Source organism: Polypterus senegalus, chromosome 2, assembly GCF_016835505.1.
Source record: "Polypterus senegalus isolate Bchr_013 chromosome 2, ASM1683550v1, whole genome shotgun sequence".
Classification (NCBI taxonomy): domain Eukaryota; kingdom Metazoa; phylum Chordata; class Cladistia; order Polypteriformes; family Polypteridae; genus Polypterus; species Polypterus senegalus.
Genome location: NC_053155.1, coordinates 296,804,870 through 297,093,227, shown reverse-complemented (window position 1 = coordinate 297,093,227; position 288,358 = coordinate 296,804,870). Strand labels below are relative to the sequence as shown.

The 288,358-nt window shown below is 37.8% G+C and overlaps 1 protein-coding gene across 2 annotated transcripts; it reads left to right on the top strand.

The window, feature by feature from the left end:
- The first annotated feature begins 111,724 nt into the window (after positions 1 to 111,724).
- On the top strand, positions 111,725 to 266,402 carry trpc4b (transient receptor potential cation channel, subfamily C, member 4b). 2 transcript variants are annotated; one of them, XM_039745819.1, is made up of 12 exons: positions 111,725 to 112,227; positions 115,009 to 115,414; positions 162,779 to 163,297; positions 203,359 to 203,695; positions 205,743 to 205,882; positions 227,712 to 228,034; positions 232,366 to 232,561; positions 232,830 to 233,024; positions 240,308 to 240,349; positions 241,248 to 241,337; positions 262,259 to 262,322; positions 266,352 to 266,402. In XM_039745819.1, exons 2-12 carry the CDS (start codon positions 115,037 to 115,039, stop codon positions 266,390 to 266,392), a joined length of 2,325 nt encoding a protein of 774 aa, XP_039601753.1. In that variant the 5' UTR covers positions 111,725 to 112,227; positions 115,009 to 115,036; the 3' UTR covers positions 266,393 to 266,402. The 2 variants fall into 2 exon arrangements, with proteins under 2 accessions (XP_039601753.1, XP_039601752.1); XM_039745818.1 differs by lacking the exon at positions 266,352 to 266,402 and having other exon boundaries at positions 262,259 to 266,210.
- Positions 266,403 to 288,358: the final 21,956 nt, after the last annotated feature.

Here is a 288,358-nt window from a genome sequence, read left to right as displayed (position 1 = left end):
CGTCAGAGATCAAACTCACCCTAACTAATAGCTCGCCCAATTGTTGATGCCTGTCAATAAATTCTGTTAGGGAAGTTTTTAGGATGAGTGTTTCCAAAGTGTTCTCAAAAAGTACTGCTGACATAGAAAAGAACCTACATTCACGTTATGGGCTGGATTTTTTATCCAGAATCTCTGTATGCTACCATGCTATCTTGACACCTCTGTCAGAATTCAAAGGAATAACCCATCTGCTAGATTTGCCAACCAAGTCTTGCGTAGAAGATGAAAACTGTTGCATCAACATAAACTTTTAAATCCTTTCCAGAAATTGTTTCCTTTAGAACAGTGTCTCCCATCTTGCATTTATAATTAACATCCCTTATGCCCACGTTTAGAACTTTGCATTTTCTCCATTCTTTTTGAATTGCTTTTGCTGCCACCTCAGTGTGTGCCATCCCTGCAATTTTAGTGTCATCTGTGAATTTCTGTAACTATAACAGAATCAATGCTATTAATGTAAATTAGAATAAGTAATGGTCCAAGAAAAGACACCAGAGGGACTCCAGTTATGACCTTGCCCAACATGGAGCATTCTCCTCTTAACTGTACTCTTTGTCTCCTGCCAGTTAATCAGCTAGAGATCAAGGTTACTTCTGATGCCTATGCTGTCTTCTTTTAGAATTAATATTTGGAGTAGAAGAAAAGTCAAAGGCTTTTTGAAAGTCTGAATAAATTATGTTATATTGTTTGGTCTTATCAGCTATTGCAGTTGACAAAATAGACAGCTGAAGGATTATGCTCCCTTTATTCTTAACATCTGAAACACTTGACATGTTATTCATATATATATATATATATATATATATATATATATATATATATATATATATATATATATATATATGTTTGTGTGAGTTGCATGGGTGTGTATGTGTTTGTGTGTATAGCTAATAATCTCAGATGCTGTCCATTCCTCTCTTTCCAGCTCCCTTTATCTGCTCATCGACTGTTTGCTGTTCTTTCAGGTGCCAATTTAAGTCCACATTACTCTTAATCCTTGTCATTACTTACTCGCTTTTCTGTGGTACCCTCAGTACAACTAGGGAGGTCCAAAAATGATTCAAGCCCAAGGGTTCCCTACCCTTGAGGCCCCCATTGCTTTTGTCATCATATCTGTCAGAACACTGTAGAATGTAGTTTCTGATTATTCATAACATTTCTCTATAAATGTTTTTCTGACTTTAGAGATCAAATATAGGTGGACAAAGATGATAGAGCCATGTATGAATTGTTTTAGAATACAATATTGAAAGTGACAGTAGTAGGCAGATTGCCTCGGAGCAAGATAAGTAGTGTGCTGTAAACATTAGGGATAAAAAACCCACAAACCTTAAAAGTACCCTATAGAATCATCACACATTGGCCCACAAGCTATTTTTGGGCAAATAAAAACAGTGTTGAAAAGCACCAACAAGCAGAGGGCACTTACAAGTTTTGAGTCCATGTAATGCAAGACAACAGTCGGTAACCTGATGTTCACAAAAGGCAGCAGTTTGTGGAACTGCCAAACACAGAAAATGCAAGTTAACTTGTTCATTGAAGGTGGCACATTCACAAGGAAATTTGACAAGTAATTGTTCAGAAAATGTGCTGCTACTTCCAACCTCCAGTTTAACATGTTATGTGCTGCGTAAGTAAATGTTTTGGTGAGAATGAAGAAAAGTAAATTGTGCAATGGAGAAAAATGTATTCCTCTCCTGTATATCTTTGTAATATTAGGCTACTTCAGCTATTTGTTGTTTGCTCTAGTCCAGTTAGATTTGGATTAATAGTTTGCATGTAAAAGTGAAGTTTGTTCAGCATAAATAATCAAAACAATCTAAGCATTTTATATAAATGTTCATATCCAATAAGTGGTGTGGTTTTTTGCTTGTTTTTATTGAAACATACCTACTGTATCGGCTTCTACTAACATTAAACAAATATTATTTCCAAATGCATCATGTCTAAAGTTCTCGATGTTTGTGACACAAAACTAAGCTCCATAATATTTTTTTAACCATACCATAAGAACATACATCAGTATTGGGAGTGTCTCTCGGATATTAATGTGGAGAAACATGGAGAAAAGAGTAAGAATATAACACCACCTCTAACCTACTTTCCACTTTTTTTAGAATGGAGAAGAATGTCCTGATCACTTTCAGTTCTGACATCACCAGCTCTGCCTTTTTGCTGCTGCTGCCCATACTTAAACCAACCGCTGGCAAACGACACTGAAAACTCTATTTTGTTGATTTCATTATACTTTGCCCTTTCTCTGTGCAGTTTTTCCCCCGTTGTTGTATCTTAATAGACAATCTAAAACGAGCAGAGCAGACACACTGGCAAACAATACTGAATAATCAACGTCTGCAAGTACTTTAGCTAAATAATACATTAATTAAACAATTAGAAGACCTAGAAAAGTAGAATGAAAATCAAGATGAAAATACTGTTAAAAAGAAAGAAAAAACATTATTCCTTTATTACTGCTTGGTACATTTTATTTTATTTTTTTTTGCAAACTTAGTGTTCTAATTTCAATATTGTTCCCTAAACACAGAACTTGGGAAATATTAGTTCACTTAATTAGCCCAAGAGTTCAATTAAAAACAGAAGCTGGTTGGAACAAAAACCTGTAGCCACAGAGGTTCACCAGGACCGAGTTTGGGAAACACTGGTTTACATTGTTCAGGTACCCATTTTCTTTATTGTTCCAACCGTAACCCCATTAACATGTCTATTGAGGTGATCACCATCGATCAAAGAACTGTCACTTACCGAGTGGTTTCCATGCCCGGAGATGGCACCTGCCTTTTCCATTCTCTGTGTTACATATTGCACAGCCATTGCACATTATACTACAGAAGATGATATCGGGGGAGCCGAACCGGCGCAAAGATTAAAGATAAGATTAAATCGAGACAACTTGAGAGAAAATGGCGTTATAAACCGTCGGTGCCTTCTGTGATCCTGAGAAATGTGAACTCACTACCAAATAAGATCGACGGACTGGCTGTGCTGGTGAAAAATGTCAGTACCTACAGAGAATGCAGCTTGCTGTGTTTTAGTGAAACGTGGCTAACAACTACCATCCCAGATGCTAATGTGGAGCTACCCGGGTTTAGCACAGTTAGAGCAGACAGAGACGCAAGTACCTGCGGAAAGAAGAAAGGAGGAGGACTCGCTCTCTATGTCAATACAAAGTGGTGCAACTCAGGACATGTAAACGTTAAAATCTCCAATTGCTGCAGGGACATCGAACTGTTGGCCGTAAGTCTGCGTCCCTATTAGTTGCCCAGAGAGTTTGGACACGTGATTGTTGTTATTGTTTACATCCCCTCAAGCGAGCGAGATGGCGAGTGACATCATGCATTCCGCAGTTGTTAAGTTACAAATGCAGCACCCTGAGGCACTTGTGCTAATCTCTGGAGACTTTAACCATGTAACGCTGGACAAAACATTACCTGCCTTCTCCCAGTATGTGGATTGTAACACTCGGGGAAACAGGACTATCGACCTAATGTATGCAAACGTTAAAGACGCATACAGCGCCACCCGCTGCCTGCGCTTGGGAAAAGCAGATCATAACCTGGTTCTGCTTCAGCCTCAATACAAACCAAGAGTGAGGGCGCTACCTACAACTACACGCTCATTCAGGAAGTGGTCCCTGAGGCAGAGCAGGCTCTGAGAGACTGCTTTGGAACTACAGACTGGGATATATTGCTTGGGTCACATAGTGAGAACATTGAAGAGGCTGTTGAATGCACAACTGATTACATCAACTTCTGTATGGACATTGTAGTTCCAGTAAGAACAGTATGCTGCTATGCTAACAACAAGCCATGGATTACAAGTGACATCAAGGGCCTTTTGAACCAGAAGAAAAGGGCTTTTAAAGGTGGTGATAAGCATGAGCTCAAGTGCGTGCAGAAGGAACTCCGAGTCCAGCTCAGGGCGAAAGAGCAGTACAGGAGAAAGCTGGAGCAGAAGTTGCAGAACAACAGCATGAAGGAAGTGTGGGATGGGATGAAGATTATCACTGGCTGCAGCTCGAGCGGGTGCCGCCATCGAGACAGACGTGGAGAGAGCAAACCAAATGAACAACTTCTTTAATAGGTTTGATCACTAACCCACTCTCACCTCGAGTACTGCATCCTCCAACCATCCTTCTGCTGATACCAGCATAGGTGAGACATCCCCACCCACAATTACAGCAGCCCATGTGAGCAGAGAGCTGAAAAGACTTTGTGCCAGCAAAGCAGCGGGTCCAGATGGTGTATCGCCACGACTGCTGAAGGCCTGTGTGTTGGAACTGGGGAGTCCTCTACAGCATCTTCAACCTGAGCCTGGAACAGGAGAGAGTCCCAAGGCTTTGGAAAACATCTTGTATCACCCCTGTCCCAAAGGTATCACGTCCTAGTGAGCTGAATGACTTCCGGCCTGTTGCTCTGACGTCACATCTGATGAAGACCATGGAGGCTGCTGCTTCACCATCTGAGGCCACAGGTCCGCCACGCCCTCGACCCTCTGCAGTTCGCATACCAGGAGAAGGTGGGAGCGGAGGATGCCATCATCTATATGCTACACGATCCCTCTCCCACCTGGACAGAGGCAGTGGTGCTGTAAGAATTATGTTTTTGGACTTCTCTAGCGCCTTCAACACAATCCAACCTCTGCACCTTAGGGACAAGCTGACTGAGATGGGAGTAGACTCACATCTGGTGGCATGGATTGTGGACTATCTTACAGACAGACCTCAATATGGGAACTGTAGGTCTGACATTGTGTTCAGCAATACAGGGGCGCCGCAGGGGACTGTACTTTCTCCGGTCCTGTTCAGTCTATATACATCAGACTTCCAATATGACTCGAGTCCTGCCACGTGCAAAAGTTGCTGATGACACTGCTATTGTGGGCTGCATCAGGAGTGGGCAGGAGGAGGAGTACAGAAGTTAATCAAAGACTTTGTTAAATGGTGCGACTCAAACCACTTACACCTTAACACCAGCAAGACCAAGGAGCTGGTGGTGGATTTTAGGAGGCCCAGGCCCCTCATGGACCCTGTGATCATCAGAGGTGACTGTGTGCAGAGGGTGCAGACCTATAAATATCTGGGAGTGCAGCTGGATGACAAATTGGACTGGACTGCCAATACTGATGCTCTATGTAAGAAAGGTCAGAGCAGACTATACTTTCTGAGAAGGTTGGCATCCTTCAACATCTGCAGTAAGATGCTGCAGATGTTCTACCAGACGGTTGTGGTGAGTGCCCTCTTCTACGCGGTGGTGTGCTGGGGTGGCAGCATAAAGATGAAAGATGCCTCACGCCTGGACAAACTTGTTAAGAAGGCAGGCTCTATTGTAGGAGTAAAGTTGGACAGTTTAACATCTGTGGCAGAGCGACGGGCATTAAGCAAACTCCTGTCAATCATGAAGAATCCGCTGCCTCCACTGAACAGTGTCATCTCCAGACAGAGGAGTAGCTTCAGTGACAGACTTTTGTCACTGTCCTGCTCCACTGACAGACTGAGGAGATCGTTCCTCCCCACACTATGCACTCTTCAATTCCACCCGGGAGTAAATGCTAACATTATTAAAGTTATTTTTTTTTTTTTTTCATTTTTATTACTATTTAATTTAATATTGTTTCTTTGTATCAGTATACTGCTGCTGGATTATGTGAATTTCCCCTTGGGATTAATAAAGTATTTATCTATCTATCTATCTATCTACACAGGAGCACTATAAGAATGAAATGCTTAAGCCCTTCACCTATGGTTCTGCATGTGAGTTGATGGCTGCCACTGAATTGTTCGGTTGTTGCTTTCAAGTGTACCAAAATGGCCAAATATTTTACACCTTTGGAGAACCGCCAATGCCTCTTAAACATCTTAGATTCACAGGTGACGATTTGAGTAGTGGACACTGATGTTTATGAATGGTTCAACTCTCAAAAGCTGGATGTGAAGTTATCGATGAAACCGGTTGTATGCTTGCAACGCTTGACAGATGCCGAATGTCACTTCAATACAACAAGTCCTGCAAAAACTAACGTAATTGAAACAAACTATGAAACTGAAACTGATTATGACAGCAGCAATCCAAGCTGTAAGAAAACAGTAAAAAGGAGGTGTGTCAGACGTCATGGTACATTTTCTGATGCAGCTAGACGGAAACAACTTTGTGACGCTGCCGCCAAATACTCACAGAAAAATCCACAAGTTAATAGACACGCTGTCGCTAGAGTTTCTCCACACTCTGAATCCTCCAGGCACTCCTGAGCATAATCTAATTTTGAAGTTTGGGGCACCAATAATATTACTGAGAAACTTACAGCCACCGAAACTTTATAACGGCATGAGACTTCAGATCACGTGTCTGCAAAAGAACCTAATTGAGGCAACTATTTTTAATGGCAGTGGCTCAGGGGAGAGAGCTTTTATTCCTTGCATCCCCGTTATACCCTCTGATCTCCAATTTCAATTCAAATGCCTCCAATTTCCAGTAAGACAATTAATAAGTCTCAGGGACAGACCCTACAAAAGGTTGGCATTGATTTGAGGCAAGATTGCTTTTCACATGGCCAACTATATGTTGCATGCTCAAGAGTAAGCTCGCACAGCTTGGTCATATTACAACCGGAGGGCCGAAATGACAACGTGGTATACAAAGAGATCCTTAACAAATATTTATTGGTATATTTTCCCTCAGTTTAAAAAGGTTTACTTTTCTTCTTAATAAAATTTTGAAAGCAGTACAGTATTTTGCTGCTGCGAAGCGCGGGTGTTTTGGTAGTCTTACAATATATAAAAGTAAAATAGAAATTAAAAGTAAAAATACAACATAAAGACTAAAACAAAACTGAATTTCCAAGTCAAATGAGAAATAATAAAGAAATCTGAAATAGTATAAAAAGGGCAAACCTGTAAAAACCCCTACCTCACGCTCAATACACTGCAATATGTGACTCGGGTGTACAGACATGCATTGGAACAACCAAACTTGAACTTTAGAGTTTCTGACAAGTACTGTTAACTTAAACAAGTTTTCTTTGTTATCCTAGCATTTGTTGCATGTGATATTTTAATGTAAAGTTTACCAAAGTGTTCTTGGTTTGGCTAAATGTCATTAAGGGGTTCTTCTTCACCAAAGACAGAATTCTGCAATCATCCAGCACAGTTGTCTTCCATGATTGTCCAGACCTTCTGGAGTTGCTGAGCTCACTTGTGTGTTTCTTCTTTTTAAGAATGTACCACATGGTTTATATGACCACCTCTGGTGTTTCTGCTATCTCTCTAAAGGGGTTGTTTTGCTTTCGCAGCCTAATGATGGACTGTTTTTACTTTCATGGACAGTTCTTTGGACCTCATATTGAGAGTTCATAGTGATAGCTTCTAAATGTAAATTTCACACTTGGAATCAGTTCCAGACTTTTGACCTGCTTAATAGTTAATGAAATAATGAGGGAACTGCTCTCACCTGGCTGTGGAACAGCTTGTCAGTCTTTCATTCATATACCTTTGAGTCCCTGAAAATAGGGGGGCCATGTATAAAAATGTCTGTCATTCCTAAACGGCTCATACAATATTTTTGGTAAACCCCTTAAATTAAAGTTGAAAATCTACACTAAAAATACATAATGAGTGCTTTATTTCAAATCCATTGTTGTGGAGCCAAAATTATTAAAAGTGGGTCATTGTCCAAATACTTATGGATCTGACTCTATACGTAAATATATCAATTGTGTTAAACACAGAGTAAAACAGAATAATTCTGAAGGACCATAAAAAGTCTCACATTATAAAATCTGGCTAAAATTCTAATAGAGAATCTGACAAGTTGATGACAGGGGAGTGAAAAACAAGTACTAAGGTCACAACAATCCTGGAGAAAATCCTCTTGGAGGTCCACAGCCAGTAATATTCTAGGCTAACCTATTGTCCGCTCCTTCTTGGGCATTCTAAAATATCACACATACATGTGAAGAAAAAAAAAACGCACAATATGAAGCAGATTAAATTCTGTGATGTCAGATCCCAGGGGCAGTAATAGTAGCTTGGCAAAATAAAAGTGGTACCAGGTGTCACAGCAGGATATCAAGAAGTGTAGCAGAATAAAGGAGGGTCATTAACAGTTCATACTGATTGCCAGGATTTTATTTTTATGCAAATGACTAAGAAATCAAGTTTCAACATGAACAGCCTAATCAGTATCTCTAATTAGGGCATGCCAGACTGCTGCCCTCCACCAGGATTTAGATGCTAACACCGATGGGATATCTCTTACACAAGCAGAAATACCATTTTGCAGCTTTACTGCCCTGAAGGCTTGACTTCTAACAGTACTTTTGTTTACCTTTGGAAGCTTTAAAAGACCATCGTTATGAAAATGTAATGTCCTCCATGGTATTTATTGCATTCATAAGTGCTGTCAATTAGTTATGGCCCAAACCATTTAAACCTTTGTTGGTCAGAAGGAGGATTTTGAAATCAGACCAAAGATTAATTGATAAGAAGTAGAAAAATTTGAGGACAAATGTTATGTGTGGTTGCACTTCTTGGTTCCTGAGATGTTTGTCTTTAAAACTTGGAGTTGCAGGACAGGGATGTATTAAATTGTATATTAGAAAGCCGTAGAAAATAAACTTAGTTAATAGTGACTCTATTATAGAAGAACTAGGCAAGTTCCAGGTTTGAATCTGACAACGAAGCTGCCAATGATTGTTATATAAAAATATAGTTGATAATTGAATGTGGACGAATGGGGGGAGATTAAAGTAGAAATAATTAACTGAAGAATTGAGTAGACAAACGAGCCACACAAATTCAAAACTGATAGAATTTTGCATACTGATCTAGCTGAATGAGAGACAATCTATTATATGAGGGGTGGAAGTTTATTGAGTAGCAGATTTATAGTATATTATCAAGCTTGGGTCACAAAGTTGCACAGGAGAGTACATGAGGATTTCCAAGGAGTAGGAACTTTATTGCTGTCCAGGCAGATACAAATACAAGTTTCTTTCAGAAGTGATCTGGCCTCGGAAGGAACAGCTATCAAATTTGACACCTTGGCTCCAATAACAGTCAAAAGAACACAAAGTCTTCCTCTTCAAGCAAGTACAGTGGCTCGGAAGCAGCGACCAGAACAGAGGGAGTCTGGGGGAAGAGAGACAGGAAAGTGAGACCTCAGGATGGCCGTGGCTCGGTCTCTTAAATGTTTGAAGCACATCATGCAGCAAGCCTGCAGCTGATCCCGCATAGAGGGGGTGTAAGAGTGTGTACGTTTCCCATCAAAAAACTGTTTCAGAGGGAACAACGGCCACATCCCCCTGCGGCAGCAGTCACAATATATACATTCATATCAAAGCTCACGAGAAGTTTGTAATCTATTAAAGGGAAAATGTAATTAATATAAGGCAACAAGTGGTTTCCACCTATTAAGGCAAGTAAACACAGCAGAACCACCAAAGCATATTAGAAATTACTCCCAAAATCTAACCATGCAAGATACTGTGAAAAAGAATTGCCATGTCTTCTTTCCTAAATCCAGCCAAGGCTGATGAAGCAACTGAGTAGCACTTAGTGTTCATGTATTACCTCCCTGGAGTTTGGTCTCCTTTAGTAAAGCCACGTCACTCCACTTTTGCCTCAGAGAGATAGACTAAAAAGTCAGGATAAATAGGTCAGTAAATAAGAGAAGCTGCAGAGAAGCAACTTATCACAAATGCATTGACTTGATGAAGCAAGAACGTTTCGGAGTACTTCAAACAAAATGCAGCATCTCTCTTACTGCTTCATTCCATTCAAACTAGTGTGGTTGTGGAAACGCGCTTTAGCAGTGAATAATCTCAATCCTCCTCCTCCTCCTCCTCCTCCTCTGTTGTTAAAAAAGTATGTCCACCTCACTAGCACTTTATTGCTATCTGAAACAATGCAAAATGCAGGACAAGACAAGGCCCCTCTGCCCCTTGGGATAAAAAGAAGGCTCCGTTACTAATTGTGGCTTGGAACTAGTCAGTAGACTGCTAATTTTGTACCATCAGTGGTTACATTCCCTGATCTGTAGGGAAATGGATAATCTACAAAAATATTGCTGCAAAACAATTTGCTTTATTGTCAATATAAACATGAAAGAAAGAGGACCATAGACATACTACCTGCATTTCAGAATAGGTAATACATAGGTCGACTTTTACTAATTTGTCCTCAGGGGGAAATTTGCCTTTTTAAAGAAGATATTTAGATAGATAGATAGATAGATAGATAGATAGATAGATAGATAGATAGATAGATAGATAGATAGATAGATAGATAGATAGATAGATAGATAGATAGATAGATAGATACCAGAATGACTTAAAACGCCAGAAAATTAAAAAGACAGTCCAAGTTTCATTGAGGCATCATACGGGTGTATTGCTGTTGGTGTAGTTGGTGTAGCATTTCTTGATACACTTCTGCTGAAAGATTAGTGGGTGGAAAGCGCCAGAGAGAGGATGTGAAGCATTGTTCATAATGGCACTCAGTTTTTGTTTTAATTCTCTCCTCTTTTATTACCTCTTGGGTTCAGGAGTATGTTCTATAACTAATCTTGCCATTTAAATTAGCTTGTTGATTCGGTGGGCACTCTCCTGAACTGATATTACCAGGCCAGTACACCAAAGCATAGAAAATTGCACTGGCCATCACAGAGTTGTAGAAGATGTGAAGGATGTCCCTTCCAAAATTAAAGGAACTCAGTCTCCTAAGGAAAAACAGCCTACTTTGCCCCTTCTTCTCTAGTCCCTCTGTTCAGTCCAACATGTCAATAATGTGGACCCCAAGTACATGTAGGAATGGACCACCTCTACATCCACTTCGTGAACAGTGACCCAACATAGAGGTTCTTTGGTGAGGCAAATGTCAACAACTGGGTCCTTGGTTTGGCTAATGTTAAGTTGCAGACAATTCTCTTTGCCCCAAGAAACAAAGTTCTCCATCTGACTCATATACTCAGTCTTATCCCCTTATCAATACACCTCATAAGTGCAGAATCATCTGAAAATTTCTTCAAATGATTTGACCTGGTGTTATATTTATGGTCTGAGGTGTATGGAGTAAAGAGTAATGCACTTGAAGCCAGGCATGTTTGGGCCGTGCCTGTACTTGAATTGGAAATAATTTATAAACAGCTTGAGTTGCCGCTGGAAGAGATGTAAGAGTTCCAACACGTTTGTGTATGGCTCTTAATGTCCCAGTGCAGTGATGGGAACACTGTGCTGTAAATACAGCATTGTCTTTTCAATGAGATGTAAAACCAAGTCTTTCACTCTGTGTGGTCATTAAAGACCACTGGGCACCCTTCATGAAGACAAGGGTGTCTTCCGATATCCAGGCTAAATTTCCCATCATGGCCGTCATTCTGGCCTCCTAATTATCCCCTGTCTTTAACTGGCTATCCCTCTCACCCCTTCACCACCTAACAGCTAATGTGTGGTGAGCATACTAGTATAAAAATGGCTGCTGCCATAACATCAAGGTGAATGCTGCACATTGGTGGTGGTTGAAGTGGCAACCTATTCTCTATGTAATTGCTTTGAGTAGTGAGAAAAGCGCTATATAATTTTAAATATATTTTATTATAGAAACATGGAAATATAAGTTTCCAAGTAGTGTAGTAGATAGGCTTTAGGGACCTTCAAAACTTGACTTCATGTCATGTTGCATAATTTAGGTGAAGAGGATTGACAAACTGTTGGATTGAAAAGCTTGTTCTCATCGACATCTTTCTAATGGTCTAATTTTGTCTGCGTTGCATTTTGTGTATTGTTCTGGTGGTGTGTCATAACTGGTTCGTTTTAAGGATTGTGAATGACAAATAATTCATTTTATATGTTGAGCAAGATCAATATTTGAATTCTTCACATTTAGGCCTTAATGTCATACGAGCTAGCAACAACCTAAATATAGAGCTTGATTTTCATACAGTATCGTTCACCTTATCATCACCATGGCTGTTCAAGGCCTATGGTAAGACTTGTGACTTCTTCCTTAGCATCAATTTTCACTTTTGATAAACTGTTTCATGTTGTCCTTTTTGGATTCAGCAGATTATCTGGAGGTTGATGCTTATGATAGGTATTGTTCTCTGTACAATAGGAATATAGCAGGAGAGTTAAAATGCAGGAAATCTTGAGTAAATTAGGGGGAATTAAAGTAAGTGTGAAGTCGAGAATCTAGAAGTTCAGTTTGCTTATTTGGTAAGTTGCTGCACATTTATAAGCCTGAAAATGGAGTTTTATATATAAAGGATAAATATCACAACTAATGTTTTTAATGTTAAAAATATTGCAACACAGGACCGAAGGTTGACAAATGAAAATAAGTCCAGAGTATTTGAGATGGGCTATACAAGTAGCTTTGTGAAACAGAGAATTGCAGTGCTTATTTGTAGAATCTTGAGTACTGTTCCTTGCTAACTGCTACTTTATTACTTTTCTTTAATGCTATATGACTTTTATAGATAAACTTCAAGACAAAACTATCCCCTGCTACAGAATATGCATCTACTGTTCTTGACTCATTGTTGTTTCACTAATTAAGTAAATGAGTTCAATTCTGCATAACACGACACAAATGCAAACTCAATAATGTAACTGAACTTTGATTAAGTGTTTGATTAATTTTAACTTGCTCTGTTATTCCTGCTTCCAATGGTAGTTTGAGTTTAATTTAATTTAAAGTCTGGCAGGGAATATTCTCTCTTCAAGCAAACAACAAATCACATATTGATTATTTATGACTCAGCCATTAGTTTCATGCATAGGTAAGAAAAATATTCACTCAGTGTAGAACTCTCTACAAAATGAAAATATTGACACAAATTACTCAAGTACATTGTTTTTTTTTGGATTTTTCTCCATTGAATAATGACCTAATTTGTGATTAACAATAATATAATTTATGATCAACTATATAAGATGCTGAGGAGATACAAAACACTTTATCAATGTTCATATATTAATTCTATTAGAAAAAACATAAAGAAGTGAATTAATTACATTGAAAACATTAAATTAGCCCATTTAGTGTCACGTAATCTTCTCATTTATTCTATTAACCGAAGAAATGATAGGCATTGTAAGGAGAGCCAGCACAATTTAAAAATATTCCACACTTTGCATTCTGTCTGAAAATGTTCATGTTAATTTTGAACACAAGTTATGCTTTTTGTTGTGTTGTGTTTGATGTGATTGACATAGGGATCTTGGTGTTCCTTCTTTTCTAGTTAACCTTGCACAAATATATCAGCTCTGTAAGGAGAATTGAAGTCGGTAGATGGTTTAAGATAACATCACTGCAGAATCCAGAATAGTCAACTGTGTAAACATCTCTATTCATATGAAATACAGTAGAATTACCCAAAAGAAGTGCCATAGGCCATTATTGTACTGTTGATGAAGTGTTCTCTGTAGGCTCAGAGTATGCATCACATTGGTTTGCTACAGTATATATTTACAGCGTACAGTGGAACCTCAGTTTGCGAGCATAATTCGTTCTGGAAACGTGCTCGCAGTCCAAAGCACTCTGATATCAAAGTGAATTTCCCCATAAGAAATAATGGAAACTCAGATGATTCGTTCCACAACCCAAAACTATTCATATAAAAATGATTAATACAAAATATAAAGTAAAAATACATAAAACAAAATAACTTGCACTTTACCTTTGAAAAGAATCATGGCTGGTGTGAGTGAGTTTCTAAATTTTTCTGGGATTCCACCCAATGGGACGACATGCGGAAGAACCTCCCAAAGCAATCGCAGCCTCCCAGCGCTGTAGCAGTTCGCTGTAAAAAGCGAATCCAGAAAGATCACGGACATGCTATAAGCGTCTGCCATCAGTGGGTGATACAAGTAACAAGGAACATTATAAATGTGTATGGCACAGTACTACTTGGCCACGACCCTGGCTGAATGCTGTGTCTGTGTATAGGAGAGTGGCAGATCCTGCTACAATAAATAACCGCGCTGTTGCTGTTTCAAGCTGAATAAAGCTGGTGGTGCAAAACGGGGACTCGCACGTCATAGCGCACACACACACACACAGTCACAACGCTGTAGTAAACAGTATACGCTCGTACGGATGTTGACTATATGAGTGAGGCATGCTGACTCAGACGGAGAATAGGAGACGATTGCCCACAATCCTGCAGTGAGAGAGAGAGAAGAACCATCAGCTCAGTTGTGATTACATGACACTCATCAGACAAAGCGTATGCACACTACTCGTATTCCAAGACGTCGCTTGTTTATCAAGTCAAAATTTATTAAAAATTTTATCTCGTCTTGCAAAACATTCATAAACTAAGTTACTCGCAAACCGAGGTTCCACTGTATAAGGAAATCAGTGGTGTGGTGGCTAAGGTGTTTAACTTTGTGGTCATGAACAAGTAACTTAACCTGCCTGTATTTCAACTGTAATAAAATAAAGTATAATAAACATTTTTAAAGTATTGTATACTTGGAAGTTACCTTGGAAGAAGCTGTTTGCTAAATAAACAATTATAATAATGAAAGTATATTTTCTAAACTAGAAATAATGCATTTGATCAACTCAGCATTATGGCACTTGGCAGAATGATTAACTAGACACATAATACCTAGCAATATATATGAGAACGTCACCCAACTGTAGCACCCGTCATGCTATTGACAGATTTCCATGAATTTTTGCCCTATATGCTTGATGATCCCTTGTCTTGCATAGATATAAAGTTAATAGATTTGAACTGACTTAAAGTGTGTGTGTGTGTGTGTGTGTGTGATTGGATGAGCACCCAGGATTAAATGAGGGAGTGTATTTGTTAATATGTATGGGCCTCTGACCCAAAGAGTGTGTACTCTGTGAGAATCTGGACTTAAGTTAGATCTATTAGTTAACCCCTGCTTTATATACTGTTTATTTTCATTTGCAGGAAACAATAAGGCACTGTTTGAAAGTGTAACCACTTTAATTAATGAAAATAATACTGATTTATATTCTGAAAATTATTTTAATGCCATTTACAACAGGAACTCAGTTTTCACATTTGATCCCAACAGGAGAAGCCAAAGGAATCACTCATGGTCACAGAGTAGCAGAGCCAAAATCTCAAGTCAGACCATCTGGTTTAAATTCCTTTTTCAGCCTTTATACACATTACAGTATTTATTCATTACACATGACATTTAAAAAAAATAAAATTAAAAGTGCAAAAAATAATTAATTTCTGTTTATATTTCTTATTCATGACACTTAAGCAAAGAACACTTTGCACAAAATGTCTCCTTTCCTCTATACTGCACTGTAGATATTTTTATTTCATTCATACTGCATGCACTGCCTAAAAATAATGCACATGTTAAATACAGATTGAAAAACCTTGAATTTTTAACCTTGTAAAATGTGGTACAGTCAAGGAAAACCATTAAGGTAGTGACAGTGTGTACCATAGCAGATTTCAGATGTTTTTTTGTTTTTTTTTAATATGAAAGATCTGAATATTTTATACTCTTACTAGTTTACAACTTTTATATTTTTTGTTACTGGTATTCTTTGAAAATGTATGCATTTTCATATTTATTTTTGGAGAAATATGATATCTTGATAATATTTCACTTATTTCAAAGCACAAAATAAAATGAAAAAGGAGGTTATTAATTGCTGGAGTAATGCTCAGTTTCTTCAGATTGCTATTAGTACTGGAGTTATTGGAGTGTGTTTTATATCTTGAGACATTTCATTGGCAAAGGTGACAGCGACTTAACCTCAAGTCTTTTGCCAGTGAGATAAATGCTCTATCAAACCATTCACCGCTGTCAATTCCCTGCAGAGCTGACAGTGACTCATCATCTCCTCTGTAGTATATCATCTCACCTTTTAAAGAAAAACAGCATATACTGTACAGTATGTGCACAAAACAGACCTCACAATTTTTTAATCCCAGTATTACTTTTTCTGAGTGAGTCACTTAATTTGAAACATTTTTGGCTTAATGATTACTAAAGTGGTTTACCTTCCTTTTAGCAAATCTAATGACCCACGTTTTTGTTACAACAGGTATCCTATGTTGATTATTATAGGTAACAACTTCATATTCATATAATCACATATAATATTCATATTATTTATATATATATATATATATATATATATATATATATATATATATATATATATATATATATATATATATATATATATAGTGAAGCCACCCTAACCCGGAGACACACAGGCAGGACACAGATTCAACACAACACCCTGTTTATTTATAGCTTAACGTGCACGAAACATCAACACTGCATCGCATCTAAACCCAGTTACTTCTTGCCGCTAGTCCATCCGCCTCCACTCCTCCTCAGGCTTTGTCTTCTTCCTCCCGACTCTGGCCATTCAATGGAATTGAGGTGGCTCCTCTTATTCAGGTCCCAGGGGTTTTCCAGGTGGTTCATCAAGTATTACCTAATATCACTCCCAAGTGCGCTGGAGTTCCTCTATAGGGTTCTGCAGCTCTCCCGGCGGCCCCCACAGAACCCAACAGGGCTTCACAAAACTCCACCTCCCAATATGCCCTGCGGGAATCCGTGGTCCCACAGCCACCCAGGAGGGCTGCCGTCTCATGTCCCAGGGGAGGTAGTGCCTCACCAATGCCCTCTACCTTGGTCCTTCCACTCTGCTGGCATACTGGCCATCACTATATATATATATATATATATATATATATATATATATATATATATATATATATACACTCACCTAAAGGATTATTAGGAACACCATACTAATACGGTGTTTGACCCCCTTTCGCCAGAACTGCCTTAATTCTATGTGGCATTGATTCAACAAGGTGCTGAAAGCATTCTTTAGAAATGTTGGCCCATATTGATAGGATAGCATCTTGCAGTTGATGGAGATTTGTGAGATGCACATCCAGGGCATGAAGCTCCCGTTCCACCACATCCCAAAGATGCTCTATTGGGTTGAGATCTGGTGACTGTGGAGGCCATTTTAGTACAGTGAACTCATTGTCATGTTCAAGAAACCAATTTGAAATGATTCGAGCTTTGTGACATGGTGCATTATCCTGCTGGAAGTAGCCATCAGAGGATGGGTACATGGTGGTCATGAAGGGATGGACATGGTCAGAAACAATGCTCAGGTAGCCCGTGTCATTTAAACAATCCCAATTGGCACTAAGGGGCCTAAAGTGTGCCAAGAAAACATCCCCCACACCATTACACCACCACCACCAGCCTGCACAGTGGTAACAAGGCACGATGGATCCATGTTCTCATTCTGTTTACACCAAATTCTGACTCTACCATTTGAATGTCTCAACAGAAATCGAGACTCATCAGACCAGGCAACATTTTTCCAGTCTTCAACTGACCAATTTGGTGAGCTCATGCAAATTGTAGCCTCTTTTTCCTATTTGTAGTGGAGATGAGTGGTACCCGGTGGGGTCTTCTGCTGTTGTAGCCCATCCGCCTCAAGGTTGTGCGTGTTGTGGCTTCACAAATGCTTTGCTGCATACCTCGGTTGTAACGAGTGGTTATTTCAGTCAAAGTTGCTCTTCTATCAGCTTGAATCAGTCGGCCCATTCTCCTCTGACCTCTAGCATCAACAAGGCATTTTCGCCCACAGGACTGCCGCATACTGGATGTTTTTCCCTTTTCACACCATTCTTTGTAAACCCTAGAAATGGTTGTGCGTGAAAATCCCAGTAACTGAGCAGACTGTGAAATACTCAGACCGGCCCGTCTGGCACCAACAACCATGCCACACTCAAAATTGCTTAAATCACCTTTCTTTCCCATTCTGACATTCAGTTTGGAGTTCAGGAGATTGTCTTGACCAGGACCACACCCCTAAATGCAAGGAAGCAACTGCCATGTGATTGGTTGATTAGATAATTGCATTAATGAGAAATTGAACAGGTGTTCCTAATAATCCTTTAGGTGAGTGTATATATACTGCATATATATAGTTATATACTGTATATATATATATATATATATATATATATATATATATATATATATATATATATATATATATATGAAGGAACTGCAAAAACAGAATCATTTTATAAAACTGTATTTATGTAATTGGAAGTCAATTCGTTGATGTTGTATTTGATGTGTAAGGTAGAGACATTGATTCATTATATCATTAAGATATGATTTAAATCACCATTCCTATTGGTTATTTTTAAACGAAAAACTAATACATATAACACTGGTGGGGAATTTATATACCTGACAAAAGTAATTGGGTATATGCAAAGATCTGATGATATTTGTTTTTCATCAGGATTCCTTCTACTGTTCTGTTGGCTACCTCTCGTTCTCTTTGGAAAAAGACAGTAATAGACACCTTTGTATGAAATCTTCAGTTTCTTAACAATCTATCGCTTGGATTAAACTTCATTCTGCAAAAAAAAGATTAAAAAAAACCAATACATCGACATGGTTCTTGAGAAAGATGTTTCATTTGGGTCATTTTGTACCCAGAACTGAACTTTAAGAATACAAACCCACTGAACACAATAGCGGGTTTCAGTGGTGCTAATGCAATTACAAATGTTTCTCTAATAACCAATTACCATTTATGCGGTACATGACTAATTAAGGATATGCTAAGGGAGTTGACCATTAGGACACTGAAAAATAGCTGCTGAAAATGGGGCCTTGCAGTCATGTGTGAATAATAAATTAAAAATCAGTTGTTTTATGCAGTAATAGCCATTAGAAGCGATAGTAATATATTGGCTATGTTTTAAAATCAATGTAATGGTATCTTGATAAAAACGTATCAATTTCTATCAGAATCATGAAAATATCTGGGTGTGTCAAAACTTTTGACTAGTAGTGCATGTAAAATCAACTTCTTGGATAGAACAACACAGTGGCACAGAACTAATGCTGCTGCCACACAGTAAGGAGACCAGGGTTCACATCCCGCATTGTTCCTGTGTGGAGTATGCATGTTCTCCCCATGTCTGCATGGGTTTTCTCTGGGTGCTCCAGTTTCCTCCCACAGTCCAAAGACAGTCAGGTTAGGTGGATTGGTGACACTAAATTGGCCCTATTGTGCTGTTGGGGTGTGTTTGGTGTGTGTGTGTGTGTTCACCCTATGAAGGACTGGTACCCTGTCCAGGGTTTCTACCTGCCTTGTGCCCTGGGCTAGCTAGGATAGGCTCTAACACCCCCTATAACCCTGGTCTGGATTAAGCGGGTTAGAAAATGACTGACTGACTTGCATGAATTATTGTTTTTTTGTCAGAATACTGAAACTTTGTTCTGTACCCATTTGGGGAATTTACATTTGAAAATAAATTATCATACAACCTACTTCAATGAATTATGTGATATTTTTGTTCTCATGATCATCTGACTTAGTAATTGTTGAATGTAATGCACAAATTTCTTAATAATACGTGAAACCTTTCATCCTCAAAAGAACTACACTGATAATTTTCTCTTCTCTACTCAACAAGACATATAGTATATCAGGCAGCAAAACTTACCAGAATTTTAAAAGTTTAGTAATAATCTTTCTATCTACAGTATCTATCTATCTATTCTTATCTTATCCTGCTTTATCAGTTTTAATCCCTCTATAATACTTTAGACCTCCTTTATAGATCACGATTTTAGACAAAAGGTCAATATGATTTTTTATACCACTTTCTATAGTGACCACTATAGGTGTTCTAAGGTCACTGTACACTAGCAACATCTCAATAAAACACCACCACGACAGAAAGATATGTTTTAACTGAATCTGATGCATTGTATTCAGTTAATTCTTGTATTGTGTAGTAAATTACTTAAACTTACATAAATAAGAAAGATACAAAGGTAAACAAAGAGTAAAACTAAAACTAAACATATTAGTCAAGTATGAACAAAGTTTAAAAGATAAGTCTGGTATTTTTTAAGTCGAAGTTATATCTTCACAAACATGGTGTATATGCATTTGTCAAACAAAACTGTATTGTAGAGTTAAGCATTTTCTATAATTTTTTAAAAATATCTTGCCCACCCTAGCATTTTATAGTGGAGGATATGAGGCACAGAGCTCCCTTCCTACCAATGTAGACCAATCTAGACATCAACCCAAGGTCTCTGAAGCTGTGGAACAGAATTGTGGCTCCGTGCTGCCTATTACTCAGTTTTTATTTTATAGCACATTTAACTGAACACTTCCTCAAAACTATTTTACAAAGGATACAAGTGCAGACATTAAAATAATCAGTTGTCAAAATGCAATAACAGTCAATTCAAATAATAAGTGATTGGCCGTTGAATGAGATTAGGGCAAAATTTAGAGCTAATATATATTTCTGCTAATTAATTTCTCATTCCAGAATTTACCTGCATCATTTAAATCACTAAACTAATTAAAAAAATAGACTGTAACTTCTATTCATTCCATAAGATTCATAAAGGCTCAGCAGTTCCCTTGCTCACACTGATAATTGCATAACCTCATCCTAAATAGCATATCTGTAGGAAAAAGGGCATGTTGTTAGAATTTTGTGGATTAGAGGGGACAATGGGGAAACATTTGAATAATAAACCTGCAGACCAAACCACTATTGGCTTATACTGTACTACAACTGCAGCCATTAGTTTTCAGCATTTTCCTATGGTATGGCATACTGTGTTTATGCTTATGAAGATTTCCCGTCTTTGTAAGGTCAACTGATAATAAAAAAAACAGGAAAATGCTGTTAGGAACAAGAGTTTCTCAAAATATCTTTCAGCAAAAAGGTCAATTATAGTAATTAAATGAGAAAATGAATATTTTTGCAGTTGTATTTTTTGCTTTTATGCCATAATTTAGTATTTTCGGTTAAAGCAAAAAGGTTTGAAAATGCAAATGCTGACAGTAGAAGAAAAGCTTTTGGCTAAAAAGAAAGAAATGGGAACAAATCATGTCTCCTTTTTGGAGATAAGCAAGGCATGATTCAAAGCCCTTCAAGTTAAGACTGCCTAATTTGCTTTAGTAAAGAGAACCTAAGAAACTAATGGCTATGTGATGCTGCTGAATATTCATATACTTGGTTATAGGGGCTTTATTCTTTGTGAATGTAGCTGTACAGATAACACAATAATTAAACCTAGCAAGCAGTATTTTCATCCTACATGTAGCAAATATGGGTGGCACAGTGGCTAACACTGCTGTCACATGAATGCATGATCCTGGGTTCAAATCTGGTCATTGTTCATGTATAGCATGCATGTTCTCCCTGTTTACACGTGGTTTTTCATCCTGATACTCACATATCCCTAAAGGTGTGCATGTTAGGTAAATTTCTAACTCCAAGTTTGTTCTCTATGGACATGTGTGTGAATGGACCTGTGGATGACTGGTGTCCTCTCCAGGGCCGTTTATTGCTGTGTACACCTAGTATTATAAGTCAAGTCAAGTTGGGGGGCATGCACTGGTACAGTGCGTTGCTGCACCCACTACACGATGAAACAACTTGGGATCCCGGATGGCAACCCCCCAGGCAGACACGTGGTCCAGTCCCACCCTTCGGAAATGACCCTCTTTCTGCCATTGCCAGGTGTAACGTGGGCGACTCCTTGGCCTAGTCCAACCACTCGGGTCACCAACAATGAGGATCTCATGAGCTGGATCACCCTCTGGGAAACGCGCCACATGACCGTAGTGCCGTAACTGACGCTCCCTCACAATGCAAGTGATGTGCCTCATTTGGGACTCCATGAGCAACCGCTCATTCGACACAAAGTCAAACCAGCGGTACCCAAGGATTTTTCCGGAGACACAGTACCAAAGCAGTCCAGTCTTCGTCTCAGGTCACTGGAGAGTGCCCATGTCTCGCAACCGTATAGCAAGACAGGAAACACCAGGACTCTAAAGTTTTGGACCTTCGTCCTTTTGCATAGATATCGGGAGCGACACATACCCCTTTTTAAGTGACCTCATAACCCTCCCATGCTCTCCCAATCCATCTACTGACTTCATAGGAAGAGTCACCAGAGACATGAATGTCACTGCCAAGGTAAGTAAGTAAGACTCTCGTATTATATGAATAGGCTATAAATTCACACAACTCTGAACTGAACTGAAATTAGTAGGCCTACGATAATTATGTAATAAACTAAATAATTATTCTGAACATGCTTTGCACATTCTTAATGTAGTTGCTGATTTGGTTTTCTTGCTTTAAAAAAAAATTATTTTATGGCTGAACCAAAATTGTGACCATAGTTACCAGTGTGGTGTTCTACACTGCAGTCTCCTGGGGAAGTAACTTGTACTCAAAAGAACCACAATTTCAGAACAAACTGATCAAGAAAGTCTGCTCTATTACAGAGAAAACCCTGGACACACTGGAAGCTGCTGTGGAAAAGAGGATGATGGCAAAATTGGATGCCATCATGGAAAATTCCTTCCATCCCCTTTAGAGTACTTTTACCCACAAGATGATTCCATCATGATGTGCTAAGAAGGGGGTCTTTTTTGCCCACTGCTATCAGGCAATTCATTGCTTCCACCCAAATAAGTTTATTATTTATTTATTTATTTTCTTATTGATTGATTGGCTGTATTATTTGTCCTGTAAGTCTGTATCCTTGTTTTTTATGTTACTGTTGCTGCATACATCTGAATTTCCCCATTGGATTAACACATTTTATCTAATCTAATCTAATCTAACATGCTTTACATCTCTTTCCATTCACATGTCCTGCTGATGGTCATGATGATAACATGCTGAATTAGACAAACCAGCTCACCCTGTACTTAGCAACAGTCTGCAAGAACCTCCAGGGAATTCCCTGGTCATGCCTCCTGCATGATATGCAACCTCACTACATGTCTAAACTATCTCAAATGCATCTTTTCAGTCCTGAGAATCAGTGCTTCTACTCCAAGGTCCATATATTTTTTGGAGTTCCTCAATATAATGTGGAGTAAACCAAGCAACTCTGTGTCAAAAATGTCTTTAAATCTGCTTGAACTTATGATCTTATTTCTGGGCCTGCCCAGATAATGTAACATTGATAAGGATTGTAAAGTAGGCTGGTCAATACACTGAAACATTTGTCTGAGGACTATTTCCCACTTTTACCACCACTGGTTTAACGGTATATAAAATTATTGCAGCTGCACTAATTTGTTAATGAATGTCACAATCACCTATAGATAGATAGATAGATAGATAGATAGATAGATAGATAGATAGATAGATAGATAGATAGATAGATAGATAGATATGAAAGGCACTATAAGATAGATAGATAGATAGATAGATAGATAGATAGATAGATAGATAGATAGATAGATGTGAAAGGCACTATAAGATAGATAGATAGATAGATAGATAGATAGATAGATAGATAGATAGATAGATAGATAGATAGATAGATAGAACTTTATCTGTCCTCATATATGTACACATATTGTGGTCTGAATACATGGAAGAAAATTACAAGAAAATTTTAAAAGAAATAAAAGAAAACTTCTGACTTGCTTGTCACAGTACCTGTGAGGCATTATGTGGTGGTATTGCTGTGGTTTAAAGGAGCCCCCATAGCGTTTCTTGAGAAACGTCTGCTGAATGATTCATTAGTTTATCACAATTCAATACTGTACACTGATCCACATCAGGAAGGCCCTTCCGCCCTTCTCATCCCTTTAATCATATCTGTCACTCCACGTGTGAGCATTGAAATCTCACTCCAAGAATAAATACCTAATAGGTTCTTACATTTAAATCCAACTCAGTTTTTCAGGTTAAGCACTTTTCAAGCCAACATTCTACAGTATATACTGTAATAAATGCAAAAACAATGTAAAAAACTAACTACATTTTTTTACATAAAGATGGGACAGTTTCCAGTTTTACAATATACCACAGTAAAACAGACAAAGAATTGCACCATTTCTGATAACTGTAATTACTATATTTTTAAATAGCCATGTTTTTTTGAGGAAAACATCCCCAACAAAATAATAGATTTTTTCTGTGTAAAATGAAGAGAACATCCATCCATCCATTTTCTAACCCGCTGAATCCGAATACAGGGTCACGGGGGTCTGCTGGAGCCAATCCCAGCCAACACAGGGCACAAGGCAGGAACCAATCCTGGACAGGGTGCCAACCCACCGCAGGACACACACAAACACACCCACACACCAAGCACACACTAGGGCCAATTTAGAGTCGCCAATCCACCTAACCTGCATGTCTTTGGACTGTGGGAGGAAACCCACGCAGACACGGGGAGAACATGCAAACTCCACGCAGGGAGGAACCGAGAAGCGAACCTGGGTCTCCTAACTGCGAGGCAGTAGCACTACCACTGCGCCACCGTGCCGCCCTTGAAGAGAACATTCAACAGCTTATCTCTTAATTTCTACATTTAAGTCAAAACATTTTATTTTTCACAAAGTTTTAATGGAGTTTCTTTCCTTTGATGAAACATTGCTATATGGTTCCACTTTTTTTAGGTGTCAATTTCAACTACCACACAATGTTTTATAGAATGTTATGAAATGTGCAAAGATATAATATTTTAAGTACAAACCCACAAAAAGCAATGAATCACTGCGCTCAGATGTCGATATCTGGTGCAAATCTGCCTGTGCAATGAGGAGAGGAGTGAGAGGAAAGCAAGCTGCCCTCATCACTTAAGTGATGATGTGCTGACCAGAAGGGCATCTAGGCACAAGATGCTTGAGGATTTACTCGGGCAACAGCAAGTAGTCTGTGACATACTGGATTGAGAAAGAGGCACATCTGATGCCACAATTCAAGCTGGTCAAAATTAATATTATTATTATATTTTTACTTTTCACCTTCAAGTAAACAAAGATGCACACATGCATAATGATGGGTCAGCACTACCTTATTTCTTTATGATGGAGAGAACAGATTTAAAAATCAATATTCCTCACTTAATTTGTATTCTTTTAATGTTAACATACGTACATTTCATTGGTTTACATATGATTGTGTTGTTCTGTTACTGATCACATCAGACATTCATATATTGAATATGGTTATGGATAAAGAACTGAAAGTGCAAACTATACATAAAACATCTTTGGTTTATTCATTGTTTAATTGAATGAATAAGGCAGTGAGATTTTACTTTATATTTGAGTGATTTGCATATTCTGAAATTCAATTTTAAAAAGTCTGTTTCAATGTAAGACATGTCAGTCAGTCATTGTCTAACCTGCTTAGTCTTGAACAGGGTCATGGGGAGTGTTGGAGCCTATCCCAGCCAGCAAAAGGCGTAAGGCAGGATCAAACTCTGAACAGGATTCCAGTCCCTTACTGGGCAAACACACACTTACACAGACACACATCCCAACCACACACTAGGGCCAATTTAGTACCACCAATCCACCAAACCTGCATGTCTTTGGACTATGGGAGGAAACTAGAGCAACAGGACGAAATACTGTATTTCCCCAAAAATAAGACCGGGTTTTATATTAATTTTTACTCCAAAAGATGCACTAGGGCTTATTTTCAGGGGATGTGTCTTATACAGTATTTATTCATGTACAACAATCTATATTTATTCAAATACAGTCATGTTATCTTCTTCTGGAATATCGTCATAACTCATCATATTCAAACCCTGAATTCCAGCCTGAATTTCTTGCGACTCCAGCCAATGTGCGCGCTTCTCTGCTTGATGAATGGTTCGATGTGGTCAAGCAAAATGCCGCCATACAAATGCATTTGTGCTGCTTTTATATTCAAGTGTTGCATATTCCCCAATGTAATGACGCTATACATTTTAAAAGTCTCACATACCATATTCTGTGCCGTGGTTTGTTTTTTTTTTGCACCTTCACAACAGCATCAGAATGTATGTCAGCGTATTTGAGTCACAGAGAAAAAAATTAGGGACATGGTGAAAAGGTCTATTTGGTGATTAAAGTGGAGTTTTTTTAAAGTAACCTCGTAGTTTACTTTATCATTAGACGGTTGTGAACGTCGTCTTAAAATTGACCCAGTTGTTAATCGTTATGTGCTTCTGGGGCTTCCTCCTGACCTGACAGTAGTGGCAAATAGCAATAGATCACCACACAGAACACATTAAATTTATAATATTCCAACTCTCTGCACCTTTAGAATACTTATATTTATAATTGATATCACTTTCATGATGAAATGCATTAAAGTATGTATGTTATATTTTACACATAAATTGTTAACTTTGTTTAAATAATGAATACTGTTAATAATTACACATATGGGGCCGGCACGGTGGCAGAGCGGTAGCACTGCTGTCTTGCAGGGAGTCACGTCGCTGGTGTACCCTGCCTGGAGTTTCCATGTTTTCCTGGTGGTTTTCCACAGTGGGCTCAGTTTTCCTTCCAAAGACATGAAGGTCTAGGGATTTGGCAACGCTAAAATGACGCTAGTGTATGTGTCTGCTTGTGTTCAGCTTGTGATAAGCTGATTCCCCATCCCCGTTTTGTTTCTGTCTTGCACCCGATGCTTGTTGGAATGGGTGCATCCCTGGATTGATGGATGTAATCATTAAACATCCTTTTCTGAGATATTGTCCTCGGAATTTAATGTATGTTTCAGGCAATACACATGCAGCGAGACCGAACATCTCATCGTGATGACATCTCGCACAGCCACCTGGTGAAATCTTCCAGATTTACGTAAAGTACCCACGCAAGTACAAATAGTACAACACTTGCGTAGCAGTAGTGCCCACAGATGCACGCGTCACATCGCGTGACGTATAAACCCAGCCTTAGGCGCCTTACTTTTCAGCTGTTTTTCGGGAAATAATGGTACATGCAGACATGAGGAGAACGTTGACTCCCTACAGGGAGGACCCGGGACACATACTCTGGTCTCCTATGTAAAACATATGGTAAAATAATTTTCATGTGTTTTAGTAGTTTTTAAACTTTTTCAGTGCATTTTAACAATGCCAACATAATGCAAAAAATGACATCATTTTGTCACTTTCATACCATGTCATTTTCTAACCCGCTTAATTCAGACCAGGCTCACGGGGGTTGTTGGAGGCTATCCCAGCTAGTACAGGGCACAAGACAGGAACAAACCCTGGGCAGGGCACCAGCCCTTCACAGGGCAGACACACACACACCAAACACAATAGGACAAAATTAGTGTTGCCAATTCACCTAACCTGCATGTTTTAGACAGTGGGAGGAAACTGTAACACCCAGAAGAAAGCCAAAGAGACATGGAGAGAACATGCAGGCTTCACGTAGGGAGGAACTGGGACGTGGACCCTGGTGTCCTTACTGCGAGGCAGCAGCATTAACACTGTGCCCCCATGCCGTGCAAACCTTCATATGACCCTGCCCCAATATACTTGGAATTGCCAATCAAGAGTCTATTACACTTTATCTTTAAGATACTAATAAGTATTTATAAGAATGTAAGAATTTTAAACAATGTGTAACCTGTAAGTTCTTCTTTCTTAGTTTTTTTTATTTGGACTTTTGAATGTTGTATGGGAAAATCCTAAATCCCTAATTCAGCACCTCTCTAATTCACAATGGCTTGTCAGCAATGTGCACAAGTTTTCACTTAGCTGTAATGCATCTCAGGGACACAACACACAGAAATATATATTCAATGATTCAAATGACTAAGGCTATTATACATTAATATGATTACACATTACTTCTTACATTAACACCTGACAAGCACATGGAAATTACATAGAAGCATACCATAAATAGAATATAGGCAATAATAAGAGAGTTTAAGGCACCATTTTTATATGATAATCTTTTAATATTCATTCAATGATAAGGGCATCATGCAGCTGCATGCTAAAACAATTTTAGCTTATTTTATACTTGTGAGCCTAACAGTCCAACATGCTAATGTGCTACTAAAATGATCTTAACAATGTCTGCAGTATCAGCGTGTGTTAATCACACAAAACAGGAAGTGTTAGTTGAGCAAAGGCTGAGAATGAAAGTTTGCAAAGAAGAAACCTTCCACTGCAAAGGATCAGTCCAGCAAAATCATAAATCAAAAATGAATACGGTAACATAGCAAAAATAAAAGAAACATTATTTATTTTCAAAAAAGTGTCAGCATGGTGGTTAAAGATTAGCCCTCTTTCCTTATAACTACAGGGTTGACTCCCTTGCCTCAAGTACTGCTGGCATAACTCATGATCATATACAGGACTAAGTGAATTTTGAAAGTGGAAAAATAGGTCAGTAAGTAGTGCATTACAATAATTAATTCTAATTGTTTTACCTAATGTGCTAGTTTTGTTTTATGTAACACATAACCATTTACTAAAAATACAACAGAATTTGTACCTCCTGCAATTACTCTTTGGGTTCATTTTTCTATACTGATTTTAAATTTTTACCATTCCTCTTTGAAAGGTAAATTTACTGAAGAATACATAGTATTCATTATCAAATACAAAGGCATGTGAACTGTATATTACATTATGTGACTTCTAGCCATGGGATATGTCTGATTTGTCAACTGCTGTTGCTGCACTTGCTGGTTTCATCGCCAGGCCATGTTAATTTAAAGACTGAGAGCTGACCTTTTAGCACAGTTATTCTCACCCCCTTGTTCTGACTGCCAATAGCCTGCTACAGTGCAAGGTCAGCAGTAATCTCAGCCCTTTTTTATTTTTTCCATTCTGTTATGCTATGTAAAACATGAGACATCAGACAGATGAGCTTTTGTTCTGTTTATGAAGTCCAAATCACCCTTGTTCATTTCTCATCGTCACTACAATCGTTGCATTATATTTCTGGACTAGCAAAATACCCGCGCTTCGCAGCGGCGAAGTACTGCTTTTAAATTTTTATTAAGAAGACAAGTAAACCTTTTAAAACTGAGGGAAAATATAACAATAATTATTTGCTAAGGATCTCTTTGTATACCACATTGTCAGTTCGGCACACCGGTTGTAATATGACCAAGCTGTGCGAGCTTACTCTTGAGCATGCAACGTATAGTTGTCCAGGAGAAAAGCAATCTTGCCTCAAATCAATGGCAACCTTTTGTAGAGTCTGTCCCTGAGACTTATTAATTGTCATTGAGAAGCAGACCCTTACTGGAAATTGGAGGCATTTGAATTGAAATGGGAGATCAGAGGGTATAATGGGGATGCAAGGAATAAAAATGCTCTCCCTTGAACAACTGCCAATAAAAATAGTTGCCTCAATTAGGTTCTTTTGCAGACACGTGACCTGAAGTCTCTTGCCGTTACAAAGTTTTGGTGGCTGTAAGTTTTTCAGTAACATTATTGGTGCCCCAACCTTCAAAATTAGATTATGCTCAGGAGTGCTTGGAGGATTCAAAGTGTGGAGAAACTCTAGCGACAGCGTGTCTATTAACTTGTGGATTTTTCTGTGAGTATTTGGCGGCAGTGTCATGAAGTTGTTCCTGCAAGACCATGTCAGCTGCGGAGCTCAGCGGCGCGAAATGAAGTGAATGAAATGAGGTGAATGGGAGGGGAGATGATGATATGACTCCCCCATCCGCCTTAACTCTCAATCCCTCCACAAACACACAAACACAGTCTCTCAGATCTCAACTATCCTTTATATAAATCAGTAAAGGAGAGAGGACTTAACACTAAGAAGAAAGAGCGGCAAGGCCACATCAGCTGCGTAGCCCAGCGGAGCTCAGCTCAGAGCGAAATGAAGTGAATGAAATAAAGTGAATGGGAAGGGAGATAATGACTCCTCCACCTGCCTTAACTCTCCAACCCTCCACAAACATAGTCCCTCGGATCCCAACTCTATTTATATAAATCAGTAAAAGAGAGAGGACTAAACACTAAGGAAAAAGAACGGCAAGACAGCGTAAGCTACGGAGCTCAGCTCAGAGCGAAATTAAGTGAATGAAATGATGTGAATGGGAGGGGAGATGATCACGTGCCCTTACTCTCCATTCTTTCACAAACACACAAACAGTCTCTCGGATCCCAACTCTCCTTTATATATTTAGATAAACAAACATCATTAGCTTTAATGAACAGAGAACGCACCCCTTCAACGAGTCACAGACTTTTTTACCGAGTTACTGGGAACGTCACATTAGGTGATTGATTTCTCAAGAGCCAGTCGCTGACTCCTTACAACTCACTTATATTATGTAAGTGAAGACTGCGACTGAAAATCAGTGGAAAAGTAATGTATTGTGATATGGCCTTTTGGAAGATATTGTGATTGCTACATACAAATACAATACGTATTTGCTTAATTTTGATTGAAAACCTTGACTTTAAAACTCTTAAAATTCTTATTTGTATACTGCTTTGATAAAGAAATATGTACAAGTTTAGAGAAATACCATTATCTGTGCTAAAGTCAAACTGTAACTTCCAGAACACAAGGTAATCATTTAAGCCAACAAGCTATTTATCTGCTGCAGTGCTAAATCTCTCACTGAAAAGCAGCATCTAACCCACAGTAATAAAAAAATCTAAAAAGAGATCTCAATATCTTTTTGGTTTCTCCTAGACAACAATGAGATCACAAAGAAATAAATATGAGATGTTCTTTTTGTCTCAAGCTTCTCAGATTTTTCTCCTGAGAAAAAAAAATACCCTGGTAGTTTCACAAGTGTTTCCTCTTGAGTGTCAGCAGAGATCTCAGCAAGTCACACAAGGAACTCAGATTTAGATATTGACAGTGTGGTCAGGCGATGGAAGGACAAACTGGATACAGTCAAAATGTTGGGTGGTCAACTGGGTCATCCCTTTTAATTGTCACAAGACAAAACAAACAAAATAAAGAATTAATGAAAAACAGTGGCAATGTGCTATCCGTGATCAGGGATTTCCTCCTTCTAAAGGATTGTCAAGAGTCCACCAATACTCATGCGTGACAACAGTTTGAAAGTATTTTCCTTGTATGCTCAGTAATATATGGTGAAATTATGGACAGTGGTTTGTGGTAATAAAAAACTTTACTATGATTACAAGACTGTAGTCCTTGTTTCTGAATAATATTATTAGTTGTTCTAATTTGTATTGCTGTGCTCCAATTAGACCATTCTGAAAGAAAAGACAGGCATTGTAGCATTGCGGATGAGATTTTGGACTTCAGTCCCAGAGGTGATGGGTTCAAGTCCTGATTCTGACACTGTGCGACCACAAGCAAGTCACGTCATCTGCCTGTGTTCCAATTGGAAAAACAAAAAAAATGTTTTTTCAATTGTTGTTGAATAAAGACATCAGGCCAATAGTAAGTAAGCAATATGAAGTCTTGAAAGAGATGAAAACAAGACCAGAAAGAGAACTCACAAAACATAACATGGTTTTCAAACCGAATTCTCAGTTTTGACTCCTTTAATCTCAGTTGTATTGCATGTCTCCTTTTTGCCTAAAGCTATTTCTCCTAAGGAATTTTAATTGAAACATAAATAAGTCTAATGAGCCATCAAAGAGCACCCTTTGAGCAGTAAAAGTTTCCCATGGGAAATGAGTGAACTTTATGGAAATGTTTGCAAAGAAAGTAGTTTATGATAATACTTTTAGTAGCAACATTGTATACACATCTCTATATATATATAATATCCTATTTCTGTCCGTCTGTATGTTTGTCCGCTTTTCAAAAGAGAACTACTTAACGGATGTAGATCGGGTTTGTTTCTATAATTTGCTTGAATATTCCAGTTGATTTTGTGACTTCTCTCATCGTGCTAAGTATCATAGTTCGCTTGCAGGTGAGATATATTCGTGCTAATCCAAGACAGAGGCTGCGGGCTGAGGGGGAAGAGTGACGTCAGGAGTGGGGAGCCGGGCATGGCCCTCATCACAGTCCTGTTTCACTATTATCCGGGTGGAGCCGCGGGGGGTGGCTAGTTTACAATATTTAGACCCTTATAGACATTTATGTCTTTAAATTGACAATCCCATATTATATTTCCTATTAAGGGGATTGTAAAAAGTAAGTTTTTTTTCCACTGTGATAACAAATGCAAGTGTTCACAATAAATGCAAAACATATTTTTTTATAAAGTATATAAACTCAATATATTCAGAACATCTACATTTTTCAAAATAATCATAGCAAATGACACAGTAGCTGTAAATTTCCCTGTTAAACTGATTGTGCACACTGAGAGATAAGCAATCTTATCGCTAACAACTGATGCACCTCAAATCCCATCTTTTGCTTATTTTTGCCAGTGAAGCTTGTAATGCAGTAGCTCACTTGTGAAATACTGAGAGCAGAGGTCATTCTGTGTGTATTTCATGGAGGCATCTATAATTAAGGAGATGACTGGTAGCCTAGTATAGCTCTACTCCAAGCTAACATGCAAATTGTTTTTTTTTTATTTGTAAGTGGTAAGGTACAAGGACATACAGTTGATTGATCATTCATGTAACAGAATGTAAGCAACATTAAGAAACATAACACAGAAGTCTAAAACTGTATTGGCACAGCAAGTTTTTTTTTGGTGCCCTGAATACCATGAGGACTGATTGTGAGGTCATTTATGTTATGTTAGGGGCCTGGATGGTCTCGTGGCCTCTGGAACCCCTGCAGATTTTATTTTTTTGTCCAGCCATCTGGAGTTTTTTTTTTTTCTGTCCTCCCTGGCCATTGAACCTTACTTTTATTCTATGTTAGTGTTCCCTAATTTTAATTCTTATTTATTTTGTCTTTTTTTTTCTCTTTCTTCATCATGTAAAGCACTTTGAGCTACATTATTTGTATGAAAATGTGCTAGTATATAAATAAATGTTGCTGTTACTTCATTTTTTTTTGTGAACTGTTTTTCTTTGATTTTTATTTACTAGAAATTTTAAATTGAAATGTTCTTGGACTGTGGAATTCCATGCCATATTCAGTACTCAAACATTTGCTAGCTCTATAGCAGCACAATTATGGAAACATTAAAGAAAGACAACTGCATGAGAAGTAAAATAAAGTATAGAAAACAATATAAAATAATATAAGCTACAACAGAAGCAGAGATAATAACAAATAATAACACTAGTCCACTAATAATCCTACATTAATAGTGTTATCATTTTAAAAACCTTTTGCTAATTTAACTCATTACAGTAGACTCATGTACTATTTCACATAAGCTGTTTCAGTTGGACTAATTATCTATATTCATCTTGAATGATTTGCCTTTTGCTTTAGAACTTTGCCCACTATGAAAGATACGAAATAAAATAAACACTACTGAATAAAACTTTTAAAATGCAGTTCAATTAGTGGCAGATAATAATAAGTCAAATTAAATGTCACTTTAGTTAAATTGCAGCCAGCCAAATGATTTATCTTCACTTGTCTAACACAAGGAATGTGTGTGTTTGTTTATTATTTATACAAAGCGTATTAACTTTAGTAATTAAATGGAACAATTTCAGATTGCAGGTTGAAATACTCACCATTCCATGTAACATAGTAATGATTTAAAAAAAGCAGCCTCACCATAGCAACAGGTAGGCAGAGAAAGGGGGAAAAAAAACACCTGCCAACCTTGTTAGAATGAAAGCAGGATGTTCAGCTTAATGAACATTCTGTGAGTTAATCACAGAGTCCTCTCTATAATGTTATTGCAAGGATCCTGCCAACAGAAAGAAATGCAAGCATAAGCGATGTTATCGTTTTCAAATAGCCAACCGTGTTCGCTTGTACTTCATGGTGTAATTAGCCTGTGACACACAAAAAGGATGCTTGATGAGGTTTTAAATGAAAGAGTATGAAAAATATGTATTAAAAGACACTCATTTACCTAAGTAATGCATAAGAGACCATCTACAAAGTAAAGTTTAGCTACGAGGAAAAACAAATATCTAAATCAGTGACTCTTCATTTGCACACTTATATTCTGAGCCTAATTTTCTTGTAGTACTGAGTGTGTAGTGACCCGTGACTTCTCCCAGTAGCAAGAGACAAGAGGAGTAAAAGACCTTGGAGAAGGACACCAGTCTATTTTGATTAATTTATTTTGGAGATGGGATGGTGATGTACTGCATGTATGAGAAAACCAGCCATCTCAAAGCCTGCCTTGCTATAATTTTAAGATGGAGCTGCAAATGTATCAGGAGGATAGCAGAAGAAACAAGGGAGCAAGCCCAGAGTTTAAGGGTTAGGTATCAAACACAGGTTTTTGTAGTTGTGACAGCTTATAGAAAAATAGGAAACGGTTCACAAGTTAATGGGTGACTCATTGTGGGATTCTCTTTAATTGCTTTGCATTTTGCACCTTGCCAGATCTTTACTTTCCCTATTGTATTTTCACTACATATTTACACGTAATTTCAAGTTAACTACACAGACAGCCTTTCTGCAGTATAGTATGTAGAGGATCAACAGAAAAGGAGCAATTTGCCTGAGACTGTTGCAGAGATGACTGATTTTATGAAAAATAAAAAACAAAATCATTTTTTTATTAACTAGGGACAGACTTGCTACTCTCAAAATATTGTTCTCATCATAGGAAAAGCATTTATTGCGTTAGCAGAGATTATTAACCAATGTTAAGAAAATTGTATGGAATCATCTATACAGTGCTTCCATGTAAAGTTCACTTTATTTTTAAAACTACTCTTGCAGAAACTGGGCAAATCAATAGGCCTGGTCCTTTGACTAAGTGGAGCAGACTACAAATATTCCAGATAAATTAAACAATTTCTACAGCAGTTATTGTTGGACATGGGTCAAATTGTTTTTGAAAGATATAGAGATAAATACTCAACCAAAAACAATAGACCTGGAGCCTGTAACAAGACAAACACTGTTTGAAGAAGATGGATTTGTTTTTTCAGAAATTTATCATTGTAAATAGGTTTGAGCGTTTAGGACAGATATCTCTGAAACTTATTAGATAGATAGATAGATAGATAGATAGATAGATAGATAGATAGATAGATAGATAGATAGATAGATAGATAGATAGATAGAACTTTACTTGTCCCCAGTTGTAAATCAAGCTTTTTTCTAGAAGCTCTGTAAATAAATAAGAGATCAGATACAATTTAAAATGAGTGAAAAGGAAGAAAATTTAAAAAGGCATTATGCAGAGGTATTGTTATTGGTATGAAGGAGCCCACATAGCATTTCTTGACACACTTCTGCTGAATGAATTGTTGGCTGGAAGTCCTCAGTGTTAGTGTGTCAGAGAGAAGATGTGCAGCATTGCTCATAATGGCATTCAGTTTTGCTTTCATTCTCTCCTTCGTTATGACCCCCACAGGGCCCAGAGTGCATCCCATAACTGAGCTTGCTCTTTTAATTGCCTTGCTGATTCGGTGAGCTTCTCTTGAAGTGATGTTACCAACCCAGCACACCACAACGTAAAAAATTGCACTGGCCATCATAGAGCTGTAGAAGATCTAAAGGACATCACTTCCCACATTAAAGGAACAGAACCTCCTAAGGAGAAAGAACCTGCTCTGCATTTTCTTATATGTGTTCTGAGACCAGTTGAATCTCTCAGTAATGTGGACCCCCAAGTACTGGTAGGTGTAGACCACCTCTACATCCACTTGCTGAATTACCACTGGACATAGAAGCTCTTTGGTGCAATGAATGTGATTTGCTGATGTTAATATAGAGACAATTCTCTTTGCACCAAGAAACAAAGATCTCCACCTGACTCTTCATCTCTGTCTCACCCCCATTTATCAGTATGCCCCATAAGTCCAGAAACATCTGAGAATTTCTGCACATGACATGACCTGCTGTTAAATTCATAGTCGGAGGTATGCAGAGTGAAGAGGAAATGAGGCAGGTCTGTTCTTAGTGGTGCTACATCCATATCAGAAACACAATCACTGAGTCTCACAAACTACAGTCTACCTGACACATAGTTCACTATCCAGGACACCATAGACTCACCCACCTGTATGTCTCTGAGCTTACCCCTTTACTGGGAAGGCTGAATGGTACTGAAGGCACAGGATAAATCAAAATGTTTACACTCTTGTATTTTTGCAAGGATGTAGTCATCTAAGCAATCCCACAAAAGCATATCATTTTGTAATAAAAATTGTAATTTTAAGATGTGAAAATCAAGTTCGATTTTTTACGGATACATACAGACAGACACACATGCAGACTCCTTGCTAAGTTCAACTTTAATCAATGAACATAGAATATAGAATCACAATCTGAACTGGAATGCAATAGAAAATTTTTGACCACATCACCAAACTTCCATTAACATGTAAATAAAAAGACATGACAATAAATAAATAAATAAATAAATACATGTGTTCCAGCATGTGGTATGAACTGTGCCACACTAACACTGTTTCTTGGTGTTACAAGTACTCACAATATGTTGTTTTCTCTCATGTGTCAATGACTACAGCATGAGCTTATGTACGTTGTAGTATTTGTTCTTAAGTTCATCTAACTATGCATATAAACCTATGGGGCTGCAGGTCTGTAGCACTTCATACGTTTACTAACTGATAAAAGTTAAACTTTAAATGTACATTTATTAGTAGAAAAGAGAACTGAGATGTTCCTGTCTTGAGGTAATTGTGCTTCCTGTAACTTTCTATTTTTTTCATTTGATTGACTGTAAAGTATAAACAAAGATTAGTAAATCAAATTCAATGATGTAATAATCATTTCGGCCAACAAAACCCCTTTCTCCAAAAAAGAATAAGGTAGTTGGTCATGCGTGCTCAAGTGGATTAAGGTCATCCAGCAACAAAGCATGTTGATTACTGGATTTCATACATAAGGAGATGCCACATACTTGAATTTTTAAATGATTTTAACAATTTAAATAGAATTTTCTTAAATTTTGTGTAATACAGGGCTTAGATTTTCCACAGTACTCTTGTGGAAGAATTAGGATTCTTACAGATGAACACAATGATGCATGCAAATTATACAGTGTATGTTAACATATTATTAAAAAGAGGTAGTTCACCCCAGGGTTAACTCATAAAAGGATGCCAGTTTATGGCATTCATAAAGACTTCCAATCGGAAGGTGAAAATTGTTGTCCAGTAGAGGACACAGCAAAATCAAGTCCTCAAGATATATTTTTGATCATCTATGTTGAGGGAAATGAGTGAAAAATAAACATTTGCTACTGAATTAATTTGTCACTGATCTACTGTATATTTGCCTGAGTTGTCTTTTTGCACCCAAAATCTTTCTCATGTTTTTAATAGAGTTAAGCAAATGAAAACTGATGGATTAGTTTGGTCTCAACTTTTTTCATTTTTCTTATCAAAGGTTTATCTTTTTATTTGTCTAATGCAGATTGAGGAGGAATATATTCTGTCTGTATCAGATGTACTACAGATCTCTTATTATTGAAATGCTTCTGTTAGTTTTAGTGACATCTAAGTATTTAAAAATTAAGGGAGATTAAGGGAGTTAGAAAAGTTTAAAATGATCCATGAGTATTTATTGCGGTGAACAAATAGAGGCAGTCTCAACTACACAGACTGGATCTCAATCAATACCAGTAAAAAATATAAATTACTTTATACTTACCTTTTGTAACTGTATTTATAGTCTAAAACATACATTTAAGACCAAATTCAGTGGTCAACAAAGTAGTTTGATTGTACACACTGGAATCAGAATCCTGGGTTTGAATCCTGCACCCCATCATTGTCCACATTTAGTTTGCACATTCTCCTTATGCCTGTGTGTCTTTTGATATGGACAGTCTGTTATTTTTCCCATACTGCAAACTCATCAGACAAAGTTAAGTCTACAATGACCTAGTGTGAATAAATTTGTGAATGACTGGCACAACTTTTAGTATTAGTCCTTGCCTAGTGTACAGGGCTGTGTGTTCTGGCCTAGTGTTCTGGCATCCATGACCTGAAAATGGATTAAGCAAGTTTAGAAAATTGATGAAGCTGATTGATATTCACTTCATCTCTACTTGATGTAATAATTTAACCACTCAAACTGACAAGTGCATGTGTTTCTTACATGGCTATATATATATATATATATATATATATATATATATATATATATATATATATATATATATATATATATATATATATATATTGTGAACGATACGGGGCGTCCTTGCTCCCTTGAACCCCTGTCCACGACTCCAGACACCAGGTAAAAGTCCTCAAATCGACTTTATTTTTCTTCCACAGTGTACAAAAGCACACTCTCCTCCACAATACTCATATAAATCACTAATAAACCACAATAATACAAATAACCAATCCTCCAGCTCCTAGACGCGTTGCCACCGTTCCACCCAGCTCAGCTCATTGTCTGTGAGTTTCAATAGTCCTTTTATAATCCCTGACCCGGAAGTGTTTCTGCCCAATAGTCCACAAGTCCTTTTCCCTTCCGGGTCAGGGTAAATAGTCCCTTTCTACAACCCGGAAGTCCGTCGCTCTTCCTGTGACGAACCTCCGAGTCACAGGGCACGAAGAAGCCCTCGATCCTCCGTGCAGCTCCCTCCTGTGGCCCCCACGGCATCCAGCAGGGCTTTGTATAAAAACTCCAATGTCCATGATGCCCTGCTGGTCTTCTGGGGACCTCCACGCTGCAAGGAGGGCTCCACCTGGCGGCTTGGGGTTATTGGCCGGGATAAATGGCCGGCCATCCATTACAGTATATATATACATATATATATATATATATATATATATATATATATATATATATATATATATATATATATATATATATATATATATATATATATATATAGTGGTGAGTCGCCAAGACACCTGGAAGGACCGGGAGGTGGCATGTACGTCCTCTGGGCCATGAGGGGGCAACCGGCCTGGATCAGAGGAGGACCATGGGAGAAGCGCAAGGAGGCTCAAGTCTATTGGGGCCTTGTGGCCACCACCAGGGGGCGCCCCGAGTCTCAGAGGGCCCGGGAATGATTTACTTCCACCACACCCAGGAAGATGGAGGTGGATCCCTCCAGACACTTCCGCAACACCAGGAAGTGTCCTGAGAGGGAGCACCTGAAGCACATCTGGGTGAGAATAAAAGGGCCCGCCTTCCTACAATCTGGGAGCTAGAGTTGGGAGTGGGAGCAAGACGAGGCTCCCGTGGAGAGAGGAAAGGCGGTCCAAGGACAGAGAGAGAGAGAGAGAAGCCCGGAGGAGTAGTGATTGGTGTTTGGAGCACAGTGTGTTGTGCGGGACTGTGTTATATGGAAGACAATAAAAACGTGTTTTTTATAAAGATGCGGTGACTGTCTGGTGGTGTTCGGGCATGTCTCCCGAACCGGCCGGCAGGTTATGTGATACACCCAGGGATGGGATCCAGGAGGTAAGTCCCAAGCCCGCCGGCAGTTGGCCCGAGGGGCTAAGGCGTGCCGAGCCCGGCATCTGTGTTGCAGGTGGGAGCTGCCTGGGTCCGCGTCGCCGGCCAGGCTGTGTCGGTCCGTACAACGAGGCCGGGGCAGCGACGCTAGAAGGAAGTGAGGATCCGCTGCGTCTCAAGAGGCAGCGGCAGAGGTGCTGCTGCAGGTCTCCTCAACCCCTAGGGAGAAGGGAGAAGATGGAGGCGGTCCGGAAGACCCTCCCTGTGACAGGCAAGGGACTGGACGGTGTGTCTTGTGTGCCTGCCAATGATTGGAGAGAGGCAGGACCAAGGAATGTCCATCTCGAGCAGGGGGAGGGCGGAGGACAATCCGGAAGAGAGAGGCGGCGAGAGTGACCGATCCACCGGTAAGTCATGCGTTGGCTAACGCCCTGTTTATGTCTGTGGCTCAGTGTGAACTGGAGGATTCCCTTCGGCGGGCCGAGTCACTGTTACAGGTGATACACGATCTCCGAGACTGCTTAGTCGAGCTGAAGAGGACGACGATCACGCCACATCAGGGAGCGGAGCAACACAACGCTGGAATCTTTGGCCGGAGGCTCGTGGCGGCGCAGGTGAGTAGGACTTGTGTCGCAAATTAAAAGGGACAAACGAGCGAAGAAAGGGAAGAACCCGAGGAATGAAGCCGGGTCTTCCCACAAGGGAACAGGAGGATTCCCTTCGGCGTGCCAAGTCACTGTTACAGGTGATACCTGATCTCCGAGACTCCTTAGTCGATCTGAAGAGGACAGCAATCATGCCACATCAGGGAGCAGAGCAACACAACTCTGGAATCTTTAGCCGGAGGCTCGTGGCAGCGCAGGTGAGTAGGACTTGCGTCGTAAATGAAAAGGGAGAAGCGAGCGAATGTGTCCCGGTATAATGCGGTTCCGGTGACTGAGTAGCCTCGACTCCGACAGTGGAGGTGATGCGAAGGGTTGATCGCCTGGTAGGGGTGGTGCCTGGACGCTGGCTGATGAGTGCCCTGGGTCCTAGTGCACTACCGCTGGAGTCAGTGTCAGCTTCATGTCACTCCACAGGGGTGCGGACGGCAAGGGGTCTCTTCCTTTCCCATAGGGAGACTTAAGCCATCAGGGCACCCCAGAAGAAAGGGAAGAACCTGAGGAATGAAGCCGGGTCTTCCCACAAGGTGAGACGTGAGCCCATGAGCTCACGTATGGAGACAGGCCAGCCTCTGCGCATGCAGAGGGAAGCCCCAGAGTCAGTGGAGGAGACGAAAGTGCGAGCGGACCCGTTGGTTTCGATCAGACGGGCACAGAACCCATGGAGGGGGTGCCGAACAGGCAAGTCGTGGGGTGCCGGTCGGAGTGTGGAGCGCTGCTGACCCTGGACGCACAGTAGGGCTTGCTTCGTTGGGAAACTGCCCTCGCTGGACGGGCCGCTTCACCAGAGTACTCTTCACTGGCAATGGGGCGTTGCCACAGCTGGCGGAGGCTACTGAGGGGTGAGTGGCTCAACCCAAAGGAGCACAAAAATCCTTGGAGGGGGTGCCAAAAAGGCAAGTCCCGGGGTGCCGGTAGGAGGGGGGAGCTCTGCCTGTGCGAGGCACGAGAGGACACCAGGTGGCGTCTCTGCCCCTGTTTCTGTGTGTATTGCAGGACCGGACCCTGGACGAGTAGTAGGACCCGCTTCGAGGATGAGCTGCCCTCGCGGGACGAGTTGCTCCGACCGACGTGTCTTCACTGGCGGTGGGGCACTGTGGCAAGTCGCTGGGTCTGTGACCCGGCCGGGACACCTAGAAGGACCGCATCGCGCCTTCTCCTGCCAGACGGAGGGATGGGGCTGGATGGAGCTCAGGCGCGGAGGGTGGAACGGGAGGAGAGGAGAAGAACATCTATTCCGCTCCCTCCGTCATGCTAGTCTGCTTAATCTCTCGTTCAGTATGCACTGCCTGCTCATGTGCCCACCTCCAACTCGTCACTGGAGTCGTTGTCATCTTTGCACAGTCCAGATGCACCTGTGACTCACGTAGACTTTTCATTGCTCTGTGCGGTTTTGGCTGCTTTTCTATATATAATCCACCAAGACACCCGACCACGGTAGTAGCGAGGTTGGAGGGGGGTGTGTACAAAGGGTAGGGACGTAATCAGTGAGAGCGTATGAGTCGCACCAAGTGGGAATTCCACGGATTGCAGCCCGAATGGGGTTCGCCGAGTAGACACACGCTCAATCTCATGCATAATTATGTATTGAATGTTAAACACTTCTGGAAAGACACGGTTGTCTAAAACGGGTTGGTGTGAGAATACAACAGTAAGTGAATGAAAAGATGGAACTCTGGAGAGAGCAAAATACAACACAATAGTGAACCCGCGGCATAACAAACGCTGCATAATTATTTATTGATGGTTGAACACTTCTGGAAAGACACAGCGACACCCCTCGCAAACTGTTCTACACGCTGCATACAGCGAGTCACATCCGCGACATGATTTTTCCTAGATGGTCCTGTCGCGTCCACCCTCGCACTCGAAGCATACACACTGCCTGGTCATGTGCCCGGTTGCAAGCCTCGTCCACCCTCGTTCTCGAAGCATACACACCGCCAGGTCATGTGCCCGCTCGCAAGAGAAAATCAAGGAGAGCTGCCCACCAGCTGCCTGTGTGTGTGCCTCTGTCTGTCTCTGGCGCTGCCTGTGTGTGAACTGGTCAGGCACAGAGAAGGCCAGGTGCTGAGAGAGCGTCTCCACTGTTGCAGGGCCTGCATTGGTGAAGCAGGTGAGACGGTATTGAAACAGAGGCACAGGGCTTATTGGTTTTTAAAGACTGCTTCCTTCATTGTGTTTTAACCTCAGTTTTAAAGGATTGTTTTAAGGATCCCATGGGATACCCCTCTCAAACACGCTGCATATAGCGATTCACTTCCGCGAGAAACATGCCTTTATGAACAGTCACCGTGGCTCAGAGTTGCATGTGGACTCTACGACAGACTAACATAAATGATGCCGGTTTTCCTGTGTCATCGCGTCCGAGTTGGTGGGCATAGTTCTGCGAGTTGTCGTCGTATACAATGGTCTTAGAGTTGGTGGGCGTGGCTCCTTCCTGTGTGCGCCATGGGCGTCTTACTTGTCGGCGGCTTAGTGAATACACGCGCCTTCCGGCGTGCTTTCCATGGGTGTCTTGCCTTAGTGAATTATATATATATATATATATATATATATATATATATATATATATATATATATATACTGTACTATATATATTCATACTGTATGTTTTTACCTTTAATATATTATGTTTTATTCATTGTCTGTATTATGGTCACTAACCCTTGGCAAGCATGCAAGGATGAATTTCAATATGCAGTGTTATGTGAATCTATATAAATAAAATTGTAAACCATTTATTTATTTGTAATGTAAATCATGTAAAAACACTTGAACTGATTTTCAATAAAGTTTGCATATGTGTTGCCATTGGTCCAGCTTAAAAACTAGGCTCTATGGCAGGGGTGTCGAACTCCAGGCCAGGAGGGCCACAGTGGCTGCAGGTTTTCATTCTAACCCTTTTCCTAATCAGTGACCAGTTTTCACTGCTAATTAACTCCTGTTCCCTTCATTTTAATAGCCCTGTTCTTAAGGATTCTTTCCTCTGAATTGATTCCATCCATCCATCCATCCATCCTCTTCCGCTTATCCGAGGTCGGGTCGCGGGGGATGCAGCTTAAGCAGAGAGGCCCAGACTTCCCTCTCCCCGGCCACTTCTTCCAGCTCTTCCGGAAGAATCCCAAGGCGTTCCCAGGCCAGCCGGGAGATATAGTCCTTCCAGCGTGTCCTGGGTCTTCCCCGGGGCCTCCTCCCGGTTGGACGTGCCCGGAACACCTCACCAGGGAGGCGTCCAGGAGGCATCCTGATCAGATGCCCGAGCCACCTCATCTGACTCCTCTCGATGCGGAGGAGCAGCGGCTCTACTCTGAGCCCCTCCTGGATGACTGAGCTTCTCACCCTATCTTTAAGGGAAAGCCCAGACACCCTGCGGAGGAAACTCATTTCAGCCGCTTGTATTCGCGATCTCGTTCTTTCGGTCACTACCCATAGCTCATGACCATAAGTGAGGGTAGGAGCGTAGATCGACTGGTAAATTGAGAGCTTTGCCTTACGGCTCAGCTCCTTTTTCACCACGACAGACCGATGCAGAGCCCGCATCACTGCGGATGCCGCACCGATCCGCCTGTCGATCTCACGCTCCATTCTTCCCTCACTCGTGAACAAGACCCCGAGATACTTGAACTCCTCCACTTGGGGCAGGATCTCTCCCCCAACCCTGAGAGGGCACTCCACCCTTTTCCTGCTGAGAACCATGCTCTCGGATTTGGAGGTGCTGATTCTCATCCCAGCCGCTTCACACTCAGCTGCGAACCGATCCAGAGAGCTAAAGATCACGGCCTGATGAAGCAAACAGGACAACATCATCTGCAAAAAGCAGTGACCCAATCCTGAGTCCACCAAACCGGACCCCTTCAACACCCTGGCTGCGCCTAGAAATTCTGTCCATAAAAGTTATGAACAGAATCAGTGACAAAGGGCAGCCCTGGCGGAGTCCAACTCTCACTGGAAACGGGCTCGACTTACTGCCGGCAATGCGGACCAAGCTCTGACACCGGTTGTACAGAGACCGAACAGCTCTTATCAGGGGGTCCGGTACCCCATACTCCCGGAGCACCCCCCACAGATTCCCCCGAGGGACACGGTCGAATGCCTTTTCCAAGTCCACAAAACACATGTAGACCGGTCGGGCAAACTCCCATGCACCCTCCAGGACTCTGCTAACGGTGAAGAGCTGGTCCACTGTTCCGCAACCAGGACAGAAACCACACTGTTCCTCCTGAATCCGAGGTTCGACTATCCGACGGACAAAGAGCGGTTCAACAAACCTCCGATGAAGAGCAAAAACTTTGGACGACGTTTTCCCTTGCCCGGACGCGGGTCACCGGGGCCCCCCTCTGGAGCCAGGCCTGGAGGTGGGGCTCGATGGCGAGCACCTGGTGGCCGGGCCTGCACCCATGGGGCTCGGCCGGGCACAGCCCGAAGAGGTAACGTGGGTCCTCCTCCCCATGGGCTCACCACCTATGGGAGGGGCCAAGGAGGTTGGGTGCAGTGTGAGTTGGGTGGTGGCCGAAGGCGGGACCTTGGCGGTCTGATCCTCGGCTACAGAAACTTGCTCTTGGGACGTGGAATTGATTCCTTTCTTCATTAAATGGCAGCCAAACAGAAATGAGGCATGAAACGAGCCAACAGATGACCAGCTAAATTAGGGTTTCAGACTCCAACCAGTTTCACAATGAGAAGCAGATTCTTGCTGTTAATTAAACTCATTATTTAATTCCATGGCTTGCTGGTGCTCTCATTCTGTCACAGCAGACATTTCTAGAACTGTTGATTTTTCTGTTTTTTCTAAGGCCACCGTCACAATGTTTTGGTGAGCTGAGAGATCAGCCTTACTAAGACCTCCACCTTTCTTTTTTTTTCACATATTTTGTGATGGGCACAGGTATGCTGGGGGGTATTTTTCGTACGTGGATTACTTGTTCAGCCGGATCTAATATTTGACGATTTGGCATGATCCTGGATCTGTCAGTGTTTTGAAACTCTTGCTGGATGTGTTGTCATAGCAGCACATCCAAATCCGCAAACCTGCTCGGAGCAGGTTTGTTCTATGTAAACAAGGATTAGCTCACACACTTAATCAGTGTCCGTGCATGGACATAATTAATTTAGTCATGGCTTCGCCATTCATGAATGAGCGACCAATTGCTATCGGTACGCAAATTATAAGAAGAGAATTTCATATAGATAGGGTTTTGCGTGATCGGCAAGACCCTTTATTGTTCCCAGATGAAATTATTTTCGAAAGGTACCGCTTTAGCCGGGTGGGAATATTGTACCTTAAAGATTTATTAGCACCTTATATTCGAAGTCAAACTCTGCGAAGTCGGGCTCTCACAACCACTCACACAGTATTCATTGCTTTGAGGTTTTTTGCTAGCAGCACTTTTTGTACTGTAGGCTATGTGGAAAATCTGTATGAAAGTGCAGTTTGCCACGCAATTCATAAAGTCTGTTTGTCTCTGAAATATTTCCTTCGGGTTTTCATAGTGTTTCCTGGACACCTGCCTGTGCAGACAATAGACGTTTCATGCCATTGCAGGTACACAGGCAAAAACACCCACAGTTCCGTAAAGAACCTCACAATCTGCCTAACATTCTCATTACCCAGGATTTCCAAATGTGATTGGGGCACATGGGACTGATCAGAGTGGAGTTTGATCAAACATTATTTGGAAAATGTACCTCTACTCCTGATGAATAATCAGACACAGTGTCTTCATCAAATATTTGATCTCTGTCAATATCTCGTTGGTCAGACACAAGTTCTAGGGATATGACATTCACTGCAACTGACCCAACAAAAAAGAGGGCTATATGGAACCTACCTATAGCACACATTGAGGACAAAATATATGCAATGACCATCCTTTACTGAAATGAAGTGACCACTGCATCCTGCCACTGGTTCTGAGGAGGAGCTTCCCACTGGAATGCCCTCAGAAACAGAGCAATGGGCATTTTGCTGGAGAGCCAACTCTTCCGCAGGGGTTAGGTCTGGACCGCGTGGACCTCCACCTGTTTTTGCTTGTCTGCCTTCTTATTAGCTTTAAAATTAATGTATTTTATATTATATATGATTCTTTATGTCAACAATTCTTTAAATAGTTATATATCAATATTTACTAGTTTGAAGTATATTCTTGTACTTCACTTTAACCTGTCCCCATGTTCCCCTTGTGCTCACATTTGATCTGGAATTATGACATATTAAATAATAATTAATCTGACACATAGGGAATGAAACTCTGCTTTTAGTAAGTTCAATGCACACGCATTTAATCTGTCGGCCACTTTTTGCCAGCCGTCTTTTCTGGTTTGGGCTGCTTTTGCAGTGTTACCCCTTGTGCATATTAAATATTGAAATCCTTTGAGTAACACACACGCACGCACAGCTTATGTGAAAATAATGCGCCCGTTCTTTCGTCATTTTGTTGCAGCCTATCAAAGACTTGATGTTCATGTTTTCTAGACTCAATATATATGGGCTTTTCAATCAGCGCGGGCGCGCACATTCATCTCGGATGATTAGATCCAGCTAGACTAATCTTCTACACGGCTGTGTTTGAAAAACCAACTTATCCCGGATGAGCTTTACCGGCATTAACTCATCCAAGATGAGGCATCTGATCTTGGATGATTTAAGCGACGTACGTAAAATAACCCCCTGGTCATATGGATTCTTGTTTTTGTGTCTCATTATTGTTTGGCTGCTAATTAAGAAAAAGTAAACAACTAGAGGCCTGAGTCAAGGTAATTAAAATTAAGGCTAAAGGTAATTAGCAGCAAAACTGGTCACAAATTAAGAAGATGGTTAGAATGAAGACCTGCGGAGTTTGACACCCATGCTCTATGGCATTTCAGGCAAAGGTGTTGCAAAAGAGGGGCAATCCAAAATCCAGTGCTGATGTGGGGACTACATTTCCCATGAGGTAGCAGGTAAGCACTGCGGTTGATGGATTTTGTACCAGCCAAAGCGGAATCTCACCTAAGACTGTAGGTAAAATGTTTTCTGCACGGCTAATTTGAATAAAAATGTTATTTTCTCACTGGACTACTGCTTTGGTCTAAAATTATGTCATTTTGTTTTATCCTAGCTGAATTTCCAAAAGACAATTTTTTTTCCCCATGTTTTTTATCTAGTCCCCTTTCTGAAAAAATATGGGTCCAATAGGGGTATATAAAGATGCTAAACTTTTGAGGAGCAATGTTCCATTTTTCAACGCCCCAAAATACTTTTAAGACTCCAAAACTCCCATTTTGTTATGGAGTCTTGTGATTATGATGTTACATGTGAAAGAAAGATTAGCATCAGTTTTGGCTGGCTGTTTCACTTACTACTTCAAATTATTTTGTGAAGCTGCATTATACATCACAAACGGAAAGAGATTTGGTCCACCAGATGAAAAGCAGGTGCATTCTGGTCCTTGTTGGTTAAACATGCAAAAAGAATCTTCATTTCATCGTTGACACATGATAAACTCAGAAATTAACTGGACACTACATTTTGTATTAAAAAAACTTACATTTTTGAAAAAGCCAATGGTATCATACACCTGCATTATGTTACTAAGTGCGATAGAGATAAGTCACAATGAAACAGAATGAAATGTGGATTTTAATGTTGAATCGCTGCTCAAAATCTTCTAGAAAGAGAATGACTAAGGATGGGGTTAGTAACTGTTACTGTTTGTTCATAGCAGGCATTTATTCATGTTGATTTTTTGATAAGTCACTTGTAATTTTAGATTTGGTGCCCACACATCATTGTGATTTGTAACAATTTTAAACCAATGAATGAATCAACTTTGAATTATCTTTAAAATATTATCAAATCTTGCCACCGTTGCTGTCTAACAATACAGAGACCTGCAGCAATGTCTACACACTCCAACTGTACATGCATTCTGCAGTCCATAGATTAAACAAGTCATCCATGATATTAATGTGTGATTAAATATCTAACTGTGAAAACATATTACACTGGGAAATACAAGGAAGCAGCATTAATGGTTCCAATGCACAAAGGACTTATAGTAATTATGGAATCCAATCATACACAAAAAGAACAAATTCTCATGAGGTCATAAAAATGAATAGTTATCAGAAAGGTAACAGATAACATTTCAATCATTATTGACTAGTATTCTAAAAGTAAATATTTGATTTATTTCTTTATGCAGTTATATAAATAAACACAGGCATTTCGGCTAATTTAACAATGAATTTGAACATTAACATAAATTAACCTTAATGTAAAATCTATGTTTCTGCAGTCTTTGGTGAGCCTTCTGAAAAAATGCTGTTTTGTTCCCACGCCTGCCTGGTCATCAGTGATGGTGGCTCCAAGAAGTAAAAATCAGCTGACATTCTTCACAGAATTCCCTCTAAGGTAGGTGGAAATATCGTCTGCCTCCTGTTTCCTGAAGCCAAAGAGTGACTTTTTGCTTTCGGTGATATTAAGGGAAAGATTGTTGTACTTGCACCAGGGTGTCAGAAGACAAATCTGATTTTTTACATCCAGTACCTTAAGGATATTAATAAAATTAGGTTTAATAAATTGACTTACAAGCTAATTTGAATCTTAGACATGTATAAAAATAGTACATTTAGCTGCTACCATTCATGGAAGAACTATGTGTTCTAGCACAAAGCTGAATATAAATACACCCTTTGGATTACCTGTGTTATTTGAAGCAGAGAATATATAAATTTGCTCAATTTGCACATTTTTAATTTTCACTTACCTTTTTTTCAGTTCAATGCTTAATTTTTATTTTATGGCTCAGACTGTATAGCATCTCTTTATAACCCGTGAACCAATCAGCTGAAAAAAGATATGCTACTTTTGACAATGTTGGAGAGTTTGGGAATTAGAAAAATTGATCTGATTTTATATAATTTTATGTAACTTTATGTATCTCAAGATTTTACTTTTTTTTTATTTACAATTATTTTTACTAATAAGTTTATTAAGTTTACCACCTGAGCTTCAGAATAGGCCATCCACCTGAAGTTAAGAACATTTCGGTCCAACCAATACTTGGATGGGAGACCATCTGGAAAATCTTAGGTTGCTGCTGGAAAAGGTGTTGGTGAGGCCCACAGTGGGCACTTACCCTGTGGTCTGAATGTGGATCCCAACGCCCCAGTGCAGTGATGGCAACACTGTACTATACGGTGCTGTCCTTCAGAGGAAATGTAAAACTGAGGTCCTGACTTTCTGTGATTATTAAAGATTCCTGGGTGTCCTCCATAAAGAGTAGGGTTTGTCTTGATATGCTGGTTAAATTGCCCATCACAACCTAGCCATTCTGGCCCCCTAATCATCCCCTCTCTTGAACCGACCTACTATCTCTTTCCCCCCTTCATCACCTAATACCTCATGTGTGGTGAGCATACTGACGCAATAACAACTGCTGTTGCATCATCCAGGTGGGTGCTACACATTGGTAGTGGTAGACATGGCTCCCTTCTGTCTAAGTAAAGCATTTTAAGTATTGAGAAAAATGCTATACAGATGTAATTAATTATTAATAATTATTTTCTTTCTTCCTTTCTTGTTAACAGATTACTAATTTACTAATGTTACCTTCAGTTTAGTATTGGAAGATAACATTAGTAAACTGCTATATTGTTGTAATTGTTATATAATATATTGCTATAGTGTTACAAATTACTATACTGTTATCATTAGTATTAAATTCAGAGATGTCAAAATGCATGCTCTTAATTTTAATGACTGCCTTATATTTTCATGCATTTACATTCAACAAACTATCAGATATTAGTAATACTTATATCTTATCTTATAATAAATCTTATATAAATCTTATATATCCATGTCCGAGAAATATAAGTTGTTACCTGCTACTTGAATCTTTAAGTCAGACTACTAGTTAAATATAATTTAATATATACAATTAGTTAAGAGTCCTTGAGCTAATTATTAAGTAGTAGTATTCAATACATAATATATTGTAATAATATGGTTATGATAGGGCTCCTTACCTATTTTAAAACATAAGATATTTGTTGATATTTCAGTGGTATGAAGGACGACAGACACTGAAGTGTTTGCTCACAACCTTGGTTCTAGGGGAATTTTGGTTGGGTATTTTTAGAGAAGGGAAGAGAGAGAGAGAGAGAGAGAGAGCAAGTTTCATATTTTTTTATTCAGTTCCTACACTGCTGCTTATTGGCTGTCAGGCCTGGCATATGAACTGAAACCTTTTTTTAAAAACAAAATAAAAAAAAAGAAAAACTTAAAAAAAATGACATTTCTTCATCAGTAAAGGAATATGAATTTTAAAATTAAAAAACTTGATAACATGTATAAACCATTACATTTTTTAAACTGGAATGTTAAAGGTAACAATCATGAACTCAAAAGAAAAAAACATGCTCCTATATATTAGCAGACTGAAGTCAGAAATAGTCTTCATACAGGAGAGCAATTTAAACAACAAAGCTCAATCTTGACTGAAAAAAGATTAGACTATTCATGCATTTCTCTCCAACTATGCCAAAAGGACTGCAGGAATAATGATTCATAAATCAACCCCATTTAGAGCTACTCTCTGATTTAGGAGGTCGCTATGGAAAAATGAGCAGAGCTACATTAATCGTAGGTAACATTTGGGATGACAAAGAATTCACATTGAACATTCCCTCTCTTTAAACCTTAACATTAGCACTGAAAATATAATAGTAGGTGGTTTTAATTGTATATTAAATCCTACATTAGGTACATTATCTTTTGTTGCAACAAATATTGAATACAGCTTGGATTATTGATATTGAATACAGCTTGGATAATTTCACTTTACATTAAGGACATAAATTGTCTGACCAAAGAAAATTTAGCTACCAATTTTTAAGACAAAATTCTTGAGTTCTGCGGGTTACAAGTTTTCATGTTTACGAGACTTTCATTTAATACCTGTAAAAATGACAGCTGGTCTCGGTACGACAGGCTGGTGTAAGAAATGCAGGTGAGATAAAGTCCAAACAACTGTAGACACGATCAGATGTCTGGCCACGGGAGGTGCCGCTATTGACTCCACGGTGATACAACTTTGTTTGTAAACTCCCCTTTCCAATATCGAGATAAGGATTAATCTCAAACACAATCTGAACTCTTAAAGTACTTTAATTCCTGTTGCTGTGTTATTTCAAAGGGCGCACAGCATTAATGGCTCAAGTGATAAGAGAAAAGGACAAACTATTCTCACAATGTGCAGCAAGTAAAGAAAGGAACAAAAGACGTGCAAAGCCTGAACTTTCACTCGGAAATATGTAAGAAAAGTTTTACAAGTGTTTCTAATATATTGCCATTAGAGATCGCAATTCAACCTGACAATGGACTTTCTGACATAGCCGCCCCCAAATTTGTTAGCACAAATTTGTACTTCAAGAAGAAAGTCACCATCACCCATCTGGTCTATATCCATCACAGTCTTCAACAGCTGGAAGCCTGACTAATTTGACTGTGGGTCGGACATACACTCGATCCTTCACCTGAATCTTCACTGTACGTATTGACCATCAGGTCCTGGGTAGGTTTCAATGATTTTACCGCTTGGCCATGATGCTCTTGGGAGTTGCGCGTCAATAATCATGACTATCTCTCCAACCTTCAACTCATCACATTCAGTCTGCCATTTCTGACGGAGCTGGAGACCAGGTAAGTAATTCTTGACAAAATTACTCCAGAAGTGATCAGCTAAAATCTGACTGTGACGCCATCGCCGTCGTCCCAGCAAATCATCTGGAGGGTAAACTACCTGTGGTAGTGAAGCATCTCGCCGTCCCATGAGCAACAGATTCGGTGTTATTGGGTCAGGATCTGCCACATCTGAGGATACATAACCCAGGGGTTTGGAGTTCAAAATACCTTTAACTTCTATAGAACGGTAGCTAATACGGCCTCAGTCACAACATTGGTTCCAAGAACTACTCGTAAAGCACTCTTCACTGACCTGATTTCCTGTTCCCAGGTCCCTCCAAAATGTGGACTACTTGGTGGGTTGAACTGAAATTTCACTTGTTGCTTAGCAAGTTGCTCCTGCAAGGAAGGTGCCATGGCAGTAATAGCTTCCTTTAACTCAGCTTCTCCTCCTCAAAAATTTGTACCTCTGTCAGACAGAAGTTCAGCAGGCTGGCCTCTTCTTGACACAAACCGACGGAAAGCCATGAGAAATGCATCAGTGTCTAAATTTTCAATTAAATCTAAATGAACACAACGAGTAGTCATACATTTGAATATAATTCCCCAACGTTTTTCCGTCCTCCGCCCAATTTTCACCGTAAATGGACCAAAGCAATTAACCCCTGTGGACCAAAAGGGTGGCTTAAATAGCCGTAGTCGTGCTGGAGGTAGATCCGCCATCTTTGGAGCCTGAGTGGTGGCACGGCAACTCTGGCATTCCCTACATTGGTGCTGATGTCGTCTGATAGCCTCGCGACCCCTTAATATCCAATATTTTCGTCTTACCTCTGCAAACACCCACTCTGGGCCTGGGTGCAGAAGTTTTTCATCATAGTTCTGAATGAGCAGTTTAGTTATTGAGTGACTTGGGTCCAGTACAATAGGATGGATGCCTTCCTCATTAAAACCCTCTATTCTTCTTAGTCGGCCACCAACTCGAATGAGACCCACTTTATGGTCGAATTCTGGGGATAATGTCCTCAAGCGACTGCTTAGAGGTATTTCCACTCCTGATTGAAGATTATTGACTTCTACAGGGAAATTGCTCTGTTGAGCTCTTCTTAGGAGTTCAACTTCCGTCTCCCTCCAGGTTTCTGCTGAGGAATAAGCACTTGAATTCCCATCAGCCGCCCCATGAAGATCCTGGATGGTAGCCTTAACTAAATCATTCCAAGACTGGAAAAAACTGGGATCTGGAAGTCTAGTGTGCTGCTCCATTACAAGACTTCCACAAAAGGTGGCATTCCTCATTTCGGTGGAGTCCTCAGGTGGGCCAGTAATCAAGGAACATGGCCATTTGTTAATATTCTGTTTGAGAAAGGAAGGTCCATTCCTCCATCTGTTTAACTCACTAAGCTCCTTTAGGGTCTTTCCCCGGGTAATGTCATCAGCTGGATTATCTTTGGTTGCTATGTAATTCCAGTTGTCTAAATTGGTTAAGTTCTGTATTTCCGCTACTTTGGTGCCTACAATCACTTTATACCGACAGGATTCGGATTTCAGCCAGGTCAATACTGTAGTGGAATCACTCCACAAGAGTACCTGCCCTATAGGCAAGCTCAGCTCTGTGGTAAGTAGATGCGTTAACTGAGCACCAGTTAAAGCAGCACAAAGCTCTAGACAAGGCATTGAGATTTGACGTTTGGGGGCTACCCTGGACCTAGCCATCACAAAGCTAACATGTATTCCCCCCTTTTCATCTTAGTACGTAGATAAGCAACAGACCCATATAATCGCTTGGAGGCATCACAGAATACATGTAAGTCTCTCTTAGCCCCGAGAGTATCAGCACATGGTGGGATGTAGCAGCAAGGCAAGATTACATGCTTTATACTGCCTAGCTCCTCTACCCAGGTATGCCATCGTTGCACAAGAATGTCAGGGGTAATGTGATCATCCCAACCAATTTCAGTCTTCCAAAGTTCTTGTACCAGAACCTTGGCTCGTGCTGTAAAGGGAGTGAGAAACCCCAGTGGGTCATACTGGCTGGCAAGTACCTTATAAATGTTCCGTTTAGTTTGCTCAATGCATTCAATTGGGCAACATCTGTAACCAAGACTGTCCATGGCACAGTTCCAGCGGAGACCCAGTGTTGGCTCTATTGGCTCTTCGCCATGCTGTGAAAGCCACAGTACAGAATTCTCTGATCTGGCCTCATCTGGGAGATGTTGAATGACTGATGCGAAATTGCTGGCCCACTGCCTAATTTCAAAGCCACCCTCAGAAAGATGTTGACGCAATTTATCTACTAGCTGCTTGGCACTTTCTATACACGGTAGGCTGTACAGACAGTTATCCACATAAAAAGCTTCATTGACACAATTCCACACCTCTTCATAGCCTTCCTGATTGTCCTGAGCATGCTTTCTCAATGCATATGTTGCACAACAAGGGCTACAGGTTAAGGTAAGACTTGCCATTCATAAACACTTGGTAACTTATCACGGTCCATATTCCTCCATATAAACCTCAGTAATGACCTGTCAGAAGGTAGCAAACGTATCTGATGAAACATAGCCTTGATGTCACCAGATATGGCAACTATATGCTGGCGAAATCGAAGAAGAACACCCAGTAATGAGGGTCCCAAAGCTGGACCTGCAAACAGATGATCATTTAAGGCCAGTCCATCCCTCTGATAGGAGCAGTTGAATACAAGCCTGTATTTACCATTATGCTGCACCATATGATGTGGTATATACCAAGCCTCTTCATGTGACTTTATTTCTTTTTCAGTCAGAATTCTGACATGGCCTGCATCCACAAGCTTCTGGATGTGCAGTGTATGTAAGTCAGCCAAATATTGATCTTTCAGAAGACACCTTTCTACACGTCTGAGGTGGGGAAGCATAGCTTCTGGAGAAGCAAGGAAGCATGGACTTCTGGAACGTCTCAATAATGGGGTGGCATATCTTTTGACCCCATTGACCTCAACTCTCACAGTCCTTGTTTCAAGCAAGTCCAGGGCTTGTTGGTCTTGCTTGGACTGGGTCACCTGCTGCAGGTTCAGATAGGGTAAAGTGTCGGTCTGCCAAAGCCGCTCTACATTTCTTATCAGTTCAGTTGTGGGGGATGAGACATTCATCATTATACATCTTTCATCTTGTCCCTGTCCTTGGATTAGACCTGCAGGCCCTTGTAGTGTCCATCCCAAAGCAGTGCAGACTGCAACAGGTGCATTTGGTGGACCAAAATTTACTGGTTGAATCGGCATCACCAGTTGGGGAAAATCTGAGCCTATCAGAAGCAAAGGACAGGCCCGGTCTATTTGGGGTAATGGTACATCGCGGAGATGCAGGTAACGTTTCTTTAACTCATTAATAGGGTATGAGTATTCTGACAAGCACAGACTGTTTGCAGAGAAGGCCCGTTGAATAGTATATTTCTTGTTGGGTTCGTTCACCGAAGAGACTTCAAAGTTCACTGCATTACCAGGAATCCGGACAATATCTTGACGGACTGTTCTAAGAGTCATTACCTCCGGGGTTTGGGGTAGCTTTAATGTGCTGACTGCCGCAGTCATGATAATGGTCCTTTCCGATCCATCATCTAGAACAGCAAAGGTCTCAACTGAACGCCCAGCATAGTGTACTAGAATCTTCACGACTTTTAGAAGCACTTGATGTGCACGTCTGTTCCGGTCAATGTATATGGCATCAGGCTTGACTACAGTCATGAGTACACTCTGACCTCTTCTCTGCATAACAGTATCATGCAGAATCGTAAGGTGGAGTTCCTTACATGTGTTGCATGGCTTCTTCAGCGTACAAGAGTCAGGGGTGTGTGTACGGTCACATTTCCAACAACGCTTGTCATCTCTTATCCAGTTGGCAACCTGTTCAGCACTTAATTTCTTGAAGTCTGTGCAGGCATTCAAATAGTGCTCCTTGTTATTGCAGAATGGGCAATAAGGTTTGAGCTTTTCATTGGACGTTTTAAGTGAAGGAGAGGACTGAGGATTCGGTGGAAATGCAACTGGCTCAGCATTATAATAAATTGTGTTGGTAGGCTCTGTTCTCCGGACTGAGAGTGTATTCTCCTTTCTGCCATGCTTCAATGTCTCCCCCCGATACAGGGCAGCAGCTTGTTCCGAAATGCGTTTAGCACGGGACTTGGTTTGTAGCCAGACTGAAAGGTCCTGCAGTGTGTAGGTACAGTCTGCACTGGACTGTAATATTCCACAAACCCATCACGATAACTAGGGGGCAACTTTGCTCAAAAGCCGATCCACATGTGATCCACACCTCAATTCGTAACCACCTTCTCCTTCCAAAGCCTGAAGCATACCAACCAATGAATGTACTGAAAGGGCAAAGTCCTCAAATGCTTCAGCATCCCCAAATTTTATAGGTGAAGCATTAAGTATTGTTCCTATTTCACTCTGAACTAGTTGCCTTGGTTGACCATATTTCTCTTTCAACGCTTGCAGGGAAATCGAATATGGATTTGGGCAATGCATATACGCTTTAGCCAATTTGTGTGCACCAGGAAATTTCAAACATCCAAGCAGCACTTGGTATTTGTACTGTTCAGTTAAATAGGGATGGCCATTTAAAAGACTGTCTAATCCCATTTTGAAAAGAGCAAAATCACTCTCTTTGTCACTCTCAAAGCATGGCAGTTTCGGCTTAGGAATCCCACATGATGAAGCAATAAGCAAGTCCATCATATTGGGTGCGACTTGTACTGAAGGTGCATTGGCAGATGGCTTTGACAGGAATGGTGATTCTGTAGGCATGTCAGAAATCGTAGGAGGGACATCCACCAGCTGGAAAGGCTGATGTATAAGTCGTGGACCCCCAGTCAGTTGGTGCCTGGAGTTTCCACTCTGCATATTGTTTGTTACATGTTGGATTGGTGTATTAATTATAGGAAAACTAAAATCCTGGTGGTCTTGGGACATTATTGTTGCAGTAGGGACCCTGGGACTGCCATCCTTATTTCTGCCACTCGGGTCTAATGGATAGGACATGGTGAAGGGCTCTGCATTTACATTAAGCAAATCTTTAGTTGGTGCTGACAGATTTGAGAAGTGCTTGGGGATCTGGGGAACAGTAGGGGTCACAATCCCTTTCCGTTCATTTTCCAAATGAAGAAATCATTTGTGCTTCTTCTAAGTCCTGTTCAGCCCTTCGGAGACGTCGCTGCTGGGACAACTGCTGGGCTATAGCCTCTCTTTCCTTCAATGCTTCTCTAGCCTGAGTGTCTAGTAATCTACATCGCTCATCTATTTTAAGGTCTTCCTCTATTTGTTTTCTGAGTTCTTGCAGTTCCACGTATTTCCTTTTTTCTCTAAGAAAGGCAGACTGTGAATCACTCAATGACAAATGCGTAACATTACTACACTGTGAATTTACAGTGCGCTGTGACCGCTCAATGTGACCTACATGGGAACCCAAACCTGTCTGAGGAATATTCTGTTGGGATATTGAGCAGCTTGTAACAGAGCGTGCCTTTTATCTTGATGGGTAATATCCCACCTCATAGGCTCCTAGCTGGGGTGGAACGCGAGTCTCCCGGTGGATTCGGAGGCGAACTGACTGCTGACTGCATGCATCTGCGGCAGAACTTGTTTGGCAAATTGTGCTCACTGTGCATTCAGGAGGGTAACTCGTCTCAGTACATAAAACAGAAGGACTGACCTGACCAGCTACTGAAGGGTTAACATTTCCTGCCGTATTGATTAGGTCCGCCTTATCTGAAGTGTTACTTTGAAGAGCAGGGCTCAGCTCATCAGTGCTTTGCTCCTTATCCATTTGCCTTTGAACTTTATCCTTGTAAAAGAAATTCCGGCTCGAAGGACCATAAAAATGACAGCTGGTCTCGGTACGACAGGCTGGTGTAAGAAATGCAGGTGAGATAAAGTCCAAACGACTGTAGACACGATCAGATGTCTGGCCACGGGAGGTGCCGCTATTGACTCCACGGTGATACAACTTTGTTTGTAAACTCCCCTTTCCAATATCGAGATAAGGATTAATCTCAAACACAATCTGAACTCTGAAAGTACTTTAATTCCTGTTGCTGTGTTATTTCCGCAAAGGACGCACAGCATTAATGGCTCAAGTGATAAGAGAAAAGGACAAACTATTCTCACAACGTGCAGCAAGTAAAGAAAGGAACAAAAGACGTGCAAAGCCTGAACTTTCACCCGGAAATATGTAAGAAAAGTTTTACAAGTGTTTCTAATATATTGCCATTAGAGGTCGCAATTCAACCTGACAATGGACTTTCTGACAACCTGTGTTTTAGTTACCTCTTTACAATCGTGAAATACAATGTGAGATTTCTCTTACTATAGACAGCTGTATGAAAAAAAGGTAAGAGAAGCTGAGCTGACCAGCATCTTATTGTTCTTCAATGTAGCTAATAAACCTGCAATTGCTGAAGCATCTGAGCCCTTGCCTTTAACTTCTTTCTTCTCTCAACCTCTCTCAACCTTCCTTCTTGATCATTTACTCACTTGCTGTCAAAATGATAAACCAGACCACAGCAATGATGCTGCTGCCACCATCCTCAGTTCTCCAATTCACTTTCAATTTGTTATATAATCTGATATTTGTAGATTTTCATTTTTTAAACTATTTGTTCTTATTTTTTTCAAATTAAAGTTCAAATACTCATAAACAATGACATTCTACAATGAATGGAGGAGGGTTAGTAATTGTTTAAAATATTGTGATATTTATATTTCTGTATGAATGACTAACAAGCAGAAATGCAGTATGCACAACTAATCAGCAGCTCTAGTCAGGGTATTCTAAACTATTGTCACAAATCTTCAGCCTGATTTAAAATTTGAGACTGAAGGGGCATCTCTTATAGTAGTAGGCAGACCATTCCACAGCTTCGGGGCCAAGTGACTAAAAGGTCAACTATCCACTATTATTTTGTTAATCCTTGGAATCTTAAGTAGGCCAGCATACTGAGATCTCAATGTGCACTCTGGTTTGCAGGTAATGACAAGTTTAGATAAGTAAGTAAGCAGGTCATTTAAGGCTTTATAAGTTTAAAGGAGGATTTGAAATCAGCTCTAAGCTTAACTGTGAGCCATTTTAAGAACTGGAGTTATGTGTTCATATTTTCTTGTTCTTAAACAATTTCTCACCTGAATAACTAAAAAAAGAAAAGAAAGTGCTAACTTCTATAACAAATTAAGATAAATCTGGATTTATCAAAGTCAGATATCCAGTGCGAAATATCCAACGTTGGTTTCATGTAATATGAGCATGTAACCCTCTAGGTAGGGCTTATTTTGGACAAAGTAAAAAATCTTTTGACAATTGAATGGGGTTATCTATTTACTGTATTGTGCATCCTTCAGTTTTAGCTGCAATGTATGTGTAAGAATTAATTCCTTCAATCTTGTCCAAAAGCTTTGCTTTGTCTAATGTAAAGTCTGATTTTTTTTTTAAATTAGAATGTAGAATCAAAGGAATGCCCATTATCATCAAAGCTTTTTTTGCAGTTACTAATTAACCCTAAGCTTTCTTTGGATGCAAATAAAGCTAAATGTGATAACAAAGGAAGTACATGAAAAAAATGTTTCTCATTATACTGATAAAGTGGTGCTCTGTATCTCAGACAAAATTCATTGCCATTCTTTATAATATATATATATAATATATAATATATGTATTATAGTGCAGTATACAGTAGTATATTATAGTATATTACAGGGGTCGGCAACCATTTTAAAGCAAAGAGCTTATTTATTTTATTTTAAATGTGTGACCCAAGACATACAAAGAGCCATAATGGGTAGAGAAGGGGGATTGAGATATGTTTTTTTTAATGCAATACATGTATATATGCATTAACACAAAAATAAAACTTCAAAAATAAAGAAAAACAATTTAATGAGACTTTTAACATGGCATTTTCACACAGAGCTGATTCATGTTCGGTGAGTAGTTGGAAGTCCTGGAAGTCTTCAGTTTTAAACATAATTCCAAGCTTATGTCCTTGCTTGCTTTTGATATCATTCATGTTGGCGAAAATCTGCTCACAATATTAAGTGGATCCAAAAATTGTCAAAATTCCAAATGCTGCTATTTTAACTGGACAATAATAGACTGTTCCACTTTTCGAAAATCAGTTGGTCCTCCTTTTGACAGTTGGAAAATTATGTCCATTTGTGACTCATGGCTAAAGTCACCTTTTCTGTTTCAATGTTTTCTAGTTTCATTTGTAAAGATGAAAATTTTGAAGACCACAAATCTTTGCTTTTCAAGTCTGTCAGTTATAGTTCAACCTGAGCTCTGTCATCTGTTGGAAATGGTGAAAAATGTATTTGATTGACATTCACCACAAGTGGTTTTGTCAAGAACAAAACAATGGACTTCTCATTTTTGCAGTCTTTGAAGCGATGAGTAAATGAATCATGAATTTTTGCAATAACTGCCAGAAAGAACTTGCTATCAATGATATTTCCCATAGTTTCTAGATGTTCTTTAAAGTTTCAAAAAGAAACAGATTTCCACTGTTCAAGTCTTCTACAAACAAAAGTACTTTTGTTTGAAGAGTGTAACAAAGCCTTTATTTTTACTCATCATTACTATTTGTAGTGATAGATATTAATTTACTGATGTCAATTTTCACTACAGTCGAAAATTCCAAAAATGCTGAAGAGATACAGTATCTTCATTTCGAGTTTGTCCTTTAAGAGGTATCAAAGACAGTAATTCTTCATGGAGATCTTGATTGAAAACATGCCATCCCAGAAGGCTAATTTGTGTAATTTCCTTTACATTACGACTCGTCACATACCAAAGAAAATCCAGATGTGGATTTTATATCATTAACTCTTTCAGGGCTGATATCGACTTTTGTCAACAGGAGGCTTTGATGATGGTAATTGACTGTAAACTGTGACAAAACCACCCGTTATGTTTTATTTGGATTCTTGTTTCTAGAAGGAAAGTTAGATTCATTGGTTTGACTGACATTTCCTGTGCTCACGTGAGTAACAACGGCAAAAATGGCACTGACATTTGGTAAGAGATCAAAGCGAATGTGTAAAGCAAAATACTTCATGAAAGACGTTTTGCCTATTATCTCTGAACTGGACTATGACTTGTCGGACTCAGCTCTTGATACAAGTGATTGAAAACGAGTGTGAGGTTCCAGCTTTAGCTGATTGGTACCCAGCTAATCATTGTACTGACAATGTTCGCCAGGGAGGACTGCCACTTAACAATAATAAGAGGTAGAAACCAGATTACAATGCACCAGGCACACAAAGACAGCCTAGCAGCAAACTTGCTGCAAATTCTTGACAAACTGCTAGCCACAGCATGCAACAACAGATATTTTATGTTGATTTCTGTGTGAAACCATTGCTTTTCAGAAACTATGTTTTTTGAAATAAATATTCAGCCCTCAAAGAGTTAATCAGTTAATCTGTCACATTCTAGCCCATCTTAATAATACTGTCGTAAACAGTTTTTGCGGATAGTGGAGTGTCTTTAATTTTTAAATAATGTCTTCATTTTTGGAGCCAGAGTAAAGATGTTCAGGCAATTTAAAAAGCACATTTTTTTACATATTCTCCATCTGTGAAAAGATTTTTATGTTTTGCAATCTCACAAGAAACAGCAAATCTTACTAATTGTTGCATATTTTGCTTTAATTCTGTCATCATTCAGGGTTACTAATAATGCAGCATTGTTCAGTTCTGTAGTGATAGGCATGGTGACGATTAACAACAAAAAGTATATGAAAGAATTTAGAATCACAATAATTGAAACATACATCCAATCCTTGCTACTCAAGAAAACATTGGAGAGCACATCATTTGACCGAATATGTAATGTCATTGAACAGAATGACTTACTGGAAGATGTAGATGATGCAGTGAAGAGGTTAAACGCAACAGACGCTCACAACAGACTGCCTGATTCACATATAGCTAAAGAAATATCTAAATGAAAAATAATATTAACCCATAAATAAATTATTTATCTTTACAAAAGTATTATCAAATATGTTAAGACATGAAAATGTGAATGCGTCTATTGTGCTGGGAAGACCCGCAGCCATGTAATCAAAGAGCCGCAGGTTGCCAACCCCTGGTATAGTATATATATGATTGGTCAATTTTGGCACTGTTAAGCTGTGACTGGACCCAGAACAAATACCAAGATGTCCAAAGCACTGAAAAACCTCCTGGCTCTCCACTAGGCTGAGCTTATACAAGGTTTTTCACCCATGGAAGGGTGCATTAACCTCAATCAATAAACACTATAAATCCTCCTTTCTCAAATCTTCTGAAATTTTCTATTCATCCTCAGCCCTTTCTTTCTCTCATTAGTTTAGCTCTTGGTGGCTTCACTATTCTCCTGACTCCAAACTTATTAAAAAATTAAACAGAAAGAGTTGTTGAGCTCCAAGTAGGAGTAAAGCCCATGATCACTTCTGAGGTCTAGAATGGTCAGTGGAACAACTGAGGGGTATCCAGTGTAAGATATGGCCGGCCATTCATCCCAGCCAATACCACCAAGCCACCAGGTGGAGTCCTCCTTGCAGCATGGAGGTCCCCAGAAGACCAGCAGGGCATCATGGACAATGTGGTTTTTATGCACAGCCCTGCTGGATGCCATGGGGGCCACAGGAGGGAGCTGCAGGGAGGACCGAGGGCTTCTTCGTGCCCTGTGAACCGGAGGTTCGTCATAGGAAGAGCGACGGACTTCCGGGTTGAAGAAAAGGACTATTTACCCTGACCCGGAAGGAATAAAGACTTGTGGACTGTTGGGCAGAAACACCTAACGGGGTCAGGGAGTATAAAAGGACTGTGGGAGCTCCCAGACGGAGAGCTGAGCTGGGCGGAAGTCGGGTGGCAGAGAGACGGAGCGAGAGAGAGAGAAAGAGGCATTGTAAGGCCTGGACATTGGGGAAATCAGTGCTGGAGGCACAGGGGTTTGTGCACGTGACTTTCATTTGACTTTTCACGTGGGGCGCCACTGTGAACTTGAACCCGGACACAGGCAGACAGACATCGTTGTTTTCCACCACACACTTGTTTTATTTACAATTCTATTTACAAATGAAAGTCAAGTGCACAAATAAAAAATAGTCCTTTTCTTCAACCCGGAAGTCCGTCGCTCTTCCTATGACGACCCTCCGGGTCACAGGGCACGAAGAAGCCCTCGGTCCTCCCTGCAGCTCCCGCCTGTGGCCCCCATGGCATCCAGCAGGGCTGTGCATAAAATCCACATTGTCCATGATGCCCTGCTGGTCTTCTGGGGACCTCCATGCTGCAAGGAGGGCTCCACCTGGCGGCTTGGGGGTATTGGCTATGATGAATGGCCGGCCATATCTTACACCAGCTATTTAATGTACCAGGTTAACCCTCTGGTGTCCTGTGAATTTTTATGGATAGCATGGAGTCATATATTACATAAAACCCTCTAATTATTAATAAAGAACACCCTTCCAGGACTTCTTACAACCTGTCTCCAGTCCTGTACTGTGTATGTTGGATCACAGCCCTTGTCCTCAGTCGTAATACAGTATATGTATTATACTGCAGTACCTACAGGTAAACCCAGATCAGACACAGGGAGAACATAAAGAATGCCCACAGTCAATGACCAGGCAGAATACGTGAGCCAGGACGCTGGATCTGTAAAACAGTAGCAGTAACAAATGTGCTGCTTCCTAGCACTGTTCAAAGTTATGTTTCCTGCCTTTAACCATATCCTTTTTTTAATAATATTCTATTTAATGACACATCACTCAGAATTAATGATACATGACAAAATCTTTCTCTTTCTGTTCCACACCACTGCTTTACTTTCAGTTGTGCTTTGTAGGCAAGTAACTATGCCAGGCTCTTTTAAAACCTACAGCAATATAGTTTCTTAATTCCCATTTAACAAATAAACAAAGCTCACTTTGTTCTTTTAATCAAATACTTTTATTAGGTATATATGGTCATTATTATAACATGTTGCACTTTAATACTTTTTAAGGTGTTTACTAATTATGCAAATCACCACCAACAACAACTATGAAAATTATATGAAAATCTCACCTGAAAATAATAAGGAAATACTGGTTACCAATAGACTTCCCTGCAACCCTGCTCAGGATAAAGGGGTCTAGAAAATGAATGGATTTCAACCATCAGTGATTTACAAGTGGAAATTTTATTGTACAAGAGCAGAAAGTATTCAAACATAAGAAAAAGATGTAGCAAGTATATCACAATGAGTCTATCAGGTAAGATAGTAAGTTTCATGTATTTGTCTTATGATTGCTGACTGATTTAGCAACCAATTAAAACTGTATATTTCTCCCAAGGGGACTTGGGTCATTAAAAGTAACAATATCCCAAAAAACACAGCATTTCACAAAATAAGAAGCACTTTAATTGCCTGCTCCTCTGTACTATGAGTGATGGTTCCTGGACTTTAATGACAACATACATTACATGGCTATCACAGAGATTTAGGAAAGTACTTATGAAGCATGAAGAAAATATGTAACAAATTGCTGATGTGTGTCATCCACTCTAGTGCAGTAAGCTTTACTAAGCAGAAATTCAATGACATTTTTATAATACACATAGGACACTATTACTTGCATGTACAGTAGACATTATGTAGATAGTAAATAGATGTTGTACTACCATTAAATTAAAGTCCTACAATTTACAGACCACAATGGCTGACTAATTCACCCAAAACATTCACAAAGATTGTTCAACTGATATTAATACCTTTATCATACTACTTATGGCAAAAATTAAAGGACACGTTCAGTATTTTTCAAGTCAAAGTTATTTCTTCACAAACATGATATACAGTATATGCATTTACCATGCAAAATTGTGTCCTAAAGTAAAGTGCTTCCTATAAATTTAAAAAATATATCTTGCCAGTTCTGGTGCTTTACAACGGAAAATATGGGGAACAGAGAAAAACATGCCTTCCATGTCTCAGATACAGATTTGTGACAATAAAAGGGATCTGCAAATAAACTTTTTATGGCATATTCCTTGTACTATTGTTCTCACGATAGGAACATGTTTTCTGTTCAATAGTGCACATTCTCATGTAAATACAGAAGCTTGTCTTCTTTTAAAATGGCCGAATCTTATAATAATGGAGGCTTTTTTTTTATCAAAAAAAAAAGACATATAAACTACTTTGCCAAGTGTGTGTAATCAGAGGATCAATATTCAACAACTGTCTTTGCTTGAAAAATTGGCATATTTGGCTTAATATTTAAGTTTAAGTTAAGTTTAAGCTTCTCCTCCATGCCCCATAGACTACAGTGTAGAGCACCAGTGCGGGCAAGATCATTTTTTTACATTTATAGAAAGTGAATAACTTTAGAACACAATTTTGCCAGGCAAATGCATATATAGCATGTTTGTGAAAAAATAACTTTGACTTCAAATATACCAAATGTATCCTTTAATAGGAAGTTTGGGAAGAAATTTCTCAAATTTTCTAAATGTAGTGAGTAGATAGAAAGCAAAAACAAAGGATAAATAAATGCCAGCAACATTATTAAATATGTCCTAAATTAGATTTTTCATGGGTTAAAAGAAGGTTATTCATGATTCTCACCTAAACCACAGACATACTGTATACTATTTACATATAAAGAGAAAATACAAATATTGTTAATAATATTAATGCAAAAATATTGCTAATAACATGTACTTTACAGAGTTTTGAGACAGTGCATACAAATATCCAAGTTTAAAATATACCTGCTGTCCTTCTATGACATCGATACTAGAAATTAGTCATATATTTACTAGGCCAGGTCTCCTAGTAAAGCTGTGAGACAGAAGTACTAATCAGTGTTCCACTATGCTACCACCTAAAAGCTAAAACAATTTGATTTTTTAAGAGTAAAGAGTATAACCACAAGCAATGATATATTTCATGTCTTTCCACCTCCAGAGCCTCGATACCCTTAACATACTTTCTCAATAGTTTTCACTAATGAGTTTTCAGTCTTATAATTAGTTGCAGGAAAATACATGACCACTCTTTGCTGTTCATATAGGTAACATGAATTAATTAAACCAAAACCATAGTTAAAAAAGGCAATGTTTGAATTTGCTGAGAAAATGACAAAGTTCCCACTCTTTTTTGATCATGTGAATGGCCAGAGAGGCTAAAATTTTGTCAGAAATCTTTATCACTCTCTTTATCTACTTCCAGATGTCATGCACATGGCAGAGTTTTATAATTGTTGTTTGTTCTCTCTCCGTTTTTATTTTATAGTTACTCATTTTTGATAATTTTCTTTATGTAAGATTAGATCTGATCTGCTATCTGGCTTGTCAATAGAAATTTATAAATGTAGTTTAAATTGATTGTATGCTGCTTTCATTACAAACTGCCTTTCGGACAAGCTGTGAACTTGCAATACGTCAAAGGGAGAACAAAGAGGATTTAAAGTCTACTTTATTTCAGCAACATCTGAAAATGTAAGAGACTCTGAGGAACGTAAAGTGGGTGTATATTAAATATTCCCATAGCCAGCTGTTATAACTAGCACCTCGGAGATCTGTCACACCATATCAGAGGAGCAACTTGTCCGAAGACAGAGGGGGAAGAACTGGAGTGAGGATAAAGGTATGGTGCAAAGGTTTCAGAAGTGCCTCAATATAATGTGGAATGTTGAATTTCTTTTGAATAGAATGAATTAACTGTGTGACACATAGTGCATTCACGTGCTATGGCATTGTATGAATTGCAGAAAATTGGGTTAAATTTCTTATTCCAGATTCTATTGTAATGCTGGGCATATTTCATCTCATATGATTAGATGGAGTGGAAAAGGGCAGTGAGCAATGAAGCAATGAATTTGAAATACTCGCTGACAGATTTCATCCACATTACTGACTAGGGAGATAAGTTATATCATCCATATTAATGCTTATATTCATCCCTCTGCAAACAGGGACATGGGACAGAAAAAGTATTCATACTGTTGCCAACAATCTAATAATAAACAATTCCAACCCTGGAATAGTGATGACTTCAATCAAGGGAAATATGGGAGAAACAATAATAATTTCCTGTCAGTATGTTTTCATCTGTGGACACAACAGCTGGCTCTGTTTTATTTGCACATTTCTACCTTTTATTGTAAACCTATGGCACCACTGAGCATATCTGACCACAATCCAATCACACTAAAGGTCTGTTTATACTTTGCATGTCTACATAGCCGCAAGGTTTCACTTGACATAAATTTCATCAGCTGCCATGTCATGTACCTCTACATTTTTGTGTCTGTACAATGTGTGTGTGACTAGACAACAAAACATTAATGTGTTCGAAGAGACGTTGTGCACAATACATACACGATTGCACTATAAACAGAACAGGATGCACATTCTCTGTACATGACCATATCTGCAGATGTCTGTGACCATTCATCCTTGGAGTATAAACTCACCTTTAACCCCACCTACATGCCTGGTATTAGATGTCAGCCACTCTTTTATCATTAGCCAAGCCAGAAAGTCTTTAGTGTATTTGAGAGGTTGTTGTTTGTAATAATTTTCATTTTTTTGAGTTTCTATAACGTTTTTATTTGCTAATGGAGGCAAATAAAGTATCTATCTATCTACTTACAACAACAACAACATTTATTTATATAGCACATTTTCATACAAAAAATGTAGCTCAAAGAGCTTTACAAAATGAAGAATAGAAAAATAGAAGACACAATAAAAAATAAACATAAGTCAACATTAATTAACATAGAATACGTAAGGTCCGATGACCAGGGTGGACAGAAAAATCAAAAAAAAAAAACTCCAGAGGCTGGGAAAAAAAATAAAATCTGTAGGGATTCCAGACCAAGAGACTGCCCAGTCCCCTCTGGGAAAGATCAATACATACCTCCAACAACATTTATTTCTATGGCATGTTTTCATACAAATGATACAGCTCAATGTGCATTATAAGATGAAGAAAGAAAAAGAAGAAAAATATAAAAATAAGATTAGGCCATACTAAGTAACAAAGAATAAAGTAAGGATTAGATGGCCAGGAGGACAAAAAAAAAACAACTCCACAGTGCTGGAGAAAATAAACAAAATCAGCAGGGGTTCCAAGGCCACGAGATCACTCAGCCCCACTGGCCATGCTGCAGTGTTTTATTCATCACAGAAAATGCAGGAATCAATTAAAAACAACCAGGAGTCTAACAGAGCAATTCACTCAGCTAACCTGGAACACGATGAAAAATTGGGACAGCTGTCTAAAAAATCAAGTATGATAAAAAAAGAGGTTATTGCAATATTTTCAAAAGAAAATACAGGATTTTAACACACACTTTGCTGTCTATCTCTGTATTATGCTTTTTCATAACAATTTTATGTTTTAATCTCTTGTTTTTAATGGCATGCCATTTAATTGCAAAATGTTACTGTTTACTTAAGGACAGATTGATAAGAAGATCAAAAATATATAAATATGAAACAGGTAGAGACACCTTATTAGCAAAAGACTCTAAAAAATTATTACAACTGTAGTTTTGCTTAAAGCATTTCTTCTACTTCATCCAGAAGCAGAGCACATGTGGTGCTGATTAGTCATTCATTTTAAATCTGCTTTATGGTGCCTAATCTCAGTTAGTCATTTTAATCATGCACCCAATCAGCATACCTTAAAGCACTCAGACTCACACATTCAGACTCCTGTCCCTTGAAGAACACTTGTTAGAATGATTTAATAAGAAAAAAAGAAATTGCTTCAACCTCAGCAATCATATCTACAAAATCAGAGTGCTTCATGTATGTGATCTGTTTAATGTGGAGCTCCTTTGGTGTTTCTTGTAATCGACCTTTGAAGGCAATGCTTTAAATTAAAGAACTTAGTAGGTTTGGAAAAGAGCAGCATTGTAGCTACAATTACTACCTCGCAGCTTGAGGAATCTGAGTTCAAATGATGGCCAACATGCTGTGTTTGTGCAATTTGTATATTCTCTCTGTTACCATCTGGGGTTTCTTTGGTTGCTCTACTTTTCTTTCACATGTGCAGTTTGGTTAAATTGGTGACATTAAATCAGCTTGACATGAATGATTCTGTATGAGTGTTTTGCACCTTAGTTTTCACCTGCAATGCTCCCATTTCTCTCTCTCTCACACACACACAAATCAGATTTACTTTATTTATGAGTTCTTATATACTTTAATATGTTGTTTGCTTTGCTTTTATTCCTGGGTGAAGGAAAGTACTGGATTGCCATTGCAGGGTAAGTGATGAGGCTGAAAAAGGGATTGCCTTGAGATCTGGCAGGTTGAAATAATTAGAGCTCAATTTTTTTTCCTCAAAAGCAATTCTTATAAACAAATTAACATCATAGTTTAGTCCTTTATTATTTGACCTGAAACAAGCAGTCATTAGAACAATTTTGACGAGAACAGGACATTCAGTCCAACAAGTTCCCCCACCTAATTTCTCCAAAATCATAACAAGTCAAGATTTGAAGGACCCTACTGTTCTACTCTCTATTGATTCATTTAATTTGTTTGTCGTTCCATTATAACCATTATAACATTTATGTGAAAATTACCTTGAAAAGTTTTCGTCTAGAGTACGTCATCGTGTACTTGTTGAAAAACAAATTTTAAAGTAAAATCTGACATCCATTGTGTTATTTCTTTTCAGAAGTTTAAATCTTAAAGTATGACACTTCCTAATTTCCTTTTGTTTAAACTAAAAAGGCTCTGCATCATAAATGTTTCATTCCTTGTAGTCCCAGAATCAGCATAGTTGCTGTTCAATGGACTTTTTCTAGTTCTTCTATGCCCTTTTTGTAGTCAGGAGATCCGATATGTACGCAACACTTCAGAGAAGGCCTCACAAATGTTTTATTTACCATTACTTCAGAAGAGTTCTCATCAGTATATTGTACAGTGTAAGAACAACCTCCTTTGGCAGAGTGCATTAACCCTTTCTCTTCTTTTCCTGCAGACCATTATTGGGAAATTCTGCCTGGCCCCAATAACATCACTTCTGGTCCCGAGAATGTCACTTCTGGTTCCAGGCCTGATGATGTCACTTTCAGTTCCGGCCCAGAAGACGTCACTTCCTCTGCCTTTCCTTAAATGCCACCATTTTCTACCTATGCATCAGTTCTGTTTTGATCTCCATAAAAACCAGTTGCTTTACTTTGTCTGCAACCTACTAACCAAAATCTCTTTGAGTCTCCTTCTTGTTCTTGTTGTGACAAAATCTATGTATGCATGTCCTAGTTTAACAAGCAGGTACTCTCAAGCACATTTTTTTTTTCCTTTTCCCTTACAAGCACCAGAAAACTAAATGTTCAATCCTTTCAGATTCTAATATTTGTCAAGTATTAGATCACAGATATGAAGCAATGTAACATTTTACTTGTCATGTATCACGTCAAGCTTGCTTAAGAAAAACAAAAGTACCTTTTAAAATACAATTGTGATTTTTAACTAAAAGTATGCATCTGTTCATTGCAGCAGCTTATCCAGATAGCATTTGACACAAACTAAGAATGGACACGGGATGGACTGCCTTTCCAACACAGAACATGTTAATATAATAGCCACACCAGTTATCTTAGCATGTTCATCTATAGACATGTGAAGATACCTCAATGACTAAAGATGGTTGTGAAAAAAACTCTTCAAATACTGACTACTTAGTGTACCCACATCCCTTGAATCCCATATCAATTGAAAGAACTGATGCCTACATATAAAAGCAGCTAGAACATCTTAGTTTTCTGACCTCATTGATGTGACACATCATAATTCTAACTTTATGCCTATAATTAAAAATGGAATGCTACACAATGCTTCCCTGTTTGTTTAAAAGGATGACTGAAATAAAATGTAACTATCATAAAATATTTACTTGTAATTAGTAGTTTATAACCCCAGTACTGTGGACCGTTTATGTATTCCAGTTTCTTAATTAGAAACTAATCAAAGCTATTAATAGATAGTGTCATTTAATTTTATGACTAGTTCTTCTGGTCTCTCAATTGTGACAAAATTGCTCTCAGTGTATCTCAAACCTCTCAGGCCTTAAGTTTCCATTCCTTCATTTCTATTTCTAACTACTTCATTCAAGTAACACCCTTATGATGAATGCATGAACAGGTGGAAATGGTAGAAAGACACATAGACACTCTGCAGTTGGGTCCTTTATTCCTTTAACTTTATTATTATGCTTTAAACTTTTGTTTTTATTTCTCCACTGCCATCCAGCCATCCCTGTTAAAAGGTAAACTTGGAGATATACTGTATAGGTGTCCTGGATAATGGACTATCTGTCAGGCAGACCATAGTTTGTGCAACTCAAAGACTGCGTGTCTGACGTGAATGTGAGCATCACTGTAGTACCACAAGGAAAAGGCCTTCTGCTCTTCACTCTGTATACCTCCGACTATAAATATAACAGCAGGTCTTGTCACCTGAAGAACTTCTCAGATGATTCTGCACTTATGGGGTATATTGATAAAGGAGATGAGACTGAAGGAGACAACAACAACATTTATTTGTATAGCACATTTTCATATAAATAATGTAGCTCAAAGTGCTTTATATGATGAAGAAAGAGAAAAAATGATAAAATAAGAATTAAAATTAGGGAACGTTGATTAACATAGAATAAAAGTAACATCCAATGGCCAGGGAGAACAGAAAAAACAAAAAAAAAACTCCAGGTGGCTGGAGAAAAAATAAAATCTGCAGGGGTTCCAGTCCATGACACCACCCAGCCCCCTCTAGGCATTCTACCTAACATCAATGACCTCAATCACTCCTCATTGTATTTAGGGTTCTCATGGAAGGACTTGATGATGACGGTCACATGGACTTCTGGCCTTTAATCCATCAATGTAGTGACATTGCTACCATGAATAATAATGATAATTAATTGAATATACAGAGCATCAGGATTAAACTAAAATGAAGTTATGAAAAAGCCATGTTAAAGTAATGTGTTTTTAGCAGTTTTTTTTAAAGTGCTCCACTGTATTAGCCTGGCAAATTCCTATTGGCAAGCTATTCCAGATTTTAGGTGTGGCTGCCTCACCACTTCTTTTAAGTTTAGCTCTTAGAATTCTAAGCAGACACTCATTTGAAGATCTAAGGTTACGATTTGGAGTGTAAGGTGTCAGACATTCTGAAATATAAGATGGAGCAGCTCACCTGGGAGATATGGAGGAGAGAAAGAGAAGAGAAGAATTCTGTTGTGATTGATTTATGCTTTGTTCAAAACTTTTGTGCAAGGTATTTTATATACTGTAAATAATTGGTTGTGTCTGGGGTTTGGGGCACTGCAATGCCCCCGGTGCTAACACTGTCTTATTATGGGATGGGATGTGTTCTTTTTATTTTTATATTATTTTCAAAATAATTAATTGTTGCCTCAACAGCTGATGTATTTAATGTCCTTCCACTAATAAATAAATACAATGAAGAAACAAAAAAAAATATGCAAAATAACTAAGAATATGATATAGCAAATACCCTAATTGCCCAGAATACTATTATAATATAAAATAGTCTAAAGCCAATGAATTAGAATTTAAATTAACAAAAGAATACTTTTGAACCAAAATAGGATGTAGGTAAATACATAAAAAGTTCAAAAACTAAAACCAACTTACCAACTGTAATTATAATTTTAAAAATCCTGACCTCCAAAACTTGATCTGAAACAATCTAACATTAAAAACAAAATTTAACTGAGTCAGCACAAGGAACCAAACAAGGCTTTTGAAATAACGGCCTAAACACTAAACTAAACAAAAACCGGAATCAAAAGAATCCTACAAATCCAAGGGGCAGGAGACACTGTGCATGAAAAATAGCTACACACAATTAAGAACAACACTTTGGGCAATGTCCAGCCTATAAAGGATTTATTTATAATTAGTCAATTTATGAGAAGGGCTCAGAGCAGAAGGGAATCGTGCCTTTAAAGGGCTTATTTTAACCGCCATAATCATCAAATTTTTAGAATGGGCAGAACCTAGTCTTGTTTTTAAAAACTAATTGTCAGAGTTGTGAGCAAAAAATGAGAAGCAGGAGCCATGAGAACAGCAAAGGGCAGATCATTGTTTATTAGCAGAATTAGTGGCAAGAATATTAAATAAATTAAACCAAACAAAATAAAGGGAAAATAAACACTCTACTGTGGCAAATCTGACATACCCCATAACTAGAAGTCATATAATGTGACATCAGCTTTAGTTAAAACAAGCCTCAGTTAACTCTGGAAGCCCATTCTTTGCAGAGGACAGTCACATCTCCACATTGTGATATTCTACTTAGCATGATATAATCTGAAGCCCAGTTTAATAGGTTTGCCTTGCTTCTGCTGTACTATGTAAATATTTAATTTTCCAGACGTCTTATGAATCAGCCTTTATTTTAAAAAGCAGTTACCATGAACATGATTACAAGGTGCTTTATAAATCCAAGAGGCATATAATATACACTAAAGCAAGATATAAATTGATTTTTAGTTCCAATTAAGCCAGAATTTCGGCAGGCAGTCAAGGAAAAGCTACATTTCTTTTTAAATGTTGTAGAATGGTATCAGGAGTATATTGTCATTATTTTGCCAGTAGCTTTCTTGGTCACCCACTGGGTTTTATTTATGACTTCCAACAATGAAAACAACTTCAAAAATAATTTGAAAGAATGCAGAAAGAAAGAGAAGAGCAGTCCTGTCCAAGAGAAAGGTCATGTGGAATCTGGAGGGAAATGGGTCATCTGTCCTAGCATTATAGTTCAGGGTCTTGTTTAGTAAAACGTAACCAAAACAGGTAAGACATTTTTTTTACATTCTCACATATTGGTATTATAAATATTGATTTTATGTTTAGCACTACTGCATCAAGGATCTAGAGTCTGGGACTGCAATTCCACATCTAGTTCAGGCCTTAAAGGTTGTACTTGGGAGGAATTCCCTTTCCGAACAGTGGATTCAAAACACTTTTCTTAATGTCTTTTTCCAATCTCTTATTTTTAAATTCTTTCCTGGTTTTGCCTGAATTTTTTATCTTAATTTTTGTCTCTCATCTTAGTTTTGGTATATGGAGCAGTTGATGTGCTGGTTTTTGATCTTTTTTGCTTTTAAACTAATGCTTTTCTCCTGGTTTCTTTTTAAATTACATCTTTCTAGTTTATTAGCACAACAGAATAGTTGAAAAATGGGGAGGGTTTAGAAACCAAAAAACAGTAATAGGAAAAACAAAGTAGGGAATCCATTCCCGGACGGGTTTATCCATCCTCGGGAATTTGGGAATCCCGCATGTCAATCCGGGGAATCCCGGGCTAACGGGGATGACACAGTACATGGGCATCTCACATGTGAATGGTTTTAGAATGACCAGCATTTATTTTTAATAAAACTACTGCAATATGTTGACACCAATAAAAGAATAACCTTATCTACAAGCAGTTCCTGCTGTCATATAAGTACATGTATTTAGTTCAGGGGTGCCCACATATTTTCGGCTTGTGAGCTACTTTTAAAATGACCAGGTTGAAATGGTCTACCTACATTAAAAATGCTATATATATATTGTGGTGTATGGGCCGGCCGTTTATCCCGGACAATACCCCCAAGCCGCCAGGTGGAGCCCTCCTTGCAGTATGGAGGTCCCCAGAAGACCAGCAGGGCATCATGGACATTGTAGTTTTTATACACAGCTCTGCTGGATGCCGTGGGGGCCACTAGGAAACGCTGCAGGGGGGAACAACAGTTATTTTCCCTACGCTCCGGAAGCACATATGGACAAGGGGAATGACATGCTTCTTGGGTGAAGAAAAGGACATTTTACCTGACCCGGAAGTGATACAAGATCACATGGACTGGGGATTGGGAACACTTCCGGGTCAGGGAATATAAAAGGATTGGGGGAGCTCCCAGACGGCGAGCTGAGCTAGGTGGAAGGGTGGCAATGCATCTGGGAGCTGGAGGATTGGTTTATTGTTAGTAATTGTGATTTGTATGAATACTTGTGGACTTTTACCTGGTGTCTGGAGTCGTGGACAGGGGTTCAAGGGAGTGAGAGCCCCCCTATCTTTCACTATATATATATATATATATATATATATATATATATATATTGCATAGTTTTACTGTCAAATAATGCAAAGCGTACGCAACACGTGTTTCGTCCTTTACATTGCGTGTGGTTCGTTATTTGACAGCATGTAGATCGATGTAATTACATTCATGGCATTCATAGTCTGAATCACAATCTGATTGTATGGGTGCATGTGGGATGACCAGTGTGTTAGAAGGGAAGAGATCTCAGACTGGCTGCCCTGTATGTCAATCAAGTGGCAAATGCCATAGGGAGGATATATGATAGACTAACGTTTAAAAACTTTTTTTTTGAATGCAACGCGATCTACCTGATCAGATACTGATACACTTGTTCTAAACAACGCCCGCGCTTGCCGTTACTCTGAAACAGCGGCATTTCAGCTTTTACTGATGCATCCAGTTTCTTGTCATCATTCTATGATGCTAAGTTTCTTGACACAGATAATGCGGATGCAACAGACTGACGCATTGCAATTTCAAGTTGCTGTTCAAAGCTGTTGCCTGACAGACATCAATGAAGTCTGCCCTGTCCCGGCATTCGTGAGCTGCCGAGTGCAGACTCCTCCCAGTCCACTGTTCTCAGTCTTATTCCGAGCCGGGAGACTGACAATTGCTGCTGGTTGACTAAATTAATCTGCAAAATATTACACCGTGGGCCAAAAAACCGTGCCACTTAATTATTTTCAACTATAACTCTGTTATTTCTTGATCAATTTTTACACTTTTACACGCTATAAATGCGAGCTTGGCTGTCCCCGGTTTCCCGGGAATTACAGCAGTTTAGGAATGGATTCCCTAAAACAAAGTGCCAAAACCACAAAACAAAGTCCAATTCAAAGGATTCCTTTCCTGCTCTTACCCTGACTTCTAATACAAATCTACTTCAAGGAGGAAATTGATATTTTTGATCCAATATGCAGATAAAAGATAAATAAGCCACCAACTTTTATAAAAGTACTAGTAATAATGTAACATGTCGCCACACTGGTGACCTTGTGACTAGCAATCGAACGCTCTTTTTAACCAACAACAGTACAGCAACTAAAACAAAACAGAAGGACCAAAAATGTCTCAACTGTGCATATAATGCATACACTATAAATCAGACTAGACACAATTACAAAATGAACCTTTTATCACACTGTCATTTCCAAAATGCTTCATTTTGTATATTTTGTGGTCTAACCATATAGTGATAAATCAATTGATTTTTATTTTATAGAGCCCTTTTTTAAAGGGAACACCATTACAAGATATTTTGTAAAACAATCAACATTATAATTTAAATTAACAAGATAAAATAAAGGAGGTGGTCCACACCAACAACATGGTGAAGGTTGTAAACTACTAAATCAGTAGCACCTAAGGAGTATCAAAATTATCTGAAAGCATTTTTAATGCTATGCACCTATAGTGTGATCTGTAGTTTATGTTGTTAGTTTAAAACTTCAAAAATGGATTAACCCCAAAATGTATTTTTTAACTAAGAAAATTAAAAACTAAGGGTGGTATTTTTAACAGAGAGAATTATCACCTTAATTACTAAGTTGTTACTGCAGTTTCTTTGAAAATGTGTGTTTTAATTTCTATGAAGTGCAGCATAAACTTGCACTGTTGTGCATAACTTTGACAAGTACGAGGCTTCTAAAATATTTTAGGGCAATGACAGTAGCTGGAGAGAAGTGACACAGTACAGGTATCTTGCAGGAACAATACAGGCACTTAAAATACATTATAATGCTTTCTTTTTCAGTGTGCTTTAATATTTTTTGTCAGCTGTAAACATGAAAAATACCCCTTATTCTTTAGAAGACATATTTACACATTGGCTGTTGTAAGCTGACCTAAATCCTTCTGTTGTACAAACATTAAGAGTTATTCACTTGTCATCACTGAACATAAAATCTTCCTTTTAGGAAATACAATGTTTAGCTATGATGAATTCATGTAAGTTTGGTGGATAATTCCGTACATCTTCATATTTCTATCCTTCTATCCCTTTTGTTTTTCTGTACATTGATTTACTTTGAATAATGATCACCTTTTAACTATTTCTTTTACTGCTCCTCAACATCTATTTTCTAAAACGTTTATAAGAACACTAGTTATGTGTTGAAGAAAGGTAATAGAATACATTTTTAAAATCTGATATTTGATCTCTTGTCTTATGTGTACCCTTAGTGTTCCTACTACACCTTGTGTGTCTCAACCTGTCTCAGGTGGCATTCCCACTCTTGACCGCATTCCCATAAAGAATACTTTTCAGACACTATCATTTCAAGGTGCCATTGCTCATGTCCTCTCCACCTGTTGGTGGTGTACAAAGGCCCCCATTACCTGCTATGAAAACATCATTCATTTTCTTGTGAATTTTTGATCGCAGCTCTCAGCATGTGTGTCAACCTCTCTTGCCTACCATTTCCTGTCTTAAATGCATTTGACAAAACAACCATAGTAAAACTGACCAATTAGATTCCTTGGAGAGACCAGACACACACACACACACGCACACACACACACACCGTGGTGTTTTATTATATAATAGATAAGACATTTAAGCATTCAAGAGAGGACCTTTTAGTCCATCTAGCTGCTTTGGTTATTTAATACTTAAGTTGTCACTGTGTCTCCTCCTGATACCTTTTGATAGATATCAAAGTTCCTCCCTCAGCTACAAGACTCATCCAGCAGCTTTTTACAGATTCCAGCATCCTTTTTGAATTGGCCAGGAATTACATATGTGTGTGAGTCAAATAATTCAAAGTAAATCCCTTTGAGAACAATGCTTTACTTTTTTTTGAATATGCAGGGAGAAAGGTTGTATACTCTACAGCAGTAAAATAATACAAAATAGAGAATTTTTAAATTTGAATATATTGTGTAACAGAATACAAGAAACTACACACTGTCACAGTGCCTCTAAATCAGTACAGGAAATTAAAATCAACCAGCGAAGCTTAATGAGAACATTTTTAAATCTGTGCTATTATTGTACTTATGTATTTGGCCTACTCTTAATTGACAATTGCTGTCAGTCTTATCAGGAGAAGTAAGTGTCAGTTATACCCTTAGATTTGTTATCTAGTTTGTTAAATTACTTTTCTCCTTACCTACTGTATATCATTTATTCCTATTTGGACAACGAAAATTTGATCCAGATCTGATATGGCCAAAATATTCTTTAACTCCCACCTGTGTTCCATTTGGACAACTTACTGTAAGAAACTCTCTCACAGTTTAAAAATTACACATCTCTCTTCCTAATAAATAAATCCATTATTATAATATGTAATATTGTTTTTCTTGAGAGGAGTTGTTTCAAATTAATTAGATAGTAGTTGGTCAAACCATATACAGTGCATCCGAAAAGTATTCACAGCGCATCATTTTTTTCCTCAGAATTCTACACACAACACCCCATAATGACAATGTGAAAAAAGTTTACTTGAGGTTTTTGCAAATTTATTAAAAATAAAAAAACTGAGAAATCACATGTATATAAGTATTCACAGCCTTTGCCATGAAGCTCCAAATTGAGCTCAGGTGCATCCTGTTTCCCCTGATCATCCTTGAGATGTTTCTGCAGCTTAATTGGAGTCCACCTGTGGTAAATTCAGTTGATTGGACATGATTTGGAAGATTTTTAAGGTTTTCAGTATCTCAAATATATTTTCTTCGACAGGAAAACAGCTTGAATGTAGAGGTTCAAAAATGCATTTTGTTTTCTTTTACCAGTGTTTTATGAGCCCTACCATTAATTTCAATGAAAGAAGTGTTCGGCTGAAAACAGTCAAAATTGCTGCACACAGGAGTTCTCTAAACCGCTCACTGCTAAAACACTTAGGTTTGAATAGTGTAATTGAAAATAATAAGAAATCCCTTTTCACATGGATTAGGTGCATTCTGGTAAGGTGCTAAAAAGTTATGTGGTTGTTCTTTCTAGTTCTTGTAATGAATTCTTGCAGCAGCATTTTGAATTCACTGAAAGCTACATAAAGAACAGTTTGAAAAACCAGTAAAAAAAATCATTGCAGTAGTCAATCCACTAGAAATAAATGCATTGATTTATCATTATCCTGCATGTTAAGAAACCATGTTATTATTTAAATATTTAAAAAAATAAAAAAAGCAAGTTTTAAAGATTTTTGTAACGTATTTGTAAAAACATACTGGTGTCAATAACACCATCTAAGTTGCATGCTGATTCAGTAAACCTAATATTTACACCGACTAAGTCTAAAAGTGATAGAATATTGTTGCTGTCTGCATCATTCCTCCAATAAATAACATTTCTGTTTTTTCTGTATTCTGGGACAATTAGTTCTCATCTCTCTGCTCCAATTAAGGACCCTGTCAATGAAAATTCATTCAATGTAAAAGAAAATTATAGCTGGGTGTCATCTGCATATGGTTGCAAATTAATGTTACATTTTCTGATGATAATTCTCAATGGAAGCATGAAATATAAACAGTTAAGGTCCAGATAATAAACCTTTGGGACACTATATTTAACTTGTGAGCGTAACGGTGAATTACTGTCAGTACATTGCTGTATATATGGTAATTAATTTGATAAATATGATCTAAACCATGCAAGGATGATGTCTGATAGCCTAATATAATTTCCTAGCCTATGTGTCAGAGTAGAGTGATGAATAGTGTCTAAGGCTGTGCTAAAATCTATCACAACAATAACTGAAGAATTTCCTTCACTGCTATTTCTGTACTGTACAAAAACCAGACTAGAATTTTGCAAACAAATATTTAAGAAAAGGTAAATTTGAAATAGTTATTTTCAATAATTGATCATTTTAGTGTATTAGGAACTGTGACAATTAACAATGTTTTGATAAGGCTAAGAATTGGGGCCTAAGGGAACCTGAGCCAGGTACATGCCAGTCTTACTACAGGGTGTAGCCGCAGTGGTAAGGTGCAAAAAGCAGGTGCCAGTTAGGAATCTCTGACCATACTTCTCTTTATTTAAACTTGCCAAAGGTATGTAACTGTTTCTGTCTCTGCCTAGATCAACATGACAATCAGCTAAACAATGGTACATACCAGTTTCCTTTGCTTAACAATAAACAACAATAAAATGTAAACCCATTTTCATTGGTTAAACAATAATATTGTTGCTAACTTTCATCTATTATCACAATACTGTGTGTTGATGAGATACAAATCAAAGCAGTTTGATCTTCAAAGAATGTCATTCTTTTGTAAGAAAGGTAAATATCTTTGTCCTGTAGATGGCTTCCAACAATAACTTGTAACTGAATTAATTATTCAGGAAATTTTCCTTTTTACTTATCATCCCAGTCTGAAACTAAGGGTTCCCATTGCCCCTTCATCTATTGGCTTTAACATTTATTATTTACATATACTTTTCCTAAAAGCGACGCACAGAAATGTACCTTTTCTAGCCTATTACTTTACCAAGTTAAAACTGCTTGTTCCAAGATAGACAGGATGTATGTAATAATGCAATATTTGGTGTGCAAGTCAAGTCAAGTTGGAGGGCATGACTGATACAGTGCATTGCCGCACCCACTACATGATGAAACAACTTGGGATCCCGGTTGGCAACCCCTCAGGCAGACATGCGGTCCAATCACACCCTCCGAAAATTACCCTCTATCTGCTGCAGCCAGGTGTTATATGGGCGGCCCCTTGGCCTTGTCCAGCCACTCAGGTCCTCAACAATGCAGGTAATGTGCCTCATTTGGTACTCTATGAGTAACTGCTCATTCAACACAAACTCAAACCAACAGTACCCAAGGATTTTCCAGAGAGACACAGTACCAAAGGAGTCCAGTATTCGTCTCAGGTCACTGGATAGCGTCTATGTCTCGCAACCGTATAGCAAGACAGGATGCACCAGGACTCTAAAGACTTGGACCTTCATCCTTTTGTATAGACATAGGGAGCGCCACACACCCCTTTCCAGCAACCTCAAGACCCCCATGCTCTCCCAATCTGTCCACTGACTTCATAGGAAGATTCACCAGACACACGAATATTACTGCTAAGGTCAGTAAACCTCTCAATAAGGCCAATGCTCTATGTGCAAACAGACACACTGCTGATGGCTGTGCCTTTGAGGTATTTAAAAGCCTGGTTCTTGGTTTTTATCCAGGACACTTGCAAGCCCATACACAGACTCCTCACTCAGTCTCTCGAGCGCTCCGATCAGAACCTCCATTGACTCCGTGAAGATCACAGCATTATCAGCAAGATCTGTGCATCTTTCTTCACCAACAGATGCCCCACATCTGCTGGACCTGACGATCTTGCCCAGCACCCAGTCCATACAAGCATTGAACAGAGTAGGAGCAAGAACACACCCCTGATGAACTCTAGAATCAACTGGGAAAAACAAAGCGGTTCTGCCTACACTCTGCATAGTACTCAAAGTACCAGTGTATATGCCGGTCAAGATATCCAGCAACCTCGAGTGAATCCCGCGAACCCTCAGGATGTCCCACAGGGCAGCTCGATCAACTGAGTCGAACACTTTACGAAAACCGACAAAGGCTGCAAAGAAACTCTGCCAATATTCGCGTTTGCGCTCCATGAGAACCCTCAGCACCAGGATGCAGTCGAAGTTAGACTTCTTAGGCGTAAAACTAGACTGTTCCGGTTGCTGGTAGGTGAGCAAGTGATCACGGACCCTATTAAAGACGACCCTAGCAAAGACCTTACCCGGCACCGAGAGCAGTATCTGCCTGAAGTTGCTGCAGTCCAGGCAATCACCCTTTTCTTTCCAGATAGGGATGACAAGTCCTGTTTCCCAGTCAGTTGGGATGATGCCAGTCTCCCAAATGGAAGCAAAGACTGCTTGCAATGGCAGGAGAGACAGCCTTACCACCAGCCTGGAAAAGTTCACCCCATATACTACAGATCCCTGCAGCCTTTCCCCCCCTTCAGCTGGTTCACCACCTGTGCGATCTCAGTGAGATTGGGTGGTTCACAGCTAACTGGAGGATCAGCCTCAAGAACCGTGGACCCAGAGATATCCAACGTCCTAGCTGGAGGATCAGCTTTAAACAACTGCTCAAAGTAGCCAGCCCAGTGGGTCACAACTGCAGTGTCATCTGTAAGGACCATTCCATTAGCTGCCCTGACTGTGACTCTCCAAGGAACAGATTCAGATGTGCATAATGATTCAATTCCTCTGTAAGCAGGACATGGGTCGCTAGACCACAGATAGTGTGTTGCTTGCTCACAGATTCCTCTAACAAACGCCTCTTTATCTGCCCTCAAAGCCCTGGCAGCTGTCCCTCTCAGTTTCCGGTATAGACCAGAGTTACCACTGAGCCATGTGCTCTGCAACTCCTCTCAATGATATCCATGGTGCCCTGCAAGATTAAGCACCTCCTTCTGGGAACACCAGTAACACCAACACATCTCTTAGCAACCTTCAGGGTCTTCTCACAGAAGGTCTCCCACATCATTAGGATCGGCAGTCATACCCAAATCTGCAAGTTCCTCAAACAAACTGCATGCAAACTCCCCAGAAATAGCCTGGTCTTGGAGTCTGGCCAAGTCCAGGCTCATTTTCCTAGTAGGTGGTAACCTACTGGACCTAAGTTGGATCCTAAAAGTAGCAATAACAAGTCTGTGGTCAGAATTCACAAACTGGGCACTTCTGTAGACTCTGCAGTTTTGCAAGAGCCTCCAATGTCTGCCCACGATGATGTGATCAATCTCCTTCACCACACTACCAGTATTGGAGTACCAAGTCCAACAATGCGGTTCTGGGCACTGGAACCAGGATCCACCGATTCGCAGCTCCTGACCTTTTGCAAAGTCAAGAAACATGGAGCAAGTTGATGCTAAAATCTGGGATCATCTTATGTCAATTTTATGATTAAAGCGGTTCATAAAATCTGTATTGCCAATTTTATAGATATTTTGCATTGCAATTCAGCATTTGCTTTTGTTAGATTAGCAGTTATTTTAAATTGTACATAAGGATTATTTCTGCTGTCATCTATTAGAACAGGAGTCAGAGTAGGCCTTTTAGCACTGTTTGTCCATGTAGATAAGGAGGCTTGTAATTTTGTTGTTCTCCATCTGAGTTTTCCCCACTCTGTAGTTTAAGAGCATGAGTACTCTCATTAAACCTGAATGAGTTCCTAGTGCTTCAATCACTTCTTCTTTTCAGGCGAGCTACTATATCCAAGCCCTCTTTTAAAGTCATGTTATGTTTAGATGTCATGTTTTAAGTAAGTGGTTGATAACTACAAATACTGAAATGCCTTGAGCAACTCTTTTGAAATGGGTCATTTAACACCCTTTGACAGACATAAAGTTATAGTTTTGGATCAAAAAAGCTTATTAGATAGGCATGGGCACCAAACCTGATTTTCAATATGTGGTGTTCATGGTGTCGTAATGAAATTTGAAGAGCAAGCTGAAAACAGAAAAAACAACAAATGGCTCAAAAAACTGTCCGAATCTGATGAACAATACTTAAAGGTCACTTTCAGTGAAATGTTTTTTTTTTTTTATCAGAGTCATTTGGCACCAATTAACTCTTCACACATGTGAAGAATTTCTAAAAGAAATTGCATTCTCAGGCTTGTTGCAGCTAAGAAACATTCTTGCAGAAACACTGCAAGCAGAAGTGATTACAATGTGTGAAAGACAGTAAAGGATGGAGAGGAGTAACAAATAATATTAGAAAATCCTACAGAGCAATGTTTGTATTGGTGAGAAGTACACTGATGCTTGTCTTCAACTTTTTTTTTTTTTTTGTAAAAATTGATGACAGATCTATCATTATTATTTTTAGCCAGATACAGAAGGAATCTGGTAAAAATTGATGTAAAACTGAAAAGTAAACATAACTTGATTCATCAATTTGTACCTTTCGGCAAGTGACTTTTTAGCAAAAACATCATCTTTCATTATTATAACAACCTGCACCACACTACCAGTACAACTAAGATTTACCTGAAACAGAACTTGGTAGACAGAACATTAAGAGAATTAAATCCGTCACCTCAGAGCTTAGACTTGGTGTCAAGCTTGTGATTCTGTATAAAAAGTCATCGGAGCATGACCAGCATATCAGTTCTTCTGATTTTTAGGAACTGCCATATTCATTGATTATGTTAATTCACATTTTTTAATTCTCAAAGTTCTTGCTACATTAATGCCTCTGTGTATGCATTGTGTATTTTGTCTGTATTCTTGAAACATGTTTATTTTGTATGCTGACATTCATTAGTTTAAAGCAGTTTGTATCCTTTCCCTTTTTCAACACTGTGCTGTTTACACTCCTTGAGCATTAGTTAAATAAACAGACTCACACTAGAGGCGCTTTTCCACAGCATAGTACGGCACAGCACTGTTCAGTACAGCTCACCTTGGTTCGGCTCAGTTCGGCTCGGTTTGCGTTTCGACTGCAGTTTAGTACCGCTTTAGAGTGGGCAGGATTATTCACGTGTCGTTATAGTTGCGCCGCCTCTACTGCCGTGGCACCGTGGAACTTTTACAACAACACGCAGACAACGACAACACTTTAGCTCGACAACCGCACAAGGGTAAGCATTTAAAAAAAGCACATCACTAGCTAACTTTTATCACTGTTGCAAAGCATAAAATGAACTTAACTGCCAGTGTAACATTAAAATGCTGATTCTGTATATTACAGATCTTCCACATTTTGCAAAAAAGTCGCCGCAACAGACCATCTGTTTGGACATTTAACCGTGCCTCAGAGTGGTGGGATGTGATTGTTCCCAGTTTTACAAACACTCAGTGGCTGGAGAACTTTCGAATGTCTGAAGAAACATTCATCCACTTATGCAACAAACTGCGTCCAGCGATGGAGAGACGCGACACAAACTTCCGTGTGTGTGTACCTTTAAAGAAAAGAATAGCCAGTGGCGCAGTAATGGCGATTTTCTCCGGCCAATCAGTGACCAGCAGAGTTTACACGTCGCGTTTTGGTAACGGTTCGGCGCGCTTGGAACCTCGGCTGAGGTGGTACTAAAAAAAGGACCAGGTACCAGGTACTGTTCCCAGTGGAAAACCCCCCAAAAGTGAGCTGAACTGAACCGTGTCGTGCCGTACTATGCAGTGGAAAAGTGCCATTAGTGTGCAGAGTGAAGGAGATAAAGCATGTTGTTATATGCTCAACATACATCTAATAACTTCTTTATGTGACTAGTTATAACAGTATACAACCTACTGAAGAGCATTGTAAGATATGGCCGGCCATGTACCCGGCCAATACCCCCAAGCCGCCAGGTGGAGCCCTCCTTGCAGCATGGAGGTCCCCAGAAGACCAGCAGGGCATTATGGACCATGTAGTTTTTGTGCACCGCCCTGCTGGATGCCATGGGGCCACGAGAGGAGCTGCAGGGAGGACCGAAGAATTCTTCATGCCCTATGACCCGGAAGTTCGTCATAGGAAGAGCGGCGGCTTCGGGTGAGAAACATTATTTACCCTGACCCGGAAGGAATAAGGACTTGTGGACTGTTGGGAAGGAACACCTCCGGGTCAGGGAATATAAAAGGACTGTGGGAGCTCCCAGACGATGAGCTGAGTTGGGAGGCAGGGTGGCTAAGCGTCTGGGAGTGGAGGATTTGTCATTGTTTATTGGAATATTTGGGAGTAGAGGGTGCTTTGTGCACTTATTATATAATAAATATCATTATTGGACTTTTACCTAGTGTCTGACGTGGTGTCTGAGGGTGCAAGGGTGCGAGAAGCATCTTATTCTGTTACAATTGGCGTAGCTCGGCAGGATTCTCTGGCCGTCAGTTTGGCAGAGGACCTGAATTTAAAAATTTATTGTGGACAGAATATCCCGGAAGACAGCGTCCACGACACACACAGAAAAATCGCCAGAAACCTCATCTTTATCAAGTCCGTCATGGGGAAGAAGAAGACAAAGCAGGCGCCAGCAACAGCGGAGGTCTAGCGCCGGCATTGCCTGCGCTCAAGAGGAGCTATGGAGCGGCTACGCATTTCGGGAGAGATTTCGGAGGAGGGCGTCACCGGCGAGGTATGTACGGGAATGTACTGAATAATCTTTTAAATTAACACATGATGTCCCATGTACATACCTCCCAGATGTCCATCCGAAGGCTCTGCGGAGGCAGAAGACAGACCGAAGCGATGGCGCTCTCATTCAGGCAAGCGAGTAACCCGAAGCACTTCCGCATTACGGGTGCGGCGAGGGACACGTGACCTACCACAAGGGATTCCAGGAAGGTGGCGTTCCGTATCCAGCTGTTTGTGGCCGCCCAAGAAAAGACGGACTTGAGTTTTTCGAAGGGGAAAGGGGAGGCGATCGAAGTACCAGCTCTCCCTACAAAAAGGTAATGAGGTCCGGAAATGATTGATCGGTCCGTCGATAAATTGATACAGACGGATCACAGTCAGCCAAAAGCGGCACCGCGTCCTCGAAAAGAACTCCAAATCCCAGGCTCCCTTGCGGGACCTGTCTGAGCACGCGATGCCAGGAGCGGCCGTGTTTATTGGCTCCCACCGGAGGTAAGGCTAATGATGGCTCGAGCATGCCTCGGGTGAATTAAGTAACTTTTGGGCGTGCACGAGCTGGAAAAGTTGCTTCAGCCCGTGCACAAATTTTACAGGTGGTGGAGACAATAAAGAAGATCACTGGGGATCTGGGAGCAGCGGCGGCGCCTTTAAGGAGGGTGGATGAATTCCTACGGCGATTTGGTCAGGAGTCTCCCATTATGATTGATTTGGCGGTACAGGTGAGTTTTACCGGTACCGTACAGAATAAGGGGACACAGAGTGACGCTGGCCCGCGTTAATTAGTAGCGGGTGCCAAGTCACTACGAGCCCTACAAACGAGTGTGGTGTGATGACAGAAGGGCGGTGGAAGCACTGATCGTACCAGAGCAGCTGAAAAGTGCTGTCTCTCGGAGCGATGCGGTGCTGAAGACGCCGCCTCTGGTTTCTTTAAAGTCAACGGGCATGCAAACAGCAAAGAGGCTCTCTTTCTCTAATAGAGACTCAAGCTGTGCGCCGACAGAGTAAGCAGGAGATCCCGAAATACACCGTGGGTCTCCTGACAAGGTGGGAAAAAGGGCGAGAGCAGCAGGCGGCCAGAAAACCCTCCTTGGCGGGGAAAGGGTGGAGCTGACCGAGTTCCCGAGATGTTTCAGGTCTCGGGAAAAGAGCCAACCAGGAGGACTTCGTCGGTGCTACAATTGCCAGCGACGGGTCACGAGTGGCGCAATGTCCCGGGAGACAGGAGGTACACCGTTCCCCAAGGTTTGCTCGAGGACAGGGACAAGCGCAGTCAGAGCCCGGATGACGCGTCCTCTTGGAGGAAGACTTCCCTCTCGGGGCAGGCCGCTCCGAATCTTTATAATTCGTCGCTGGGGAGTACTGTAAGATATGGCCGGCCATGTACCCCGCCAATACCCCAAGCCGCCAGGTGGAGCCCTCCTTGCAGCATGGAGGTCCCCAGAAGACCAGCAGGGCATTATGGACCATGTAGTTTTGTGCACCGCCTGCTGGATGCCATGGGGCCACGAGAGGGAGCTGCAGGGAGGACCGAAGAATTCTTCATGCCCTATGACCCGGAAGTTCGTCATAGGAAGAGCGAGGCTTCCGGGGTGAGAAACATTATTTACCCTGACCCGGAAGGAATAAGGACTTGTGGACTGTTGGGAAGGAACACCTCCGGGTCAGGGAATATAAAAGGACTGTGGGAGCTCCCAGACGATGAGCTGAGTTGGGAGGCAGGGTGGCTAAGCGTCTGGGAGTGGAGGATTTGTTATTGTTTATTGGAATATTTGGGAGTAGAGGGTGCTTTGTGCACTTATTATATAATAAATATCATTATTGGACTTTTACCTAGTGTCTGGCGTGGTGTCTGAGGGTGCAAGGGTGCGAGAAGCATCTTATTCTGTTACAGCATACAAGAGCCTGTTGCATACAACCAGCTCCTGTCTACAAGATCTACCTTCTGAGACTAATAAATACATGAATTAAGCAAGAACAGCAAACACAGGAACAGACAATAATCAGTTCACATTAGCAGGAGGCACGGAGCTAGAAGAAAATATTTGGGAAATGAACTGAAACAAAAGTCAGAAGTAAGACATTGTTTCCCAGAGAAGGCCTTACGTTTTTGGGGCCCTGAAACTTGAACTGTTATGGCCCCCCTTCACAGGCAGCAATAAGGTCTGCATAATCACTGTTATCTTCTCCAATGGAGTTGTTCCAAGACAGAGCACCACAATTTTTTCTAGAAAATGTAACTACTACTCTTCGATTTATTTCACATTTATTACGTACCTTGCTTTTCTAAATATAAATTTTTTTTTGAGTAGGGGAAATTTAAATATTATATTCTTAACACACTTTATTGAAATTTTTTTTTTGCCTAGATCACTGTAAGGCAATCATTAACATTTTCAGCAGCACCCTTTTTTATTACAACATGTCATCTACTATTTGGAGCTACCAAAGAGGATCATTTATTAGCTTTTAATTTTTACTGCACTGTACATAGGTAAACTTATTATTTATTGTAATATTGTAACTAAAGTAGCATGTTAAATGTTACATATTCTATGTGTTCCCAAACCCAGTTGTTAATCACTACATGCTTCTTAAACTGCTTTCTCTTACGCCGACAGGAACATGCAGACAGTTATCACCACACAGAATACATTACATTCATGATATTATGGCTCTCTGAACAGTTTAGAATACTAAGATGTATACTTGATATCATTTTCATGATGAAATGCATTAAAGCATTGTATTAAACATGTGGTGGCACAGTGGTAGCGATGACCTGGAATCCCATCCAAGATGCTTGCTGGATGGGCACGGCCCCAGATGGAATAATTTATTGGAGCAGTACTGTGGCAAACATACCAACCCTCAATTCCTGTCCTTCCATTTTCTTTTTCTATCGCCACACAATAAGCAACTGTAATAAATGTAAAATCAGTTGTAAGCTTAGAATGCCAATTCTTCAAAACTTTTAAGGAACACTGAAAAATCTTCATTATGCATGTTTAATTATTCCATCCAGAGTTGCGCCAGTCCCAGAAAGCAAACATTGTGAAGCAGGGATAATCCCTGGATGGGGCGCCAGCTCATTGTTACCACTGTGCCACCGCACCCTCACCTGTTTAATTATCAACAGTATACATTATTTAAGTGAAATTAACAATTTATCTGTTAAATGTATTATACATACTTTAATGTATTTCATCATAAAAATTATATCAAGTATACATCCTAGTATTCTAACAGCACACAGCTCCAAGTGGATAGATCTTGGAAATCTAAATCAACTTAGACGCCAGTCATCATCATCTGTAAATATGCACTCTCTTCTATTGATCCATCCATCCATCCATCCTCTTCCGCTTATCCGAGGTCGGGTCGCGGGGGCAGCAGCTTAAGCAGAGAGGCCCAGACTTCCCTCTCCCGGCCACTTCTTCCAGCTCTTCTGGGAGAATCCCAAGGCGTTCCCAGGCCAGCCGGGAGACATAGTCCCTCCAGAGTGTCCTGGGTCTTCCCCGGGGCCTCCTCCCGGTTGGGCGTGCCCGGAACACCTCACCAGGGAGGCGTCCAGGAGGCATCCTGATCAGATGCCCGAGCCACCTCATCTGACTCCTCTCGATGTGGAGGAGCAGCGGCTCTACTCTGAGCCCCTCCCGGATGACCGAGCTTCTCACCCTATCTTTAAGGGAAAGCCCAGACACCCTGCGGAGGAAACTCATTTCAGCCGCTTGTATTCGCGATCTCGTTCTTTCGGTCACTACCCATAGCTCATGACCATAGGTGAGGGTAGGAGCGTAGATCGACTGGTAAATTGAGAGCTTTGCCTTACGGCTCAGCTCCTTTTTCACCACGACAGACCGATGCAGAGCCAGCATCACTGCGGATGCCGCACCGATCCGCCTGTCGATCTCACGCTCCATTCTTCCCTCACTCGTGAACAAGACCCTGAGATACTTGAACTCCTCCACTTGGGGCAGGATCTCTCCCCCAACCCTGAGAGGGCACTCCACCCTTTTCCGGCTGAGGACCATGCTCTCGGATTTGGAGGTGCTGATTCTCATCCCAGCCGCTTCACACTCAGCTGCGAACCGATCCAGAGAGCTGAAGATCACGGCCTGATGAAGCAAACAGGACAACATCATCTGCAAAAAGCAGTGACCCAATCCTGAGTCCACCAAACCGGACCCCTTCAACACCCTGGCTGCGCCTAGAAATTCTGTCCATAAAAGTTATGAACAGAATCGGTGACAAAGGGCAGTCCAACTCTCACTGGAAACGGGCTCGACTTACTGCCGGCAATGCGGACCAAGCTCTGACACCGGTTGTACAGAGGACCGAACAGCTCTTATCAGGGGTCCGGTACCCCATACTCGAGCACCCCCACAGGATTCCCGAGGGACACGGTCGAATGCCTTTTCCAAGTCCACAAAACACATGTAGACCGGTCGGGCAAACTCCCATGCACCCTCAGGACTCTGCTAAGGGTGAAGAGCTGGTCCACTGTTCCGACCAGGACTAAAACCACACTGTTCCTCCTGAATCCGAGGTTCGACTATCCGACGGACCCTCCTCTCCAGAACCCCCGAATAGACTTTTCCAGGGAGGCTGAGGAGTGTGATCCCTCTATAGTTGGAACACACCCTCCGGTCCCCTTTTTAAAGAGGGGGACCACCACCCGGTCTGCCAATCCAGAGGCACTGTCCCGATGTCCATGCGATGTTGCAGAGACGTGTCAACCAAGACAGTCCTACAACATCCAGAGCCTTAAGGAACTCGGTATCTCATCCACCCCGGGCCCTGCCACCAAGGAGTTTTTGACCACCTCGGTGACTTCAGTCCCAGAGATGGGAGAGCCCACCTCAGAGTCCCCAGGCTCTGCTTCCTCATGGAAGGCATGTTGGTGGGATTGAGGAGGTCTTCGAAGTACTCCTCCCACCGACCCACAACGTCCCGAGTTGAGGTCAGCTGCGCACCATCCCCACCATATACGGTGTTGACACTGCACTGCTTCCCCTCCTGAGGCGCCGGACGGTGGACCAGAATCTCCTCGAAGCCGTCCGAAAGTCGCTCTCCATGGCCTCTCCAAACTCCTCCCATGCCCGAGTTTTGCCTCAGCAACAACCGGCAGCGTTCGCTTGGCCTGCGGTACCTATCAGCTGCCTCCAGAGACCCACAGGACAAAAAGTCCTATAGGACTCCTTCTTCAGCTTGACGGCATCCCTCACCGCGGTGTCCACCAACGGGTTCGGGATTGCCGCCACGCAGGCGCCGCCCACCTTGCGGCCACAGCTCCGGTCAGCCGCCTCAACAATAGAGGCACGGAACATGGCCCATTCGGACTCAATGTCCCCACCTCCCTCGGGGCGGGTTGAAGTTCTGCCGAGGTGGGAGTTGAAGCTACTTCTGACAGGGGACTCTGCCAGCCGTTCCCAGCAGACCCTCACAACACGTTTGGGCCTACCAGGTCTGACCGCATCTTCCCCACCATCAAGCCAACTCACCACCAGGTGGTGATCAGTTGACAGCTCGCCCCTCTCTTCACCCGAGTGTCCAAGACATATGGCCGCAAGTCCGGCGACCACGACCACAAAGTCGATCATCGACCTGAGGCCTAGGGTGTCCTGGTGCCAAGTGCACATATGAACACCCTTATGCTTGAACATGGTGTTCGTTATGGACAATCCATGACAAGCACAGAAGTCCAATAACAAAACACCAGTCGGGTTCAGATCGGGGGCGCCATTCCTCCCAATCACATCCCTCCAGTCTCACTGTCATTGCCCACGTGAGCATTGAAGTCTCCCAGCAAAACGAGGGAATCCCCAGAAGGTATGCCCTCTAGCACCCCTCAGAGACTCCAAAAGGGTGGATACTCCAAACTGCTGTTCGGCGATACGCACAAACAACAGTCAGGACCCTTCCCCACCCGGCGGAGGGAGGCCACCCTCTCGTCCACCGGGGTAAACCCCAATGTACAGGCTCCAAGTCGGGGGGCAATAAGTATGCCCACACCTGCCTCTCACCGGGGGCAACTCCAGCCCCTCCCAAGGATCAGACCGCCATGTCCCCGCCTTCGGCCACCACCCAACTCACACTGCACCTGACCTCCTTGGCTCCTCCCATAGGTGGTGAGCCCATGAGAAGGAGGACCCACGTTACCTCTTCGGGCTGTGCCCGGCCGAGCCCCATGGGTGCAGGCCCGGCCACCAGGTGCTCGCCATCGAGCCCCACCTCCAGAGGGGGGCTCCAGTGACCCGCGTCCGAGCAAGGTAAAAACGTCCAGAGTTTTTGCTCATCATTGGAGGTTTATTTAACCTCTCTTTGTCTCATCCCTCACCTAGGACCAGTTTGCCTTGGGTGGCCCTACCCTCCACCACAATAAGGTGACAGTTCAAGGAGGGGTAAAAAAACAATATACATAAAAAAATGAAAAATACACAATATGAAAGTATAAGCACAATATACATGTGCAGATGGTACAAATGGTTCACAAAGTGGCTCAGGTTGTGCATTATTACAGTTTTAGTGCAAGTTTACAGTGAGGTAATTGTAATTTCAATTCTACTGGGAGCAAATGATGGACTGGATGAGTGCGTTTATAGCTCTTGGGATGAAACTGTTTTTGATCCTCAAGGTCCGTGCAGGTAAAGCTCTGAAGCGTTTGCTGGAAGGGAGAAGACTGTGGCATGGAATCCATGCAGATGCTGGTGGCTTTCCTGAGGCATTGTGTATTATAAATGTCCTCCAGGGCTGGAAGGTGTATCCCAATAATCCTCTGCGCTCTCGACCCAACCCACTGTAGAGCTTTCCGATCATCTGCCGTGCAGTAGTGATACCACACATACATACATTGGGTTAAAATACTCTTAGTGTAGCACTAAGAACAGCAACACTAAATCAGCTATGGCATTTGGAATAGTTTGCCCATTCCATGCACCATTATATTGTTACAGAATGATTACAATCAAGTGTCTTAAATTTGTAATCAATACACAATTAATTTCTGTGCATTTGATAAAGCCAGCATCATGGATGTGAATCTAAAAAATAAAGGGAAACGACACAAAAACAGTATCACTGCTTTGACGCTGGGTGCCGCCCATTTGCAAAATCGAGCAGAAATGTGCATACTCATGGCATGAGGCTGCCATGAAAATTTGTGTGCCTTTACGCTATGTTTCATTTTTAATACATCTCAAAGTGTGCATGGAAATAGGCATTTATACATTAGGTTCCAGGTACCCCCCTACAACAAGAAGTATTTTGACATCAGTCATATACTAAACCAAATGTTTTTTATTTATTCAAATGAAGCAGGAAACCCAAAAAAGCAGTCACAAATATATTCCTAATAGAAACATGAAGACCTACCTATAAATGGGCACCATCATGATAATAAAATCTGAATGTTCATGGTAAATGGCCTGTATTTGATATAGCGCCTACTAGAGTTCAAGAACCCCCCTAGGCGCTTCACAACACAACAGTCATTCACATGCTGGTGATGATAAGCTACTTTGTAACCACAGCTGCCCTGGGGCGCACTGACAGAGGCGAGGCTGCCGTACACTGGCGCCACCAATCCTTCCGACCACCACCAGCAGGCAAGGTAGGTTAAGTGTCTTGCCCAAGGACACAACAGCTGCATTCTCATGCCAGGAGCCAGGATCGAACCTGCGACCCTTCGATTGCTGGACAACCCGCTCTGCCGACTGAGCTACTGCTGCCCCTATGTTCAAGGCAACAGAAATCCTAAAAAAAACAGGTTACAACCCACTAATAAATTATTTAAATTGAAAAAGGGAAACATGAAAAAGTACAACATGTAGAAAGTTAATGAAGATGTGCTCAGCCAACAGCCAATGGTGTAACCTGATGAAAGTGCTGGCAAATCAAATGGCACACTGGTAGAAGGTAACTTGCACAAATTAGGCAACCATATATAGAACCTCAGGACCTCACCTCAGGAGAGAATTTTGCAATGAAATTGATTCATCTGTAATGACAAGCTGGAGAGGTAACAACACATAGAAGTAAGAGGTGTCTGTCAGACTTACATAAGTCTTCAACCTCTCTGGAACAACAGTCTCAAAAGCTGTTAAGAGACCATTATTATCATCACTGAGGAATGTTTTATATACTATTCAGATGAGAGCAGTTTGATATGAAGGTACAGAAATTCAAGCTAGAGAGATTGCAATTACAAGTTATGTCCTGACTGATGTCCTTGACTAGCACATGCAAGGTGAATTTCACTGTAATTTGAACACATGACTGCAACAACCTTCCCAATCTGCAGTCCTGGTTCAGACAGCAGCTCTTTGCAACCCATTTCATAAACATTGAGTTATACTGAGACAATTTAGGAATGTCAGTCAACCTAACATGCAAGTCTTTGAAATATAAGTGAATCTAGAATACCAGGAGAAATCTCACATGAACATAGGGGGGAATATGCAAACTGCAGAGAGACCACTATACCAGTAGATGTAAGGCAGCAGTACTAACCTTTGTGACACTATGCTGCCCTCAGCCTTCTGCCAATGTTAAAATTAATAATTTAAAATAAAATAAAATATGAATGTTATATATGCTGTAAGTGTTCAATTGTATGCATATGATAAAGAACAGAAGCAAAAATCCAAAATTACATAGAAAGAAATAACAATATCTGCAAATATTTACTAGGCAAGATGTGTTTTTCTCTTATTTGTTTTCCATTTCCATAGAATTAGTTTTTGTCTTGACCTACTTGCACATCACTAGATTTGGACTGAGATGACAGCTTTGATAAATTTCAGAGACTCTTTATATATGATGATAATAGCAGGTGAGAAGTGACAATTGAAATATATATAAAAACAAATAAGGATTGGGTGAATGTAAAATTCTCTTTATCAATCTACCTATATGTAACATTTGCTATAATAATATATAAACTACTTGAAATTTATACAAAAATTGTGTAGTGAGTTTTATTTTATTTTCCATTGCAAAGATTAAATCAATTCTGAAGGTTAGCGTTCTGACTTATTGGCTCCAATGGCTTACATGGCAGAAAACCAGGATGCTTAATTTGTATACCAGTTTTTTCCTAAATCAAATGCTGTAAGGATATGTCTTCTTCTTAAATAACAAAAATTGTATTTTTCTAAACATATGCATCAACAAACATTTTATTACATCACAGTGAAATTTACCCTGAGAGAGCATATCTACATAGATAAATCATAATTTCTAAAAAAGGAGCTGTAGCAGTATGAATAAAAATAACAAAATTATGCTCTTCAGATGAATAATACTTAGAAATATGATATCTCCTCAGCTTTTATTTATTTATTTCTTTGGTTTTGTAAATTGTCTTTTCTCGAACTAGATGAAAAAATAGCATTGAAAATGTACAAAGATAAACATGTAAGATTCAGATTCTTTCTGTAATTGTGTTCTCAGCTCAAATTACCTTGCATTATCTATTCAGGCTTTGAGCGCCATACGTGCAAGTGCTTAGAATATTATTATAATTATGTTTTTTGTTGTTTCTACCTACTGTATTTTATTTCTATTAATAGAATTGGAGATTAAAAAAACAAATGCTCTGAATTAATTAAAGCTAATGCAAGCTCCAAAAATGTATCAATTGTATCGCCACCTGTGCTCAGTATAATAAACCCTGATACCATGCAAATGCTTGTTTCTAAGGCTATGCCTTCCATAGTAAATTCCGAGCTCCCACTATTTTAAAGATATAAATAATTTATAAATATACAATAAATTTGTTTCTAAGGTTAGATAAACCAATTTTGCTCTTATTTTTCATTTATCTGTTCATTGTAATACTTTCATTATTTTTATTGTTATTTTTGTGTTACTGCACTTTCATTTTGTTCACTGTATATTTTCTATTAGTAATGGCTCCCTGTTGCTACTACATGATACCTGGAAATGCAAAGCGTCACGTCTCACTGCCAATGGTATTTAAGATGATGACATGCAGATTGTTTAAGTTTATGGATATTGTGTGACATCTTTTGCTGTGTTTAAATCACTTACATTACTCTAGGCAGTTAGTATTTAGTGTGTTTTCTTTGATTTTGATTTGTTCTGATGCGTTGTGCTTTGGTGTTTTAATTTGTGAACTTTCTGGCTTCTGAGCTCTGGTAGATCCTGATTGTCTTTTCGGTCTTTTAGCTTACTTTCAGTCTGCCCGTTTTGTACCATGGCAGTACAGAATTTAGTTTGCTTAAATGCATGGTATCAGTCAAGAAAGCATTTAGCAATTAACATTAAGGTTCCTAAAAGTGGTTTTGCAACATAGTAAACCTGCATACTTGAGGTTTACTAGTTTATACATCTCATTAGTGAAATCAAAAAGGAAAAATAAAGCCACTTAAACTCCTGGACTGCGGTGTTTTCATTATTTTTCTTTGAAAGCTGAGTTTTGTTGCATTATTTATGCATTTATATGGCATGTTTAATTAACAGATCTTACTAACATATTAATTTGCTTTGATGGCTTTGGAGCTTGTCTTTGTTGAATAGCAGCTTATATTCTCTCAGCCTAATATGTTCCAAATAAGGTGGCAATGAGCCAGCCAAATTTATTTTTGTGTGACCCGAAATCACACAAGGAATGCCTCAATGGGTTTTTTAGCAGGACCTGTTTTTGACAGTCCCCCCCATCCCAACACCCAATGGGAATGCTGAATAAAAAGTAACATAGGCACTCTTGACTTGAGTCTTCCTAGCGCTTCTACCCAATCCAAAATTCTGCACCCTAGAATATTTGTTGATTTTGTTTTTCTTTCTCTGACATTTATTTTTACAGTCTATGGTGCAGGAATGACAGATCGTGCAACAAAGAAAAGTTGGCACACCATCTGGGTCACCCCATTTAATGCACATGTTCAAAGCAAAATTACACCTTAAGGAGATAAGGAAAAGGCCACTCGGGCACAAATATAAACAAAACAATAAGCTCTTTTGGCTTTCAAAGGCAAGGGTCATTCTGTGGAGCTCTGCCTGGTGGTTCATTCTAAGGGGAAAGTGACCACTCCTTCAGGACAGCTGGGCTTCTTATAGTGCGCAAGCCAGAAGGGGCGAGGCTAAGTGCTCTCACTGGGTGGTTTCTCAATGCTGCCAGGAGATACAAAGAAGAGAATGTTAGCAATAGCGGCTCCTCTTAAACCGTACCCCGTGAAGAGATGCTCCAACATGTATGCATGACAAATACTGAAGCAGAATAATTTTGTCAATTTTTGTGAAATTATTTTGCTATTTTTGCACTTTGTTTTCTATGGACCATATTGTTTCTAGGAACAGCACTCGGCACAAAACTGACTGTAACTGATTCAAGAGAATATTCAATTCAGACGAGTGATATAATCCATCTTGCGTGTCCTGGGTCTGTCGCAGAGTCAGTGGGACATGCCCGGAATAGCTCCAGGAGTAGAGACATGCCTGTCACATCTTGGGCCATCACCTCAGCGTAGTGGTGGGGCTTGTGCACCTTAGGGGTGATCAGAGCTAGGTCTTTAGAAGCTTTGTGTTCCTGGTAGGGTTTTTTATGGTGAACAAGTTTGGGTTGAAAGGTCATACAAAGAATGGTTCATAAAGACCCACATAATGATAAAAAAAAGAAGACTGTGCCTAGAATAGAGTTACTTGGACACACGTCTGGAGCTAGGCCTAGTGTTGTTATTCTCTGGCAAGTGCCTGAAGGCTAGGGAACCCTCAATACTCAGCTGGGCTCAGCTTGGTATGATGACATAGAACCATTTTATGGTTTCATCATCTGCAAAAGTAAGGGTGATGGACAGTTTTGATACTAGTTTAGTGGCAGACATAGGAGAGAAACACCTAGACAGGCTAAACCTTTTACATATAGTCTGTAGGAAACTGACTAATGGAATTTTGGATGTTAATTTCAGAACTTTGTAAGCCTATGGTCAGATTTGCTTTATGTAATGAAAATACAGAAATTTGTTATAATGTTCTTCTCAGAGGAGTGGTAGAACCATCCTAGCTGATTATTCTGTTGTTCTTTCCACTATTCACTAGCAACATGATGTGTAAGTGATGAAAATCCATCATCTCTATTTGGCATGGGCCACTTCATTGACCCCAAGGCCCTAGTAAACAGCCCTGACATTACTTGCTCTTTCACAAACTATGAAAGATTGTGAATGAAATACAAAGGCTATGTAATGACAGTCTAAGCACTACACTCAAAACAGTCACAAAAATTCTAAGAGCCTCTATGAGTGCCTCTTATTGATTGAGTGTAATAAATTGTATGAGAAGTATGAGAACTTTATACATTGTTGTGGGAAAGTTTGAGATGTATCTAATATGCTAATGCTCAGTTGAATTATAATATCTCAGCACCCAATATCCCAGAGGTAAAGGAAAATAATACCATAAAAAAATTTGTCACTACAACCAAAAAGAAGGCTACTATGTAATGAGGAGAAATATTTCAGTGGTGATTGGTGTAGCCCCATAATGTTGATGCTTAAAATACAGTTCAGTTCAACTCTGTAATAATCTGAGGCTTAATAAAACCAAACAGTTGAATGCATGTCTAATGGTGTATGTATATGAAGTTATAAAAAGAATGTAAAATATGATAATCAAAAAATACCGCCAGACATCAGACCTATATGGAAGGACTGCTTTCTGCATCTTTACTAACTTTCTTGGTGATTGCATACTCCTTACTCCATACTCCTCATTTTTTCCTTTGATGGCTTAGGTGCTGAAATTATTGTGCAATAAACTACTGTTTCTCATTCATATGATTAAATATAGACTTCCTAGAATACTAAACTTTGTCTGAAATGGGGAGCTTGCTTGCTTCAAGGATTATTTTTCAGATTTACTTGGAGTTATGAGATCTAATGAGGATGATTGATTCAGAAAATTGATCGTTCATTTGAAAAAAAGTTGCTTTGTATACGGTTTCCTGCTTGTGCATGCCTGTATGTATTACGGTCCATTTAACTCAGCAGTCCTGTGTAAATTACCTTCTTCTCTTTAAATTCTCAATGCAGTTCTTGTTCCATGCCCATAGTAATAAAAGGAAACTATCATCTAGAGGAACCAAAGTATTTTTTTAACTCTAGTGTCTTTTCAAACTTTCAGTCCAATAAAAGTGCACAATTAATTGCAACATACACAGGATACATAAGATAAAACAGAAAGCAGATATGCTACACAGCGTGGGATGTTTGCTGTGAAAGATATGGAAATTAGCAAAAGAGTTATATATAATAATGAAGTCAAATTTATAATAAATGTCACTTTTATATTCATTAGATTATATTTACATCATAAAATATCATATGTGAAACATATGACACTATGTGGAGATATACTAAATATATTTATAAATACATATTTTCAAACTATGTCTCACTTTGCAGTGCATGCTGAAGCCTGACTGGGTACAGCGTGTACACTGGCATCTGAGGCATATTAATCAGTCAGTCAGATTGGGAGAAGCACTAAGTCACAAGAAGTTGCCATACCTGAAGAAGTTGGTAAGGATCTGGGATAAAAGATTGACTTTTCTCAGGATTCTTAAAACAATGAAGATGCTGATGATGATTCCTCACAACATAGGTGTAGGTGGTATTAAGGGACTGTTTCAAATCATCAGTACGTGTATGCATAAGATACTAACTCTTACCTCAGTCATAATCAGATATTAATTTCATGCAAGTACACAAACCCTTGCCTTTGTTTTTAGGTCATTAAAGGACAGTTTATTGTTATCAGTTATTGTACCAGTCAGTAAAAACATTAAGCTGTGAAGGATGGTGCTGAATGTCCACTTTTGTTTGTAAAATTCTCTACATTTCAGTAGCATAGGCTCACAAAAAGAAAAAAGATCCATCCGAACCCTTATATTTTTTGCAAGATATTTAAATGCCGACGCATATGAACAAATAATTGTATATCTTCAAGCAATAGCAGGAAGTCAGTGTACAAATATGCACAATACTTAATATAAATACAGCAATACGCATAAACTAAACTGAGCCCCAGACTCAACAATACAAGTAGTTCCGTCCTATACACAAAATGTTAGCACAGAATTATAAATACTGTGGATCTCTATCTCAGAAAAAATTATATTAATTTATTTAGTATATTTTTTGATAAATGTAAAGCAAATACTTTAGTTGTTGTGGTGATTGGAACATCTTTTTACTCTGTAAAAATTTTTTTTACTCTGTAAAAAATATATATACGGCAAAAATCACAGACCACAGGCACAATTGAAATTAACTGTTTCTAATTTTGATTAAATTAATTGTCCAGATCACCACTGACAAGAAGTTGCCAAGCAAATCTTACCTTCCTCTCAAGCTGTGCCTCTTGGAGGCTGAATGTCTCCCATCTGCCCAAAACATATAACCTCTGCCTGGGGAACCAATTTGCAATAAGCTGAAAGAATATAGATTAGATGCATTTTAGAATGAAAAGAATATTATTTGGCCTGACCAGCATGACTTTTTCTAAAACTTTGTTGACCACAATTAATACATTTCCCAGTGGCTTTTTCCTCAGCACATAAAGCCATCTCGCCTAATCCAAATGAAAGCACACTTGTGCCACACCATCTGATTAGTACACAGAGAGGCTTAGTCGTACAGATTTGAAAATTCTGGTATTTTGCAGACTGATAAGAATTTTTTGTTCTTGAAATTCCGATCAGATCCTTTAGCTGAAAAAGGCTCTGAAACTTAGTTTTGACAAAAACAGTTGCATTTTTATGATTTTTTTTTCTCTTTTATTAATATATACAATGTCCAGTTTTGTTGTAATATGGATTCTTTTATCAAGAACATTACAAAAATAGATCTTATCAATAAATAAAACACATAAGTCAATTAAACATTAATTATATGGCAATCCCTAGAATCACTTCTAGATTCAGCAATGCCCCCAAAAAGCCCCATTGACTTCTTTATGAGATTCCTCTCTGATAATACCAAGTTTCCATGCATTCCTGAGCCTCAGTATGCACTTTAAAAGGCCATGTGTCCCAAGTTTGCCTGACCAGTCCAATTTCTCCACTACACCTTATACTATGTAAGTGGGACCCTTGTCCTGAAACCTGGCAGTTTGGGACAATTCACTCAGGCCTCTACCTATTGTTCCATAACATTGTGGGGGAACATTGCATATTTGCACCAAACCCAATGTCTCTCTTGTATGTGCCAGCAACTGTATTTATTACTCTTCCGAGGCATTCTGCACAACTATGGTACAAACTGCTTACCCACACTGGTATGTAAAGGGATTTTATTACTACCACTGTGATTTCTTCAGTTCTTGCTAGGCTTGCTACCTGTTCAGCCATTTCTCATTGCCAACCCAGCACCCCATCACTACATTTAAGAACACATGCCTGCACACAACCCACACACACACACACACACACACACACACACACACATGTCTTCTTCCTCTTTCAGCTACTACCATTAAGATTTGCCACAGCGGATCATCTTCTTCCATATCTTTCTGTTTTCTGCATCTTTTTCTATTACACCAATCACCTGCATGTTATCTCTCACCACATCCATAAACCTTCTCTTAGGTCATCCTCTTTTCTTCTTCCCTGGCATCTCTATTCTTAGCATCCTTCTCCCAATATACTCGGCATCTCTGCTCTGCACATGTCCAAACCAATGCAATCTCACTTCTCTGACTTTGTCTCCCAACTGTCCAATTTGAGCTGACCCTGTAATGTACTCATTTCTAATCCTATCCATCCTCGTCACACCCAATGCAAATCTTAGCATCATTAACTCTGCTACCTCCAGCTCTGTCTTCTGCTTTCTGGTCAGTGCCACCGTCTCCAACCCAGTCACCTGTATTTGGGCAGTTTATCCTATTTTTCCTGGAAGATCCATTAGAATGGATGGGAAGCATCTGTAAACTGCCATCACCTTCCTCAGATGTGTCTCTAAGCATTGATCTAGAAAATGTCACACTGTCACCATCAATCACAGTCAGAAATCTTCCTGGGCTTCTCACCTTCGTCCATCGAATATATTTCCTCAATGCCCTGATCATGTTGTTTATTTCTTCATAACATTCAGAGAATCTGACCCTTCATTACTACTTTTGTAATATAACTCCTTGTTCAAGCACTGGTTCTCTCTCGGCTGGACAACTCTCTCCTGGTAGGGTTTCCTTCAACTGCTATCAGACCTGTTGTGGTTGTTGTTGTTCTTTTTTCTTGTTTGCACTTCTGGTTTGAGCTTTTCCCAGTCAAGGTTGTGTAGAACATGGCAATGAAGAGATGGAAAAAGTCCACCTCCAACTCCAACAGGATATGCAACTCCGCCTTCGGGGCATGGAGAAGATTGAACCAAACTATCTGAGCTGAAGGCATTGACTAAATCACTCTGGGTTAAAAATATTGATACAATGGAGGATATAAAGGAGGATATAAAGAATATACACAAGAGAATTAACAAAGTGAACATCAGAATAAACAACAGAATAAACAAGCTGTTCAGAATATAAAAGACCAGGAGGCATGTTTGTAAGAGCCAATTGTTGAAAGTTAATGCTTTAAGTTAAGTTCATATTAGTGTTTGCTTAAGTCATAGTCATAGACAATGGTACAGCCTTTTACCTCCTGTAAGTTAATATGAGATAGAACTTTCTTGCTATAACTAACATACAATGTGTTAATTAGATTAGTTGTTTAGAATAGGTCCCAGTGCTAGCAGGGACTGAAAGACTCATTTACAGCATGAAAATGGGACAGGCATACAATTTTATGGCTGTTTAGAAATGGTTCAGCTGCATGAGAGAACTTACAGGAACGAACAAGATATAAGCCTCAAACAGAGCTTTTCTTTTCTTGCAATAATTTTCTTTTCTCTATTGTCACACATGCGCACATCGGAGGCAGCTAAAGGGGTTGAGTAAGTTCCAAGTCATACCGGGATGTGGCAGAGTGCACTGACTCTTTCTCTCCCTTTCCTGCAGACCATTCACAGGAGATTCCACCTGACCCTCTTTACATCACTTCCGGGACTGAGCCAATGGAAGGAGACCTTGCCGGCTCTGGCCCCTGTGATGTCACATCCGGGCTTGAGCCTATGGCTGAAGACCTTCATGAACCCGACCCCTTTTATCTCACTTCCTGTTTTCCCCTTAAAAAGCCTCCACCTTTTCCCCATTCCCTCAGTTCTGTTTTTGACTCGGTTTTGTGCACATCAGTGCTGTATACATTTTTGCGACTTTGCAGCCAGGATACCAAATACACGGGTGGCTGCCCCAAAACTTTTTATGACTATGAATTGAGTTTCTGACACTATTTTTGTGTGAACTGTTTTACTCTGAATTTTTACTTTTTTTGTCAGTGAAATCATTTCAAAGCTTCAAGCTTTACCAGAATCCTATTTTTCAAACTAGAGCTGCTGAACTTTGGTAATTTTGAGAAAACGCAGCTACAAAATTTAATGAATAATTTTGATGTAAACTTTAAAAATAATTAGCTAGAATTGATCAAAAATATATGAAGATATGAGCAAAATTGAGATTAAAATAAGCATACTTGGTGATCACCTGGAAGATGTTAAGCAAATGTTTACAACTTGTATTGAAAAAGTTGAACAATTGACATCTGCCTTTGACAAATATGCAACTGCTGCAGAATCTAAATATAAAGTGCCTGGTGATACATTTTTGTTGGAAGACTGATATAGAAGGAACAACATCAGAATTTGAAGGTCTCCCTGAAAACCATGAAAGTCCAAATTCATTGAAATTCATAACAGAACTATGTTCTAAAATAACTGGAAATGACTTTAAATTGGAAACTGAGATCTCAGCAGCTTATCGCATAAATGGATTGAATGCCTCCAAACCAAGAAGCCTGATTGTCTTATTCGACAAACTATGGGTTAAGGAAAAATTGATTTTGATTCTCAGATAGAAAGCGAAGATTATATTTGAAAATAACCGCATTTTCCTATACTTCTCTCCTTCAACAGCTGATAAAAGAGGTGCATTCTACAGCATTAAACAGTGCTTATGAAATCAGATACAGCCTCTTGTTTCCTGCTAAACTGAAAGTGACTGAAGAAGGCCAAGTCTAGCTCTGTAGTTCTCCTGAAGAAGCAGAAAAAGTGCTAAAATGAGTGATTTCGACATTATCTAAAATTTGAACATGAGTCATATTGTATGGCAAGCCAAATTAACATTTAGAGATATCTCAAAATATGAGGGGGGTACCCAGAAATAACTGGATTTGAGAAAAAAAAAAAAAGTACTTACTGAAACTTTAGTATCCTTCCATGTGAATGCCTGCAGTGATTTTTCCTTAACGTCCTCCATGGTACAAAAACACTTTTCTTTGAGTTCTTTTTTCATATGAGGGAACAAAAAAAGTCGCATGGAGCAAGATCACGCAAGTAGGGAGGGTGGCAAGAACTCCAAATCCCACAAGTCAATTTAGAAATCTCTTCAATAGTCCAAAGACGATCTCCGTAAATTGCATTGCGAACATTTTCAATATTTTCATCATTCCTAATTGTGGAAGGTCGGCCAGATCTTGGTTGGTCTTCAAGTGACATTTCCTCTCATTTGAAATGGTTGAAAAACCACTTGCAGACCTGTATTTTACTTAAAGCTTTCTCTTTAAAAGCAGTTGCAAACAAAATTTAATGCAGACTTGCTGTTCTTTATGATCACCCATCGCAAAAATCCCAGAACACTTTTAATAAACACCAAGAAAAACCAACACAGAATGCCGTATCGACAATACAGAGCAACGCCACTTGGCAGACTGCCACAGTATACTGTAAGTATGCTACACCTAGCAGCGAAATTCTCAACTAAATCGAGATTGCACGATATCTCAAAATTAATTGCAGATGTCTTAAAATGTAACGGAAATTATTTTAAGATATCTCAAAGTATATTTCAGATACCTTAAAAAGTAAATTACATTTTAAGATATCTGAATTTGACTTTGAATATCTCTAAATGTTAATTTGGCTTGCCATAATATTGTGTCCTGGTAATGCAAAGAAGAGTCTGCTTGCAACTTGGTCTATTTTTAATACAACATTTACTGTAACATTTCATTCTATACCATTTTTGGCCCATTTTTTTCTTTTCAGTTACTATATTGAAATTTATTCTATTAAGTATATTTTGAGTGTTTTGAGACATTGAAGCTCCCCCAGCTACATGCTGCATTGAAACTCTATTAACCAAGGCAACGACTTCAGGTTTGCAGCCTCACCACAAAATGCAGAGATTAGCCGTACACGCTTGTATTGGTTGAATATGAAAAAAGGTACCCCAAGTTGGCCGCTCTGTGGAAACCAAAGCCCAAGCTATTTCTAAGGCTCTATCAGAAATATTCATGCATATCGGCATTCCTCACAAGATTTTAACTGACCAGGGTATGCTTTTCACTTCTCTCATTATGAATCAGCTGTTTGAGAACCTTGCCATTAAACAATTGAGCACCACTGCTTATCATCCAGAGAGGAATGGCCTAAATGATTTAAAAAGACTTTAAAACAGATGATGAGGTGGTTGTCCCATGATGACATGACCTCCTGGGACACTGTGTTTGCCCTTTCTCCTGTTTGCTATTTGGGACTCCCCCCAGGCATCCACTGGCTTGAGTCCATTCAAACTGTTATTTGGCCACTGCCCACGAGGAGTGAGATATTTTTCGGGAGGAATGGATGGGAGTTCGCAGTACAACTCACGGGGTGAGATTTGTCAATCGGGTGTTTTGCTTCAAGAGCAGATTTCTAAATTGTCCTCTATTGTGGTGGAGCTTCAGCAGTGCGAACGGGAGGCAGGCTGGGTTGACAGCTAACCCTAAGAAGTGTAATTTGAGGATGTCGGAAATGCATTATTTGGGATACATTATAAGGAACAATTTGATTAAACCTCACTTGGTTAAGGTGGGTGAGGTGCTCGCGTCAAAGTAGGTTTGTGCTTTCCTAGGAATGGCTGGGTATTACAGACGATTCATTCTGAATTTCGTGTATAGGGCTGCTCCTCTCACTGAACTGACAAAGTGCTGAAAAAAAAGCATCATTGTCTCTACCTATAATTGTGAGAGGTCCTTTTCTTACTTAAATGTCACTTTGTCTTCATTCCCGGTTCTGCAGAACCCGGACTTTTCTGAGGAATTCATTCCAGTGACGGATGTGAGTGCTTTTAATTTTGGGATGGTGCTTTCTCAGTATTTTGATTGGGAAGAACATCCCATCACGTTTATGAGCAGGAAATTACTCTCCAGGGAGCATAATTACTCGACCATTGAGAAGGAATGTTTGGCAATTAAGTGTGTTGTGGAGGTCCTCCGCTATTAGTTGTAGGGCAGACAGTTTACCCTAGTGACAGATCACGCTCCGCTCCAGAGGCTCTACCAGCGGAAAGATACGAACTCCTGACTCACTAGGTGGTTCATTAGTTTGCAGCTGTTTGCTTTAGCTGTTCGCCATTGGCCCAGGTCTACACACGTCAGTGCGGATATCCTCTTGTGCCTGGCCCAGCCCGGCTTAGGTGGTCGCTTCGTTCACCATGCTGTGAATAAAGCTGGGGGGAGATGTGAGGGTTTTGAGACCCTAAAAACTTCCCCTGTTGTGCATTGTGCCAAAATTCTATTAACAAGGATTGCTTATCCATCACTGAGGCAACTGCAGATTCATAGCCTTGCCACGTAATGCACAGGTTGGCCAATGGTTGAAACGGTGAACAGTCTAACCCAGCCACTAACATGACACTGTTACTGATTATTTGCTGTATCTGTGTGTATTGAGGTGGTAGCTCCCACGAGTGTGCCTGTTTTGGTGAAAATAATGTTGGTTTTCCTTAAGTCTGTGGACTCATCATTTTCTTTCGAGTTCAAGACAATGACTCATGCGTCACAATATATATATTTTGGTAGCAATTAAGTACCTAGTAATTAAAAGTGTTTTTTCTTCTTTTCTCTAAGGGGACTGTTTAACACCATACTTTAAGTTTATTACATCTGGACTGTATTATCATAAGATATCTCAAGTTTAGTCCTTACTACATCGCTGCCCGAGATTTGTTTTTTTCTGGATGTGCCCTCTGTCTTGGCATGTCAGAGGACTGGGACTCTGTGAAGTGTGGTTTAGCATCACCGAGGGAGGCAAAATGGGGAGGGCCTGAGAGGCAGGAAATAGAGCAAGTTACTTTTTTTTTCACCCCAACAAGACAACATACTACTTTTACTTATAATTATAAAAAGTCTTCATAAGTTAATAATAATAATAGTAATAATAAGCAAATACAGTAGAGCACTTTAAAACACTGCTGAAAACACAGTACTTTAACATGGCCTTTTTATAACTTCACTTTAACTTAATACTGATACTCTGTATGTTCAATTCTTCATAATAACTATTCACATTGGCTCCAAAATCCATACTGACCCCTACTCTCTCTTCTGTTTCTTTTTCCGGTTTCTTTGTGGTGGCGGCCTGCCACCACCACCTACTCAAAGCATCATGATGCACCAACATTGATGGACTGAAAGCCAGAAGTCTATGTGACCATCATCATCAGGTCCTTCCATGAAAACCCTAAATACAAAGAGGACTGTTTGATTTATGTTAGGTAGATTGCCCAGAGGGGACTGGGCGGTCTCTTTGTCTGGAACCCCTGCAGATTTTATTTTTTTCTCCAGCCTTTGGAGTTTTTTCTTGTTTTTTCTGTCCACCCTGGCCATCGGACCTTACTCTTATTCTATGTTAATTAATGTTGACTTATGTTTATTTTTTATTGTGTCTTCTATTTTTCTATTCATTTTGGAAAGCACTTTGAGCTACATTTTTTTTGGTATAATTATGTGCTATATAAATAAATGTTGATTGATTGATTGATTAAGTTCGTTCAAAAGCAGTGTCTCTTTGACCAAACAGTGAACAGTAAACTGGAATGTCAAAAGTCTCAATCACAATCTAAAAAGAAAAAAAATCCCTCACCTAGCAGGCCTAAATATCAAGATAGTATTTTTACTGGAGACTCACCTAATAAGTAAGGACCAAATTCGATTGCAAAGAGTTTGGTCAAATTTTTCACTTCAGGTATACAAAGGAAACATGAGTTATAGAAATCTTAATACATAAAGTAATCTCATTTGTAGTGTCAGACGTAGTATCTGATCCTGAAGGGTGATATGTCATGGTAATGGGTAATTTATTTAAATCCAAAGTATTTTTGATCAATATCTATGTACCTAATGGAGGCAGCAAAAGCATTTGACAAGGTTGAATGAGACTACCTATTCACCAGATTGTACAAATTTTGGTTTGGCCCAAATATATGTGCATGGATAAAACTACTTTACACCAGTCCAGAAGCTTCTTCAAATTAGAACTGGGTACTTGACAAGAATGCTCCCTATCACTATTGCTTTTTGCAATTGCTACTGAGCCACTGGCCATTCATTTTTGAAATGCATCATAGATAAAGGGGATTATCAGAGAAAGACTCAAACAGAAAATATCACTAGATACAGATGATATGGTACTGTATATATCAGATCCACAAACTTCCTTACCAGTAGTCCTTAATGCACTAGCACAATTTCAAAAGATATTTGGACTCAAAATTAATTTGAACAAAAGTTGTAATATTTCGAGTGAACTCTCATTTACTTTATTAGATCAGTTTAAATATCTAGGTGTAAACAACACAAAAAAAATATAAGGATCTTTTTCAGCAAAATGTTGCCTTCAGCATTAAAAAAATTCAACAAACTGTGAACATATTGTCTACCTTCCAGCTTACATTAGCTGGGAAAAACAATACTGTCAAGATACCCTCCTTCCCAGCCTTCTTCTTCTACTTCAGAGCATTCCCATATACATTAACTAATTGTTCTTTAAAAAATTAGACTCAATTATAAACGCATTTATTTGGAATTTGAGACATCCACACATTCAAAGAGTGACTCTAAAAAGACCTAAAGCAGAAGGTGGCATGGCACTACCTAACTTTCAATTTTATTACTGGGCCTCAAATATCCATCCTATAAAGACCTGGACATTGACACATATTGATGAATATACACGCCTGGTTTGCAACAGAAATAAAATCCTGCTGAACTTCTTTATATAACTTGCTTTGTGACCTAGTAAACATAAATTATCTTCAATAAAACAATAATCCAGTTGTCCATCAATTACTCAGAATATGGGAACAATGTAGGAAGCACTTTAAGACAGAAAGGCTTTATCTGTTGCACCTCTACATGACCATATTCCTCCCTCTCAAACCTACACAGTATTTAATGCTTGGAAAACATCCAGGATTAAAACACTTAGAGAACTTTATATACTGTAGATAATGTATTTGCACCTTATGAACAGTTTGAACCTCAAATGTAACTTCCCATCAACACAGTTTTTCCACTACTTTCAAATCAGAACCTTTGCTAAAGGTAACCTATGCATAGTATATATTCTAACTCCAACACATTCAATCATTCAACTTAAAATCTTTTATTGATCACATTTACAATTGTTCAAAATGTATCCAGGGCAAGATTCCACCTGTGAACATTTCAATCTAGCTACAGCCTCACTGGGTCACATGTTTTGGAAGTGTACCAAATTAACATCATTTTGAACAAAAATCTTTGAATGCTTATCAGATTGTGTCACAATCACTCCTAAACCATTAAGGGCTATGTTTGGTGTACTCCCGGGTGGGCTTGAAGTGGAGAAGGACAGATTGATTGTAATTGCATATACCACACTACGAACATGTAGTCTTATATTGCTTAACTGGAAGAACCCCAACTAATCTGTTATTAGTTAGTAGGTAACTGATGTTCTATAATATTTAAAATTGGAAAAAAAAATAATTCTTGCTTAGAATTGTTCAAATCTTTTCTAAAATACGGCAAAACCTAATTAATAACATTGTAGAATAAGAATTTATATCAGGGAAAGGGACATTTTCCCTTCTTTGTTATGTTTAAAGATTTGCTCTTGCTGTTTGTTCTTTTCTTTTTCTCTCAGGTGGGGGCTGAATTCTGTTTTGTTAATTTTGACTTGGTTGTATGTAATGTTATCTTCTTCAATGTATAAGTTAGACTTGACATTTGAAATGTTATTTTCTTTGAATAAAATTATATATACATATATAAAAAGAAATTAGATCAAAATCAGGAATACATAATTTGCAAAACATACAGCATTTTCATTTTCACCCTAAGCTGAATACGGACTTTGTGTGCTCCTTCCAGTTTGTGGAATAGAAGTCAGAAGTTTTAACAAAGTGCAGAATGAGAGTGTGGAAAGACCAGGTATGTACTGTATATAGAAAACAGTTTTCTTTTCCAGTGTTTGCTGGTCTTGAACTGACCAGCATACATCTGGCTACACAATGCTTAGTGCTCTTACCAGATGTGAAAGTCATGCAGTGCATGTAGCCTGTGTATTCTTTTTGTGTTATTGTGGCTAATTTAGGCACTTCATAGCCTATATATTTTCCTTGGGTGCAGTGGGTGGTTGCCAGGCTCTCAGTTTAGTTAGTGTTTAAACTAGCATTTTTCTCACTATTCAAAGCACTTTACATAGCGAGTGAGGAGCCTCTTCAACCACCACCAATGTGTAGTATCCACCTGGATGATGCCACAGCAGCCATTTTGCATCAGACACTCACCATGTATTATTTATTAGGTGGTTAAGGGGTGAGAGATAGCCAGTTAGAGACAGGCCATGATTAGAGGGCCAGAATGACTAGGCCAAGGCAATTTAGCCTAGACATTGGGATACAACCTACTCTTTACCCAGGGATTTTTAATATTTACAGAGAGTGAAGACCTCGGTTTTACATATAATCCAAGCAATGGTGCCATATTTACAGCACAGTGGCTCCATCACTGCTCTGGGCTATTGGAATTCACAAGCAGACCCCACCACCATCTCTTCCAGCAGAAACTCAAGGTTTTCCTAGATGGTCTCCCATCCAAGTACTGGCCGGGCCCAAATATGCTTAGCGTCAGGTGGATAACCAGTTCTGAAGTGCTTATGTTATGGGTGCTAGTTAAAACATGTATGGCTGTATTTTGTCAGATGATGACAATATCAGTGCCAACTGAGACAGGCACCAGCATCCCATTCTTTGATTATTTATTTATTTAATTTATTTTTATGACGTGAAATGTGCCTGAACTTGCTTGTTTTAGTAGTCATTAGCAAAAGAGGGATATATATCACTCAGAGAAGTTAACATTTATGTAAGGGAAGTCTGCACAAATACAGGAACATTCTGGTATAGATCACCTGAATTTTCATGCCAAAAATGCCATTGGTCAGAAGTGCCAATAATTGTCCCCCAATGCTCTGTGTGTGTGTTTGTAGTTTTAATAATTGCAAAGTTTAAACAATTTTTCCATAAGAAAGAAGGCATTATAAGAAAACAAATAGTTGGAAGATGCTCTGTAAATATGCTTATTTGTACAAGATATCCAACAGCATGGAATAATGTGCACTGTTTCAGTATGATCCTGGTGTTGAATCTAAAGTTATTAATTTGACCTAGCAGTAATAATACAGGATTTAAAACTGTCTTGATACTATGCTACAGATATTAACCAGAAACTATCAATCAACCAATCAGTCAACCAATCACACACATATACTGTATATATATATATATATATTTTTTTTTCCTCGCAAACACTCGGTTCAGGTATGCATCCTAAAGCACTAATCAGTGGACACTTTCGTCACCCCTCACCCTCCTTTCTCTTACCATTTGAGACTGAAAATCTCCATACTGAACGTTTAAATAACGCAGGGGGAGGTGAATGCTTAGTCGATTTTATGAGAGGGAGAGAGAGACAGAGAGAGAGAGTGAGTGAGTGAGAGAGGCGAAGAACTCTAAAAATACACCATAGCGTGTTGCCAGGTGTTCTGTTTTATTGGGTTTATTATCAATAGTATTATTTTCTGATGACTTTAGAAAAAAGATTTTCATAAGACCCGAAGAAACAGCAGCACGTTGAGTTGGTCTGTATTTATGATAAAGTGTGAAGCTTGGAAGTACTTCAGTCTTTTACTTGGGTTGATGGAGGTGGCATTTTTTAGCAATTGTCGAAATGCACCGGAGGAACTGCGCGCTGTCGGCACTTTTACTCATCATCTGTTGCGCGGAGAAAAAAAGAACAAACTGCTTTGGGATGTCGATGTCAAAGCAATTTCATTCTTTCCCAGAGTAAGGATGGTCTTTAGTATTCTGGCTCTTGTGGTTTCCACGCCGTTTTCCTCTTCAAATCGCTTATCATGAAGAAGCAACAACGACCACAATTACCGTCGGTTCCTCGTGGAAGTATCTACGTGTGCCTGGGGAAATGCCTGAAACAGCGTAGCAATCGGTTGGGAGAGCAGTTTGGTATAAGTAATACCGTGGTACGTTAATATCTCTTTATTATTTGATATTGCAAAGTAGAAGGAGGACACGTATCTTAAATCATATAAATGGATGTAACTAAAGCAGTACGTCACTTGGCATGTGGTTTTCACATTCTACAAAATCACGTTTTTAAAGCTTTCAATTTACATACGACTCGGTTTGATGGAAACGAGCTCTTAACATTTCTTTTCTGAAAATCAAAACTACAGTACTTTTCTTGTTGTGCTTGGTGCATCCTTTCCTCCTGGTTAAAAGCGCCATCTATTGGATCTTGATCATGTAGGTGTTGTTTTTTTTTTAAAAAAAAAAAAAGAAAATCTTGAGACCGTGTGATTAAATGTCACACAAAAAACTGTAGCAATATGTGTTGTGACGATATAGCGCCTGCGTGTTTGAGTCTGTGGTACGGCATTACTGTGGTAGCTCTCTCATTAAAGTTTCATCTACGAAATATTAATCGTCGTGGGGGCACCGATAGTAAATGGTGTGAATCCTACTGTAATTCTATTCAGAAGCGTGTCCATGCGTTTGTTAAAATGACATTTTTTCGAACAGTCATGCCTAAACGTATTTCGGATTAATGAATGGAGAACAGCAGAATAATTTCATTTACAGGGGAGATGCGGATGATATAATTTATGTTGTATTTCAAATTGACTGTTTTCCCGTGCTGCATATCTAAAATAATAATGTAATAAAGTGTAAGGGTCATACAAGCGTATTAATGAAACAAACTCCCCTGATAAAATGCAACTCTAATAGATTCGAATTATTTCACCTCACACGTATTCATGCTGCCGATCGAGTTATCATTGCAACCAACTGTGCCTTATCAAAATGTGGAATTGCGTATATCTAAGCTAGATCTGGAAAATGTGTCTAATATAGAAAGTGCAAAAGGGAAAAAAGTGATTTAACATGATATAGGTAGCATTATTACATTTCTTAGCATTTTTAAAACAATTGTAATATAGTTATCGTTATAAGCGCACAGGAACAGAAATCTACAATATAAGGAACTATATAGCAACATGAAATTCAATTCAGACACATTTACTTTTAAAACTTTGTACAACTTTTTTTTACACATATACCATATTTAAGGAATACAGTAATAGGGAATATTCCACCAGTTCCACAGTGAAGTAAGCTTTCTGTAGAGAACTGCAGTAATGTATTTGTCAATTGTCCCCATTACCATACAAGGTCACTCTGACTGAACACCAAATTCGCACTCTGTGGCAGAGTGTGGCTAAAAAAAGTTTCATAAATAGCATTTCAACTGAGATTATTTTTATTTCTTCTTTTTTTCCTCATTGTTTTTCTTCCCTCGTGGCATATCAGTAATAGTCTGTGTTACCAAATAAAAATAATAGTCATCTGCATTGATCTCTCCATTTTCTCTACCCGCATTTGTCCAACTCAGAGTTAAAATAATTACATACACAGAATTTTTTTACACTCATTTAGATAATTTAACAGTCTGAACCATTATATGGCAAATTGTATGTGAAGTGGATTTTCATTACAGTGTTATTTGTAAGTTTTTCTCTCTACAAAATAGCTACTCCAGTTTTTCACCTGTGCTGTGGAAAATCAGAAAAAACTGTCATGGTTTTATAAATAGCAGTGGATACGCACTCAGTCTTCTAACCAAACTATATGTTCAAGATATAGATTTATATATGTTAACCTTATTGTTTAAACTACTTTTGTATTCTCACACCCTATTGAAGCTGCTGTAATTAGTGTCACTCTACAATATATTTAAGTAAATTCTTGAAGTGGTGCAGTGGCATGGTGGGTGCTACTACTGTCTCACAGTTACCAAGATCAGAATTTGTCTGTGTGGAGTTTGCATGTTTTACTCAAGTCCTCGTGTTTTTTTTTTCTTCAGTGTACTCTAGTCTACATATAAAAAATGCTGTAGTTTAATTGGTGACTCAAAGATGGCCCATTATGACTGTGTGTATGTGCTACAATGGACTCTTTGCACATTCAAGGTTGCTTAGTGCCTCATGCCCAGTTACCTTGGGGATAGGCACTGCCCCATTATCAGATAAATGTGGCACAAAAAGGTTGGATGCATGTAAAATGTGTCCCACATTTGAAGACATGCAAGTAAAATGAGTTCCCAAAATTTTTAATTATGAACTAATATTTTTGTTAATATGATGTGGATAAAATAATTCTATTTAGTATGTTTCAGCACTTATGGTGTCTGATCAAGCTAAAAATAAGTAATATAAATTATGGTCAGCATCAGATATATTTTCTACAATTTTATTTTAAGTATATATTTTCCAGTTTCCACTTAGGTACCTACTGCTTTGGAAATGAAAGATGACTTCCCCCTAAATCCAACATTGCTTTAAGTTTGATTGCTCTACTTTATTTAGTAAAATTGACTAAGCTGAAAGGCATAGATGTTTATGTAAATTATTAATCTCTTGATATATACAATTTTTACTTAAAATTTTGTATATAAAATTATTATAGACATTCAGAAAACCTTTATTTGAACTTAAGCATAATTAGCTTAGCTGTAAATAATGTAATGGTAGTTTGCATCTACAATAAAGTGCTCCTCCCTTCTTATGATTTCACTTTAGCCAGAGGATGTCCATTGGCTTTTGGCATGGTTATTCCTTGGAGACTCTTGAGGTTTACAAGAAAATCATATAAAAGCTCTGCCTGGTTACTCTAAAACAATGAGAGAAGGGTCTTGAATACATTAGTCATCTGGCTGTTTCTGACTTCTGTTCTCACTCTTCTAGGAACCAGCAATGTGAGATGGCATGAAAAATGGCTCAGCTGTACTATAAAAGGTCTGGAAATTCATCCTACCGAGATCGCATTCCACTCCGGATTGTTCGAGCAGAATCTGAACTATCTCCTGCAGAAAAGGCCTACTTGAGTGCTGTGGAAAAGGGGGATTATGCTAGTGTGAAGCAAGCTTTGGTAGAAGCCGAAATTTATTTCAAAATTAATATCAACTGCATTGACCCTCTAGGCAGGACAGCACTCCTCATTGGTATTGAAAATGAAAATCTTGAAATCATTGAACTCCTTCTAAGTTTTAATGTCTATGTGGGAGATGCTCTTCTCCATGCCATTAGGAAAGAGGTTGTTGGAGCTGTAGAGCTGCTTCTCAATCATAAGAAACCAAGTGGAGAAAAGCAGGTCAGTGAAAATAACTCTTAATGTAAGGGTTTTTATAGAAGTTTCAAGTACCAGTTATTTACAATATTATAGCATTAACGTACTATATGTTTATTGCACCTTCCCTTACTAATATATTCATTATTTTACCTGTTCCTTCCCTTGAATGGCATAATAAATTTATATGGTGTGTATATATACAAGTAAAATAATATAAGAACTAAATAAGAAGAAAACGTCTAAGATGATACCTTGGGAGTGATAAAAGAAGAATTCTAAGTTCTAGTTAGAACAGCTGAACATATCTTGATTGAATAGATGTTATTTTTTCCAGTTTCAAAGAGTCTTAACCCATCTGTTAGCCATTTTGAAATGAACATATTGCAGGATTAATTTCCAGTTGACCAGGATTAACCATGAAGCTGGCAAATGTGATTATTGTACATCAGAATATGGCATTACAAGAAACTAGATGAAGGATGTGTAAATGTTTTGGAATAGTTCCAGAAAAGTGATCACTTAATGAAGGTATGATACAAATACTTTTAAAATAATGCATCAGTGATCACCAGTGAGATAAGTGCCATTTCATCGAGTATGTATTATTTAAAAAATATTTGTGTTACACTTGTTGGAAAAATTAGATAAGGAGGATATGAAAATCCCACTGCGGTTTTCTGATTATTATGGAGTTACCCTTTTGTATGTTCTAATAATGTACATTTATTTAACTGTCTAGGACTTGGGGAGTCTAGCAGTTTATATATAGCAAGTGGTACTAATGAAACAAAAATCATTGTTGTTTATATTGTTATAGTAATGTACTTTATGCTCAGTGGTAGTGGTGACTTCTCTCTTCAAATATTTGTGACTTGTATACCAGCCAAGACAGGTTCAATTTGGTGACACAATAATCCCTTTAAGTATGTTTAGATAAATTAATAGTAGCGATTGAGAAAACACTGCCCAAATAAACAAAAAAGCGACAGCATTTACAATGGGATGTTTAACTATGATAAAAATGAAAACGTAAGATGGAAAGATACAAATGGTAAATATTGACTGTGACACTCCCTGCTTGTTGCCTGTAATGACATCTTCTAAATAAATATTTCAGAAACTAAGTTTTCTAGTGGAAAAGAAGCAAAGCTTTTTCATATCTCATCAACCTTTAATTGTCTCCATTGCTAGGGAAAGTGTGGGCGTGTGTGCCTTCCTAGAGTTGGTTCCCACTGTGTACTCAGTGCTGCTATGATAGTTTCCCAGGTCCCTGAACTGGATTAGGTGGGTTTCAGAAAATTATGTAACAAATTCTAGCCACATCTGATAGATTACAAAGTGAAGAGATGAATACTTGAGTTTATTTTAGCACCTATCAGATACTGAATTAAGATTAATTTTTATATTTAAAGAAATAAAACACGAGACTCATATCAGTTGAAATGCTTAGTTTTTCCTATAATCTCAAATGACAGATATAATTAAGTTTAACATTGCATGTGATTTAGGTAGCATAGTGGTTAGTGTTGCTAACTCATAGCTTCATAGGCCTGGGTACAAATCCCAGGCCAGTCATTATGTGGAGCTTTAAATTCTTTGCAACTGAATAGCATTTCTCAAAGTACTGTGGTCTGCTTCAACATCCCAAAATCATAAATTAGTCTAAATTGTCATGTACTGAGATGGTTTTGTGTTACATACAACTCTGGTGTTCCACGCTACCAGTATAGACTTTTGTCTCCCCATTACTTATTAATGGAATGTGTAGGCTCAGAAAATTAACAAATGGAATAAATGGATGCATTGTATATGGGATTGGAGCAACTAATGGCAATGAAAGTGTTGATTTGGAATATTGTATTCTCAAAACTCTGTTTTGTGTTGAATAAAACATAAATGCACCTTTGCAGATGATGATCAGGCAATGTGAACATATATCAAATAATGAATTAGTAAATCTTTTATAAGTTATTATAGTTCCCTAAGGTTACATTACTTTAATTTTATGAATTGCTGGAAACTGTGTTATTGTTAGTTATGTTCTGTTATGTAAAATGGTAGAATGGAATTGTTTGCTGTAATTTCTGCTTTCTTAAAAGAATATGGGTAAACTAATTATGGACACTTCTATAAATTCTGTTATTTTGCACAATACATTTACTAAGTGTCATATTGGAAGGATAATAAACAAAATGTGAGCCAGGCTTATTAAGAAAACACCAGTCAAACCTTATAAGATTTATTTTTCATTGACATAGCTGTGAACAATACTAATTCAATTTGTATGGCATTTATAAACATTTTCTATGCCACTTAAACAGAATGATTTGTCTTGCTTGTGCAACCACTCTTCTATAGCTGACTTGATGTTTTCATCATTAGCATAGCACATCCCACAAAGGGAGCTATTCACATAAAGGGAACAGGTAGTAATCACATGGGCCTAAAGAAAAAGGTGGGTATGGTATATGTTCAAATTCATATTGTCACAATGAGGACTTTCCAACCCATTCAGTGTGAGCATTGGCATAAAGTAGATGATCAACTCCTTGCTGCTTTTGCCTAATTGATGCAAATCAATGTAATATTGATCAGTTATGTGGACCTTTTGAGATATGTAATCAATATGGCCTATACTTTCAACCTCATAATAACATGTGCCAGCACTCTGTTCGACCATTACTGTTTTCAGTTATGTCGAATCATAATGCTTACACAATTTTGAATCCTGTTTGGACTTTGGGTCATACTACTGTTTATAAATTTCATACTCATTTATGAAATATTTTTTTAAATTTTCTCCTAGTGTGAATTAATTAGCTTATAATTCTCACTGGAACTTTAGATGTAACAATGTTTCAATTCAGGTGTTAAAGTTCTGTACACACAGCATGCAGAAGAATGAATTCAGTTGACTCAAAATGAATCACTGTGGTACCTGCTACCTCATGCAATGTCACCCTTTAGTTTTCCATTATGATTTAACCCATGGCTATAAAATTGTATTCTGTTCTTCATATTGAAGGCCAGCCAGATACTGGGACATCTTCAAGAAACTCCCTGCCATTATGGAATTCTGCAGCTCATCTTTTGAATGTGGCATATGTTGGGGTCTGGTTCTGGTAGTTATCGATTAAGTGAGAATGAATCTTTTAAAGTTTCTTAAACTGAATTTCTTTCTAGTGTTATAAATTCTGTGATAGCACAATAATTGATTGGACATTTGACTTGGGTCAGGAATATGCTGTTTCCATCAAAAGTGCTAGAAACCGGTAATCCACATATTTATTATATTGGAGGTAAGCTTAGGCTGCTTACAGAATCGGACCTGTAGAATAATCCGTTCAGGTTCAGGCTCAATACTTTACCCCTTGTGTGTCTAAAGAGGAGAATGTTCTGATTATTTTATGTTAAGCTGAGATTGCAAATGTGGTGAAACTGTAAATCAATGATGAGAAAAAAGACATGCCAGCTGCATCTGACCTATCTGCAGATGCTTTGCACTTTTTTGTTTCTAATATATCTGTGCAGATGCTTCATACTTTTTTTTTCTTCTTTCAAAAAGATATAAATGCCTTCTAAATAGTAATATATGTTTTATTATCATTATTTTACAGGGTATAAAGTTTGTTGTGCATACATTCAAATGTCATCCCTTTTTCCATATATGGTCCTGGCCATGGCCGTGGGCTGCAGGGACTACAGGGTCGGTTGCACTATCTGCTTTGTAGCACGGCTCATCAGTGTCTTGTACATTGGAACTGTGAAAGCTTAATGAAATTTCTTATTGTTAGTTTGTGACCATTTCTTGTATTTTGTTTTTGTTGGGCAAAGTGGCTAGTGGCTGTGCTCCCCCACATCAGGTCACATTTGTGAACACAATAATCCGTCCAGTATAGTTTGCAGATGATTCTGTAGCCCTCAGAGACATTTATAAGACCATTGCAATCCAAATAGGATCATAATAATCCACTCAAAAGTAGTTCATTTTCTCTTTCCCCATTGACTTAAGCACATTTGGTCAAGTTCGGTGAAGTTCCCGAACAATTCCATGATTTTGCTGAATTCATGGTGAATTCCACACGAGTTCATTACTACTGAGAGCACCTAAACTAAATACAAACATTGGCCTGGATAGGATGCATATTTAGGACTTTGAATCCTCTGTGCCTTATTTTTTAATGTTATTGCATATACATATTCTACTTACCTTTATTGCTATAACAATGTAAGTTGCCTGCAATTAGATTCGGTTAATCACTTAAACATAAAACGTCAATGACACAACATAACCTAATAAGAACAACAATTCCTCAAAATCTCCAAAACAGCCAATTTAACCAAAAATAGGCACAAACATGTTAATTGAATTATTGTACAAACCTATTAAGATCAAGCTGTTCAACCATAATCTGTGTGATACATGAACTAAGTATTGTTATAAAGTTTGGAAGTCTTGGTCTTGACTGACAAAGACTTACTTGATGGAAGTAAACATTAAGTGAGAATGAAAGTGACTGTTCAGAAAAGATCTTAAGGGCTTTTTGTTTCAGTTTGAAAAGCAGTAGTGGTAATCAATAGTTTTAGAAGCAGTATACCACATTCTCTTGCTGCTTCCTGTCCTTGGCAAAAAGTGATGTACCAAACTGATAAGGAGAAGGCTAAAATGCTTTTAAATATACTAGCCGAAGCTCGACGTAGCATATGGCGGTGTAAGAATAGGAACGGAAAACGATGAGAAAGGAATTCAGTATAACAAAGGCTTAGGAAACCACCGTAGCAGTATTACGAAAATAGCAAGGAGCGAAACCAATGCCAGTGGTCGAGAGAGTACCTTCCTGTAGCAGGCTACGGAAAACATAGACATATATAGATCGACACTGCATTCACTGTGGTTGCCCAGTCGACACGATAAGTCAGTGCGTCCGCTCTATTGCGAGTGGTAAAAGTGCCATTTAAACTAATACAGGTAAACGTGGAAACCGGGTTTTCTGATGAAAAAACAATAACGTTTTAAACAGTATCATTTACATACAACAGATTTTGCCGAATCGTTTACATGCAATTATTTATATCCATTTATACACTAAATGCGTGCATCTCCCATGGTCTTAGAGTTGGTGGGCGGGGCGCTGTGAGTTGTGGGTGTGGCTCTCTGTCTTGCGTATACTCTCTGTCTTGCTTGCCCTTAGTTAGAGTTGGTGGGCAGGGCTCTGTGAGTTGGCGATCGTGGCTCTCTGTCTTGCGTGAGGTGTAAAGTCAACGTGGCTCTGAGGTGCATGTTGACTTTTGCACAGACAAAAGCGACTGAGGCTGTTTTTGGTGAGTTGTTGCATTCCTCGAGAGCGATGCTGGACTCTGGAGGACGGTTACAGTTGCCGTGCATGGCTCTGTCGTGCGTATACCATGATGCGGTAGGAGGGTTAGAGTTGGCGGGCGGGACTCTGTCGAGCCTATCTCATGGTCTTAGAGTTGGTGGACGAGGCTCTGTCTTGCTTGTGCTCACTGTCTTGCATGCCCTCAGTGTCTTGCTTGCGCTAAGTGTCTTGCGTGCCCTTAGTGAATTATATTTATATAGATGCTGGGAGGTCAAATTGCTTCCTTGGGGTTATACATTGACTTAGTGACTTTGTTTGAATCAACACTTTGTGGCTTTCTGACAAATTACCTCTGCACTCGGTAAAACTATCGGTTGTGTGGCAAGATCACGCTGGGACACAGTATTTAAAATATAACCTCACATCTGTCAGGATGTTTACAGTATGGGGTGCATATTCAAAATGTTATTGTCATTTTTTGGCATGTTTATTTGTTTAATGATTTTGTTTTGGCCTATATTTTCTAGCTTACTTCATGTGTCCTCTAACATTGCACACTTGATTATTCCTTTTACTACCAAAACAATGTTTCCCTTTGCTATTCCTATTTCAATATAGGAATAACAATAATTATATTATTAGGTTACAGTTTCTTTAGGGTTAAACTCATAAAATGAAGCTTACTTCAGAAACAGTCACATGTCACTTTATTTTTAATGTCCTCACTTAAATGGTGGCATTTTAACTAGATGGTCAGTGAACTCTGATGTAATGCTGAAGCTTATACTTCCTGGAACTATTAACTTTCAAATGTGTTCCATACCTACTGTATTTCAGATCGGCTATCCATATTTTTTGGTTGAATCTCCCGGTGTTATTTATCAGATATTAGCTGTACTACCCATTTGAGATGGGTTAAAATCCAAGTAATCAAGATAGACTTCAGCGTTAACGTTTGCAGTACACCATGCAAAGCATGTTTCTGTTATATCCAATTTAGTAGGGGATTTATAAAAGCAATGTCAATGTTTGTGATGCACCATCTACTAGAATGGCAAATGCAATACATTGTCTTACTTAAAATATTTGTGATGCACTATCTTTTGGAATGACAGAGGTATAGCAACTAGAAGAACAGAGATATAGACACTTATCTTTTTATGAAGGTGGATATGATTTACCTTGTATTGCACTTTCTCATGCTGGCTGATTCAGTAATTAATTAGATCCTGTTTTTCCAAAACCTCAATCTACATCCCACCCCTCACTTATGGTAATGAGCATTGGGTAGTGACTTAAAGGATGAGATCGCAGGTACAAATGGACAAAATGAGCTTTCTCCACAAGGTGGTTAGGTTCTCCTTTATAGATGTGGTGAGAAGCACAGACATCCAGGAGAGTTTTGGAGTAGAGCCTTTGACCCTCCGCATTGAGTTGAGCCAACTGAGATGGTTTGGGCATCTGATAGGGTTGCCTCCCAGAAGCCGCTATATGGAAGTTCTTACAGGCACAATCATCTCACTGGGAGAATTATATCCAGATAATCCAAAGGTCCAGATAATATCAGTGGCCTGAGAATGCATTGGGATCCCTCCGTATGAGTTGCCAAATGGGGGCTAGGGAAAGGAATGTGTGGGCCTCACTGCTAAGACTGTTGCCCCTGTGACCATGTCTTGGATTAGCAGTGGAAAATGAATGAAAGATTCAGAACAGGTGACTTTGATGTTCAGGAGGACAGGAATTCTAGTATTTTGGCCTTTTGTTTGTGCCTTCCATGTAGTAAAATGCCTATAGAATGTAGATGTTATCTGCCGTGGAGTGTCTTATAAGACATCACCTTTTACTGCTACAAAGAAGAGTGACCCGCATTGGCTCATTTTGCTATATCCGTAATGAAAGCTTGTAGTGATTTTACTTATAAATACACCAGATGGCATTTATTTATTTATAATCTACACTTTACATAGCTGTCCAGGCTGGCATTTAATCTTATATTAAAAATTACCCAAACAACTCCTTAGTAGCCAAATGACACCCTATTTGTTAATTTACACATCTTTTTATGCACTACTGTATATATCCTGATTCAGTGATTAAACGGCTTATAGTATTTTGAAAGTGTAGGCCATTGCAGGGGTCTCCTGTAACAAGTAATGGTTGTAACCAATGTTTATAAAATAGACTGAAGGTGTGTGAACAGATTCAGGACTGTTAGAAAATGCCATAATTAGCTCATTTACTGACAGCGCCAGGAATTTTTTCCATTATGTTGTCATAATGTGGTCAAGTATCACTGAAATTAACTTATGCAGAAACTCTGCAGTAGTGAATGATTAACTGTATATATGTGTTAGTATGATGGCTCTCCTTCAGTGCTCAACATTGAATGATATAAGAATTATATTGTAGTTAACAAGCCATCAATGTGCATTTTTATACATATATGGTTTTCTCCTTTCATTCTTCATAAATGCCACTGTCATCACCCCCCAAGTATTTTAGGAGATTGCTGTTTTCCTGCTTCACACCTTACAACATACTCAATACAAACTGTGGCTCTCACAGTTGACATGTGCAACAAACCAGAGCAGATTTTTGCGTAAACTGTTTAGACATATGTCTCATGCTGGTTATATCAAAATCGTGCCATTAGCAAAAGGGGGCATATGTCACCATTAAAAATGTCTGGTCTGTACCTGCTTTTTGTTGTTTAGAAGTGGTAAAATTAATCTGTCCTTTATAGGCTATGAAAAAATGTTGTATGGCTAATTCCAGCCTAAATATAGTCTTTGCTTTAGAGGCATGGGTTGCACAACAGCTGTGTCTTTACAGTAACAGTCTTTCCCTGTAGCTATCTAAACAGTGGTGTGACAGGAAAAAAATACTGAAGGGTCTTTTGAGAAAATAAAATGCTCTCTGGTATACAGTGTATGCCCTATCCATAAAGAACTGAAGAGCATAATCGCACTTGGGTCTCAACTATATTTAGAAAATTATCTACTGTACGTAAAAGTTTGCATAAGTATTGCTTTAACCACAGTAGAGAGTCTTAAGTCTAAGAGAAAGGTTATCTAGTTCAATCAACAAAAGTAAAAACCTTTTTACCTGTATAGTCCGCATGTGCTGGAGCCCTCAAAACCTCAGATGTGACTGCTAGACCATTCTGTTGCATGATTTCTCATGGTGAGGCTGAGACAGAATTAGATGACAATGAGCCAAGCAATCAGGGCTCAAAGAATACGCTGTGTGTGGGTTTTTTCTAAATTCCCGTAATTGGTCTTTTCATGGCTAGAAAACTGATTGAATAAAGTGACACTAGTATATCCTTCCATCACTCTGTTTGCTAAGCTTGAAAAATCAATTTTAGAACTGCAATTGCTGGATCATATTGTTATAGTATATTCAAAATTAGCTGTAAAATGTATTTTATTACATTACGTTTGTGAGGCAGCTTAAAATGTCTGTCTTTGAAATTAATTTGCAGTGAATAAACAGATATAAATGATTGGGAACTGTCTTCTAAATAAAATACATTTAAATTAAAAAATAAAGTGAGAACTGGTGTCCACTAAATACCACTCTCTGGGTTGATATCCCTTTGCAGTTTCACTATGTTTGTGGAGCCGTCATTAGGTGTGCTTTTCTTCCTTTTTTTTCTCTCTCATGTTAAAGACATTAGGACTAGATTTTTTTTTTTAATTTTATTGATTTTATTGCAATCACACAACATTCCATACAAATAGATCAATTTTTACAAAAATAGAATTGAAAACAAATCAACCCCCCACCCCTGAAAGAGAGCATTGCCGGCAGAGTAAAACTTAAAGCCAGTAAAAGTAAGTAAATAGATGAATTAATAAGTGAATAAGATAAATGGGGAGATAATCTGCTTCCTCAGTGCTTTAAATGCTTATTCTAAAATGTTATTGATCAGATCCTGCCAGTTTTTGAAAAAGTTCTGCTCAGATCCTCTAAGTGCAAATTAGATTTTTTTCCAGTTTCAAATTGTATAAAACATCAGTTACCCACTGTCTTAAAAGAGGAGCGTTAGGATACTTCCAGTTAAGCAAAATAAGTCTACATGCCAATATTGAGTAAAGGCAATTACAGTTTGTCCTTCTCCACTTTAAGCCCATCTGGAAGTACACAAAACACAGCTGTTAATGGGGTAGGAGGGACTGTGACACCAAGACTGTCTGAAAGGTATTTAAAATTTTTGGTCTAGATTGATGTTAATTTGGAGCAGGCCCAAAACATTTAACCCAGTGAGGCTGGAACTTGATTGCAAAGTTCGCAGGTTGGATCTTGCCCTGGAAACATTTTGGACAATTTTAAACGAGACAGATGTGCTCGAGTGAGTTCTCTGCATTGCTACCTTCCACTCCTTTTCTGATATGTTGAGTGAGAGACCCTTTTCCCCCACTGTCTTCTTGGATCTTTGAAAGGGAGGGACTGTAAAATGGTTTTATATATTGCAAAAATGCTGTCTAAGTCCTCGAAACTGAGCAATATTTTTTCCAGCATAGAGGGAGGTGGGAGGTGAGGGCTAGATTTTTGTGGTCCTAACATGGCACCATGAGGGTGTGCTATTGAGGGAGTTTGCAATGGATATGTGGGCACCTGTAATCCTGAAATGGTTAAGCACTTTTGAGAATATTATGTTATGATAGAAAAAACAAATTTGTTTTGTAAAAAAAGAAAGGCGGGGGTATATGGGCTGCAAAAGCATATTAAAAGCAATTACCAAGAAATGATTCTGATCAAAGTAAATGTACATAAGAAAATGTGAAGATAATGGAAATGTTTTCAGTAAGTGATTTTATTGAATGTTTAATGTTCCTGAAGAAAATATCACTTGATGTTAGAGCAGTTTAAGGTAGAAGCGGAAAATCATTTCATTTCGACACAGTTCATGATTGAATTTGGCAGGCTTTTGTGCAGACATGTTTTCCACTTTTAACAAATTGCCATGCACATCAGTTATCAACAGTTTTGGCCAGAGAAAAGTTCTGATCCAGGCTTATATTTTTTGATGACACTCACAGTTGTCATTGGTTTTAGAAAGATCTAATGTAATAGGTTCCAAGACAGTGTTTGGATAGTTACATCATTTGGTTCAGAGTCAAAGTAAAATATCAGAACACTTAAAAACCTTAATGATCACGTAGAAGAGAGGAAGAATGAGTTGGTACTCCAGAGATCGTGACAAAGTGAACAGAACAGCATTGAGGTGTTTATTATATAAAAAATCACATTTAGCACCAATTCATTGTATGTATCTATTGAGGTTTTCATTTTACTACAGTTGGTGTTGATTTGCAACCCAGGATGGTGAATCAAATGCTGGAAGCAGCGCAGTAATTATCATAGTCACACCTTATTTGGGAGTACAATTGCATATTTGTACTTGTTAGTCATGTATTGGCTCCCTCATTTATAACTGACATTTATGACCTACCTAAAGCACTGACTTTTTTATTAATAGAACTCAAATCAAAAATATAGTCACAAACAATACTGTGGTACAGAACATTGTAAGACTCCATGAAACTGAAAACACTTTCTCCATCCCTTTCCCAATTCAAATACCAATATTATAAAAAAAAAAGTTTAACAGTCACTTGTATACAAAGTGAGACACATAATTGGATTGGTGAAAAAACAATATTTATTGATGAATTACAGCATTCTAAACATTGTCGCCTTCTATATACTGCGTCCCCCCGATTTCTACACCGCTCCATGTGTATCTTCCATTGATTGAAGCAGTGCTGAAAGTCTTCTTGCTTGAGGCTCTTCAACAGCCTTGCTGTTTCTGTCTTCACTTCATCCATTGAAGAAAAATATGTCCCCTTCAGGTCACTTTTGATTTTTCGGAACAAGTAAAAATTACAGGGAGCTAAATTCGGGCGAATATGGAAGATAATCGAGAACAGGACTGTTTTTGTCAGCCGGTAGCTAAATACCAAGTTTCATTACCAGCAAGGAACTGAGTTGGAATGAAAGCTTGCAGCCCCTATGGCCCTCCAAGACCGTGAGTACAGATCACTGCTATAGAGAATTTCTAGAATGTGGCTAGTGGAGTAGACACTTGATTACCTTGTTCACATTTTGGACCTTGTCCTGGATGTATTTTAGACAGTTTAAAATGATATATATGTGTAAGAGGTACAATTTTAGCTACATTATAACATGCTTTGCAAAGACTGAGGAACAATGAGCCTTATGGATAGTTGACTTTCATTCCAAAACAGTAGCTGGAAGATTACTTTTTCATGATCAAATCACTCAGGGGTAAATTTCTTGAAATTTGTTAGTAGAATCTAGAAATACTGCTGGTAACTTTATCAAAACTATCCAGCGCTAGTTCAAGAATAGATGTTAATGGAAAATGAGGAAAGTTAGACAGGTTACTTTTAATTGGATTTCTAGTTTGTATTCGGGAAAAATACTTTATTGCAGAAAGAATATAATTGTGACAAAGATATTCAAGGAATACATAATCCTTATCAATGTAGAGCCCTCTAAATAACAGGATGCCTAATCCTCTCTCTGGCAGTCGTCTCCTATTCTCTGTCTGAGTCTGTGTGCCTCACTCATATAGTCAACATCCGTAGGAGCATATACTGTTTACTACAGCAAGTGCAAGTGCGAGTCCCCATCTTGCTCCACAAAACACGAAGCTGAGTCTCAGTACTTTAACACCAGCTTTATTCAACTTGAAACAACAACAGTGCTGTTATTTATTGTAGTGGGATCTTTATAATGTTCCTTGTATGACCAATTGACGACAGGTGCTTATAGCATGTCTGCGATCTTTTTGGATGCGCTTATACGGCGAACTGCTACAGTGCTGGGAGACTGCGAATGCTTTGGGACACTCTTCCATGTGTCGTCCCATTGGGTGGAATCCCACATGAGTTTAGAAACTCACACTAGCCATGATTCTTTTTAAAGGTAAAGTGCAGGTTAATTTGTATTATGTATTTTACTTTATATTTTGTATTAATCATTTTTATATGAATAGTTTTGGGTTGTGGAACGAATCATCTGAGTTTCCATAATTCCTATGGGGAAATTCGCTTTGATATACGAGTGCTTTGGATTGCGAGCACGTTTCCGGAACGAATTATGCTCGCGAACTGTGTGTGTGTCTTCTGGTGAAGTGCGCATGCGCTGGGCCACACGGCACGTGTTCAGTCTCTTCCTGTGCATTCCCTGTGTGTGCAGAGAGAGAGATACACACACAGGTGCGTGCACGCGCAGACAGACACGCACGTACACACACACACGCGCAGGCAGGCAGAAGAGCGCGAGACAGTCACGCACGCACCCAGGCGAGAGACACACATTCACACACAGGCAGGCCCGCATGGGGGACAGACATGCACACACACACACACGCACGCAGGCCCGCCAAAGAGACAGACACACACAGGCGCACGCGTGCATTGTTGCAATGTTACTTTTCTTGGTTGTTTATTAGATTACGGGTTTTTCAAATTTTCATTTTTTTCCCTGTGCTTAAAACTAATTAAAAAAGGTGTTTTTAGCGAGTGGGTCGTAAGGCTATTGCAGAGTTTTCTCTGTTGTTTAAGGTTTTCTTAGTGTTATTCAGTGTTTTTACATTTAGTTTACTTTTACGCTGTGCATTCAATGGTATAATTAACTATATTTGTGCTTAAAATCTTAAAAAATATATATTTACATACAGTTCATATGGTCTGGAATGGATTAATTGTATTTACATACAATCCTATGGGGGAAATTACTTTGGTTCCACCGAGGTTCCACTGTATTACTGTCCAACAAAATTACAGGCATTTTACGGAAATACAAGCCAGTATTACTGAGAGAGAAAATTAAAGGCACACAATACAGTGACAAATATTACAGTCACATACAAGGTCCCTTGCCATTTAATATAGACTGTGTGGAGCCGACACAGACAGGCGGACATGTTGTTTTCAAACCACTACACGTTTATTTTATAAATATTTACAATAATACGGTCACTCAGACGCAGTTCAAAGTGCACAAACCCCAATACAGTCCTGGCCACTCAATGCCTTTCTTCGGGCCGCCTTCACTCTCCTCTCTGCCTTGTCCTTCTTCCACCCGACTCTAGCCTCGAATGAAGGGAGACGGCCCCTTTTATCCAGTTCCTGGATGAGCCCCAGGTGTTCCCGGCATTCCTCCCTTGGCCACGCCCCAGCATGGCGGAAGTGCCGGCTGTCCTCCTGGCAGCTCTCCGGGTGCTGTCCTAAATCTTCCCCCCAGCACTTCCGCCACACCAGGTCCCCAAGGCATTGGGGCGCCTCCTGGCGGTGGTGGCTGGTGGCCCCCAGAGCAACCAGGAAGACGGCCCCCATGTGATTCAGGGTGGGCTTTGACCCTCTTCCGGTCCCTCACGGCGTCCCGGCCGGGTCGTTGCCCCTGGCATCCCTGACAACTGTTCCTACTAATGTTTATGCACTACTGTTCTAGAGCCCGTTATTGTAACGGGCTTAATGTCTAGTAAACATATACAGTGGGATGCAAAAGTTTGGGCAACCTTGTTAATAGTCATTATTTTCCTGTATAAATCGTTGGTTGTTACGATAAAAAATGTCAGTTAAATATATCATATAGGAGACACACACTGATATTTAAGAAGTGAAATGAAGTTTATTGGATTTACAGAAAGTGTGCAATAATTGTTCAAACAAAATCAGGCAGGTGCATAAATTTGGGCACCGTTGTCATTTTATTGATTCCAAAACTTTTAGAACTAATTATTGGAACTCAAATTGGCTTGGTAAGCTCAGTGACCCCTGACCTACATACACAGGTGAATCCTATAATGAGAAAGAGTATTTAAGGGGGTCAATTGTAAGTTTCCCTCCTCCTTTAATTTTCTCTGAAGAGTAGCAACATGGGGGTCACAAAACAACTCTCAAATGACCTAAAGACAAAGATTGTTCAAAATCATGGTTTAGGGAAGGATGCAGAAAGCTGTCCCAGAGATTTAAGCTGTCTGTTTCCACAGTTAAGAACATATTGAGGAAATGGAAGACCACAGGCTCAGTTCAAGTTAAGGCTCAAGTGGCAGACCAAGAAAGATTTCGGATAGACAGAAGCGATGAATGGTGAGAACAGTCAGAGTCAACCCACAGACCAGCACCAAAGACCTACAACATCATCTTGCAGCAGATGGAGTCACTGTGCATCGTTCAACCATTCGCGCTCTTTACACAAGGAGATGCTGTATGCAGAGTGATGCAGAGGAAGCCTTTTCTCCGCCCACAGCACAAACAGAGCCGCTTGAGGTATGCTCAAGCACATTTGGACAAGCCAGCTTCATTTTGGAATAAGGTGCTGTGGACTGATGAAACTAAAATTGAGTTATTTGGGCATAACAAGGGGCTATGCATGGAGGAAAAAGAACACAGCATTCCAAGAAAACACCTGCTACCTACAGTACAATATGGTGGTGGTTCCGTCATGCTGTGGGGCTATGTGGCCAGTGCAGGGACTGGGAATCTTGTCAAAGTTGAGGGACGCATGGATTCCACTCAGTATCAGCAGATTCTGGAGAACAATGTCCAGGAATCAGTGACAAAGCTGAAGCTGCGCCGGGGCTGGATCTTTCAACAAGACAACGACCAAACACTGCTCAAAATCCACTAAGGCATTCATGCAGAGGAACAAGTACAACGTTCTGAATGGCCATCTCAGTCCCCAGACCTGAATATAATTGAAAATCTGTGGTGTGAGTTAAAGAGAGCTGTCCATGCTCGGAAGCCATCAAACCTGAATGAACTAGAGATTTTTTGTAAAGAGGAATGGTCCAAAATACCTTCAACCACAATCCAGACTCTCACTGGAACCTACAGGAAGCGTTTAGAGGCTGTAAAGGCGGATCTACTAAATATTGATTTCATTTCTTTTTTGTGGTGCCCAAATTTATGCACCTGCCTGATTTTGTTTGAAAAATTATTGCACACTTTCTGTAAATCCAATAAACTTCATTTCACTTCTCAAATATCACTGTGTGTGTCTCCTATATGATATATTTAACTGACATTTTTTATCGTAACAACCAACGATTTATACAGGAAAATAATGACTATTAACAAGGTTGCCCAAACTTTTGCATCCCACTGTATATATACATATTCATACATATCTACATATACACATATACACACACATATATATATATCTATACTAATAAAAGGCAAAGCCCTCACTCACTGACTCATCACTAAATCTCCAACTTCCCGTGTAGGTAGAAGGCTGAAATTTGGCAGGCTTATTCCTTACAGCTTACTTACAAAAGTTGGGCAGGTTTCATTTCGAAATTCTACGCATAAGGGTCATAACTGGAAGCTATTTTTCCCCATATAATGTAATGGAGTCTTGAGTTGAGATGGCCGCGGGGCGAGTTTCGTGTGACATCATCACGCCTCCTACGTAAGTACGTAGAGCACAAGGAAGAACTCCAAACAGCGATCAGCACAAAACGCCATTTCACAATTGAGAAGGCAGAAAAACATTATGAAGCAAATGATGCATACAAGCATATTCATAAGTACAGCTACTGCGGAAACAAAGCACGGCGTGAACCGTAAGTTTATATTAAATTAAGTTCATAGGCTACCACTAGCGTTTGTAATTTAGTGCCTGCCCATATAAGGCCGCCCATCAGCGCAATCCAATACAAACACTGCCGTAAATATTCACGTGTGAAGGACTGTGCTTATGCAGAGGAAGATGAGATGGTCAGGGTGGTGTTTGGCACAAACTCATTGAAACTGCGAGAGAAAGTTTTAAGTGCCGGGTCTTAGCTGACATTACACGAGATGGCACCAGTACAGCTGGGAACCTTCGATGCAAGAACACCAAGCGGCTCACGTGAACTGACGCAGTGCACAGACAAAAGCAACAGTTCCAAAGAGTGCTGAACAAAACCGAATTACACAATTGAGAAGGCAGCAAAAAATATGAAGCGCCTTATACATAGAATCATATTCATAAGTGCAGCTACTGCGAAACAAAGCACACGGTGGAAAAAGTGAATGTCCTGCTAAAGGAAGACAGTGTAAAAAAAAAACCCGTGCATGCAGTTTGTCACATCACAGATAAAAAGGAAGACGAGCTGTTTATTGATGCAGTAAGGAACTAATCGATGAATGAAACCTCTTATCTTTACAACGATTGACAAACACGGAATGTAACTTGAGCACATCCTACAAATACGAGCCTGATTGAAAGAAATAATGATAATCAAATCCTTGATGACAGCAACATTCAATAACACTCACAAAACAATTACTGTATATTGACAATCATGTTACGTTATTTTTAAAATGTTCCCTTTTCTTTTTCATAACTTCTACTTCTCCACTGCGATACACGGCTATATACAGTGGTGTGAAAAACTATTTGCCCCCTTCCTGATTTCTTATTCTTTTGCATGTTTGTCACACAAAATGTTTCTGATCATCAAACACATTTAACCATTAGTCAAATATAACACAAGTAAACACAAAATGCAGTTTTTAAATGATGGTTTTATTATTTAGGAGAAAAAATCCAAACCTACATGGCCCTGTGTGAAAAGTAATTGCCCCTTGTTAAAAATAACCTAACTGTGGTGTATCACACCTGAGTTCAATTTCCGTAGCCACCCCCAGGCCTGATTACTGCCACACCTGTTTCAATCAAGAAATCACTTAAATAGGAGCTGCCTGACACAGAGAAGTAGACCAAAAGCATCTCAAAAGCTAGACATCATGCCAAGATCCAAAGAAATTCAGGAACAAATGAAAACAGAAGTAATTGAGATCTATCAGTCTGGTAAAGGTTATAAAGCCATTTCTAAAGCTTTGGGACTCCAGCAAACCACAGTGAGAGCCATTATCCACAAATGGCAAAAACATGGAACAGTGGTGAACCTTCCCAGGAGTGGCCGGCTGACCAAAATTACCCCAAGAGCGCAGAGACGACTCATCCGAGAGGTCACAAAAGACCCCAGGACAACGTCTAAAGAACTGCAGGCCTCACTTGCCTCAATTAAGGTCAGTGTTCATGACTCCACCATAAGAAAGAGACTGGGCAAAACGGCCTGCATGGCAGATTTCCAAGACGAAACCACTGTTAAGCAAAAAGAACATTAGGGCTCGTCTCAATTTTGCTAAGAAACATCTCAATGATTGCCAAGACTTTTGGGAAAATACCTTGTGGACTGATGAGACAAAAGTTGAACTTTTGGAAGGCAAATGTCCCGCTACATCTGGCGAAAAGAAACACAGCATTTCAGAAAAGAACATCATACCAACAGCAAAATATGGTGGTGGTAGTGTGATGGTTTGGGGTTGTTTTGCTGCTTCAGGACCTGGAAGGCTTGCTGTGATAGATTGAACCATGAATTCTACTGTCTACCAAAAAATCCTGAAGGAGAATGTCCGGCCATCTGTTCGTCAACTCAAGCTGAAGCGATCTTGGATGCTGCAACAGGACAATGACCCAAAACACACCAGCAAATCCACCTCTGAATGGCTGAAGAAAAACAAAATGAAGACTTTGGAGTGGCCTAGTCAAAGTCCTGACCTGAATCCAATTGAGATGCTATGGCATGACCTTAAAAAGGCGGTTCATGCTAGAAAACCCTCAAATAAAGCTGAATTACAACAATTCTGCAAAGATGAGTGGGCCAAAATTCCTCCAGAGCGCTGTAAAAGACTCATTGCAAGTTATCGCAAACGCTTGATTGAAGTTATTGCTGCTAAGGGTGGCCCAACCAGTTATTAGGTTCAGGGGGCAATTACTTTTTCACACAGGGCCATGTAGGTTTGGATTTTTTTCTCCATAAATAATAAAACCATCATTTAAAACTGCATTTTGTGTTTACTTGTGTTATATTTGACAAATGGTTAAATGTGTTTGATGATCAGAAACATTTTGTGTGACAAACATACAAAAGAATAAGAAATCAGGAAGGGGGCAAATAGTTTTTCACACCACTGTATATAAATGTATATATATACCCCGATCTACAATATATACTTTAGCATAGACAAGCCACATGCTGTGGTGCAATTGTAGAGTCTTCGCCTCTAACGCCGACATTCGAGGTTCGATTCCCGAGAGGGGATGTACTGAGTATGTACGCGTGCTACCCAATTCATTTTACCTTCGCATCTCCTTGGTTTGGGACGTATGAAAAAATATTAGGTTAACGCAGAATCATGTTACGTTATTTTTAAAATGTTCCTTTCTTAGCACAAGCACAGCTGAGAAGCTTCGATGCATGTACTCCATAACGCGCTAAAAATAACGATTTAATCACACTTTCAATTCCAAGCAAACGGAACTTTTGTCAATGCATGATTTCCTGGTACATCCATTACACTGATGCACACATCACAGCTACAAAAATGTTAGAGTCGGAATAAAGCGCGTTCCTACGACTGATCATTTCGACTTCCCGAGCGAAGCCTTGATAAAAGCATGGTTTTGTGCACACTGAAAAGCAAGCAAAATTAGATGCATTACAGAAAGCGGACTTTGTGGCTCTTACTGGGGATCATTGGACTTCCGTGACCGTTAGTAATTCTAAATACATCTAATTACAAAATGTTCAATGATCACACTGTTTTAGCCTAATGTACAAAATAATTTTGGCTAATGTTACTCAGAGTTTAAAGAGTAAGCTGGTCAAATTACCTTTTATGTTTCTGACTTATTTTTTTAAGAAGAAAAACTGCACTTTATGGTGAAATTTTGGTTATTATTATTTAAAGACAATACTATTCTGCAAATGTACTTAAACTACTTAAACTACCACTTTATTTTTAAGTCTGCCCAATTTTAACCAGGGATGATATTTTTGTTTCTGTTTTGAATTCAAATGCAGTTTAAAGGCTTTTTTTTCAGAAATTAAAACAGCTTCAGTTTACAATATTCATGTCCATGTCTATTATTTGATTCTGTCGCCCACTAAAACCGCTTTTAAATAAAAAAAAAACATTTGCGATTTGGGGCAAATTTATGTGTGATTACATACATTAATCAAGATTAATTCTTACACAGCCTCTAATTAATTGGATTAATTTTTTTAATCGAGTCCCACCCCTAATATATATATATATGTAGATATATATATGTGTATATACAGTATATATGTAGATATGTATATGTTGTATATACAGTATGTATATATATGTGTGTGTATATATACAGTATGTGTATATATATGTATATGTATATATGTATGTGTGTGTGTGTGTGTATATATATATATATATATATATATATATGCCAGCAACACTCATATCAATGACAAAACAATTACATTAACAATCATCTTACGTTATTTTTAAAATGTTTGCTTTTCTTTTCATAACTTCTTTAACACACTATTCTCAAGTTGGTATTCTGCTAGTATATATATATATATATATATATATACACACACACATACATCCACATATATATACATATATATACATATCTACATATACACATACATATACATACACACATACATATATACATACACACACATATATATACATATACATACATATCTACATATATACATATACACACATATATATGTATACTAGCAAAATACCCGCGCTTCGCAGCAGCGAAATGCTGCCTGAACATCTTTATTAAGAAAAAAGTAAAAATTGTTAGAGTGAGGTAAAATATATAAAAAATTAATTGTTAAGGATCTTTCTGTATACTACGTTGTCAGTTCGGCCCTCCGGTTTTAATATGACTAAGCTGTGTGCTGAGCTTACTCTTGAGCATGCAACATACAGTTGGCCATGTGAAAAGCAATCCTGCCTCAAATCAATGCCAACCTTTTGTCCTGTTGGTCCCTGAGACTTATTAATTGTCATTGCGAAGCAGAGTCTTACTGGAAATTGAACGCGTTTGAATTGAACTGGGAGATTAGATGGTATAACGGGGATGCGAGGAATAAAAACTGTCACCTGAGGCACTGCCAGTAAAAATAGTTGCTTCAATTAGGTTGTTTTGTAGAGATGTGACCTGAAGTCTCGTGTCGTTACAAAGTTTCGGGGGATGTAAGTTTCTCAGTAACATTATTGGTGCCCCAACCTTCAAGATGAGATTATGCTCAGGAGTGCCTGGAGGATTTAGAGTGTTCAGAAACTCTACTGGATAATGAACTGCATCTTCTACTTCTACAACTGAATCAACAGATTGATATGTTTTTGATTGTGAAGGTAGTTGTTGAAGTAAAATGTGGTTTATAGTCGTTGTCATGTCATATTTTGGTGTCAGGATAGCTCTCTCTCTTAACCATGAGACATCATTTAAACGCTGCTTCCTTGGCGAAGCAAGGAAATGAATGAAGACACCACAGCGAAGAACGGCGTTATATGGGCAGGCAGTCAATTACGTGAGAGGCGTGCTGATTTCCACAGTGGCCGCACTTATGAATATGGTAAAACAGTGGAGAACCTATGAAAACGCTGCTTCCTTGGCAAAGCAAGGAAATGAATGAAGACACCACAGCGAAGAACGGCGTTATATGGGCAGGCAATCAATTACATGGGAGGCGTGCTGAGTTGCGCACCAGCCTTACTTATGAATATGCTAATCACAGTCGTTCACTCGCGAATAACACAGAAGAGAACCCGTGGAGTAAATAAAACCTACACAAAAACTATAACAATCGTAATAAATAAACAATGAAACAGCGGAGCATCAGTGGATTAAATAAAAGGCTGCTTTGTTGGGGAAGCAAGGAAAAAGGACTGTCTTATATGTCGTTCGTTCATAAAACAGTGCAGAAGCTGTGAGAAAGCTGCTTCCTTTGCGAAGCATGGAAACGAATGAAGACACCGCAGCGAAGAATGGCCTTATATGGGCAGGCAGTCAATTACGTGAGAGGCGTGCTGATTTCCACTGTAGTTGCACTTATGAATATGCTAAAACAGTGGAGAACCTATGAAAAGGCTGCCGTGGGCATGACAAACGGCAGCGGCAGCCTGTCTATGAACTTCATTTAAACTTTAGGTTTATACCATGCTTTGTTTCCGAAGTAGCAGCACTCATGAATATGGTTGTATATGTCATTCGCTCGCTTCTTATTGTTTCGCTGCCTTCTCAATTATATAATGCATGTTTTCTTCAGCGCGTTTTGGAGCTCTTCCTGGTTTTCTACTTACTGCGTTGATAGTCAGTTCACGTGATTACGTGGGAGGCGTGATGATGTCACACGAAACTCCGCCCCCCACGGCTTTCGAGCTCAACTCCATTACAGTATATGGAGAAAAATAGCTTCCAGTTATGACCATTACGCGTAGAATTTCAAAATGAAACCTGCCCAACTTTTGTAAGGAAGCTGTAAGGAATGAGCCTGCCAAAGTTCAGCCTTCTACCCACACGTGAACTTGGAGAATTAGTGATGAGTCAGTGAATAAGTGAGTCAGTGAGGGCTTTGCCTTTTATTAGTATAGATAATATTTTAACAGAGATAATGCAGTCACTGATCAAAAGTGTTAGTGCTTTGATACTACGTAAAAGTTCAGAGAGGTTTACATACCTTGGCAGCAACATTTATGTCTCTGGAGGCTGTTTCTATGAAGTCAGTAGAAATATTGGGAAAGCATGGGGGGTCATGAGGTTGTTGGAAAGTGGTGTGTGGCACTCCTGATATCTTTGCAAAAGGAAGAAAGGCCAAATCTTTAGAGTCCTGGTGCTTAATGATTTGCTAAATGTTTGTTAGACATGGACGCTATCCAGTGACCTGAGATGAAGACTGAACCTCTTCGCTTTGTGTCTGTTTGGAGAATCCTTAGATACCACTGATTTGACTTTGTGTCGAACGAGTGTTTACTTATGGAGCCCAAAATGAAGCACATTACCTGCATTGTGAGGAAGTGTCAGTTGTATCACTACGGGCTTGTGGAGTGATTCTGCCTCAGGGTGATCCGGCTCACAAGATCCTCATTGTTGAGGGCCTGAGTGGTGGGACCAGGCTAAAGATACACCCACGTAACACCTGGCTGCGGCAGAAAGATGGTCATTTCTGGAGGGTGGGACTGGACCGTGTGTCTGCCTTGGGGGGTTGCCAGCGAGGATCCCAAGCTGTTTCGTGGTGTGATAGGTGTGGCAATGCACTGTACTAGTGCATGCTTTCCAACCTGACTTGACCTGACCTGTTTCTTTTGACTTTACTAGCAATTTTCTTTTTGGTTTCTCTTTTGACTTTTAGAATACTTTTTTGATCTCTTTCTCTAGTGTCCAGTACTCCTCAGTTAAAATTATTTGGCTTTTTGTTTTTTTGTATTTTATTTTCTTCTATAGTAACCTTTTCTATTTTACTCTTTACTTATTTAGAACCTGATTCAGAAAGTCTCTCAAGTGACCCTTTCTTTTAAACCAAAATCGAGAAAAATGAATGAAGTAAGAAGGGTCAGAAGCCAGTAGTACTTACAAGTAACCTATGCCAAGATGAAAGACAAAATCATAGTCAAAATGGAAGAGAATTTATAGTCGGAATATCAGGAATAACTAGCAAAGGAACTCTAAGAGTACTTTTTTTTTTTTTAAATATCCTTAAACTTCAATGATTAGGAAGCGTACATTACCTTTGACCTGAGGATGTCAGGAGCTACAGACTTTTGGTTCATTTTACCTAGCAACAACTTGGTAACCAGAGCAAAGAAAACACACAAAATTGTGTCACCCACAATGCAGACAATGTGATGTCATGGACGAATGTATTTCATTTTTAAATTTGTTAAGTCAATAAAAAACAAAAAACTACTGAAGCCTCTTAAGCACCAAAAATTAAACAAAGCTAAACATTTTATTTTAACTAAGCAAATACCTATGTGAACTTAACAGCATAACAGGGTATATTAATGGAACCTAATGTTGTGAGTTCCAAAACAAGACGAGCATGGTTATATAATGTAATCACATTTCCAAGATTTGAGAGGGCAGTAAGCAACTATAAACAAACATTTGTCTATTCCTGAGTAACTTTAATGTACTAGTAATAAAAAAGACACATGTAGTTTTGAGTCTGGGTTGGGAAACCTCAATATGATACAATATAATACAATTAGTACAGTGGATCAAGACTGTTACTTTAAAATGAGTTCATCAAGAACACATGGACACAATTGGAAATTTGTTAAGGGTAAATTTCTCACAGACATTTGGAAGTTTTTCTTTATACGAAGAACGATAGACACTTGGAATAAGCTACCAGGTAGTGTAGTAAGACTTTAGGGACTTCAAAACTCGACTTGATGTTTTTTTTGGAAGAAATAAGTGGATAGGACTGGTGCGCTTTGTTGAGCTGAATGGCTTTTTCTTGTCTAGAATGTTCTAATGTTCTAACTTATTTTTGTATAGCACTCTTCACTGAGTGCAGGCACAGAGCAGATTCCCAGGTAAAATAGTATAAGTTGTACTAGTTATTATTTTTTTTAAGTAATTTTTATATGTTAAGATAAACATTTGTTAAAAGCTCAGAGAAAATAAAGTAGGAAGTGATCAACTTAAATGAAAATCAAAATAAGTATATTAATTAATTAAATAAGAATTTAACAAGAACAGTGCTCACCCAGGGATACTTGCACAAAGTTTGAGGTGATCATCAAAGACAAAAAAATGATCAACTAAGATCTTGAAGAAAAAGAATGCAGTATTTATTTACATCAGTTTTCATACAAATGTAATTTCTTTCAATTACCAATGCATTTTGTATACAGCAAGTTGACCACAAAACCTGAACCTTTCAAACAACTCATTTTCATAAATTAAGTCAATTTATACCATGTAGGTGGTTAATTGTTTAGCCATTAAAAAGAAGATTTTGCTTTTGATACTCCTTAGAAGATACCAACTTTGCCACATTTCCCTTTTAATTCTATTATTACTTTATCAAGAAGGACCCCTATTTGTTTCTGATGTGCCTTGCTGTCAAAACGGGGGAATTCTGAAGTACTTTTTCTTTGCTTTGTTTTGGAAGGCAGGATAGGACGGGATGGTGCCCATCATAATTCTAAGATATTACTGGTTGAAGAGCTTGGCATGTGAAAGTATTCAAAAGTTAAATTCAGTTGTGACAAAATTATGACTTTTTTAGTGAAACTCAAACCAAAGTTTGAGTATGTGAAAGAGATATAAACCAAAGAACAGGTAACTGTAATCTTTTTGATCTTTATAAGCTAGAATGTCAAGTATGTCAATGAAATATTGAAAAGGAAAAAAGTGTTATCACAACTTAGCTCATTAAAGTCAGATATAGACTTCTTACAGGAGACACCTTTAAATATTAAAGATTAAACTGGTTTAAAGAAAGGATGGACTAGACATTTATTTTCATTCTAATTATAGCAATAAAATCAGAGGAGCAGGAGTATTGATTCATAAAGTAATCCATTTTGCCTCTGAGGTAATTTCCAACTCAGGAAAGAATTATAGTTTGTGGGAAAAGTGAATGAAAGTAGATTAACTCTTGCTGATATAAACAGATCAACTATTACTTAAATCAGCTGGTTCTTATTATATACATGGATAATATACTGGTAATATTCATAATATATATAAACTAGACATTAAGCCCATTACAATAACGGGCGCTAGAACAGTAGTGCATAAACACTAGTAAGAACAGTCTATATTAAATGGCAAGGGACCTTGTATGTGAGTGTAATATGCGTCACTGTATTGTGTGCCGTTCATTTTCTCTCTCAGTAATACTGGTTTGTATTTCTGTCAAATGCCTGTAATTTTGTCTGACAGTAATACAGTGGAACCTCGGTTCGCGACCGTAATTCATTCCAAAACTCTGGTTGTAACCCGATTTGGTCGTGAAACAAAGTAATTTCCCCCATAGGATTGTATGTCAATACAATTAATCCATTCCAGACCGTATGAACTGTATGTAAATATATATTTTTTTAAGTTTTTATGCACAAATATAGTTAATTATACCATTGAATGCACAGCGTAATAGTAAACTAAATGTAAAAACATTGAATAACACTGAGAAAACCTTGAACAACAGAGAAAACTAACACTGCAAGAGTTTGCGCTATAGCCTTACGACCCGCTCGCTGAAAAACACTTTTTTTAATGAGTTTTATGCACAGGGAAAAAAAATGAACATTTGAAAAATCGTAATTTAATGAACAACCAAGAAAAGTAACATTGCAACGATGCACGCATGGGCCTGTGTGTGTGTGTCTATCTCTGTCGCGGGCCTGCGTGTGTGTCTGTCTCTGTCGCGGGCATGCGTGCGTGTGTGCATGTCTGTCTGTCTGTCTCTCGTGTGTGCGTGCATGCGTGCGTGTCTGTCTCTAGCGTGGGCCTGCGGGCCGGCCGGCCTGCCTGCCTGCGTGTGTGCATGTCTGTCTGTTTCTCACGCGTGCATGTGTGCGTGTCTGTCTCTCGCGCGGGCGGGCGGGCATGTGTGTGTGTGTGTGTCTGTGCGTGTCTGTCTCTCCTGCGGGCCTGCCTGCGTGCGTGTCTGTCTGTCTGTATCTCGCGCGCACACACCTGTGTGTGTCTCTCTCTCTCTCTCTCTCTCTCTCTGCACACACAGGGAATGCACAGGAAGAGACTGCACACATGCCGTGTGGCCCAGCGCATGCGCACTTCACCAGAAGACACACACACACGGACACCTGGATGCACGCAGGGGTTTTATTAAAGAGGATAATATATATACTTATACTGACTATACTTCTTTAAAAGGTTGGCGTCCTTCAACATCTGCAATAAGATGCTGCAGATGTTCTACCAGACGGTTGTGGCGAGTGCCCTCTTCTACACGGTGGTGTGCTGGGGAGCAGCATAACGATGAAGGACGCCTCATGCCTGGACAAACTTGTTAGGAAGGCAGGCTCTATTGTAGGAATGAAGCTGGATAGTTTAACATCTGTGGCAGAGCTGGATTATGTGAATTTCCCCTTGGGATTAATAAAGTATCTATCTGTCTAATAAGAAGAATATTAGACAAGTGTAAAATTTACTCTTAAGAAATTTCCATTTGTTCAATTCCTGTTGATTATTTAATTTTAAACAAATAGCTAGGAACCACTAAATTAATTCCTTTAATAGTTTTAAAAACTACAGTCATGTCATCTTTTTGTATCTGTTTGCTCATAACTCATACCTTGCATAACTCCATACATCTAGGCAGTACACTTGTGGCTACCTTTTACAGGAACTCTCTCACTTGTTCTTTTCTTTTTTAATAAGACAACTTTCTTTTTTTAAGATTAGAAACCAATTTGTTTAATATTAAGATTTGGCATTTGGCTAGCAACTATCAATCTTAAATTACTTTTAAATCAAAAATGTTCTGACCTGAGCCAACGGCTCATATCAACTACCCTTCATACAAGTTGGGAACTTAAAAGTTGTCACAGATTTCACAAGAGCAGTGATGACCACAGTTGTACAATTTTACCATCATTAAACTGCATAAGGCGATTCTACATTGGCCCTAGTGTGTGCTTGGTGTGTGGGTGTGTTTGTGTGTGTCCTGCGGTGGGTTGGCACCCTGCCCAGGATTGGTTCCTGCCTTGTGCCCTGTGTTGGCTGGGATTGGCTCCAGCAGACCCCCGTGACCCTGTATTCGGATTCAGCGGGTTAGAAAATGGATGGATGGCTGGATAAACTGCATAATATTTAAACTAATAAATAATAACAATAAATAATAGTGCAACTTCCAGTAATAATACTATTACTTCAAGACTTCAAGCCCAGGTACATTACACAGTATTCACAAAATAAAAATAAAACAAGTGCAACTTGGTAATGACATCTTTACCAACTGAACAATCATTAAGGCAGATTGCATTAATATGGACCTTGCTTCAAGCTAAGCTATATACATAAATAATAAAACTGCAACTTGCATTTATAATGCTATTTTTGGTATAGGCCTACGGAATCGTATTAGGGCCACAGTGAAGAAAAAAAAAATACGGACACAGGGAAGAAAAAACATGTTGACTTTATTCTTGACATTTCCACTTTAATCTCGACGCTTATGTCTTGATTAAAGTCAACATTTCCACTTTATTTTCAGTCAGTTAAAGTAGAATGTCGTAAACTAAACTTTATCCTAAAATCAATGTTTAATTTACTAGATTTTCTCTAACCCTGTCGTAAGTTAATGTAGCACAGGGGTAGCGAACTCTGCAGGTTTTCATTCTTATCATCTTCTTAATTAATGACCTGTTTTTGCTGCTGATTAGCCAAACAATAATGAGACACAAAACAAGCCACCACATGACCAGCTCCCCTGTGGCCATTACACAATATCTAAAATTAAAGACAGATGATGGTCTTGGTAAGGTTGATCTCTCAGGTTACCAAAACATTTTGTCAGTGCTCTTAGAAAGAACAGAAAAAAATCCGTTTTCGAAATGTGTGCTGTAGCATAATGACAGCAGCAACAAGCCATGGAATAAAATAATGGGTTTAATAAACAGCAGAAATTGGTTTCTCATTAAGAAAGTGATTGGAGTGAAATTGGTTGGAGTTTGAAGCCCCAGTTTAGCTGGTCATCTGTTAGCTTGTTTCATATCTCATTTCTGCTTGGCTGTCATTTAATGAAGAAAGGAATCAATTCAGAGGGCTGAAATCTTCTATCAGGGCTATTAAAGTGATGGGGAAAAAGTTAATTAGCAGTGAAAACTGGTCACTGATTAGGAAAAGGGTTAGAATGAAAACCGGTAGTCACTGCGGCACTCCAGGCCTGGAGTTCGCCACCTCCGATGTAGCACATTTAAATGCTTTGTGTTAAGTGTTCTCTGACTCAGTTGTTAATCGCTACGCGCTTCTTAAGTTGACTTCCTCTACACTAAGAGGAGGCGCTGGCAGCGATTGCTGCACAGAATCCATTCACTTCATGATATTCCTAATCTCTGAAAATTTAGAATGCTAAGATAAATACTCAATATCATTTTTAGGATGAAATGCATTAAAGCAGGTATTTAACATGCATGGTAGTGTGGCGGTAGTGCTGCTCCCTTGCAGTAACGGGCCCCCAGGTGTACGTTCAGTGCAGAGAACTTTATGGCAGGTGTGACGAGGCTCCAAAAAACTGGATGTATGAATGGGTATCGCAAAGGTTTAACTTAATTATGTAAATGTTGGGTTCGTGATCTGGTGGTCTGAGACATGAACACAGAATTCAATGGATGCTCATGGGAGCGGGCTTTGTGTATTGCATGTGTGCTGTCTCTGACTTACCATATCCCCAGTTCCTATTCTTTCTTTTTGTTTCTCCACATAACCAATCACCACGATAAACGTCTTTGTGAAATTAAAACTAGTTATAAACTTAGACCATGGAGAGTTCAGAATTTTGAAAAAAAAATCTTTGTTATGCATGTTTAATTATGCCATCCCAGCAAGCATTGTGTGCGAGGCAGGAGCAAATCCTGAATGGGGCACCAGCACATCGCAGGGTGAATACCAACAATACATACACTAGCAGGGTCAATAAAGCATTACAAAACCCCACATCCTACATGACTTTGAAAGGAAACTGAAGCATGCAGAGTAAACCCACCACAAAAACATGCAAATTCAAAGCAAGGAACACCCGGGACCCCTTTGCTGTGAGGCAGCAGTGCAACCTCCATGCCACCGTGCCCCTACATGATCAATACATGCTTTAATGCATTTTTTCATGAAAATTATATCAGGTATTTTTCAGGGAGCAGGAATATCATGAAATTAATGTATTCTGTGTGCTGCCTGCACCTCCTTTTAGTGCAAGAGGAAGTCAATTTAAGAAGCACGTAGCGATGAACATGGCACAGGGAACACTTAACACAAAGCATTTAATGTGCTACATAACTTAAGATGAGGTTTGAGAAAATCTAGTAAATTAACTATTCATTTTAAGATGAAGTTTAGTTTCCGATGTTCTTTAATGACAAATTACGAGAACAAAGTCAACATGTCAACTTTAATCTCGACATAAATTGCTAGAATAAAGTAGAAATGTTGAGAATAAACATGACGACTTTATTCTCGTCATAAGCACTGAGATTAAAGTGGAAAAGTCGAGAATAAAGTCAACATGTCGTCACACTATTTACACAGTATTGAAAAAATAAAACAAGTACAACTTGCTTGCAGTATTATCCAGAGTATCTCCAGACAACAGACGTGACTCCTTTTTCCAGCAAAAGTTCTTCTGTGTCATCATGTTCAACTTTATCGTCTGCTACAGCTTCAGTTTTGGAATGTTCACTGTCTATTTTCACCGCATAATACTTCCACTACCGCATGTACTCCATTGCATGCCTGTTTAGCGGTGTAGCAGTGAAAAAGATCCCCCGCATAACACCTCCACTAACGCATGTACTCCGTTGTATGTGTTTAGCGGTGTAGCAGTGAAAAAGGTCCCCCTTAAACAGTTTCCCGCAGCGCCACGTTCCGAACGTTGTTTAGCCAATTTAAACCGGTGTTGCAGTATAAGAAAAATCCATATCATAACAAAAATAAAAAACGGTTTTCGATATGAACTGGTATACCGCTCAGCACTACTGTGGCGGCTATCAAACTATCTTGCGGTATGTGCACTTTGACAACAAAGACACCTGTGTAGAACGGTGAACGGTTTTGCTGTGATTTTGGACATCTGGCAACGTTTTGTTGAGAGCTGTGTTTTGCGTTACAACCCAGGGCAAAGACTTTCCGAGTCTGTGGTCATAAAACTTATGAAGCTGTTTCCGGACAAAGCCAGAGCCGTAGCAACAGGCAGCTTTTTCACAGTGCTTTCACTGGCTAAAAGACTGCTGCACTTCAACACAACTCTTGAGGTTAAAATGGGACTTGCACCTGCAGCTATAGTCACTTTAGTACGTGAGCATTTCTCCACGCTAGTGTTTAGACCTGGCAGTGCCATGAAATTAAAGAGTACTTTGGGAGGAAGTATTGAGTTGCTTGATAGTAGTAAACAGAAAAGACCCCCCAGAAGCGCTTCTGACAACACCGTGGTGGAATGACCCTTTTGCGGATTTCCGGAGACTCGTTATAAATTTGATTAACTTAAATACGCAATACAGTGGACCCTTGACTTACGAACTTAATTTGTTCGCGTAGGCTAACCCATAATGCGTTCCGAACCTCCCACTGCAACAGTTACTTAACCTTTTCATAATAAAAAAGGGTTGTATAATGTGCATAATTTACCAAAACATCAATAATTTTTCTAATGTGCTAACCAAAAAGTTATAAAAAGTGCCTAGCCTACCAGAAGTAGGCTAGATTAAGCTAGGAGCATGGCGGCGCGCATGGTCGCAGCAGCTCAGGGCTCTCCTTTTCAGTGCACTTTTTTGTACTTTTTTTTTTTCCCTTGTTTGTGCACGATCGGTTCGGCGAACATCCACTACACCCGTCAGAACCTTATAGACATCGGTGTCCAGAGCCAGACATCTGTTTTGAGTGTTTTTCATCACACGCACAACATCCCAGACAACATAGCGAGACCAACGGGCTCTCCGTGGATTGTTGTCGGGTCTAGGAGGCGACACAGACGGAGGAGGGAAAGAAAGCAGAAGCGGGGCCGCTGATCCGGCGTTATGCTAAGGCTAAAAAAACAACCATACAAGCCCTATACAGAACTTTTTTTCTGCACTGAAGGAGCTGCTTTTTATCTCATTGTAGAAGTGTATAGTGACAATAAAAGGCATTTTATTCTAAAAACAACAATTTCATACTGTACTCACCATTTAATTTGACATCTTTGGGCTGCAGGAAGGGAGGAGGAGGAGAATGAAACGAAAGGTGGTTATTGTTTAGAAGGAGCCTCCTTATGCAAATCTTTTCTTTGTAAAATTGTCGAGATGGTGGATTTCGACATGCTGTACATATTAGCGAGATCGGTCACACGAACAGCACTCTCATATTTCCACACAATTTCCATCTTCGTTTCAATTGTGATCACTTTCTTTACCTTCTCTTCCTTCCTTAGCAATTATGTGTCTTGCTTACATGGTCTCAATAAATTATATATATAGGCAAATCACTGCAATGACCGAAATTACATCCACAAACACATGTATCTGGGCTCCGACTGACGCTACTAACACTCTCGGTTGTTTGTTTACACTCATGCAAGCGGACACACGTAACCGCATCCGGGTCGTAACGCAAGATATTGATCGTAAATCAAAACAACATTTTTTATTTTAAACTTCCCGATAATTTATTATAAATTTTATTAATAAAATCAACAACTAAAACACTTTTTTGAATAAATTCTTTATTTAATTTAAAGTACCATCATGCAAAGTTACGTCTTTATCTGAAAAATGGCTCTGTGGTTTCGTCATTATTTACTTCCGTATTCATCGGCAAAACCGGCATTGCGCTGGAAATCTTGAATCTGAAACGATACTCGTATAAACCGACCCCCAAACTCCAAGCCAAAAATCTAGGATGAAATTCTCGGCTTATATAACGGGATCTACGGTAAATGCTTCTACATGTTGCCAGGTATCAATTTCTGTTTTTCTCAAGAAAAATGAAAACACTTTATAAAGTAGATCTTACAGATTAATTTCTCCATAAACACTAGTGTTAAGAATTACAGGTAGGTTCTCATAAATATAATGTTATGAGACACATTGTCTACTGAGATGAATAAAAATGATTAAGAGGCAAAAACGCGAAACAAAAATAAAAATGATTAAGAGGCAAAAACGCGAAACGAAAATTGTTGACAAGGACAGGCAGGGGTTTGTTACCAAAATGCTAAACCCAGTATAAAAGTAAAAAATAACTAAAAAAAACTAGCACCATTGTCTGCCTAAATATTACTACGGTTTTCAGAGAACTGAAAGTGTATTCACTGAGAAATAATTAATACAATTAACTCAGAGTGTGTCTTTCTGTTACAACAGAAATGCAACCGAGCCAGCCAATACTTGGAATGTACACAAAAAAATAAGGTCAAGATGTTAAAACTATTAAACTTTGGCAAGTAAAAATCCAGAAATAAACTTCAAATCAATTATGCTACAGAATCCGCAGCTGAGAGTATGCTGTGTGTATAAGGCTGCCACTTCTTGCTGCTCTCTTTTACCCTGTTCTTGGTGTTTGTTCATTTGTATCTACTTGCATCTCTTGCATGTATTGTTTTGTATGAATTGTGTCTAACTGGATTCAAATTGTTCTATCATGGTATGGATGGGAGGAGAAATGGAGTAGGGATTATTCTGAAGGAACAGCACGTCAAGAGTGTTTTGGAGGTGAAAAGAGTGTCAGACAGAGTAATGATTATGAAGCCTGAAATTGGAGGTGTGATGATGAATGTTGTTAGTGCATATGCCCCGCGAGTTGGTTGTATAAAGGTTAAGAAAGAAGATTTTGGAGTGAGTTGGATGAAGTGATGAACAGTGTACCCAAGGGACAGAAAGTGGTGATAGGAGCGGCCTTCAGTGGACATGTTGGTGAAGGGAACAGAGGAGATAAGGAGGCGATGGGTAGGTATGGTGTCAAGGAGAGGAATGAAAAAGGTCAGAGGATAGTGGATTTTGCCAAAAGGATGAACATGGCTCTGGTGAATACATATTTTAAGAAGAGTGAGGAACATAAAGTTATGTACAAGAGTGGAGGAAGATGCACACAGGTAGATAACATCCTATGCAGAAGAGTCAGTCTGAAGGAGATGTGAAGTGGTGGCAGGGGAAAGTGTAATTAAGCAGCATAGGATGGTGGTCTGTAGGATGATGTTGGAGATCAAGAATAGGAACAGAGTGAGGGCAGAGCCAAGGATCAAATGGTGAAGTTGAAAAAAGAAGACTGCAAGGTTGAGTTTAGGGAGGAGGTGAGACAGGCACTGGGTGGCAGTGAAGAGTTACCAGACAGCCAGGAAACTATAGCAGATGTAGTAAGAGTGCTAGCAAGAAGGGTGCTTGGTTAATATCTGGAAAGAGGAAGGAGGAAAAGGAAACCTGGTGGTGGAATAAGGAAATACAGGAGAGTATACAGAGGAAGAGGATAGCAGAGAAGAAGTGGGATAATCAGAGAAATGCAGAAAGTAGACAAGAGCACAAGGAGATAAGGCGCAAGGTAAAGAGAGAGGTGGCGAAGGCTAAAGAAAAGGCGTATGATGAGTTGTATGAGAGGTTGGACACTAAGGAGGGAGAAAAGGACCTGTACCGATTGGCTAGGCAGAGGGACCAAGCTGGAAAAGATGTGCAACAGGTTAGGGTGATAAAGGATAAAGATGGAAACGTACTCACACGCGAGCAGAGTGTGTTGTGCAGATGGAAGGAGTACTTTGAGAAGCTGATGAATGGAGAGAGCGAGAGAGAGAAGAGGTTGGATGATGTGGAGATAGTGAATCAGGAAGTGCAACGGATTAGCAAGAAGGAAGTCAGAACAGCTATGAAGAGGATGAAAAATGGAAAGGCCGTTGGTCCAGATGACATACCTATGGAAGCATGGAGGTGTTTAGGAGAGATGGCAGTGGAGTTTTTAACCAAATTGTTTAATGGAATCTTGGAAAGTGAGAGGATACCTGAGGAGTGGAGAAGAAGTGTACAGTGGACCTTTGACTTACGAACTCAATTCGTTCGCGAGGGCTGGTTGTAACTCAAGTTGGCTGTGAGTCAAGACTATTTTTCCCATAAGAAATAATGGAAATACCCATAATGGACTCCGAACCTCTCACAGCAACACTTACTTAACCTTTTCATAATAAAAAAGGGTTGTCTAATGCGCATAATTTACCAAAACACCAATAATTTTTCTAATGTACTAACCAAAAAGTTATAAAAAGTGCCTAGCCTACCAGAAACAGCAATTTCATACTGTACTCGCCATTTAATTTGACATCTTTGGGCTGCAGGAAGGAAGGAGGAGGAGAATGAAACGGAAGGTGGTTATTGTTTAGATGGAGTCTCCTTATGCAAATCTTTTCTTTGTAAAATTGTCGAGATGGTGGATTTCGACATGCTGTACATATTAGTGAGATCGGTCACGAACGCCACTCTCATATTTCCGCACAATTTCCTTCTTCGTTTCAATTGTGATCGCTGTTTCTCAAGTTAATAATGACAGTAGTCGAGCACTCAGTTCAAAGCTGGCCGCGTTGTGAACTGCTGTAATAATACACTCCAAAGCAAGCCAGTGCTGACTCAGCCTGATGACATCATCATGTGCCGCGCCAGCCCGCTAGCTAACATCCCTTAACAATCGCTTTTACCTTCGTTACCTTCTCTTCCTTCCTTAGCAATTATGCGTCTTGCTTGCCATTGTCTTAGTGAATTATATATATATAGATAAATCACTGCAGTGACTAAATTACGTCCACAAACACATGTATCTGGGCTCCGACTGATGCTTACGAACGCTTTCGGCTGTTTGTTTACAATTGCACAAGCGGATACACGTGAATGCATTTGGGTCGTAACGCAAGATGTTGGTCGTAAATCAAAACAAAAATTTTGGTTGTTAATCAAGTTGTTCGCATGTCAGGCCGGTCGTATATCAAGGGTCGACTGTATTGGCATACAGCATCAAGCACACGCTGCCTAAGCCATGCTGCCTATTTGAACTGCTCTCATGCGGCAAACACTTCTGAGGCTTTCCTGTACCAACCTCGCGGTTCAGAAACGGTTTCATCCCAAGAACTGTAAATGCACTCAATCAGTCCATCAAGTGGCTCCTTGTAGAACTGTTTATACTTATAAGTACAATTACCTCACTGTAAACTTGTGATACAGTTATAATATTACACAACCTGCGCCACTTTATAAAGCGTGTATTTACATATGATGACGATATAATTTTTAAGATGAATTGCAGCAAAATAGGTTTATTACATTATACAGATAAAATGTTGACATAATTTAAATAATCTATGTTGTTAATAATTAAACGTCAGGACACTGTGTCGCAGAACTATCTAGTTCAGGGATTGTTCCTGCCTCACACTGTATGCTTGCTGAGGCTGGCGTGACACTGGATGGATAGAATAATTAAACATGTACTATGAAGATATTTCAATGTTCCTTAAAAGTTTTGAAGAATCGGTGTTCTAAACTTGCAGATGGCTTAATGTCTATTACAGAGCTGATTGTGTGGCGATTGGTTACTTGGAGAAAGAAAAGGAAGTACAGGAATTGGGAGTTACTACGTTTGAAAGAGACAGTACTGTACTAAACAGTACTAAATTATTTCATCGGAGGTCGCGCATGGCGCAGCAAGCATCTTGCATGGCAGGAGCAATCACTGGACTGGGCGCCAGCTCGTCACTATCACTGCGCCACCGTGTTCCCATGTTTAATAACATGCTTTAACTCCTATCATCATGAAAATGATATCAAGTATACATCTCAGTATTTTAATTATTCAGAGAGCTGTAATATCACGAATGTAATTGATTCTGTGTTCTGTCGGCAAAAGAGAAAGCCCATTTAAGAAGCACGTAGTGATTAACACACATAGAGCACATAGAAGGACAAATACAAAAGAAAGCATTCAACGTGCTAATTTAGTTAATAATGGTATTTGAGAAACTAGTAATTTAAATGATTTAAAGATGAAGTTTATGATGTTTTACTTTAATGACAAAATAAACTATTTCATTAAAGTGGAAATTTTGAGATTAAAGTTTTCATTTTGTGCTTTTTTCCCCGCTGTGTGCCCTTTTTTTTCTCTGTACCCTAATAAGCTTTCATATGACAGTTTGTGAACTTGAGCTTTCGAGTGTCTCTGGCACGTTATGTCACTCGATCAACTTACTTTTGTTGTTTATATCACTGTTTAAACCAACAAATAGTACGTTTTTCCTTGCCTCCACTTGGTTTTCGTTGAAATTCTTCTATTTTCCCTCATGCTTTTGCCAATGCCTTTTCACAGAACGCTGAACTTAAAGGCCATTTATATTGATTTTCATATTCAAAGTGGCGTAATTCTGGGAGGATTTTGGGCGGGACTGGAGGCGTGTGCACGTGTGTTACTTTTCATGCTGGCCGGGATTTATGGAGCAGAAGAATGTGGAAGTTGGCTAACACACAGATTTATGCATCTGGATTTTTTTGTGCATATGCACATTTCCGCTTTTTCCATTACGCCATGTTATAGTGTTAATTCTACACATGCCGTTATGCAGCTGTTGGAAAAGCTCAGTAAGTCTTCATATATCTCTACCGTAGACCACAGGTCCCCTTGGAGGAGTCTAGTTTCTAGAAGACTGTGTTCGCTACAGTGACTCGCACGTCACAACATAAATACAGTAAGATAACTATGGCTAAAATAAATACTATTACAGTATGCCCTGTAATTAGCAGCAAGTAGAAAAAGTAGTAGCAATAGTTTAGTACATGAGACTACTGAAATGCAAAGTGTAATATAAAATGCACAAAATGCAAAGTGTAATATAAATCACAAAGTGTTTAGAGTCATATTTAGTGATGTTCTTTTCGTTAGGCTAATAGCATCCATGAAGAAGCTCTTCCTCAACCTGGTAGTGTTATCCCATAAGCTGCTCAATCTCCTGCCCAATTGGAGGGGAATAAACAATCCATGTGCATCTTGTGACATCTTCCATAATGGAGGAGGCTTTACTTTTGAACCTGCTGACATGATGATTTAAAGTACTAATCCATACTTATCACTTAGATGTGACCTAAATACTGTATGTTTTACGAGGTCAGAAAAATTTTCAGGGATAAAAATGAATTTACATAAGAGTTTATTATTTCCTGTAGCTTTGCACGTCAATTTTTTATTTTTAAATGGACTGTTTTTTAGGTGCCTCACAAAAGTCTAACCATTATGAATTATAATTACAAAATAATTTACATGTCTTATTCAAATGTAAGTTTCGCATTGTAACACAGTGTGTTAAAAAACACCTTATCGACTGCTTATGCCTTCATTTCACATTAGTTGGAATAATTATTAAAATGAATATTCTCTCAATATTGTATATATTTTTCATTCACTCCATTAAACTTGTTTGGTTAGCTAATAGCTGTGGTGTCCCAGTATCTTATCTAAATATTATTTAAAAATTGTTAGTCTCGACTTTAACTATGGGGCGGCACAGTGGGTTCACTTTCTGGGTCCTCCCTGCGTGGAGTTTGCATGTTCTCCCCGTGTCTGCGTAGGTTTTCTCTGGGTACTCTGGTTTCTTCCTACAGTCCAAAGACATGTAGGTTAGGTGCATTGGTGATCCTAAATTTCCCTAGTGTGTGCTTGGTGTGTGGGTGGGTGTGTGTGCGTACCCTGTGGTGGGCTGACGCCCTGCCCATGGTTTGTTTCCTGCCTTGTGCCCTGTGTTGGCTGGGATTGGCTCCAGCAGACCCCCGTGACCCTGTAGTTAGGATGCAGCGGGTTGGATAATGGATGGATGGTTGGACTTTAACTATGGAGCTTGTTCTAGATTCCCATTGCATTTTGTGTGAAGTTCCTTTTTTGAATGCCCTTCCTCTGATGTCCTAAGGTATGTGATCAATCAATCAATCAATCAACATTTATTTATATAGCACATATTCATACAAAAAAATGTAGCTCAAAGTGCTTTACAAAATGAATAGAAAAATAGAAGACACAATAAAAAATAAACATAAGTCAACATTAATTAACATAGAATAAGAGTAAGGTCAGATGGCCAGGGTGGACAGAAAAAACAAAAAAAAACTCTAAAGGCTGGAGAAAAAAATAAAATCTGTAGGGGTTCCAGACCAAGAGACCACCCAGTCCCGTCTGGGCAATCTACCTAACATAAGTCAAACAGTCCTCTTTGTATTTAGGGTTTTCATTGAAGGACCTGATGATGATGGTCACGTAGACTTCTGGCTTTCAGTCCATCAATGTTGGTGCATCATGATGCTTTGAGTAGGTGGTGGTGGCGCAGGCCAAATGCCAAATTTAAATATTTTAATAGTAGAAATTAGCATGTTTTAACCAATACATTTCATAAAAGTAGTACAGCTATAAGTAATAACTGTGAAGGAGTACAAATACATAGCAATAACTACTAAAGTAAAGGTATGATTCTGTCCATTCTTGGTGTTTTCCAGTGAGACTTCAAGCAAAATTATACCTGTTATTGTCTAACTGAAACAATTACAATATGCAGGCTTTTGAGGCAACTGAGGTCCCTTCTTTAGACAGGTGGTAATCAGTTCACTCAGTTGTGAAACAGGAAAACATTTACATAGTTTTGGCCTAACTTTAGAGCCATAGTGCTTTTTTCATTCTTTGATACCTCTGCACATGAGATTTTATGATATTTCATTTTGTTATTCTACACATGCCACATTTTATACCAAGTGGTTTCTGAAAAGAATTGTATAATAATAACGCACATTTAAACTTTTCTTGAAGAACACAGACTTTGAATCAGATAAGGGTGAAAGTTAAAGAACAATGTCATAATTTTGAAACTGAGCATTTCTTAAAATGAAATAGCTGACAAGTTTGCAAGCATTTTCTTTTACATATGTACAAGTTTCTTTTTACATAGACATTTCTAATTGAATTTATGCATTACTATTTAGGGTAAGTGCTTCATTCAAATGTAACTAACAATTAAACTGTCAGCATGTAATGTTCATGACTGATTTCCTGATGTTTGTGTTTAACACAGGATTTCAGTATAATGTCACTTGACACAGAGTTATCTGTACAAATGTAATGCAGTAAATGTGGATTGTTAACAAAATGTCTCTTTATTGATTGTCTAAAATGTGGCATACATTACTTTATAAAGTTACTCTCTTTAAAGTGCAATAATTAAAAGAGTGTCTGTTTATTATTAGGAGAAAAATACATGAAGCAGACTGGTAATTTTAGAGATTAGTATTATTTGTCATTGTTCTCTTATGAAATCATTTATATCCAGTCTTTTTGAGTGTCTGATTGTCATGATCTGGCTGATGGTTTTAATTTTTTTCTAACTATTCCTTGCTCTCTCAAATTTATTTTAGGACAATTTCTATGGTTATTGAGGTCAAGGAGTGTATTGGTTATATTTATTTATTTATTTTTTTCAAACTGTTTTGAACACAGTTACAAACTAAATATGTTCCGCAGCACTTTATTGTGTTTCTTATAGACACTGCCATTTTGGGATTTTTTTGTTAATAGTTGCCATGTCACTGCTGTGAAGGATGACACAAGAGTGTGCAGTGTATGAAGTCATTGCTGTGATAGTATAAATATCTATGTTATAAACTTCCTAGACTGAATTCACGAAACACTTAAGCATTCATCTTTTAAAGTAATTTATGAGATTTTGGTTGCTGCATTATTTATGTCTTTTTTGGCTTTTTACTTTATTGCACTGTTTCTTGACAACAATTCTGGCTGCACATTCTGAGTTTTTTCACTTCTCCTCCTAGTTTCAATGTTTGGTTTTATTTTGACACATTTGAACCATCTTTTGATTCCATAATCTGCAGTTGCCCAGCACATGCTGTAAGTACATTGATCACTTATCTTGTAAGTAAATGTGTATATTTGCTTTCATTGTTGGTGTTTTCTGAAATTTCCTTATCCATTTTTTTATCCATTTTGCTTTTGATAAAATGGCTTGCTTGCAGTCTTTGCCTTTTATTTGCCCAATAAATCACAAATTAAATACCTGCATTTTTACTTTGCTTATATATGGAATTGAAGAAGAATACTCAATTTGCACGCAGGTGATAAAATTGCTGTCTATGCATTAATGTCTCTTCTGAAGTAGTAAAGTAGCAACTAACAAGAAGGTTGTCCACAGTTGTTGCTGCGTCTTACACTTTTTGTAAATTCTGGTAATTCACAAAAATGGCAATGCTACTTAATGTATAGTTGAGAGGTTTGTGTGTGTGTGTGTGTATGTATATATATATATATATATATATATTATATACATATATATTGTCACAAAAATGAGACATAAACAGATAAAGGTTTGGGGCAGCCACCCGTGTAATATGGTATCCTGGCTGCAAAAGTCGTTTTTATCAGATAACCAGCACTGAAGTGCATACAACTGAGTCTAGAACAAGACTGAGGGAAAAGGGCCAGGCTTTTAAAGGGGAAGACAGGAAGTGAGGTCATAAGGATCGGGCACGTGTTCTTCATTCATTGGATCGAGCGCGGAAATGACGTCAGAGGGGCCGGAGCTGGTAAGGTCTACTTCCATTGTCTAGGTCCCGGAAGTGATGTCAAGAGAGCCAGGTGGAATCTCCCGGGAATGGTCTACAGGAAATGGAGAAAAAGAGTCAGTGCATTCTGCCACATCCTAGCATGCCTCAGAACTGCCTTCACTCAAGCCCTTTAGCTGCCCCCCATGCGCACGTGTGTGAAAAGGCCCGCCCCTTAGTCCAGACCTGTCGGGTCAGGCGACCCTAACCGAGAGGTCGTGAACCCGAGAAAGAGAATCAGCGTTGGCATGGAGAGCGTCTCGGCGATGAACGAGCGACAACTTATATGACTGTAGGTCAAGAAACCACCGGGTGACCCGCGGATTTGACTCCTTGTGCAGGGCCATCCACTGTAGAGGTGCATGGTCCGTGACAAGGTTGAATTCCCGGCCCAACAGGTAGTACCTAAGCTGAGTAATCGCCCATTTAATCGCCAAAGCCTCCCTTTCCACCGCTGCATACCTGATCTCCCGGTCCAACAGTTTTCGGCTGAGGAACATGATGGGGTTTTCCACACCATCGACACTTTGGCTCACCACGGCACCCAGGCCTGTGTCCGAAGCGTCCATCTGGAGGATGAAAGGCAAAGAAAAGTTAGGTGGCAACAAACGGACGTAATGGCCTGCTTTAAGTCACCAAATGCAGCGCCTGTCTTCTCAGTCCATACCACAATGTTCGGGGACCTCTTCTTTGTTAAATCAGTCAAGGGCGCCGCTCTTTCCAAAAACCGGGATACAAACCAGCGGTAGTACCCGGCTAACCCGAAAAAGGCTTGGACCTGCCACTTGGTTCATTGGCAGCCATTGGGCCATTTCAAAATGGCAGACACATTGGAGCACTGTGGCCTTACTGTACCCCGACCCACCAGGTAGCCTAAATATTTGGCCTAGCTTAATCCAAAGAGGCATTTCTTGGGATTAATCTGGAGCCCGGCCTCACCAAGTGTCCGCAATACCGGTCGGACATGCTGTAGGTTTTCCCTCCATGTGCTGGAATAGATAACAACAACAACAACAACATTTATTTATATAGCACATTTTCATACAAACAGTAGCTCAAAGTGCTTTACATATTAAAGAATAGAAAATGAAAGACATAATTATAAAAAATATAAATATCAACATTAACATCGAATAAGAGTAAGGTTCAATGGCCAGGGGACAGAAAAACAAAAACTCCAGACGGCTGGAGAAAAAATAAAATCTGTAGGGATTCCAGACCATGAGACCGCCCAGTCCCCTCTGGGCATTCTACCTAACATAAATGAAACAGTCCTCTTTGGATTTAGGATTTAGGGCTTGATGATGATGATGGTCACGTAGACTTCTTCCTTTTAATCCGTCCATCATTGTTGGAGCATCATGAAGCTTTGAGTAGGTGGAGGTGGCGCAGGCCACCACCACAAAGAAACCGGAAAAAGAAACAGAAAAGAGAGTAGGGGTCAGTACCGATTTTAGAGCCACCATGAATAGTTGTTATGATGAATTGAACATACAGAGTATCAGGATTAAGTTAAATTACGATTAAAATGAAGTTATAAAAGGCCATGTTAAAGTAATGTGTTTTCAGCAGTGTTTTAAAGTGCTCTACTGTATCAGCCTGGCGAATTCCTATTGGCAGGCTATTCCAGATTTTAGGTGCATAACAGCAGAAGGCCGCCTCACCACTTCTTTTAAGTTTTGTTCTTGGAATTCTAAGGAGACACTCATTTGAGGATCTGAGGTTACGATTTGGAATATAAGGTGTCAGACATTCCGATATATAAGATGGGGCGTAGATTATTTAAGGCTTTATAAACCATAAGCAGAATTTTAAAGTCAATTCTGAATGACACAGGTAACCAGTGTAGTGACATCAAAACTGGAGAATGTGTTCTGATTTTCTTTTCCTAGTTAGGATTCTAGCAGCTGCATTCTGCACTAGTTGCAAACGATTTATATCTTTTTTGGGTAGTCCTGAGAGGAGTGCGTTACAGTAATCTAGTCGACTGAAAACAAAGCTGAACTAATTTCTCAGCATCTTTCAGTGATAAAGAGGTCTAACTTTACTTATGTTTCTTAAGTGAAAAAATGCTGTCCTAATGATCTGATTAATATGTGATTTAAAATTCAGATTACAGTCAACAATCACCCCTAAGCTTTTTACCTCCGTCTTGACTTTTAATCCTAATGTATCCAGTTTATTTCTAATAGCCTCATTGTATCCATTATTGCTGATCACTAAAATTTCAGTTTTCTTTATTTAACTTGAGAAAATTACTATTCATCCATTCTGAGATACTAGTCAGACATTGTGTTAGTGAATCAATAGAATCGGGGTCATCAGGTGCTATTGATAAGTACAGCTGTGTGTCATCAGCATAGCTGTGGTAGCTCACGTTGTGCCCTGAGATAATCTGACCTAACGGAAGCATGTAGATTGAGAATAACAGCGGACCCAGGATAGAGCCTTGTGGAACACCATATTGATATCATGTGTCTTCGAGTTGTAATTCCCACAACTAACAAAATATTTTCTCCCTGTCAGGTAGGATTCAAACCAATTTAAGACACTGCCAGAGAGGCCCACCCATTGACTAAGGCGATTTCTAAGAATGTTGTGATCAATGGTGTCAAATGCAGCACTCAGATCTAAGAGGATGAGAACAGATAAATGGCCTCTGTCTGCATTTACCCGCAAGTCATTTACTACTTTAACGAGTGCAGTTTCTGTGCTGTGATTTGTTCTAAAACCTGACTGAAATTTATCAAGAAGAAGAAGAATTTATCAAGATGACCATGTCATCCAGGTAGGCAGCACTGTATGAGTTATGAGGCCCGGAGCACTTTGTCCACCAGATGCTGGAAGGTTGCTGGAGCCCCTGTAACCCAAATGGAAGGACACGATACTGCCAGTGTCCGCTAGGGGTACTAAACGTGTTTTTTTCCTTTGCGGAACCTGCCAGTACCCTTTTGTCATGTCCAGTGTGGTCAAATATCGAGCCTGTCCAAGCCTCTCGAGGAGGTCGTCCACTTGTGGCATTGGATAGGCATCAAATTGGGAGACATGATTAAGCCGACGGAAGTCATTGCAGAACCTCCAACTCCCGTCTGGCTTACCGACGAGCACAATGGGGCTGGACCAGGGACTATAACTTTCCTCAATCACACCTAGTTCCAGCATGCACTTGATCTCAAGCTCCACTTCAGCCCTTTTTGCCTCGGGAAGACGATACGGGCGTTCTCGGACAATAACCCCGGGCTCTGTCACAATGTTGTGCTCAACCAGAGAGGTCCTTCTGGGGTTCTCACTGACTACCTCCCGAATGGCCCGGATAACTGCTTCCAGCAGCTGTGTGTGTGAGCGAAGAGTGAGCGGGGCTGGCCGGAGGAGGGATCGGGGTCCCTGTCCTTCCACGGTTTCAGCAGTTTCACATGATAAACCCGCTCCTTCGGCCGACGATTGGGTTGACTCACCAAATAGTCAACCCGTCCCTTCCTCTCCTTAACTTCGTAAGGGCCTTGACAATGGGCAAGCAACTTAGAGTGGGGGGTAGGCACTAGGACCATGACCCGATCTCCCGGATGGAACTCCCAAAGAGACGTGCCGCGGTCGGAGTAACGGGCCTGTGCTGCTTGAGCCTCTTCCATGTGACTTTTAAGGAGAGGCCGAATCTTTCCAAATCTATCGCGTTACTGCGCGATATACTCTAATATGTTTGTAGAGGGAAGAGCCTCTTCTTCCCATCCTTCTTTTAGAATATCTAATATGCCTCAAGGTTGTCGCCCATACAGTAATTCAAAAGGGGAGAACCCCGGTGAGGCTTGTGGGACTTCCCGATAGGCAAAAAGGACGAGGGGGAGGAGCTGATCCCAGTTCCTTCCATCCTCGCTGACCACCTTACGAAGCATTTGTTTGAGAGTCTATTTAAACCTCTCCACTAATCCGTCGGTTTGAGGATGATACACCGCGGTCTTTAAATGCTTTATTTTCAGTAACTTGGCAGTCTCCTTGAACGTCTCCGAGGTGAAAGGTGTCCCCTGGTCCGTTAAGACTTCCTTGGGGATACCCACGCGCGCATAGACCCCTAGTAATTGCCGTGCGATGGCTTTAGAAGTAGCTGTGCGCAACGGAACAGCTTCGGGGTATTTTGTAGCATAATCCACGAGGACTAAAATGTACTTTTGTCCTCGGGCTGAGGGCTCTAGGGGTTCAACCAAATCCACCCTGATTCTGTGGAAGGGAATGTCAATTAAGGGCATAGGAATGAGAGGAGCACGGTCCCTTCTAGGAATTTGTCGCAGTTGACACTCTGGGCAGGAAGCGCAAAAGCGACGAACCTCCTCATTGATTCCCGGCCAGTAGAAACGGAGCTTGATGCGCTCCAGAGTTTTCTCGGTGCCCAAGTGGCTACCTAGGAGGTGGGCGTGTGCTAACTCGCAGACCTGCCGCTGGAAGGTACGTGGAATTAGCAGTAGCTTTTTCTCCTGCCCTTCATGCATTGCTGGACGATAAAGAAGGTTGTTGTCTAAGACAAAGTGAGGGCCCTGTGGCATTGACTGGTTAGTGTGCTGGCCATTGACAAGGACCACTGCATTTTTAGCAAACTTCAGGGAGTCGTCATTCCATTGCTCCCTTCTAAAAGACGCCGGCGTCTCTTTAAATTGGAACCGCAACAGGGAGAGAGGGTCAGCGTCGACCTCAAGGGGCGTGGTTTCCTCCCGGTCCGTCTCGGAGTCGGTGGATGACGTATTGGCACGTGACGGCCCGGAAGTTGCCACGTCACTCAGGGAAGCCGCTTCGTCTCTCTCAGCCTGAGACAGCTTATTCCCGTCTATAACGAGGCCCAAATTAATCCCGGGAGTGCTATGTGTCTCACCGCTTTTAATTTCAGGCCAGTCCCGCCCCAGTATCACCGGGTGTGGAGGATCAGAGAGGATTGCCACGGTTAATTTCCGAACTGGTCTTCTGTAGCTGATGACACAAGCGACGGTCCTGTACCAGCGGGTTTCCCCGTGGACACAGGTTATACCGGCCTTAAATTTAAACCACAGTTGCGGTAGCACAAATCGACAGGGCAACAATGGAAATGTTGCTGCCGGTATCGAACAGAGCAGATGTTTTATACCCGTTAACGATCACCGCACCTTCCTGACCGACAACAGGTTAATCAGAGCACACCAACCCCTCCTCCCCCTCCACCTGCATTCCACCTCATTCCCAAGCGGTTTTGCGCGCCCGCGGCCCCGGGACACCGGCACAAGCTCTGGGTTAGGTTTTGGGACATACCCCGGTTGAGTTCGGTCAAATGACGGTTCTGCTCCCCCAGATTGTGAGGCCATCCTATGTCTTTCTATGAGCTCTATATATATATGGATAGGTATTTTCATATGTATTCATGCATAGTGTAATTTGATAATATGTACGTTTTATATTTGATCTTTTATAGTACAGTCGGCCCTCGTTTATAGCGGTTAATCAGATCCAGACTCTACCGCAATGAATGAATTTCCGCGAAGTAGGATTCTTTATTTATAAATCTAATATTTTCACAGTTAGAGCATAGAAAACCTGTTCCCGTTCCAGAACCCTCTGCAAAAGGTGAAAATCCGTGAAGTAAAAACCATACGTTTATATTGTTATTTTTATATTGACACGCTTGGGTCACAGATTTGCACAGAAACACAGAAGGATGTAGAAACAGGGACTTTAAAACACTGCAAACAAACATTTGTCTCTTTTTTAAAAGTTTAAACTGTGCTCCATGACAAGACAGAGATGACAGTTCCGTCTCACAATTAAAAGAATGCAAACATACCTTGCTTTTCAAAGAAGTCCCCATCAGGAGCAGAGAATATCAGAGAGAGAGAGAGAGAGACAGAGAGAAAAGCAAACAATCAAAAACCAATAGGGCTGTTCGGGCTTTTAAGTATGCAAAGCACCACGTGACAAAGCAGCTGCAAGGAAGGGAGCAGTGTTAAGATAGTCTTTCAGCATTTTTTAGAGGAGCGTTCATATCCTCTAGGCCAGTGTGCGAACAGCCCCTCTGCTCACACCCCTTCAGTCAAGAGCAGAGAATGTCAGAGAGAGTTAGAGAGACAGAGAAAAGCAAACAATCAAAAATCAATACGTGCTGTTTTGGCTTTTAAGTATGCAAAGCACCGCGTGGGAAGCATATCGTATATCATTGAGGAGTTTTATTTAATATGTACTGCAATACGTGCTCTGATTGGGTAGCTTCTCAGCCATCCTCCAATAGTGTCCCTTGTATGAAATCAACTGGGCAAACCAACTGAAGAAGCATGTACCGTAAATTAAAAGACCCATTGTCCGCAGAAATCTGTGAACCAGCGAAAAATCTGTGATATATATTTAGATATGCTTACAGATAAAATCCGCGATGGGAGTGAAGCCACGAAAGTCGAAGCGCGATATAGTGAGGGATCACTGTAGCTGATTTTTATCCACTAGCACCATTGGATAACTGCACCTAATATTTTGTTGTACTGCTGAGCAGTGACAATAAAGCATTCTATTCTACAGTATTTTTGAAGTATAAGGTTGATTTAACTGTTGTTAACAGCTCTTTTAATTGCATCTCTTTTGTATTAGTACTATTTAAATATACAAGTAAGGGGATATGAAAGGGTTTCCAGAGATGACGAGGAGGAGATCTGTGTCTGTGTGTTATGGCTTACAAATATGTGTCCGTGTGAGCCGAATAACTGCTCTGCAGTCTGTAAATAATTTGTTTATTGCTGGCATAGATACAATAAATTAAATGTACAAATTAGCTAAATATTTGATATTAGTTATTTAAGCTACACTTGACAATGTAAACAACATGAAAGATTTGATAATGTACTTAAGTCTGATAGAGAAGTAATATTATAAAAGTATAACAGAATTTTTGCTTTCTTTTACAGGTTCCACCCATCTTGTTAGACAAGCAGTTCTCAGATTTCACTCCAGACATCACGCCAGTGATTCTGGCCGCCCACACCAACAATTATGAAATAATAAAGCTATTGGTTCAGAAGGGAGTTTCCATACCTCAGCCTCATGAAGTACGATGCAACTGTGTAGAGTGTGTGTCCAGTTCAGATGTGGACAGCCTCCGGCATTCCAGATCAAGGTTAAACATTTACAGAGCCTTGGCAAGCCCCTCTTTAATTGCCTTATCAAGTGAAGACCCCTTTCTAATCGCTTTTCAGTTAAGCTGGGAGCTACAGGAATTAAGCAAAGTGGAAAATGAGTTCAAGTCTGAATATGAGGAGTTGTCCCACCAGTGTAAGCAATTTGCAAAGGACCTGCTGGATCAGACAAGAAGCTCCAGAGAATTAGAAATTATTCTTAATTACCGAGATAATAGTAGTCTTTTGGAAGAGGACAGCAGCAATGATCTAGCACGATTAAAGCTGGCAATTAAGTATCGTCAGAAAGAGGTAAGCGCTTTGAAATCTTTGCTCTATAAATAAACCCCCCAAAGCTAATTGTGTTCAGTAAAATGAGATCATACATCCTTAAAATAATAGCATATCATGGAACTGAAAAAAAGGTACCATATGTTTTTGAATGCTAAAGCAGCATGAAGAAAGTTATTTTTGCAAGAAAATGCCAGTGTGAGGTTATAATTTAAGGAAATTTTAAGAATTTAATTGCATATTCAAAAGCTCAGTTTGAAATGCAGTTGTGTCATGCTTAATACTGATTTACCTTTGAGCAGCATTTTAGAAGTATAGCTGAATTCTTGCAATCTATTTAAAACAACAGTTTACCTACTATTGTTTGTTTTTATAGTGTAGCTCTTGTTTGTAGGAAATAAATATACTATTTCTTAACCTTTAAATTTTATAATAAAATGATACTATTAAGACAGTCATTCTCCTGATAGCAATAATCTTTAAACAGTGGAGTTCTTTATTGCAGTTCAGTATATTTAAATTTTATAATAAAATTATACTATTAAGGCACTTGTTATCATGTTCAGAGCAGTTGTCTTTAAACAACTGAGTTCTTTATCAGAGTTCACTATATACATTATTATTACCTTTTCTTTTTGATATCATTGATTTTGGGATACTGTTGTGGTGTGCAAAATTATACATTTTTTGTCTGTTTTTGTGTTTATTTTGCTCAAGACAAAACAAGATGAACTTAAATACAGGACACTTGCATGCACAGTTTAACATCAAAGCATTTTGTTTTCCTGAATTGTACCAGTATCAATCACAGTAACATATGTTTGAACTGACCAGAAATTCAGGAGATGCCTCAAACTGTATTGATGATTTTATCACTTGTGAAGAGGTGGGTACCAGGACTTAATTGGTTTACAGCTTGGGAAAGGAAGACCTGTCTAGTTCTTCAAGCTGTATCTGATTACTTTAAACCTGCAGAACAGAAGGAGATGCCATGAGACTAAAAATGACCAAACCAATTTACAGCTTGAAACCGGAGATTCTTAAAACTTCAAAAACTTGTATTGATTGAGAAAATGGACATACTCAAAAAGGTTATGGTGTCTGAGCGAATTCATCCATCATATTGACAGCCAGCCAATCAGTTGTATCTAACAATCACATGCTGCAAAATCCCCGCATAGAAATAAATATGTCTTGTCTCAAGAGTAACATCGGAAGAAGAGGAAACAGCAACAAAAGAAGAGCGATGTCAGAACAGGGTGCCAGCAACATGTGGTCATTTTAATCTGATCGACAGCAAAGCATCTCATGAACAACTTTAAGTGCTAGATGTGTCCAGACTTTACTATCAGTCTTCTTTTCTATTATTCCTTGTTCTATTTGGTATTATTGTTCATGTAATAAATACCGCACAGCGTTTACCTTTCTACTGTATACTTTGTCTTCATATCTAGAGTGACTGAAGTAATATAGTAGATACTAAGAGCCCCTGGGGCAGTTGGAAGTTTGCCATATGCTTTGATCTGCAAGGTTTATTAAGGCTGAGGGTGAGAGCTCCACCCAATAGTAGGGAACAGTATGTAAAGTAAGGCATTCTTGGTTGATAAATGGCCTATAGACAAGGATGTTGAGCCTTTGTATGTTTGAATATATTCCTAGACCAAAGTAATATTTAGGTCTGAGATATATTTAAAACATTGTATGTTGTTTGTGCAGATAATAAGTCTCTTGAAGTGATAAGAGAGTGGCAAGTTGTGTATGTGTTATTTATAAGACACGTGGTTTAACATGGTAGAGATTAACCAGCTGTCACTTATAGGGCGCTATTGTGGTTAGGGTCTGTGTGTATGTGTATATCTATGTGTGTGTGTGTGTGTGTGTGTGAATCTTAAGATGCGTCAGTAGACCAACCTGGTAACAAATCTGATGAGTATACTGTGGGATATTCAGACCCGGACACAAACAAGCAGACACAGAATGTCTCAAAGCACACGTTTTATTGTGCAACACACAATAACACTCCAAACAGTTCACCAACTACCAATAATACAGTCCTTTAGACTCCTCTCTTTCTCTCTCTGTCACCTCCACTCTTCTCTTTCAAGCTCTGTCCACTTTCACCTGACTGTTGAGTGGAGTGAGGCAGCCTCTTTTATACAGCACCCGGGCATGGCGGAAGTGCTGCAAGCGAGTTCAGCTCCTCTTCTGGCAGCACTTCCGGACCACAGTACCGGAGCTGTCCAGGCACCCCCTGGTGGTGGCCATGTCCCTTCATAGGGCTGAACTCCCAAGCTCTTTGGCCCCCTTATGGTCCAGGGACAATACTGCCCCTTTCCCAGTCCTTCCTTTCTTCCGGCGTCCCGGTGGGGCAAAGTCCCTGGACATCTGTCACAATACTTATCCATGGGGAACAAAATTGGTAAAGAATAAGTAGAGGGAAATATCATGATAACACAGGTACCTAAGGGTAAGAAAACCTCTTTTATGGCATCTCCCAGATTTTCAAAAAATGTTTGTATACTTTTAGTAAACACAGATGCATGTTTCTGTGTGGAAAGCAGATCATGTACTTTCATAAGGGAATCCATAAGGTCATGTATAATCTGCAAAGAATGGACGCAAAAATCACATTTACAAAATATTTTAACAATAACCAGTCCCTCCCTGCACAACTTCATTATTTCACCAGGAGCACAAGGTTATCCTTTATCATTATATTAATAAGCCAGATGGCCTCAGACAAAAATAAACACCTATACCTATACACTTTTCAGCAGTGTGGGTGTTATTTCAAGGAGAAATATTTCAGACAAAATGAAATACATAAATAAAAAATAAATAATGTACTGTGAAATGTAATAATAAATGAAGACAAAGAACATGAAGTGTGAGTGTAAATAAATTTGTCACAAAATATGTTTCATATGTTGCTTATTTATTAATTATTTAATTTTGTTTGTAATATTCCTCCAAATGCAACATGAAGTACGGCTTGAATTTAAAACTGTCGCTTTCACTTGTCGAAGCTGGGAGGGCAGGCTGTAGTGAGTGCTGTGTTTGGATTGATGAATTGTCCGCAGACTGTACGGACATGTTTTTTGGAAATCCTGTGGGTCATGCGTTTGCTCAGAGACGTGAGTATGCATGTCGACTACAAGTGCAGAAAAAGATGTCCAGAGTTCCTGTGCAAGGAGACGACTTTGATTCTGTATACTTCAAATTTATCAGTAGGAGACTGCATTTTTAGTGACTGGTTTAAGTGTGGTATTTGATAGCCGAAGGTTTAAGTATGGTGGACACTTCACCAATTAGAGCACTGCATTCACTAGAGCCTGCCCTACCAGCTTTGTGGAGTGAAAGTTACTGTTTTAAATTCAAGATGTATTTAATGTTGTTTGCAGTTTCATCAATAACATAAATAAATGATTAAATAAATCTATCTCTTTATTATTAAAAAAAAAATCCTGGAACGGGAAAGCAAAGCGAAGAGACATGATCTTCTTGAAGTTCTTGGAAGACCCTTAAAAGACCCGCGAGACGCAAACAATATCAAATAAGAGCAAAGCAGTAAAATTCGAAAGTATTGTAGCGTCCCAGCCAGGTTGAAGCCTTTTTTGTTGTAAGTGACTGTTAGGTCCGATTGAGGGAGGGCGTAGTACAGCACGGAAGACTGATAGTGGGGTATTGATTGATGCGGTAAGGGGGGGGACGAGAAATGGGGGATGAGGGGTTAGAGTGGGTGCTAGAAAGTTGTGTTTGGGGTTACGAAGTCGGCAATTATTCAAGTAAAACTTTTGTGACACTTTATTACGCCAGTCGCTACAGTATGAAAAAAAAGGATAGTAAAGATCGCATTAGCGCAAACAAAAGGAAATTAATCACCAGGACCATGTGTAATTGAAAAAACAGCAGGACAAAGTGAGGTCAGAAATAAAAGGCAAAGAGCAAAAAACGAAGTCTTTTTGCCTTCGCATCATTCAATGCACAGAACGTAGATTTACACAATAATGGACCATACACTATGAGAATCTGTGGTCCTGCAACAGTTAAAGCAACAACAAGTTTAATTTCAAAGAAAACACAATTTGGTCAGGTGTACTGTATATATTTATGATCACGGAGAAGCCATGCAAATTTTAACAGGCAACAAGAAAGGTAATGTATATACAGTGGTGTGAAAAACTATTTGCCCCCTTCCTGATTTCTTATTCTTTTGCATGTTTGTCACACAAAATGTTTCTGATCATCAAACACATTTAACCTTTAGTCAAATATAACACAAGTAAACACAAAATGCAGTTTTTAAATGATGGTTTTTATTATTTAGGGAGAAAAAAAAATCCAAACCTACATGGCCCTGTGTGATAAAGTAATTGTCCCCTGAACCTAATAACTGGTTGGGTCAACCTTAGCAGCAATAACTGCAATTAAGCGTTTGCGATAACTTGCAATGAGTCTTTTACAGCGCTCTGGAGAAATTTTGGCCCACTCATCTTTGCAGAATTGTTGTAATTCAGCTTTATTTGAGGGTTTTCTAGCATGAACCACCTTTTTAAGGTCATGCCATAGCATCTCAATTGGATTCAGGTCAGGACTTTGACTAGGCCACTCCAAAGTCTTCATTTTGTTTTTCTTCAGCCATTCAGAGGTGGATTTGCTGGTGTGTTTTGTGTTGCAGCACCCAAGATCGCTTCAGCTTGAGTTGATGAACAGATGGCCGGACATTCTCCTTCAGGATTTTTTGGTAGACAGTAGAATTCATGGTTCCATCTATCACAGCAAGCCTTCCAGGTCCTGAAGCAGCAAAACAACCCCAGACCATCACACTACCACCACCATATTTTACTGTTGGTATGATGTTCTTTTTCTGAAATGCTGTGTTCCTTTTACACCAGATGTAATGGAACATTTGCCTTCCAAAAAGTTCAACTTTTGTCTCATCAGTCCATAAGGTATTTTCCCAAAAGTCTTGGCAATCATTGAGATGTTTCTTAGCAAAATTGAGACGAGCCCTAATATTCTTTTTGCTTAACAGTGGTTTGCGTCTTGGAAATCTGCCATGCAGGCCGTTTTTGCCCAGTCTCTTTCTTATGGTGGAGTCGTGAACATTGACCTTAATTGAGGCAAGTGAGGCCTGCAGTTCTTTAGACGTTGCCCTGGGGTCTTTTGTGACCTCACGGATGAGTCGTCTCTGCGCTCTTGGGGTAATTTTGGTCAGCCGGCCACTCCTGGGAAGGTTCACCACTGCTCCATGTTTTTGCCATTTGTGGATAATGGCTCTCACTGTGGTTCGCTGGAGTCCCAAAGCTTTAGAAATGGCTTTATAACCTTTACCAGACTGATAGATCTCAGTTACTTCTGTTCTCATTTGTTCCTGAATTTCTTTGGATCTTGGCATGATGTCTAGCTTTTGAGGTGCTTTTGGTCTACTTCTCTGTGTCAGGCAGCTCCTATTTAAGTGATTTCTTGATTGAAACAGGTGTGTGACAGTAATCAGGCCTGGGGGTGGCTACGGAAATTGAACTCAGGTGTGATACACCACAGTTTGGTTATTTTTTAACAAGGGGGCAATTACTTTTTCACACAGGGCCATGTAGGTTTGGATTTTTTTCTCCCTAAATAATAAAAACCATCATTTAAAAACTGCATTTGTGTTTACTTGTGTTATATTTGACTAATGGTTAAATGTGTTTGATGATCAGAAACATTTTGTGTGACAAACATGCAAAAGAATAAGAAATCAGGAAGGGGGCAAATAGTTTTTCACACCACTGTATTCTGCAAATAACATTAGACACCAAAGGAGATCTTGATATCAATCAATCAATCAACATTTATTTATATAACACATATTCATACAAAAAAATGTAGCTCAAAGTGCTTTACAAAATGAATAGAAAAATAGAAGACACAATAAAAATAAACATAAGTCAACATTAATTAACATAGAATAAGTAAGGTCCGATGGCCAGGGTGGACAGAAAAAAAAAAAAACTCTAAAGGCTGGAGAAAAAAAAATAAAATCTGTAGGGGTTCCAGACCATGAGACCGCCCAGTCCCCTCTGGGCAATCTACCTAACATAAGTCAAACAGTCCTCTTTGTATTTAGGGTTTTCATGAAAGGACCTGATGATGATGGTCACGTAGACGTCTGGCTTTCAGTCCATCAATGTTGGTGCATCATGATGCTTTGAGTAGGTGGTGTTGGCGCAGGCCGCCACCACAAAGAAACCGGAAAAAGAAACAGAAGAGAGAGTTGGGGTCAGTACGGATTTTAGAGCCACTATGAATAGTTATTATGATGAATTGAACATACAGAGTATCAGTATTAAGTTAAAGTGAAGTTATAAAAAGGCCATGTTAAAGTAATGTGTTTTCAGCAGTGTTTTAAAGTGCTCTACTGTATTTGCCTGGCAAATTCCTATTGGCAGGCTATTCCAGATTTTAGGTGCATAACAGCAGAAGGCCGCCTCACCACTTCTTTTAAGTTTAGCTTTTGGAATTATAAGGAGACACTCATTTGAAGATCTAAGGTTTCGAATATAACGTGTCAGGCATTCTGATATATAAGATGGAGCGAGATTATTTAAGGCTTTATAAACCATAAGCAGTATTTTAAAGTCAATCCTGAATGACACAGGCAACCAGTGTAGTGACATCAAAACTGGAGAAATGTATTCGGATTTTCTTTTCCCAGTTAGGATTCTAGCAGCTGCATTCTGCACTCGTTGCAAGTGATTTATGTCTTTTTTGGGTAGTCCTGAGAGGAGTGCGTTACAGTAATCTAGTCTACTGAAAACAAAAGCGTGAATTAATTTCTCAGCATCTTTCAATGATATAAGAGGTCTAACTTTTGCTATGTTTCTTAAGTGAAAAATGCTGTCCTTGTGGTCTGATGAATATGCGATTTAAAATTCAGATTACAGTCAACGGTTACCCCTAAATTTTTTACTTCCGTCTTAACTTTCAATCCTAGTGCATCAAGTTTATTTCTGATAACCTCATGGAATCCATTATTGCCAATTACTAAAATTTCAGTTTTCTCTTTATTTAATTTGAGAAAATTACTATTAATCCATTCAGAAATACCAGTAAGACATTGTGTTAGTGTATCGAAAGAGTTGCAGTCATCAGGTGCTATTGATAAGTACAGCTGTGTGTCATCAGCATAGCTGTGGTAACTTACGTTGTAACCTGAGATAAACTGACCTAACGGAAGCATGTAGATTGAGAAGAGCAGCGGACCCAGGATAGAGCCGTGTGGAACACCATATCGGATATCATGTGTCTTTGAGATGTGATTACCACAACTCACAATGAATTTTCTACCTGCCAGGTAGGATTCAAACCAATTTAAGACCCTGCCAGAGAGGTCCACCCATTGACTAAGGCAATTTCTAAGAATATTGTGATCAATGGTGTCAAATGCAGCACTCAGATCTAAGAGGATATGCTATTCATATTAAAATGTTTACAGTTTCCTATGAAAATAGCTTTTGCTATGGCAATTAACAAATCACAGGGACAAACATTAGATAAAGTCGGATTATTTATTAGAGAAACAGAAACAATATTGACTCACAATGTGTCTCCAAAAACGGAATCAAAATTCAATGCGATCTTGAAGGGAAGGTAATTCCAAATACAGTGGAACCTCGGTTCATGACCATAATTCATTACAAAACTCTGGTCATAAACCGATTTGGTCGTTAACCGAAGCAATTTCCCCCATAGGATTGTATGTAAATACAATTAATCCATTCCAGACCATACGAACTGTATGCAAATATATATGTTTTTTAAGTTTTTAAGCACAAATATAGTCAAACCACAGAATGCACAACGTAATATTAAACTAAATGTAAAAACACTGAATAACACTGAGAAAACCTTGAACAACAGAGAAAACTAACCCTGCAATAGTTTGCGCTATAGCGCTACCAACCACTGGCTAAAAACACTTTTTTTTTTTAAGAGTTTTAAGCACAGGGAAAAAAATGAAAATTTGAAAAAATCCGTAAATTAATAAACCACCAAGAAAAGTAACATTGCAACAATACACACTACGAACCGATCACTGTAAACAGAAGTGAAAATAAAATCAAGCCCAGTGCATTCTTTAACTGCTTTCCTACCTTATGCATCCAGTGCTCTCTCTCGCGCTGCCTATGTGTGTGTGTCTCTCTCGCACTGCCTGTGTGTGTGTGTGTCTCTCTCTCGCGCTGCCTGTGTGTGTGTGTCTCTCTCGCACTGCCTCTGTGTGTGTGTGTCTCTCTCTCTCTCTCTCTCGTGTGTGTCGCGCTGCAAATGCACAGGGAGAGACTGAACACGTACAAACCGTAAGGGAAACTGGCTTGTTCGTATACCGAGTGTGTGGTCGTGAACCGAGGCGAAAGCTTGGCGAACTTTTTGGTCGTAAACTGATTTGTATGTGTACCGAGGCGTTTTTATGAAGCTTTAAAGTTAAAGTGCAAATAATGAAATTGAAACAATTCCAAAGAAAAAAAAAGTTTTTAAAATTGTATATCCGATTACCCACGAGAGACATTTTAACTTGCTCCCAGCTCTTAAAACAATGACAAGCGACATGCAAAACATGCAGCTCGCAGCAGATGACCCGACCACTTCTCCTTGCATGCGTTCAGCCACCCTAACCCCCCCTGTTACCAACAAGAGCAGCAGAGACACGAAGTGGCAAAAAGGACAGCGGCTGTACAGGCTTTAAAATGATCAACAGGCAGCGCGGCGGCAGCTGCCCCCGTTCACAATGCGAGCAGCGTTATACGTCCTGCAAAAAAGAGATTTAACCACGCCCAGAGCCGGAAATAAAGGACAAGTATTGTTTTTACAACGTCATACGAGACAATGCAGTGAGCCATCATTTAAAACAAGTCCATGGACATCTAGCCTAGAAGTTGTTGCATTGTTTTTGGCAGGCACGCATCATGTGCTCCCAGCTCTTAAAACAACGACAAGCAGATCAAGCAGCTCGCCAGCAGCAGAAATACAGCAGATGATGTGACGGCATCTCCTTAGCATGTGTTCAGCGTCCCTCCCACCCCATAATGCACGCAGCGTTGTATGTCCTGTGAGAAAGAGATGTAACTATGCCCGGGGTCAGAAATAAAGGACAAGTATTGGTTTTTACAAAAGTTTTTAAAGTAAAAGTGAAAATAATGCATATGTAACAATTCCCATGAAAACAGCAATCTCTTTATATTGTATATCCGTTAATCCAAACATGGGGGTGGGCGAGCGAATTGAGCAGGGGGGCGGAGCCCCCTAGTACATACAAAAAAAAATACGCTACAAAAATATATTTCAACCTCCAAGAATACTGTATATTTCAAGATGCAATTTTTTATAGCTTTATTCCATGTTGTTATTAGATATTTATTGTCATATTTCACAGGACGTTTATTTATTCTATTATGTCCGAAACATTCTTCCATAGTATTTGAGGTAAAAAAAGTTCTGACTAGGCATAGTGGACAATTGGTCCTGCCTCTCAGAATTAAAAAAAAAACTTGCCAGTCCTATCCACTTATTTCTTCCGAAAAAACATCAAGTTAAGTTTTGAAAGTCCTTAAAGTCTTACTGTCTACCACACTAATTGGTAGCTTATTCCAAGTGTCTATTGCTCTTTGTGTAATGAAAAACTTCCTCATATTTGTGCAAAATTTTCCAACTGTGTCCACGTGTTCTTGATGAACTCATAATTTTAAATATTTCAATTATGTCACCTATTAATCTTCTTTTGCTTAAATTGTATACAGGCTTAGCTCTTTTAATCTTTCCTTATAATTCAACCCCTGTAGCCCTGGAATCAGCCTAGCTGCTCTTCTCTGGACCTTTTCTAGTGCTGCTATGTCCTTTTTGTAGCCTGGAAACCAAAACTGCACACAATATTTCAAATTAGGCCTCACTAGTGCATTATAAAGGTTGAGCATAACCTCCTTGGACTTGTACTCCACACATCGTGTTCTATAACCTTACATACTGTTTGCCTTCTTAATGGCTTCTGAACACTGTCTGGAAGTCAATAGGTAGAGTCTACTATAACTCCTAAATCGTTCTGATAAGGTGTACTCTCGATTTTTCGATTGCCCAATGTGTACTCAAATCTAAGATTTTTAATTCCTATGTGTAATACTTTTACTGACATAAAATTTCATCTGCCACAAATCTGCCCAGGCCTATATGCTATCCAAGTCCTTCTGTAATGATATAACAGATTCCAAATTATCTGCTAATCCACCTATCTTGGTATCCTCTGCAAACTTAACCAGTTTGTTACTTATATTCCTATCTAAATCATTTATATATATATATATATACAGTGGAACCTCAAGATACGATCACCTCTGAATACGAGAAATTCAAGATAAGAGGAAAGTATGAGCGAAAAATTTGGATCTAAGTACGAGAATTGGCTTGCGTAACGAGCCACGAGCCAGGCTGTGGTTATGCATGACGCTGACGCTGCCAGCCCGTCCGCGCACTCAGTGTTCCTTGTTCTCCCGTAGCATGAGGATCTACGCGTTTGTGCGCTTGTGATTTCATTGTTTCGCTGTAGCAGTTCGCTGTATAAGCGTATCCAAAAATATCGCGGACATGCAGACTGAGAATAGGAGGCGATTGCCCTCAAAAGCAGAGAGAGACACAGACAGACAGACAGACAAACACAAACAGAGAAAGAGCGAGGCAGCTAATGCGATATAAGGAGAGAGAGAGATAAGGAGAGAGAGAGAGACGCGAGCGAGAGAGATAAGGAGAGAGAGATGCGCACAAGAGAGAAGAACCATCAGCTCAGTTATGCTCACATGACGCTTAGCAGACAAAGTGTATCCATACTACTTGTATTGCTCGTTTTATCAAGTAAAAATGAATTAAAAAATTTAGCTCGTCTTGCAAAACACTCGTAAACCAAGTTACTGTACTTGCAAACCGAGGTTCCACTTGTATATATTATTTATCAGTGTTATTTGTTAGGAAAATTGATTTTTATGTTGATATTTTTGGGGATGCGGAACGGATTAACTGGATTTCCATATTTTCAATGGGGAAGTTTGTTCTAGATACGAGAAATTCGCTATGCAAGCTCAGTGCTGGAACGAATTAAATGAGTATCTCGAGGTTCCACTGTATATATATATAAATAGCAGTGGCACTGACTCCTGTGGAACACTGTTCTTAACATCGGCCAATTCTGATGAGGTTCCTCGCAACATCACCCTCTGCTTCCTCTGCCTGAGCCAATTCTGCACCCATCTAAAAATATCTCCCTGAACTCCCACTTCTTTTAGTTTGATGCCCAAACTCTCATGTGGCACCTTATCAAATACTTTCTGAAAGTCAAGATAAATAATATCATATGCTCCACTTTGATCATATCCTTTTGTTGCCTCCTCATAGAATTCCAGCACGTTGGTAAAACACAACCTCCCTCTTCTGAACCCACACCGACTGTTCAGAATAACTTCTTCCCTTGTCAGGTGTTGCTCAGTCTTATCCTTAATAATTCCTTTCATTAATTTTTCTGTGATGCATGTTAAGCTTACTGGCCTATAGTTGCTTGGATCTGCCCTGTCACCCTTTTTATATAATGGGATGATATTTGTCATTTTCCAGTCTTTTGGATTCTCTTCAGTGTGCAGTGACTTCATAAAAATGTGTCAAGGGTTTATATATGTACTCACAAGCCTCCTTAAGAACTTGAGGGTAAATATTACAAGTACAAGCTATACAAGAGAGCAAAGCAAATATGTCAGCCACGGTGGGTGCCATACCTTCACTATCTGGTCCTGGTGATTTTTTTGATTTCAGCCTATTTAATCTGAGCAGTACTTCTCTCTCTACAATTTCCTCCTTAGTAGTCCAGTTTACCTCTGGGAGGTTATCCACTTGCTAACTTTTGAACACCTCAGAAAAATGTACGTTTAGGGAATTCGCTATTTCATTGCCTGTATCCTTTAATTCCCCTACTATTTCTGATGCACTTGACCTCCTCCTTGACTGTTCTTTTACTACTAAAATACTGAAAGAATCTCTTTACCTTATCTGCTATATTCCTCTCCAACTGTCTTTTAGCCTCCCTGATATCCTTCTTAATGGTTGCTCTCATGTCCTCATACGCTCTACAGTTCACTTTGCAGTCAGTAGTCTTATTTGCCTTACAAAAGATGTCATTTTGCGTGACTTTTCATGCCTTACAATGCAGTTTTTTCCTTTGTAGCTTCTTTTTTAAATCTTACACCACAGTAGAGTTTTTTTTTTTAAATTTCCTATTAATTACAATTTTAGGTATGTATTTGTTCTGCATTACATGTAAAACATTTTTAAACCTGTTCCATTGCTCTATCCTACTTAGACTTAACAATTTTAGTCTTTGCATCTGCACTCTTACAAAATACTGAGAATGATATTATGGTCACTTGACTCTAGTGGTTCAATCACTTCTACTCCCTCAAATCTATCTTGATTATTACAAAATCCAAAATCCAGATAAGCTTCACCCCATGTTGGTGCTTTAACATACTGTGTTAAAAAACAGTCACTGATAACTTCTAAAAACTCCTTCTATTAAACTCCTCCATCTGCAAGGTTATCCCAGTTAATATTTGGATAATTAAAGTCCCCCATGGCGATAATATCTCCCTGTAAACTTGCCTTTTTGATATCACTAAAAAGATGTGTGTTGAAATTACTGTCTAAATTGGGTGGTCTATAATGCACTCCTAAAATAAGACCTCTTTCCCTAATAGTCAGTCATCATCCAACCCATTATATCCTAACACAGGGTCACGGGGGTCTACTGGAGCCAATCCAAGCCAGCACAGGGCGCAAGGCAGGAACAAATCCCGGGTAGGGCGCCAGCCCACCACAGGACACACACACCCACACACCAAGCACAATTTAGGATCGCCAACCTGCATGTCTGTGGACTGTGGGAGGAAACTGGAACAACCGGAGGAAACCCACGCAGACATGGGGAGAACATGCAAACTCCATGCAGGGAGGACCTGGGAAACAAACCCAGGTCTCCTTACTGCGAGGCAGCAGTGCTACCACTGTGCCACCGTGCCGCTCTTCCCTAATAGTTTCCAGGCGAAGCCACATGTCCTCACTAAGGTTGGGGCTCATCGTCCAAATGAAGAGGACTTACATTTAAATTCTTTTTGGCATAAACAGCAACCCCAACTCCTTTTCTGTTCTGTCTGTCTTTCCTAAAAAAATGTGTATCTCTCTATGTTGCACTTATCCCCATTTTTGTTATTTAGCCAGGTTTCTGTTATTGCTATAATATCATAATTATGCTCTGCTACTGTACATACAGCTCCAACTCACTTACCTTATTTTTGATACTTCTAGCATTAAGGCAAGCTATTTTAATGTGTTACTCCTACATTTAAATGTTTGCTTATAATTTACATTACTATGCATTTTTATTTCTACACTGTTGTTTGTTCCTCCATGTACAGTAATCCCTCCTCGATTGCGGGGGTTGCGTTCCAGACCCCCCCGCGATAGGTGACAATCCGCGAAGTAGAAACCATATGTTTGTATGGTTATTTTTATGTATTTTAAGCCCTTATAAACTCTCCCACACTGTTTATAAATATTCCCTGCACAGTTATACAGCATAATCCTTTTGTATTCTCTTAGATATTAGGTAACATTCATTGAAATTATGTATGTAAACACACTGTTTATATACAGTAAAACCTAAATATTATTTTAAAGATATCGAGTGTCTCCGATATCACATATGTTACAGCCATTACGATAGACAGGCCACCAGCAATAAATACAATGCAAGAAAAATTGTATACAGTAAATGTGTGTACAGTGACATTAAACGTACATACATGTACTAAGTACTGTAAGTAGAAAATTAATTATGGTTACTCACCAACAATGACACAATGACTTGTTTGATAACGATGAGTTTAATTTTGCTGCATAACAAAGGAGAGCGTTACAGCCCTTCTAAAGGAGCCACTTCAGGCAACTGTGTAGCACCGCCGTTATTCTTCTTCAATCCATATCCCTAAAGCAGATTCCATCCAGACTACTGCTTTATTACATCCACTTACAACTCGTTTTGCACCCTGGTTAAAAGGACACTGCGGCCGTAGATCTTATATTCCTTTCCTACTTTTAAATAAAAAGTATCGTAGCCTCATTGATGCTGTAATGGCGTCCTACAGCGGTGTAGCTTTTCCCTTCCTTCAACAAGTCCAAAACGTTTACCTTTTTGGCAATCATTAACATCTTCCGTTGGCGCTTGGGCACAGATCCTGAAGCAGTACCAGAAGCAGATCGTTTTGGAGCCTTAATGAAGGGCTTGACTATGCACAAAGATAAACACAAAAGAGCACATAGTTAACTCTTTACACAGCGAAACAAGTTGATGCTGAATGAGCAAGACGAGACTTCCTGGTTAACACCGCATTCAGCACACAGGAACTTAACTGCGTGCTCTGATTGGTTAGCTTCTCAGCCATCCGCCAATAGCGTCCCTTGTATGGAATCAACTTGGCAAACCAACTGAGGAAGCATGTACAGGAATTAAAATGAGCCATTGTCTGCAGAACCCGCGAAGCAGCGAAAAATCCGCGTTATATATTTAGTTATGCTTACATATAAAATCCGCGATAGAGTGAAGCCGCGAAAGTCGAAGTGCGATATAGCGAGGGATTACTGTATATACTGTATCTAAACTTGGCCTCTCCTAAATCCCTGCTCCCCCATTTCCTAGTTTAAACAATCCTCGACAAGCCTACACATACTCCTCCCCAATACATTGGTGCCCCTCCAGTTCACCCGTCATGGTGGAACTGGTCCCATTTGTTACAAAAAGTGCCCCATAAACCTATACCTTTCTACCCTGCACCAAGATTTAATCCACGCATTAAGCCTTCTAATCTCCTGTCTTACCTGGACTGGCATGTGGCACAGGCAGAAATTCAGAGAAGACTACCTTGTCAGTTCTGCTCCTCAGCTTGGCACCAAACTCTTTGAGTTTGGAACGCAGAACTGACAGAATACCCTTATGTGTGTCATTTGTTCCAACATGGGCAATGATAACTGGATCCACCACTGCTCTGGCCAAGAGCCTATCCACCCTTTCAGGGAGGGTCCCCCACCTGTACACCTGGAGACAACACACCTTGCGAAACTCTCTGTCTTTGGAGCACACCTGTGCTTCAATCCCCCTAATGATTGAGTCCCCAACTATCACTACCTCTGTCTTTCTGGGAACTGGTTTTGGGGTGGCCCGTTGGGGCTCCTCATCTCTGCCTACCACCTCAGAATCATCAGAGACACCATCCAACTCTGTAAGGACTTGGTAACGGTTTGACTCTACTAATTCTGGGGTTGATGCCTCTGGACTGTGTGCACCATATACCTTACGCCTTGTGAACATGACCCACCTATTTCTACGTCTCTGGGCTGGAATCTCCTCCCGCGCCACCTTGAGGGTGCACACTATTTCTCTAAAGGACATATGGGCCAGGTCCACAGAAGTCTTTTAATGAAGTAGCAGTTAATATTTTACAGAACAGTCTTGTGGATAGTAGACAGTTTTTGTTTCTAATGTTTTGGATTAAGTGCAGCAGAACTCAGATATTAGTGCTTGTCTGTCAGTGTTTCCCACATAAATCTAATCTAGTGGATAAGGATAGGGATGGGAAAAATATCACCCCCGCTTTGAAAATGTCACTATTTTGGTCACATGGCCATTTCCATTATATTTTGGTTTTTATAGTTACATGAGACATATATTTACATAAACTGCTTAATGGTAATAATAATTACACTGGTCAAAGGGCAAAATGTATCCTTAACCAAAAAATAGCTCATTTCTCCTAATTTTGACACCCAGAACATGAATCTGTCCATAGAAATTAATCTTTATCTCTAGTTTTTGAGATACAGAGAGCATTATCTAAGAGGGAAATTTTGGTGATGATTATGTGTGGGCCTTTTTGGCTTCTGGGACGGTCATTATTATGGCTATTTTTCTCCACAAGCCAACGCCCAGGTAATTGTGTGAGTTATCAATTGGCAGGAAACCACACCCAGAGGCAGTGTTCATTGTGACTAGGGACTATAATAATTCAAACCTGAACAAATCTGCTGTATTCTGGTTGTCTGTCTGCAGCATTTGAAATAGGGTGTCTCTGGCATTAGTGTGGTGTAACTAGTGGACAGATCAATCAGACTCTGTGCTACAAGACTGTTTGATTATGACTGAGATATGCTCAATGTTGCCTCTAGAAATAATTGACCAGTACACTGATACAATCTGGATGTTGATCAAAAAGTGTGTGGAGGATGTTGCTTCATCCGAAATTAAAAATGTATACCATTATCAGAAACTGTGGATCAGTAGTAAAGTTCCCACAGGTCTCGTTGTGTGAAACATTTAATTTGCCTCTTGGAACACTATGGACTACGAACAAGCCACTCTGTACTCTGGAAAGCATTAAAAACAACCTTGTATGAATACAGGGATATAGGTGAATCATACGTGGAGTATGTGGCAGGTACTAAATTCCATAACTGAATATTGAGGGAACTCCAAGGCAATATACATAACCACATCTCTCACAGAAGAGTGAAATATGATTTGTGCTTGTTTCAAGCATAGGCTTCATCTCAAATGGGGATGAGTGCAAGTATGGTTATGAAGCCAGAGTCATGACATATTTAGGACAGGAAAATTGCCCGTCCCTTAGTGTGGTCAACACCAAGGAGCTACGTTTGGACTTCAGGAGTGTACACCCCTATGGCCATCAATGGATCATTGTGGTGAGGATCAGAAATTGATTTCCTTTGTGTGTTTTATGGAAGACCTTATGTGGAATGAGGATACAGAAAAGTGATGAGAAAGGCACAGCAGCATCTTTTCTACCTCAGACAGCTGAAAACATTTGGAAGTTTGGCATAAGCCTTTATTTCCTCAAAATGTTCTAAAATATCATCATTGAGAGCACTCTAACTGCTCTGTCCCCAGCTCGCAAGGCTTTGTAGATGTTAGTGTGGTCCAATAGACAAATCATTAGATGTGAGCTTCCCTTCCTCCAAGACATATACAGTGTATACTTGGTGGTATCTGAGAAAAGTGGGAAAAATCATCAAAGACCCCAGTCACAAATTGTTCTCTACTATATGTTACCATCAAGCCAACAAAACTCCAGTATTAGGTCCCGTTCTAGTAGATTCCAGGACTGTTTCTTTAACCAGGCCATTAATCTGGCTAAAGAATCTTTCAAAGGATACCATTTTTGTGCAATTCTCCCAATTGTGTGTATATAAGTCTATTGTGCAAAGTCTCAGTACTACACTGTTGTCAGGGGAGTTTTTCACTTATTTATACTTTGTATGTTGTGCTATGACAATCAATAAATAAATAACAATAAACACAAAAGGTTTCAGTGAATAAAAAAGGTGAAATAAAATTTAACACTAACCTTTTATAGAATAACAAATTGACAGGCTAAATACAATTGGTAAATAGTTGCACACTATGCATAATGTTCTACTTCATGGGAAATGCTAATTTGCAACTTCAAATACTGTATTCATTTTTTGAATTAAACATTTCCTGAATGTGTACACAGAGTGAGGATGTTGAACAGATCTGCAGTGTAAAGTTCAGCCATGTGTGCACTTTGGTGATTTATACACAGAACTATAGTTATCATCTGACCTACTTATTTAATGCAGACCTATAACTGCTTTTATTAAAAAGCAAGTAATCTGTAAGGAACATGCACAGGTGGGCCTAATGATTAATTAGTTACTCTGCTGCACAACAAGGTAATTTGCATCTGTTGTTGTGCTGCATGTAAATCTCCATTTAAAAGTAATTTAGGTAGAAAGTTGTAGAAAATGGACAACTCTTCTCAAAGATTAATCCAGATTTTTTAGAACAATAAAGAGATTAAGCAGCAGTAAAGGTGATTACTTTTAAATCTTCTATAGCTGTGTTAATTTTTTTGTTTGAGTACAAAATTTTTCAAATAGAAGGTACTACTTAAGGATTTATATTTTTAGTTAAAATTACTGTATATAAGGAAATAAAAAGGAAGTAAATGCACTTAAGTGGCCTATTCTCAGGTTGAACTGTCTATCCATCCATCCATTATCCAATCCGCTATATCCTAACTACAGGGTCACAGGGGTCTGCTGGAGCCAATCCCAGCCAACACGGGGCGCAAGGCAGGAAACAAACACCGGGCAGGGCGCCAGCCCACCGCAGTTGAAGTGTCTAATTTGGAATAAATCTGAAATGACATTTTTTCCACATATTATGGAGTGCATTTTGCAGAAAATTTTCTTCAGTTTTATGTTTATTAAATGTCACTTTGATGTACAGTATGAATAGGTTCTATTCTTAACTTGCAGTATTTATATTTATGGGATGCATGTACAGTTGGTCTCCTATTGTGTTATGGTGGCATTACATTTTCTCTTTCTTCCTGTGCTTTTGGAAACAAACTGCATTATTATAGTTGAGTTTATTTAATTAATAGACGGTAGTGGTTAGAAGTTTAAGCATTTAAAAAATTAAGTTATATTTACTAATGTAGGGAGAAATTTTACACAACACTTGCAATTTCTTATTATTACAGACTGGAAAAATAATTTTCTGCTGCTTGAGTGATTATTTTATTTCATTAGTGGTAGAGAACAGTAGCCTGAATACTAGAAAAAAACACACTTGATATTTTTTCGTACTGTATTCCTGAAGCCAATATATCAAGACTTTTAAATTGTGTAAAAACTATTAAATACAGTACTTATGTCAAACCAGAATATCAGAACCAAGGTTATTACAGTTCTGCCTTTGTATATTAGTTTTTATTTCTATATTTTTTCTGATCTTACTTGGAAATTCAGTTAAGTTTTAGTTATCCTTCATTGTGTATTTTTAGCTTTAATTTAGTTTTTATTTCACAAAGACATTTCTATTTTATTTTTATATCTATTAGTCTCAGTTTTAGTTTTAGTAATTATGGCATGGATTGCCTACGGAGTTTAGTTTTGTGTCACAATCAGACAGAACTGTACACTTAACAGATTTGGATATGAACTTAACACTGGAATTACCAGTAAAACTCGTAATTCCGTCCCACCTTAAATCGCTTCTTAAATCCCTTCACACCTCTCCGCCAGCGCCCTTTAACTTCTAAATGTGTTGATAAAAAGAAGCTTGGAGCAGCCGGCTATTCCATCCCCCCACCAATTTAGAACGTGCACGAACTTCTCTCAGCTCATGCCTTGATTGAGTATCTAGGAGTGAAGTGGAGTTTTAGAGTGGAAATAATAGATCGTTGTTTGGAACACACGCATTTCATGTCTGTTCCGTTCCGTTTCTACAGTAATCTGTGTCAACACATTGTTAAAACAGAAACATTTTTTTATATTCTAGTAGTAGATGACAAAATGTAGGCATAAACTATATAATGTATGAAGCCTGAAGTCCAAATAGCAAAGAAACATTTTCACAAGAATAACACAATTGCGCTTTTATTCAAAATATAACTGCAGAAACAAAAGCCGCCTTAACATGCGACATTGACACCAGTTTATTGTAACTACCTCCGTGGTTCAATAGACTCAGCCCCCGCTTGGGAATCAAGAGGTCACGAGTTCGATCCTGCGCCCCTCTGTTTTGAGAAGTAAACTGCTCTTAGTCTTACTGTTTTAGAATAAAAGCATACATTTGATTTCAGTCTGTAACAGCCGGTGCAATTTATGATCCTTGTAAAGGTTAGCTTTTTTTTATTCACTTTTCATTCTCTCAGTCGCGTTCAGAATCAATCCATACAACCCCATCTGACACGGCTGTTTTCACTAAAGACGCGCTATAGCTCTGCAGTGTACCACGATGCATACTAACGCCCCCCCACCCACCCCGGGTTCTGACACACAAACGCTGCGAAGCTGCCTTCTTCGTATCTCACCGTCACTTGCTTTTCTTTTTATTCAGTTTTATTGAGTGTTCCTGCCAGTCCCCGCATGTTGCTGTATGCTGTTTCTTTTGTACTCCAGGACATGCAGAGGAAAGAATGGTAAAGACCAGTAACTTCGGCGCTATATGCAATCATCAGACACTCCCCATCTGCCCGTGTCGTTCAAACACAGGAACATATATTGGTGTAAAAGTATAACAAAAGTGCACTTTTATTCAAGTGCACTTTTTCCATCGCCTTTTCCTGTAAGAAGCAATGTACACACTTCTCTCTATGCTGTGGTTTCTATTACACACCTGAAAGAAAGAGACAATATATGTGAAAATATAATCGCACTAATGCAATATTATTTGAAAACGAACAGCGTCAGATCGGGTGTGAATTTATGCAGGAACTGGAAATTCTCTGATGCGGGACCTTCCCCCAGGGAAGAAAGTACAGTGTCAGGTGCTCATTCAGTGTGATAGAAACCATAGCACAGAGAGGTGTGTACACGGCAACAAGTAAATGTAGGAAGGACGGTCCTTGGGTGTGTGGGAACTGTTAATATTTGAATGTGATGATTTTATATAGCACGGAATGAAAATCAGCACTTCTTAGCATTGCACCATGCAAGCTGTCGTATCAATCGCCTACTGTAACTTGCTTTCTTTTTTCTTCGGTTATACAGGTAGTTTTGAATAAAAGTGCACTTGTTTTGTTTGCGAAATGAAGTGTCTGCGTGCAGTTTTCGTGGCATTACACGTGTATTTTTTGAGCATGCCCGTTTGAGCAGTATAAAAAGTATTGAAAAGTATAACAAAACAACGGGCAGATGGGGAGTGTCTGATGATTGCATATAGCGCCGAACATACTGCTCTTTACTATTCTCTCCTCTGCGTGTCCTGGAGTACAAAAGAGACAGAATACAGACGCGCTATAGCTCTGCGTTGTACCACGATGCCTTCTTTGTATCTCACCGTCACTTGATTTTCTTTTTATTCAGTTTTATTGAGTGTTCTTGCCAGTCCCCGCATGGCAGCTTCGGCAGCGTTTGTGTGTCAGAACCCGGGGTGGGGGGGCGTTAGTATGCATCGTGGTACACTGCAGAGCTATAACGCGTCTTTAGTGAAAACAGCCGTGTCAGATGGGGTTGTATGGATTGATTCTGAACGCGACTGAGAGAATGAAAAGTGAATTAAAAAAAAAAAAAGCTAACCTTTACAAGGATCATAAATTGCACCGGCTGTTACAGACTGAAATCAAATGTGTTTTTATTCTAAAACAGTAAGACTAAGAGCAGTTTACTTCTCAAAACAGAGGGGCGCAGGATCGAACTCGTGACCCCTCGCTTCCCAAGCAGGGGCTGAGTCTATGGAACCACAGAGACAGTTACAATAAAGTGGTGTCAATGTCGCATGTTAAGGCGGCTTTTTGTTTCTGCAGTTATATTTTTGAATAAAAGCGCAATTGTGTTATTCTTGTGAAAATGTTTCTTTGCTATTTGGACTTCAGGCTTCATACACTATATAGTTTATGCCTACATTTTGTCATCTACTACTAGAATATAAAAAACGTTTGTTTTAACAATGTGTTGACACAGATTACTGTAGAAACGGAACAGACATGAAATGCGTGTGTTCCAAATAACGATCTATTATTTCCACTCTAAAACTCAACTTCACTCCCAGATACTCAATCAAGGTCTGAGCTGAGAGAAGTTTGTGCACGTTCTAAATTGGTGGGGGGATGGAATAGCCGGCTGCTCCAAGCTTCTCTTTATCAGCACATTTAGAAGACAAAGGACGCTGGCGGAGAGGTGTGAAGGGATTTAAGAAGCAGTTTAAGGTGGGACGGAATTACGAGTTTTTTCGTAGGCTCTGGTAATTCTAGTGTTAATGTTAGTGGAATCTTACTACACTAGTTTACTATCTTGTTTTGTTTTTGTCTGATAAAAACAAGCATAATCAAAACCAGATACTGAATATGAACAATTTTATATTTTTTTAAATATTTTCAATGTCATGTGTGCTGAATAAATCAGTGCTGACAACTGGCACTTTTTATCTTTTCTTTTTATTGCCCAGAATGACCCAATTTGAAATTAAATTTATGTGAATTTTAAAGTTTGAGGGTTTTTACTCAAAATGTCTACAGCACACACCATATCCTGCTCCAAGGTAATGTGCTTATAATGAATGCCTTCAATATTGCATTCAAAAATCTTTAAAAAAGCTTAAAAAGCTTTATTTTCTACCAGCCATATTGATCTCTGATTCCATCTCAGACACAAGCAATTTATAGACATAATTTTTCCATCTGCAAGCCTGTAAAGATATCAAAAAAAATCAGAAAACAGATTCTACTGTGTTCTGATAGGTGTGATCATGAAAATCACTGTGCAGACCCCACCTAGCTCTGTTGAGGAACACTAAGAAAAACAAGAATGTAGTGTGAAGGTTAGGGGTAGTGAGATTTAAATAGCCCATGCATAAGAACAGTAAACCCTTAATGAGCAGAGTAAGAGCAGGTAATAGGTATACAGACAGCCGCAAAACAACAGAGACAGCATCTGAGATTAAGAACAATATATACATTATCTAAACCTGTTTGTACATAGTAGGAAAACTGGAGCCTGCCCCAGCAGGTTCGGATACAAGGCAGGAAAAATCCCAGGTATGCAATATGTATGATATGGCTGATATTAAGAACAAAAAGAAAGATGTATCTATTTTGAGAGAGAGTGAAACATTGAAAAAAAAGAGGGAGACATTTTTAAAAAAATAATTCTGCTGCTGTATTATTTTCACAATATCAGGTATTTTGAGTTGTGAATATTAGCTAAAAAAGATTAATAAATATAGAATAAATACAAAAACACATTAGTATTTTTAGTTTTTCATCACTTGGCAGACTTTCTTTGTCTACCTACCTGTAGTTCAGTAGAGATGTTGTATCACTTCATTGTTTTCGTTGTTGAACAATGTTTTTAAGGCAAAAGTGATTAGTCATTAACAATATGCTGATCTTTTATGATGACCTAGTCTGTCTCTCGATCAGTATTTACAAAAATCGGGAGTAGTCTCCTCCTAGACTTTTTTGTAACTCAGATATGGGGATGGATACTTGAGGAGTAAACCGCAAGACAATGATTATATTTTTATTTTATGTACATTAAAGAACCATCAACATCAAATCAAACTAATAATATCTTGAACAATTATTATAAAAGTAAAGTTGAATATATCGGACTGTGCAGCTGCATGAATAAAAAAAAATGTGTTCAGGTAAAGTACCAATTTCATTTGATGGATTTGGCCCAAAAGTTAATACAGTTCAGTAATTTTGGTGTAACAACCACATGCCAAATTTCATCCATCTATCTCGTTGCGTTTTTGAGTTATCGTGTTTATACACACACACACAGCTAATTCCAAAAAACACCATTTTCGGACTCAAGGAGGTCTAAAATGTCAGGATTAATCAAAATCTCAAGGTTGATTTTTTTCATGATTACTATACTTTCTCTATACTTTGTATATGAGAAAGTAAAAACGATTTCTCCTTGTGCGAAGTGGCAGGTGAATCACTGTCAACAAAAAGCAGTCACATGATAAATAAACTGAAATTTAACTCACTCGTGATTTTTCTGTCCATACGGTAAAGGTTTTGTTGACCAGCACATACCGATTTCAGGCGTTTGAATTACATCTTGATATACAAGTGCAAAGAAAGTTGGAACGTAAATCGCTTTCTATTTCACACGCTTTACGTGCCCATATTCAGTTTGCTCTTTCACCACAAATGCTGTGTTAACACCCGCCCTTTCTCACCAGCTGCCGTTCACTGGATGAATATATATCATGGTGAATGACTTTCTGTTTTAGAGTTAAAAGTTACAAGGGTTAACGGCAAGGTTATTCATTCAAAAAAGAAAACTGAAAATATTTTTTGTAAGTTATTATTTTATTTCAGTTAGTCTTTCCAGCTGCTTTAATACTGTTGTTTAGTTTCAGTTTTTCATTTCGGTTTTGTTAATTATTTGACTTCAGTTGACAAAAATGTTTTTATAATAATAGTTTGTTTTGATTTTAGTTTTCTCTAACTATAATAACCTTGATCAGAACATAAACCGAGTGCTTCTGTCTTTTTTCCTCATAGACTAAATAGTTTTTTTTTATGTAGTACTCACCAGCTTTGATTTTTCCTTTGACTTTTTAAACGCTTAAGTTTTTTTTTTTTATTTAAACATAAGATGTCAGTTGTAGTGTCATCAGCAGTTGCTATCAGCTTAGGATGATCTTGTGTTAATCTGCGGTCTCATGGATAATGCCGTGCGTAGAATTCACACTAACACATGGCGTACAGACAAAAGTCAATGTGTGTATGCACAAAAAAATTCAGATGTACAAAACTGCCAACTTCCACACACTTCCGCTACATAAATCCCAGTCAGCGTGAAATGTAACGCTTGTGCACGCACCTGCTGGCCCACCCCTTCTCCCAGAATTCTGCCTCTTTGAATATGCAAATCGGTATAAATACAGGTAAAATTCCATTGTAACGAATATCTTTACAATGAAATTTTCATTACAACAAAGTATTTTTATGATCCCGACAGTTTCCCCATATGACGCGAGTATATAGAAATCTCGTTACAACGAAGTACATTCAGCAGATACTTTCATTATAACGAAGTTCCCAAAGTGATACCTTTTGCTTATTACTCATCAACAAAAAACATCCATTGGAATTCATTGTCACCTTCCTATAGAAACGACAGACACGAAAAAACGATAACAATTCATATTAGAAAAAAAACTTTACATTTTTGCAGCTCTCGATTGCGGCAGAAAAAAAAAAAGATGTTGCCAGTGAATTCGGAATTTCGTCATCGCTGTCAACTTTCTTGAAAGACCGAGCAAAAAAAGAAAAAATTCTCAGGTTGCAAACGTATGTGAACTGCTGCATTTGATGACGTCAAAAAAGCAGTTTTTATGTGGTTCGGAGATGCTCGTTCAAGAAACATTCCTATTAATGTGCCACTCATTCAAGAAAGTGTAAGATTTGTGAACTCTCTTGGGACCTCCCCTAACTAGACGACACGCCAAAGAGTGTTGCAAAGTCCGATCTCTGTGTCTATGGAAGACTGTTTATCTGTTGCCGGGGCAACAGCTGGCTCAAAGATTTTCTGCGTCTCTCAGCTAACAGCAAACAGAAAAGATATCGATGGGTGATGCAGCCTGACTGCTGTGTCTGTGTATAGCAGAGTGGCAGATCATGTTACAATAAATAAGTGTGCTGTTCCTGTTTAAAGCTGAATAAAGTTGGTTTTCCTAAAGTACTGAGACTCAGCCTCGTGTTTTGGGGTGCAAGACAGGGACTTATAATGCGACCCCGATCTTTTATGATTTGCTTCTGTGTCACTTCACTTCAGCGCTATAAGCCTGTTTTTGCCCTGCCCCGGCAACAGACAAACAATCTTCCACAGACGCTGCAATTGCGCTTCGGGAAAAGGTGTATTATCGCAAGGAAATGCTGAGAAAAATTCTCGTCAGCATAATTTATAGGCAGGAGGAGATTAAAATTAACACAAAAGAAACTATTGAAATGATTGCAAATGCCTGGGTGCAAGTTAAAGAAAGCACTATAGTAACAAATACAGAATCTCATTACAATTAAATTTTCGTTATAACAAAATATTTTTTAGGTCCCTGGGAGTTTGTTGTAATGGAATTTTACCTGTATTCCCTTAAGTACCTACTGTGAAAAGACAATGGCAAAAGCACGGGGAAAAAGAAGAATTTCAATGAATGCCAACTGAAGGTAATGAAAATGTACTATTTGTTGGTTTAAGCAGTTGTGTAAAAACAAAAGGAACCTGATCGAAAGGTCAAGATCAGAAAGTCACATAGTGCGCAAAATAAAGAAGCTGTCAGATATCAAAGTCGCCATGAAAAGGTGAGTCGTAGCCCACCCTCTGAGTGTCATATGGAATACAGTGGAAAAAAAAGAGGTTGAAATGTCAACTTTAATCTTGAAATTTCCACTTTTAATCATGTGGTTTATTTTGTCATTAAAGTAGAACGTCATAAACTTAATCTTAAAATCTTTTGATTTACTAGTTTCTCAAATCCCATTGTAACTAAAGTAGCCTGATAAATGCTTTGTATTCTGTGTGTTCTTCTATGTATTATGTGTGTGAATCACTATTTGCTTATTAAACTTGCTTTCTCTTATGCCGACAGGACACAGAATAGATTATACTCATGATATTTTAGCTCTGTGAACAATTTAAATACTAAGATGTATTCTTGATATCATTTTCATGATGAAATTAATTAAAGCATGTATTAAACATAGGGCCACAGTGGCGCAGGAGTAGTGATTAGGTAGTGCCCTGTCCAGAGATTGTTCCTGCCGCCGTGCGCAACCCTCGATGAAATAATTTATTGCAGCAGTACTGTCTCTTTCAAACGTACTAACTCCCAATTCCTGTCCTTCCTTTTCTTTCTCCAAGTAACCAATCTCTACACAATCAGCTCTTTAATAAAAGTCAGAATGGCGATTCTTCAATCCTTTTAAGGAACATTAATATCTTCGCGGTACATGTTGCATTCCACCCTTCTCTCCATCCAGTGTCACGCCAGTCCCAGCAAGCATACAGCGTGAGGCAGGAACAATCCCTGAATGGGGCGCCAGCTCATAGCTACTGCTGTCCACTGGGTCCAGACGTTTAATTAATAACAGTATAAATTAGATAGATAGATATTTTATTAATCCCAAGGGGAAATTCACAAAATCCAGCAGCAGTATACTGATGCAAAAAACAATATTAAATTAAATAGTAATAAAACTGCATGTAAAAGTAGACAATAACTTTGAGTAATGTTAGCATTTACTCCCTCGGGTGGAATTGAAGAGTCGCATAGTGTCGGGGAGGAACGATCTCCTCAGTCTGTCAGTGGAGCAAGACAGTGACAAAAGTCTGTCACTGAAGCTACTCCTCTGCCTGGAAATGACACTGTTCAGTGGATGCAGTGGATTCTTCATGATTGACAGGAGTTTGCTTAATGCCCGTCACTCTGCCACAGATGTTAAACTGTCCAACTTTACTCCTACAATAGAGCCTGCCTTCTTAACAAGTTTGTCCAGGCGTGAGGCGTCTTTCATCTTTATGCTGCCTGTCCAGCACACCACCGCGTAGCAGAGGGCACTCGCCACAGTCGTCTTTTAGAACATCTGCAGCATCTTACTGCAGATGTTGAAGGACTCCAACCTTCTAAGAAAGTATAGTCTGCTCTGACCTTTCTTACACAGAGCATCAGTATTGGCAGTCCAGTCCAGTTTGTCATCTAGCTGCACTCCCAGATATTTATAGGTCTGCACCCTCTGCACACAGTCACCTCTGATGATCACAGGGTCCATGAGGGGCCTGGGCCTCCTAAAATCCACCACCAGCTCCTTGGTCTTGCTGGTGTTAAGGTGTGGTTTGAGTGCACCATTTAACAAAGTCTTTGATTAGCTTCCTGTACTCCTCCTCCTGCCCACTCCTGATGCAGCCCACAATAGCAGTGTCATCAGCGAACTTTTGCACGTGGCAGGACTCGAGTCATATTGGAAGTCTGATGTATATAGATTGAACAGGACGGAGAAAGTACAGTCCCCTGCGGCGCCCTGTATTGCTGACACAATGTCAGACCTGCAGTTCCCAAGACGCACATATTGAGGTCTGTCTGTAAGATAGTCCACATCCATGCCACCAGGTGTGAGTCTACTCCCATCTCAGTCAGCTTGTCTCTAAGGAGCAGAGGTTGGATGGTGTTGAAGGCCTAGAGAAGTCCAAAACATAATTCTTACAGCACCACTGCCTCTGTCCAGGTGGGAGAGGGATCGGTGTAGCATATAGATGATGGCATCCTCCGCTCCCACCTTCTCCTGGTATGCGAACTGCAGAGGGTCGAGGGCGTGGCGGACCTGTGGCCTCAGGTGGTGAAGCAGCAGCCGCTCCGTGGTCTTCATCAGATGTGACGTCAGAGCGACAGGCTGGAAGTCATTCAGCTCACTAGGATGTGATACAAGATGTTTTCCAAAGCCTTGGGACTCTCCCCTGTTCCAGGCTCAGGTTGAAGATGTGCTGTAGAGGACTCCCCTGTTCCAGGCTCAGGTTGAAGATGCGCTGTAGAGGACTCCCCAGTTCCAACGCACAGGCCTTCAGCAGTCGTGGCGATACACCATCTGGACCCGCTGCTTTGCTGGCACAAAGTCTTTTCAGCTCTCTGCTCACATGGGCTGCTGTAATTGTGGGTGGGGATGTCTCACCTATGCTGGTATCAGCAGAAGGATGGTTGGAGGATGCAGTACTCGAGGTGAGAGTGGGTTAGGGTGATCAAACCTATTAAAGAAGTTGTTCATTTGGTTTGCTCTCTCCACGTCTGTCTCGATGGTGGCACCCGCTTGAGCTGCAGCCAGTGATAATCTTCATCCCATCCCACACTTCCTTCATGTTGTTATTCTGCATCTTCTGCTCCAGCTTTCTCCTGTACTGCTCTTTCGCGCCTGAGCTGGACTGGAGTTCCTTCTGCACGCTTGAGCTCATGCTGATCACCACCTTTAAAAGCCCTTTTCTTCTGGTTCAAAAGGCCTTTGATGTCACTTGTAATCCATGGCTTGTTGTTAGCATAGCAGCCTACTGTTCTTACTGGAACTACAATGTCCATACAGAAGTTGATGTAATTAGTTGTGCATTCAACAGCCTCTTCAATGTTCTCACTATGTGACCCAGCAATATATCCCAGTCTGTAGTTCCAAAGCAGTCTCTCAGAGCCTGCTCTGCCTCAGGGACCACTTCCTGAATAATCGTGTAGTTGTAGGTAGTGCCTTCACTCTTGGTTTGTAATGAAGCTGAAGCAGAACCAGGTTATGATCTGCTTTCCCAAGCGCAGGCAGCGGGGTGGCGCTGTATACGTCTTTAACGTTTGCATACAGTAGGTCGATAGTCCTGTTTCCCCGGGTGTTACAATCCACATACTGGGAGAAGGCAGGTAATGTTTTGTCCAGCGTCACATGGTTAAAGTCTCCAGAGATTAGCACAAGTGCCTCAGGGTGCTGCGTTTGTAACTTAGCAACTGTGGAATGGATGATGTCACTCGCTATCTCCGCTTGAGGGGGATGTAAACAATAACAATAATCACGTGTCCAAACTCCCTGGGCAAGTAATAGGGACGCAGACTTACGGCCAACAGTTCAATGTCCCTGCAGCAATTGGAGATTTTAACATTTACATGTCCTGAGTTGCACCACTTTGTATTGACATAGAGAGCGAGTCCCCCTCCTTTCTTCTTCCCACAGGTACTTGCGTCTCTGTCTGCTCTAACTGTGCTAAACCCGGGTAGCTCCACGTTAGCATCTGGGATGGTAGTTGTTTGCCACGTTTCACTAAAACACAGCAAGCTGCTTTCTCCGTAGGTCTTCTATTTAAATGAAGTTAAAAATATATAATGTAATATATATATACTTTACTGCATTTCATCTTAAAAATGATATCAAGAGGTCCAAGAAGATAGCGCCTGGAAATCTAAATCAACTTAGAAGCCAGTCGTGATCATCTGTAAATATACGCTGTCTTTTGTTGAATTGAATTCTTTTACTTTTATTGTATGGTACAATGAGATTCAATATGCTAATCCTCCATAAACTTATTTTACTATAAAATGGTAAAATAACAACAACAATAAATTGTACTTAAAAGTACAAACAGTTCTAATGGGAGCACTTAATGGAATGATTGAATGCACTTAGAGCTCTTGGGATGAAACTGTTTCTGTACCGCGAGGTCCATACAGGAAACGCTCTGAAGCATTTGCCGATGGGAGAAGTTCCAATATACTGTGCGCATGGCTAAGACAGAGTGTGCTAGATGCTCTACCCCGACAATTCTGTCCGTACTTGACACACTCTGCTGTACAGCTTTCCGATCATCTGCTGTATAGCTGTGATTCCCCACTCAGATACAATGGGTTAAAATGCTGGTGCACTGAGAGTAACAATGCTAAAACAGCTATGGTATTTTGAATAGTTTAGCCATTCCGTGCATCACTATATTGTTACAGGTTGACTACAATCAGATGCCTTAAACTAAAAAACAATATGCGGTTAATTTCAGTGTATTTGATAAAGCCGTGTGAGGGATGTGAATCAAATAAATAAAGGGAAACCACACAGGAACAGTAGCACTGCTTTGACGCTGGGTGCCGCCAGTTTGCAAAACCGAGCCGAAAACGTGTGTATGCTATGCTTTGATCTGGTGTGAAAATGTGCGCAGCTTTATGCCAAGTTTAATTTTTATACATCGTGATGCGAGCGTGGAAATGGGTGTACGTAACATTTTTGTGCATACGCACTGTCTATACATGAGGCCCCTAGTCTTTTTACGAGAGTAGAAACAGGACTAAATTTCAGAGCTTTTTGAGCTGTTGAACATTGCCCCAGAGTTGCAGACTAACAGTGTACCAAACCTAAGACTAGTTGCAGTTGCAGTGGGCTTCTTGGAGCCAAAGGATGGGAACAAAGTATGTTAACTTAGACCACCTCGTGAGCAGGTTTAACAGACTTGTTGGGAAATGGTACAAAATGAATTCCGTAAGCATCGGTGACTATTGGAATAATTTTTTTAGGAAAAAGTGGAAACATAATGAATGATATGTATCAACTCTTCTGTATTATCTATGTATCTGGAAATTATACTTAAAATATGATTCTGCTAATATGTACCTATCACCATCATTATTTTATGTACAAAGATTTCAAAGCCTTTTCATACATCCATCCATCCATTTTCCAACCCGCTGAATCCGAACACAGGGGTCTGCTGGAGCCAATCCCAGCCAACACAGGGCACAAGGCAGGAACCAATCCTGGGAAGGGTGCCAACCCACCGCAGGATACACACAAACACACCCACACACCAAGCACACACTAGGGCTAATTTAGAATCACCAATCCACCTAACCTGCATGTCTTTGGACTGTGGGAGGAAACCGGAGCGCCCAGAGGAAACCCACACAGACACGGGGAGAACATGCAAACTCCACGCAGGGAGGACCCGGGAAGTGAGGCAGCAGGGCTACCCACTGCGCCACCGTGACGCCCCTTTTTCATACATTCTAAGTGAATAATGTTTGAAATAATGACAGCAACAGTCATTTTAAACTAATGTGGCATAACAATTGCAATTATTTTTTTAATAAGTTTACATGACAATATGCTTTTACTCTGTGGTCTGTTCCTTTAAATTGAGAAGAATGTGTATCAAGTCTTTAACAGGGAGAGGACAGCACATTGATTGCTGGTGTGCAACTTTTAAAAGGAAATCAGACAGCCTAGGTGAGAAAACTGAGGAGAAACATTAGGAAAACGAAGACTAGCTGTATATTAGGCAAACTTGGTACTGAGATAGCACTTAGACCTGAGGATCATCTCTTTTTAGAACCGTACTATGTAGTCCGGTTGTTAACCTCTACTAGTATTGTACTATCTCAAGAAAAGTGCAGCTGACCCAAGATGTTTCTTTTATGTCTTTTGTAAACACTCATTTTACACTCATAGTAGACCTTATATGTGTCATGACAATGTTTTCATCTTCTTATAGTTTTTTTATCATTTATTATTTTGTTTTCATTTTAACACAATGATAATGCCATAACACAGTCATCTTGTATTTTTAGTTGTCATGACTAGATTAAATTAGAGTAGACAAACTTCTTTAATCCCATGGAGAAATTCAGATGCATACTGCAGTAGAAACATAAATAAAGATATAGACTTGGGAGGATATATAATGCAGCCAAACAATCAATCAATCAATAAAATAATAAAAGTATATTGTGCAGATATTTCAAAATCAACTTAAAAAGTACATCAATGCCTGATAGCAGCAGGCAGAAAAGCCCCCTAGAGGTGCTTTGTAGCACATCGTGATGGAAGGAGCCTGTGGCTAAAAGTACAGCACCTCTTGGAGGGGACTTTTCATTAATGACATCCATTTTTGCCACCATCCTCTTTTCCACAACAGCTTCCAGTATGTCCAAGATTCACCCTGTGATGTAGCAAAATTTCTTGATAATTTGTTCAGGCTTTGTACTTCTTTTGAGCCCAAGTTGCTTCCCCAAGAATCCACAGTTTAGAACAACACACTGGCTACTATGGACTGGCAGAACATTTCCAGCAGCTTGCTGCATACATCAAAACACCCAATTCTCCTTAACAAGTACAGTCTGCTCCGGCCCTTCATGTACAACACCACTGTGTTGTCAGACCAGTTTTCTTGCCATTTCTTTTCCGGGATTTTTTGAATTATCTTTTTGATCAACATTTGTCCTAAGTTCAAGTCTTTCTATTACTTTTGATTTGGTTGTCAATCAGTTTTGAGATGAAAAATCATCAATTTAAGCTTTGGTCATTACCAAAAATCATCGAGGTTAGGAGAAAAACAAAGATAAAAGACCTGTATGGCAAAATAAGTTTGTTAACCAAGTAAAGTTTAAATTGTAATAATCACACTGTTATTATTCTACATGAAGGATTTGGGAATGCGTGCTCCACCCTTTATATGGCTGTGCCAATCACATATTCTTGGTTGATTGTAGGTAGGACTGTCATAGCAATTGCAGGCACAATTACTACAAAATGGCAGCCCCAGTAAGCAAACTAAAAAGGTGTTGAGGGGTAAACACTCAGAGAAAATGTTAGAGAGAAATAAACACAAGAATCATATTCCTTGGGATAAAAAACCCTGACTCTCCGCAAAGAAGTTCCCATAATTCCTCCGAAAAGACACAAAAAATTATTTAAAGACACCAGTCACAGTTTTACTACTATTCTTGTGTACCTACACCTCACTCTGCTTGTATTAGTTGTTCCCATTTGTCTTTCATGTAAACATTGAAATGATTATGACATTTTATGCTAAAATAAATTACTTGAGATTCACTTGAGTTATTTTATCCCAAGTTTGTGTTCTACACAACTGTCTTTACTTCATTATACCTATCATATAATTTCTTATTTTTTTGACATGACAGTACTTACCTTCATCTATTGTTATGCAAAGTGAAAGTTATGCCTCATACTGAAGACTTCCTAAGGCTGAATTTCTTACAAAACTAAAAAGATGAAGGTTTCTCTTTGGAGACCCTCCACAAGGAATCCCTCTGAATCCCATACGTTTGACAAAATTGAAGCCAATGTAATTGCTTTTCTTTCTTTCATTGCAAGTACTGCTGTTGTAGCTTTGCTGTTTAATGCTTGACTCCACAGACTAGCTCTATGTGGCATCAACACAAACATCTGCTTCATATGTGAGAAGGAGCAAAAACAAAGAAAGCTGATTTGAAATGCAATAGACCAGATGTGCTGTATTTGAAGAAATTGTCAATATTAACTAAAGGTCAATCCACCATAATAAAACAAGAATGGGATGTAATGGAGTGGTCTGTCAAGAGTGCTGTATAAAGAAAAAAACACAGAAAATAAAACTTTATTAATATATTATTATTAATAATACTTTATTATTAAATTAGCCAATGTACTAAATAATTAATATGCAAGGTATGTTCCTATTTTCCTCTGTTAATTTGGTAAAGTATTCAATAGTGGCAATATTAAGAGATCTTTTCTTTTAGAGACAAGTTGTAATCATATTTAATCTGATATATTTTGGTCCTTAAAATATCAATGAGTTTTGATTTATTGTTGTAATTTAGGTGTCATCGTGTTTGATTTCAACAAGCATTTATTGGCAAAAACAAAAGCAGATCAAACATAATTAAATATCTATCTGTCCATCTCTCCATATATTTTCTATACTCTGTTCAGGGTCACAGGAGAGACAGCGGCTGTTCTGAAATCCTTTAATTTAGAGGAGGGATAATTATGTTTTGAATATAAACAGCACAAGTAAATCCATAATAAATTTGGTGATGGTATCAAAAAAGGAAAACCTCAAAGAATCTTTAATGACAGCATAGTCAATTATTGAAGAGGAGAGAGAGAGGAGAGAGGTTAGGAGCACACACTGCATTGCCGCACCCACCACACAACAGACCAACTCAGGATTCAGATTAGGACCCGAGTGCAGCCATGCAACGGGTGATACCTCAGCACCACACTAGTTCAGATGTAGTGGAACAGTGTGAAGTTTTTGTATGGTGGCTGGAGGTAATGTTAAATAAAAATAAATTTTCTGAAGGCATACATTTTACCATAAATTTTCTTATAAAAAATCACTTCTAAAACATTTGCATAGATTTTTTAAAAATACATATTTAGATTTTATATGTATATTATTAGGTGGGATTATCTATATATATATATATATATATATATATATATATATATATATATATATTCACTAAGGCAAGACAACCATGGAAAGCACGCCGGAAGGGGCGTGGATTTACTAAGCCGCCAACAAGTGAGACACCTATGGCGCACGCAGGAAGGAGCCACGCCCACCAACTCCAAAACCATTGGATACGATGACAACTCACAGAGCCACGCCCACCAACTCGGACGCGACGACACAGAAAAACTGGCGTCATTTATATTCATCTGTCGTAGAGGTCACATGCAGCTCTGACCCACGTTGACTGTTAATAGAGGCATGTTTCTCGCGGAGGTGAATCTTTCGGTTAGTTTTCGGTTACGACACACGACCACGTGCACTATAGCAAACTGTTTTACACGCTACATACAGCAATTCGCATCCGCGATAAACATGCGTCTTCTTAGATACTCCTGCACTTTGTACACACCCCCCTCCCACCGTGGTCGGGTGTCTTGGTGGATTATATATAGAAAGGCAGCCAAAACCAAACAGAGCAATGAAAAGTCTACGTGAGTCACAGGTGCATCTGGACTGTACAAAGACTCGAGTGACGAGTTGGAGGTGGGCACATGAGCAGGTAGTGTATACTGAACGAGAAACCAGCAGACTAGCATGACGGAGGGAGCGGAGTGGATGTCCTTCTCCTCTCCTCCCGTTCCACCCTGAGCGCCGCACGGACGATTGTGTGTTGGTTCGTTCTGTGCATTGGTTAAAACCCAATGAAGGAAGCAGTCTTTAAAAACCAATAAGCCCTGTGCCTCTGTTTCATTACCGTCTCATCTGCTTCACCAATGCAGGCCCCGCAACAGGCAGCCAACCTGGTAACCAAAGTCTTTGGGTTCAGGGGGGAGTATGGTTACAAAGCTGAAACTTAAAGGAATTGACGGAAGGGCACCACCATGTGTGGAGCCTTTCACATTATTTGACTCAACGCAGGAAACCTCACCCGGCCCGGACACGGACAGGATTGACAGATTGATAGCTCTTTCTCGATTCTGTGGGTGGTGGTGCATGGCAGTTCTTAGTTGGTGGAGCGATTTGGCTGGTTATTTCCGAAAACGAACAAGACTCCCGCCTGCTAAATAGTTACACGACCCAACAGCGGTTGGCGTCCAAATTCTTAGAGGGACAAGTGGCTTTCAGCCACGTGAGATTGAGCATTAACAAGTCTGTGATGCACTTGTATGTCCGGTACTGCACGCGCGCTACACTGAATGGATCAACGTGTGTCTACCCGGCGCGGGGAGGCCGTTGAACCCCATTCGTGATGGAGACTGTGGCTTCCAGTTGTTCCCCACGAACGAGAAATTCCCAGTACGTGCGGGTTATACGCTCACACTGATTATGTCCCTGCCCTTTGTAAAGCCCCCCATGGTTGGGTGACTTGGTGGATTATATATAAAAAAAAAAGCGTCCGGAACCCCAAAGAACAATGAAAAATCAACGTGGAAACCGACTGAGGCAGTGTTTGGAAAATTAACAGTCAACATGACTCACAGGTGCGTGTGGACTGTACACAGATGAAAGCGACTCAGGTAGGGAGTTGGGGACGGGCACATAAGCGGGCAGTGCGTACTGAACGAGCGCCGTTCAACCCCGGTTTTCAGTCACGGACAATTGTATGTTGGTTCGTAGCGTGCATTGTTGCAATGTTACTTTTCTTGGTGGTTTATTAAATTACGGATTTTTCAAATGTTTATTTTTTCTTCTGTGCTTAAAAATCATTTAAAAAGCGGCCTGATTATGCAGCGTATGCTACGCCGGGGGTTGGCTAGTTTTGTTTAAAAATACAAAAAATGTAATATAGTTACCTACTGTGAAATGAGCAGCAGACACATCAGTGGTAATAAAGAATATAGCTTAGTTCATTATTATTAGTACTGTGCTTTTGAAGATAGAAAACATTTTTAAAATATTAGAACAATCTAGACATGAATAGGCCATTCAGCCCAACAAGGTGTGCCAGTCCTATCCACTTAATTTTCCATCAAATCAAGTTATGAAGGATCCTAAAGTTCTACTGTATACCATACTACTTGGTAGGTTATTTTAAGTGCTTTTGGTTCTCTGTGTGAAGAATATCTTTGTAATGTGTGAAATGTGCCCTTAACAAGTTTCCCACTATGTCTCTGTGTTCTTGTTGAGCTCATTTTAAAGTAACAGTCTTGATTCACTGTACTCTTTCCCTTCAGAACTTTAAACACTTCAATAATGTCTATTTTTAATCTCCTTTTGCAGCAGATTTCCTGATGCAGAAGACAATGCAAAATGCATTATTACCTTCTCCAGATGCACACTAATTGTAGTTTCTGTTTTGCCACATGTTCAGCTACTCGGTGAATAAACCTATACAGTATTAATATTGATTGATTATATATGTTAGGAGGAAAATTAGGGATTATTGCATTTTTTTACCATTTGACACATTTTTTTATCTTGTTATTTATAAAAGGTTGTTTAGTAAACAATTCAGGAATACAAACAAACATAATATAATGATGTGAAGCTGTACTGACAACAACGTCTTACTGAAGTAGTACATGTAAACACTGCATTTTGACCTTTTTTCTACAAAAGTAAATTAGTCTGAGGCAAAATGTACATGGCATTTGTGGCCTGTGGAGCAGAAAAATACCTTGTGGATTTAGCTCTGTGAATAGTATTGAATGAAAGCTGATTGGATATTTCAAACTCTCTTCTGTTTAAAGGTTAAGAAAGCATATGGTCTCATAGGGTCACAGTATAAATATTTGTAAGATTTGCTCTTTATGACATGAGAACTGAAAGCTTTGCTAAAGAATAAAGTGCTCATACTGTATATAAATGTATTTTTTAAACATTTAGGAACATCTAAATAAATGTACTGTGTAGGAATTTTTGATGATTGATAATCAATAAGACACAAAACCCAGGAGGATACCATAATAATGTGGGATTTAAAGAATAATTTTTTAACTTGGTTAATTAATTTTGCCTTTGGCAATACCGGTAATTAATCCAATAATTTGGCAAGGCTCCTACTTTATTTACCTTACCCTTCTCTGTAGCAGGAGGGGGTCTCCAGCCTTTAGGTTTATATCAAGGTAACTGAAGCCCACTCGTTTATCAATTTATTGTTAAATAAAATGATTATAGAAGAATCATAAATTGCATATATATATGCATATGCATATATATTGATATATAAGATTGGAAGCAGACTACATATAACATATAGGCTGGCTGTTTACTGGTATTCAGAGTTCTTTATCTTGGCACAGATCAATAGTTTTATGATGCCAAGTCTTTATGAATGATGTCTGATGTTGTGTAGAGTTATCGCTTTGCTGCTGCTCCGGGTTCAAGTGGAAGATTATTCATGTGTTGGAGTGAACACTTTCTCATTGCTGCATGATACTTGTCAGTGCTGTGCTGCTGTTTCCTTATCTTGCCTTTTGCCACTTCATAGGGAAAAAGCATTTCTCATTTTGGCCCAAGAATTTAGTTGCTGAAGTTCCCTTCTTGAAGCCATGGCTTTTCAGCCTCAGCAAACTACTGACACACGGCTTTGGCTTGACTGGGTCTCAACTCCACAAAGAAAAGAGTTTGTTGAATTTGGCACTCCAAGGAAGAGCAGCTCAGTACCTTTTTAGGTTTTAGAGACCAGGTTTCAGAAGTTCATTTTGCATATTTCACCATCCCAGAGAGAATCCTAGAGATAATGCCCCGAGAGATTCCCCAGGGAGTTTGGTAAGTATCCAGTGAATATCCCAGAGGGATCTTCTTCAGGATGGTGCAGAGAGTTTAAAAGAAAGGTTGAACCTTTTCCTGATTGGATTAAAGTCACTTCCAGTTATAAAATCATTGTCTTCTAATAAGTGGGTTCTTCTGTCCATCTTAGTTGTCTTCCCTTTAATTACAGGTCTTTGTCCTTGCTTGAGTCCATTTTGTGCCTTCTGGCTAAAGAGGTCTGCAAAGGGGCCCCTAGAGTGATATCAGTTCATCTCTGATTTACACCTTTGTTATCAGATGAATTCCAGACAGATCCTGGAACAAGTTGGAGTTCAGTCACTTAGTTTGGATTTCAAGTGAGGGACTCTGCAGCTGGAAGCCTGCTTCACTGTTAAATTTGCTTTTTTAAACAAATTGTGCCACTAAAGTCTAGAAGAATGGGCAATGCCCACTTTGTCCTACAACTGTACATTACTATGTGAATAAGTATAATTGTATTTTAATTTTGTTTCAGAATTTAACTGTAATAAACATCTATGTCAATATATATGTTATAAAAGCAAAGGAGAGGCAAATAAAAAGTTAGATTTTGTACTCTATACAAGATTTTCAAATAACATATTTAAAGAAAAGAAGTGAACAGAACTAGACCTTTTCAGGTTTGTTTGCAACCCAAAAAATAAATATATTACCAAGATTTTGTTAGATTATCATACAATTTCTGTTATCATACAAAATCTGTTAGAATTATAGTCTCTTATATAGTATAAAATATGACATTACAAATTTAACACAATATAAGGAATTTTGACATGTTATTGTTATAGGAATACTTCACCCAAAAATAATATTTTTACATGTTACTTACCCCAGTAGTTTATATTGATGGCAAAGAAAAATGTAATCTCATGCAGAACAGAGAAGCAAAAATTGGTTCATTTGCACAAAAAAAGTGGAGAGCGTTTTAGACCAGAGGAAAGGAATGACAGGGAGAAAGCAGGTACAGAAGTAAAAGAGTAGTAAAGAGGTGAACAAGATGAAAACAGACTTGTTTTATTATTTTGGAGGTTTTACCAGGTCCCACACAATGGACAGCAGTAGGGTATCAGCATTAGAAATAAACAGAAGTCACCACCTTCTAACTCACACAGAAGAGCATCACCCATGTGATTCATTCAAGTAGGTCCTCACAATATCATTTTCAGAACATAGCATAAAATGTAAGTGCTTTTTTGTTCTTTAGTTTCTTGATTTTAACCTAGGTGCAGAGAAATTATCCACATTACATGAGGGGAAAAATGACTGTTTATATTCAGCCTTTTCTGCACAATAAAATGTGGATACAGATATATAAATATGTAAAGGTTTATTTAAGAAAGCTTAATTATTTCATTATCTGATATTTTTTATGCCTGTCCATATTTTCTGCTTGTGAAGGTTTATTTAAAAAGCTTATATTGTTTCCGATTATCTCAGCTGTATCAGGTATTATTAAGCCTACCCATATTTGCTGCCTATCATATCAGAATTGTTCAGTATTGCTCCATATTTCACGTTTCAGTTATTTAGCGCCTGAAATTCATTCTATGAATCAGCTCAAGTGTAAAAAAGCCTAAGTAACTTTCAGTTATTGTTGTTATAATTATAATTATTCCAGAGGATAATACCCAGGATTGTCTTTTATGGACATGCCTGTATTCTAGTTGCCTTGCAATTCATTTTGTAAAGTTAATATGTTTGGCCTTTATTAGGTAGCAAGTGTATCAATAAGGCAAACTATCATATTAGCTATTTCTTCTAGTAAGATTTATTAAGTCAACTAAAAATCTGGGAAGCAAAAATTTTTATAATATATTAAATTATGGTTTTATTTTTATAGAAGTTTAAATAATAATGTAGCTAAAGGAATTATTTGTTTTGGGGGTGTTGGTGCAAATAAATATTTATTCAGTAAACGTATTAGGAAATAAATAAATAACAGTTGTTTCATAATGCATTTCTCTTGTTTTTATTAATAGTTTGTTGCTCAGCCAAACTGTCAACAGCTGCTGGCTTCTCGATGGTATGATGAGTTTCCTGGGTGGAGAAGACGCCACTGGGCAGGAAAATTTTTGACATGTATTTTGATAGGAATCATGTTTCCAGTATTCTCTGCGTGTTATTTGCTGGCCCCCAAAAGCAGATTTGGACTGTTCATTAGAAAGCCATTTATCAAATTTATATGTCATACTGCATCATACTTGACTTTCTTATTTTTGCTACTTCTGGCTTCACAACGCATTGTCAACACTGACCCAAATATACATGGACCAGCACCAACTGTTGTGGAGTGGATGATTCTTCCTTGGGTTTTAGGTAATATTTTTTATTAATTGAAATATAATAAACACTTTTTTAAAAGTTTCTGTACACCCAAAATCCATTATGTATCCTAGCTTCCCTTCTAAATGAATAATAAAATCACCGGACAAAAAAAAGGCCAGTCCTAATAGTGTGTAACTCGTCTATGAGAACAAATTCTGTTTGCAATTCTGTCTAGCATGGATGCCAACAGTTGGTGAATGTAAGCAACTTCAGTTTTCATCCACTCTTCCTGTACTAAATCTCACAGTTTGACCAGACTGGTCGGACTGCTGAAATTGGACAGGTGGTGAACCAGTTGAGGGTAGGGAAGGCTGCAGGGATCTGAGGTATTCGGAGTGAACTCTGTCCAGGCTGGTGGTGTGGCTATCCTCCTGGCATTGCAAGCAATCTTTACTTCCAACTGGCTGGAAAATGGGACTTGTTGTCCCTATCTAGAAATGGAATGGACCGGCACAGTCTGGTTTTACGCATAAGAAGTCTACCGTCAACTGCATCCTGGCACTGAGGGTTCTCGTGGAGCACAAATATTGGAAAAGTTTCTTTGCAGCCTTTGTCAGTTTTTGTAAAGCGTTCGATACAGTTAATCGAGCTGCCCTGTGGGACATCCTGAGACTTCACAGGACCCCTTCAAAAGTTGCTGGATATCATGGCTGGCCTGGCCTGGCCTTGGCTCATCTATATTTTAATAATTAATTATTGATTAATAATTTTTATAATAATTAACGCTGGGAAAATTGCATTGCAAAGGAAGGTGACTGTAGAAAAGTAATGTAATCTGTTTTTGAAATTCTTAATAAACAGAGTTAAAAAGAGTGTGGAAACTTTTTGAACGTCCCTTGTATTACTGTTTCAGTAAGAATTACTTTCAACTTTCAACTTCTCCCATCCATTAATCTATTTCCTGAAACAATCCACCCTATTAGAGTAAACTATTCTTGGAGGAATGGCTGACGATAACTATATAGCATGGCAATAACCAAACAATTAAGGGCTTATTCAATTACAATTCCGTATTTTCACATCCCAACTGATTTCAGACTCTCCACATAACCTAACACAAATCTACATAACTGGATAAGGGCATAAAAACCCACACAAATATAAGGACAACATGCAAATTCCTGCAAAACGTACCCAGGCTAAAAACAACATGCAAATTCCTGCAAAACGTACCCAGGCTAAAAAGCAAACTGCATCCATATCACCATAAGTCTTTCTTGAAGAAATTCTATGTTGTGGCAACCAGAGACCCATATGCGAGACACAACTCAGCCAAACACAATTTTAGATAAAAGGATGCAATAATTCCCTTATAGAGTTAAATCAGACCAGCACAATAATAACACACAGAAATGGTCACCTTGTGTCTCCTTCCACCACTCCTCCACAAGTGTATTCCACCTCCTACCGTCTCTGATTCACCAAGTGAAATATGATGGCATCTTTTATGCTTGACCTGGGAGTACATCTGGCATCAAAGCATTGCACATCAGAAGCACTTCCAGACCAGGCAGAAGTCTCCCAAAGAAGGGACATCATTCCTTTGGTGGCAACCAAGCACCCCACCAGGGCTGCCATTCAAGATGACAGCTCCCAATAAGTCCTGCGGGCTTACAAATGGGAGTTCCACCACAGGGATGCTGCCTCCCTGTGTACAGGCAGAATACATGGCCCCAGGAAGCAGCCTCCTTCTGTCCTTCTATTATGGACTTCAGACTGGGAAAGGTACAAGGAACCAGCTTCCTGGTGTGATAGAAATTAACCTTGATCACTTTCAAAATGCCAGTACATCCACCCTGACACTTACACTGTATAAACCTTTTCTCACATATATATATATATATATATATATATATATATATATATATATATATATATATATATATATATATATATATATATATACACATATATACACACATTGTATACAGAATTTTTTTATTAAAGTGAAAAGCACTATAAAAATCAACTAAACTGAATTAAATTGAAGGTGAATATTTTATACTATAATGTTATAACTATATGTTTTTATTTGTAGGATTTATATGGGCTGAGATAAAGCAAATGTGGGATGGCGGACTTCAGGATTACATGCATGATTGGTGGAATCTAATGGATTTCTTAATGAACTCATTGTATCTTGCAACAATTTCTCTTAAAATTGTTGCCTATATAAAGGTAATGTTTTAAATATTTATATACAGTATATTTTTTTCTGAGACATGCGCTGCATAGAGATTGATACCTTATTTGAAATATTCCTATATTTGTATTCCCTTGTATGCTCTTGTACGTAAGTAAGACAATGTAAGGTTTAAAATATTTGCTATGAAGAAAGGGAAGTTTTCTTTGTTTTTTTCTATTGAACATTCATTGCCTGTTTAATTGTGACAAATAACAGAGCTTTGAAAAATGATTACTTGTTAGAACAAATTCTGTCCTCCTAATTACTAGTTATTATGCTGAACTTTTTAACATTTTGGGTTTGTCTAATTTTTTTGTCTCCTGTTACACATTGCATTCTTTGTTATGAATGGATTACAAAAGACAATGTTTAAATTTGAGATGATCTACTCATTTGTTTTTTAATTAACATTTGAGTTCATTTTTGTTTTCTTGCAATTTGATTTCATATTTTGATATAAACCTACACAAGGAAATTTCCAGTTGACCTATTTCCTTTGTCAGTGCTTTTGCTGTATGATTTTTTTACCAAGCTACTGCCTACACAATAATCTTTAGTAATCTTGGAATATGTTTTTTAATATATTTTTTTCTGTTTCATTTGCAACCTTGAATGTGTAAGATGCTTTATCACCAATTAAAATAACATGAATGTATTTAGAATGTGGAAGAAAAACAGGAGAAAACTCCACAAAAGCCTAAACCACTGCACCACCATGCAATCCTGTCGAAACTCTTACAATTGCATTACTACAAACTAGTTGGTCACTGCCATGATAAAGCATGGACTGTTGGTCTAGCACTTAAATCTAAGTGTAATTTGCAATAAGCCAATGGTCAGTTATAATTCAAATTGAAAAGGCAAACTGGACCAATTGGCCTCCCAACCCCCAGCTGAGAATTCACATAATGTCAATCTTTCCATCCTTTGATTCCAAAATTCCCAAAATCTCTGGTGTCTTTCCCATGGGCAGGAAAACAGCTTAATAATTAAAATAACAGAGAAGGGTTACTAATTGTTTATATTTTTGCATTACTTATATTTTGATAGAAATGCCTGACAAAGAGATGTTTTCTGCACAGCTAATCAGCTGCTCTAGTTAGGATATGCCAGACTATATTAGTGAGTGGGGCGGCACGGTGGCGCAGTGGTAGCGCTGCTGCCTCGCAGTTAGGAGACCCGGGTTCGCTTCCCGGGTCCTCCCTGCGTGGAGTTTGCATGTTCTCCCCATGTCTGGATTTAAAAGCTGAGACTGAAGGGGCATGTCTTATATAGGCAAGCAGATCAGTGCAAAGCTATTTGGTTCTGCAGATAAAACCTCAAACATTCACTATTATTTTGTTAATCTTTCCAGTTCTTAGTAGACAAACATACTTAAGATATTAATGAAGACTCTGGTTTGTAAGTAATAATAACCAAAGATACAGTATATAAATAGTGCCTTGGCCATTTAAATCTTCATCCAGGTGAAGCAACAGGCAGGTGAAGTGTTTTGTTCGTGGTCACGCAGTGTCAGTAGCAAGATTTGAGCCCAGTAATTCAGGATTTGAAGTCCAATGCAGCCTTCATCAGTATCCCAAACAATTTATCTCAAGTGTGGTAAGCTGCTTTGGATGAAGGCATTAGCCAACTAAGTTTTTTTAATTTTTTTATTATTTTTTTGTGAAAAGGAACATTTTAAACTCACCCTAATCATATCTGGAAGCAAGCCTAATGGTCAGACTTTCTAGTTTTTGTCATGATTCTTGCAGCATTATTAATTAACTGAAACCTTCATAAAGAACAATTTGAACATCCAGTGAATGACATTGTTTAATTTTACCAAAATGTTTTAGCTGCAAAAACAGTTTTTTTTAAAAAAAATACATGCTGGTATTAAGGATTGTCTAAAGCTATTTGCACATTACACAACTTCTAAAATGAGGGTATATCAAATTTAATAACTGAAGTTGATGGATCTCATTGTCTTGTGGCTGTCAGATTACACTTCTGTGAATCGCAGGTGGTGACAAACTACACAACTCCGTACAGACTTTTCAGCACAGTTTCACATTTCTAAAGTATTGCAAACTTGCTGCAGTCTGATAGCCAATAATGTGGTGTCTGACAGTCCTAGAGCTTGTGAAGCTTTTTGGATATGACAACTTCAGCTGCAATCTCTGCACAACAAAAAAGAGACATCTGAACTACGTGGTTCCCTTCTGTTTGTGTGGTCAAAAACACTGCCACCTGCACCACCCCCTGGCGGAAACCCCAGAACCCAACAGGCCTGACCCAGTAAACTCCAACTCTCATGAGGCCCTTTGGGAATCCGTGGTGCTGCAGCACACAGGGGGGCTGCCATTTAGCAATCCATGGAGATAATGCCATGAGCACAATATCTCCCCGGTCCTTCCACGGTACAGGCGTCTGGGCTGGGTAAGGACACCAGCCGTCCGCCACACAATACAGATATAAGATTGCAGTTTTAAACTTATGCCTTAGCTACCTTTAACAACCTATAACATGTTTATCTTGAACAAAGCAAAAATATGTTCGGACAGCTGAAATAAATGTATTATTAGCGTCAAATTTGTTTTTTTATGTTGTGCAAATGGTTAAAAAATCTTTTTTTTATTGATTTTATTTGAAGAAAATAACATTCCATGTGATCAAGTCTAACCATCACAACAAAGAAAATAAAATTCCATACAATTAAGTCAAACTTAACAAAGCAGAATTCAATCCCCACCCTAGGGAGGCTATATCTATTAAGCAACCCCTGGCATGATTTCCTTGCATGAAAACCAGAGATGGTAAGCATGGTGCAGGGTATGTTAGTTGCTGTTACTATTGAACCTTCCATGTCTCCGTGATGTTTATTTACTATGTTACTAAGGAATAAAATGGGGATTGGCAATTGTATGTAGATTATAGTAAGTTAAATGCACAAACTTACATCTGTGCGTAGATAACCCCCCACCCCATGTATGTAACAGAAAAAATATGTTCTCTTTAGAGGTAGTCTTACTTTAAGTAAAGTCTCTCCCACTTTTGAATATGTTACAGATTGTGTACCTGCATTGGCCGTCCGCCACACAATGCAGATATAAGACTGCAGTTGTAAAATTATGCCTTATCTGTCTTTAATAACTTATACCGTGTTTATCATAAACATAACAAAAATATGTTAAGCCAGCTGAATTAAATATATTATTGTCAAATTTTGTTTTTTTTTTTATTTTCTGGAAATGGTTAAAGATTTTATTTTTGATTTTATTTGAAGAAAATAAAACTAAATATGATAAAGTCTAACTTGTACAACAAAGAAAATAACATTCTATACAATCATGTCAAACTTAAACAAAGCAGAATTCAAGCCCTACATGAGAGGAGAGAAGAGCCATCAAGAAGAGCAAATCTTTAAAAAAAACAAAGAAGGGAGAATGTCCTTTTCCTTGATGTAAATGCTTATTTTAAAAAAGGATTTCATTAGATTTTGCCATATTTAAAAAAAAGTTTTGAACAGATCCTTTAAGTAAGAAAGTTGAGCAAGATACATCTGCATGCTAGTTGTGTGGTATAAACAATTACAATCAATTTGTCTTTCTGTAGTTTAAGCCCATTTGGGAGTGCACCAAACACAGGTGCTAATGGGTTAGGAACACTTGTGACACCAAGGCTGTCTGATAGGCATTCAAAGATTTTTGTCCAGCCTGATGTTAATTTGGTGCATGCCCAAAACTTGTGGCCTAGTGAAGCTAGAGCTTGATTGTAACGTTCACAGGTTGAATCTTAGCCTGAAAAATTTATGTTGAATAATTGAATTCTTTGTGCATGTGTAGCTGGAGTGTATTCTATGCATAGCTGCCTTCTACTCCTTTTCTGAGATGGTAAGTGAAATATCCTTTTCCCACTTTACCCTGGAATCTTTGCAAGGAAGGGACATTAAAATATTTTTAAATATTATTGAGATGCTGTCTAAATCTTCAAGACTGATCAGTATTTCTTCTGAAATAGAAATGGGAGGAAAATTGGGCAGGTTCCTTTTAGTAAACTTTCTGATTTGAAAGCAGTGTAAAAATTATGTTGATGTAAAGTTTAAATTTGAAGTGTATTTATTCTTAACATGCAAAGACATTATCTATATACTTTACACTTTAATCTTCTTGTAAGCATTAAATACTGTGTAGGTTTGAAAGAGTAGAAAAAGGTAATTATCATTTAGAGGAGCAACAGATCAAAGCTTCTCTGCCTTAAAGTGCTTCCTCCGTTGGGTCCATATTCTGAGAGGTTGATGGATAATTAGATTATTAGTGTATTGATGATAATTTGTATTTGCTGGGGCACAAAGCCTGGACATTATAATGAAGCACAGCAAGATTTTCTTTTTGTATTGCAGACCATGCTAATGTATATTAATCAATTTGTGTCAATTTCCAGGTCTTATATATTTGTCTCTAAGTAATAAAATTGAAAACTAGGTAGAGCCATGCCCCCTTTTGCTTTAGGTCTTTGTGTCACCCTTTAGATGCGTAGATGTCTCGAATACCTAATAAATTAAGTCATAATTGAGTCCGGTTTCTTAAATAATGATGTGTTATTGTATATGTTGTTGCTCTGAAATAGAAAAGGAAGACTGGGAAGGATGGTCATGTTGACAGTATTGATTCTCCCTGCTAATGTGAGATGGAAGTTAAACTGTTCACATCTTGTTTAATTTTTTCCATACTCAGAGAAAATGTTTTTGAAAAAGATCTTTACATTTACTTGTGATGTTTACCCCATGGTATTTAAAATGATTTGCTAAAATAAATGTTTAGATGTCCAGACTAATATTGTGTGCTAGAGTTCACTGGAAAATTCACACTTTTATACAAATTAATTTTGAGTCCATCTACCTTTTCAAATCTACTAGTGCATTAAGGAATACTGGTAGTATTCCTTAATGCGCTAAGTTTGTGGATCTGATATATGCAGTAACATCTACATAAAGTGATATTTTCTGTTCCAATCCTTCTCTGATAATCCCCTTTATCTCTGATGCATTTTGAAAGTGAATGGCCAATGGTGATTGCAAAAAGCAATGGTGATGGGGGCATCCTTGTCAAATCCCTTGTCTAGTATGAAGTAGTTTGAAATAATGTTATTAATACAAGCAGAGGCTTTTGGTCTGGTATAGAGTTATACAGTGTGAAATGAGGTGAATAGGTAGTCCCATTCAACCATGTCAAATGCTTTTTCTGTAGCCAAAGATAATAAGATCTCTGGTGTGTTTGATTAATTATTGGTGAGTACATTACATTAAATAAACATCGAAGTTTAAAAGCAAAGTGTCTACCTTTAATAAATCCAGTTTGGACTTGTGATATGACAGAAGGAAGCCCTTTCTCAGTCCTTCTAGCTAGAACTATCTATTCTCTTGTATATATTCTCCTTTATACCATTTATTCTTTCCCCCTGACCAAGATAATCAACACCTTCAATACGGATAGCTCGTACCCATCTTCTCTCTATATTCAGTGCCTTGCAAAAGTGTTCAGTTCCTTGACCAATCCTCTAATTTTAGTCTCTATAATGTATTTATTTCTAAGCACTTAACACTCAGCTTTAGTTTTTTTTTCATTATGAAAAAGTTTTTCATTAGAAAAAACTTAAAAAGAAAAAAACAGGAAATATGCTGTTTGCACAACTATTCAATCCCTGTGTTGTGAAAATACATTTATACAGGTGAATATCAATTGCCTAACATACGCCTTGTTGCCTTACAACTGACCTGCACAATTGAATCATTAAAATAGCTGTCACATTTTCACAATAGAAAATCTAATAAATAAGAGAACATTATTTAGGTGATGAATCTGAAGGGCAGCTTTGATTTAGACCAGAATGTAGAATGTATTTTTTGGTGATATTGATTCCGGCTGCACTGAATAATTATCATCTCCTCGACCTATCTACCTAGAAAAAAAATTAAATGAAGCTACTGAAAAAAAACGTACTTTGTGGTAAGTCGTCAAGAAAGAATTGGACATCATGTGGACCAGATGTAAAGACATTATTTAGGTAAAATAAGAATTTTTGTTATAAGAACGGGATACAGAGTAGAGTCAAGTATTGTAGTATTGACCCTACTGGTAATGTGGGTAATTGGGTCTGATCTAAAGGTTCTATCCATTGTGAGAGAAATCAGCAAACTCTATTAACAAAGGACAGTCGAGAAATGCTTGGGGTCTGGGGACAATAAACAGGGCATTCCTAGAACCCTTGACAGTCCCTAGAAATGTGAACTTTAAGTCTAATAATGGTGGGACAGCTTGAACAAAGAGACTAATATCATTTTTATATCTGGAATAAGAATCAAAAAGTGATTGCTCTTGTAATTGCTGGAGGTACTGGCATTATATTAGGAAATGTCATTGTTCCAAAAGACTAGATGTTCCAAGCCATCTGATCAGTTTGTTAGAGTTAGAGGGCATCTGATCAGTTTTCATACATTTTGTTAGAGTTAGAGGGCTATTAACAAAGTGGCCGAGGTCACTGTTGGCATGGGTACTCAGGAGGGGATTCATACATTTTGGGATTACTTTCTACAAAGAGCACAGGGGTTTTGTCAACAACAAGAACCTTTTTGTTGCTTTAATAGTGTGGACAACCATTTTCTTTTTGATCCTCACAATTTTGGAATCGTCATCACACAATTAAAAGCTGGGCCAGATTGAATGGCTCAGCGGGCGGATTGGTGTCATTTAGCCATTGATTAAGCACTGTGAGTAGCCCGTTTCAGCATTGTGATTTGAATTCAAGCCCACTTAACGCGTTTCATTTGCCGCCAGTTGATGATCAGTGCTTTATAAAGAAGCACATAAGAGAGTGATTTTGAGTGTAGTGTGTAGTAATTCCCTTTTTGATTTTGAGTTTTGTTATTGTTTATGGTTTTGGCAATAATTTATTTTAAATTTATGGTTAACTTGCTTTGGCATTTCAACTTTTGTGACAACTCCTGATCCTCCTCTTCCAACTTCTTCTTGTAGCAGGGAAATTTGGAAGTGAAAAAAAGCAGGTGGGCTTTGCCTATACTGTGATATAGTGGAATTACTAGCTCTTTGGTCTGACATTTAGTTGCTGCAATAGAAGATATGTTGAAGCTGCACCCTGTAAAGTTCCAGCAATTGGGAAGAGAAGTGCTTTTTGTAGGTCTTCAGGTGAGCGGCTGGTTATATTACCACAGAACAGGACAAAGTGAAATCTACCCAGGATTGGTCAGTTCAGACCACACAAAGGTAAAACTGAGGCTTTCAATGATTTGCCTCATATTATCATAAGTTTATGCCAGGGTTTGCAAACTATGGCTATCTAATTGCAACAGCTCATATACACTGTAAAACACAACCATTTAAATGGGGAAGTTGTGGGACTAAAAGCTTTTAGATTATTAAAGGATGCATGGACCTCAGAGCTGTGTCATCCCAGCAGTATCTGTAAGGAGAAAAGGTGACTACCTACTATAGTCGGACTCTGAACAAACAAGAACATGATTATTGTGTTCTGTGTCAGGAAGGAACTGCTAGCAGTGGAGGCTGATCATCACTTTAAATCATATACGTATGGGCTACCTTTTACAATATGAAGTGACTATGCAGTGGTATAATAGCTTTTATTTTGAAAGGTTGAGTTAAGTTGCTTGTTTGTTGGAGTGGCTACATTTGTTTCAGTTCATAGTTCAACATGAATGTGTAGGCCATATGCCAAATTGAACTGTCAGTACAGTGAAAGGCAGGATGAGAAAGAAAAATTACAAGACTTGTTACTACACATTAGCACTAACCGAATGAAAAACAGAGTCAAGAACATCTCAAATAGAGGACCTTAAATAAAGCGGATGTGAGAATGGATGCCAGCTGAACAATGACCTGATTAGGAAGAGGTGGTACCTGAGAATCACACTTTAAAAAGGCCCCACAGCTCAACTGGACAATCTAGCTGTCCGGGAAAGGGTGCTGCAATGATGCTATAAGTGAGACTTAGAAAATGACTGGCACTGGTTTGATTTCTGTACCCAAACAAAAGTTCCTTTCACGCAATCACTTTTAGTGAAGATGGGTGACTATTTTTGATTTCTGAGTTAAAGCATGGTTATCAAAAATATGCCTAGTTGCTTTAAGTTATTTGGGTAAGAGGACACCAGAAACCTGGACTTATTGAGTTAACACTACTAAATGATGTACGCTTTGCTTATTACTTTTGTAATGTTGTTCAGTTCTGTATTGCGTTGTCCTGTGTTGAGCATTTTAATGATCATTCATAAATTCTGTGCTTATTGTTTTGCCCTTTTCTTTCTCTACTAACAGCACAAGCATGAGTAAGGACTCTATTGCAAAAAATATGAGCATAGTGAGCTTTCATTTCAAATGAAGACCATCAGCCATCTGCCTCAATTTATAAGGGTAGAATATGTTCACATTACTTTATGCTGCCCTGCCTAACTAATTTAAAAATGCCTACTGATATAATAATTTTACATTTTCATAATTTGCTTCTGAAACTTCAGGTCTTTATGCTAAAGATATCAGCACATTAACAAAAAACACACACCTTGCTTAACAAGTACATAATGCTACATAGTGTCAGCCTTCCAATTCACGACTTCAGTAACTGGTGGCTGGGTCTTAAATTGAATTTCTGATCTTGGTATAATACCTTGAATTAAAATAATTGGCTATGATTATGCCTTAGACTATCTGAGAAAGTCATTATATGCACAGGTTAGGACAGGAAGCTCATAAGAAAAAGGACATTATATCTTTGCATCAGAAAGAGCATTTTGTTAAAAGCACGACATAAAATACATTTTTTTAATGTTGTAACTGTACTTGAAATATGTGCTGGCATTTTATTAGAGTAAGCAATGCTTGTCCATTCCATTATGAATAGCTTTTAAATTACTCTGCATATAACTTGATTGCTGATGGTGTGAATTTACATTATGGACAGGCAATCAATACATAAGAATTCAGCTGTGAAATCATTTATTTAAAATGATAAATCTATTATACGGGCATTACTCACTCATATTTATACTATAGGGTGAGTTTTCTACTTACTTACTTCTCTGTTGTTCTGTCACCCTATTGAGGCTTGCCTTTTGTCAGATGCTGACAAAAGAATGAATATAGACCAATATATAGAAATATAGAATTATATAGAATATACAGAATAATATATAGAAAAAAAAAACAAATAAGAAGCCATAATATAATTTTAAGATATAGGATAGATGTATGCTTTTTAAGGAAAATATGCAACTAGTACTTTATTGTAATGTTAAATAAATTGATTGTTTACATACTCTTTGAAAATCACACTCTCAGTGATTTTAAGCAAGGTTTGTGAAATTCAATGTCTGTAGTGTATAAACACAGTGTTTTCTACTTAAAATCAATTGAAACTGGTATTAACTAGTGAAAGGCTTTATATATGTCAGTCTCTTTTAGGCATGCCATGCACATTGATTTATAGAAAAGTATTATGGAGTTCAACAAACTTAATAAGCATAGTATTGTTATGTATAGTTTGTACTATAAGAAACTTCACTCTATTACAGCACCTTAAGTACTTATGCATTTATTACTGAATGCCATCATTAATCTGCTTTAACTAGGACTAGAAGAGGTTTCCTGATTAAATCATTTAATTTAAATGAATGTTTTAAAGCTTTATTCAAATACATTTTTTTTTTTTTTAAGTTACCATATTGTGCAGTTAAACAATTTAGCAAACACCCTAGTTTGATATGCTGGTCACGTATGTACAGACAAAACATTAATGCAAGCAATATGACAAATGTCTCTTCTCAAATGAGCTTGTTCCAAAGAAAGGCTGTGATCAGTATAAAAATGCAAAAAGCAAAGTTTGCAAAAATGATAGATGTTAAAAATGTAAGCACATTCAGTTTACTTCAGCACTTAAAACAGCATACAGAATGCAACCAATGCGTGAAAACACAGGACAAAAATAAGTCTCTTCTTGAGCATTCACCATACAAGGTGCGCTAAAAGTGCATACCTTATCTGCAGGTCGGGGAAGAATGCACCAGAGATGCCCATTGTGCCTTCTTACCCAGCAACTGTGGCAAAGTTGCAATGGGAAAGAAGATTAAACAGTCTGCATGTGAGCGGTTGGAAGGCTGATTGGAGGAAATGACTTCTATGCTGCAGTGTATCTCAACTGCTGGTCCTTGGACTAGCAACAAATACATAAAAAAAATTTGCTGGTCTGCGAGAATCAGGTCAGGCAAAGGTAAATGTATTAGGTAAGGTAAATGTAATTTAGGAAGGTAATTTCCAACTGTCTGTCTATGAAAACCAGACAAGACATTTTGTCACTCCATTGCATTCTCCACTCTTAATAAATCCATAAGCTGGAACACCCTCTCGCCCTTGCTATCCAATCCATCTAAAATTAATACATGTAGGCCCACAGAATTCCAACCCAGTGCCCCACAGTTTTTAATCTGTGAAGGTCAAAAAATAAAGAGTTACTGGGCACACACACATCTCATGAAGGAGTGTATGGCAAAGTAAGGGGTCAAAAATAAAATAAAAAATGAAGAAAGGAGAATGGAGAAACCCTCAATTATCTCTTGTGAGATAAGCCCGAACACCACCAGACTGAGACCACATCTTTATAAAAAGCACATGTTTATTTACAGTTCTCACACAGTCCCTCCCAGCACCAATCACCCCTAATACGGGCCTTTCTCTCTGTGGGCCGCCTTTTCCTCTCTCCACGGGAGCCTCATCCTGCTTCCACTCCCGACTCTAGCCCTCCAACTGTAGGAAGGCGGTCCCTTTTAGGTTCACCCAGACGTGCTCTAGGTGCTCGATGATGCTCTTCCGGCAGCACTTCCTGGTGTGGCGGAAGTGCTGCTCTTGCACCTGAAAGCACTCCAGGCGTCCCTGGAAGAATCTTCCTCTATCTTCCTGGGTGTGGAAGGAAGTGAATGTTTCCTGGGCTCCATGAGGCTCGGGGCACCCCCTGGCAGTGGCCATGGGTCCCAACAGGCTTGAACCTCCTTTCTCCTCTCCCATGGTCCTCTCCAGATCCAGGGCAGTTTCCCCCTTTTTGCCTGGAGTACATATACGCCACTTCCCAGTCCTTCCTGGCATCCCGTGACACTCTTTAATAACTGAAAGACATGAAGCACATTGTGGATAGTATGGTGGAAGAGTTGTTGATCTGAGATGTAGAAAGTTCAAGAAGGGTAAGATGTGCATTTCCCCTTGGGATTAATAAAGTATCTATCTATCTATCTCAATTGTAAAATGAAGACTTCCTGACAAGCACAGGTGACTTCTAGCCAGAGGCTAAAAGCAATTTAATTGCAGTGGTTGCAGTTATTAAAAGCCTACACTGGAAGGGGGAAAGGGAAAGTGAGGGAGGAGAAAAAGGAAGGAGTGGGGACAAAGAAATGGGAAAAGAATCGTAAAGAGAGGCTGAGCCACATAGTGCCAGAGAGCCACAGCCAGATGACATTCCCAGAACATGTGCAAGAAAGTGCTAGGAACTTTAAGAAGATGCAGATGGTAGAGGGGATCTACTTCTAGTCTCATTAGAGTGAGGAAATTTGCAAATTAAAAATGTTTCACATGTCAAGAAGGTTGACAACCACTACTCTACAGGCGAGTAACTCAAGAAAGCTGTACTGGTAGCAGAGGGAAGAAGCTGGCTGATGTGCTCTGCAAGCTAAACTGCGTATTTGGGAAAACAAATAAAAAGATAAAGAAAACTGATCTGTGATAGAAGCAGAAGGCATGACTGAAGTATAGGAAAGAGCAGTGAGAGATAGAAAATAAATATAAAAAAAAAGTTGTGAGGAAAACTGCACAAAATTATGAAGTTTCCTGCAAGTGATGCAAAAGAAATGTGGAAGCTGCAGAGAAGAACAAGGGTTGCAAATATAAAAACACCTTTATCCGCTGGCAATAATTTATCTATACTGTATATCTGTATATGTATATATATATTATATAGTATAATTATATTTATATTATCATGTTAATGCAGTTTTTGTTATTATTGTGAAAGCATCAGTCTTGCTAGTGATCTATAGAGATCAGTGATCTTTTTGTTACAGTGTTTTTTGATACACTTTTGCTACAAGGAAAGTTAACTTTGTTGATTTGACCTTGATTCCCATTAAGTGCATAAGTAGCAAAGAGCAAACAGCTTCTAAAATGCCATGTAGAGAGATACCAAAGTGAATGTTCAAAGCAAAATAATCCATGGATTACTTTTTTCGTATTATCGTTAAATCAAACTGTAATTTGTAAGACTCTGATTTTGATGCAAGTGATCTGGAGATGTAGATTGAAAACGAAAGTGAGGTACCGGCATCATCTGGCTGGTCCTCAGCTGATCATGGTGCTGAACATGTTTGTGTAGCTGATGCACCTATGGCAACGTTCGCCTGGGAGGACAGACATGATGACAGGAGGTACAAACCATATTGCGTCTCACTGCAACTGCCACCCCCGTGCACCTGTCTCAGAAAGACAGCCAGGCAGCCAGCCCATTCCTGCTGGTCGTCGAGTCGCCCCCCTGCGCAGCCACTGCTGCTGCAAACAGGTGCCGACAGCAGGCGCAACAGGCAGCAACAGACTTTTTATGTAGATTAATATGTAAAACCATTGCTTTGTGCGCTTTTCAGAAAACTGAGTTTTTTGGAAAAAATATTAGACCTCAAAGAGTTGCTACTGAATATAGATGTTTATGCTGCTCCCTGATAAAAGAAAATGTTTCTGCCGTTATCTGTTCAGATAAAAAAGAAAATAGATTTAGAAATGTTAACTTGCTGTTACTCGGAAGGTGCCTTTTATAATGTGATCGTGGCTCTGGACTCTGAGGGTAACTTGTTTTTCTATAACAAACTAGATAAAACGTTAATGCCCAGGCAGTGGAAAATAGCATTGGTTTTATATTTGATTTGATTAAATGAATGTTTAAGTTGAAATTTACAAGAAATATGTTAACTGATACTATGTAAAGGGAATACTGCTATTAAAAAGCACCAAATTTGTTTAAAGTATTTGCAAACTAAATACGCACAGTACACTACATTTGTGTTCATTATTGAATTTTGCAGATAACAATGTGATTGTTGTGATTGTCTGCAATTAATCACAAAAATTTTTTTTTACTGTTGCCCAGCAATTTTATGTGTGTGTATATATATATATGTATATATATATGTATATATATGTATGTGTGTGTATATATATATATATTATATATATTATGTATATATATATATATATGTACTGTATATATTTATTTTTTTTTGTATTTCTAACAAGGGGACAATTGTATTTTTAGTTTGCAAAATGTGTACAAGCTTCTCATTTTGTGTTTTATTCCCTAAAGAATAGGTTAAATAATTTCAATGTTGAAGCATTCAAATAAATCATAAATCATCCATACATTGTAAAAAAATCAAGGTTTTATTTTTTTGCCATATCGCCCAGCCCTAACTGTAACATAGGCAGGTTGAATAATTAGCACGTCATACGTGTCACTGGTGACTTTTTGCAACCTTCATATAACCAGTCCAGCTCTTCAGAAACTGGGAGCACATTCTGTGATTTCTGCCACATTGTCTGTCTGTTTGTTTTCAGAATTGTGTTAGAAATCAGAAGGAAGCCAACTTTGATCAACAGTAATGGCTTTGCTATTCTTTAGTAACAAATCAGTAGACATTATATGTTAAGACCATGCTTGGCATCTATAGTTTTTAATTTTATATAGTTATTTTATGTGCACTTGTGTCACTTTGTTAGTCCAATTATTTAATTCACATTCTTGCTACCAGTACAATTTGTAGCATTTTAGAAAAAACACATATACTGGTTTTTGTATGTGAAGCAGTGCTTCCATTACTTACAACAGTTCTATAATCAATCATAAAATTTCACTTAAAATATTTTTAGTTTTTTTTATTATTTAACTATTTTTAATTGTCATTTTTCAATACTCATGTCTTAATATAGTGCTTTATACTGTTTTAATATCCTCTAAATCTACAGCAGTAAATAAAACAATGACAGTATTAAAAAAGTCATATATATTTTTTTATTTTGGTTCACATATTTTATATTTCACCCAGTCAAATTTGATTACATTTTACCTGTAAAATTAAAATTTTCAGTTCAGTTTATTTTTATGCTTTGCTTTTGTTAAGGTACAGTTTCAGAATGCATGCATGGATATACTGTATATTCATGAAAATGTGACAGAAAATAAAATAGTATGGAAAAAGTTTAAACATACATACACATATAAATTTAACAAAATAATATTCTGAACTTCTTTCTTTCAATAGAGGGATTCATAAACAGAATAAATAAATAAATACCTGTAATAGCTTTTAAAACATTTTGTTTTTCACAATCATCCATCCATCCATCCATTTTCCAACCCGCTGAATCCGAGCACAGGGTCACAGGGGTCCGCTGGAGCCAATCCCAGCCAACACAGGGCACAAGGCAGGAACCAATCCTGGGCAGGGTGCCAACCCACCACAGGACTTTTCACAATCAGAACAATGCAAATTAAAGAAACATATATTAAGCTAAGGCGAGACATTGTCTTTTAGCAATAGAGAAAAGGAAAACAAATTCCTACATGACACATTTTCTTGACAAAGTATGCCTCAGGAAGCCCAAACACAAAAATTTACAAATATGTCTAACGCGGACATCTACTCCTTTTTCAAAGATGTGGTTGAAATATATGACTCCCTATGACTGTCATTACTGGTGTAATTGTTTTTCAACCACGTAGTAAGAAAATGTATACTGCAATATCTAAATTAATATTTGGATTTGGTAAAGACTTAATCATACCAACCTCATTTATGCAAGAAATAATTTTGCCTTGAAAATGGTGGAGGAAGAGAGCTTGCCATAGGTTTTCCATTTTGATTAGCTATACATAGGGTTTTATATAGGAAAACTGTTGTCTTAACATACTGTATATGCCAGTCTTATGTTTGCATTGCATCAAACCTGAAAAGACTTGTGAAATAGCAAGTTTCCAGTGGATAAAGCTAGTGCTTAATGGATCTAAATCAGTTTCCCTTTTGTTGTAGAGTATGCATGCTTTCCCTGTGTCTAAAATCTTTCTTTCTCGTTTAAAAGATGTGTATGTTAATGATGAGACTCTAAATTGGTCCTGTGTGAGTGTAGGTGTGTTGTGGGGTGGGTCATGTAAACATGTGTGTTTGTACTTTTCCAAACTTATCCTTAAGTTATATACATTGGCATAATATTATTTTTGTGTACTTTTTTTATAATTGTAATTTCCCTATGCAAGACAGATAACCCTATGAGGTGCCCAGAAAGATTTGTGTAATTTATTTGTTTTAATAAACGGATTGTTATTATGATGTATGTCTCAGGAAATCCAGAATTTTTTTTTTTTCATTTATAGTTAGCCAGTGTTGTGTCACTTAACTATGTTATCTATGATGCAAGAGTCATTTTCAGGTTGTTCTTTCATTTCGTAATACCTAAGATCCACAAATCCCCCAATATAATGTCATTTTTGAGACGATGCATCTATAAGTGAACAAATTACAATTACTTACATTATTTTTGTTATGATAGATGGAACTTTTGTGTTACATCATGGACATTGATATTTTACCATATCTGATGCTCCTAAATTAATGTCTATCACTATATAGATTATTGTTTAAACTATTAGATAATTACCTGGAAAATCTTATAACATAATTTAATTGTAAAACAGTAAACTTTGATTTATACATTTAAGAATAGCTTATTTGAAAAGAAGAAGAATGAGTTAACATGTTGACACCTGGGCTTAGATGCGGACACTGTTTTGGAAAATGCATACTAGATGAAGAAAGTCTTGAGCCATCATTTTAAATGATCTCCAAAATGGACGTCTATTATTTACACCCTCTGTGCTTTTGTTCAATGCAACGTGGCAAACTAAAGAGATCTAACAAAACAGCATCCTTTAATCAGCTAGGTTAATTTACATTTAATAACTAGGATGCATATTAGTTACACTAGTCACCATACTGATAAATGGCATATTCTAGTAACACCCCTCTGCCATTAAGTATTACATAAATTCTCAAAATAGTTAATTATTAAAATACATGGGTAAATATCTGGATAATGGGAAAAAAAGACTTCTTATTTGTAAACTGTGTCATGATAAGCAATAAAGAGTGTTAAGGGCACCTGTGGGTAAACCCTGTATAATTGGATTGGAAAAAGAAAACAAATGCATTTAATAGCTTTAAAGAAAATGTCTTTTCTCAAAGGAATCTGGTTCTGGTTGCTCAAAAATGACAGAGCTTCCGGTTTCATCCATCCATCCATTTTCTAACCCGCTGAATCCGAATAGGGTCACGGGGGTCTGCTGGAACCAATCCCAGCCAACACAGGGCACAAGGCAGGAACCAATCCTGGGCAGGGTGCCAACCCACCGCAGGACACACACAAACACACCCACACACCAAGCACACACTAGGGCCAATGTAGAATCGCCAATCCACCTAACCTGCATGTCTTTGGATTGTGGGAGGAAACCGGAGCGCCCGGAGGAAACCCACGCAGACACGGGGAGAACATGCAAACTCCACGCAGGGAAGACCCAGGAAGTGAACCTGGGTCTCCTAACTGCGAGGCAGCAGCGCTACCACTGCGCCACCGTGCCACCCTCCGGTTTCATTAATTTCAAGGAAAAAATGTGGGTCCAGTTTGGCTGGACACCACAAATGACATCGGTGGTGGAAAAGCTGCCACTCTTCCAGTCTGCAGAGTAAGGAAAAGAGAAGGTGTTATCTCACAGTGTCATCACCTGTAGTAGTGGAGAATTACCATCACCAGAGCCCTTAAACTGTCCCCATTGTGCAAGTGTGTGTCAACTGTTATTAGAGAACAAAATATAAAGTTAAAATGTTATATATGATCTCATTTTCTAATATTAATTGTGCTGATATAAATGATGTCAGGATGTTTTTGTTTAACAGGCAGGCAGTTTCAAGCATGTTTTCCTTTTCCATACAGCATTTTGTCTGCTAGGTTATAGAAGTCATAGCTTTAAATGTGAACTTGGAACACATACCTTACAATGGTAACCTGAAGTTTATGGTTTGCTTTGTTATGCTATTATGCTAATAAACAAATTTGTTCTAATGTTGCTGCTACTTTACAGCAGTCAGTTTTTCTGCTGCCCCTGCCCCCCCACCCCCATTAAAATTAATGTATTTTAAAGAGCACATTGTTTGCAGATGTTTTAAATGACTGCTTTTAATCTGGAGAACAGTCTAAAGTGCATGCAGTTCAGAAAAGACTTAGTCATAGTTTTAAAATAAAATTTTCACACCTTCTAAAAGTGCTGGTACAGAAAAAGATAAAGGTGAAAAAGTGACATTCCACAAGTGTAGCAGGCTACGCAACTAGACTTCAACTGCATCCTGCAGCTAATGTTAAATTATTCTTTTGATCTTGTATGATGTTTGAAAAGACTGCAATTAGTTTATTCCGAGGAGGGGAATTATGAACAGATTACTCACTAGGACCAGCAACATACTTTTGTAACAAAGGATGTCAGTGAATTGTGAAGGTTACAGTTACTTTGCTATATTGTCATAACAACATCAGTTGCTTGAATTCAATTTTTTGAAGCTCTTAAAAATAAAACACTGATACAGATATAAAATAGGACAAACATAATCCTTTATTCCATACTGTACTCAAAAAGTCAATTTAACAGAAATACATTTAGACATTCACTCAGTTAATATGCAAGACCCTTAACTTTTATAATTTATAATGAATCGACTAAAAATTAAACCTTGTACAGGAGGCTAGCCCTATCTGTTGTTAAAAATAATACGACAATTTTGCCATTGACTAATAACTTCATCCTGTTATTTCTACACTCCCTTTCCATTTTCTGTAAGTGTACACAATTCTTTACTCATCTTTATTTTTAGTTTCTTTCCTTTTTGTGGTATTTCTTTTTGGAAATGCGTGTACATTTAGCATTGTCCAGAATAAATATATCCCAAAAATGCATGACAAAATAAGAGGACACTCCTCTGCATGTTAATTAATTTTTGTAATTGGCTATTTAAGGCTATCTTGTTACATACAACTCTCCATTATTTGATATTGTTTTAGACATTTGTGTTCCTATAATTATGTGGTAAAAAAAAATATTTTTAATTTATTCACCCTTACATGCCTCTTTCTTTGTGCTTCTTGTTACCTTTTTTCATTAAACATTCTAGAACTTGAATACTGTATGCCACATGGTTTACCATCTTAAGTTGGTTAGTTGCCTTTGTTCAGCTAATAATTCAGCAATCTTGTGGATGCCGGATGGGCAGACATCTTTATGTATAGAAAGAGAGAGAGTAGATTTTATAAGAAGTACTATGTAATTAACGCAGTACTTTTTTGTGAACATTTGTTGTTTTTATTTTTTTGCCAGAGGGCCAATATTATTAGTGACATTGATCACTTCCTGCTTTTCCTAGTGTCTGGCTTTGGCGTTGGACACTGCAAAAGACAACGTGAGAGGAAACTATTCTTTTTAATTGAAATGGTTAATCAGTTAAAAAAAGTTAATTTTTACGATTATTATTATTATATTATTATCGTTGTTGTTAAATTATTATGATTTCATTTGTTTGTGTTGTTTACTCAGTCATTACATTTCATGTTTTTCATCAATTGGATGTTTAAGCTTTTTTCTTGCCCTAGCCATAGACAGACATAGAGGTTATAACACTGAATCATATTGTACTTTAACTTGTTACAAACAACAATATTGCTTAGAGGTTGCACATTTCAGCAGTGCAATGAATTGAACATTTTAATTTTGGGGTTGTTTTCTGCAGTGGTTGAAGTGGAACAAAATAACAGCCAGTACTATGGTTTTGAGGCTTCTTAAACAATTGCTGAAGGAATGCATACCAGGCCACTTCAAGCACTGGTTTTCTCCCCATAAATGTTTTGTGGTGACATCTTTGTTGGTAGAGAAAAGAAAACACAGGATTGTAAACAATGAAGGGAAGAACTTCTTATGAAGGAGTGAAGTTCAAAACCAGAAACTGCTTTTAGTGGTTCTTTACTGGGTTGTGTTATTCTTTGTAGAATTATTGTTTGACTGAGCACCATTTTATTCTGCAAAGGGTTCTTTGCATATGAATTTGTTTTTTTGTGCTGTGAAAAGCTTCCCAATATGTAGGGGAAAAAATAAATCTTTAATGTATAGTAGGCTACCTAGCAGGACACCAAAAGATTAATAAAACCTAATCTTTGCCTGTGTTATTGTGTGCAGTGATAGTCCTTTTAAAATCAAAAACCTATTGGTTATTTACTGAATAAATCTTGTTACAGAGCTAAATAAATTGAAGTTTTCAGGAACCTTCATGTGGATGAGTCTTTTAGGAAACAAAAGAGGTTCCCCTATGGCATCACTCTGAATGACCTCTCTAGCACCTTTATTTTTTAAGAGTGTAGCAACCAGGTGGACACAGATAAAATAACATAACATATTACTGATTTTATTAATGCTAAATATTACTGATACAAAAAAGAATTAATATGACAACATCAAAAAGATACATTAAATCATATTTTTTAACTTGTACACAAAACTGATTCAGATATAAAGGTTACCATTTCAGAACTCATACTGAAAATAATTTTTTTTGCTGTATGTAATGATAAAGTGCAGTTGGTAAATAATAGATATCTTAATAAAAATTGCAATTACTAGAAACATGTAAAGGGTTGAGTTCCTAGAACTCATTTAATTCTTTTTGAGGATTCAAGGAACAACTCATGAAATGATTTAGCATTGTTTTTGTCAAACAAAATTAACTTTCTGAAGAAAAGCTACAATTATAAACAATTTTACTGTATGTTGAGTTTACTGATGCAAAATATTAAGTACATTTGGCAGAAGTAAAGATATTAAGCTCAGCATTCTTAATCCAAAACTATATCTGGCAAAGACGAAGATCTGTTTTGGCAGCACATTTCAAATTTTGTTTCCTTTTTCCTTTCTACAATATAAAACATTATGTTTTCTTCACTTTTTCTGTAGTATCCTCAGATTTTCATGCATTTCCATGCATTTCACCTACAGTGTAGTTTCAAGAAACATGGTCACTGCTACAGTGCAAAATGTTTTCTTTAAAACTGACGCATATTCAGTATTAAAAGCATTTTCGCAGGACATTTAAAAGAAGATGCCCCAAAACAATTTATGGCAATAATAATATATCTAAGGGCAACCCAGCCCAGATTTTGTCTGCATGGAGATGGCACTGGAGTATACCACCTTCCTCCCAGATTCCAATAAGCTTAAGTATATATGGTAACTAAACTGACTCACTTTAGGTGAGTTTAGATGTTGATATATGTATCAGTGGTCTGGCATCCCAACCAGAAGTAACTCCTGTCTTATGCTTTGTGTTGTCAGGGAATAGTATTTATTTTGTCATTAATTTTCTGAAGAGTCTTGTTACAATAAGAATTGCATGGAAAGCTACAAAACTGCAAAATGAAAGGTAACAATTACTCCAGATAAGGCTGTGGTAAATTGGGGTCTGCGGCTGAGAAAGGTGCCATTTTAATACATAAATAGTAGTGTGGTGAGAGTGGTTCCCATGTGTGATGCAGGAGCGGACAGCCCTGCACTTGGAGCACAGGTGCAGGATTGCCCACAACCCTAATTGGCTCTAGCAGGTGCTGAGTGCTGCATTAGTGCCATGTCCCTGTTTTAAAAGGGAAGCACAAGTGCGGGAGGGGAGAAAAAAGCAGATCAATGGTCGAGAGGAAAACAGGCTGGCCTGTGACCAAGAGAGGTAAGACGCGAAGGAGGCTAAAAGGACTTAGAAGATGGAGAGCGAGTGTGCCTAAGGTGAATGGAGTGAGGCAGGTTGTTGGGAGTGAGCCTCTGTGCCTTGGAAGCTACTGAGCGCTTTTTTGGGAGTAGAAGCAGCCCGATTGACTGTAAGGGCGGAAGGGGAGTGGCAGGTAAGGCTTGTGGGGCTCATCGGGTTGCCCTGTGTACGTCGTTGGAAGAGCGGCAGGGAACGGAGCCCAAATAAGAAGGTTGACTGCAACGGTTGGCAGGCGTCTCCTCCTACTGCAAGGTCCGAATAGGATAAGGGGAGGGTACACCAAGTAAGAAGGGACGCACTGGGGCTCATGTGTTTTTTAAAAGATCGTCACTATGTGGATTTGAACTTCAGTTTTTAAAGGAATGTTTGTTTATTGGGTTTTAACCTCCATAATATACACAGTTTTTATGGATTATTTATTTACTGAACATTTTTGAGCACTGCACTTTTTAGGACACTTCCTTGAATTGTGTTTTAATAAAATAATTTTGTACCTTCCACTTGTTTTGAGTTGTGTCCTTATCTGCTGGCTCAACCAGTTGCGTCATCAATGGTTTTGGGTTCAAGATGCTCCCAGACAAGAGTGGGAGCACTGAGCCTTCATAAAGGTACAAATCCTTTTGAAGGCACACTGTGTCACATACCTATACTTGCTCATAAAGAGATAATTTAGAGTTGCCTGTATGCACGCATGTGAGGGAAAATTGGAGCATCTGGAAAACACTCATACATACCAAGTATCCACTGGCCATGTAAATATTTTAATTGAGAACTCTGAGAAAGTAAAACAGCCTCTCTAATTACTGTCCATTGTATTACATGGATTTCAAATTTACAACTTGTTTTTCTAACTTTGTTTTTTCCTGTCTTTTATTTGTTCACAGCACAATGGGTTAACAAAGCGTGCAGATTGGGACATGTGGCATCCAACTCTCATGGCGGAGGCTTTTTTTGCCATTGCAAATATTTTTAGCTCTCTGAGGTTAATTTCTCTGTTTACAGCAAACTCTCATCTTGGACCTCTACAGATATCACTTGGAAGAATGTTACTAGATATATTAAAATTTTTATTCATATATTGCTTGGTACTTCTAGCCTTTGCAAATGGATTAAATCAATTATACTTTTACTATGAAACTAATGCAAATGATACAACTTTAGTCTGTAAAGGAATAAGATGTGAAAAGCAAAACAACGCATTTTCAACGTAAGTGGTCTCTCTTACCTATAACTATTTTCCCATAAACAAATTTGACTTTCTTAAACTGTCTTTTTTAATGTATTTAAGGAAGTATTATTTATGGTTATCACAAATAACAATTTGTAACACACAATTACAATAAAAAGTGATAATAATTATAATTCCTATTCCAAATCAAATTATCTTTGGATTTCAATAGACAGTGCTTTGAAAAAGTAAAGTTCATAATTGTGAGAAAAAGAAAGATATTATTTTTATCTTAGAAATTGTTAGAGTTTTAGGCCAGCTTCTGTCCACAATAATTTATTTCTTTGTAGTACTGCCTAGGAAGAAGATAAAGCCTAATGAACCAGAAAGAATACATGACAAATGTGTTCAAAATTCATAAACCTACCAGAAGAGCATGTGTTACAGTGCAGCTGCTTCTGCCCACTTAGCACAATACTTCAAAAGAAAACATGTGTTTAAGTGTTTGTAAAAGCCAAGGATTACAATATTCATTATATTCAATCTTTCTAGTCAAATACATAAACATTTGTTGCCCCATGATACATTTTATTGCTAAATGCACTCTCAAAGTTTCATTCCAGCAGTTGGTGATACAGTATGTACAAATATAAGAGGAAAATCAAAAAGGAAGTAGAAGACTTCTGTCTGCATTTAAGAATTTTGACTGTAAATGGAAATATTCTGCCAAAAATTAGTTCCTGCGAATTCCTGCCAGGCTGTCAGTACATAAAACTGAAGTGTATTGGTCAGTTCAAATAAAGGAGTGTGTGAATTGACCATTTGGGTTGGGCCTTATAGACGAAAATCAAAGTAGAACTATAAACAGAATCTTCTTCCTCTTCATCTTTTCCCGCTTCTATGTGGGGTCAATGTTCTTGATCAATCTTCTCCATACACCTTGTTCCTGCATCTCCTCCACAGTCAGGCCATTTTCCTTACGATCTTCTTTTACTTTATCCATCCACCTCCACTTTGAACTTACTTGCTTTCTCTTCACCCCGTACTTCTATTTCATCACTCTTTTGCCCGCATTCATATATGTCCATAACACATAAACTTACTTTCCTGTACTTTCTTAGATATCTCTCCCAACTTTTATTGTACCTCTGATTGTGTCATTACTTATTCTTTCCTTTGTTTTTACTCTACACATCCATCTTAACATTTTCATTTCTGCCACATCCAACTTATTCTTCTGCACTCCCTTTACTGTCCATGCCTCAGATTCATACATCATTGCTGGTCTTACCACTGTCTTAAAAATTTTACTTTTAATCTTCACCTTAATTTTTCAATCACACAATACTCCTGATACATTCTTCCAATTTTGCCATCCACACTGTACTCTGTAATTTATCTCTGCATCTAATTCTCTGTCTTAGGCTACCAATGATCCAAGATATTTAAATGTATCTAATCTTTTCAGTAGCTCTCCCTGCAGACTAATGTCTGATCATCACTAAACCTCATATACTCTGTGTTTCTCCTGTTTATCTTCAACACTCTATTTTCCAACGCCTGTCTCCATTTTTCTACCCCTAATTTCTGATGTTACACAAGACAATGTCATCAGCAGAAATCATGCACCAGAGGGATTAGTCTTTTATTCCAAGAGTGAACATATCTGTAAGTACTATAACAGAATATATAACCTTAATGAATAAAGTAACAACAAACAAAATAATATAATATTTCCAACAAACTAATAATATAATCCTGATAGAACAACAGCCCATATTTGCTCACCCTCCAGATAACATATCCCTCTCCACCACACTTTGAAGTTGAATCTATGTAAAAAAATTTGAAGGTGTTCAGAAAGAAAGTTGAATTAAATATTACAAGCAACACACACCAAACAGTGAAGTTAAATATAAGTTCATTTCACAGCCTTTGGTTCAAGAGTTTGCCATGTAAAAGCTAAAATGATTTTGCCAGCTATAAAACGTAATATAAAGAAATGGAACAGTCATCTGCTAGAACTACTGTATTACAGAAGAAAGAAAACAAACTTTATAGCTAAGTAATATGGAAGCGGGAAACCACAGGGCAATCCCAGGACATGTACGGGAAAGTGCCAGGAAGACTAAGCAAGCACGAACTGAATGGATGAGAAGTCCTCTAAATTGACTATGTTATCAGCTATGTAAAAAATTAAAGCAGTCAGAAGTGAATTACACTGCAGCAATATCAATTCAGCAATAAATCAATTTCACATTATTATCACATAGATATATGGTAGGAATGTCCGATGGATTTACATAACTGAAAAATAAATTAAAAAGTCCAAAACCCAATAATTCAGCTATTAAACACACACAATTCATGATCAAGGTTCTACTGTCAAAGTAAATTCAGATTCACAAATGCAAACTGAAGTCATTATCAACATGTGTACAAGTAACTGGTGGCGTTACTACAGTAAGTTGCACTCATGGGAAAGCAGGAACACATCATGAAGACGGTAAAGTAAGTTTGTATCCTGAATGTCCAGTAGAAGCAATTTGCAACAGGAGCACCATCAACTCAAAGAAGAGTCGTTTATTTTGCACTTTGACCTGGATTTTTGTAGTGGTGGATCAAGGAGCACCTCACTGCTGACTGTTGAGATTTGTCAGGCAAGTGATGATGTCACCCTGCTAAAGATGATGATACTGGCCTAAAGCCCTGTAAGTCAGTAGGGCTATTGCGATTCTCTTTTAGCTTGACTGGCTAATGCGGTCATTTTCTGCTCTCCTCACAGAATGCATGACCCTATTTCACATTGTGCATGTCCAGTGGGAACAATCTGCAGCAAATGAAAAAAGAAGACATATATAGAATTATGAATTAGCAACAGGAAAAACAAACTAGTTATTTTTGCCTTGCAAAAAACATAACATTTCTTTCTCACCCCTAATTTTATAATGTTTACCTCTTTGTGCTTGGTCAGTCAGTCAGTCGTTGTCCAACCCGCTATAACCTAACACAGGATCATGGGGGTCTGCTGGAGCCAGCACAGGGTGCAAGACAGGAAACAAATCCCAGGCAGGGCGCCAACCCACCGCAGTGTGTTTCTTTTTCAGAATTTTTCCTAACAAATGTCAGTCTCCACTTTCTCACTCAAAGATCTGGCAGGAAATTAGTGCCCACATCTGCTTTATTATATAATGAAACCTTTTGCATTACATGCAGTCTTCAGATCCTGAAAACAACAGCCATATATTTATCTGTAATATTCCCATAATTTCACAATGGGTTTCTTTTATATCAAACAATGCATTATTATTAATTTAGTATTATTGTCACACATGCAGAATATATTGAAATTCTCACTTATATGTTCAACTAACATGCATGTCCTCCCAAATGTCAACAAGTATAGCATCATAGGTAAATTAATTGAAGGAATTATTAAGGATAAGGTTGAGCAACACATGGCAAGAACAGGAGTCTTACTGAACAGTCAGTATGGGTTTAGACCAGGAAGGTCATGTTTTATTAACAGGTTAGAATCCTATGAGGAAGTAACAAAAGGATACAATCAGAGTTGTACAATTATTTACCTTTTAACCTATTTTAGTACAGTGAATAGAGACTGTTACTTTAAAATGAGTACATTAAAAACATGTGGACACAGTTTAGCGTCTGTGTACTAAATTTTGCACAAATGTTAGGAATTTTTTCTTCACACAGTGAGCCATAGACATATGGAATGAGTTACCAAGTGGTGTGACAGACAGTAGGACTTTAGGGACCTTCAAAACTCGACTTGATGTTATTTTGGAGGAATTGAGATGGTCTGGCCGGCGAGCTTCGTTGGGCTGAATGGCCTGTTCTTGTCTAAATCTTTCTAATGTTGTAATTTGGAGACAGTATAGTGCTCAAACTAGATTTCCAGAATCTCACTAAACAGAATGAACAATTACTATGTACCATTTTAGAATAAAGACACAAATAATACACCATTGGGCAAAAAATGATGTGGAAAAAGCTAGTAATGGAGTAGGGAGGAAAATCTGTTGCAGACCTAATTTGATGTTTGATCACCTGTGAATGTATTACAGAAAATAATTTTTTATATAAAATGATGTTAAAAATGATTGTAATGAAATACATTTGTAGACTATAGCCTGATAGCCTTAACTTCATCTTATGACTAAATTGTCGATTAAATACTGCATTCTAAGACCCAGATTCATTTAGTCAAATTGGCTTCCTAGCTTGACTAAAATATATTATCATTTTCTAATTCTCAAGTAAAATTTCTACTTTGATGTTCATGTTAGCTGAAAATGTATAAACTTTTAAATATGGAATTAATAAAACATGTTTTGTTTATATTTTAGGTTGTTTGAGACACTACAGTCCTTATTCTGGTCCATATTTGGGTTAATTGGTCTGCATGTAACAAATGTTGAAGCAAAGCATGAATTTACAGAATTTGTTGGGGCTACAATGTTTGGAACATATAATGTGATTTCACTTGTAGTCCTGCTAAATATGTTAATTGCCATGATGAACAATTCATATCAGCTTATTGCAGTAAGTTTTCTCTGATTTAATTACATATATTTAATAGTTTTATTTTTTATGACTATTCCATAAATAAGGGTTTTAAATTGGTGAATTGCGCTTATATTTTAATTATGTTGATTTTTAGTCTAAGAATGTATATGTTTCTAAAATGAAAAAACGTAAAATAATTTTTTTTTTTTTTTTTTTAAAGTAGAGCATGTATATTGTTGCTGTTAAACATTATTCTTTAATCTGCTTCTTAACCATACATGGTCACTCACTCTATTAACTTTAGGATCATGCAGATATTGAGTGGAAATTTGCAAGGACAAAACTTTGGATGAGTTATTTTGAAGAAGGCGGAACATTACCTCCACCATTTAATATCATTCCAAGCCCTAAATCAGTTTGGCACTTGTTGAAATGGATCAAGAGACATGTATGTAAAGTGAAAATCACAAAAAGGCCAGAGAGTCTTGGATCTCTTGGAGTAAGTATACAAAATTTTCGTTAAGTGTATATACACCAAAATAGTATTACTGTATATTCTACCAAGTGGAAACCGGCATATGTTTAATGCCTTATCTATATATATATATATATATAATTCACTAAGGGCACGCAAGACACTGAGCGCAAGCAAGACAGAGAGCCATGCCCGCCAACTCTAACTCTCCTCCTGTGTCATGGGATACGCACGACAGAGCCCCGCCCGCCAACTTTAACCCTCCTCCTGCGTCCACCTTCGCTCTTGGGGCATGTGCACTGCTTGCTCATGTGCCCGTATGCAACAACTCACCAAACACAGCCTCGGTTGCTTTCGTCTGTGCTACAGTCCACATGAGAGAGAAACACACACACAGGCGTGTGCGAGAGAGAGACACACACACACACACATGCACGCGTGAGAGAGAGACACACACACAGGTGCGCGAGAGAGACGCACACATGCACAGGCGCGCGTGTGCATTGTTGCAATGTTACTTTTTATGGTTGTTTATTTTGGATTTTTCAAATGTACATTTTTTTCCCTGTGCTTAAAACTCATTAAAAACGTGTTTTTAGCGAGTGGTTCGTAGCGCTATAGCGCGAACTCTTGCAGTTTTAGTTTTCTCTGTTGTTCAAGGTTTTCTCAGTGTTATTCAATGTTTTTACATTTAGTGTACTATTACGTTGTGCATTCTATGGTGTAATTAACTGTATTTGTGCTTAAAAACTTAAAAAAATATATATTTACATACAGTTCGTACGGTCTGGAACGGATTAATTAATTTACATACAATCCTATGGGGGAAATTACTTCGGTTCTTTTTGGAACGAATTATGGCCGTGAACCGAGGTTCCACTGTATATATAATCGACCAAGTCGCCCGACCATGGGGTACGCATGACATAGCCCCGACCGCCCACTCTAACCCTCCTCCCGCGTCATGGGGAACACACGACAGAGCCCCATCTGCCAACTCTCACCCTCCTCCCACGTCCACCCTCACTCTCGAGGCATGCGCACTGCTTGCTCATGTGCCCGCCCCCAACATGTCTCCAAAAACATCTTCACTCACTTTGGTCTGTGCTACAGTCCACATGCAGCTGTGAGCCATGTTGACTGTTCACGTTGATAATTATGCGGCATATGCTCCGCCACAGGTTGGCTAGTATAAAATATTGTGTCATTATAGACATATACTGTTATGGACATATAATTCTGTGTATCGTTATGGGCATAAAAAATATATATTGTGACCACAAGGGGGTGACAGAGAGTCCCAAACCACAGGCAAAGTAATACCTCACATAATTTCCGGTACAAATAAAAGACATTTATTCAAACACAGTACATCTCCAATGATCACCCTTCCAAAGACACGTCAAAATACCCAAATAAACCAATTGTGATTCCTCCTTCCTCCTCCAAGAGTGTAGCCCGTAGTCTCCAGACTCAGACTCCAGACTCTCAAGTGAGGCAGTGGGCTCCCTTGTAAATCAGACCCGGGAACTGCTTATGGTCTCTTGTCCTGGTCATCCAGAGCATTTCCAGGTTGTGTGAAAACTAGAGCAGTCCTCCCTCGGCAGCTCTCTCTGGAGGTCCCCAAAGACCCTGACAGGGCTGCATTTCCAGACTCTAACTTCCATGCCACCCTTCAGGTGTCCTGATCAGGTTTAGCTTGGAGGGACACAGTCAATTGTTGTGTGGGAAAATTATCTGCTCCCATTGAGTTTGTTTGTCTGCTCATTCCATTATGGTCTCATGACCAGGCATGAATCCTACCTTTATTGCAACCAGGATGCCTGTTATTCTTCTCCAGCACTTACAATGCTGTAATGAAATCATCTGGCAAAAAGTACTGATAAAACTTTAGGTACTACATCAATTACTCATTCACATTTATGTAACAAGACCTTAACTAAGGCTTCTTTTGATTTTAATGACACTTACAAAGCATCAGATAAAGTGGTTTATTTGTGCAGTGTGGCCTAGAAGTATGAAGTACTGAGACACATTTCTTTCGATATTACATATTTAGTATAACACCTGTGAATCCTTCATATTAACAAGTCATTTTACCATCATATCAATATGCCAAACGACACAGAGAAGAATAACCAATCTACTGATGTTTGATAAGTTTTATGAAGACTAAAAGAAGCCTTTGTTCAGGTGGTGTTACATAAGAAAAAATGAGTAACAGATGCTTTTCTTCAATACTCGAACTAAAGTGTTAACAAAATGCTCTGTAATATATTGCATTCATTATGAAGGTATACTGTTAGATGTAAAACACTATGACAAATGGAATGCATTAATAAAGTGAATATCTGTTTATTATTGCAATAAAAACTGTAAAGAATGACACATTAGCTAATTTTCAAAACTATAAATAAGTGCTATATGTGCAAGTATTTCAATATATAAACCAGTATGGTAGTGTTGTGGCTTCATTTCTTACCCATGCCACTATCTCTGTAGGGTATGCTTGTTCTCTCTAAATCATTTTGCTTCAGTTAGACCAGTCAGTGTCCATACACATTGTAAAGATTTTATTTCTCAATCGAGCTTTCCTTTATATGAGTGGCTGTAGGTGTGTAATTAACACTAGAATTACCAGAGCGTACGAAAAAACTCGTAAATCCGTCCCACCTTAAATCGCTTAAAACCGTTCTCGCTTCTCCCAGCGTCTTTTGTTAATCTAAATGTGCTGATAAAAGAAAAGCTGCAAGTAGCCAGCTATTCCATCTCCCCACCGACTTAGTAGTTTATGCCTACATTTTGTCATCTACTAGTAGAATATAAAAAACGTTTCTGTTTTAACAATGTGTTTACACAGATTACTGTAGAAATGGAACAGACATGAAATGCGTGTGTTCCAAACAATGATCTATTATTTCCAGTCTAAAACTCCACCTCACTCCCAGAAAATCAATCAAGGCATGATCTGGGAGAAGTTTGTGCACGTTCTAAGTCGGTGGGGGTATGGAATAGCCGGCTGCTTTGCAGCCTGATTTTTATCAGCACATTTAGATGACAAAAGACGCTTGTTGAGAGCTGTGAACAATTTTAAGAAGCGATTTAAGGTAGGACGGATTTATGAGTTTTTTCGTAGGCTCTGGTAATTCTAGTGTTAACAGTGCCTCACATTATATAAGTGATTATGTTTCCTAACGGTTAAAAATGGAATGCATTTGAGATTGACAGTTGCTTCTTGTTATTTTACTGCTAAACAGTATTACACTTAATTTCCAAAAAATACATCTTAAGTTCACTTACTTCAACCTATTAAAATGGCTTTACTCTCATTAGTTCTTGATTCTACTTGAGCAACATCTGCCATATATCTCCTTGCTTGCTTCATCATTCCATAAATGTGATTCAGTTTTCTGAGTTTTCATTTTGTATTTCATAGCATAAGGTTAGTCCTTGGAAGTTCTCCACAGGTGTGCCTCAAGTGTTAGTACATGGTCTGCTTCTTTTTTTACCTTCATGCCTTAGAACTCTTCATGTAGCTTCTCCTTCGCTATTTATACTGTCAATACCTGTATCTTACTTTTATTTTGTTATTTCAATACCTAGCTTTCAACCACAACAATATCATTCTCTGAATTTTTAATTTGACATCACCCTCTCTTCACAACCATCACAAACCTTAAGGATTATTTCCTCTTTTTCATTTAACATGTTTTCACTGAGTCAGTCATGTTTTATTCTTTCAGTCACAAGAACTGACTATTCCTTCACTACCTTTGCCACTCAGGCCCTCATTCCAAGTTCTCTCTAGGCTGGATACTGTAACTGTGTTTAGACAGGGCTCCCAGAAACTGCTACTTACCATACTGATGAATTGATTTTTGTGTTGACTCACATTATTTCACTGCTAAACTGTTACTGTTGGCTTCTAGTTATTGCTCGAAATTCAGTGAAATTTCTTGTCATGAACTACAGATCTCAGCAAGGCTGTCCCCTGCAATGTTTACCGTTCCTGATCTCTCCATACCTCCCTTTAAGAAGTCTCATTTCTACTTCAGTCTGATGTCAGTCTCCTGACATCAAGTCAGTCTCCTGCCCTGTGCATATTTCAGAGTGTTATGTTTTCATGTTACATTAAACAAAAATATAATTATGATCAGATTTTAAGTGTATAACAAAATGGTTTTTTTTCATTTTACTGTTAACTAACCGGAAATTATTGTTCATTTCACTTAATTCAACAATTCCTTAAACATACACTATGTTGAAATCACATCAATATGATAAGGAATTGATAAGGAAAACTGATTTTTTTAAAATCATAATCAAAACCACCATTGGCACTTTTTGTTTGTGTTTGCAGAATATAAGATTTTTCTTTGACAAATCATTCTTAATAAATATAATAGCAAGTCAAGAAATTGAATCTGTTTAGTTAACAGGTACCTAGCATTATATTTGGTTTCAGTTTCAGAAATACATTATGAATTAAACCTTTCAGGCTGTTCCTAAAATAATTTCAGGAGAGTGTTTATTAAAAAAACAGTAAATAAAGTGCTTAGTAATGTGCTATTATAATTAATAAATATGCAGTGTCTAAAATCATTTGTATGCTAAAACACAAACTACTAGAAGGCAGTCAAACATGACTCTGCACAGCAAAATCAAGGATGGAGTTAATAAAAGTATAATAACTGTGAAAACATGGACAAACTTTTAAAATTATAGAACAATTCATGATATCACAAAATAATATATTTTAATCTTGGGTGTTTATTATTTTGGCCAAATCTGTTCATTCTATTTTTAATACAATGCTTCCTTTAATATTAATTCAATGTAAAGTTAGGGACGACCTAAACATACCAAAAGTTTGCTTATTCTGTAATTCCAATATTACAGTCATATTTAATAACAGTAAAATTAGATAACATAAAAAAGTTAGTATCTCAATCCAACACAACTACTATTAATTACCACCTTTCAGTTAGATGAAATAAGCAACAGGGACACAACCTATGTAGGCTTGAATGTTGTAAGGTACAACTATAAGCAACCTTCAGTAAAGGAAGAAAAGGAACATTCTGGAAATTAAAAATATTATGTAAATCGATAGAATACAGATAAATGGGTTGAATGCAGTTTAACTAGCACCTCACAATAAGATGGGACATGAGTTGTAACGGAAGCTTCAATATTTATTGTATAAAGTAATGCTACCATGTTAACCAAGGTGGCTCCCAAAGACTATTCAATGGCCAAAGCAGGTTAATAAACTAATAAATAAATGTATCTATGACACAATATTTCATCTGAAAGGAGTATGGTCAGAAAAGGCTTTATCAGGTCAGCATTGACACAGGGTTAATAAAAAACCAAGAGAAATCAAGTACATACATTAGAAGAGATAAAGACTTTAGAAGAGGCAAGTACAGTATGTGAGAATTTCATTTGGAAATAACAGGCACAGATGTCAGAGCAATTGACATATTAATTTAAAAGGCAACACTTATACTACTGCATAAAATTTTACATATTTATTTTCAAAACTTGATGAAGGTAAAGCAGTGAACCTGGAAAAAATAATGGTAAAATAAATCCATGCACATAAAAGCATGGCCTCATAACTGAAAAATGTTTATCTTCTTCTAAGATGTCATGACAATGCAATATTTCTATTTTAAGCACATCAGTCAAATAATTTATTCTTAATAAGCACACTGCTACCTATTACCTCAGCACATTATACAATAGTTACACATATAGTATAAACACAAAATGTTTAATAAAACATAAGCATGAAAATATTAAGAAGTATGTACAAAAATATAAATAAATTGATATGTTTTAAGTGCAAATATTAACTGTTCCATGTCAGCTGCCTTTTTGAAAAATCATTCCCTAGGCAAACAACAGTAGTTTAATTTGGATAGAAGATAAGATCCACTTAAAGGAAGATATAGGGGACACTGAGAAGGGAATGAAAATGGAAAATACTTAGTAAATTCAGATAAAAATTAAAGTTCTGAAGTTTAGCAACTTGAGTTGCTTTCAGGGTTTCTTCCTGCATTTCTTGTATATTTCTATATCAACAACCTCAAATACTTTACTGCTAACCTTTGATAAATTATGGATGTCACTGCTGATTTTTTATTAAGGAATGGGTGAATTGCATTAGTAAGGACACAATCAATAACACATTTTTTGATTAACAATGAAAAAAATTCTTGCATACTCTCCCACATCGGATAAGACATCTCTTAAGCATTGTATAAGTTAAGATTCAAAGCAATCCAGTTACTTTTCCGTAATCTCCCTATTCCAGGACTGTACCACTTTTGTTACTAGCCACTCATGCTTCAGACTCTGCTTATAAGTTACAGTAGCAGAGCATCGCTGAGAGCCAGTTTAATTCTACTGGGTAAGGGCAAGGTAATGGACAGTCCTTAAGTGTACTTAATCGGGATGTATTAGAGCTCATCTGGTGAAACTGCCCAAACAACAGAACTAATACGATTATGTTCAATAAACACATGTCGACACTTTTTAATTGCATAATTGTATATGATTGTACATGAGTATAGGTTTTAATAATTTCTGTCAGATAAGTGGGGCTTAACTATTTATTATTTTTTATATGAGGAGAAAGAAGATATTAAAATCAGCTCTTAACTTAAGTGGAAGCCAGTTAATTGAATTCATACCTGGAGTTACGGTATGGTATGGTACAGTATGGTAACATTGCCCAGTTTAAATATTAAACAAAGGTTATACCTTACCTCAAAAAAGTACCCCTGAGACCATGTTTAGCTGAATGTATTAAAGTGTAGTCACAATATTGCAAAAATGAGTAACAACCATTACCATACCTGCATTAGTGGGCTTTTTCATCTCCTGTTGAATTTCTTATCACCTGAATAAAGAACACATTGCAGAAAATAACCTCGTTATTTCAAAGTCTTGAAATTAAATCAACAAACCTTTTTTGTGTTTCAAAACAAAACACTTGAAGACATCAGTAAAGTGTAAGTGGGAAAAAAAGCAACTACTTAAGAGCTGCTACTAAGATATGTAGCTATAAGAGTTTAATAAGCATAAATTAATGAGATGTATAATTTAGTCAGCGGTTAGAAAAACTGGTCACATCTCATCTACAAACATTACATTATTATCAGTAAAAAAAAAAGTGTATGTATGTGTATATATATATATATATATATATATATATATATATATATATATATATATATATATATATATATATATATATAATGCAAAAGGTTTCACTAATAAGTTTTATTTTTTTATAGAGACGTGCAGCTGGAAATTTAAGAAAAAACCATGAATACCAGGTAACAGTTTTTGGTTTATATTAGAGTTACCTACTTTAGTAGTTAATACAGTACATTGTGCATGATATTCAAAACCAGCCAGTCCTCAAATCTAACTAACTAGCTAGATGCATTGGATTGTGTCCTGTCATTTTTGAGAAATTTTATGTACTTAAAAACAAAAAACAGAAAACTGCAAGTTCAGCCAACCAAATGTGTATAGTGTAGGAAGAACTAAAGACGTTTACACATTCTGGGTATTTGTCCTTTCATCAAGGCCATTTATAACTGTACCTCATTTTCCAATTATTTGAAATTTTTAATTCTTATAAAATATTATGCCTTTTATACCAAACCTTGTGCTTAACAGCATCAAGAACATTGCTATTTAATATAAAGTACATACTAATTGTAAAGTATATATTAGAAATTGATATTATAACCTACAGTAATTGTTTCTGGAATAGTAAATGTTATTAAGTTTACATTAAGTCCTTATTTAATTTTTAGCAGGATCAGTGGTTTCAATAAGTGTACAAAAGGTTAATTGTGTACCAGTTCCTGCTTCTTTTTTTACTTTGCGCATGTTCTGCATTTTTTCCTTTTTAATAAAATGTGACATTGCATTCTTATCCCTTTCTTACTTTTTGTAGCTTCCTTATATTTTCTGATTTCTTAAGCAACATGTTAATTATAATAAAATAATTATAGCATTGATTTTTATATTCTTTAGTTCTTTATAAAATTTTAGCACTAGCTCTTATGTGTAGTATAGGGAGTGAAAAAAATAAAACTGAAAGGATGCAAGACATATGGCATAATCCAAGCTGCTGTGATCTTTGATATAAGTCAGAAATCTTTAACGATATTTCAGAGCTTAAAATAACTACTAAGCGATCTGTGTTTTCTTCCTGTTTAGGATGTTATGAAGAATTTGGTAAAACGATACGTTGCAGCCATGATTAGAGATGCAAAAACAGAAGAAGGCCTCACAGAAGAAAATTTCAAGGTAATGTAGCTATATTAAGCAGCAGTATGGTTAACATATCTGTTTCAGTTCACTATTCAGATATAACAGCTAAGTAAATGAAAAATTTGGATTAAAGACCTTAAAAAAATGTTTTAGACAGATCTATAAATAACAGTAATAAGTATTTCAAATCTCAATAACCACAATCTCAACCACTAGCATGATGTATGATTAATTTGCAAATGCTAGTGTCTTCCATATTTCATTTGTGTATAAGAAGGAGTAGCTACTATCTTCCCATTTTAGAGTCTAAATATCCATAGAAGATCACACCATAGATTTATTGTTTCTTGGTTGTGGGTTTCTGGCTTAATAGAACTCTTTGTTCTCACTGAATGTGCCTTGTGTATTTTTATTCAACCCTGACGACACAAGATAATGAATAACTGGGGTCTGTGCCAGAAAGCAAGAGTAGTGTGATATCTGGTTAAAGTAAGTCAGGATGTATGGATTTATGGAAATTGGGTTCAATCCAGTAAACACAAATTTAGCAAAACCTGTGTTTCTGGAACAGATTTGTGAGGCCAAAGATGTGAAAAATTCACTAACCTTGCTTTCTGGAATGGCTGTGTCTGCTCTAGCATGATGCCAGGGTTGCATGCTGTTAGCATACTCTCTTGAACCAGAGACTTCAATAGTCATAGATTGGGCAATGATAAGACAGAATAAAAACAAGAATTAGATACAAATAAGCAAACAATGTTCCAACAATAAATAAAGTGCATTGCAGTCATCCTTAATAAATAATCTATAATATAAACAGTGTTCATTGGAGGTTAAAGTGCAAATAAATAAATAATCCAAGAAAAAGGTTACATATCGAAAGTTAAAATACAATTAGGATCCATCCAGTGAAATCATCATGAGCCTCTATGCTTCCTAAAATGGATATCTCCTCTGCATACTCATTACAGTCTCCTTGGCAAGAGGAGATGTGCTCCAAAAGGCGCAGTCATCCATTTTTTCTGGCTCATGTTTCCACCCCTATCCCCTGGCCTTCAGCAGGAAACACTACAAGCCCAGCTCCTTTCTCCTGCCACCATCTTTATGTCTTCAGCGGAAACACAAGAGCTCATCACGAGCGACCCCACCATATGAGTGACATCCACTCACTGCACTCAGGGCCACATTTCCAACTGCTTGCCTCCTCACTGTTACACTGGCTCTCCCACAATCCTGACACTTCTGCTTTTCTTTATTTTTCTTCTGCTCTTAACCTCTGGATCTTCTCATTTCTTTTATTTTTGTTCTAAGTTCTCTTTTATTCCTGTGGGTGCAGGTTCCTTAATTGTAAACCTGAGAACACGAACAAAGAAACTGGTTGAACTGCGCACATCTGGATGTGAATGTATATAATGTATATGCAATCAATCTCCCCATTAGCAAATAAGGGTCTAATCTAATGCCCTCCTGGAGCCCAAGTGCATATATATATATATATATATATATATATATATATATATATATATATATATATATATATATATATATATATATATAATGTAAAATCTACACACTGTCATGGACCCCTAACATGCTTTATCACATCCAAAAAGAAAGGTTTGTCAAAATCCAGCTCATTTACTAAGGCAACCATTGCTCTAAAACCGACCTGCAAAAGTGCAAGTATAACGCGAAGGATTAAGGTTTTGGGTCACAGCTTCCAATCATAAGATCAAAGGTTGTAAATGTCTTGTCAGAAATGCTGATGCCACCTGCACTATTTAAAAAGCAGAAAAAGTCAATGAAATTATAGTGTGCCCCGGCCGGGACGCCTCCATGCTGGGAGTACTTGGGGAGCAAGCATGACCAGAGCGTTACCTCCCCCGGGACACTAGATGGCAGCCCCCCCGGTTTGCAGCTGGACCTCGGACTCCTGCAGGGCTTTATGGAAGTTGGAGTGAGGTGGAGCACTGTTGAGATCTACAGGCGATGCCAGGGGTGCTGCAGTAGGAGCTGCTGAGCCCTTATGGGCAGTTCTTTCACCACACCCGGAAGTGCTGCTGGAAACAAGTAATCACTTATAAAAGGAGCCAGCAGCCAGTACTCGGGGAGCCAGAATCGGGAGGAGGAGCAACAAAGCTTGACCAAAGTAATGGACAGGAGAAAAGATAAAGAGAAGGAAGAGACTTATAGTATTGTGCTAGTGCTTGGACTGTGTTATACTTGTGGGAAATAGGGAAGGCGTTTCCCACAAGGGAAAAAGAGAAAATAAAATCTGTTTGCCTTGAACTTGTTTCCCGCGCTTGTCTGTCAGGTTAAGCTGGTGGTGCCAGCCTGGTGGGCCACAAATTTTAAAAACTTAGTTCCCCTTCTTAAACAAACAATTGACACAGAAACACAATTCCTTCACCAAATTCTACCCAGAGAAACATAATCTGACTGTGATCAGACATTCTGCCATGTCCAGAGAAGTGCCTGCATGAATGTTACTGTTTTACGAGTACATCTGAGACTTCAATATATCTGGGGGAACCTTGTAAAATGTAAAAAGCTGTGGTTTTCATCTGGCATAGAATTCCCTTTTTTTGAGACACAAATAAATCGCCACCATCAAAGGTACAATCCACACAGTCGTAGTAGGGCAATCAAATTATAATTTCTTAAACATTTCTGAGCAGTAAAAAATGACAGTACACTTGTTGGTGGAATGAGCTGCCTACATTAATCCCTTTTGTGAACTCTTCCACCTTTTAAAGAAACAAATCTGAAAACTCCCCTCATCCACAAATACCTATACCTATAAGATTATTAATGCAGTTTCGATTTGGGGTTCTGTATGGAATAAGGCCAACAGATATGACTTATGTATTGTATTGTAGTTCATTTTGCTGCTGGCAACTCTTACTCTGTTGGCATAAATGTTGTTGCCCTCTGTTTCTCAGACTTGTACTGCATGGTTGATTGACTTTTCAGTTGTCAACTAATAAGGGTTTGTAAATGTTGCCATGAATGTGTAGTGATTGAAATCCGTGCTCTGCCACCAGCTAATCCGCTGGTGCAAAATTGCACAATACCAAAGTAGGGTTTGTGTAAGATCAGTCTTTCTAAAACAGACCCCAGATAATTTCTATAGTTTTGTTTTCATAATGTTATCATTTGCAATATTTTGTTTTTCTCTTATTATTGCTATTGTCAGTGGGTTCATCTCAACAATTACTATGTAACATCATGTAAATAATGTATTAGATATATTTTATTAAAATGCTTCAGTTATTTCTAGAAAAGAACAAAAAAACATTTTTACATTGAATCAGGTATTTTGACAAGGTGGCTAAACCAAGCCATTTCCATAATAAGATTTTTTTCTTTCTGTCATTTTTATTAGATACAGCATACTGTTTAATTTATTCTGAAAAGTAGTTACAATTTTTAATTATGAAAATACTGTTTTAGAAATCTAGTGAGCAAATATTTTCTTACAGGTAAATTAATTATTTAAAGTGTAGTACTGAAAATACTGAAAGATTTTTTTATTCTAATTTTAAGACAATAATTAAAATAAGTATACTTTTTTATATAATTTTCCGGCTTTGCTAAAACAACTCGGGTTCTGATGATGCTCATTTACTTGTAACTAAAATGCTCATAATTAGCCTGTTTTTATGAGCAGACACTATTTCACATGACATTGGTTTAACTGAGACATTGTCACATGTGTGACTGTGCTATGCAAACAAATGTTATTTTAGTATTCAAGGCATGAAAATGACAGCCCATAACGAAATCTAATCACAAGTTTAACTTGATGTCATGAGTCAATTTCCTTAAATAGTTTACCTACTGCTGTGTTCTTACTGTTTTAATTTGCAGTTTCAGCTAGGGATTTACAGAATTTATTCACATTCCACTTGACCAAAATCCTGAAGATCCTCCCAGTTATAACTATTGTAAAATATATTTATAAGCAATGGTTTTCTAAACAGTTTAAAACCCTGAATAATATTGGTATTGCCATGATATTGACTCTGCTGCTGATAACTCATAAATATTTAGTAAATTAAAAAATATATATTATCGTTGCTGAAGTATTAAATTATATGAATGGAAAATAATATTTTTGTATTTGATCAGCAAATTATATATAATAATAACATTCAACAACACTAGAATGAAATGGCAGTCAAAATGGCACTAGTTAAATGTTATTAAGCAAAACGACACTAAGCATAACAATTTTTTCACAAGACAATAATTAATTTGTTCACATGACATCAGATAGAACTGTTTTTACTTAGTTAGTAGAAGAGCATATTCTCACAATTTTAAATAGATCCATATGATATTCTTTCTTAGTTTAATATGTTTGAATAATATAATATTGTTGTTCCCATTGAACTACACTTTAATTCTTGCACAAATAATACCTGTGGTGTTATTTATTCTGTACACATTTCTTGTTATAGTGCACAAAGTAAATGTACTTATTGCACATATTTAAATGCATTAAAGGCTTACATTAGGAGTGTATGAATTTTTAAGTTTTTAGTTTTCTTCAACAAACAATTTTATATTGAAATCCATGATTTTCACCAAAATGGATCAGAATTTATTTCCGAATTAAACAACTCTTCATTTACAACAAACTGCCATGGTGTGAATAGCATGCTGCCATAACACATTTCACTATTGAGAAAGCAATATATGAGTAAAATGCACAAATCTGAGTTTCAGCAGTTATTCATCATCTTGGCACATTAGCAATGGCATCAATAAAGATGGAAACATTTCACAGTCATCAATTAAGGTTTTCTTCAAGTGCACAGTAGTTGCTTGCACCTCCTTTTTCTTTTGGGTGGGTTAGCATTGATTGGATATACTGCAGTGATTATAGATGTGTGACACTAAAGGAGCTCTAAAAATTCATTGTTTAATGTGGTTGTTTCTGTTGGACTCTTTTCTGCAGTATATCTTATGATAATACATAAAATATAAGTTATTGCAAGTATTACCTAGCCACATTCGTTATGCCATTTATTTATAATCCACTAAAGCAAATTTAAGAAACTGTTGTTCCTTATAATATATGTAATAAAAAAGCTAAAATCTTTCACAAAACCTTATTAATGTGAAGTGTAAAACAACAGTAACAAGAATCACACATTACTACAGCATATAGTTAACCCACATTGAATCAAATTGGCTTTATCCATTCTTTGCATTTGTTGACTCTCATGGAGTTAGTATTTAATCAGAGAGAAAAATGATAGGCAGGAAACGTCATTGTAAACCTTTAAAGAAAACATCTTGAAAACTGTCAAAAACATTACCCTTTTTATAAGCCTTCTCTGTCACTGATGTTATTTTTATGTGGACATATTTAGCTGCCTAAACAGTAGATATCATAGTTAGAAAGGAGTTACTAATATCTTCCAAAACAAATTAATATTAGATAGATAGATATTTTATTCATCCCAAGAGGAAATTCACAAAAGAAAGAAAAAGAAAGTCGTACACGGAGCTGCTGGAGAGGCTGCCACTCTCGGCAGCACCTGAGTCAATATTATATTTAATTAAAGAGAACAAATCATTAATTGTCACAAACAGTATAAATAAAAAACATATTTCCTGGTGCCAGAAAATATCTGGCTAAACTTAGGCATCAAAAGGAAGACTAAAAGAAAAGGAGCACTATGTGTTTCTAGAAAATCTTAACAGGCTAAATGCTAGTGTGAAAATGGAGGTACAGTAAATGCTGAATCTGCAAGGATTTATACCACTGATATGCCCCTATCCCAAAAGATGAGACTATCTTCCTAACATAAGTTTCTAACAAGATAAACCTAAACACTAATCCTAAACAGCTGTAAAAAGTTTAAATAAATTTTACCACAAACAAATCTCATTAAAATACAGAAGAATAAACATGTAAAAATGCAATGGTACACATTTCATATGTGCTTAAAAAATATTATAATTTTTTCTTAAAAATGGCACTAGCAACTGTAAAATGATCAAATTACATAACACTATTGCCACTGGCCTACTTTTTAATAGGTGAAAAATGGACACCAAGACTATTTAACCATAACCACATGGACACTGGTCATATCCAAAGTCTTTAATATATGGAAAACCAGGAATCCCAATAATAAGGAACAACTGCTAGCATAGCAATGCAGAATTAAAGTAAATAAAATAATGAATGACATACAGCATAAAATCACTGTCAGAAAAGGCAAGGGTAGAAACAATGAGCAAATGCAAGAAATTAGACCAACTGAATCCATGTGAAAATTGGAATTTTGATCTAGAAAAATAGAATCTATGCCAGGAATTCCAATTTTCCTTATAGACTCCTGAAGAGTGCAACAGACTTTGTGGATCAATATTCATCATGATATGTGAGGATCATCTGGCTACACAACAATAAAAACAAGGACCTGAATTACCTGTTTTGGTTGTATTGGTTGATTGGCCTTCCATCCAGATACACATTATAATTCAGCTGCTGGTTGCCTAAAGGTTACCAGACACCCAAAGAAAACAAAGATGAAAAGTTTTGATTGATTTGTATTCTGTGGCTGCTTTGAAAAACTGACTCAGCAGAGAAAGCAGAAAACCTTTGCAGTCTTGCTAGAAAGAAACAAAACAGCTCTTGATAAACTGTTTCACTGATTCAATGAGCTGAACACCAGCTCTGCAAATGAATACTTTCAGATGGACACTGTTTTGCAACATGTAAATCATTTCCAGTAACAAAGACACAAAACAGCTGGGAAATATGACGAAAGACAACATGTTACTAAGCATGGAGCCAAACAACAATCATTCTGTAAGACATGGGCAGTGCACAAAAACAAAACCGATGGAAGAAAGCTGCCTGGCTTTTTGTGTTGAACAGTCCTCCATAGAGACAACCAAAGCAAAATGTATTACCTCAGAATTAAAAAAAGATGCTTCTTGCTCTTCATCTTGTTTTTTTTTTTAAAGTACCAGTCTGACTTTGTGTTGTCTGCAAGTTGTGACCAAGCATACATGTACTGGTCCTAGCGCATGCACACCACGTCTGTGGTGGTAAACCAGCTCACTGCTCATGATGACAATGACACCAATGCATGATGCTTAATTTTCAAGACAGAATGAAAACAAAATTCAAAAATGAAACCAAAGCTTACATAAAATGCACAAAGGGTAATGTTTTTGGAAGATGATGTCACAGTGTTATGGAAGGTATGTTTAGTCTTAGCTGTTAAAATTCAAAAGTTTATGAGAAAAGTACTTTTTAAAACATTTATACTTTATTAGAAATTGCATTAGCTTGACACTGTGACTTACAAAGTTTTGATTTTTTTCAGTATTTAGCAAAACAAAGGGTAATTAATGCATATGTAAAAGAATAATGAAAAGAAGGTGCGGCAGTCCTTTCAGTTGCAAGATGTGTATTGGTGAACAATCAACATACACTATATTGCCAAAAGTATTGGGACACCCCTCCAAATCATTGAATTCAGGTGTTTCAATCACTACCATGGCCACAGGTGTATAAAATCAAGCATCTAGGCATACAGACTGCTTCTACAAACATTTGTGAAAGAATGGGTCGCTCTCAGGAGCTCAGTGAATTCAAGAGTGTAGGATGTCACCTGTGCAATAAGTCCATTTGTGAAATTTCCTTGCTTTTAAATATTCCACGGTCAGCTGTTAGTGGTATAGTGGTTAGTGGAAGAAATTGGGAACAACAGCAACTTAGCCACGAAGTTGTAGGCCGCGTAAACTCAGAGTGGGGACAACGCATTCTGAAACGCACAGTGTGCAGAAGTCCTCCAAAAACTCAAGAACAGTGCTTAAACAGCTTCATGGAAAGGGTTGCCATGGCTGAGTAGCTGCATCCAAGCCTTACATCACCAAGTGCAATGCAAAGTGTCAGATGCAGTGGTTTAAAGCACACTGCCACTGGACTCTAGAGCAGTGGAGATGTGTCCTCTGGAATGATGAATCATGCTTCTCTGTCTAGCAATCCGATGGACGAATCTGGGTTTGGAAGTTTCCAGGAGAATGGTACTTACCTGACTGCATTGTGCCAAGTGCAAAGTTTGGTGGAGGGGGGATTATGGTGTGGGGTTGTTTTTCAGGGGTTGGGCTTGGCCACTTAGTTACAATGAAAGGAACTTGTAATGCTTCATCATACAAAGCCATTTTGGACAATTTCATGCTTCCAACTTTGTGGGAACAGTTTGGGGATGGCCTGTACCTGTTCCAAAATGACTGCGCACTAGTGCACAAAGCAAGGTCTACAAAGAAATGGATGAGTGAGTTTGGTGTGGAGGAACTTAACTGGCCTGCACAAAGCCCTGACCTCAACCCGATAGAAGATCTTTTGGATCAATTACAGTGGAGACTGCGAGCCATGCCTTCTCATCCAACATCAGTGCCTGACCTCATAAATGATTACCTGGAACAATGGTCAAAAATTCCCATAAACACAAGGCAGACCTTGTAAAAAGCTTTCCCAAAAGAGTCGAAGCTGTTACAGCTGCATAGGGTGGGCCAACTCCATATTAATGCCTATGTATTAAGAATTGGATGTCATTAAAGTTCATGTGCTTGTATAGGCAAGCGTCCCAATACTTTTGGTAATATAGTGTAGGTTTAGATTGTGTTTCACTAATATGCTGTATATAATCAAATAGTCAGATGTGATAATATCCATCTAGATTTTCAGAAACCTTGTAATAAGGTACCTTGAGATGCTTTTGATCAAAATAAAAAACATGCAATGTTGACTTAAACCCAGAACAGCAAAAGGTTATTGGGTGAAGAATGTTTTCAGAATTGCATAATATTAAAAGCGATGTTCCTCAGAGATCAGTTATGGTGCTGCTGTGCTTTTTAATATACGTTATTGATCTTGATAAAAGTGCTTCATGGTGTTCAAAGGAATACATTAGGAATTAAAGCAAATATCAAATAAATAACACAGGATACAAACTAATATGAAACACCAAACAATAGCTAGATACATTAACGTCAAAGTTCCGAATTAGAAGAAGAAACAATATACAGGAATAAAAATAAAGCTATGAACAAATAAAGCAACTTGTGCACACGTACAAGTATAAATAGAAATTAAACGTTACAAATCACCCACATTTATAAATAACAATGAACAGGATGAGACCAGATTTTTGTTAGCAGTTTTAGAGCCAAATAATGTAAGAACATCACCCCTTCAAAGGTTGTCAATTTGATGTTCAGTTCAGATTAAACTTTTCAGCCAAGATTGCCAATGGTACTGTACATTAGGGGTTTATGATGATCTGTGGTTGTGTGCAGTTGCAGAGTTCATTCCACATCATCACTCTGCGGTTCCTAATTGGGACGTCACTCTCACAGAACTATAAAGGGAAGCCTGAGCAGGTCTGAGGGGAGATTAGAAAGGAGACAAAAAATATCAGAAGGTTTGAGACTGGGCAAATGGGCATAGTGTTTAGCAGTTGGCCCTGTGTGAAGCTAGTAAATGACGATCATAGGGTAGCTGAGCATTCAAGAGCAGGAGCAACCAAAGGGTACTGAAGATCATCCTGCGGACACTTGTGAAAGAAGGTGGTGGGATGGTGTAGCCAGGCTTGAGACACCCTAGTGGTAATTGGTTGATGTAGCTGAGGTGCAAGCTTCTTTAAATGGTTGACCATGCTTGCTAGTGTCTCAGCTCCTGGCGGAGTCTAACTTATGAGTGAGTGGGTGGCTCTGCAGCTTAAACGAGAGAGAGAGAGAGACACTCCATTTTTTATCCTTCTGATTTTAATCCTTTATTTGTTTATTGCTGGTTTTTGATGATTATGTCTTGAAAATTACATTGCTGCTATTTGCAGTGTAGAATTACTGATCATGTAACTAAGCACTGTTTGCACAAACCTGTGATGTTTATGTGTCTTCATTTATTAGTCCACCCTTCATCATGAGTATCAATGTCTAGGTTCAATAGGATTAAATGCTAGTTATAGGCCATCCAAGCATCATGCCACCACCCTGACCGGAATTGTGCACTGCTGCATAGTAAACACATCTAGATAGATAGATAGATACTTTATTAATCCCAAGGGGAAATTCACAAGGACTACAGGACTCGCCTCATTTAGCACTGCAAACTCCTAATGTTTACATACTTTTTTTTACTTTGTTGTAAAATATGGAGATTGTAGTCCACAATGAGTAAGATCATTTTAGTGTTTTAGCAATGATAAGCTGAATGTGAAGCACCTCATTGTTAAATACAGAAACGTTGTTTTCACAGATCCATCACCAGAGTTTATTTTAATATAAAGCAGATTTGGTACATTGACATTCTTGTGATCATAAATCCTGAGCGGGATTGCAAAGTTTACAATTAAGCTCCCAAGCATACCCTGTTGATATCACGATCTCTTGCAAATATGCTTTGAATGCCACAGATTTTTGGATTATTCCAGTCTGATCATTTGCATTTGGCAGAGTGCTTAATATAGAGAAGTATTTCAGCATAATGAAAATGTAATCCTTACTTCGGAAACAGCAATTCTGAGAGAGAGAAAACTTTGGGTCTGTTAGGCAGAGTGGTCCAGCAGAAAAAGGAAGGTTGTGCATAGGTGAGTGCTGAGAGTGACCCAGAGAGTCTCCAAAACAAATACAAAATTATGTTCTTGGAGTTTTTAGTTCAAGAAAGTACAGTATGTGGAATAATGCTATAAGATGAACATAATAGTATTTACCAGAGAAGCACAGGCTAAAGTATAAATCTGAGAAAATCTGTGGTAATGCTTGTTTGACTTTTTGTCTAAGGAGCGGTTGTTTATGGAATCCCGAATGAAGCACATTACCTGAATTGTGAGGGACCGTCAGTTAAGTTATATATGGCCATGTGGTGTGATTCCCAGAATCCTCATTGTTGAGGACCTGAGTAGCTACATAACACCTGGCTGCAGCAGGTAGATGATCATTTCTGGGGTGGGACTGGACCGCGTGTCTGCCTGGGGGTTGCCAACCAGGATCACAAGCTGTTTTGTTGTGTGGTGGGTGCAGCAATGCGCTGTACCAGCTATGTTGTTATTAGGTATGGTCTATGAGAAGTGTGCTGCATGTGATATCATAAGATTCAAAGGCATAAATGTCAGCACTTACTGTTTTACCAAATTGGTAGATTCAATTTAAAAAAAAGTTTTATTTGACTCTTCATTAAATGGGTTTATTTTGATTTTGAAATCTTTTCTTTCCCTGACTACGATTTGCATCTCTCATTTTGGCACAGTTATATGAATTATTTTAGCTTTTAATGTTCTCGCTCCATTCAGTCAGTGATTTTTGATTTCTGCTGTCCTGGGTTCAACTTTTCCATATTTTTCCTAACTTTGCTCTCTTTGCTTTCCTGATTCCAATTATAAAAACAACTGCTGCTGCTCAGTGCAATCAGTAAAACATGCTGGCCATGTGACACTTTGAGTCATCTCAAACTTGCATATAAAATATCATGCCATACAGTTACAGTATTGTGCATGGTAGGGAGTCTATGTACTGCATCCATTTCTCAAACCTCTCAAAACGTTTTCTAATTAGTGTTAGTAGAAGCTAGAAGAATGTTTCCAAAAAGACATTAGTTTTAGGAATCTGTGTTATTTTTTTTTTATTTTTCTTGTTTTGTAATTTGGTCTTGATGAATGATTCCACTATGTTTGCTATTCTGACCCTTACCTGTTTTCTGATTACACCTTTTTTCTTTTAATTTCCTTGTCACTGTCTTCTTTTCATTCCTCTGAAATATCAAAAGGAAGTAATCAATAATATCCAAGCAAGCCTTTTCAACCATTACACATGCTCTAAGATTGTCAAGTCATGTCATGTCATATTCCTCAATAATAATGAACATCTTACTTCCCGCAATAGTAATATTCAATATTCTTCCAAAATAGGTATCAGAAAAATCCTCTTGCCACAATAATATTTTTTGTTTGTTACATGTCCTATGGTGTGTACACATGATATAGCACTTTTATCCAGATACTTTTTCTGAGTTCCTGTATTCAAGTTTGATTCAAGTAAACACATTTGCACCATTTGTACTCTTTCACCTTGCCCTGCAGCTTTATAAAGCCTTGGTGAATCCAAATGATACGCAGTCATGAGCTGACGTTTTATAATTAATATACTAAAAAGAATGCTGAAGTTGTGCATATTATGAATGAAATTTTAAACAAACTATGTTTAGTCTCAAATTTCTTTGCCCACACGTGTACATAATGGACTAAAACAGCATATAATGCAAGGATTGTTGTGACTGGAGTCCCAGGTGAGCTATAGAATGTTATGAGACCTTCAAATGAACCACCAAAGCAGGCCAGAATCCTCCATTCTTGTCCAAAACAGCCTCAATTCGGCCTGACTAGGACCCAAAACGAGAAATTGGTTTAAAAGTACAAACATTCTATTAAAAGTCTCAAAATCTTAAAAATACCCCACAAAAGGAAGAACCAGTTAAAGCCTGCCTTGTATTTAGGAATCAAAACATTGAATCTTTGTAAATGAAAGATTTATTAAAATAAAAAATGAGAAATAACAAAGAATGTTTAAACAAGAGCAAAAATGAATTGCCAACAATGCAATCCAAAGTAACCAAATCTCAAAACACACAGAGAAAAAACAAGAAACAAAACATAAAATAGTGGATAACCAGCAAATCCAAATTCAGTTTGTGCTTCTCTTTTACTTGATGTTTATTCTTTCAATACCAATTTCTTTCTAGTGTTTTTTTATTGAGATTCATTTGTGCTTTTATTCTTTTGTATCCTGTTGAATATATTTGTAACACAATAATGAGGAAAGTTACTATATATTGTTAAATGTATTATTTGTATTACTGTCGTTTTTGAGACTGGTTGCAAAAATAGCTAATGAAGGGTTCAGTAGAGCCTTTGTAGAGATAAATATCTTCCCTAAAGTGATCCAAGCAATTCCTTTTTTCTTGCAAAAACTCTTTAACTGTATTCCTTACTTGACCAAAATCTCCTACTGCATTTAACACAGTGTTCCAGTACTAAAACTATGGTGGTTACTACAAAAGAGAAACATAACCTACTCACAGCAGGTTTGGGCAAACTAGTTTAATATGCCTTACTGCAGAGTCACATTCAGATGGACAGTTTGTCAGCACTTATCAAGAAGACTGATACTGCCATCCAGATTTTGTGGTTCTTTAAATCAGATGAGCAGAAGTTAACAAAATCTATACTTGCCTTTCTTCTAATTGGCTTTCAGCTACGAAGCTAATGAGACCATCTCATCTGATGAAGAGACCCTGCATCTTGAAACATTTTGGCCAGCACTATTATTGAATTGCTCTCTTCTACACGCTGCCCAGATATACACCTCAGACAAAGCCATCTGGACATGTTCTGGATATACTTCAGTGTGGTGTCCACTACCTGTGGATGAAAATTACTACAGTTTTACTATTCCTTTTTGAACTTATTTTTTGGTAATATGCTGGATCAGCACACACCTTTTCACATTATTTTTCTATTTACATATGTTTTATTTCTTTATACTTTTTGCACTATATACAGCGCTTTTATTAACAGGCATGTATAAAAAATGAAAAATATATATACCGATAGTTATTTTCCCCCATATTTTCTATTTCTGATCATGATTTTGTCTTCTCCTCTTAATATAAGATTTGTTGTTATAGTCTCTTCCTCCCCATTTTCTTATTTACATATTTACTGCTGCTGTCATTCTTATTTATCATCCCAGCTTGACCAGACTAGCTGGGAAGTGCATGATCTGGGTCAGTGCCTTTTCTGGCTTTTACTAAAGCTCATTTGAGAAAGAAGGAACACTATGAATAATGCAGTTATCTCTACAATCTTTTGTTGTTGTTGCTATTTTTATCCCACTCTTAATCATTTTCATACATTTTTGTTTATTTGTGGTGGCCTCCACAGAGCACACTTTGTATTTAAGCAGACATATAGCTAAGTGTGATGTCAGGTCTTTATTTAGTGTAAACTGAGCTTTGGCCTGTTTTGAGGGAAACTATTTAAAAGAAAATGGAAAATAATTTTTTTAAAACACACAAAAATACAAATTTTACAAAATTAAGCCATGGACATGGTTTTTAAGTTGGCTTCTTTTTAATTGGGGGATTGATAAAGAATGGGGTAGCTCCTACTTGAGGTTAGAGAAAGATCAGTGTACGATTTTAAATATATAGTGATCTTGAGCTTGGTTATTCCAGACTTTGACTTTACTTTTAATTTTGTGATTAATATTTTTTTTAGCTATTTTGCACATAAAAAAAATAACCTTGCAAATCTAAAATAATTTTTTCTATACTTCAGCTCTGCTACATCATAACAGCAGTAGCCCTTTCACATTATGATTGTGACATAGCATGGTTATGTATTCTGCAACTGCATGAGTTGAAATTAATGTTACTGCATGAGTTGCTTAGTCTTAAGAGTGTTCTGCAAGATTTTCATTGTAATAGTTAAAAACTCCTTTGTACCTACAGGCATCATGTTTCCCTGTTCGTTGTATGATGTAAAACATCTGAAGGGCTAACCTTTTCCATTCTTTGTTAAATAAAGATTAAAAATAACATTAAATTATAATTTCAAAAATGAAATATATATTGTGCTACAGATGGGCAAGGATATTTTGACTGTATCAGTAAATCTTGCAGTACTTGTTTTCTCTGATATGTTCCACATGTGTCACCTTACATGTGTGATTTTCACTGGAAAAAGTAAAACTGTCCTTGTTGAGTTCTTCAACTTGAATAAAAACTCAAAAAACCTTGAAATTGTACTTTTTTTTTTTTTTAATTCTGATAAGGCAAGGGGCGGCATGGTGGCAGAGTGGGTAGCGCTGCTGCCTCGCAGTTAGGAGACCTGAGTTCGCTTCCTGGGTCCTCCCTGCGTGGAGTTTGCATGTTCTCCCCGTGTTTGCGTGGGTTTCTTCCGGGTACCCCTGTTTCCTCCCACAGTCCAAAGATATGCAAGTTAGGTGCATTGGCGTTTCTAAATTGTCCCTAGTGTGTGCTTGGTATGTGTGTGTGTGTGTGTGTGTGTGTGTGTGCGCGCGTGCCCTGCGGTGGGCTGGCGCTCTGCCCGGGGTTTGTTTCCTGCCTTGCGCCCTGTGTTGGCTGGGATTGGCTCCAGCAGACCCCCGTGACCCTGTGTTAGGATATAGCAGGTTGGATAATGGATGGATGGATGATAAGGCAAAACTATTTTATTTAATCAGCACCAGAGATATGGAAAGCCAGTGCAAGTTAAAATGATACCCCACATTAGAGACCTAATGTAGAGATATTTATTCTGTTAATATTTGGTTACATTTAGTAAATACTTTATGCAAACTTTTGGTAAGACGCCTACAATACTTTCCTTGGATTTCTGTGCTGGTCACAGTAAATTACAGTAAATGAACCATTTTAATTTTAAGTAATACAATTTATTGATTTACACAAGGATGATATAAACTGGTTAACAGTTTACATTTACACACAGACTTAATAATAAGACAGACAAACCAATGTCATTAACCTGGCTGTTTTTATTGTGTTCAAAGTCATTTTTTAGTTTCTGGGTAATTTGTGTGTCTGTGACTTTTGTTCAATGTAAGAAAAGCATGACTAATTGTATTCAATGTTGTTACTCTAACCAAGCAGCTTTGAGTGAAAACCTCGTCTTATACTATGAAAAAGAATCCCTTACTTATACAAGCTGAATTAAAAAAAAAAAAAACTTGTTAAAGCAAATCCTTGTTAGTAAGCGTTTAATATGGGACAACAATTCATGACAGTACTATGAATGTATGCTAACTAAAAATAAGAGTTTAAATTAAATATTACAGTTCATAATATTGTAGCTTTGTGTGAAGTGTCTTTTGACAGTTATGCAGCTTTCAAATACAGCTGTTTGAAATGTGTGCATTGGTTTATCGTTTTGTGATGCTTGCCTTTCTAATCATATGCCTGTAATAACCATGGCATCCTTATCCTTCCAGATGGTCAGTATTTGTGCTCTCGCACTATAAACTCCACTATTGCCGCCCAGTTCTCCACAGTTTTTATGGATGTTGTGTGATCTCCAGCTCCACTTCAGCTGAGCACTGATGGTCTATTTACTTTGTTTATTGCTGCTTGTTCTAACGTTTTAGGCTCTGTTGCTCTGTTTAAGGTCAAGGACTCTCAGGCAGGCATTTGGCGAGTAGAGAGTAAGTGGAAAAAGAGACAAGGTTCAGGTGTCTTTTGATATTTTATTGCACAGTTTGTAAAATTACCAGAAAGGTGTCAAATTTGCTAGAACAAAGTATTTTTCAGATGTCATTATGAATAACTGTCTTAGACTTAGAATGTTATTTTAACACTATAAACACTATCCTTAATCCATCTGATCCTAAATGTCCTGAACATGTCAATGAACAGTATGCAACGATTTTCTTGGAATTTTTTTGTTTGAAAATTAGATCCCACATTACACCCTCTGTTGATGACCCTTTTGTCTTTCCTACAGGCTCAGCTGTTTTTCATCAGTTTGAGCCTGTATCTCTCTCTTTATTTAAGTAGTATTCACCTTAAACCCACAACCTGTTTGCTAAATATTATTGCCTCTTGTCTTCCTAAAGATATTTGTGTTGTGGTTGGGCCTAGTGTTTTGGACATTATTAAAAATGGTCTTAATATCGGTTCAGTCCCACCCCCAAGCTGTGAATTCAGCAGATTTATGAAATACTTTGTGTATATAAAGTATAAAATATATCAGTCTGGTTCTGAGGCGCACCAGAGCACAGAGTCTGCACTTTTAAGCACAGGGAGCCTAGTGTCTTGTTATTTTTAGATCTAACTGAAGCATTTGATACAGCTCACCATGACATCTTCGCCAGTCTTGAGCAGTACGTGGGCATCCAAGGTGCTGCTTTGAAATCATTCAGGTCGTACCTAACAGGCAGAAGTCAATCAGTCAGCCTGGGTGACTTCTACTTCTCCTTGGTTCCTCTCACCTGTGTGGGTTCCCTATGAATCTATACTTGGGCTTATTTTTTTTTTTTTATTTTTTTTGAGATTACATCAATGGATCATTTCCTTGCTACCCAGGCGCTGATATATCTTCTACTGAAACACAGCAAGCCAAATTCTCCTAACTCTTTCCGGAATATCTGAAAGACATTAAAACATTGATGTCACTAGATTTTCTCAATTTAAATGACATGAGATTATATGGTGTGGACCTTCTAACCTTACCTGTGCAACTGCAATTTAACCTTGGCCCTCTGACAACCTACTGTAAACCCTTCACAATTTTTTTTTCTTTTTCTGATTTTTTGACAGTGCCCTCAAATTTGACAAACAAACTCTAGTTTTAAAGACTGATTATATAAGTAAAGCCTTTTCTTTTTGCAGCTGATTTTGAAAAAATAAATGATGCAATTGCGCCTTCATAGCATTCATTGCAACTCATTTTACAGTGTAGTCAACCAGCCATTATGAAATCAACCAGAGGTCCCTTCCTTGTCTACAGTTAGTCCAGATTGCTACAGCCAGGCTCCTAATAGGTTCATAAAAACATGATCATATCGCACCAGTTCTACCCTCTCCTAACTGGCCTCCTGTTTTATATAGGACTGAGTGTTAAATTTTATTTTTTGTTACAGAATGGTTTAGCTCCCTCTTATTTAACTGCCCTTATTCTCCCTTGTGATCATTTAGGTCTGTAGCTGTTCACGTTGAGGTCTAGAATTAAACTTGGAGGCGATCATGTCTTTGCAGTAGTTGTCCCTAAGGTTTGGAATAGTCTACCCCTTCATATTATTTCTGCAACATCTTTGGTTACTTTCAAATCGTTTTCCATTTTATCTTCTTAATTTCTAACTTATCTGTTTTTTGATCTGTTTGTGGAAACTGGATTGCACTTTAGTCAACAGTCATTGTTTTAAATGAGCTCTATGATTGATTAAACTATCTTAACTCGACTAAATGAGAAGGGTTACTAACTGATCAAACTATTGTCTATTAGAAATGCTCACCTACCAAAATTCTGGCATTTGAAAATAACAAAATTCAAAAAGACATTGATTTTATAAATAAAAAGGATAATAATCATGTATTTGGTAAATGCAGATGTGATCCAGAAAAGCAAGAAGACATTTTTGTGAAAGAACTGAAACTTCATACTGTTTTTCAAGGAGGATGGTTGAATAGAAACAATAAAATATTGTTCTACAAGTCCTTCACTCAAAGTCAAAGTGTTGGATAAGATATTCAGACAGATTACCTATTAGCTAGACAAACAAGCTTGATGGACTCCTCTCATTTGTCAAATGTCCTATGTTCTTATGCTAGTATGAAATAAAGCTTCTCATAAGTAATTAAGTCTATTTAGAAAATGTAAGGCATTTACAGAATATTTACTAGCAAATTTTAAGTCAGTGATTGATCATTCCAGTTTCTTCATATTTAATATATTTATATTTTATATTTATATTGGACTCACAATCCCTCCTAACCCATTAACAGCTGTGTTTGGGGTTCTTCCAGAGGGCTTAAAGTGGAGAAAGACAAACAAATTGTGATTGCATTCACTACACTTTTGCACGCAGACTTATTCTGATAAACTGGAAGAACCCAAACTCTCCTCTTTTAAGTCAGTGGGAAACCGATGTGTTATACTATTTGAAATTGGAAAAAATCAAATATTCAGTTAGAGGATCCGTACAGACTTTTGTCAAAACATGGCAGGATCTAATCAGTAATATTTTAAAATAGGTTCAAGAAGCACAGAGAATTTATTAATTTAGGTATGTTTACAAGCCTTAAATTTTACGCCATTTGGCTTGCTCTCTCTCTCAGGGGTGGGGATCGATCTGTTCTTAACTTGATTGCTTTGTATGGATTCCAATAAAATTAATAAAATATATATATTTATTTATCAATGAGAAGATGAGCAAAATGACATGGTACAACACCCTTGTAACATTTCTCAACAATTCTGATGACTTAATGTTTGAAAGTACATGTAAAAGTAAATGCCTAGATGTTATTTATGACATAACTTTTAAAGACAAATTAGTTGGGTAAAATAATAATATAACATTCTCAGATTAAATTAATCCAAATAATCATCAAAGGGCCAAAGCCTATCCTGTCAACATTAGGTACAAAGCAGGTGCCAATCCTGGACAAGGTACTAGTAGATCACAGGGTGCACTCATGCTTTACAATTACCAGTGGGATGAAAATCAAGGTACATATTTCAAAACTCATACTGAAAGAACAAGAATGTGCAACCTCTACAAGACAATTACCAGGCGCAGTATGCAATCAAAGGGCACTGAATCCAGGAATCAGCAGTACAAGCCAGTGTACCAGCATGGTGAAAATGACAAGGATGTGGACAGAAACAAAAATATACACAATGTAAGTCTGTAGATCGTCTGGAACAAGCATCTAATTTTGTGTAACTTAAAAGTGTTTAAAAGAATGCAAAATTGACAAAAATGGCTAAACATTACAGATGCATAGTTCTTATTACCTTTGGTTACATTAATGAATCTACAGACTAATACTCAATCTTTTGTGATATTTGCCCGGACAGCACCAGTCGGAGACCAAATCTTTATAAAAGCACACGTTTATTTTTCTCCAAATAAACACAGGATCCAGTCCTGAATAAGACACAAAGCACTTAGCAATAATCCCCAGAATAAACCTTCTCTTTCTCTCAGTCCTTTGCCGCCTCTGTTCTCCTCCTGGGAGCTTCGTCCTACTCTCATTCCCGACTCTGGCTCCTCAACTTTTATTCCCGCCCGGATGCATTCCAGGTGGCTGGAAACGATCTTCCGGCAGCACTTCCTGGGGTAGTGGAAGTGCTGCCATTTGCCCCGGAAGCACTCCGGGCGTCCCTGGCAGGTTCATCCGCCATCTTGCCTGGTGTAGTGGAAGTGACAGTTCTCCAGGTCTGATGAGGCTTGAGGCGCCCCCTGGCAGTGGCCATGGGTCCAAACAGGCCAGAACCCTTTTTCTCCTTTCCCGTGGTCCTTTACTAGTCCAGGGCAGTTGCTCTCTCATGACCCGGAAGCTATTATTGTTATTTTCCGGTCCCTCCAGACATCCCGGCCAGGTAATGACCCCGGAAATCTGCCACACTTTATAATGCACAGGCAATCCCTCATGTTGAGTACTGTGTACAGTTTTGGTCTCCAGGCTACAAAAAGGATATGGCAGTGCTGGAAAAAGTCTAAAGAACAGCAACTAGGCTGATTCCAGGGCTACAGGGGATGAATTATAAGGAAAGATTAAAAGAGGTGAGCCTTTTCAGTTTAAACAAAAGAAGATTAAGTGGATAAAATTATGAAGGGAATTAGTCCAGTGGATTGAGACTGTGACTTTAAAATGAGTTTATCAAGAATATGAGAACACAGTTGGAAATTTAAGGGTAAATTTTACACAAACATTAGGAATTTTTTCTGTATGCAGAGAATCACTGACATGTGGAATAACTTGGCAAGTATTGTGGTATACAGTAAAACTTTAGGGACTTTCAAAACTTGCCTAGATTGTTTTAATTTTCTAAGGCAAATTTTGAAGCATATTCTTTGAAATGTTATGCTTCTATAATCGTTCAATCAGTTCAAAGAGAGCCTCTATAAATTAAAAAAAATGTTATTTTAATAAAAGAAAATCGTGGTAAAAATAATACATATAGAAGTACTATTACAAGTTTGAAAATAATAAATCAGATTTCTGTTGTTTATTTTGGAACTGTCTTGCAATACTGTTGTATGTCCTTAAATAACAATACATTTGTCTTTACTTCTCAAGTTGCATGGCTCAATAAAAGGTTGCTTGCAACTTTCTAGCAAAGTATATCAAAAGATTTTAATCAGGTTGCTTTCCTGACTTTATTTTAATTTTAATTTTTTAGGAATTGAAACAAGACATTTCAAGTTTCAGATATGAAGTTCTTGGACTATTAAAAGGAAACAAAGGTACAAAATTTAGCTCTGGGGCTTCAAGCATGAGTGATGTTGATGAACCTTTTAAGCATGACCCGATTGTGAGCGAAGAAAAACCGAAGTGTAAACTTCATCTTTTTAATGTGACATCCTTGTTACAGCAAAGGCCTTTATCTAAAGTTCCAGAGTCCTATAATGGTATTGTTAATGGTTCTGCACTTTTGGTCTCAGAAACGGTAAAAGAAAAGCAACAGAAAAGAGATTTTCACAAAGACATTTCACAATTTGGGCTGTTTCAAAGACAGACAAAATTAAGTAGCACAGACCAGTACACAAACAGAATATATTCTGTCTCTGAGGAAATTGGTGAATATGAACTTGACGAACCATTTTCTGATATAAATGCAGTGGAAGCAGACAAATCATCGACAAGCTGTGAATCAGACAAACAATTACAAGGGTCTGCTAATGAACACAAACCATCTTCTGGTGGTAGTCCCTGTTTCTCCACAAAGGTAACTACAGAAATCAAGACACACTCAGAAGACGAAAAGGACATGTCTTTGTAGAAGTATGGCTGTGATAGTAAATTGTGACAATGATATCTCCTGTGTATATGGAGATTGTATTTATTGTACATGCACTATATACTAAGATCCTTTGTGGCTATAAATTATGAAACAGCTGTTTCTTTTATATAATTTATAGTTTAAACAAGCCTCAGCTCTATTAATGATATTTGCCACCAGATATCTAAAATCTGTTGCTATATCATATAGGTTGCTACTGTACTGCAAAACAGTACTATAATAAAGGAGCCAATGCAAAATTTGAGTTTTTGTTTCCTAATGGAATTGTTTAGTAAACTTTCCCACAAATACTATGGTTCTCTGTTGATTTTGTAAAATGACAAATCATGTGTGCTAATAAAAAGTTATTTTTATCTGCTATAAGAATATGTACTCTGCAGTTTGATAGTTAAAATACCTAGATGAATGAAAATGAAAATTTGATAAATAATAAAAGCAAAAGTATTAGCAATGTTTTTATTAAACAGTCAGAGAAAAAATGTGTATTACTGAACAGAAGGAAAAGTGGCCTTATAAAAATCCACTTTAATCATGTTACAGATTTTTTACAGATAGATAGATATCGTCTTTGTGCCATAAAAACACAGCATGAATATAAAGTCAAACCATGTTTCTTCAATTTTAAAAAAGGTCTTGGAATTTTATATTTTTTTATTTTGCACATTTTAAAAAGGAAGTAGGGTCACTCATTTTAAAAATGAGTAGCCATTCATAACACCCCTCTACTGTACATCTACAGTACACTGTTGTAGAAAAGTATGTACCCCGTCCTGATTCTCTCAATTGCTGCATTTTTTTTGGTCTTCAGCCAAAATCTAATATTAAAAAAGGGTGTGTGAATGAACAAATAACACCGTTTAATGACACTGAAATTTTGAAAGAAGTGATAATTAACAGCAACAGCTCAAAAAGTGCATGTGAAATATTTACAGGTTTTAATATGAAACGATGAAACTGAGTCGTAAACTTGTGTTTATCTTAAACTAGAGGCAGACATGAAAAGGTAACTCACCCCAGATCAGAGCAGCCAGGGTAGATAAGAATATGGCTACCTCTGCTTAATACTGTCATATGAAAGAAAGCACAAGGAAAATTGATGTTAAGTGCTATCCATATTAACAGTTGGCTCAAATTTTGACTATTTACCTCAATACCCACTTGTTTCCACAAGTCTCACCTCTGCTGTTTTGAGTCACTCATACTGCATCGGCTCTGTATGTTGCTGATCATTACAGATAACAATCTTTATGTAATGTTTAAACAAAAAGAAGTGTGCCTGCATAATAACTGCTTACAATAATTTAATTAAGGATATAAAATAACTTGCAAGAAAATTAGATACTTTTCTTACATGTTTATGCTGATATACAACAAATTGCTATGATTATTGACAATGTACATGTATGGTATGGTTCTGCAAAAATCATAAGCTATTAAGATAAAAAGAAATCATTTCACTTGCCCAAATTTAGATAGTTTGATCTTTGGTTATCTAGATAATCTAAAGCATGTAAATTTGATATGGTGCATATTTTGTACTTCACAAATAATTTTTATAAACCTGAAATAGTTCCTTTGAAAATGAAGATTCAAATCCAGTGGGAACTGTTATGAAAGAGAAAAAAACAGGTTTTTCTTGCCTCCAAGAATTTATTGCTTGATCAAATAAAAGTTAAAATATAATAAGAAATATACTGCATATTAGACGTTCAAAAATAAACACATAAATAAAACTGACAATTTTATATCTGACAGGAATAATCTCAGGCGTGATATGTTTTGAAATTTTCAAAAGGGAAGTTTTAAATTAATCTATGTGTGTTCCCTGATTGCCTCTTAGATTAGCCTTGTCCAATTGACAATACTTAACTGGCATGGGGCAAAAATGAAATCGGATGATTTTTGGATATAAAATATTGAGGATATCTGTGACTGAATGTATGTGCATTTGTGTATTATCTCTTCAAAAAGGGAGACATTGTGTTTAATAATATGCAACAAATCCAATAAAGCTGTTCATTGTTTGCAGCACAAAATGAATACATTAATGTAGCCTGAGGCACATATATAGTATTAAACGTTTAAAGAAATTCATGACAGTGAAGCCAGTACAGATTGTTTCCATTTAATATTTAAAATTAATTCATTTAATTGGTCTGTTCTCTTGAACATAAAGCCGTAAACTGGATTTTGAAGCATGCATTTAACTTTAAAATTGTCGTCACTTTTACCTTGCAAATAATTATTTTATGATTCAGATACTCGAGAGAATAAATAAAAAGTACTTTTTGATTTAGATATTCAAGAGAATACATAGCCTTATACAGGATAGTTTTGATTGATTTTGTGCTATTGACTGTTGCTAATGTACTGTATATAATTACCCTAAATAAAAAATAGTCATGTCATCTGGAATACAACTGTCTAAAACACTAATTAATTGAAATATTTCTTATAATGTACTGTATATGTAATTGTTTTCTAGATTATTTCTAATCATGGAGTGTCCCTTACCAATGTAAGCATGTCCTTTAAAGATTTAGATTTTTCAGAACATGGATCTGTTGTTTCAGGGTGTTAGCCTCTGTACTGGCTGATCATTAGCTTGTACCCCAAATTTCTTTCACTGACAGTTCTTTTGCAAAGAAGTAACTATAGCTATGAGAGGCTTTATATTGTGCTTGTTTTGATAAAACAATACATTTGCATATTTCTATGAAATAAATAAATAAATATAAAAGCTTGTTTTATTTTTATACTGTATAGGTTTACTGATTTTTCTTGTTTTAATGTAGCCTCAGGTGTTTAAACAAGATTAGTTTAACACTACCAATGTGTTTTGTGTTATTATTGCAAGTTCTTAACTATTTAATGTATCACCATATAGTTTATTGTTCTTTTAAAAAGGAGAACGCAAATATGACAAGTATTGATTTTATTATAAGCTTTTTTGTGAGTCTTTCATTATCTGAAATAAAATTTTTTTAAATGTTGACAAGCCTCTTTTCCAACGTAGTTAAACCAATAACATATGTATAATTTTCTATTTCTCCACTAAGGTATTTCTAACGTGAGTTAATTTAAAGTAAAAAACTGAAAAACTTGCATAGAAATTATATTAATTGGATTCAAAGTTCAATGTCCCAACATAAAATATGCATGGCATCTAACAATTTTCCTTTAGTTTAGCACTATTTTAATAATAACTACAGTGTTTAAGCATTTGGACATGGAAATTCCGTATCTATAATAAGTTTATATTTAAAGCATTGTTTCATTTTGGTCAAAAGGAAATGCTTTTAATTGTTGCCTATTAAACTTGATTATTGTACATGTGCCAGTCTGTTTTTTTTTGTTTTTTTTTTTTAAGTTAATAATAACTGGTTAATTTGATATTAAAATAGAGAAATTTACTCCATAAATAAAAACCTATTACTGTCCTTTTACATGTTCTTACTGTTGGGATCTGCAGTCAGGATCATCGAGCCCCAGAGTCTATCCAAGCAGCATTAGCCACAAGGTAAGAATTAACCCTGGGTTGGGTGATAGTAAAGTGGAAAACTTAAGGAAAACATTTAAAGTTTCAGGATGTTGTGCCCTAATAGAGAACAGTACAACATATATGATTTCGCGTAAATTTAATTTGCTCTTGCTTAAATTGAAAGTTATGGTTTTTGACAATAACATTCCGTTATTATTGCTATTATTACTGTTAATGTTATAATTATTACCTCTGAGCTTTCTAATTATTTACATAACGAAATCCACTTGAACTGAATGCAGATAAATCAGCCTCTCCAAAACTGACAAATGGCAAAAGTTCTATTTTTTATGCTTTTATTTTGATTGCTGTATCATGTATAAAATGGCAGTCATTACTATACTGCCGCATTAAACAAACAAAAGAAAATGAAGCACAGGAGGCCTCAGTGGCAAAAGAAAAACATACAGATAATTCAATCATTGGATTTCACAGTACAGTAGCAAATAAACTTACAAAAAATCACACTATTAACTAATTGATAACTATGTCCACATAATTAAATATTACATTTTCTAACTGTCTTAGTGTTTGCTTCATACTCTTTTCATCCTTCTATTGAAACTTTTTTAAAATTAAGATATATCCAATCAATTATAATCCTTTTTACAACTTACTTTGTTAAAAATTTTAAACTCTTACCAAAAGTAACTTTCCAGCTTCCAAACTATAATATCACAGTCATGTTTTTTAAGGATTTAATATTTTAGGTTTTAATTGATGATAATGCTTTATTTTTAACAGCGACATATTACTGAGGATTTCTAACTGCATATGCAATGAGAACCATAAACGCTCCATTTAACTGTCTCTCGAACTTAAGTATATACGATGAAACTCACAAGATTTCCTTCCATATTATCAACTTATCCAAACTCTCTCGGTTCTCATACTAGAACAGTTGATGTTTTCCACTGAAATGCCCAGGTTCAACTGACTGCAACATTATAAACCTGCTGGGGTTTACCTTTCAGCCCCTTTCTCTTATGTGCCATTACTCCTTTTCACCTTTCTTCCTTTTCTTGGCTTTGATTTGGAATGTCAGAGGAGATAATCGTCAATAAAAGGGACTCACAAGTCTTTCACACCCCATCAAAGTAAATGTGCAGCAATTTCAATTTAATCTGACCATCGTTAGTCAGCGTCGGACGGTGTTATCTCTAGAAAACAATTTCTTAATGATGAGACATGATCATTATACCTTAAATCTAAATCAAGAAAGAAAAATATCACAACAACAAGATGATTAACTATTTCCTTAAATCTCCATAAACAGTATAAAAATTAAATTCAGTGTTGGTGTTTTGTGTGGTTTAGGTTATAAGTTTCTTTATTTCAAGAGAACTTTTACCCCACCTTAGAGTACAATCTACAAAAGACAAAAAAAAAACACCTGTAGCTTATAGTAAAACATTGCCTTCATTGTATTGCAAGGGATATTTAATCAAAAAACTCTCTCAATACTCGAGTACAGTAAAGTTCAATTAAAAACACCCCAAAAATGAAAGGGAAGGAAGGAAACCAAACCCAATTTTTAAAGCATTCTTTTTAAAAAAAATGTTATAAATTAAAGAAACCATAAACACTTTAAAAAAAAAGAAAAATTTAAAAGAAAGATCAGGTTTTTGAAAAAGTATTTTTAAATTAATCAACCTCCCTAAAAAGAGAAAAAAAACCTTAAATTTTTTTGGGGTTTTTTAACCGGACAAAGTAGAAATCATAAAAAAAACCCCCAAAGAACCAAAAAAAAAAAGTCTTTTTAGAAATTTAAACGGTTTTGATTCCCCAAAACTTCCATTTTACTTCGCAGCCCCCCCCAAACAAACTTTTTTTTGGGGCTGGGCAAAAAAAACCCCAAAAATTACTTAGCTAAATGATCTCTTAAAATTTCCCCTTTTTGGTTTTTTCCCAAAAAATTTTTTTTAAAAATAAACCATCAGAAATGTAACCAAAATTTAAAAGTAACAAAAAAATGAAATCGAAACCCTAAAAAGATAAAAAATGCCCCCTTAAACAAAAAAAAACAAAGTTAAAATTTCTTTCCAATTTTTAAAAAATATGTGTTTTAAAAAATTAATTTTTTAAAAAATTTACCACCTTGTATTTTTTCCCCCAAAAATTGTACTAGTAAATTTCCAAAGGTATTTCCGGGGAAAACAAAACCCAACGGGCCCAAAAATCTTAAATGAACTTTAAACCCGGGAACTTTTCACCCCTTTCTCTTTTCCCTCCCCCCTTCTTTTTTTTTTTTTTTAAAGTAATGTAAAAAAAGGACTCAACCAACAAAAGAAAAGGGAATTTAAATTTAACCCCAATTTTATAGGTGGGTTTCTTAAAACTTTCTTTAGAACATTCTTTCCCTTTAAACCAAAAAAAATTAAAAACGTGCCCCTTTCCCCAAATTCTCAGTAAAAAATTTAATTTCTTTTTGGGGTTTTTTGGGTTTTTAAGTTTTTTTATTTCAAAAACTTTTACCCCCTAAATTTTACAAAGAAAAAAAAAATTGAGTAAATTCATTTTTTGGAATTTTTAAATAAAAAACCCCTTTCAAACTGGTAAGAAAGTTTTAAAAGGGGGGGGTTTTTTAAAAAAAATTTTTTTTTTTGGGTTTTTAAAAATTTTTTTAAAACGCCCCCCTTTAAAAGGGGTTTTGAAGAAAGGGCTTTTAAAAATTTTAAAAAGACCCCCAAAAGACAAATTTTAAAAAAATGTTTTTTCCCCCAAAAAGGTATTAAAAATTCTTTTTAAGCACCCTTTAAAATATTAAAAACCCAAAAATCCCCCTGTTAAAAACCCACCCAACGGCCTACTTAGAATTTTTTTCTTCAACTGTCATTTAACCCATCCCTCAAAAGGAAATTTAAAAGGGAAACCCCAAAACCCCTAACAAAGGGTTTTTGCAAGAAAAAAAATTATAAATTTCAAATGACCAGAAAATCATACAAAAAAAAAATCCACAACTGGTGAAAAGATCATTTTTAAAGGGGATTTTATAAAAAAACGAACCCCCCGGGGAAAAAAGGATAAAAAAATTTTCCTTTCAAATTTCCCCCCCCACCAAAAATGTAAAAAGCTTTAAAAAAACCCCCCCAAACGGAAATTAAAAAACAAGGAAGGGAAAAATTTTAAGGGTTCACCCCACAAAACCCCCCTTTTTAATTTCAGCCCTTTTTTTTTAAAAATTTTTTTCTTTCGAAAAAAACCCCCCCCAAGGGATTTAAAAAAAAAATCTTTTTAAAAATTTTGAAATTTTTAAAAACCCCCCCAAAAAAAGGTTTTCCTTAATCCTAAAAAACTAATATAGAAATGTGTTTTTCCAAATAAAAAAATTTAAACACAAGATAAAACCTAAAAAATAAAACCAAATTTTGAATTCTTGTTTTTTATTTGGGGGAAAAAAAAAGTTTATTTGGGGTTTACTTTGGTTAAAAAAATTTGGCTATTTAAACCTTAAATTTAAAAAAAATTACCCCAAACTTAATTTAAAAATTTTTTTGGGAAGCGGGGTTGCTAAAACCCCCGGGCCCAAAGGACTCACAAACCCCAAACCCAAAAACCCAAAACCCCCCAAATTAAAACTGGGTTTAATTTAACCCCCCAGGCTTCCCTTTTATTTCTTTTTTTTGGCAGGGAAGTAGGGGAAAATGTAAAAAAAAAGGGGACTTATTTTCCCCCCATAAAGTAAAGTCCTTTAAAAAATTTCCCCTGATCCCCTTTCTTTTTTTAAAAAATTTTTTAAAAATTAACATACTTTATTTTAAAAAAAAAAAAAATTCCCAACGAATTAATTTTCCAAATTCAAAAAAATTAAAAAATTTTAATTAGGGGGTTTTTTGGGGAAAAAAGTTTTTTTTTTAAAGAAATTTTTTTCCCCCCGGAAATTAAAGAAAAAAAACCCCCTTTTGGGGAAAAAAAACCCATTTTTAAAAGGGTTTTAAAACCCCCAAAAAAGGGGTTTTTAAAAAGTTTAAAATAAAAAAAAATATTTTTTTTTGGGGGGGAAAATGTTTTTTAAAAAAAACCCCAAAAAGGCACTTCCCCTTAAAACATTTTTTCCTTAAAAAACCCACTTGTTTTAAAATTCGCCCAAAAAATTTTTCCCAGGAAATTCCTTTTGGCAAAAAAGTAATATGTGAAAAAGGTTTTATGCAAATTGGTCTTCCCTTTTCCAAACCCCCTTTCCCCCCCCGAAAGGGGAAACCTTAGAATACCCTTTTCCCCCCTTTTTGGGGTTTTAATCACCCAAAACCTAAATGTGGAAGGAAAAAACAAAGGGTTCCCCTTTACCCCCAATTTGGAAAAAAAAAGGGAAATTCAATAAATGAAACATTTATCAAAAATAAACTTATGAAAGCCATGGTTTTTAAAAATTTATTTTAATTACAAAAAAAACCCCGGGAAAAAGAGTGGGAAAAATTTCCATTTCCAATTTTTAAATTTTTTAAAAAAAATTTTTTAAAAACCCCCCAAAACTTCCCTCCTTTTTTTTTAATTGAAAAAATTTTAATAGGGACCCTAAAACTTCCCCTTAAGTTTGCAGCCTTTTCTTTTTTTAACTGGGTTGTTTTCTGGGATTGGTCCTAGAAACACCCCAAAGAAAACGAAAATTAAAATCTATTCAAAAAAAAAACCCAAAGATTTCTTTAAAAAAAAAGGGTTTTTTACCAAAAAAACTTGTGTAATTAAAAAAAAATAAAAAGAATTTAAAAAATGGGAAAAAAAGAACAAAAACTCTCCCCAATTTTAACTTCTATTTGGAAAAAAAAAAAAATTTAAATGGGTGGGGCATTTGGTTTAGAAAGGGTGAAAAAAAACTTTAAAATTTTGAAAGGTTTTTTTAATTTCAAGACTTTGTTTTAACGTAAGGGTTTCCTTTTAAACCTAAAATTTAAAAGGCCCTTTTCCCGAAAAACCCCTGCCGGAAACCCTTCCCCGGCCAAAATTTTTAAAATTAAATTTTTTTTAAAACCCTTTTCACCCTTTTCCCCCCCTTTTTTTTTTTTTTTAAAAAAAACCCCTTAAAAAAATCCTTTTCCCCCCCAAAAGTAAATTCAAATTTTAATTTAATCTGAATGGGGGAATGCTTTTCCCCCCAAAAAATTTTTTAAATGGCCCAAGATTTTTAAAAAATTAAATCAAAAGAAAATTCAAAAAAAAGAAACTTTTCCAAAAACCATAAACGTTTTTAAATGTTGGTGTTTTTTTTTTTTAAAAAATTTTTTTTTTAAAAAAACCCCCTTAAATTTAATCTAAAAGCAAAAAAAAAACACGGGGTTTAAAATTTTCCTTTTTAAAAGGGAAAAAAAAACCCTTCAAATCAACGTAAAGAAAAAAAAAATTAGGTAAACCAAAAAATCCTTTTTTTTTTTAATTCTTTTCCAACCCCCTTTTAATTGCAGTTTTTTAAAAATTTTAAAAAGGGGGGAAAAAATTAAAACCAAATTTTTTCTAAAATTTTTCCCCAAAAATAAAATTTTAAAAGTTTTTTAAACCCCATGGAACATTTTAAAACCAACCAAACGCCCCCGGGAAAAAACCACCTTTGCCCCTTTTTGCCCCCCCCCCGGGGCCCCCCCCCTTTTAAGTGAAATTTTCCCACCCCTGAAAAAATTTAAGAAGAAAAAATTTAAAACCCCTACACTTCTGGATTTTGAAAAAAACAAAATTTGGGGAAAAAATTCAAAAAACCAGAAACATTTTTCAAAAAAACCCTTGGGTAAAACCATCACGGTTTTTAAAAAAAATTTTTTAATTCAAAAAACCCCCGGGGAAAAAAATCCCATTTTTCTTCTTTTTTTTTTTTAAACCCGGAAGTTAAAAAAATTCCTAAAACCCCCCAAACAAAAACCCCATCAAAAAACAAGATTAACTTTTGGGGGAAAAAAAAAGGGGGCCCCCCAAAAACCTTTTTTACATTCGATTTTTTTCCCCAAAAATAAACGTTGTTTTCGGGAATGGTATAAAATAAAAAAATTTTAAAAATGGAAAGTCTTTTTAAAAAAATTTCCTTTTTTCCCCCCCAAAAAAAAAAATTTTTACCTTTTTAAAACTTTTTTTGAAAGGAATTACAAAAAACGTTTTTTTTAAAAAAAGGGAAACCTGAAGAAAGCACAAAAACCTTTTTTTTTTAATATTTTTAAACCCAAGAAATACTGTTAAAAGAAAAACCTTCTTGGAAAACCCTTAATTTTTTAAAAAAACCCCAAAAAAATTTGAAAAAAACCCTTTTATTTCAAAATTTTTGGGGAAAGGATGTTTTTTGCCCAAACTTTCCAAGGGGCACCCAAAAAAACCACCCCCAAAACCCCCAAAAGGGGGTTTTTTCCCTTTCCCCCTGGGGCCCCCCCTTTCTTTTTAACAATTTTTACCCCCCCCTTTTTTTTTTGGTTCGGAAAATTTTTAAAAAAAACCCAAATTTTAAATAAAATAAATTGAAAATTTTCAAAAGCCACGAGCGGGGGGGGGTTTATTTGAAAAAATTTTTAATTGAAAAAGATTTTTTAAAAAAAGGAAAGAAAAATTTAAAAAGTTTTTTTCCCCACCAAAACAAAAATTTAATTTGTTTTTTACGATTTTAAAAAAAAAAAAATTTTTTTAAAAATTACAACAAAAAAAAACCCTTTAATTTCCGCCTTTTTTTTTAACCCCTTTTTTGGGGGTTTTAAAAAAAAAGGGGAAAAAAAAGGTTTTTTTGCCGGGGTTTCAATAAAAAAGCATTTCCTTAAAAAAGGGGTTTGGTTAAAAATCCAAAGCTTAGGGAATTTTTTTTTCCCCCAAAAAAATTTTTCCCAAAAAATTTTAATTTTTTTCCCAAAAAGTAAAAAATTGGGGAAAAATTGCTTTTAAAAACCCCCAAAAATTCCTTTAAAAAAATCCCCCTCCTTTGAAAAAATTTTTAAATGTTTTCCAAATTTCCTTTTCCCCTTTTTGTACATTTAATCCCCCCCAATCGAAAACCAAAAAATGTAAGGGGGAAAACTCCCAAAACCCCCTTCAACTTACTTTTTTTTAAAAAAATTAGTTAGGGGGAAAATTTAAAACCAAAACTTTAAAAAAGCAATCCCTTTGCCTTTTTTTAAAGGAAGTTTTGAATAAAGGCCCTCCTGGGGGGAAAAAATAAAAAATTTTCCAATCATTTTTTTTCTTCTAAAGGGGGGGGGGGTTTAAAAATTTTTAAAAAAGAAAACAAACAAGAGAAAAACCAAATTTGAAAACCCTTAAAATTCCCCAAAACTTAAATTTTTCATTTTGCGGTTTTTCTTTTATAAAATTTTTTTTTTTTTGGCAAAAAAAAAAAAAACCCTTACAAGGGAAAAAGGGGGGCTCGGAAAAAAAAGGGGGAATTTTAAAAATCTTTTTTCCCAAAAGAAGTTTTTTTTTTTAAAAAAACCAATATCAAAGTGTACTTTTTCCCTTTTGGCCAAAAAAAAAATAAAAAATGAAAGTACCCCTCGAATTTTAGCAAAAATAATTGGGAAAAAAAATTGGGTAAGGGGGGGGCCTTTGGAAAGTAAAGGGGAATTTTGAAAAAACAAAATTAAAAAAATTTCCTACCCTCTTCTTTTGGGGAAAACTTTGGCGGGTTGTTTCTTTTCCCTTTCCCTCCTCACGAACAACCACCCTTTTTTCCCCTTTTTTTGGGGGAAAAAACCCCCCTTTTTTATTTTCCAAATTCCATTTTTTTATTTTTTTTTTTTATTTAAGGAAAGGGGGTTCGAAAAAAGGGCCAAAAATTTTAAAATAAAGTTTCCTTAATTTAAAACCTGAATGAAAGTCCGTTTTTTTCAAAAAAACAAGTGGAAATCTTTTCCTTAAACAAAACAAAAAAAAAAACCAACAACAAGAGAAATATTTTAAATTGAAAAAAAAATTTAATTTTTTTTTTTTTTTGGGTTTTTTTTTAAATTTTAAAAACTTAAAATTTTTTGGCAAAAAAAAAAAAAAAACCCTTGGAAAAAAAAAAGGGTTTTAAGATTTTTAAAAAAAAATTTAAAAAAAAAGAAGTGAAATTTAAAAAATGGTTTTAGAATAAAAATTCTTTTTTGTTTTAAATGCCCCCGCCCCCAAAAAACCCCTTTTGAAAGGGGGGTTGAAAAAGGAAATTTAAAAAAAAATTGAGCCCCCACAAAAGTTTTTCATTTTAAAATTTTCGGGCAAAAGTAAAAAAAAATTTTAAATAACACTTGGAATCATTCAAAAAGGCCAAAAAAAAATTTGCTCCCTTTTTTTTGGGAAAAATCCCACCAAATATTTTTTTTTCCCCCCATACGGTTTTTTTTCCCCCAAATTTTAAACACCTTGTAAAAACCTCCAATTCCCCCTGGCCTTCTGGTTTTAAAGAAATACAAAGGGGGTAATTAAAAAGGCCAAAAATCTTTACAAAAAGAAACAATTTATTTCGAATGAAAGCCCCCCGGTTTTTTATTTTTAAAAAAAAAAGAACCCCCCTAAAAAAAAGAAAAAAAAATTTTTCCAAATATTTTCCTTTTTTAAAAACAACCAAAAATTTAGGTTTAAAAAATTTTAAAATTTTTATTTAAAGAAACTATTAAACTGTTAAAAATTCAACACTTGACCCCAAAAACTTCCTTTTTATTTGAAAATTTTTTAAAAAAAACCTTTTTCTGGAAAAAAAAACCCCCCCAAGGGGAAACTTGCAAGGGGGGTTTTTGAAAAATCTTAACTCCCAGTCTTCCCAAAAGAAGGTTTTCAAAATACCTATAAAATAATTCAGTTAAAAAGCTTAAAAACAAAAAAAAGTCAAAAAGGAAAGGAAAAAAATTTTAAAAATTCTTAAACCCCTAAGGGGACAAAAGTCTTTGTTAAATTTAAAACCCCTTTAGGAAATCTTTTTTTTAAAAAAATTCAAAAAAAAATTTTAAAACAGCCTATTTTATTTTTTTTTCCCAAAAGGAAATTGTTTTTTCCCCTTTTTAAAAAAAAACACCCAAAAAAAAATTTTAAAAGCCCACACCAAAAAAATTTAATTTTTTAAAAATTTTTTTTTAAAAAAAAAATTTTTTTCCCCTTTCTTCCTTTTTTTTTTTTAAAAAGAAAAAGTAAAAAATAAAAAATTTTACCCCACAAAATAAATTTACAAAAAAAACCCATTTAAAAATTTCCGGGGTTTTCTCCCCCTTTTAGCGCAGTTTTCATAAATCTAAAAAGTTCCCAAAAACGTGAAAAAATTTTCCAAAATACATAAAAAATTTTGGGTTTTTTTTTTGGGGAAACTGGAAAAAAAATTTTTTTTTAAAATTTTCCCCCAATAAAAAAACAAAAAAAAAAAACCGTTTTAAAAAATTTAAAAAAGGGAAAAGGAAAAAATCAAAACTCTCTAATACTGACTAAATTAATTAAAAAAAAAGGCCCTGGGGAAAAAGAAAAATTTTTTTGCATCTTTGAAATTGTCTTTTTACCAACCCCCAAAAATTATAAAAAGGGTAACCTTTTGGTTAAAACGCATTGAAGTTTTAAAATTAGCCCCCAAAAAAGTTTTTTCCCGGAAAAATTTTCCTTTTTAAAAAAAGAAATAAAGGGGAAAAATTTTTTTATAAACCCCTTTAAAACTTCCCAAACTCCGGGTTTTTTTAAAAACCTTTCCTTTTTTTCCCTTTAAAATTTTTTCCCCCTTTTAAGCGTAAAATTTTAAACCCAATCTTAACCCCTAAAGTAAGGGGAAGGGAAACCTAAAAATTCTCCCCAATTTTGGCATAGGGATTTTGAAAAAATCTAAATTGATGGAAATTTCAAAGAAAAAATTTAAAGAAAAAAAATCACAAGGGTGAATAAAGCCTAGGTTTTTAAAATTAAAATTTTAATTGTGGAACCCCCCGGGGGGAAAAAATAAAAAAATTTTTTTAAAATATTTTTTTCCCCCAAAAAAAAGGGAATTTTTAAAAACATTCCCCCCCAAAAAGGAAAACAAAAAAAAACCCAAAAAAAATTAAGAACCCGGGGTTCACAAAATTCCATTTTTCTTTCGTTTTTTATTCTTCAAAAGCCCCGGGGGAACCCTAGAAAACCCCGGAAGTTCTAAAAAAAAAAATGTCTTTAAAAAATCTTAAATTTGGGAATTTCCCCAAAAAATGGTTTAAATATTTTAAAAACCAACCATAGAATGAAAAATAAGCAAAGAACTTTCCCAAAACCCCAAAAAAAAGTCCCAAACCCCCTTTTCCCCCTTTTAAAGAACAAAAAAAGTCAATTTAAAATGAAATTGGGAAAGGGACATAAAAAACCCCTTTCAAATTTAAACAGTTTTTAAAAAATTAAAAAAAGGGTTTACCTAAAACTTCTAATAAAAACCCCCCAAAAAAGGTTGGGGACCACCCCCCTTTAAAAGGTATGGGAAAAACAAAAAGGAACCCTAAAAAAGGGTTAAGGAAACTTTAAAAAAACCCGTTTCTTTCAAACCCCCCCTTTTTAACCCCTTTTATTTTCCCGGGATTTAAGAAAAGGGAATTTAAAAAGGGACTTTTTTTCCCACACCCCATTAAAGTCGAAATTTCTTTAAATCTACCATTTTCCCACTTTGGGGTTTTTCAAAACTTTCAAAGGAAATTTTTTCCCCCAAAACTAAAAAAAAAAAAATTAAACCCAACGTGAAACTTTTTCCCTTAAATCTTTAAAAAAAAAAAATTTAATTATTTTTTTTGAATTTAGGATGCCCTTTTTTAAAAAATTTTTTCCCCCTTAATCAATCAAAAGAAAAAAAAAAACCAAAACTTTTAAAAACTTTGCCTTCTTTTTTAAAGGGGTTTTTTTAATAAAAATTTTTAAAGTGGAATTTTTAAAAAAAAATTTGGGAAACAAAAATTTTTTTTTCTTGAACTTTTCAACCCCCAAAGCCCCCAAAAAAATAATTTTTGGGGGAATTTTGGGAGGGGGAAAAATTCCCCCAAAAGAAAAATTTTTTTTTTCCAGGTAAAATTATTTTCTTTTAAAAATATTTTTTAAAAAGTATTTTTTTTTTTTTTTTTTTGAAAAAACCCTCCTCGGAAAAACCAGATTTCTGCTCCACCAAAAAAAATTTTCCTTCTATTTTTTAAACCCTTGTATAAAAAAAATTTTAAGGGGAACTATTTTTTCCCCTTATTTTTTGAAAAAAAAAACAAAATTTTTATAAATTCAAAACCCAAAACATTTAAAAAAGGAGGGTGTCATAAAATTTTTAAAAGGGATTTTAAAAAAAAGGGAACCCCCCTAGAAAAAAAAAAACTTTTTATTAATTTTTTTCCCTTTTTTAAAAAACAAAATTGGGGAAAAATCAAAAAAAGAAACCTTTAAAAAAAAACAAAAAAACTTTAAAAAATTTTTTGGGGTTCCCCCCAAAATTTCCCGGGCTGATTTTTTTTTTCCTCCCAAAAGTCCCAAAGTTGTTTTTAATAGCCCCAAAAATTCGGGGGAAAAATTACTTTAAAAATAAAAAAGGGGGGGTTGTGAAAAATCTTTTGATTTGGGATCTTCCCCAAAAAAATTTTCCCTTTCCTTTTAAAAAAAACCTTCGGGGCCCCAAACCCAAAAAAAACCCTAACTTAAAAACTCGACAAAAACCAAAGTAACTAAAATTGAAAAGGGCATTTCAAATTTTAAAAATCTAAATTAAAGGTTTGGGGGGGAAAAGGGACATTTGGGTTTAAAAAAGGAAATAAAAACTTATCAAAAAAAAAAAGGTTTTTATAAAAGATCATTTTAAAAAGGGATAGTTTTTTTCCACCCCAAATTTTAAAAAAGGTTTGAAAAACCCCCCAAAATTTTTACTAAAAACCCGGGAAGGGTGAAATTATAAACCCGGGAACCCCCTTTCCTCAAAAAAACCCCTTTCCCTTTTTTTTTTTTGGTTTTTGTTGGGAATTCAAAAAAATCTAAATAAAAATCTTTTTCCCCCTCGTTTGGCGGTTTTTCCCCAAAAGGGGGTTTCCGGGTTTTCTTAAAAAAATTTTTAAAAGGAAAAATTTTTAATTTAAACAAAAAAAAAAAAAAAATTTTAAAATTTTCCTTAAACCAAAAAAGAAAATTTAATTCGGGTTTTGTTTTTTATTTAAATTTTTCCAAAAAATTTTACCCCCCCAACCAAAAAAAAAAAAAAAATTGAAAAAAAAATTTTTATTGATTTGGGTTTTTTTAAAAAAAAATCTTCAATTTTTTTGAAAATTAAATTTAAAAAATGAAACGTTTTTTTAAAACCAAAAATTTTTTTGGGCAAGTTTTTTTTTCCCCAAATTTTCCAAAAAAGGGGCACTCCTTAAAAAACTTTTTTTAAATAAAATTAAATTTAAAATTTACGCTCCCCCCCAAAGTTTTCAGGAAAACCCCTTTTCCCTTGTTAAAATTTTAAAAAACCTTAAAAAGATCCCAACCCCCTTTTGGGAAAACATTTAAAATCTGCCCATTTTAATTTCCTTTTCTCCTTTTTTTAAATCCCCCCCAATTTTAAACAAAAAAACCCCAAAAATTTGAATTTTCCACTTTATTTTAAAAAGAAAATAAATTAGGGGTTGGGATAAGGAAAAAACTTTTAAAAAAAAAACCCCCAAACTTAAAAAAAAAAACAGGTTTTAAAATGGATTTTTTTGAATAAACAAATTAAAAAAATAAAAACCCCCCTTTTTGTTTTCCCCCCAAAGAAAAAAAATTTTTAAAAAATCTTAAAAACCAAAAACCCCCCAAAAAACCCATGAACTTTTGAAGTTTCAAAAAATTTGCATTAAAATTATTTTTCAGCCCGGGCCTTTTTTTCCTCAATAATTTCCCTTTTGTCAAAGGGTATAGTTTACCCAAAGGCCCCTTAAAATTGGCCCCCCGGAAAAAATTTCCCCCCCTTTTGGGGAATTTCCTTTCCCCAAAAGAATTTTCCTTTCCCCCAAAAAAAAATTTCCCCTATAAAAAGGAAAATTAAAAAAAAAATTTTTTAAATAACCTTTTTTGGTCCCAAAAATTCCAAATTTTAAATAAACAAAAATTTTTTTAAAAAAGGAAAGGGTTTTTGGAAAATTTTTAAAAATTTTTATTTAAAAAAAAAAATTTTGAAAAAGTTTTTTTCCCCCTTTCCCAATTTCTTTGGGGAAAAGGCTTTTTTAACCACCCCCAAATTTAAAAGGGTCATACAAAAACCCCCCCCCAAACCACTAAAACGGGTTTCAACTGTAAAAATTTTAAAAACCCGGGGAAATTTTCATTTTTCCTTTTTCCATTCTCCTTTTCCCTTTCTTTTTTTCTTTGTTTGGAATGTCGGGAAAAAAATGCAAAAAAGGCCACTCTTCCCATAAAGAAATTTGGTTTTTCTTAATTAAAATTTAGGGCGGCTTTTTCCAAAAAAATTTTTAAGATAACTGATCTTTTTTAAAATTTAAAAACAAAAAAAAAAATCAAAAAAAAAATTTTAACTTTCCAAATCTGCAAAACAAAAAAAAATTTTTTTTTGGGGTTTTTTTTTTTATTAAAATTTTTTTTTAAAAAATTTTTAAAATTTAAGACAACTCAAAAAAAAAAAAAAAAATTTATATTTTCCTTTTGTATTTAAAAGGATTTTAAAAAAAAACCTCCCCCGGGGAAACCCAAAAAGGAAACCGGGGGGGAAAAAAGAAAATCCTTTTTTGACCTTTTTAATGCTTTTTAAAACCAAAAACCCTTTGGCATTCTACCTTTTTGGTTTAAAAAGGGGGGAAAAAAATTCACCCCAACAAAAGTTTTTGGGAATTTTCTTTTTCCCAAAAATTGGGTTTGGGGTGTTTTTAAGAATTTTTAAATTTTAGAGACCTAAAAGCTCTCCCTTTAAAAAAAAAAAAAACGTTTAAAATTTCCCTTTTTTTTCCATATTTTAAAATTTAATCCATTGAAAAATAAATTTTTAAAAGGGCCCTCCCCAAACCCCCAATTTCGACAAAAAATTTTGAACAAGAAAACTGTTAGTTTAAAAAAAAAAAACTTTTTCGAAAAAAAAAAGTCCTAGGGGAAAAACCCCCGGTTTTAAAAAAGGGAAATTTTTTTGACTAAAAACCTTAAAAAAGGTGAAAAATTTTTTCCTTAATTTTTGCTTTTTCCCCCCGGGGGGTTGTAAAATTTAAAATACCCCCAAAGCACAACCCTAAAAAGAAAAATCAACTTTTGGAAAATTTCAGGGGGTTTCCCCTAAAACCCATTTCTTAAGCTCATTTTTCTTTTTCTAGCAAATTTTTGGGTCCCCAAAAAACCCCCCTTCTTGCAAAAATTTTTTCAAGAAAATTCCCAAAACGGGGGATTTTCCTTTCCCAAAAGAAGGTTTTCCCTTTTATATAAAAATCAAATAAAAATGTGAACTTTTAAGAAATCAAAAAAATTTTAAAACCCCAAATAAAATGAAAAAGAAAACCTCCCTTTCCTTAACTTTTTTTGGGGGAAAAAGTATTTGTTAAAACCCGGGTTTTTGGTTAGAAAAAAAAATTTTTACGACAAATTTAAAATTAGCAAGGTTCCCCCCTTTCCAACCCTTCTTTGCACTTTCTTTTATTTCCCCTTTTCCTTTTTCCAAAAAAACCCCCAAGGTAAACCCCCTTCAACCTAAAATTAAACCGCGGGGTTTAATTTTCCCCCCCTTTCTTTATTCCCCCCTTTTTATTTTTCCCCTTTTTTTTTTATTTAATTTAAAGGGGAAAAAAATTCAAAAAACAAATTTCCCCCCCAAAAAACGCAATTTAAAATAATTTTGGGGGTAAAGGTTTTTTAAAAATTTTTAAATAGACCCCCAAAACCCTTAAATTAAATCAAAAAAAAAAAACCCCCCAAAAAAATGTTAACTTTTTTTTTTCCCCATAAAAATAAAAATTTAATTCAGTTTTTGGGTTTTTTTTGAAGTTTTTTTCGAAAAATTTTCCCCAGAAAATTTTTAAAACAAAAAAAAAAAAACATTTTAAAAATAACCCTTTTTTTTAAAGGATTTTAAAAAAAATCCTCAAAAAGTAAATAAAAGTTCTTAAAAAAAAAAAGAAAAAAAATATTTTTTTGCACCTTCTGCTCCATCTCTAGAATATTCCCTTTCTCTCTCTCTCATAGCTGTACACATTTAATCCATCCCAATCGTATAACATCGTAAATGTGAAGGGAAGGACACTACAAATTCTGCCCCAACTTCTGAGCACTTACTGGATTTTGAACAAGAAAGTACTAAAGTTGAGGTGAAATTCAGAGTAAGGCCATGAAACATCTTGTACGAAAAAGCAAAGTCACAGAGCTGGTCGAATAGAAAGCCATCACCGGTTTTCGAAAATGTGGATGGTTTTAATTGACATAAAACGAACCTCCCTGGGAGAAAAAGAGATGAAGAAAACATTTTCCATTCCAATCAGTTTTCGCGCTTTCTTCCACAACACAGCACAGGAAGGTGTGTAGAAAAGTCATACTAAAACTACCCCAACAGGAAGCACTTACCACTACAAAGAAACAAGTCAGTGCAACTGTTGAAGAAATTTTACAGACTAGGCATTGCATTCCCACAAAACTTCCATTTCTTACAGTTCTGCAGTCTTCTTCTATTCTCATACATAAGTCACAACGTTGTTTTTCTGGAGACTCGGTCAGCTAGAAACTACCCCAACAGGAAGCACTTACTATAGACAATGGAAAAGTGAGTGCTACTGTCGAAGAAATCTGTGCAACTTTAAGCGAGATCTTCCTTTCCACAAAAGAATGGTTTTACCTTAATACCTATAAAACTGCAACCTATCAGAAATGTGTAACTTATTACAGCAAATAGCAAGTAACATTTAAACATGCAAGATCAGGAAACCTGAAGAAAGATACACTACCAAACTCTGCCCCAACTTCTTAGCACTTACTATAATGTGGACAAGAAAGTACTAAAGTTAAGGTGAAATTCGGAGTGAAAGCTCGGACATCTTGGTTAGAAGATCATAGTGCAATATTTACAGACAGAACTTCAATCAAATTATGAAAACAAGGTTATCCTACTTACTACTTCTAGATCATTCTTGTGCGGCACAATGGCATTGTTTTATTCTCAGCCCTCCAAACTTTACCAGAAGGTCACTCGACGGAAACAGCACGCACACCGCAGGGACCACTGAAATGCCCAGGTTCAACTGACTGCAACATTATAAACCTGCTGGGGTTTAACTTTCAGCCCCTTTCTCTTATGTGCCATTACTCCTTTTCACCTTTCTTCCTTTTTTTGGCTTTGATTTGGAATGTCAGAGGAGATAATCGTCAATAAAAGGGACTCACAAGTCTTTCACACCCCATCAAAGTAAATGTGCAGCAATTTCAATCTAATCTGACCATCGTTAGTCAGCGTCTGACGGTGTTATCTCTAGAAAACAATTTCTTAATGATGAGACATGATCATTATCCCTTAAATCTAAATCAAGAAAGAAAAATATCACAACAACAAGATGATTAACTATTTCCTTAAATCTGCATAAACAGTATAAAAATTTAATTCAGTGTTGGTGTTTTGTGTGGTTTAGGTTATAAGTTTCTTTATTTCAAGAGAACTTTTACCCCACCTTAGAGTACAATCTACAAAAGACAAAAAAAAAACACTTGTAGCTTATAGTAAAACATTGCCTTCATTGTATTGCAAGGGATATTTAATCAAAAAAACTCTCTCAATACTCGAGTACAGTAAAGTTCAATTAAAAAGTGAAACGCTGAGAGTGAAAGCACAAGAAAATACTCTTTTTTGCAGTCGTCTTGTAAATTGTCTTTTCTACGAAGCTGCCCCAAAAGAAAGCACTTACTCGCATTAGAACAGTGAACGCTTTCCGTTGAAGTAACTTAGGCATTGTAAGAATTTAAAAATGTGCAGCTCCCAAGCACAAAGTTCTCTCCAGGTAAAATGTACTTTCCATTGGTCCCAAAAAAGTGAATAGTGTGAGAAAATGTGCTTTTATAAGCAACCCATTAGGAATCATTCCTTAGAGACCTACACAAAGCTGCTCCTCCTGTTGAAAAACCACCTTTGCAACTGTACTGCTCCATCTCTAGAATATTCCCTTTTCCTCTCTCTCATAGCTGTACACATTTAATCCATCCCAATCGTATAACATCGTAAATGTGAAGGGAAGGACACTACCAAATTCTGCCCCAACTTCTGAGCACTTACTGGATTTTGAACAAGAAAGTACTAAAGTTGAGGTGAAATTCAGAGTAAGGCCATGAAACATCTTGTACGAAAAAGCAAAGTCACAGAGCTGGTCGAATAGAAAGCCATCACCGGTTTTCGAAAATGTGAATGGTTTTAATTGACATAAAACGAACCTCCCTGGGAGAAAAAGAGATGAAGAAAACATTTTCCATTCCAATCAGTTTTCGCGCTTTCTTCCACAACACAGCACAGGAAGGTGTGTAGAAAAGTTAAAGCTAAGGTGAATTTCGGAGTGAAAGCTCGGACATCTTGGTAGAAGATCATAGTGCAATATTTACACAGAGAACTTCAATCAAATTATAAAACAAGGTTGTTCTGCTTACTCCTTTCAAATCATTTTTGTGTGACACAATGGCATAGTTTTATTCTCAGCTCACCAAACTTTACCAGATGGTGAGTCGACGGGAAACAGCATGCAAAATTCAAGACCACTGAAATTCCCAGTTTCATCTGATTGCAACATTATAAACCTGCTGGGCTTTACCTTTCGGCCCCTTTCTCCTTTTCACCTTTCTTCCTTTTTTTTGCTTTGATTTGGAATGTCAGATTAGATAATTGTCAATAAAAGGGACTCACAAGTCTTTCACACCCCAATGGTATCATTCCTTAGAGACCTACATAACCCTGTAGTTCCTGTAGATAGATAGATAGATAGATAGATAGATAGATAGATAGATAGATAGATAGATAGATAGATAGATAGATATAGATAGATAGATATAGATAGATAGATACTTTATTAATCCCAAGGGGAAATTCACATAATCCAGCAGCAGTATACTAATACAAAGAAACAATATTAAATTAAATAGTAATAAAAATGAAAAGAATTAAAATAAAATTAATGTTCGCATTTACTCCCCCGGGTGGAATTGAAGAGTCGCATAGTGTGGGGGAGAAACGATCTCTTTAATCTGTCAGTGGAACAGGACAGTGACAAAAGTCTGTCACTGAAGCTACTCCTCTGTCTGGAGATGACACGGTTAAGTGGAAGCAGTGGATTCTTCATGATTGACAGGAGTTTGTTTAGTGCCCGTCGCTCTGCCACAGATGTTAAACTGTCCAACTTTACTCCTACAATAGAGCCTGCCTTCTTAACAAGTTTGTCCAGGCGTGAGGCGTCTTTCATCTTTATGCTGCCACCCCAGCACACCACCGCGTAAAAGAGGGCACTCGCCACAACCGTCTGGTAGAACATCTGCAGCATCTTACAGCAGATGTTGAAGGATGCCAACCTTCTCAGAAAGTATATTCTGCTCTGAGCTTTCTTACATAGAGCATCAGTATTGGCAGTCCAGTCCAATTTGTCATCCAGCTGCACTCCCAGATATTTACAGGTCTGCACCCTCTGCACACAGTCACCTCTGATGATCACAGGGTCCATGAGGGGCCTGGGCCTTCTAAAATCCACCATGGCTTCACCATCCATACTAATCCCTAATTTTCTGTTCTTCTTTTTTTCTTTTTCTGTTTTCTTTCTCTCACCACCACCTGATCAAGGCAATAGGCAGTCCCTACATTAATGGAGTGAAGGTTGTACACTAGATGTCCACATGACCATCATAATTAAATTCTTTATTGTATTGACTGAAAACCATGAGGACTGATCTAGATCATTTATGTTAGGTAGAATGTCCAGCTAGGGCTGGGAGGTCTTGTGGTGTTGGAATTCCTGCAGATATTTGATTTGTTTCTCCAGCCCTCTGTAGGTTTTTTTTTTCTGTTCTCTACGCTTTCGGACATTACCTTATTTTGTTCTTAACAATTACCTAATGTTATTTTTATTTTTTATAAACTTTTCTTTCTTCATCTCGTAAAGCATTTTCAGCTACACCACTTATATAAAAAATGTGTTATATAAATAATTGTTGTAGTTGTTGTTTTTTGCTTTTTGTCTCGAACATTCTCTTTTTTGCACTCTGTTGTCTGTATGGATTTAATCCTTCCCAACCGTGTAAGATCAAATATTTTGAAGTGTAAAACACTATCAGAGTCTTTCTCAGCTTCTTAGGACTTGCTGGATTGTAAACAAGAAAATACTACATTTGAAGTGAAATTCAGAGTAAGGTTCATGAAACATTTTGTATGAGAAAGCAAAATCATGTAGTTAGCTGAACAGAAATCCATCACCCATATTCAAAAAGTGACGCTGTCAACTGAGATAAATGTAATATCGCAGACAGAAAACAAAAAAAGAATCATTTTCCTTTCCAATAATTTTTGTTTCTTTCTTCCAAAATATGTTATGTGTTTGTAGAAGTTGTACTAAAACTAATCAAATAGGAAGCACTTGCCAGTACAACAAAACAAGTCTGTGCAGCTGTTGAAGACATTTTATCAACTAAGTCTTTGCTGTTTTCCTTAAATTCGATTTCTGCAATTTTTCTCCTATTCTCATGCATAACATGTATTTCTAGGGAAACTATCCTAACAGGAATCACTTCATATAGACAGAAAAATATTGAGTGGTACTTCTGAAGAAATCTGAATACGTGTTGACATCTTTTTTTATGGAAAATGCCTGGTTTTGGTGTAATAGTTGTGAAAAGGTAATCTTCCAAAAAAGCTTGTAGGCAAATCTTCAATTAGTGTCCTCTAATGTTGAGAGTATTTTGTCTTTGCAATAAGATTGCAGATTTCCTACACTCACCAATTTTTCAGAATTATCGACATTAGTATCAGTATGGGACAGCCTAAGGAGGTTTACAATCAATTAGTTACTCATCTGCAATGACTTCTGCATTGCAAAGGGAGACTTCAAAGAAGAAACTACAAGCTAGACCTCCTTTATTGAAATGTTAACACCTTTTATTATAAACCTGTCGTATAATCTGAGTAGGTCTGACCTCACCTTACTTATACCTGTATCTCTTTTATGTCCAGTATCAGCTCTCAATAATCCATGCCAGAAATTCTTATATGTTTTTTGTGAGAGGTTGTTGTTTTTTTTAATTAATATTTCGTCTGGGAGACACTGGAGGGTGGCACGATTTTCGAATGCCTTTTCTCTTCTTCCCTCTGTAGAAAGAATGATTGACAGTTCTCCTGTCTCTGATGTCACTTGTAGTTTTTACTCATCTGAACCCACCCGTCTTTCAGCTTGCAGATATCATAACCAGCATCAATACCATTTTGAATCCTCTCAGAAGAAAGGCTTCTGTCTAATGTCTGTTTCATATTTTCCAGTTTATCATTTGCTTTTTGAACCATCACAATATACTGGGATCACTATGGTGCCCCAACTCTTTTTGAAGTGTTCTTGAGTGAGAGACTGCCATGCACCATCACCATGAGCAGTGACCTACAGTTTCTCTAATGTGAGTTCCGATGGTTTTTTTGTAAGAAAGGGTTAAAACATATTTATATTGCCTTCAACAACCCCTGAAGCAAATGGTAGCATGTATTTTAAAGTGTTTGAAGAACAGAATTCAATTCCATTTTACACTAGGCTCTTAACTTTAATCCATCACTATTGATTGACACAACACTTTACTACAGTTGTTTCGCCAGCCTCTGTCATATTTTGATGGAAACTTCAACTTTCTTTGGACACATTGGGGCATCATTGTGTAACCAAACTTATACCATCACAAAAGGGCTAGGTTAGAGCAAACAAGCCAAGATGAAGGATATAATGGACAGAGCCAGCCAATCGTTATGCTCACAGATATACAGTAGCTGATTTATTGTAGAAGACCCTGAAGAAATTGATCATTTTGTGTTTGCAACTTTTATGCTGGAGGATGGTCTCTGAAAAGTTCCCCAGCCTGCTTAGCCAGATTCTCAGAAAGCAAGACAAGGATATGGACACAGACCCAGGAAAATCCAGTTTAGCCAAGCTTAGCCAAGACTTAGCGCTAAGGCCTTTTAGTTCCCTTTCCACTGGTGTAGCAATTGATTGTGCAGATTGTGCAAAGCACAAGGGTCTACAAGCTTGGGGAGCTCACTAGGGGCCATATAGATTTAAAAATTTTTTAAATAACTTAACTAAAGCAGCGGTTTCACAGTCTCAATGCAGTGGCTTCAATGTTCAATGTCTTGTTACCATCAACTCTGACCTCATTGGCTGACGACGAATTGTATGCAGCTACTGATCTTCTCATTGAAAGCTATAGCACAGACATTTCACTGTTGTTTTGTGCTCAATTGTTTTCATTTCGTGCATGTTTTCAATCCGTCCTGCCAACCAAGTCAACTGTTTTCAAAGTAGCTGAACTGTTGCTGATAGATTGTCTGCTTTCAGTGATGTTTGCATGGCTTACATGTTACTGCTGACTATACCAAGTGAATGATTGTTCTCCAAGTTCAAACCCATCAAAAATTACCTCAGAAGCACCACATTGCAAGACAGACTTAATGGCTTGCCAGACAACTTGACGTGTCAAACATTGTTCAGACTTTGGCGCAACAGAAGGCATGCAAGCGAGTATTTTAAGGTATTAGTGATATTAGAAGTAATAAGATTTGTGACTTGTCAGTCAGTTCCGATTTTTGTAAGCTTTAACAGTTTAACAAATCTGTAATCTGTTTTATTGTGTACCTTAGTATACCATACCGTGCATTAATGTTATGACCGTGAGGATTTGTGAGCGTGACCACTTTATGATGTCCATTTCGTCAGAACTTGTCTAAACTGTCAGCCGATGTTGTCGTTTTAATTCGTTGCAAATTTAAATTGCTTCATTTTATAGCACAGAAAAGTTTCTACTGTGTAGCTTGCATTATATTTTTTTTTTTTTTTTTTTATTTTTATTTAACTTGCATTATATTTTAATCATCTTCTTTCTTAAAGCTG

Bases quoted from the DNA above. Each gene is read 5' to 3' on its own strand.
- trpc4b (XM_039745818.1), top strand. From the start codon at position 115,037: ATGGCTCAGCTGTACTATAAAAGGTCTGGAAATTCATCCTACCGAGAT. The intron at 205,883-227,711 runs GTAATGTTTTAA...ATTTGTTCACAG, and splicing joins AAATTGTTGCCTATATAAAG to CACAATGGGTTAACAAAGCG. The intron at 233,025-240,307 runs GTAAGTATACAA...ATTTTTTTATAG, and splicing joins AGAGTCTTGGATCTCTTGGA to AGACGTGCAGCTGGAAATTT.